The 288,358-nt window shown below is 43.5% G+C and overlaps 7 protein-coding genes across 13 annotated transcripts; 3 read left to right on the top strand and 4 right to left on the bottom strand.

Moving 5' to 3' along the window:
- Positions 1-126,497: 126,497 nt before the first annotated feature.
- Positions 126,498-141,358, bottom strand: lss (lanosterol synthase (2,3-oxidosqualene-lanosterol cyclase)). Of its 2 annotated transcripts, none has more exons than XM_041864092.1 (22): positions 141,270-141,358; positions 140,663-140,831; positions 138,118-138,256; positions 137,654-137,762; positions 137,339-137,460; positions 136,994-137,090; positions 136,652-136,787; positions 136,381-136,489; positions 136,168-136,286; positions 135,747-135,844; positions 135,610-135,637; positions 135,393-135,449; positions 135,134-135,205; positions 134,818-134,868; positions 134,417-134,566; positions 134,033-134,129; positions 133,684-133,789; positions 132,629-132,694; positions 130,297-130,377; positions 129,950-130,123; positions 129,670-129,748; positions 126,498-127,092 (listed from the first exon to the last, which is right to left on the bottom strand). In XM_041864092.1, exons 1-22 carry the CDS (start codon positions 141,281-141,283, stop codon positions 126,955-126,957), a joined length of 2,211 nt encoding a protein of 736 aa, XP_041720026.1. In that variant the 5' UTR covers positions 141,284-141,358; the 3' UTR covers positions 126,498-126,954. The 2 variants fall into 2 exon arrangements, with proteins under 2 accessions (XP_041720026.1, XP_041720035.1); XM_041864101.1 differs by having other exon boundaries at positions 129,950-130,120.
- Positions 141,359-141,634: 276 nt separating this feature from the next.
- LOC121551374 (minichromosome maintenance complex component 3 associated protein) lies at positions 141,635-166,727 on the bottom strand. Of its 2 annotated transcripts, none has more exons than XM_041864004.2 (28): positions 166,650-166,727; positions 164,465-166,238; positions 164,075-164,322; positions 163,859-163,940; positions 163,428-163,593; positions 162,986-163,179; positions 162,615-162,751; positions 162,102-162,299; positions 161,555-161,823; positions 161,097-161,259; positions 160,730-160,890; positions 159,306-159,553; positions 158,667-158,998; positions 158,352-158,452; positions 158,088-158,219; positions 156,939-157,052; positions 154,793-154,945; positions 152,320-152,517; positions 152,128-152,196; positions 151,829-151,963; positions 150,208-150,361; positions 148,041-148,284; positions 147,833-147,930; positions 147,083-147,473; positions 146,573-146,827; positions 146,213-146,342; positions 145,714-146,044; positions 141,635-142,379 (listed from the first exon to the last, which is right to left on the bottom strand). In XM_041864004.2, exons 2-28 carry the CDS (start codon positions 166,080-166,082, stop codon positions 142,206-142,208), a joined length of 6,495 nt encoding a protein of 2,164 aa, XP_041719938.2. In that variant the 5' UTR covers positions 166,083-166,238; positions 166,650-166,727; the 3' UTR covers positions 141,635-142,205. The 2 variants fall into 2 exon arrangements, with proteins under 2 accessions (XP_041719938.2, XP_041719930.2); XM_041863996.2 differs by having other exon boundaries at positions 166,613-166,691.
- Positions 166,728-166,736: 9 nt separating this feature from the next.
- Positions 166,737-168,762, top strand: ybey (ybeY metalloendoribonuclease). The gene is made up of 4 exons (XM_041864078.2): positions 166,737-167,307; positions 167,765-167,896; positions 168,318-168,386; positions 168,488-168,762. The coding sequence occupies exons 1-4, from the start codon at positions 167,098-167,100 to the stop codon at positions 168,581-168,583; spliced, it is 507 nt and encodes a 168-aa protein (XP_041720012.1). The 5' UTR covers positions 166,737-167,097; the 3' UTR covers positions 168,584-168,762.
- Positions 168,763-168,851: 89 nt separating this feature from the next.
- On the bottom strand, positions 168,852-200,914 carry LOC121551401 (ubiquitin carboxyl-terminal hydrolase 37-like). Of its 3 annotated transcripts, none has more exons than XM_041864036.1 (24): positions 200,749-200,914; positions 193,636-193,837; positions 189,740-189,905; positions 189,543-189,631; positions 189,328-189,443; positions 188,843-188,920; positions 188,460-188,548; positions 188,275-188,368; positions 187,993-188,148; positions 183,003-183,134; positions 182,452-182,575; positions 182,153-182,370; positions 181,800-181,917; positions 177,433-177,512; positions 177,151-177,315; positions 175,485-175,535; positions 174,887-175,022; positions 174,532-174,748; positions 174,100-174,260; positions 173,585-173,645; positions 172,088-172,203; positions 171,609-171,678; positions 171,131-171,269; positions 168,852-170,232 (listed from the first exon to the last, which is right to left on the bottom strand). In XM_041864036.1, exons 2-24 carry the CDS (start codon positions 193,807-193,809, stop codon positions 170,142-170,144), a joined length of 2,841 nt encoding a protein of 946 aa, XP_041719970.1. In that variant the 5' UTR covers positions 193,810-193,837; positions 200,749-200,914; the 3' UTR covers positions 168,852-170,141. The 3 variants fall into 3 exon arrangements, with proteins under 3 accessions (XP_041719970.1, XP_045065919.1, XP_045065917.1); XM_045209984.1 differs by lacking the exon at positions 200,749-200,914 and adding an exon at positions 194,026-195,942; XM_045209982.1 differs by lacking the exon at positions 200,749-200,914 and having other exon boundaries at positions 193,636-194,009.
- A 114-nt stretch (positions 200,915-201,028) lies between these two features.
- LOC121551420 (CCR4-NOT transcription complex subunit 9) lies at positions 201,029-227,109 on the top strand. The gene is made up of 8 exons (XM_041864066.2): positions 201,029-201,561; positions 201,965-202,144; positions 202,965-203,080; positions 203,176-203,285; positions 203,415-203,524; positions 203,651-203,749; positions 216,042-216,133; positions 226,242-227,109. The coding sequence occupies exons 1-8, from the start codon at positions 201,544-201,546 to the stop codon at positions 226,408-226,410; spliced, it is 894 nt and encodes a 297-aa protein (XP_041720000.2). The 5' UTR covers positions 201,029-201,543; the 3' UTR covers positions 226,411-227,109.
- On the top strand, positions 216,058-260,556 carry plcd4b (phospholipase C, delta 4b). 2 transcript variants are annotated; one of them, XM_041864048.2, is made up of 16 exons: positions 216,058-216,133; positions 235,831-235,884; positions 236,090-236,248; positions 239,617-239,845; positions 240,321-240,450; positions 240,802-241,033; positions 243,262-243,463; positions 253,747-253,891; positions 255,055-255,207; positions 257,724-257,885; positions 258,169-258,319; positions 258,475-258,591; positions 258,665-258,840; positions 258,983-259,115; positions 259,341-259,490; positions 259,782-260,556. In XM_041864048.2, exons 1-16 carry the CDS (start codon positions 216,094-216,096, stop codon positions 259,880-259,882), a joined length of 2,334 nt encoding a protein of 777 aa, XP_041719982.2. In that variant the 5' UTR covers positions 216,058-216,093; the 3' UTR covers positions 259,883-260,556. The 2 variants fall into 2 exon arrangements, with proteins under 2 accessions (XP_041719982.2, XP_041719989.2); XM_041864055.2 differs by lacking the exon at positions 216,058-216,133 and adding an exon at positions 231,681-232,048.
- Positions 260,557-260,763: 207 nt separating this feature from the next.
- znf142 (zinc finger protein 142) lies at positions 260,764-274,671 on the bottom strand. 2 transcript variants are annotated; one of them, XM_041864014.2, is made up of 9 exons: positions 274,361-274,671; positions 273,951-273,976; positions 267,144-267,630; positions 266,790-267,023; positions 265,730-266,554; positions 265,454-265,631; positions 261,861-265,134; positions 261,563-261,668; positions 260,764-261,433 (listed from the first exon to the last, which is right to left on the bottom strand). In XM_041864014.2, the coding sequence occupies exons 3-9, from the start codon at positions 267,616-267,618 to the stop codon at positions 260,895-260,897; spliced, it is 5,631 nt and encodes a 1,876-aa protein (XP_041719948.2). In that variant the 5' UTR covers positions 267,619-267,630; positions 273,951-273,976; positions 274,361-274,671; the 3' UTR covers positions 260,764-260,894. The 2 variants fall into 2 exon arrangements, with proteins under 2 accessions (XP_041719948.2, XP_041719957.2); XM_041864023.2 differs by lacking the exon at positions 273,951-273,976.
- Between the last annotated feature and the right edge of the window lie 13,687 nt (positions 274,672-288,358).

Here is a 288,358-nt window from a genome sequence, read left to right as displayed (position 1 = left end):
TCAAGAAGCAACGTTACGTTCCTAGCTGCTTTGTTTTATTTTGGGATTGGTTTTCCACGTTTATTACACTGTTTTATTGTAAAGCAGGAGCATATATTGTGACATTTTATATAACGATGTTCATTAGAGTTGTCACATGTTAAATGGGACACTTCACGCTCGCAGGCTATAACTACTCAAAGCAAATATGGCTAATGGTTATGTAAACATAATCTCTTGGAACATAAATGGTTGTGGTAACCAAGTGAAGAGGAAAAAGATTTTGACATATTTAAAATCAAAACAGGCGGATATTGTGTTCATACAGGAATCACATTTAACATATACAGAGGCACTGAAATTTAGAGGAGGCTGGGTTGCAGAAGTTTATCATAGCTCATTTAATTCCAAACAAAATGGGGTGATTATTCTGATAAGCAAAATACTTAATTTTGCAATGTTGAAGCAACACACTGATGGGTTTGGCAGACTGTCACGATCGTCGGGAACAGAGGACCAATGCGCAGCGTTATTTGCGAACATATTTATTAAATAAGATAACACGAACAAAAACAACAAAACGATAACGTGACGTCCTTAGATAAACACAACCTACTTGGAACAAGATCCCACAACCACTGTGGGAAAACAGCCTGTCTAAATGTGGTTCCCAATCAGAGACAACCAGCAACAGCTGACACTCGTTGCCTCTGATTGAGAACCACACTGGCCAACATAGAAATACTTAACCTAGAATGTACAACACATGAAAACTCACACCCTGGCTCAACATACTAGAGTCCCCAGAGCCAGGGCGTGACAGTACCCCCCCCCCAAAGGCGCGGACTCCGACCGCGCCAACCAAACACCACAGGGGAGGGACCAGGTGGGCACTCCGCCTTGGCGGCGGATCCGGCTCCGGGCATGATCCCCACTCCCTCTCTAACCCCCCAAAGTACCCCTGGTCCGGTCTGGCCCTGCTGGCCGGAGCTGGACTGAACACTGGTGGAGCGGATTGCTCTAGCTCCGGCGTGGAGCAGCTGACCGGTACCGGACCAGGCACCGGTGGAACAGGCACGGGCTGTGCCGGACTGACGACGCACACCATTGGCTTGGTGTGGGGAGCAGGAACAGGCCGAGCCGGGCTGGCGACGTGCACCATAGGCTTGGTGCGGGGAGCAGGAGCGGGCCGGACCGGGCTGACGAAGCGCACCACTGACTTGGTGCGGAGAGCAGGAATGGACCGGGCCGGGCTGGCGACGCGCACCACTGACTTGGTACGGGGAGCAGGAACAGGCTGGGCCGGGCTGGCGACGCGCACCATAGGCTTGGTGCGGGGAGCAGGAACAGGCCGGACCGGGCTGGCGACGCGCACCATAGGCTTGGTGCGGGGAGCAGGAACAGGCCGGACCGGGCTGACGAAGCGCACCATAGGCTTGGTGTGGGGAGCAGGAACAGGCCGGGCTGGGCTGGCGACGCGCACCATAGGCTTGGTGCGGGGAGCAGGAACAGGCCGGACCGGGCTGACGAAGCGCACCATAGGCTTGGTGCGGGGAGCAGGAACAGGCCGGGCTGGGCTGGCGACGCGCACCATAGGCTTGGTGCGGGGAGCAGGAACAGGCCGGGCAGGGCTGGCGACGCGCACCATAGGCTTGGTGCGGGGAGCAGGAACAGGCCGGGCCGGGCTGGCGACGCGCACCATAGGCTTGGTGCGGGGAGCAGGAACAGGCCGGGCCGGGCTGACGACATGCACCACAGGCTCGATGCGAGGAACAGGAACAGGCCAGGCCGGGCTGGCGACGCGCACCATAGGCTCGATGCGAGGAACAGGAACAGGCCGGACCGTACTGGGGACACACACCACTGGCCCTACGCAGGGATCAGGAACGGGCCGGACCGGACTGGTAACACACCCCAGTACCTCTCGCCGTGCCTCTACACTTTCCCTCTCCTCTGTGACCAGTGGCCCCCTTAACCTGGCGGCCTCCTCTGCAAACCCGCTGGACCGCTCCATCACGGCCTCCTGCTGCCCCCGTCGTCCCACGGCGTGAGCCCCCCCTAAAAAAATTCTGGGTGTCTCTCCCTCCCCGTGGACCAAGCCTCCCTATCTCTCGCCAGACTCTTCCTCCACTGCTCCAAAGTCCAACCACTCTGCTCTTCATTTGGCTTGACCCAGTCGAGACTCTTCCTCCACTGCTCCCAAGTCCACCCTCTCTGCTCTTCACTAGGCTTGACCCAGTCGAGGTTGCCACGGAGATCCGCTAGCGATTCCCCTGGCGATGGCTCCTGGACACGCTGCTTGGTCCAGTTTTGGTGGGATCTTCTGTCACGATCGTCGGGAACAGAGGACCAATGCGCAGCGTTATTTGCGAACATATTTATTAAATAAGATAACACGAACAATAACAACAAAACGATAACGTGACGTCCTTAGATAAACACAACCTACTTGGAACAAGATCCCACAACCACTGTGGGAAAACAGCCTGTCTAAATGTGGTTCCCAATCAGAGACAACCAGCAACAGCTGACACTCGTTGCCTCTGATTGAGAACCACACTGGCCAACATAGAAATTCTTAACCTAGAATGTACAACACATGAAAACTCACACCCTGGCTCAACATACTAGAGTCCCGAGAGCCAGGGCGTGACACAGACTTATCTGCATTCAGTTATTCAGTAGTGTTATGCAACATACAGTGCATTCGTAAAGTATTCAGACCCCTTGACTTTTTCCACATTTTGTTACGTTACAGCCTTATTCTAAAATTGATTAAATCGTTTTTTACCCCCTCATCAATCTACACACAATACCCCATAATGACAAAGCAAAAACAGGTTTTTAGAAATGTTTGCAAATGTATTAAAAATAAAAAACAGAAATACCTTATTTACAGAAGTATTCAGAACCTTTGCTATGAGACTTGAAATTGAGCTCAGGTGCATCCTGTTTCCATTGATCATCCTTGAGATGTTTCTACAACTTGATTGGAGTCCACCTGTGGTAAATTCAATTGATTGGACATGATTTGGAAAGGCACACACCTGTCTATATAAAGGTCCCACAGTTGACAGTTCATATCAGAGCAAAAACCAAGCCATGAGGTCGAAGGAATTTTCCGTAGAGCTCCGAGACAGGATTGTGTCGAGGTATAGATCTGGCTGCAGCCTTGAAGGTCCCCAAGAACACAGTGGCCTCCATCATTCTTAAATGGAAGAAGTTTGGAACCACCAAGACTCTTCCTAGAGTTGGCCGCCTGGCCAAACTGAGAAATCGGGAGAGAAGGGCCTTGGTCAGGGAGGTGACCAAGAACCTGATGGTCACTCTGACAGAGCTCCAGAGTTCCTCTGTGGAGATGGGAGAACCTTCCAGAAGGACAACCATCTCTGCAGCACTCCACCAATCAGGCCGGAAGCCACTCCTCAGTAAAAGGCACATAACAGCCCACTTGGATTTTGCCAAAAGACACCTAAAGACTCTCAGACCATGAGAAACAAGATTCTCTGGTCTGCTGAAACCAAGATGGAACTCTTTGGCCTGAATGTCAAGCGTCACATCTGGAGGATGTTATGCTGGTGGCAGCATCATGCTGTGGGGATGTTTTTCAACGGCAGGGACTGGGAGACTAGTCAGGAAAAAGGGAAAGATGAACGGAGCAAGATACAGAGAGATCCTTGATGAAAACCTGCTCCAGAGAGCGTGTCTTGGAAAGGGATTTGGCAAGACATTTCACAGATAGCACATTTCAAACTGACTGCAAATAGAAATTTCAGTTGCACGAAATGTATAACAAAAAGGCAGAATATGCATTGTTTAGGCTTAGAACCAGTTTTTATGAGGGAGGTGAGAAGACAGGCAGGCTACTAGCAAGACAACAAAAAATGCAGAACACTTCTAACGTAATTCCAGCTATTTTTTTTTACTTTTACCCCTTTTTCTCCACAGTTTCGTGATATCCAATTGGTGGTTACAGTCTTGTCCCATCGCTGCAACTCCCCTACAGACTCGGAAGAGGCGAAGGTCGAGAGCCATGCATCTTCCGAAAAACTACCCTGCCAAGCCGCAGTGCTTCTTTACACACTGCTCGCTTAACCCGGAAGCCAGCTGCACCAATGTGTCGGAGGAAACACCGTCCAGCTGGCGACCGAAGTCAGCTTGCAGGCGCCCAGCCTGTTTCAACGTTTTTACGAAGATTTATATACATCCTCCTGTTCAGCGAGCCCCATAGATATGGATACTTTTCTGTCTGGTATAGAATTACTTAGATTATCAGATAGTCAGGTAGAGGACCTGGACTGTACTATAACAGAAGAGGAGGTTCGAGCCGCCATTTTATCTGTGAAAGCAGGGAAGTCACCTGGTCTGGGTGGCCTTCCTGTAGAATATTATAAAAAGTATATTGACATTCTTGTACCTGTATTGACAGTGGTTTACCAGGACGCATTTAAAAATGGCTCCCTTCCGGACACCTTTAATGAGGCTTTGATATCGTTGATCCCTAAAAATGATAGAGATACTACAGAACCTGGGAATTTTAGAGCTATCAGCCTCCTTAATGTGGATTGTAAGATTCTTACTAAGACCCTTGTGATACGCTTAGAGAAGGCACTACCTAATATCATACATTGTGACCAAGTAGGATTAATTAAGAACAGGACCTCAACTGATAATATGAGGAGGCTCTTACAGTGGCTTGCGAAAGTATTCACCCCCCCCTTGGCATTTTTGTTGCCTTACAACCTGGAATTAAAATTGATTTTTTGGGGGTTTGTATCATTTGATTTACACAACATGCCTACCACTTTGAAGATGCAAAATATGTTTTATTATGAAACAAACAAGAAAAACAAATGATAGTCCCACTAAGCGCAAACCAGATGGGAAGGCATATCGCTGCAGAATGCTGTGGTAGCCATACTGGTTAAGTGTGCCTTGAATTCTAAATACAGACAGTGTCACCAGCAAAGCACCCCCACACCATCACACCTCCTCCTCCATGCTTCACGGTGGGAACCACACAGACGGAGATCATCCGTTCACCTACTCTGCGTCTCACAAAGACACAGCGGTTGGAACCAAAAATCTCAAATTTGGACTCATCAGACCAAAGGACAGATTTCCACCATGTTTCTTGGCCCAAGCAAGTCTCACTCTAGGTGTCCTTTAGTAGTGGTTTCTTTGCAGCAAGTCGACCATGAAAGCCTGATTCACACAGTCTCCTCTGAACAGTTGATGTTGAGATATGTCTGTTACTTGAACTCTGTGAAACATTTATTTGGGCTGCAGTTTCTGAGGCTGCCACCCCTACCTTGTCACAACACAACTGCTTGGCTCAAACACATTAAGAAGGAAATAAACTCCACAAATTAACTTTTAACAAGGCACACCTGTTAATTGAAATGCATTCCAGAAGGGCCTTGGTCAGGGATGTCACCAATAACCTGATGGTCAGTGACAGAGCTCCGGAGTTCCTCTGTGGAGATGGGAGAACCTTCCTGAAGGACAACCATCTCCGCAGCACTCCACCAATCAGGCTTTTATGGTAGAGTGGCCAGACAGAACCCACATGACAGCCTGCTTGGAGTTTGCCAAAAGGCACCTAAAGGACTCTCAGACCGTGAGAAACAAGTTTCTCTGGTCTGATGAAACCAAGATTGAACTCTTTGGCCTGAATGCCAAGCGTCACATCTGGAGGAAACAGGCACCACTCATCACCTGGCCATTACCATCCCTACAGTGAAGCATTGTGGTGGCAGCATCATGCTGTGGGGATATTTTTCAGCGGCAGGGATTGGGAGACTAGTCAGGATCGAGGGAAAGATGAACGGAGCAAAGTACAGAGAAATCCTTGATGAAAACCTGCTCCAGAGCGCGCAGGACCTCAGACTGGGGTGAAGGTTCACCTTCCAACAGGACAACAACCCTAAGCACACAGCCAAGATAACGCAGGAGTGGCTTCGGGACAAGTCTCTGACTGTCCTTGAGTGGCCCAGCCAGAGCCCGGACTTGAACCCATCTAACATCTCTGGAGAGACCTGAAAATAGCTGTGCAGCGACGCTCCCCATTCAACCTGACAGAGCTTGAGAGGATCTGCAGAGAATAATGGGAGAAACTCCCCAAATACAGGTGTGCCAAGCTTGTAGCGTCATACCCAAGAAGACTTGAGGCTGTAATCACTGCCAAAGGCGCTTCAACAAAGTACTGGAGTAAAGGGCTGAATGCTTATGTAAATGTGATATATCCGGCATGTCATGTAGGGATTGACGGCTCTACCCCGGGGTCTCATCTTCTGGTGGTGCGGTTTCTGAAAGGCGTGTGTCAGCTCAGACCAGTGTCTAAGCCTATGGCACCGACCTGAGACCTGGCTTTGGTCCTGGACGCTCTGTGTGAGCCTCCGTTTGAGTCTTTGGACCTGAATGTCCTTTCCTACAAGACTGCCCTGCTCATGGCCTTGGTCAAGTGCGTTGGGGATCTCCACGCACTATCAGTACACTCTTCCTGTTTGGAGTCCACGCCTGGCGACGCCAAAGGGATGTCATGTCTTAATGCAGCTTTTGTTCCTGAGGTTATGCCTATGTCTTACAGGTCTCTGGCTTTCGAACTGTTCCCTTTCTCACCTGCTCCGGGGGTTGCATGGCCTGTGTCCGGTGCACGCTTTACGCACGTATATGGATAGGACCAAGGATATGCGCGTTTGTGACCATTCTTTCTCAATGGATTGTGGAAGCATCTCCCTGGCATATGACAGCAAAGGACAAGGCTTGCCTAGCGGTGTGCTTGCTCACGCCACTAGGGGTGTGGCGGCTTCTTGGGCAGTGTACAGGGGCATGACAATTGCTGATATCTGTGCTGCAGCGAGTTGGGGTTCCACACATATATTTGTGAGGTTTTATCGCTTGGATGTAACTGCTCCCAGTATGGCTCATAGTGTTCTTATGGCTGAGTCCGGGAGTGTGTGTTGGGCAGTGTGCAGGTTGCGCATTTATCCAGGTTACCACAGTTTCCCTGTGGGTTTGAGCCTTGGGCTGCCTTGATGGGCGGCAGCGTGCAGATTGCGCATTTATCAGGGTTACCACAGTTCCCTGTGGGTTTGAACCTCTGGCTGCTGTGGTGTTCAGTTGTTTTGGACTTGCGGATTCTTGTACGAGTTCTGACATTTCAAGGAACAGTCCTGACAAATCAAGACAAATCAAGTCACAGTGTTGTAAATCAGATCAAAAGCAATAAAGGTGTGAAACATATATAGTTGAGAGACTGGCTGAGCACTACCCCTTTAATTATGGACAATCTAACCAGTACTGGACATTATATGGCCTCAAATAATTTTCTGCAACAAAGAAACAAGACAATTCCATTGGTACACAATACTGGAAGACCTCTAACAGTCACTGGCAAATATGAGGGTTGTAAGTGCAGTGGGGAACCTGCCAACCTAGTCACAGATCTTACAGAAACAAGTGACAACGGGCCATCGATTTCCTTCTCAGCGGTGTCCTGGGTTCTTGCTGTAAAGCACAGAAAAACAACAGCCCAGGAATCTTTGGGATTTAATGAAAACACTAGCAGACCAACCTCCCGCGTCTACAGTGTCTCTTAGATGATTCACTTCACTACATGGACAGGCCCCTGAAATCAAGTTGGTGCAAGTTGGCCACCAAAAGATTAGGAAGAGACTCAAACAGGCCTTCATCAGACAGCTATCCAGAAATCTACAATGGAGGCTCAATTGGGGTGAGGGGTTAAAGTGGCTGATGATGAAAATCCCTGTTCAGATCACTGCCAGAATCTGATCTCATTCAGGAAATGTTTAAATAATGTCTCAATTGTACAGGATTTGAGTATTCCTGTGTCAAATTATGTAATGCGACAATCCCATTGGACAGCGGAGCAGACGTAAATGTTCTCTATGGCATGACAACGAAAGTGGAACAGAGAAAGAGAGAGAGAGAGTAGGCTCAGGGATTAGAATCTCTGACCTGATTCTGGGCTGAAAATGTAATATCATAAATGCCAGATTATGAGCCCTGTTGGAGCCTGAGGCAGGGAAGGTTAAAGACGAACACAATCTCTTAATCCTATGATGAAGGGGGTTAAGGGACTGGGGCTGAACGATGGGGGAGGGACATCCAAGTGAAATCCCAGATGGATAGTACATACAGTGTGCAGAGAGCACCGTTCGACTGGGTGAGCAGAGACCCTGTGTTTCAAAACCATGTGTCAGTGTGTTTGTTTCTGTTTGGCTCTAATTTCTGATTAACATGAAGAAAGACTGTTCGTCATGTTTATCAGAGGTTGAAGCAAAATCACTGATTCATTTGCACCTCTTCATTTCTGGTCAACGTACAGAAAGACTGGTGAGATTTCACTTGCTCTTACACCCACTGAACATGAAACGTTCAGAGAAGCATGAGTGGACATTGGATCTGAACTTTTTAATTGAAAGTCTCGGACTGTGGAAGAAATTAAGGATGAAATGCTTCACAATCCGAATATATCCACTTGCAAGACTATTTGTCATTATGTAAAGTCCAGACCACAGTAAAACCATGTTTGAGAGGGAGACTTTGTGTGGGTGCAAACGTTTGTGTGAGGGGACGGTGGGTGTCTGAGATAAACCGTTCGTCTTTCCTTGTTTCACAGTTTTTGGGGTAATTGGACAAGAGATTACAAAGACACCAGCCAAGTGGACTGCAGAGATGGGATAAGGGCCAGGGGGTGGTGGTGAGAAAAGGGGATATACTACTGGGCCAATCATCTCATCTGAGTCATTGATGGCCAGGGGCCATTCGTAACACTCCTTTCACCATGACCTCAAAAAACCTTTCAAGAGGATGGAAGCAGTGTTGGCGTACCACTGGCATTAGCATTCAAATGCAAGAGAAAGTGTAAATAAAAAATAGTAATTAAAAAAAAGGTGAGAAACTGAATTGAGATCTGAGAATTGAAGCCTGAGCTGTAACTTTGAGCTTTTGCCTGTCCATTGTAGTGGCAAAGAGGCAGAAGTGAAGTGAAGTGCACTGCAGCTTGTGGCTCTGGGCACTTTGAGAAGTGTGGCCAAGCAGAAGGGTAGAAAGCCAGCCAGCACCAAAGAGGATTAGTCCCTCAGCTCTAGCTGAAGTTTCAGTCTAACGCCGCCCGAGACTGTCTCTGCTAATAACATTACTAGAGCCCGAATGATAAATCGGTTGACCGATATTATCGACCGATATTAGCCTTTCACAGAAATATTTGTATCCGTCTATATTCCACAGATAAAGCGCCGATATTATATACATAGAATAAACAAATATGCCTGCTCATTTGCGGTTATTTTTCTTGTATTTTCAATGGTTGCCTGAAGAGGGTCCTCTATGAACTCAGCCCAAGGTCACAACGTGAGAGATAGTAGGCATGGTGGTTTGACGGTGAGTAGATTGCCACAGCCAGCGTATTTGAATAAGTAAATAATCAAAAGTATACTTCACCAAGCAAGCAGCCCTGTCCTCATCACATTCTCACTTAGTTAACGTTAGCTGGCTAGCTAGCCAGCAAGGTACAGTGCCTTGCAAAAGTATTCATCCCCCTTGGCGTTTTTCCTATTTTGTTGCATTACAACCTGTAATTTAAATTGATTTTTATTTGGATTTCATGTAATGGACATACACAAAATAGTCCAAATTGGTGAAGTGAAATGAAAAAAATTACGTGTTTAAACAAATTCTAAAAAATAAATAACGGAAAAGTGGTGCGTGCATATGTATTCACCCCCTTTGCTATGAAGCCCCTAAATAAGATCTGGTGCAACCAATTACCTTCAGAAGTCACATAATTAGTTAAATAAAGTCCACCTGTGTGCAATCTAAGTGTCACATGATCTGTCACATGATCTCAGTATATATACACCTGTTCTGAAAGGCCCCAGAGTCTGCAACACCACTAAGCAAGGGGCACCACCAAGCAAGCGGCACCATGAAGACGAAGGAGCTCTCCAAACAAGTCAGGGACAAAGTTGTGGAGAAGTACAGATCAGGGTTGGGTTATAAAAAAATATCAGAAACTTTGAACATCCCACGGAGCACCATTAAATTCATTATTAAAAAATGGAAAGAATATGGCACCACAACAAACCTGCCAAGAGAGGGCTGCCCACCAAAACTCACGGACCAGGCATGGAGGGCATTAATCAGAGATGCAACAAAGAGACCAAAGATAACCCTGAAGGAGCTGCAAAGCTCCACAGCGGAGATTGGAGTATCTGTCCATAGGACCACTTTAAGCCGTACACTCCACAGAGCTGGGCTTTACGGAAGAGTGGCCAGAAAAAAGCCATTGCTTAAAGAAAAAAATAAGCAAACACGTTTGGTGTTCGCCAAAAGGCATGTGGGAGACTCCCCACACATATGTAAGAAGGAACTCTGGTCAGATGTGACTAAAATTGAGCTTTTTGGCCATCAAGGAAAACATGTCTGGCGCAAACCCAACACCTCTCTTCACCCCGAGAACACCATCCCCACAGTGAAGCATGGTGGTGGCAGCATCATGCTGTGGGGATGTTTTTCATTGGCAAGGACTGGGAAACTGGTCAGAATTGAAGGAATGATGGATGGCGCTATATACAGGGAAATTCTTGAGAGAAACCTGTTTCAGTCTCCAGAGATTTGAGACTGGGACGGAGGTTCACCTTCCAGCAGGACAATGACCCTAAGCATACTGCTAAAGCAACACTTGAGTGGTTTAAGGGGAAACATTTAAATGTCTTGGAATGGCCTAGTCAAAGCACAGACCTCAATCCAATTGAGAATCTTTGGTATGACTTAAAGATTGCTGTACACCAGCGGAACCTATCCAACTTGAAGGAGCTGGAGCAGTTTTGCCTTGAAGAATGGGCAAAAATCCAAGCTTATAGAGACATACCCCAAGAGACTTGCAGCTGTAATTGCTTCAAAAGGTGGCTCTATTAGTATTGAATAGTTATGCATGTTTTCTGTTTTTTTGTCTTATTTCTTGTTTGTTTCACGATAAAAAATATGTTGCATCTTCAAAGTGGTAGGCATGTTGTGTAAATCAAATGATACAAACCCCCCAAAATAGGAGAAATGCCAAGGGGGAATACTTTCGCAAGCCACTGTAGCTAGCTTAGCTATCTAGCCAGCAAGGTAGTTAGCTTAGCTAGCTAGCAATCTGTGCTACTTATGTGCCAATACTGGACTGGTGCCAAAGTGAACACTCGTCCTTGATACAAAAAGAACACTTACTGTCTGGGCCTATTATGTTAGCTAGTGCGGTAGTCATTCAAAAATCATGTTAAACACTATTATTGCATACAGTGAGTCCATGCAACTCCTGAAATGATTTAGGCTTGCCACAAGAAAGGGGTTGGATACTTATTGACTCAAGACATTTCAGCTTTTATTTAATTTTTAATTAATTTGTAAACATTTCTAAAAACACAATTCCACTTTGACATTATGGTGTATCGTGTAGGCCAGTGACAAAAAATCTAAATTTAATCCATTTTAAATTTAGGCTGTAACACAACAAAATGTGGAAAAGGTTAAGGGGTGTGACTACTTTCTGAAGTTAATAGGTGGACTTTTGCCTCCCTAAAATTGGTAACAGACTCAGAAATCCCATATCGGTTGGGCTGTAAACATTACTGCATGCTGCCCTGCCAGCTACGCTGGCCTGTACTGGTTAGCTGCACATGCACAAACACACATTCACGCACGCACACACACAGATATACGCTCTGAAACAGATGGGTCTAGGTTCGTGTAATTGAATGATTATCCTGATTATGTAATTTTTCTCTGCTGCCTTGCCAGTCCTGGGGCACATGTCTCAGTGGGAGACAGCCTCTGCAGCTCAGGTGGAGCACAGTCAGGAATTTAATTGAGACCCAGCATACGGAAGTGTCCTTTTGTGTGTGTGTGTGTGCGTGCGTGTGCGAGAGAGACTTAACTTAGTGTGCGTGTGAAAAACAGGGAGAGAGAGGAAGAAAGAGAGAGAGATTGTGACTGTGCCTGAGGATGTGTATTTGTATGCAAGTGTCAATGAGAAAGTGTGTGTGTGTGTGTGTGCATGCGTGCGTGCGTGCGGAGGGGATTGATAAAGACTTAGAACGCAGCATCCATCAGAAGAATTACTGACATTGTACAAACAAACTTTCACAGTCCAAGATGAAGAGATTTCAATCTGATTTGGGAACATACGCTACTAGAATAAATGCTGCTATAAAGGGCTCAATGACTTGCTTCATATGGCTCTAACAGACTGAGGGTTCCTGAAATAAGAAATAATTCTAACTTCAATATTCATACGTTCAGATGAAGTCGGAAGTTTACATACACTTAGGTTGGAGTCATTAAAACTCATTTTTCAACCACTCTACAAATTTCTTGTTATCAAACTATAGTTTTGGCAAGTCGGTTAGGACATCTACTTTGTGCATGACACAAGTAATTTTTACAACAATTGTTTACAGACAGATTATTTCACTTATAATTCACTGTATCACAATTCCAGTGGGTCAGAAGTTTACATACACTACGTTGACTGTGCCTTTAAACAGCATGGAAAATTCCAGAAAATGATGTCATGGCTTTAGAAGCTTCTGACATCATTTGAGTCAATTGGAGGTGTACCTGTGGATGTATTTCAAGGCCTAGCTTCAAATTCAGTACATCTTTACTTGACATCATGGGAAAATCAAAAGAAATCAGCCAAGACCTCAGAAAAAAAATTGTAGACCTCCACAAGTCTGGTTCATCCTTGGGAGCAATTTCCAAACGCCTGAAGGTACCACGTTCATCTGTACAAACAATAGTATGCAAGTATAAACACCATGGGACCACGCAGCCGTCATACCGCTCAGGAGGACACGCGTTCTGTCTCCTAGAGATGAACGTACTTTGGTGCGAAAAGTGCAAATCAATCCCAGAACAACAGCAAAGGACGTTGTGAAGATGCTGGAGGAAACAGGTACAAAAGTATCTATATCCACAGTAAAACGAGTCCTATATCAACATAACCTAAAAGTTTGCTCAGCAAGGAAGAAGCCACTGCTCCAAAACCGCCATAAAAAAACCAGACTACGGTTTGCAACTGCACATGGGGACAAAGATCGTACCTTTTGGAGAAATGTCCTCTGGTCTGATGAAACAAAAATAGAACTGTTTGGCCATAATGACCATCGTTATGTTAGGAGGAAAAAGGGTGAGGCTTACAAGCCAAAGAACACCCTCCCAAACGTGAGGCACGGGGGTGGCAGCATCATGCTGTGTGGGTGCTTTGCTGCAGGAGGGACTGGTGCACTTCACAAATAGATGGCATCATGAGGAAGGAAAATCATGTGGATATATTGAAGCAACATCTCAAGACATCAGTCAGGAAGTTAAAGATTGGTTGCAAATGGGTCTTCCAAATGGACAATGACCCCAAGCATACTTCCAAAGTTGTGGCAAAATGGCTTAAGGACAACAAAGTCAAGGTATTGGAATGGCCATCACAAAGCCCTGACCTTGACCCTATAGAACTGAAAAAGCGTGTGCGAGCAAGGACGCCTACAAACCTGACTCAGTTACACCAGCTCTGTCAGGAGGAATGGGCAAAAATTCACCCAACTTATTGTGGGAAGCTTGTGAAAGGCTACCCGAAACGTTTGACCCAAGTTAAACAATTTAAAGGCAATGCTACCAAATACTAATGAGTGTAACTTCTGACCCATTGCGAATGTGATGAAAGAAATAAAAACTGAAATAAATCATTCTCTCCACTATTATTCTGACATTTCACATTCTTAAAATAAAGTGGTGATCCTAACTGACCTAAGACAGGGATTTTTTACTAGGATTAAATGTCAGGAATTGTGAAAAACTGAGTATAAATGTATTTGGCTAAGGTGTATGTAAACTTCCGACTTCAACTGTACACTGAGTATACCAAACATTAGGAGCACCTTCCTAATATTGAGTTGCAACCTCCCTTTTGCACTCTGAACAGCCTCAATTCATCGAGGCATGGACTCTACAAGATGTCGAATGCATTCCACAGGGATGCTGGCCCATGTTGACTCCAATGCTTCCCACAGTTGTGTTAAATTGGCTGGATGTCCTTTGGATGTTGGCCCATTCTTGATACATACGGGAAACTGTTGAGCGTGAACTACCCAGCAAAGTTGCAGTTCTTGACACAAACCGGTGCGCCTGGCACCTAATACCATACCCCGTTCAAAGGCACTTACATTTTTTGTCTTGCCCATTCACCCTCCGAATGGCACACATACACAATCCATGCCTCATTTGTCTCACTGCTTAAAAATCCTTCTTTAACCTGTCTCCTACCAGTCATCTACACTGATTGAAGTGGATTTACAAGTGACATCAATAAGGGATCATGGCTTTCACCTGGATTCACCTGGTCAGTCTATGTCATGGAAAGAGCAGGTGTTCTTAATGTTTTGTATACTGTTTGTACACAAGCCACACTGCTTAAAACGATGTTTAACATACAGTACCAGTCAAAAGTTTGGACACACCTACTCATCCAAGGGTTTTTCTTTATTTTTACTATTTTCTACATTGTAGAATAATAGCGAAGACATCAAAACTATGAAATAACCCATATGGAACAATGTAGTAACCAAAAAATTGTTAAACAAATCAAAATATATTTTATATTTGAGATTCTTCAAATAGCCACCCTTTGCCTTGATGACAGCTTTGCACACTCTTGGCATTCTCTCAACCAGCTTCATGAGGTAGTCACCTGGAATGCATTTCAATTAACAGGTGTGCCTTCTTAAAAGTTAATTTGTGGAATTTCTTTCCTTCTTAATGCGCCAATCAGTTGTGTTGTGACAAGGGGGGTATACAGAAGATAGCCCTATTTGGTAAAAGACCAAGTCCATATTATGGCAAGAACAGCTCAAATAAGCAAAGAGAAACAAAAGTATATCATTACTTTAAGACATGAGTGCAGTGCAGTCGCAAAAAACATCAAGCGCTATGATGAAACTGGCTCTCATGAGAACCGCCACAGGAAAGGAAGACACAGAGTTACCTCTACTGCAGAGGATAAGTTGATTAGAGTTAACTGCACCTCAGATTGCAGCCCAAATAAATGCTTCACAGAGTTCAAGTAACAGACACATTTCAACATCAACTGTTCAGAGGAGACTGCGTGAATCAGGCCTTCATGGTCGAATTTCTGCAAAAGAAAACACTACTAAAGGACACCAATAATAAGAAGAGACTTGCTTGGGCCAAGAAACACGAGCAATGGACATTCGACCGGTGGAAATGGTTTGGGCTTAGTGGAACTATCATTTGTTTTTCAACAGGACAATGACCCCACACACATCCAGGCTGTGTAAGGACTATTTTACCAAGAAGGAGAGTGATGGAGTGCTGCATCAGATGACCGACCTCAACCAAATTGAGATGGTTTGGGATGAGTCGGACCGCAGAGTGAAGAAAAAGCAGCCAACAAGTGCTCAGCATATGTGGGAACTGGTTGAGAGAATGCCAAGAGTGTGCAAAGCTGTCATCAAGGCAAAGGGTGGCTATTTGAAGAATCTCAAATATAAAATATATGTTTATTTGTTTAACACTTTTTAGGTAACTACATGATTCCATATGTGTTATTTCATAGTTTTGATGTCTTCACTATTATTCTACAATGTAGAAAATAGTAAAAATAAAGAAAACCCCTTGAAGGAGTAGGTGTTCTAAAACTTTTGACCAGTAGTGTACATACATATTTTCTCACCCAGATGGAGGGTTTCCCACAACATTTGATAGTGGGCCATCAAGGCAAAAAGTATGTATAAATCAGCTCTTGCTTGCCTGGATAACCACCGGTATTAACGTCATCGCTGTGAGAAACCCTGAGGTGAGACTATCAAACGTATGAGCAGGGGAGCTTCATCAACAATATTAGAAGCGACCATGATAAACTCCATTATGTATCTTTATGGTAGGGCGATATAATATTAATAATATTAAGTAGAGTAAATCAAATGTATGTTTATGCGTGATATTCCAAATAATATTTTTTTGCGTTTATGTCCGCTTGTTCTCATGTTGTCTTTCTGGTCTTGTTTCCTTCGCTCCTTCTGTGCTGTGTGCAACGACTGTAGGCTGTGTGCACCTTCCTATCTACACACACACACACCAATAGGGTTGCCAGGGGTCCAATGACTACTCAAAACCCGCCCACAAAGCCTGGAAACTAGCCCAAATTTTTTTTCCTGCTGCAAGAGAGTTGCCACATTTAGCCAATAAACCCATTTTCCACAACCCTATCAAGGGAATTAAGAAGGAATATTGACGTAACTTGGAAAACCGAATTTTTCTTCTTACTTCGTTACATCAAAATAATAATTATTGCGAGCTAATGTGACTAATAAAGGAATTAGATTATGTCACAAGAGAAAATATAATTCGCACTCATTAAACTATCCAGATCATTTTCCATCAATGGATGTCGAATTAACTTGTTTGACTGCTAGGATTGTATATTAATCCCTTATGCCCATGTACATAACTATAGATAAATCCAACAGGAGAGTTTGAGGGATGGAAGTTGGACAGAGGATCTCAAAGTCTCTGTGCAAGAAATACTTGGACGAACTTCAAGAGAATGTTAGGCTATTTTCTGGCAATTGTGTCTTTATTATGTGCCAGATGTTAAGACTACAAAACATTATAAAATGGCCTATTTGTGAGATAGATTTGTCATTTCAATAGGCATCAGCTAGGCCTACTAAAATCTGGGTTTATGATTGTAATTAAACTTTTTTATGGTTTGGTTAGCTAGATGCAAGAAGCCTATAGCTACTGATAGCCTACAGTAGCAAGATGTAAGATAAACGATTTAGCAGCTTGCTTAGTTCAAATTGACAGACTAATTTATTTAACATGAATAGCGAGGCGATTTCGAGGTAAGAAGTGCTTCTGTTGCCCAATAGCCTGCTGGAATAGGCTACTGAGGATGGTGTCATAATTTCAATCACTGAATCATATATTCATAATATGGATATGAACTGAATAGGCCTATGCTTGTCAACAACAGCCAGTGTTTCTTCTTCTTTTTTAAAAACCTTTTTTAAATCTGATTGACTGTTACCTTCAATCTAATGCATTCCAACAACAGCTGATCGGCAAATTGCGATAGAACTGACAGCTGTCTGTAGGCATTTATAAGAGAAGTGTCTACGTGGTCTGCAGCCACTGATAATAGCACAAGGTGCTATTTTATATGTATAGTGAATATACAAATGGTGCATAGATGCACAAGGGGTAATAAGGGAGATTACTGAGTGTGTTTGGGAATAGTACTAAGTGAATGTGGAGAGTTGTGTGAGTGTGAAAGAGGTGCGTGTCTGAATGAATACCCCAACCAGTTCTGTGAGCTGAGTTTTTTAAAATCTATAACGTTATCTAGGGGTTCCGTCCACCACCGCCCATCGTACTCTGGGTCTACTTGCACAAGGTGTTATTATATATGTATAGGAAGTAGCGGCAAGAGAACCGTTACGTATGGTTCATAGGATGTAACGATAGAAAAGTCTATGTGGTCGGAGAACCACTGATAATAGCACAAGGTGTTATTGTAGGCATTTAGGAATCGTTGAAGATGCACATGGGGTGGTGTGATATATAATGTTATATAGGGAATCAGTGCATGTGAAGATATGAAAGGAGAGAGTACTATTACCGAATATGCTGTATGAATGTATAATAGGTTACTAGAGTTTTGATGAAGTAACAATAGAAAAAATAATAATAATATACAACTTGCACACCCACACGTAGACGTACGTAAGTGGGGTAATAAATATTAAGCGTAACATTGTTAGGGTATAGTAACATTAAAACAATCTCTTCCAATATGGAGAAAGTTATCATGTTTGTTTTGTTTGTTTTTAAACCTTGCAATAGGGGTAAAAGCAGAACATTGTTTGAGAGTGATCCGTGTGTATTAGTTTAAGGAAAAATGAAGGAAACAGATATGGAGACTAGTGAAAGTAACAAAGTGAATGGTAATTGGCTTTCCGATAGCACTCCAATAATGCAATGTCTTAGTAATTTGAAGAGTAAATGTTTCAATACAAGGTCACATGACGAACAGAGGGATTGAGTATTGGGACTGATATTAAATTAGAGGCCGCCATCTGGTGTTTGGGTTAGAGATAAGTTTCCTGTGGAACAATAGATAGCCGCCAGTACTCACTGAACTCAAACAGGCTGTAAGGGACAGTGGGGAAATTTGGGACAGAGGTATGAATAATTGAATAAGACACGTTTGACAATTTCCAATTATTATTACTCAATTCTATAGTTTGGGTAGCACCAGTGATTTAAGTAAGAAGGTAATGTCATCTAAAATAATAATTTGTTTCCATTACATGGAACTGTGTCCAGAACTGAAGTAGATTCAAGTAAATGTTTTTAGTACCGAATATTGAGCTGATAAGCCAGCACCAACTTTTGAAGGTCCTAGCAGATTTGTTAAACAACAGGTTTTATATTTTGACTAGTTTATGTCCCAGCAACAGTTAGTACAGAACTGTATGTCAATGCAACGGGTCAAAAAGATGAAGATTACAAGGGATTGTTTACTATAGAAGGTGCCTATTCAGCTTTACGGGACACCATATCATCTGATGTGTCTGAAGTATAATTCTGTATATGCATGGTTTTATCAAGACTTCCTGCCCAAGATGCAGTAAACTCGATTAATGATTAAGAATTTTTAGGACTGATTCAAATGTAGCATAGTGAAAACTCAGTACATGCTTATTTTCTGTCTTCCAGGACTGAGGGAATGTCCACTACCAAGTTAATTTTTTTAAACATGTTTATCAATGATTCTGTCTCTCCCTTTGAAATGTTTTCTGAGGCAAGTGCCTTGGGAGTTAGTATAAAGCTATCCAGATCCGGCTGTTAAAGGAGCCCCAAATTAAGTAAGGCCTGGCCATTTTGTTTGTTTTTACCTGTTATTGAATATTTGTTAGCGGTGTTAATACTGATTTATTGTATGGGGTCTTTTTATCTTTGGTTTTAGTGGGGTTTTCATGGGTTAGAAAGGATGCACCTTAAAGGGCACACAAATGACATTTTCTGAAGTATCTATTGTCAGAGTTTTGGTTGCATACATGTACATTGTCTTGATAAGAAATGTATTGGAAAACCCAATGTAAACCTCATACACAAAATGTTTGAAATGTTTGAAATATCTTTAAATAATGTCTGAGGTACGGGGAAACAAACACTCACTTAATAGGGCTGACTGACCTCTGTTCTGACTTTCTGGTGAGGCCTGATCACCCTCACTAGAAAGACTAGAGACATTGGGTGAGATTTCAATGGGCTATGTAAACACTAATAATTAGAAGAAGTTTATAATTTATCAATAGTCCTATGTGTGATTCGGAATCACGATGTGAGTCGTGTCCAAAGGGGGAATTACAGGTCTCCCCTGGGGCCCTGGCCCTTTGGTAAATATTGACAGTTACTCCAAATGGATTGAAGTTTTCCCCACCTCGAGTGATATACAGTTGAAGTCGGAAGTTTACATACACTTGGAGTCATTAAAAATCGTTTTTTTCAACCACTCTACAAATTTCTTGTTATCAAACTATAGTTTTGGCAAGTCGGTTAGGACATCTACAATTGTTTACAGACAGATTATTTCACTTATAATTTACTGTATCACAATTCCAGTGGGTCAGAAGTTTACATACACTACGTTGACTGTGCCTTTAAACAGTTTGGAACATTCGAGAAAATGATGTCATGGCTTTAGAAGCTTCTGATAGGCTAATTGACATCATTTGAGTCAATTGGAGGTTTACCTGGGAAAATCTAAATAAATCAGCCAAGACCTCAGAAAAAAATGGTAGACCTCCAGAAGTCTGGTTCATCCTTGGGAGCAATTTCCAAACGCCTGAAGGTACCACGTTCATCTGTACAAACAATAGTACGCAAGTATAAACACCATGTGACCACTCAGCCGTCATACCACTCAGAAAGGAGATGTGTTCTTTCTCCTAGAGATGAACGTACTTTGGTGCGAAAAGTGCAAATCAATCCCAGAACAACAGCAAAGGACCTTGTGAAGATGCTGGAGGAAACAGGTACAAAAGTATCTATATCCACAGTAAAACGAGTCCTATATCGACATAACCTGAAATTCCACTCAGCAAGGAAGAAGCCACTGCTCCAAAAGCGCCATAAAAAAGCCATACTACGGTTGGCAAATGCACAAGGGGACAAAGATCGTACTTTTTGGAGAAATGTCCTCTGGTCTGATGAAACAAAAATAGAACTGTTTGGCCATAATGACCATCGTTATGTTTGGAGGAAAAAGGGAGGACTTGCGAAAAACACCATCCCAACCGTGAAGCATGGGGGAACTGGTACACTTTACAAAATAGATGGCATCATGAGGAAGGAAAATTATGTGGATATATTGAAGCAACATCTCAAGACATCAGTCAGGAAGTTAAAGCTTGTTCGCAAATGGGTCTTCCAAATGGACAATGACCCCAAGCATACTTCCAAAGTTGTGGCAAAATGGCTTAAGGTCAAGGTATTGGAGTGGACATCACAAAGCCCTGACCTCAATCCTATAGAAAATGTGTGGGCAGAACTGAAAAAGCGTGTGCGAGCAAGGAGGCCCACGAACCTGACTCAGTTCCACCAGCTCTGTCAGGAGGAATGGGCAAAAATTCACCCAACTTATTGTGGGATTTCTCCCTAAGGATTAGCCCTCTAACTCCCTGACACTGTAACTCTGCGGTGACATCACCAAGAAGATAGGGGAGTATACAGTGGGGAAAAAAATATTTAGTCAGCCACCAATTGTGCAAGTTCTCCCACTTAAAAAGATGAGAAAGGCCTGTAATTTTCATCATAGGTACACGTCAACTATGACAGACAAATTGAGATTTTTTTCCCCCAGAAAATCACATTGTAGGATTTTTAATGAATTTATTTGCAAATTATGGTGGAAAATAAGTCTTTGGTCACCTACAAACAAGCAAGATTTCTGGCTCTCACAGACCTGTAACTTCTTCTTTAAAAGGCTCCTCTGTCCTCCACTCGTTACCTGTATTAATGGCACCTGTTTGAACTTGTTATCAGTATAAAAGACACCTGTCCACAACCTCAAACAGTCACACTCCAAACTCCACTATGGCCAAGACCAAAGAGCTGTCAAAGGACACCAGAAACAAAATTGTAGACCTGCACCAGGCTGGGAAGACTGAATCTGCAATAGGTAAGCAGCTTGGTTTGAAGAAATCAACTGTGGGAGCAATTATTAGGAAATGGAAGACATACAAGACCACTGATAATCTCCCTCGATCTGGGGCTCCATGCAAGATCTCACCCCGTGGGGTCAAAATGATCACAAGAACGGTGAGCAAAAATCCCAGAACCACACGGGGGGACCTAGTGAATGACCTGCAGAGAGCTGGGACCAAAGTAACAAAGCCTACCATCAGTAACACACTACGCTGCCAGGGACTCAAATCCTGCAGTGCCAGACGTGTCCCCCTGCTTAAGCCAGTACATGTCCAGGCCCGTCTGAAGTTTGCTAGAGTGCATTTGGATGATCCAGAAGAGGATTGGGAGAATGTCATATAGTCAGATGAAACCAAAATAGAACTTTTTGGTAAAAACTCAACTCGTCGTGTTTGGAGGACAAAGAATGCTGAGTTGCATCCAAAGAACACCATACCTACTGTGAAGCATGGGGGTGGAAACATCATGCTTTGGGGCTGTTTTTCTGCAAAGGGACCAGGACGACTGATCTGTGTATAAGGAAAGAATGAATGGGGCCATGTATCGTGGGATTTTGAGTGAAAACCTCCTTCCATCAGCAAGGGCATTGAAGATGAAACGTGGCTGGGTCTTTCAGCATGACAATGATCCCAAACACACCGCCCGGGCAACGAAGGAGTGGCTTCGTAAGAAGCATTTCAAGGTCCTGGAGTGGCCTAGCCAGTCTCCAGATCTCAACCCCATAGAAAATCTTTGGAGGGAGTTGAAAGTCTGTGTTGCCCAGCGACAGCCCCAAAACATCACTGCTCTAGAGGAGATCTGCATGGAGGAATGGGCCAAAATACCAGCAACAGTGTGTGAAAACTTTGTGAAGACTTACAGAAAATGTTTGACCTGTGTCATTGCCAACAAAGGGTATATAACAAAGTATTGAGAAACTTTTGTTATTGACCAAATACTTATTTTCCACCATAATTTGCAAATAAATTCATAAAAAATCCTACAATGTGATTTTCTGGATTTTTTTCCTCATTTTGTCTGTCATAGTTGACATGTACCTATGATGAAAATTACAGGTCTCTCTCGTCTTTTTAAGTGGGAGAACTTGCACAATTGGTGGCTGACTAAATACTTTTTTTCCCCACTTTAAGCCAATTTGTAGAAAAAAAAATGTTTTCAACTGTGTGTTATTCTCTTTCACATTTGTTTTAAAATCTGTATTAAGAATATTGGTAGTAGTAATAATTTGTCATACAGTGTATAATTTGTCAAAGCTATCAACTGCCTTTTCTCTCATGTCTTTTCTCTCAGGAGTGCGGCATGAGTCCACGTGGAGTGAGCATGGAGAGAGATCCCGTCCAAACTTCTCTCATGCTGCTGGTGTACTGGTAGAAAAATGGACAAGACATAATGGACCGCAAAGGACAGTGGCGGCTCAGGTGAGAGAAATCGGGACATTATCAAGGGCCATCCACTTTGAACATGTGCCATGGGGAGGACAAACTGAAACGCCAGAAGAATGAGTGCCAGGAGGGAGGAGGGTGGTCAACCGTGCCCGTAATTGACTTAGGCTTATCCAAAACTGTTTTTTTGGGGTATCAGGTTGATTGTGGAGGTCTGCACACTGCGAAATGTATAGTACTTTAGACTAGAAATGCATTGAGATACTGATCTGTCATTAACATGCCACTCGCGACAAAAGCTCCAGCTGAAATGTCATTGCCAGAATCCATAAATGAAATTGTGTAATGAAGCATACAGTATGTGTAACTGTATGAAGCGAAGGTCTTAAGCCATGGTTTTACAAGAAGGATTGTACCACCCAGAATGAAGGGTTTGAAATGATGAAGTTTCTGGTTTTATGTGTTGATTTCCCTTTAATAGGAGTATAGAACCTTTTGATAGAAGCTATAATCTAATGCTTACCTTAAAATTATATGATAATTATCACAGATTGAGTGATACGAGGAGGGAATGTGATGGAAAATATTATGTTTGTGCTTGTCTAATAACCAATATCTGTGTATCTGACTGGTTGAACGAATCCTCACTATCAGTATCTGCAATTTGGCAGTACGCCCAGACCCTTGTTTTGAGAACGAAAGATCTCAGTTTCAAGGTCTCAGCTTAGAGAGAAGAAGCCTCGTGAGGTATCGGTCTGTCACATGCATGACCCAGTATTGGTCGGTCACATGAATGAAGCAAACTTTAATGATTAATTAATTATGAATGATGAATAAGCTAAATCATGCAAATATAACTTGTCTGCAGTATATTAGAGAACTAACGGGACTGCCCCGGTAGAGCTCCTGATCGACATGTGTACTTGGTGCATTGAGTTGTTTGGAACCTCTCCAGCGCGCTGATAATAAAGAATGATTCATTTAAGATTGTCTTCGAGTGTCCCTGTGTAGAATTTCCACTACAAGATGTATCACTTTCCACATTCAATGTCAGTTTCATTGTGGTCTTTTCCCCATATCAGAAGCAAGTGAGGGAGTTCCATAACTTCCATTTGAAATTTCCACTCACGCAGCACTCGAGACCCAAGAACTGAGCATGCGTAAAACCTTTCGCTTGACATGGTTTTCCATAAGCAAAGTCAACATTAGAATGCAGTTTAAACCACCTTCAAGCTAATTTATCTAATGTGCTCTAGAGGACCTTATGTCGGGTTAATGTGCATTGTGTCTTAGAACTGATGGTGCGCATCAGTTCTTGCGCGTTCAAATGTTTTGAGGAAAAAGGGTTGGAAATAGGCGTCTCCATAATGAAAATCTAAATAGCCTACCTACAACTGGTAAAAAGTTGTCATGACGTGCACGCATGCTGCTCGGTCTCTCACTCACGTGACTCAGCTGCCTGCTGCAGTGCTCAGTCTCAACACACACACACACACCCCTCCGGCCCTCCCCACAACTCACTCCTTCACTCACTCAGCAACAGCCTGCTCACTGCCTGATAGTCAGCAGCAGCAGGTCACAGTAAAATATATATTTGTAAGAAAAATGCCATGGTGGCCATGGTGCAATTTAGAAATAGCCCAAAAACCTGCAACAAATATATTTTCACCAGCGACATCGTTTTCAAAGTAGCCCAATTTCTGTGAAAAGCATGGACATGGCAAACCTGCACACCAAGCCCCCCCCCCTCCCGCCACTCACAACAACAAAGATGAGAGATCACTTCATCCTGTTTGACAAGTGGTTTCAACTCGCATTTGTATTTGAGGTTTGGTCCAACAGAATCGGTCATATGGACACCGAAACACATTGAGACATTATTTTACAGTAATAGAGGAGAAGTTAACCTTTCTAACGATGCCCTTTTTATTTCTCAACTCCTCAAATTGCACTACTAAAACGGAAGTATCAATGAACATTGATTCTGGAAAATGTATTATCAGTTTGTCATGGGCGGTATTGCGGTATCACGTACCGCTAGCAGCATTTTAGCCAAAGATTGTTATACTAGCTGCCTAGTTTGTGTTTTATAAATGTGCAATAAGCATAAAACACAATTATATAAGGAATTATCAACTTCTTCTCATTCTGAGAAATAAGGTAGGCCACTTGATTTCAACATCATAAAGTGGACAGGCTAGAATGCTGTTCAAACAGTTGGAGACAGACAGAAGGGTGTGTTCATAACAATTCAACTGTTCTACCTTGTCAGCTAGCAAATAGATCCAAGTTAGCTAAACCTGAAATATAAGCACGTGGGCTCACTAGCATGTGGGCTTGTGCTTGATAGATTGTTTATGAGACCTGTGTTAATTGTCTATAATGCCTGCTTCAAGAAGTTAGTCATTATTAGTGAATGTGCATTATGCATGGTTCTGGTTAAATTTGTAACAAAAAGGGCATTTTCATAGACAGACTTGAAAGCCATCTCAGTGATTATTGCAAAAAAAAATAGAAAAAATAGATTTTTACGCCATGTCGCCCAGCCCTACATTATGGCCAATTACTACTGGGTCGATATGCAAGACCTTGCAAACCACACATAATTACAGGTTGGTCCAAAACCTGCCAAAACCACAGAGAAGCATCTGGATCCCTTGATGACTGTGCTGTTCATCTTTGTACAGTATAAGAGGGGAGCCACTACCGCAGCAGCCATTATTGTGCGATCAGTAAAGTCAATCATCACAACATAAAAGGGAAGCAAAGAAACTCCCAAAATTATCTGGGACACATTACAGCATGCGGTGCCATGTAAGCTTTCTATTGTTCATTACAATCGATCGTCTCAGGAAAAGTGACCCATCTACGATAAACGAGACGAGTAAGGTGTTCATCATGCCCAGTGGAACATGATGTGGGCAAACCCTACACCTGGCAATGTGGTAAAAAGTGCACATGGGAATGAAGGACGGTCCGAGACCAATGATTGACACTTTGAGACTCTGCGTGAGACTGACCTCAAGCATTTAAACGTCTGTTTGATTTGCGGTCGGCCGCGTGGCGAGCATTCCTTCCTTCCATAGCGGGTAGTGCCCACCAGGTGATGATCTGCATACCTTCTGTTCATGCAGCATAACTGGTTGTCAGTTTCCATATAAAACTGTATTTTCCCATGGTTCCCATGGTCCCCATAACCATCAACACTCAAAATAATAAGAATAACATATTGCCAAATAAATTCTCATATTCTCATTTTAGATACCTATACTTACTGTAGTTTGAACAAATCAGACATATATTGACCTTGGGGTTAAACAGGTAACACGCTATTAAGATTTTTTAAACAAATGACTTTGTCACCTGAAAGAAGTGTGACCATCTGTTCAGGCTAGGCAGTCGGTAAATAATTTTAAAATGTTTACATAAAACATTAAAGGTTTAATTGTCACATCATGTTATGCGAACCCTTTGTAAAGCATTAGGCAACTGCAGAGAAACAGCCACAGAAACAGCTGTGTGTGTTTCTGTGTATAACCCTGCTTGGCTTGTTCATATCCGGCTGAGGAGGACGCTCTTCTCGCATCGCTATGTCTGCATGGCCCATTTATTATTCATGCACTGGAGTGACTGTGCCAAGCAAGGTGAAAATACACACAATCACAATAACATGAGCCAAACATGGACCTCAGAGGAGGGCAGGGGTGGATGCCGGCACAGTGTCTTACCGATTGCCGTCTCCGGCATGGCGAACAGAGTCTTCTCAGTGGCCACCCGGAACCTCCCGTGGACTGAGAGGCCCACACCCTGAGAAGGGGAGAGAGGGGGAGAAAGGGTTAGTGTGAGAAAGATAGGGGAAGATAATGAGGGGGAAATTATTAATGAGGGAATAGGGACAGTGAGAGATAGGCAAAAAAGAGAGAGATAAAAGATGAGATAGAAAGAAGATGAGAAAGAGAGGGGCATGCAAAGATACATCGCTGGATATGAGTGATGTGATTGACAGAAAGGTATGCTACAAATTGGAAATGCAGACTGAGGCAGAGGCCATGTTAAGACCTTTGTGTGTGTGTGTGTGTGTGTGTGTGTGTGTTTGTTTAACGAGCCACACAGGGTATTAGGGAGAAGGGTGAAGGTTAACGAGGAGGAATGGCTGAGCATCCCTTCGCTGCCATAGCAGCACACCAAACGGTGTGTCCAGGACAAGGCGAGGACTGCATCGTTGCCATGGAAACAGCCTCTCTCTCTCTCTCTCTCTCTCTCTCTCTCTCTCTCTCTCTCTCTCTCTCTCTCTCTCTCTCTCTCTCTCTCTCTCTCTCTCTCTCTCTCTCACACACACACACACAACACACTGCAAAAAACATTAAAACTCAAGTACACCCAAAGTCAAGCACCAATGGCAGGGCGGCATAGTACAAGGGAGAATCTGATATGATCAGGCTAGACATTGTAGACAAGGCATTCCACACACTAACATTATCACACCCTGTCCTGATCTGCAGCGGCCATGTCCCTTCAAGGAGCCTCATGGCACAGTGGAAGCAGAATATTAGCGTTTGACTGCTGAAAAAAAACACTAGGCCTGACAAAAGGCCTGACATATTAAAATGCTCTATAGACTTATCAAGCAAACCCGGTTACTACTTTTGATTGAAGATGGCCCTAAAGATGTAAACCCGTCTGATTGAAAATGTTTGCAAAGTGCCTTTTCCATATGGTAAGACACTGCCGTCAACACAAGCTCACGTCAATCCAAGATGGCGTAGCAATGCGGTCGTCTATTCTGTAGTGTGCTCGTGTAAATATTATTATTATTTAAAAAAAATGTATATATTTCTCAATCTCACTTTTCATCCTTCAACTAAATATACTTTCCTGCAACCCGCCTCACCCAATGTGGAATGGATTCTATTATTTCTTATTCCTTTTTATCAAGAACCTCCGTCTGAAACTAGCCAGCTAGCCAGCTACTTGCTATTAGCCACCGTTAGCGGTTTTCACCATTGTCCGTGGCCTGCACTACCTACCAGCCAGCTCTAGCCTGGACAATTATCGGCCAGTCTGCACAGCGCGCTATCGACAAAGAATATATCGGATTTTCTGCCTGAATCACTGGACCTTTAACACCGGATCATTGCAACTAGCTAGCTGCAACCGAATGGATGTTGTTGTTGGCTAATCACCACTGCCCCGAAACAAGCACCAGTTAACCTTGAGCTAGCCTCGAGCCAGGCCCATCTCCCGGCTATCTACCTCTCTGTCAACCGGACGAGACCTCCTATTGTCAACACGGAGCCCCGCCGATCCATCACGACTGGTCTGCTGACGTAATCGTCTGATGTGGTTTCAACAGGCTTCCCATTGCGATGACCACGAAGATCCATCTGCTAGCCCCGGCCCGCTAGCACACGCAATCAACAGCCGTGCCTCCTGCTAGCCTCTGCAATAGCAGCCATCGAACTGCTCCCGGACTCTCCTTTTGCTGTTCAATTGACCTTATGATCACTCAGCTACACAGCTGATGCCTGCTGGACTGTTCCTTTACATGGTACCCCATCCTGTTTATCTGTCCTGTTTATCTGTTTAGCCTCAGCCCAAACTTTCGTCAACATTACCAGTTGTTGTTGTCTTAGCTCTCTCGAATAACACCTGGGATTGCTTTATGCCTCTCTCCCATGTCAATATGCCTTGCCTATTGCTGTTTTGGTTAGTTCTTATTATACAATTTCACTGTAGAGCCCCCAGTCCCGCTCAACCTGCCTCAGATAGCTCCTTTGTCCCACCCCCATACACGCGGAGACCGGTTCAATCAGTGACTCCAGTGATGCTATCTCTTTCATCGTTAGCCAACGCTTAGGTTTACCTCCACTGTACTCATATCCTTCCATATCCTTGTCTGTACATAATGCCCTGAATCTATTCTACAACGCCCGGAAATCTGCCCCTTTTATCTCTGTACCCAATGCAGTAGAAGACCAGTTCTTAAAGCCTTTAGCCGTATCCTTATTCTACTCCTTCTCTGTTCCTCTGGTGATGTAGAGGTTAACCCAGGCCCTGTAGCCCCCAGTATCACTCCTACTCCCCAGGCGCTATCATTTGTTGACTTCTGTAACCGTAAAAGCCTTGGTTTCTTGTATGTTAACATCAGAAGCCTCCTCCCTAAGTTTGAGTTATTCACTGCGTTAGCACACTCCGCCAACCCTGATGTTCTAGCAGTGTCTGAATCCTGCCTTAGGAAGGCCACCAAAAACTCTGAAATGTCCATCCCCAACTACAAAATGTTCCATCTAGATAGAACTGCCAAAGGGGGCAGAGTTGCAATCTACTGAAAAGATAGCCTGCAGAGCTCTATCATACTATCCAGGTCTGTGCCCAAACAGTTTGAGCTTCTACTTCTAAAAATCCACTTTTCCAGAAATAAGTCTCTCACTGTTGCCGCTTGCTACAGACACCCCTCAGCCCCCAGCTGTGCCCTGGACACCATATGTGAATTGATTGCCCCCCATCTATCCTCAGAGTTCGTACTGCTTGGTGACCTAAACTGTGATATGCTTAACACCCCGGCCATCCTACAATCTAAACTAGATGCCCTCAATCTCACACAAATTATCAAGGAACCTACCAGGTACAACCCTAAATCCGTAAACATGGGCAGCCTCATAGATATCATTCTGACTAATTTACCCTCTAAATACACCTCCACTGTCTTCAACCAGGATCTCAGCGATCACTGCCTCATTGCCTGCGTCCGTAATGGGTCCGCGGTCAAACGACCACCCCTCATCACTGTCAAACGCTCCCTAAAACACTTCAGCGAGCAGGCCTTTCTAATTGACCTGGCCCGGGTATCCTGGATGGATATTGACCTCATTCCGTCAGTAGAGGATGCCTGGTTGTTCTTTAAAAGTGCTTTCCTCTCCATCTTAAATAAGCATGCCCCATTCAAAAAATTCAGAACTAAGAACAGATATAGCCCCTGGTTCACCCCAGACTTGACTGCCCTTGACCAGCACAAAAACATCCTGTGGCGTACTGCATTAGCATTGAACAGCCCCCGCGATATGCAACTTTTCAGGGAAGTCAGGAACCAATATACACAATCAGTTAGGAAAGCAAAGGCTAGCTTTTTCAAACAGAAATGTGCATCCTGTAGCACTAACTCCAAAAAGTTTTGGGACACTGTAAAGTCCATGGAGAATAAGAGCACCTCATCCCAGCTGCCCACTGCACTGAGGCTAGGAAACACTGTCACCACCGATAAATCTATGATAATTGAGAATTTCAATAAGCATTTTGCTACGGCTGGCCATGCTTTCCACCTGGCAACCCCTACCCCGGCCACCAGCTCTGCACCCTCCGCTGCAACTTGACCATGCCCCCCCTGCTTCTCCTTCACCCAAATTCAGATAGCTGATGTTCTGAAAGAGCTGCAAAATCTGGACCCCTACAAATCAGCTGGGCTAGACAATCTGGAACCTTTCTTTCTAAAATTAGCAGCCGAATGTGCAGCAACCCCTTTTACTAGCCTGTTCAACCTCTCTTTCGTATCATCTGAGATCCCCAGAGATTGGAAAGCTGCCGCGGTCATCCCCCTCTTCAAAGGGGGTGACACTCTAGATCCAAACTGTTACAGACCTATATGCATCCTGCCCGTCCTTTCGAAAGTATTTGAAAGCCAAGTTAACAAACAGATCACCGACCATTTTGAATCCCACCGTACCTTCTCCGCTATGCAATCTGATTTCCGAGCTGGTCATGGGTGCACCTCAGCCATGCTCAAGGTCCTAAACGATATTATAACCGCAATCGATAAAAGACAGTACTGTGCAGCCGTCTTCATCGACCTGGCCAAGGCTTTCGACTCTGTCAATCACTGCATTCTTATTGGCAGACAAAATAGCCTTGGTTTCTCAAATCACATCCTCGACTGATTCACCAACTACTTCTCAGATAGAGTTCAATGTGTCAAATCGGAGGGCCTGTTGTCTGGACCTCTGGCAGTCTCTATGGGGGTGCCACAGGGTTCAAACCTCAGGCCGACTCTATTCTCTGTGTATATCAATGATGTCGCTCTTGCTGCTGGTGACTCTCAGATCCACCTCTACGCAGACGACACCATTTTGTATACATCTGGCCCTTCATTGGACACTTTGTTAATAAACCTCCAAACGAGCTTCAATGCCATACAACACTCCTTCCGTAGCCTCCAACTGCTCTTAAACGCTAGTAAATTTAAATGCATGCTCTTCAATCGAACGCTGCTTGCACCCGCCCGCCCGACTAGAATCACTACTCTCGGCGGGTCTGACTTAGAATATGTGGACAACTACAAATACCTAGGTGTCTTGTTAGACCGTAAACTCTCCTTCCAGACTCACATTAAGCATCTCCAATCCAAAGTTAAATCTAGAATCGGCTTCCTATTTCGCAACAAAGCCTCCTTCGCTCATGCTGCCAAACATGCCCTCGTAAAACTGACTTTCCTACCGATCCTTGACTTTGGCGATGTCATTTACAAAATAGCCTCCAACACTCTACTCAGCAAATTGGATGTAGTCTATCACAGTGCCATCCGTTTTGTCACCGAAGCCCCATTTACTACCCACCATTGTGACCTGTACGCTCTCGTTGGCTGGCCCTCACTACATATTTGTCGTCAAACCCACTGGCTCCAGGTCATCTATAAATCTCTGCTAGGCAAATCCCCGCCTTATCTTAGCTCATTGGTCAACATAGCAACACCCACCCGTAGTATGCAGGTATATCTCACTGGTCATCCTCAAAGCCAACACCTCCTTTGGCCGCCATTCCTTCCAGTTCTCTGCTGCTAATAACTGGAAGGAACTGCAAAAATCTCTGAAGCTGGAGACTCATATCTCCCTCACTAACTTTAAGCATCAGCTGTCAGAGCAGCTTACCGATCACTGCACCTGTACACAGCCCATCTGTAATTAGCCCAGCCAACTACCTCATCCCCGTATTGTTATTTATTTTGCTCATTTGCACCCCAGTATCTCTATTTGCACATCATTTTCTGCACATCTATCACTCCAGTGTTAATACTAAATTGTAATTATTGTGCACTATGGCCTATTTATTGCCTTACCTCCATAACATACTGAATTTGCACACACAGTATATAGATTTTCTATTGTGTTATTGACTGTATGTTTTGTTTATCCCATGTATAACTCTGTGTTGTTGTTGTTTTTTATCGCACTGCTTTGATTTATCTTGGCCAGGTCGTAGTTGTAGATGAGAACTTGTTCTCAACTGGTCTACCTTGTTAAACAAAGGTGAAATAAAAAAATTTTTTATTTTATTTTTTATAGAAGTTTCCCCTCAGTAAGAGATCAGTGTAAAATAGCAGCACCTTGTTAACAACACATGTGCAGCTAGCTCTCTTAATCTTTACATGATGTGGATAGCCTTATCAAATCATTAGTTGTGCTCTTTGGCGAGAAAGGTGATTTATACGTCGGTGTGCACACAGCACAGCAGCATCTGCTCTGATGTCTGTGAAGGAGCATGTAGTGTCTGGTCTGCAGTACCACCGTGACTACAAACAGACAGGCAGTTGGCAGTAACAACAATAAACATGATGCCAAAACAAACCAAAGACGACCCCAACCACCCCGGGTTCACCTGGGGGTTATGTGACAAACAGCCATGCAGACTAAACATCAACAGAATGCTGTGTTGACTGGAAGATATGTAGCACTGATGTGACTTAATGAGAGCCCCTCATTGACACGCATTACCTGCAACAGACAACTACCCTAGAGCTGAGGCGCGGGGTGTGAAAGCCAACATCAACTCTGCCTGGGGGTGCTTCAGGTAGAAGGGGGGCGGCTGCCCATTAATTTTTTAAAGGAAATTAGGACATGCTGTACAGGATACCTTTCCAGGGAAATAAAGGAATAGAATAACAATGTTTTTGAGGAAATGAAGAGAGGAGGGGATCTTGGTAAGGAAAACAGAGCTATAACTAGTTGATTAAACTGCCCTGGACAGGTCACCTCAGATAAGGGTCATTGGTGCCCGGCGGATGGAAATGGTGACTGTGTCCATTGCCGTAGGTGTGTAGGGCTGTCAGCGGTGTTGTGTCATGGTTGTGTGTCAATACCTCCGCTCCTCCCAATACATTCCAATCCGCATCCTTGCAGCAAGTCAAATCAATCAGACAAGGTCTGAGTCGTCAAGTGATTCCTGTCGAACTGATGGTTGATTTATATACAAAAATGTGCTTGTAGTTAGGGACTTCAACATATTTGACCCATCTAACTTGCATGAAACTGTATGAATCTATATTTCATTAAGTTCTGACAACATTTTGATTGAATCTGAAGGGTAAGAATTGTTTGTTAATTGTTCTGTGTGTAAATGGCCGTCAAAGGACATTCTGTTCTTGTTCGGTTCTGTGAGACATTCCTATCAGATCAGGACACCAGAGATATAGAGAAGCCATTAAACATCTCAAATGGATGGAATATGAGTTGTCTATCTAGCTGGCACTAAGCAGCCTTTCTCCAAAGTGGAAAATACCACCCATTCACATGACTGTGCAGGCTCTGGAGACTGGAGTGGAAAAGCAGATTCCCCGCACATAGGTTTACGGAGAATCATTATCAGAATGGAATCTGAGGCTGTTAATCTCTTGCCTTTTTATAGCGATGGGAACTGCTGGTCGGAATAAAGGAGCATGAAAGGGTAGCGCTTAATTTAGCATTTCATAAGATGAAATCATACCCATAAAAGTAGTGGAACAATACGATCTACGGGTACCACCGACCACCAAATAACAACTAGTCAAATATACAGTATAGCCCAGGTCTAGCACATTTCATGCTTAAAATTATCCAGCTTCATCGGGGGTCTCTGGGGTATTCTCAATTATATCAGTGGAGGCTCCTCAGAACAGGAAGGGGAGAACCATCCTCAGTGAATTAAAAAAAACAAATAATTGGGGGGAACATTTAAAAAGTTATATTTTTTTAGATAAAACTATACTAAATATATTCACGTCACCAAATAATTGATTAAAACACACAGTTTTTCAATGAAGGTCTGCAGTAGCCTCAACAGCACTCTGTAGGATAGCACCATGGTGTAGCCAGAGGACAGCTAGTTTCCGTCCTCCTCTGGGTACATTGACCTCAATACAAAACCTAGGAGCCTCACGGTTCTTACCCCTTTCCATAGACTTACACAGTAATTATGACAACTTCCGGAGGATGTCCTCCAACCTATCAGAGCTCTTGAAGCATGAACTAACATGTTGTCCACTGTGGTGTCGAGACAACGATGCTGATATGCTGTGTAGACAAGAAATCCGCTGACACTGTCCTTGATTATAATGGTTTATTACCTTATTTTCCGCACTATAAGGCACACTTAAAAGCCTTTAATTTTCTCAAAAAACGACAGTGCGCCTTATAATCCGGAGCACCTTATATATGGATCAATTGGTTGATCCATACTGGTTGTACACGGCGCTCAAGGCGCTCTGTCAAAATGTTTCAGTATGAAAAACCAATAAAAACTATTTAATAATAATGAAATGTTTCAGTACGACTGGTAAACTACAAAGCCGCACCACTTGCAGCATTACGGCTACCGTAGTCAGTACACACCGGTACTGTGCTTACTCACAGTCCCACACCACTTGTGTGTGTATAAAGACCCCAAAATGGCACCTTTCAAGAGACACGCTTACGACGCAGAGTTCAAGCTCAAGGCTGTCGGTCATGCAATAGAATATGGGAATAGAGCAGCAGCGAGAGAATTCAACATTAATGAATCAATGGTACGGAAGTGGAGGAAGCAAGAAGATGACCTGCGCCAAGTAAAGAAGACTAAACAGAGTTTCAGAGGGAACAAAGCGAGATGGCCACAGTTAGAGGACAAACTCGAACAGTGGGTTGTTGAACAGAGAGCAGCAAGTAGAAGCGTCTCTACAGTCACTATTCGAATGAAGGCAACAGCGCTAGCACGGGACATGACAATCAATGAATTTCGAGACGGTCCTTCTTGGTGCTTTCGTTTTATGAAAATACGTAATCTCTCCATCGGCACACGAACTACCGTCTCGCAGCAACTGCCAAAAGATTACCAAGAAAAGCTGGTCACTTTCCCGTGAACCGCACTGTGGAGAAAACGGGGACCAGTACGGTGTCTGTACGCACCACAGGGAATGAGAAGTCATCCTTCACTGTAGTTCTCGCCTGCCAGGCTAATGGCCATAAACTTCCACCCATGATTATCTTCAAGAGGAAGACCTTGCCAAAAGAAAACTTTCCAGCCGGCGTCGTCATCAAAGCTAGCCCGAAGGGATGGATGGATGAGGAAAAGATGAGTGAGTGGCTGAGAGAAATTTACGTCAAGAGACCGGGTGGCTTTTTCCACACAGCTCCGTCCCTATTGATCTACGACTCAATGCGCGCCCATATCACCGATGCTGTCAAAAAACAAGTGAAGCAAACTAATTCGGAGCTTGCCGTCATTCCGGGTGGATTAACTAAAGAACTCCAGCCGCTAGATATTGGTGTCAACAGGGCGTTCAAAGCTAGACTGCGAGCTGCGTGGGAGCAGTGGATGACAGAAGGCGAACACACATTCACCAAGACGGGGAGACAGCGCCGGGCAACTTACGCCACTATCTGGATCGTGGATGCCTGGGCTGATATATCGGTCTCAACTGTGGTCAAAGCTTTCACGAAGGCAGGAATAATCTCTGAACTGCCAGGCAACAGCAGCGACACTGACTCGGATAATGACGAGAGGGAGCCGGGCAGGTTGGATGCCGTAGTCGCCCAACTGTTCAATTCGGACACTGAAGAAGAAGAATTCGAGGGGTTCGTGGATGGGGAATGAACTGAAAAAGTGAGCTTTACGTGTTATATGTAACTGAACAATGTTGAGTTATGCACTAACGTTTGATTTAGTGGTATCAGACTGTTTCTTTTACTACGTGTTTACTGAATCAGGGAAAGGTTCCCCTCCACGTTTGGGAGAAGAGTGAGCAAGGCTGGGAGATATTGTTAATATGCACATTAACATTTGAACAACGTTACCATTGGAGTGAACGGAGTTGTCAGAACGCTTAATAAAGTTTGACTTTATCTGACTGTTTTGTTGACATTCCTTTTAGCACAGCTCCATCTAGTGGATGCATAACGCAACCCCAGTCAAACGTTTGACTACAGTATCTTCTATTCTATGCGCTTTATAATCCGGTGCGCCCTATATATGAAAACAGTTCTAAAATAGGCCATTCATTGAAGGTGCGCCTTATAATCCGGTGCGCCTTATAGTGCGGAAAATACGGTACATCAAAGATTACAGTATCAATTTACAGACTCCTGCAGAAGTCCGGAGAACAACTGACCCAATCTCTAATATGTTATTCTCTCCGTCCTTTGTTCAAAAACATGGTATTTATATCCTATGTAACATAATATGGGTGGTTTTAATAGACCAATCCCTGGCCTCTAAATAGCAGACTCTCCTCTATTTTAGGGGGCCCCTATAGTAATGTTTTCCAGATGTTTCCGCAAGCAGAGCCAAGTTCTGGAATGTTTAGATACTACACCACCCAATCAAAGGATCAGAGAATGAATCAGGTACTGAAAGCATAAGCTACAGCTAGCTTGCACAGCAGTGCATAAAACGTGTTAAGTAGTTGACTCATATAGAGAGAAAGAAAATAGTTAAACAGTTTTAAACAAATTCATTTATTTTAAAATGAATGAGAAGCAAGAGAGAGCGAGAGAGAGAGCTAGCTATATTTAGTTGTATTTTTTTCACTTTCACTTAGCTAGCGAATGCAGTTTAGCTAGTTTAGCCTACACAAACACCAGGTTCAAACAGAGAGTGATGCTATGTTAGCTAGCTGGCTATGGCTATCCAACACTGGAACTCTTCCAAGTCAAGGTAAGCTTTTGGTTTTATTAATTTATTGCCACCGGGGCCCACCGGTGTAATTGCTAAACTGCTGGCTGACTGTACACTGTACTGCATGATTGTAGCAGGTTTACTAGCACGTTAGCTCTAGTAGCTATGTTGAATATGACATTACCTAATATGGTGACAACGATGTAGGCTGGATGTAGCGGTTATGATATGAAGGCTTGGCAAGGTTTTTTCGCCTGGTCACAGATAGGGATGTGGCGGTCACAAAATTTAGTCAGACGGTGATTCTCAAGAAAATAACTGCCGGTCTCACGGTAATTGACCATTAATTAACATAAACACATTTAGCAGCTCCTGGCTTCCACATATAGCCTACAAGACACTGATGCAGACCTTTGGAACATCTACAAAGTCTAATAAATCCATGTAATATAGCCTACACCTTCACAATAAATCCATTATTTATTTTAGACAGGTCTAAAGAAACATGATATGAAGAAAATGTAATCTATTTCAGAAGAACAGAATAGCATACTCTGAGTTGTCCTTATGTTAGGTCCTGATCTGGCTATGCCATATGGACGTGGGCTACACTAGTTCATTTAGCAGACAAGATTTGCTTAGAATTCCATGGCGGTATTTTAGATTATTTTATAGTATGAAGAATACAATTGAACAAAATATATTTTCTCCAAACGATTTGAGGGAATGCGCACACACGGCTATTCTGTGTTGAGCAGTTAACAAAGAAATATATACTCCTATATGCTTAATTTAGTGTTCTTAATGTAACTTCAGTTGTTTTACAAACGTTGGGCTATATGATTTGATTTTTAATACATTGCAAGGCTGATGCATGATGCGACTCTAATGATGATCATCCTCCCGAGTGGTGCAGTGGTTTAAGGCACTGCATCGCAGTGCTAGCTGTGCCACTAGAGATCCTGGTTTGAATCCAGGCTCTGTCGTAGCCGGCCGCGACCGGGAGACCCATGGGGCGGCGCACAATTGGTCCAGGGTAGGGGAGGGAATGGCCGGCAGGGATGTAGCTCAAACGTATGTTCGATGACTAACAACCCATGGTGTAATTGTAACATCATACAGGAACTCAAGCCATTTTGTTCACCTGACCTAGAATTCCTCACAATCAAATGCCGACCGTGTTATCTCCGAAGAGAATTCTCTTCGGTTATTGTTACAGCCATGTATATCCCCCCTCAAGCCGATACCACGACGGCCCTCAAGGAACTTCACTGGACTTTATGCAAACTGGAAACCATATATCCTGAGGCTGCATTTATTGTAGCTGGGGATTTTAACAAAGCAAATTTGAGAAAAAGACTACCTCATTTCTATCAGCATATTGACTGTAACACTCGCGCTGGAAAAACGCTGGACCATTGTTACACTAATTTCTGCTATGCATACAAAGCCCTCCCCCGCCCTCCTTTCAGCAAATCTAACCATGACTCCATTTTGCTCCTCCCTTCCTATAGGCAGAAACTCAAACAGTAAGCAACTGTGCTTAGGACTATTCAACACTGGTCTGACCAATCGGAATCCACGCTTAAAGATTGTTTTGATCACGTGGACTGGGATATGTTCCAGGTAGCCTCTGAGAATAATATAGACGTATACGCTGGGTTTATAAGGAAGTGTATAGGAGATGTCGTACCCACTGTGACTATTAAAACCTACCCTAACCAGAAACCGTGGATAGATGGCAGCATTCGCGACAAACTGAAAGCACAAACCACCGCATTTAACCATGGCAAGGTGACGAGGAATATGGCAGAATACAAACAGAGTGGTCGTTCCCTCCGCAAGCCAATCAAACAGGCAAAACATTTGTCGTATCGAGTAAATGTTGCTAGTCATTATTGCTGATAAACAAAGGAGTCTGCTCATACTGAACTTGGATCATAAGGTTTATTCATATCACAAGGTTTCAGCATAAGTGACGGATGTCATGACACCCGGAGAGCGACGCCCCAGATTGCAATGGTCGCTCTAACCTCTCCTTCGTTTTTCCCCCAGTATATATAATCTCCCCAAGATGTGGGTGGCTCCCTCTACTGTCCAATCCCCTGTCTACAACACACAGACTTCTCTGTCCTCTCCGGGGTGTCACATTAAAACCATTCCCTCTGACACTAAAATAACCGTCCTCTCCGGTTCCACTTAAAAACATTAACAACGTCATAATCTTCATATACGACATTCCCCCCTTCGAGACTAAACAGTCTCGAAAACAAACAGAATAGGATTATGACAAGTAACAATTTATCTTATTGAGTATCTTTAACATTAAACCAAAAACATTTCCCTCTGGAGTGTAAATACCTTTCTATGAAATATGAATAAATGTTTATGAAGTGTGAATACATTACTATGAAATATGAACAAATCTTTATGGAGTGTGAATACATTACTATGAAATATGATCAAATCTTTATGGAGTGTGAGAGCGAAAAACTGTCTGGCAGCCATCTTTCCAGATATCCATCCATCAATCAAGACAGTAAAATTCTCTCACGGTCCCTCTGCCCCAGGCAACCACCTAGGTACTCCCGATGAACTCATGAATCCTTATCAATGCATTTGAAACTATGATGCAATTAAATACACATGTAAGCCCCTGCAAACAAAATACTATCCAAAATGTCCACTCTAAGGCTGGTCAACCCATCGGACCCTACAGTGGAACTCTCTATCCCTGCCTAGACCAAATATCCCTAAGCATCAATGAAATAAACAAAAACATCTAAGATCCCCACATGTATCCAATAACATCAAATATCATTCTACAAAATTAATACCTAAGAATATGACACAAATTATGTATTTACACATGCAAATATGTCTATATTTCATTGCAGACACTGGAATGTAGTCCACTACACAGCCTTGGTTTCTCAAATGACTGCCTCGCCTGGTTCACCAACTACTTCTCAGATAGAGTTCAATGTGTCAAATCGGAGGGCCTGTTGTCTGGACCTATGGCAGTCTCTATGGGGGTGCCACAGGGTTCAATTCTTGGGCCGACTCTTTTCTCTGTGTATATCAATGACGTCGCTCTTGCTGCTGGTGACTCTCAGATCCACCTCTACGCAGACGACACCATTTTGTATACATCTGGCCCTTCATTGGACACTGTGTTAACAAACCTCCAAACGAGCTTCAATTCCATACAACACTCCTTCAGTAGCCTCCAAGTGCTCTTAAACACTAGTAAAACTAAATGCATGCTCTTCAACCGAACGCTGCTTGCACCCGCCCACCCGACTAGAATCACTACTCTCGACGGGTCTGACCTAGAGTATGTGGACAACTACAAATACCTAGGTGTCTGGTTAGACTGTAAACTCTCCTTCCAGACTCACATTAAGAATCTCCAATCCAAAGTTAAATCTAGAATCGGTTTCCTATTTCGCAACAAAGCCTCCTTCACTCATGCTGCCAAACATGCCCTCGTAAAACTGACTATCCTACCGATCCTTGACTTCGGCGATGTCATTTACAAAATAGCCTCCAACACTCTACTCAGCAAATTGGATGTAGTCTATCACAGTGCCATCCGTTTTGTCTCCAAAGCCCCATATAATACCCACCACTGTGACCTGTACGCTCTTGTTGGCTGGTCCTCACTACATATTCGTCGCCAAACCCACTGGCTCCAGGCCATCTATAAATCACTGCTAGGCAAATCCCCGCCTTATCTTAGCTCATTGGTCACCATAGCAACACCCACCCGTAGTCTGCGCTCCAGCGGGTATATCTCACTGGTCATCCCCAAAGCCAACACCTCCTTTGGCCGCAATTCCTTCCAGTTCTCTGCTGCCAATGACTGGAACAAATTGCAAAAATCTCTGAAGCTGGAGACACTTATCTCCCTCACTAACTTTAAGCATCAGTTGTCAGAGCACCTTACCGATCACTGCACCTGTACACAGCCCATCTGAAATTAGCCCGCCCAACTACCTCATCCCTATATTGTTATCTATTTTGCTCATTTGTACCCCAGTATCTCTATTTGCACATAATCTCTTGCACATCTATCATTCCAGTGTTAATACTAATTGTAATTATTTTGCACTATAGCCTATTTTATTGCCTACCTCCATAACTTGCTAAATTTGCACACTGTATATTATATGTATTTCTGTTGTATTTTTGACTTTGTTTTGTTTTACCCCATATGTAACTCTGTGTTTGTTTTTATCGCACTGCTATGCTTTATCTTGGCCAGGTCGCAGTTGTAAATGAGAACTTGTTCTCAACTGGTTTACCTGGTTAAATAAAGGTGAAATAAAAATAAAAAATAAACACTTCATCTCCTCCGTAGTCTCCTCTTCCAATGCATTGTTGATGATGGAATGGGAACCTTTCCACACCTTCCTTGTTCCATCTCCTCCAGTCATTGTCCTTTCATATTGTCCCTTCATATTGTCCTTGTTTGAGTATTTCAATCTCTACCTTTTCCCCCAAATGCTTTTGGAAGAAAAGAAAAGACCAAACAGTATCTTTTGCAAAACAACACTTTCAAATTAAACATCAATATCAACTAAGAATATAAAAATTATATATAAATGATGTATGAATCAATATAAATGATAGAATAATGAAATAGGATAATGTGATTCATTCATACACTTCCCCCCTTTGATTCATAAAATCATACTAAAATCACCCTAATATTGAAAAAAAAATTGAAAAATGATCAAATATTCTAAAAGGATATTTATCATCAATACTCCATCCAGTCCCACTTGTCCCTCTTCATCCAGATCAGGAACAGTCAACAACGGCATCTGAGTGTTGTCTCCAGGCATCACTACTCCAACCTATCTCAATATCCTAGCTTTCTCAAAGGTCAGTAACAAATTACAAACATCACACACAGTGCTATCAAAGCTGCCATTAAAATCTAATCCATCACTGCTCCTACTGGGCCTAACTGATCTTGCAACCAAGACTTCGCTGACCATCCAGCTCCTTCAGATCTACCAAACGCATCCCTTATATTCTTCAACGCATAGTGATACTATCTGAACTATCTGGAATCAAAGTATAGCTAATATTATCAATATGATCTGCCAAAAATGTTACACCATACCATGGAAAAAGTCCCCCCTTCTCTCTTAGAATTATCCTCCAATAATAGGCTTCCCAGACTATGAAATGTCGCCATGTCCCTTTCCACCCTACTTCCAAACCTAGATTCAGATTTATCTGTGTCCGGTGCTACCCCTCTTTTAATGGTAGAAACCTCATATGGAAGCTTCAACGTTGACATGTAACAACATCCTGTCCATCCATAGGGTAAGAATATATATGCTTCATCACCACAAACCCTCCAAATATCTCTAAAATTCCCAATAGTCACATTGTCAGGCAAAAGCTAATATTTTAACCATCAAAGTCCTGCTCTTCTTACTAACTGGAACATAAAAAGTAACATTATATTTCTCATTACTACCCTTAAGGTCATGCATACCCAAAGTTATCATATATGATATATATTCATCACAATCTGATATTCCCATAAACATACCCCTTACATCATATGTTTTATTAGAACAAAAACAACTTTTAGCCCTCACTGGTTTCACCTCCAATGCTTCAGGGTTTGCTGTTACCTGATTTTCCTTCCCATCTAACAAATTCCCATAGGGTAATTCATTTAACCAAGAACACTTAAACCTAGGCTTAAACAAATGTTTTGACAACGACATTATTTTATCTGTTACTGATTGTTGTTGCTGATACAACAGCCATGACAAAGCATAAGATTGACACATACTTGATAGAGGTCGAGCGACCATCTAAAATGTTTGGTGCTGGAATTCTCAACAGACATGGACCCTCAAGATTCCTCACTGATCTTACAGAATGAGCTAGCTGCTGGAACCAAAGATTCCTACCTGCCCATCCATCTTTAATTTTCACAACAGAAGAATCAAACCACATGCATTTAGTTTCTCTCTTCCCTAACGAGCGGTACTGATCAGATACCTCTCCTTGTCTATCATTAAAATCAAAGACCTCATCCTGTACCTCCATGATAGTATCCTTCACTATTTCAGATGAATCTATATTGTTCTCTACTACTATCTGCTCTCCTATTTTAACCCTATCCTTACTATCATTGACAGCATTCTCCATCCGTAACATAAACCCCTGAGTCCTTCTTGCTACCCCCTTTAATTTCAGAAAAGTTGTTGTCGGTGTCGGTGTCATACTTCCTACATTTGTTATTGCCGTCGCATCATTAATCCCTTCCAAAGTTACCATTAAAATAGTTGTATTAATAATAAATGTATTAACACCCTTAACTACTTCTAGTGGGAAAGCTACCGATATCCTCTGTGTATTATTTACTGTTGGAGTGACTACTGTAATCTACTTCTCCTGAACTCCTTCGGTGACTGTGGAAGCTTCAACAGATTTCAAATCTTCCATTATAAGCGTCACTTTACGAATTACATAGCCTTTTAACCAATAATTCTTAACCGGAACAAATTTTAATGCTTGCACTAGATAAGTACACATATATTCTCCCTGATCTTTCTCTGTAACATTACGCAAAATAAATGAACAATCACTCATAACCCTCTTCCACTTCATATCGTTGTACAAACTATACCTCCTTTGACTAGGTGCAACAGCTTCTACATCTGGTCCTGATAACAATACTTCTTCTCCATAATTATCTCTCCATGTGGGAGGAACGTCCCCTCTCCACTCCATCTCTCACATCTACAATGAAGATGAGCTGGATCACTCATCCTAACCCTAATAACAGTCTTTTCCTCTAAAATTGGTGCTGGAGCTATTGGTTCCCTTATAATCAAATGCGATATATTTATGGCTTTAATAACTATCAATGTTGAAAGAGTTAAATTGCTTCTCACTGTTGTTTTAATAGACTGACGTGTTAATGTCCTTATTGTTACTTCATCTAGTTTCCCCAAAGCTTTGAACTCTTTGCTTGTACTTCCATCTATCACCACTAGTGTCAAATGACGTAAATGTAACTTACATTCACTCTCTCTTCCTACTCTAAACCCTCACTTTTAAACTTTTGATTATAAAAAATACACCTACAATTACCTTGATCTTCCTGCTGGGAATTGTAAATATAGATACTCAATCACCCTCAATCTTCTCTTATCATTCAGCAACGCATACTTTCTCAATGCATCTGCTCCTAACAGATCTAAACTCCTACCATATCTATCTTCCCACTAAACTCTAAAATGTCCTTCACCACTGTTCTCTCTCTTTTACTACTAACTAACATTGAAACTTAGCTTACTGTCTTAGAGTTCCTTCAACCCTAGTTCTCCTAACTTTTTTTAATCTAATCTTTTCTCCTAACTTTTAAAAACCTTTTCCACTGATTTATTCACAAAATCCTTTACCACCAAATTTTTAGAATATGTGATCGGGAAGTCCCCACCTGCTTCTGACTTCTTTACACACAGACTTGGCAAACGACTAAACACCTTTTAGCCTAGTTTGAAATCTCTTGGTGTAGGAATGTAACCCAGAATAACCGTCACCCCTTTTAACTTTATTTTTCAGACAGATTGTCTAATAGGCAGTCTAATAGATTATCATCCTTCCTATGATATTATCTTTTAATATGATTCCCAAAAACCCTACTTTTTAAAATCTTCTACCAGACAGCCGTCTAGTGTACATCTTATTGTACAGTTCAATTTACACAATGCATCTCTTTCCAACAATGCAATAGGTATATGTTCTAATATTAGTATGTCTATTTTAATTTCTCCTTGATTTTTATAGCAGAGCTCAATTGGTTCCTTAAGAGTAATTAGCTGTTTTACTACCTCAAATCCCTATCCTAATTAGTTAATTTTACATAGTGAGATGTTTAACCTCTTTAGGCTGAACACAGATAAAAGCTTTTCCACTATTCACCTCTCCTAGTCCTTTGTTTTTACTTCAATTGTTAGATATTTTCTTCCTAATTGGTGCTACCAGCTGACACCCCCCTTCGTATCTTCTAGGCACCTCTAGAATCCTTGAAGGGTTCACCTAGAGAACAGGTGATCTTCACTTGCTCCTTTATCTTCCTCAAAAATGTCCTCTGTTGTTTCCTCCTGGCGCATTGCATTAACAGGTAAAGTGACCAACCTGTCCATAATTATAACACTCTTCTGAAAGTTGCTGGAAGTGTGGCTGAAATCTTCCTCCTCTTCTAAGCCTTCTCGTCCTCTTCCTCTCCAATTCTGTGTCTGTCCAGAAACTGGCTGTGGATATGGATAACTGGTACCCCCCTTGGTGGCTGGTACAATTGCGATTGGAACTGGTCCTGTTGAAGCTGTAGCAGTGATTGTTGATTTGGTTCACTCTGATTCTTCATAACCAAAGCTTCTCTTCTCCACCAGTTGTATGATTGAGTTTTCTGAGAGTTTCTTGGTCCTGTTCCTTCTTGTTGTTGACCTATCAGTATTCTTCAAAAGCTTATATTCTAAGTTCTGTCCTCGAAATATCATCTTCTATCATCTTCTTACTAGTGGCCTTTCCTTGACCTCAATGTATTCTTCTCCTCCAATTCTTGGGATTCTTTTCTCAGCAGTTTTTCTTCTCTTCTGTATCTTCATCCTCATCTTTCCGAACCTCATTCTTCTCTTAGTTTCCAGACATCTCGGTTTTTTCTTACTTCTGGAGTTTTGGATTCATTTTTATTGTCGTTTCTGCTTGTCCTCTATCTATTATTCGTTCATCTTCATCTCTGATGCAATAATCACCCTCCTGGATGATCACCGGAAGCTGAGGATAAACATCCCTAAGCTCTACTTCCTTCTCATAAGGTGGGTGTCTTTTTGCTGAATCCGTGTGTGAGAAAGGTGTACTAACTTCTGCCATTAGTTTTTCTGTCGCCTTCTCTTCCTTTAGCCTTTTCTATATACCTTTGTTTATCTTATCGCTGGAATCTTTTATCAGTTTTTGTTTGAGAATGAAGGGCAACTTTTGTTTCATTTGCCGGATAACCTAGCAATACTTTAGTTAAAGGATTACTATTTTCAACTATATCAACCGGTGTAATGACTTTCATAGCCTTGCTGTCCTTTCTCCCCATTGTAACTACTCTTTTATATTCCTTTATTGTGAATTATTTTATTTTAGACTATATAGCCTATGGCTTCCCCCCTTTAATTATTAATATAAACCAAACAACAACAAACAAAACAAAAAAATCAACCAAAATATGAATATTAAAAAATTCAATTAAACATTTTATTCAAAAAATATTTTTAATTTAAAAAATAAAAAATCAATTAAAAAATCAATTAAAAATTATTACCAATTTATCAATTAGTGGCTATCTTACCACAACCCATCCGGAAAGTAAATACAAGTAGTCCAATTCACAGCAATCCTAAAAACAAAGCCCTCTAACCTTACAACACTACAATTCCCATAAACCCCCTTGCTCTATAAGCACCTAATTATCTTAATTTTACAGAATAATGTCAGTACTCGATTTCCAACACAACTGCTAATCAAGCCAAGTGATGCACAGAGACTCCAAAATGCACATTTTATTCAAATGATCAGTCTGTTGCCAAGCCTCTGTGAAATTGTCATAACATCAAATATCCTGTAGGGGAAGATTTTGTAAACAGAACCAGCCTCAAAACCTTTTGACTCGATCCTCCCCTTGTCACGTGATGTCACGTCAGCACCTCTCTCTCTTTCTCCCTCTCTCTCCTCTCGTTCCTCTCATATGACAAAAGAGCATAGAAACAGAAAAAGAATTTAGCAGTCATGCAATCACTGAGTTATCCACATTCAATATTCCCCCACTCATATTCGCTCTAAGACTTAACTCAGAACTAAATAGCTCAATAACATTTTTATTTATTTTAATCCGTCATTTAATTTAATTTATTATAATCCGTCAACATATATCTAATTTATAAATTCACTACATCTCAACAAATAGTTTCATTTTCAAACAACAGCCGCTTTAACAACTAGAAGATTCGTGTTAAAATCTCTCCTCTTTGTTCCCTCGTCTGTGTCTCTGTCTCCCCCTGCAGTGTAACAGAAGTATGACCCTTTAACCCAAAATTCCCCTTGTTGTAGTTTTAGTAAACAACGTGTTGTAGTTTAGTACCGTAAAACAAACGTGTCATAATCTAGTGCCGTAAACTCCCCCGTTTTGTAGTGTAGTGTCGTAAAATCAAACGTGTTGTAGTTTAGTAAAATCCCACGCATGCGCGATACATTCAAAAATACTTTTTCACCGTGGAAGGGAGATTCTTAGCTCTCTCCCCAACCCAAATAGACAGTTACCAGTCCTGCTGTACCTCCGTTTTCCCCTCATAGTCAAACAACATTTAACAGCGCTCACAAAACATAGAACTTGAATTCCACACACACACAAACATAATTTAAGAGGCTTTATTCCATCGCAATGGCCCCCTAAGGTCACGCGTTAGCATGTAGCACGCAACACAATTAGCATTTAGCATTAGCATTTAGCATTAGCCTTTATGTACAATGTGGCATGAAACATAACCAGCATTTAGCATCAGCATTAGCATTAGCCTTTAGCTAACCTGTGGCTTGCAACACGTAACAGGTACCTGCACTGCCCTTTCCTTTGTCTATTCTCTACCGTTTGTGATGCCGTGAGTTCAATGACCATCTACTGAGAGATTACCCCAAGCAGACACCCCGTCGGATGAAAGATGAGCAATAATCACAATCAGATAAATTCCATCAACCCGAGTTTTTTAGAACACACCAAATGCACATCTAACGCGCAAACGGATTTTCGGCCCATCCTGGATGGCCCCCCTGGGGTCTTACACGGTGCAGTGCCCTAATGTATATGTATATCTGCCTTGTACATCTGCCTTGTATTATATCTGCCAATATCTGCCTTAATCCCTACCATCGATTGCTCTAAAATTCCAAGCCTACTCTCCCCCCTTTTGCACTGTCTACCAGTGCAACAATTTATAATGATTAGCCAGACCCCCAGTTCTCAGCAATAACGCCACACGAGGCACATTTCGGTCCTAATGGTACATTTCTCCAGTGCAATATCACATAGCATCCAAACTAACAAACTTCCAAAGCGGTGAGGAAAAACTCACCCTTTTCTGGCCATGACTTCAGAACGAGTTAGCTTGGCGGCAACTAATGAAACAAAGAAGAGATGCAGACCAGCCCCACGTTGGGCGCCATTTGTCGTATCGAGTAAATGTTGCTAGTCATTATTGCTGATAAACAAAGGAGTCTGCTCATACTGAACTTGGATCATAAGGTTTATTCATATCACAAGGTTTCAGCATAAGTGACGGATGTCATGACACCCGGAGAGCGATGCCCCAGATTGCAATGGTCGCTCTAACCTCTCCTTCGTTTTTCCCCCAGTATATATAATCTCCCCAAGATGTGGGTGGCTCCCTCTACTGTCCAATCCCCTGTCTACAACACACAGACTTCTCTGTCCTCTCCGGGGTGTCACATTAAAACCATTCCCTCTGACACTAAAATAACCGTCCTCTCCGGTTCCACTTAAAAACATTAACAACGTCATAATCTTCATATACGACACATTAATATCGAGACAAAGTGGAGTCGCAATTCAAGATGGCCACCATTGTTCCTGTACCCAAAAATGCAAAGGTAACTGAACTAAATGACTATCGCCCCGTAGGACTCACTTCTGTCATCATGAAGTGCTTTGAGAGGCTAGTCAAGGATCATGTCACCTCCACCTTAAATGTCACCCTTGACCCACTTCAATTTGCATACCGCCCCAATAGGTCCACAGATGATGCAATCGCCATCACACTGCACACTGCCCTATCCCATCTGGACAAGAGGAATACCTATGTAAGAATGCTGTTCATTGACTATAGCTCAGCATTCAACACCATAGTACCCTCCAAGCTCATCATCAAGCTTGAGGCCCTGGGTCTCAACCCCGCCCTGTGCAATTGGGTCCTGGACTTCTTGACGGGCTGCCCCCAGGTGGTGAAGGTAGAAAACAACATCTCCACTTCGCTGATCCTCAACCCTCCCCACAAGGGTGTGTGCTCAGCCCCCTCCTGTATTCCCTGTTCCTGACTGCGTAGCCATGCACGCCTCCAACTCAATCATCAAGTTTGCAGACGACATAACAGTAGTAGGCTTGATTACCAACAACGATGACACAGCCTACAGGGAGGAGGTGAGGGCTCTCAGAGTGTGGTGTCAGGAAAATAACCTCTCACTCAACGTCAAAAAAATTAAGGAGATGATCGTAGACTTCAGGAAACAGCAGAGGGAGTACCCCCCTATCCACATCGATGGGACAGCATTGGAGAAGGTGAAAAGTTTTAAGTTCCTCTGCGTACATATCACAGACAAACTGAAATGGTCCACCCACACAGACAGTGTGGTGAAGAAGGCGCAACAGCGTCTCTTCAACCTCAGGAGGCTGAAGAAATTTGGCCTGTCACCTAAAACCCTCAAAAACCTTTACAGATGCACAATTGAGAGCATCCTGTCGGGCTGTATCACCGCCTGGTACGGCAACTGCACCGTCCACAACTGCAGGGCTCTCCAGAGGGTGGTGCGGCCTGCACAACGCATCACCGGGGGCAAACTACCTGCCCTCCAGGACACCTACAGCACCCGATGTCACAGGAAGGTCAAAAAGTTCATCAAGGACAACAACCACCCGAGCCAATGCCTGTTCATCCCGCTATCATCCAGAAGGCAAGGTCAGTACAGGTGCATCAAAGCTGGGACCAAGAGACTGAAAAACTGCTTCTATCTCAAGGCCATCAGACTGTTAAACAGCCATCACTAGCACAGAAAGGCTGCTGCCTACATATAGACTTGAAAATCACTGTCCACTTTAATAAATGGAACACTAGTCACTTTAATAATGCCACTTTAATAATGTTTACATATCTTGCATTACCCATCTCATATGTATATACTGTATTCTATACTATCTATTGCATCTTAGCCTATGCCACTGATAATGACATTGCTCATCCATATATTTATATATTCTTATTCCATTCCTTTACTTAGATTTGTGTGTATTAGATTTTTGTTGTGGAACTGTTAGATACATGTATTACTTGCTAGATATTGCTGCACTGTGGGAACTAGAAGCACAAGCATTTCGCAACACTCGCAATAACATCTGCTAACCATGTGTATGTGACCAATACATTTGATTTGGATTTGATTTGGACATTCCTGCAGTCAGCATGCCAATTGCACGCTCCCTCAAAACTTGAGCCATCTGTGGCTTTGTGTTTTGGTGACAAAACTGCACATTTTAGAGTGGCCTTTTATTGTCCCCAGCACAAGGTGCCCCTGTGTAATGATCATGCTTTTTAATCAGCTACTTGATATGCCACACCTGTCAGGTGGATGGATTATCTTGGCAAAGGAGAAATGCTCACTAACAGCGATGTAAACACATGTGTGCATAACATTTGAGAGAAATACATTTCTTGGATCTTTATTTCAGCTCATGAAACATGGGGGGAGATCTGCTTTAATATTGCAGATAGATTGTGGCTTCTATTAATGTAATTGTCTGAATGTCACGACTTCCGCCAAGGCTGCCTCCCCTCCTTGTTCGGGCAGGTTTTGGCGTTCGTCGTCACCGAACGACCCAGCCTTCAGCTACCTTCAACCCCTCCCATCTATCTCTGAAGGACATCCAGTTTTGATTTCTAGCTGCCATATATTTTTCCACTGTGCTGTGATGTTTCACAAAAGTTCTGAACCTTTGTATTCTCATAGTTTCTACAGATAGTAAATTAAAGATAAAAACCTTTGCTAAGAGTATTATTATATTATTGATCGATTGACTATGACTTTTTTGACTCACCCAGCAGTGCTATTTGCAGAGTTAGCTCCAAGTAAATGTTACATTTTTTGGTCCTTAAATTAAACTGGTATACTTTTTTATTTACAATTTTCTTTAGCAAATGTTGGTCTTTAATACAGGCCCGACAGACAAGTTCCTTACCTTCTCCCCTTTCCACTTGCCTGCTCCAAAGATTATACTGTTTAAAAATTATCTTTCCCAAAATATATTTTTAATCAATTAGAATATTGCAGTTTAACCACAATATTTGTTCTAATATTTGTTCTGTCTTTTCTGGTGGATTAAACTGAAACTGCAACCAGCTTTCTATTGCTTGTTTTAAAAAGAACGATATTTTGGAGATTATTTCATTTACAAATAACCGAAAGTGAGAGGTTGTAATCTGAATGAAGGGAAAAATACCATTCTTGAACACGGGGTGAGCCATTCTTACCAATCTGCTAGAGAACCAGTTCGGATTTAAGTATAGTTCTTTGTATGACTGAAGCCTTTAGTGAGAGGTCCAATGCTTTAATATCTCATCATTTTTAACACTCCAAATTCATATTCATTATATAAATAGGCCCATTTAATTTTGTCTGGCTTGCAGTTCCAAACAAAATGGAATATTTTTTACTCATATACACTACTGTTCAAAAGTTTGGGGTCACTTAGAAATGTACTTAATTTCGAAAGAAAAGCAATTTTTTTGCCCATTAAAATAACATCAAATTGATCAGAAATACAGTGTAGACATTGTTAATGTTGGAAATGGCTATTGTAGCTGGAAACTGCTGATTTTTAATGGAATATCTACATAGGCGTACAGAGGCCCATTATCAGCAACCATCAGTCCTGTGTTCCAATGGCACGTTGTGTTTGCTAATCCAAGTTTATCATTTCAAAAGGCTAATTGATCATAAGAAAACCCTTTTGCAATTATGTTAGCACAGCTGAAAACTGTTGTGCTGATTAAAGAAGCAATAAAACTGACCTTCTTGATACTAGTTGAGTATCTGGAGCATCAGCAATTGTGGGTTTGATTACAGGCTCAAAATGGCCAGAAACAAATAACTTTCTTCTGAAACTCGTCAGTCTAATCTTGTTCTGAGAAATGAAGGCTATTCCATGCGAGAAATTGCCAAGAAACTGAAGATCTCGTACAACGCGGTGTACTACTCCCTTCACAGAACAGCGCAAACTGGCTCTAACCAGAATAGAAAGAGGAGTGGGAGGCCCCGGTGCATATCTCAGACTGGCCAATAAAAATACAAGATTAAGATGGGCAGTCTGAGATATGGCTTTTTCTTTGCAACTCTGCCTAGAAGGTCAGCATCCCGGAGTCGCCTCTTCACTGTTGATGTTGAGACTGGTGTTTTGCGGGTACTATTTATTGAAGCTGCCAGTTTTTGTTTCCAACCGCTGTGTCTTTGTGAGATGCGGTGTGGGTGAATGGATGATCTCTGCATGTGTAGTTCCCACCCGTAAAGCATGGAGGAGGAGGTGTTATGGTGTGGGGGTGATTTGCTGGTGACACTGTCTGTGATTTATTTAGAATTCAAGGCACACTTAACCAGCATGGCTACCCCATCATTCTGCAGCGATATGCCATCCCATCTGGTTTGGGCTTAGTGGGACTATCATTTGTTTTTCAACAGGACTATGACCCAACACACCTCCAGGCTGTGTAAGGGCTATTTTACCAAGAAGGAGAGTGATGGAGTGCTGCATCAGATGACCTGGTCTCCATAATCCTCGACCTCAACCCAATTTGAGATGGTTTGGGATGAGTCGGACGGCAGAGTGAAGGAAAAGCAGCCAACAAATGCTCAGCATATGTGGGAACTCCTTCAAGACTGTTGGAAAAGCATTCCAGGTGAAGCTGGTTGAGAGAATGCCTAGAGTGTGCAAAGCTGTCATCAAGGCAAAGGCAGGCTATTTGAAGAATCTCAAATCTAAAATATAGTTTGATTTGTTTAACACTTTTTTAGTTACTATATGATTCCATATGTGTTATTTCATAGTTTTGGTGTTTTCACTATTATTCTACAATGTAGAAAATAGTAAAAATAAAGAAAAACCTTGAATGATTAGGTGTTCTAAAACTTTTGACTGGTAGTATATATATACACAGCGCATTCAGAAAGTATTCAGACCTCTTCCCTTTTCCCACATTTTGTATTGCCTGTAAGCTCAATCAATTATTATATATATTTTCAAAGAAGCGTGGATCATCATCATTATTTGGACCATATAGATTAATGAGCCAAATCTGTTTATGGTCCAATAGCATATTTAAAAGGATCCACCTTCCTTGCGGAACAGTTTGCACATTCTGATCGCCACCCCTTTAGAGTTTTTTTTGCCCATGGGAGAAATATATTTAGCCCCCCCCCCATCCCCCCCCCAGTCCTTTTTCCATACAACTTTGTCTAAAGGTGTAGAATGAGTATCCTGTAAACAATATATATTATATTCCTTCTGTTATAGCCAGGTAAAGACTGATCGCCTTTTCTTATTATCTGCTAAGCCATTACAATTACAACTAGCTATACTTATTTCACCACTTACCATAATGAGATCCAAGTTTTGATTATACTTACCATAACATACAGTGCATTCAGAAAGTATTCAAACCCCTTGACTTTTTCCACATTTTGTTACGTTACAGCCTTATTCTAAAATTGATTACATAATTTTTTCCCCCTCATCAATCTACACACAATACCCCATAATGACAAAGCGAAAACATATAATTTTAGATTTAATTTTGCAAATGTATTTAAAAAACAAAAATACCTTATTTACAGAAGTATTGAGACCCTTTGAGCTCAGGTGCATCCTGTTTCCATTGATCATCCTTGAGATGTTTCTACAACTTGATTGAAGTCCACCTGTGGTAAATTCAATAGATTGGACATGATTTGGAAAGGCACATGCCTATCTATATTAGGTCCCACAGTTGACAGTCAGAGCAAAAACCAAGCCATGAGGTCGAAGGAATTGTCCATAGAGCTCCGAAACAGGATTGTGTCGAGGCACAGATCTGGGGAAGGGTACCAAACATTTCTGCAGCATTGAAGGTCCCCCAAGAACACAGTGGCCTCCATCATTCTTAAATGGAAGAAGTTTGGAACCAACAAGACTCTACCTAGAGCTGGCCGCCTTGCCAAACTGAGCAATCGGGGGAGAAGGGCCTTGGTCAGGGAGGTGACCAAGAACCCGATGGTCACTCTGACAGAGCTCCAGAGTTCCTCTGTGGAGATGGGAGAACCTTCCAGAAGGACAACCATCTCTGCAGCACTCCACCAATCAGGCCTTTATGGTAGAGGGGCCAGACGGAAGCCACGCCTCAGTAAAAGGCACATGACAGCCCGCTTGGAGTTTGCCAAAAGGCACCTAAAGGACTCTCAGACCTTGAGAAACAAGATTATCTGATCTGATGAAACCAAGATTGAACTCTTTGGCTAGAATGCCAAGCGTCACGTCTGGAGGAAACCTGGCACCATCCCTACGGCAGCATCATGCTGTGGGGATGTTTTTCAGCGGCAGGGACTGGGAGACTAGTCAAGATTGAGGGAAAGATGAACGGAGCAAAGTGTAGAGAGATTCTTGATGAAAACCTGCTCCAGAGCGCACAGGACCTCAGACTGGGGTGCACACAACCAATACAATGCAACAATCAAACCTGACAGAGCTTGAGAGGATCTGCAGAGAAGAATGGGAGAAACTCCCCAAATACAGGTGTGCCAAGCTTGTAGCGTCACACCCAAGAAGACTAGAGGCCGTAATCGCTGAGTAAAGGGTCTGAATACTTATGTAAATGTGATATTTCCGTTTTTTATTTGTAATACATTTGCCACATTTTCTAAAAATGTGTTTTTGCTTTGTCATTATGGGGTATTTTGTGTAGATTGATGAGGGGAATACATTTTTTACATCCATTTTAGAATAACGCTGTAACCTAACAAAATGTCGAAAATGTCATGGGGTCTGAATACTTTCCGAATGCACTGTGTATTGGCTAATATGCATATGCAGCTGTCGCTAACTTATTCAAAATTTTCTTGTGCCTGAATTTCGAAATGGATTAAAGGTGCTACACATAGTATTGTTTAAAAAAATGGCATTGTAATTGCAGACAAAACATTAGGAACACTTTCCTAATATTGAATTGCACCCCCCTTTGCCCTCAGTACAGCCTCAATTCGTCAGGGCATGGACTCTACAAGGTGTCGAAAGCGTTCCACAGGGATGCTGGCCCATGTTGATTCCAATGCTTCCCACAGTTGTGTAAAGTTGGCTGGATGTCCACTGGGTGGCGGACTATTCTTTATACACACGGGAAACTGTTGAGCATAAAAAACCCAGCAGCGTTAGCAACCAGAAAATGAACGATTTCCACTAGATAACACAGCCACAAAGTCAGAACAGCTTTCCCAGTTTAACAACAGATGCCGCTGCAGCGGGAGAAATCAATAGGCGAATATCACAGCCAATCACAACACTGGTGAGTAAGTAATACTGTGTAACACTATTATTCCACTCTTAGCGGCACATATATAATGGACATTTTCTGAAATTACAATGCAAAAATTCAATGGGTAGCATCTTTAAATAAATAAACATCTCACCCATCAACACACAATACCTCATAATGACAAAGTGAAAACATGTTAAGACATTTATGCACATTTGTTCAAAAATGAAATACAGAAATATATACATTTACATAAATATTCATACCCCTGACTCAATACTTTGTAGAAGTACCTTGGGCAGCAATTACAGCTTTGAGTCTTTCTGGGTAAGTCTCTAAGGGCTTTCCACACCTGGATTGTAAAACATTTGCCCATTATTATTTTCAAAATTATTCAAGCTCTTTCAAATTGGTTGTTGATCATTGCTAGACAACCATTTCCAGGTCTTACCATTGATTTTCAATAAACTCTATAACTGTACTTAAAGTCAAATCAAATCAAATTGTATTTGTCACATGCGCCAAATACAACAGGTGTAGACCTTACAGTGAAATGCTTACTTAGAGTGCCTTGCAAAAGTATTCACCCCCTTAGCATTTTTCCTATTTTATTGCATTACAACCTGTAATTTAAATGGATTTTTATTTGGATTTCATGTAATGGACACACACAAAATAGTCCAAATTGGTGAAGTGAAATGAAAAAAATTACTTGTTTCAAAAAATTCAAAAAAAATAAATAACGGAAAAGTGGTGCGTGCATATGTATTCACCCCCTTTGCTATGAAGCCCCTAAATAAGATCTGGTGCAACCAAATATCTTCAGAAGTCACATAATTAGTTAAATAAAGTCCACTTGTGTGCAATCTAAGTGTCACATGTTCTCAGTATATATACACCTGTTCTGAAAGGCCCCAGAATCTGCAACACCACTAAGCAAGGGGCACCCCAAGCAAGAGGCACCATGAAGACCAAGGAGCTCTCCTAACAGGTCAGGGTTGGGTTATAAAAAATATCCTAAACTTTGAACATCCCACGGAGCACCATTAAATCCATTATTAAAAAATTGAATGAATATGGCACCACAACAAACCTGCCAAGAGAGGGCCGCCCACCAAAACTCACGGACCAGGCAAGGAGGGCATTACTCAAAGAGACAAGCTAAATTACGTCTATGCTCGCTTCGAGGCAAGTATAACTGAAACATGCATGAGAGCATCAGCTCTCATGCATGTTTCCCTCAGCGTGATCAAGACAAAGGAGATGATTGTGGACTACAGAACAAAGAAGTCATTTAGGCAGGTTATCTTAGTGTTCTTGGGCACAGGGACTATGGTGGTCTGCTTTAAACATGTTGGTATTACAGACTCAGACATGGAGAGGTTGAAAATGTCGGTGACGACACTTGCCAGTTGGTCAGCGCATGCTCGGAGTACACTTCCTGGTAATCCATCTGGCCCTGTGGCCTTGTGAATGTTGACCTGTTTAAAGGTCTTGCTCACATCGACTACGGAGAGAGTGATCACACAGTCATCCGGAACAGCTGATGCTCTCATGCATGTTTCAGTGATACTTGCCTCGAAGCGAGCATAGACGTAATTTAGCTTGTCTAGTAGGCTTGTGTCACTGGGCAGCTCGCGGCTGTGCTTCCCTTTGTAGTCTGTAATAGTTTGCAAGCCCTGCCACATCCGACGAGCGTCGGAGCCGGTGTAGTACGATTCAATCTTAGTCCTGTATTGAAGCTTTGCCTGTTTGATGGATCGTCGGGGAGCATAGTGGGATTTCTTATAAGCTTCCATGTTAGAGTCCCGCTCCTTGAAAGTGGCAGCTCTACCCTTTAGCTCAGTGCGGATGTTGCCTGTAATCCATGGCTTCTGGTTGGGGTACAGTGGGGAGAACAAGTATTTGATACACTGCCGATTTTGCAGGTTTTCCTACTTACAAAGCATGTAGAGGTCTGTCATTTTTATCATAGGTACACTTCAACTGTGAGAGACGGAATCTAAAACAAAAATCCAGAAAATCACATTGTATGATTTTTAAGTAATTAATTGGCATTTTATTGCATGACATAAGTATTTGATCACCTACCAACCAGTATGAATTCAGGCTCTCACAGACCTGTTAGTTTTTTCTTTAAGAAGCCCTCCTGTTCTCCACTCATTACCTGTATTAACTGCACCTGTTTGAACTCGTTACCTGTATAAAAGACACCTGTCCACACACTCAATCAAAAAGACTCCAACCTCTCCACAATGGCCAAGACCAGAGAGCTGTGTAAGGACATCAGGGATAAAATTGTAGACCTGCACAAGGCTGGGATGGGCTACAGGACAATAGGCAAGCAGCTTGGTGAGAAGGCAACAACTGTTGGCGCAATTATTAGAAAATGGAAGAAGTTCAAGATGACGGTCAATCACCCTCGGTCTGGGGCTCCATGCAAGATCTCACCTCGTGGAGTTGCAATGATCATGAGAACGGTGAGGAATCAGCCCAGAACTACACGGGAGGATCTTGTCAATTATCTCAAGGCAGCTGGGACCATAGTCACCAAGAAAACAATAGGTAACACACTACGCCGTGAAGGACTGAAATCATGCAGCGCCCGCAAGGTCCCCCTGCTCAAGAAAGCACATATACAGGCCCGTCTGAAGTTTGCCAATGAACATCTGAATGATTCAGAGGAGAACTGGGTGAAAGTGTTGTGGTCAGATGAGACCAAAATCGAGCTTTTTGGCATCAACTCAACTCGTCGTGTTTGGAGGAGGAGGAATGCTGCCTATGACCCCAAGAACACCATCCCCACCGTCAAACATGGAGGTGGAAACATTATGCTTTGGGGGTGTTTTTCTGCTAAGGGGACAGGACAACTTCACTGCATCAAAGGGACGATGGACGGGGCCATGTACCGTCAAATCTTGGGTGAGAACCTCCTTCCCTCAGCCAGGGCATTGAAAATGGGTCGTGGATGGGTATTCCAGCATGACAATGACAACAAAACACAAGGCCAAGGCAACAAAGGAGTGGCTTAAGAACAAGCACATTAAGGTCCTGGAGTGGCCTAGCCAGTCTCCAGACCTTAATCCCGTAGAAAATCTGTGGAGGGAGCTGAAGGTTCGAGTTGCCAAACGTCAATCTCGAAACGTTAATGACTTGGAGAAGATCTGCAAAGAGGAGTGGGACAAAATCCCTCCTGAGATGTGTGCAAACCTGGTGGTCAACTACAAGAAACGTCTGACCTCTGTGATTGCCAACAAGGGTTTTGCCACCAAGTACTAAGTCATGTTTTGCAGAGGGGTCAAATACTTATTTCTCTCATTAAAATGCAAATCAATTTATAACATTTCTGACATGAGTTTTTCTGTATTTTTTTGTTGTTATTCTGTCTCTCACTGTTCAAATAAACATACCATTAAAATTATAGACTGATCATTTCTTTGTCAGTGGGCAAACGTACAAAATCAGCAGGGGATCAAATACTTTTTTCCCTCACTGTACATTAAATGCACCACATCGTATAAATGTGTTGTAGGAGAGTGATAGAAATCCTCATCCTTTGGTTCAGGAGCTAACAAATCAAACCAGTGAAGCTCGTCCTACAGTGTTCCACTACTGCTACTACTAAACACCTCCATTGCTATACCTAAATGGTTCAGCTTGTATTTACATTGCCTCTGTGTGTGTTTGGGGGCAGACGTCAAGTCAGGCCGCGGCCGAGGTGCTGGTGGAGAAAGTGGGGAATGCTGAGGTGATCACCTTGAATCGTCCCAAAGCAGCAGGGGATCAAATACATTTTTCCCTCACTGTATATCCACAGTAAAACGAGTCGTATATCGACATAGCCTGAAAGACCGCTCAGCAAGGAAGAAGCCAGCGCTGCAAAACTGCCATAAAAATCCCAGACTACGGTTTGCAACTGCACATGGGGACAAAGATCGTACTGTACTTTTTGGAGAAATGTCCTCTGGTCTGATGAAACAAAAATAGAACGGTTTGGTCATAATGACTATCATTATGTTTGGAGGAAAATTGGGTTTCTTGCAAGCCGAAGAACACCATCCCAACCGTGAAGCACGGGGGTGGCTGCATCATGCTGTGCGGGTGCTTTGCTGCAGGAGGGACTGGTGCACTTTACAAAATAGATGGCATCAGGAAAATGATGTGGATATATTGAAGCAACATCTCAAAACATCAGTCAGGAAGTTAAAGCGTGGTTGCAAATGGTTCTTAGAAATGGACAATGACCCCAAGCATACTTCCAAAGTTGTGGCAAAATGGCTTAAGGACAACAAAGTCAATTTATTGGAGTGGCCATCACAAAGCCCTTACCTCAATCCTATAGAACATTTGTGGGCAGAACTGAAAAAGCGTGTGCGAGCAAGGAGGCCTACAAAGCTGACTCAATTACACCAGCTCTGTCAGGAGAAATGGGCCAAAATTCACCCAACTTATTGCGGGAAGCTTGTGGAAGGCTACCCGAAACGTTTGACCCAAGTTAAATAATATAAAGGCAATGCTACCAAATACTAATTGAGTGTATGTAAACTTCTGACCCACTGGGAATGTGAAATAAAAGCTGAAATAAATCATTCTCTCTATTATTTTTCTGACATTTCACATTCTTAAAATAAAGTGGTGATCCTAACTGACCTAAGACAGGGAATATTTACTAGGATTAAATGTCAGGAATTGTGAAAAACTGAATTTAAATGTATTTGGCTAAGGTGTATGTAAACTTCCGACTTCAACTGTACGTACAGTCACTGTGGGGACGACGTCATCGATGCACTTATTGATGAAACCAGTGACTGATGTAGTGTACTCCTCAATGCCATCGGAAGAATCCCAGAACATATTCCAGTCTGTGCTAGCAAAACAGTCCTGTAGCTTAGCATCTGCTTCATCAGACCACTTTTTGATTGACCGAGTCACTGGTGCTTCCTGCTTTAGTTTTTGCTTGTAAGCAGGAATCAGGAGGATATAATTATGGTCAGATTTGCCAAATGGAGGGCGAGGGAGAGCTTTGAACGCGTCTCTGTATGTGGAGTAAAGGTGGTCTAGAGTTTTTTCCCTCTGGTTGCACATTTAACATGCTGGTAGAAATGAGATAAAACAGATTTAAGTTTCCCTGCATTAAAGTCCCCAGCCACTAGGAGCGCTGGCTCTGGATGAGTGTTTTCCTGTTTGCTTATGGCCGTATACAGTTCATTGAGTGCGGTCTTAGTGCCAGCATCAGTTTGTGGTGGTAAATTGACAGCTACGAAGAATATAGATGAAAACTCTCTCAGTAGATAGTGTGGTCTACAGCTTATCATGAGATACTCTACTTCAGGTGAGCAAAACCTCGAGACTTCCTTAGATATCGTTCACCAGGTGTTGTTTACAAATATACATAGACCGCCACCCCTTGTCTTACCAGAGGCTGCTGTTCTATCCTGCCGATACAGTGTACAACCCGCCAGCTCTTTTCAGTCATATGAGATGGTAGCAGCAAAATAATGTACAAAATAAGTTACAAACAATGCGAAAAAAGACACAAAATAGCACGGTTGGTTAAGAGTCCATAAAACGGCAGCCATCCCTTCCGGCGCCATCTTCACATTGGCCTCTTGGTGAAATCCCTGAGTGGTTTCCTTCCTCTCCTGCAACTGAGTTAGGAAGGATGTCTGTATCTTTGTAGAGTCTGGGTGTATTGATACACCATCCAAATTGTAATTAATAACTTTACCATGCTCAAAGGGATATTCAATGTCTGTTTTTTATTTTTTTACCCACCTACCAATAGGTGCCTTTCTTTGCGATGCATGTGGTCGAATCTGTATTTGAAATTCAATGCTTGACTGAGGGCCTTACAGATAATTGCACATGTGGGGTACAGAGATGAGGTAGTCAATCAAAAATCATGTTAACCACAATTATTGCACACAGAGTGAATCCATGCAAATTATTATGCAAATTGTTACTCCTGAACTTATTTAGGCATGCCATAACAAAGGGGTTGAATAGTTATTGACTCGCGACATTTCAGCTTTTCTTTTTTAATTAATTTGTAAACATTTCTAAAAACATAATTCCACTTTGACATTATGGGGTATTGTGTATAGGCCAGTGACTAAAATCTCAATTTAATCTACTTTAAATTCAGGCTGTAACACAACAAAATGTGGAAAAGTCAAGGGGTGTAAATACTTTCTGAAGGCACTGTATGTAAGCCCTTCTATGACACATGCTACTGTGCTAACGCTGATAGGAAGGTCCTGATAAAGGACTATCTCAGGTAGCAGTTGTTTGCATGGGACTTTATCTGGTCCCATTGGAAAGGTGCAGGTGAAGTCCTCATTCTGAAACCTCACCATCATCAGACAGCCATATCACTATAAGTGGGTTGCTTTTATTATGAAACAGGGAGGGACTACTTCCAATAAGAAACTTTCATTTTCATTTTTTGTTGCAAAACCATTTCTGTTGTGTGCCCTAATGTACACAACCCAGAAGTGGGAACTGTTTTTGACCTCACTAATGGATTAATTGAACATCCAGATGCAAGCCGTCCCAGAGAGTGTCTGGTCGTCTGGGAAGAACGGCATCTATGGTGCCTAATTTGATAGACTACAATGTCTGGCAGCCACCAGCAGCCCCTACACATCCTAATTAAAATGTAAATGAACAAATGTCCAGAGAACTGCTGAAAACCTTGCAGATGTACTGAAGACATTCAAGGCCAGAAATACTATGCTTCTTCTATCCAACATCAAGCATAAACTCAGATCAACTGTAACATGCGGTAGTGCATCAACCTAAGACGACGTCAGTGTATCATCATCATCCTCATCAACAGGAGACTACGCATGTTGCTGCTCAATTTCATTTACATTTCTGGCTTCCTCTATCCTCTGACTCTTTAATGCTAGATGATGAAATGCCATATGACTAATGTAGACATAATTTGAGTGACAGTTGTTGCAATGGGGATATTACTGGCAATTGGGGGTGATCATTGCAGGCAAGTCCACGCCAAACAAGGGGTTAAAAGCAAGGGTTACAGGCATGACATTAAATCTGAAAATAACACACCTACACCATGTAACACCCATTATTGGTAATTATTGCCTTCCAAAAAAGGGATCAGAAGATGACAATGTGAATACACAATGTGAATACAGTGTTCTGTGAAAGGCAGGCAATGTGTTTAGTGAATGAGGTGTGAGGTCTCTGGATGGAAAGTGTCATCGGTTAACAGTTTTTCACTTTGGTACAATTTTCACATGGTATATTTTCACAAGCAAGCACAAAAATCTAAACAGATCATCAAAATGGCTCATGTTTCAAAACTCTACGAATATTTTCAATTGACAGAGTGCAACAAAAAAATTCACTAAGTCACTTGTTCACTGTACCAAATCACTTTCAATTTGGATGCATATTCAATCTACAATATCTGCTTTTCAAAATATATATATTCACTTTACTTTTGATATGATTTTCTTGTCATTTGTTAACAATACAATTAACTATAATTTCATCAAACTGATCAAAACTGATAACTACTGAACCAAAATTATGTAAAAAACAGCGCCGGAGAAGATGGCTGCCGTTTTACAGCCCTCTAACCAATTGTACTATTATGTGTGTTTTTCCGCGTTATTTGTAATTTATTTTGTACATAATGTTTCTGCCATCGTCTCTTATAACCAAAAAGAGCTTCTGGATATCAGGACAGCGATTACTCACCTCGTATTGGACGAAGATTTTTTCTTCAACGAGGCGGCCGCGAAGGATATCATACAGACACCCGACAAGGCCCAAATCCCCGTCATTCGCGTGAGGAAGAGACGGAGATATCGTGGGACGTAGATCGGGGTGCCTTGTAAGGATCCGACGGCGCGCGAGTAAACTGCCTCTTCCATCAATCCTATTAGCCAACGTTCAATCTTTTGAAAATAAAGTGGACGACTTAAGATTACGGTTATCCTACCAACGGGACATTAAAAACTGTAATATCTTATGTTTCACCGAGTCGTGGCTGAACGACGACAATGATAACATTCAGCTAGCAGGCTATACGCTACATCGGCAGGACAGAACGGCTGACTCCGGTAAGACAAGGGGTGGCGGCCTGTGTATATTTGTAAACAACAGCTGGTGCACAAAATCAAATACTAAGGAAGTCTCGAGGTTTTGCTCGTCTGAGGTAGAGTATCTTATGATAAGCTGTAGACCACACTATTTACCAAGAGAGTTTTCATCTATATTTTTCATAGCTGTCTATTTACCACCACAAACCAATGCTGGCATTAAGATTGCACTGAATGAGTTGTACAAGGCCATTAATCAACAGGAAAACGCTCATCCAGATGCAGCGCTCCTAGTGGCCGGGGACTTTAATGCAGGGAAACTTAAATCCGTTCTACCTAATTTCTACCAGCATGTTAAATGTGCAACCAGAGGGAAAAAAAACTCTAGACCACCTTTACTCCACACACAGAGACGCATACAAAGCTCTCCCTCGCCCTCCATTTGGCAAATCTGACCATAACTCTATCCTCCTGATTCCTGCTTATAAGCAAAAACTAAAGCAGGAAGCACCAGTGACTCGGTTAATAAAAAAGTGGTCAGATGACGCAGATGCTAAGCTACAGGACTGTTTTGCTAGCACAGACTGGAACATGTTCCGGGATTCTTCAGACAGCATTGAGGAGTACACCACATCAGTCACTGGCTTCATCAATAAGTGCATCGATGATGTTGTCCCCACAGTGACCGTACGTACATACCCCAACCAGAAGCCATGGATTACAGGAAACATCCGCACTGAGCTAAAGGGTAGAGCTGCCGCTTTCAAGGAACGGGACTCTAACCCGGACGCTTATAAGAAATCCCGCTATGACCTCCGACGAACCATCAAACAGGCAAAGAGTCAATACAGGTCTAAGATTGAATCGTACTACACTGGCTCTGACGCTCGTCGGATGTGGCAGGGCTTGAAAACTATTACAGACTACAAAGGGAAGCACAGCCGCGAGCTGCCCAGTGACACAAGCCTACCAGACGAGCTAAACCACTTCTATGCTCGCTCGAGGCAAGCAACACTGAAGCATGCATGAGAGCACCAGCTGTTCCGGATGACTATGTGATCACGCTCTCCGTAGCCGATGTGAGTAAGACTTTTAAGCAGGTCAACATTCACAAGGCCGCAGGGCCAGACGGATTACCAGGACGTGTACTCCGAGCATGTGCTGACCAACTGGCAAGTGTCTTCCCTGACATTTTCAACATGTCCCTGACTGAGTCTGTAATACCAACATGTTTCAAGCAGACCACCATAGTCCCCGTGCCCAAGGACTCTAAGATAACCTGCCTAAATGACTACCGACCCGTAGCACTGACGTCTGTAGCCATGAAGTGCTTTGAAAGGCTGGTCATGGCTCACATCAACAGCATTATCCCAGAAACCCTAGACCCACTCCAATTTGCATACCGCCCCAACAGATCCACAGATGATGCAATCTCTATTGCACTCCACACTGCCCTTTCCCACCTGGACAAGAGGAACACCTACGTGAGAATGCTATTCATTGACTACAGCTCAGCATTCAACACCATAGTGCCCTCTAAGCTCATCACTAAGCTAAGGATCCTGGGACTAAACACCTCCCTCTGCAACTGGATCCTGGACTTCCTGACGGGCCGCCCCCAGGTGGTAAGGGTAGGTAACAACACATCTGCCACACTGATCCTCAACACGGGGGCCCCTCAGGGGTGCGTGCTCAGTCCCCCTCCTGTACTCTCTGTTCACCCATGACTGCATGGCCAGGCACGACTCCAACACCATCATTAAGTTTGCCGACGACACAACAGTGGTAGGCCTGATCACCGACAACGATGAGACAGCCTATAGGGAGGAGGTCAGAGATCTGGCCGTGTGGTGCCAGGACAACAACCTCTCCCTCAACGTGACCAAGACAAAGGAGATGATTGTGGACTACAGGAAAAAAAAGAGGACTGAGCACGCCCCCATTCTCATCGACGGGGCTGTAGTGGAACAGGTTGAGAGCTTCAAGTTCCTTGGTGTCCACATCACCAACGAACTATCATGGTCCAAACACACCAAGACAGTCGTGAAGAGGGCACGACAAAGCCTATTCCCCCTCAGGAGACTAAAAAGATTTGGCATGGGTCCTCAGATCCTCAAAAAATTCTACAGCTGCACCATCGAGAGCATCCTGACTGGTTGCATCACCGCCTGGTATGGCAACTGCTTGGCCTCCGACCGCAAGGCACTACAGAGGGTAGTGCGTATGGCCCAGTACATCACTGGGGCAAAGCTTCCTGCCATCCAGGACCTCTATACCAGGCGGTGTCAGAGGAAGGCCCTCAAAATTGTCAAAGACTCCAGCCACCCTAGTCATAGACTGTTCTCTCTGCTACCGCACGGCAAGCGGTACCGGAGTGCCAAGTCTAGGTCCAAAAGACTTCTCAACAGCTTCTACCCCCAAGCCATAAGACTCCTGAACAGCTAATCATGGCTACCCGGACTATTTGCACTGCCCCCCCACCCCATCCTTTTTACGCTGCTGCTACTCTGTTAAGTATTTATGCATAGTCACTTTAACTCTACCCACATGTACATATTACCTCAACTACCTCAACTAGCCGGTGCCCCCGCACATTGACTCTGCAACGGTACCCCCCTGTATATATAGCCTCCCTACTGTCACTCCCTACTGTCACTGGTCCTCAGTAGCTCAGCTGGTAGAGCACGGCGCTTGTAACGCCAAGGTAGTGGGTTCGATCCCCGGGACCACCCATACACAAAAATGTATGCACGCATGACTGTAAGTCGCTTTGGATAAAAGCGTCTGCTAAATGGCATATTATTATTATTTATTATTAACTAGCCGGTGCCCCCGCACATTGACTCTGCAACGGTACCCCCCTGTATATATAGCCTCCCTACTGTCACTTTATTTTACTTCTGCTCTTTTTTTTCTCAACACTTTTTTTGTTGTTGTTTTATTTTTACTTTTTTTGTTTAAAATAAATGCACTGTTGGTTAAGGGCTGTAAGTAAGCATTTCACTGTAATGTCTGCACCTGTTGTATTCGGCGCATGTGACCAATAAAATTTGATTTGATTTGATTTGATTTGATTAGTGCCTAGTTAACGTATACAGGATTCATACAGACAGTGGCAAGTCAAATTCAAGGACTTTCAAGTACTTTTTCAAGCACTCATATTTATTTTCAAGGACCATCAATTTGTAAGTTCCCTATTATGCAATTGTTTCTAGTCGCCAACAGATGGCTGTATATCGCCACAACCTCACAAAAAAAAAAGATCTTACTATTCATTACTACCTTAGAAGTTCTACTCAATAATACGTGTTTCACTACTTATTTACTACATACATGAGTGGTGAGTCAGTACTGAAGATGTTGACTTATTTCCTTATATGAACTGTAACAGTAAAATCTTTGGAATTGTTGCATGTTGCGTTTATTTTTTTGTTCAGTGTACATGATAATATTCAATTGTCTTTATATTTAAATTGTCTTTATATTTCACTACATTTTAGGTCCCACAGGCTGTCCCAACACATAATGACATGAAAGTGAATTCTAACAGTGTAAAAGGCCCTTAGTTTACTCTACAATGTTATATTCTCAGGGGACCCTATTTACATTTTGGGAACCACTTTACTACTATCCTCTCTCCCTGCTTGCGTCAATGCTTCCTCTCTCTGTATCTCCTTCATTGCAGCCTGACTCACCGCTGTTGGTCTCACTACTCTCTCTAAAGAAAATGTATTTTGTTATGAGAACTTATAGTAGCCCATCTTTTGATTATAGCTAGCTTAATTTGTCAACTGCTCCTGCTGAGGTCAGGCTCCATTCAATGTTAGCTTCTAACTTCATCCTTCTAGCCAGCTAGTTATAGCTAGCTACCTGGCTAATAACCAGAGCCCTTGAGCTACCTAGCTAGCTAGACATCTGACTGAAATATCAGTGACTATTTACCAGTTGTACACTGATTCTCTGAGAGTCAGGGGTGTTTTGTTTGGGGGATGTCTGTTGACACGGCAGGAGTTGAGGAATAAAAAAAAAAATCCCACTGTCAGCGGCGTCTCTCTGCCACTTGCTACTGTAGGTCTGGGCTGAGGTAGTTTGTTTCACATCTTGGCCTATGTCGTGGGTGGAGTTTCCCGTTGGACAGAGTGGTGAATGAATGCACTGCTAACAAGGCAAATCCTAGGGAGCAGGTGAACATAACGAGCATACAGTGGCGACCCGTCATTCAGGGCAGGTGGGGCTGAGCCACCTTTTAAGCTTTTTGGGGGTGTGGGTGGGGGTGGGGGGGGGGGGGTTGCCTGTTTTGCATGTTATTTTTGGCATTAATACGTGTCACATATCCGTTTGCAAACAATGTAAAAAATAATTAAAAAAATAATCATCATTGAGTTAATAAAGCCTCATACAAATTTGGTCTCTTTTTTGCTTTCTTGAGTAAGGCAGCTCCAAAATGCAGGTGTTTCAGCCTAGCTCAGTGCTTTCTGTGGTGGTGGGGCAGCCAGCAGAAAATACGGAGCATAGAGGTTGGTAACCCCTTGGGTGCTGCCATAGTTACATTAGAAGTGCCCATCCAAGCAGGCTCAAGGTCATTGGCCACAGGTAAAATGACGTCAAATCACGTTATATCTACATTAGCTTTGATTGGACTGATCATGTCAACATCATACTTTCAAAATCTTAGCTAGCAGTCATCATCATGAATCAAGTTGACAATCTACTGGCAAATCCTTTTTAATCCTTGTCATATGAAGAGAAATTATAGATAAAAATATCGGTGCTCATCGGCCATTGGACATAAAAATTATAGATAAAAATATCGGTGCTCATCGGCCATTGGACATAAACATTACAAACATCGCAAATTCAACAATGAGTGGTTTGGAAGGAATCAGTGGCGAACTGCAAGCATTACAAAGCAATCACTAACCTGCTATTCAGTGGAGTGGGTGTGTGGTCCCAAGTCTGGGTTTAAGGGTCTCTTTTCCAAGCTTAAAAGGATATACATTCAACATTGGCCATGCTGTCAATCCAGCATGACTTCTGCCACGCTCAAAACAACTGGAAACTGGAAACTGGGAAATCTGACTTCAGTGAGTTCAAGACAACTGGGAACTTGGGGAAAAAACGAGCTCCGACTGGGAAAAAAACATTTTGAATGGTCATCCAACTCGGAATTATAAGTCGGAAACTCTGGCCTCTTTCTAGAGCTCCGACCTGAAGATCACTGACGTCATCATGATTCAACTTTGTTTTTTTCCGAGTTCCCAATTGTCTTGAAAGCACCATAAATCCAGAGAATACCAGGCTTTGATGACAAAGTTTAATGACAAAATCTGCCCCCGAAGGACCGCCGCGCCACCTTCCTGTTCAATTGAGCACAGCACAACAAGGTGAGTCCAAAAATGTATTGTATACTGCTGCATAAATTATGTAATATGCCAGGGAAATATGTATACTGTAGCTAAGAAAGTAATACTAAGTGTATGTTGCGTAGTAAGCTGTTAGTAGCCAATGTGCCTCACCCTAATAATTTGGTCCCTTTTCCCCTCTTAATGTCGCCTATTGTTTTGACTTGGTGGTGCACATGTAGCCTATAGCCGGTTTTAGAGAAATGCAATCATTGAATATTGTAAGAGCTTTCATGGTCTGCTTATATGCCCCCTTTATTCATCCTATGGTTCTGACTTGGTGTACAGGGAGAATACTGTAAGAACGGCCCATGTTCTTAATTTTGTCGCTGTACATTTCAAAAGTGCTGAACAAATAGTTATATTGACTACGTCCGTCTTAGCTCGCTCATTAATGTCTTAATCGAAATTACGGATTGCCTCTTATCTGCTCCTCATCCCCTTATGCCAGGGCTGCCCAACCCTCTTCCTGGAGATCTACCGTCCTGTGGGTTTTCAGTCCAAACCTAATTTAACACACCTGATTCTACTTATTAGCTGCTCAACCTTAACTAGCTGAATCAGATATGCTAAATTAGGGTTGGACTGAAAACCTACAGGTCGGTAGATCTCCAGGAAGAGGGTTGGGCAGCCCTGCCTTATGCCATAGTTTGTGCATCTCAATTGTCAGTAGAAACCACATTTGTTTAAGCAAGTCAGCCATATCAGCTATGTTTTTTTTAAAGGCAGTAAATGAGGCTGAATGAACTGTTTCGCTGCCAGACAAGGCTCCACTGATAGCCAGGTGTAGCAGTAGTAAGGTGTTGGGACTGCTGTTGGGACAGTTTGTGGGCACTGTTTGTCACCGTTATAGTGCAATTAATGTATTGTTTAGTGTTGTGTAGTGGCTTTGCTGGCATGCATAATTATTTATATATTTTTAATGTTTGCCCACCAAGAGTTACATGCTAAAATCGCAACTGCGAGCATACATGAATCATTCATGATTCCATTCGCAAAGGTAGGCGCAATTAGAACTCAGATCAAGAAGCTTTCTGAGCATTGATCAATGCTGGGAATGCAAAAATAAGTGAGTAAACGATAATTAACAAAAGGTGAGTATACAGCGTCAATCCACTACATCCATGGTTGGGTCTGGCAAAACCCATTCATAAACATCAATATCCTGCCAGGCAGGATTTAATCTACATTTGCCTGGCATTTTAGCTATCGATGTGACGTTTGGCGGCACCTAATCAGTCAGTTCTGTACCTGCCTGGCTGAGTGCCAGTGTTGGTGGAATTAGCGATCTCACCTGGCAACCAGAGCGCGAAACACGTGAGAAAATAAAACTTGGTAGTCTTGTCACGAATACAGCCGAGGCTGCCCCTCCTCCTTGCTCGGGCAGGCATCGGCGTTCGTCGTCACCGGAGTACTAGCTGCCACCGATCGATGTTTCTGTGTTACACTAGTCTTGTCTTTATTATTCACACCTGTTACCCATTATGCTTATTTGTTTCCCTATAATTACCTCTGTTTTCCCTCCTGGGTTTGTGCGTGATTGTCCGTTGTTTTATGTCGTTTGGTGAGCTGTTGTACTGCTCTTCCCTGCGTGGAGGGTTTGTTATGGTTTACTTTTGTTTTAGTAAATCCATTCATTTCTCAGTTCTGTGTCCTGTGCCTGATTCCGTTTCACCACTTCACCCAGATGTTGTCAGAATCAAGCACCACCTATGGAGTCAGCAGGCACGTCCGATCCCAGCGCCTCGGTGGAGGAACGCATCCAGCAGCACTCGACCATGCTGCAGACTCTAGGTTTGGCTATGGATCGAGTGGTGTACACCATGGATCGATGGGAGAGAGGTGGTTTTCCTACACTTCCTCCTCCTCCGATTTCTTCCCCATCAAGACCATTAAACCCTGGATCCAGTGGAATTCGGCTCTCGCTCCCGAGCGAATATGATGGGACAGCTGCCGGGTGTAAGGGTTTCCTGCTCCAGGTGGAGCTCTACCTGGCAACCATCCACCCGGCTCCCTCGGGATACGACAGCGTGTCCGCCCTCATCTCCTGTCTGTCGGGCAGAGCGCTGGAATGGGCCAACGCGGAGAGGGGTGGAATAGACGCTGAGTCCGTACGTTACGAGGATTTTACCCGCCGTTTCCGGGCAGTATTCGATCATCCGCTGGAGGGGAGAGCAGCGGGGGAGCGTCTGTTTCACCTCAGACAGGGAAGGAGGAGCGCACAGGACTTCGCCCTGGATTTCAGGACACTGGCAGCCAGCGCGGGATGGAATGAGAGGGCCCTGATTGACCACTACCGATGCAGTCTATGGGAGGACGTTCGTAGGGAGCTGGCCTGCAGGGACACGAATCTAAACCTGGACCAGCTGGTAGATTTATCGATCAGGCTGGATAACCTATTGGCTACCCGCGGACGTCCGGATCAGGGTCCGTCCAGTCCATCCCCCAGCACTTCCGACTCCACTCCTATGGAGCTTGGAGGTGCTGATGTGGAGAGACTCGGCAAGGGGGTGGTCTCCTGCACCAACTGTGGCCGCAGAGGACACACTGCGGGCCGGTGCAGGAGAGGACCCTCGTGGAATCGAGGCAGCAGGCAGGGCCCTGGTGGGCCATCCCAGGTGAGTAGGCACCCAACTCACCCAGAGCTCCCTGTTGCTCACATGATGGTCAATGTAAATTTCCCTGGGTTTCCCCACATTCCCAGCATAAGGCGCTCATAGATTCCGGCGCAGATGGGAATTTTATGGATAGGCTGGTTGCGCATAAATTAGGGATTCCTATATTGCCTGTAGATGTGCCCTTCCCCATACGTGCCCTAGACAGTCGCCCTTTAGGGTCGGTTATGGTTAGGGAGGTCACAGTTCTACTCCGGATGGAGACGTAGGGGGGGTCATGAGGAGAAAATTAGTCTCTTCCTTATCGATTCTCCTGCGTTTCCCGTGGTGCTGGGGCTTCCCTGGCTAGCCACCCATGACCCCAGGATTTCGTGGCAACAAGGGCTCTTAAGGGATGGTCACATCAGTGCTCGGGAAGGTGTGTAGGTGTTTCCGTAGGGGCAACTACGGTAGAGAGTCCAAACCATGTCTCCACAATGCACATTCCCTCAGAATATGCCGATTTGGCTCTCACCTTCTGTAAGAAGAAGGAGACTCAATTACCATCCCATCGACGAGGGGATTGTGCAATAGATCTCCGGGAGGGCTCTGCACTTCCCAGGAGTCACGTGTATCCTCTGTCACAGGAGGAGACGGTGGCTATGGAGACATATGTCACCGAATCTCTGGGACAGGGATACATTCGGCCCTCCACTTCCCCTGCCTCCTCGAGTTTCTTTTTTGTGAAGAAGAAGGATGGAGGTTTACGCCCGTGCATTGACTATCGAGGTCTAAATCAGATAACCGTAAAATACAGCTATCCTCTACCTCTCATAGCTAGTATGACGGAGTCATTGCACGGGGCGCGCTTCTTCACAAAATTGGACCTCAGGTTGCGCGTACAATCTGGTCCGTATCCGGGAAGGGGAAGAGTGGAAGACGGCATTTAGTACCACCTCTGGTCACTATGAGTACCTCGTCATGCCGTACGGGTTGATGAATGCTCCCTCAGTCTTTCAATCCTTTGTCGATGAGATTTTCAGGGATCTGCACGGACAGGGTGTAGTGGTGTATATAGATGATATTCTCATCTACTCCGCTACACGCGACGAGCATGTGTCATTGCTGCGCAAGGTGCTTGGTAGACTGTTGGAGCATGACCTGTACGTTAAGGCTGGGAAATGTCTGTTCTTCAAATAGTCCGTCTCTTTCTTAGGATACCGCCTGTCAGAGTCAGGGGTCGAGATGGAGTGTGACCGCATTTCAGCCGTGCGTAATTGGCCGACTCCTGCCACGGTAAAGGAGGTGCAGCGATTTTTGGGGTTTGCCAACTACTACCAGAGATTTATCCGGTCTTTGGCCAGGTAGCAGCTCCCATAACCTTTTTGCTGAAGGGCGGACCGGTGCGCCTGCAGTGGTCAGCTGAGGCGGACAGGGCTTTTGGTCAGCTGAAGGCGCTATTCACCTCGGCTCCCGTGCTGGCTCATCCGGATCCTTCCTTGCAATTCACAGTTGAGGTGGACACGTCCGAGGCTGGGATAGGAGCTGTACTGTCTCAGCGCTCGGGTACGCCTCCCAAACTCCGCCCCTGTGCTTTCTTTTAGAAGAAGCTCAGCCCGGCGGAGCAAAACTATGATGTGGGGGACCGGGAGCTGTTAGCTGTTGTGAAAGCTCTTAAGGTGTGGAGACATTGGCTTGAGGGGACAAAACACCCTTTTCTCATTTTGACTGACCACTGCAATCTGGAGTACATACGGGCAGCGAGGAGACTGAACCCTCGTCAGGCAAGGTGGGCGATGTTTTTCACGCGTTTTGTGTTCACCCTATCGTACAGACCAGGTTCCCAGAATGCTAAGGCAGACGCTCTGTGCCGGCTGTATGACTCAGAGGAGCGGACCAGGGAGCCCACTCCCATAATTCCGGCTTCTTGTCTGGTGGCACCGGTGGTATGGGAGGTTGACGCGGACATCGAGCGGGCGTTACGCACAGAGCCCACTCCCCCCCAGTGTCCAGTGGGTCGTGTGTATGTTCCGTCTGAGGTTTGCGATCGTTTGATCTATTGGGCTCACACGTCACCCTCTTCTGGCCATTCTGGCATCGGTCGGACAGTGCGCTGTCTTAGTGGGAAGTACTGGTGGGCTACCTTAGCTCAGGACGTGAGGGTTTATGTTTCTTCCTGTTCGGTGTGTGCCCAGTGCAAGGCACCTAGACACCTGCCCAGAGGGAAATTACAACCTCTCCCCGTTCCACAACGGCCGTGGTCACACCTATCGGTGGACTTTGTTACGGATCTTCCTCCATCACAAGGTTACATCACGATCCTGGTTGTTTTGGATCGGTTTTCTAAGTCCTGTCGTCTCATTCTGTTGCCCGGTCTCCCTACTGCCCTACAGACCGCGGAGGCCCTGTTTACACACGTCTTCCGGCACTACGGGGTACCTGAGGATATAGTGTCTGATCGGGGTCCCCAGTTTACATCAAGGGTCTGGAAGGCGTTCATGGACCATCTGGGGGTCTCGGTCAGCCTGACCTCAGGGTTTCACCCCGAGAGTAATGGGCAGGTGGAGAGAGTAAACCAGGATGTGGGTAGGTTTCTGAGGTCATATTGCCAGGACCGGCAGGGAGATTGGTCAGTTTACATCCCCTGGGCAGAGATGGCACAAAGTTCCCTCTGCCACTCCTCCACTGACCTGTCTTCCTTTCAGTGTGTACTAGGTTACCAGCCGGTCCTGGCACCATGGCATCAGAGCCAGATCGAGGCACCTGCGTGGATGAATGGTTTCGGCGCTCGGAAGAGACATGGAACGCTGCCCATGTACGCCTGCAAAGGGCTATCAGGAGACAGAAGGCGAGTGCCGACTGCCACCGCAGTGAGGCTCCGGTGTATGCACCGGGGGACCAGGTCTGGCTCTCGACCCGAAACCTGCCCCTTCGCCTGCCCTGCCGGAAGTGACAGCCTCAGCTGTCACGAATACAGCTGAGGCTGCCCCTCCTCCTTGCTCGGGCAGGCTTCGGCGTTCATCGTCGCCGGAGTACTAGCTGCCACCGATCGATGTTTCTGTGTTACACTAGTCTTTATTATTCACACCTGTTACCCATTATGCTTATTTGTTTCCCTATAATTACCTCTGTACTATTTAATGAAGCTGTACCCGGAGTCGCCTCTTCACTGTTGACGTTGAGACTGGTGTTTTGCGGATACTATTTATTGAAGCTGCCAGTTGAGGACCTGTGAGGCATCTGTTTCTCAAACTAGTCCTCTTGCTCAGTTGTGCACCGGGGCCTCCCACTCCTCTTTCTATTCTGGTTAGAGCCAGTTTGCGCTGTTCTGTGAAGGGAGTAGTACACAGCGTTGTACGAGATCTTCAGTTTCTTGGCAATTTATCGCATGGAATAGCCTTCATTTCTCAGAACAAGAATAGACTGACGAGTTTCAGAAGAAAGTTATTTGTTTCTGGCCATTTTGAGCCTGTAATCGAACCCACAATTGCTGATGTTCCAGATACTCAACTAGTCTCAAGAAGGACAGTTTTATTGCTTCTTTAATCAGCACAACAGTTTTCAGCTGTGCTAACATAATTGCAAAAGGGTTTTCTAATTATCAATTAGCCTTTTAAAATGATAAACTTGGATTAGTAAACACAACGTGCCATTGGAACACAGGACTGATGGTTGCTGATAATGGGCCTCTGTACGCCGTTTCCAACTACAATAGCCCTTTACAACATTAACAATGTCTACACTGTATTTCTGATCAATTAGATTTTAATGGACCAAAAAATTGCTTTTCTTTCAAAAACAAGGACATTTCTAAGTGACCCCAAACTTTTGAACGGTAGTGTATATGTAAATGAATTTGTGCAACGCATTATGTTATGCAGTTAGATTGTTTTTACCAAAGTCAAATTGATTGTATGATTGATTCACTAATGCATACATGGCTGTCTCTAAAAAATGTTGCAGTAAAAAATGTCTAATGTAATGATATAGAACTCAAAAGATGCCCAACAATGGAACAGAGCAGTTGCTGAGTTTCTGTCTGGATCAAGTGCCATTCTGTGACTTGACTGTGGCTAATATGCCTTCTTTTTTTGTCGTGGTATCGTTTTGGTATCTAGATTGTTTTGAGTATCATGATACTAAACCTGGTATCGAAGTCCAAATGTTGGTATTGTGACAACACTATGGGCTACCATTTGGAATTATAGTGTAGTGTACAATGCACTGCTAAAATACCTGGCTTGTATACAACAATATTCCACTCATTATCTGAATTTCATTGATAAACTAAGCTGATGAATTTCAAGCAGAGAGACAGGCGATACTGTATCAGTTGACAAGTCACGTCGAAAAGGTCATCTTGTACAATGTTGCATGGGGGAGAAATGGCATAGAACACAGTGCTACGTTTTTACAGTAGCGAACTGCTTTACAATACCCTATTCCTGATGATTTGTGTCACGCCCTGACATTGAGATCTCTAGTTGGGTTGGTCAGGGTGTGAAATCTAATGTATATATTTCTATGTTGGCCGGGTGTGGTTCCCAATCAGAGGCAGCTGTCGGTCGTTGTCTCTGATTGGGGATCATACTTAGGCAGCCATGTTGCCTACCTTAGTTGTGGGATCTTGTTTCTGTTTGGCTTGTTTGATGTTTAGCCTCTTGAACTTCACGTTATGTTGGATTTTATTATTTTTTCTGTGTTTATTAAAATAAATGTACGCATACCACGCTGCACCTTGGTCCGATCCTTTATACAACGAACGTGACAATTTGTCCTACATATGTACTGTATAAGGTTAATGAAACTGTAAGACTGACATACAGTGCCTTCGGAAAATATTCAGACCTCTCAACATTTTCAACATTTAGTTACGTTACAGCCTTATTCTAAAATGGATTCAATAAATACAAATCTGCAGCAATCTACACACAATACCCCATAATGACAAAGAGAAAACAAGTTTTTAGAAATGTTTGCAAATGTATTACAAATAAAAAAACAGAAATACCTTATTTACAAAAGTATTCAGACCCTTTGCTATGAGACTCGAAATTGAGCTAAGGTGCATCCTGTTTCCATTGATCGTCCTTGAGATGTTTCTACAACTTGATTGGAGTCCACCTGTGGTCAATTCAATTGATTGGACATGATTTGGAAAGGCATAAACACCTGTATAAAAGGTCCCACAGTTGACAGTGCATGTCAGAGCAAAAACCAAGCCATGAGGTTGAAGGAATTGAGGTCCCCAGGAACGAGGCACATATTTGGGGAAGGGTACCAAAACATTTCTGTAGCATTGAAGGTCCCCAGGAACACAGTGGCCTCCATCATTATTAAATGGAAGTAGTTTGGAACCACCAAGACTTTTCTGGCCAAACTGAGCAATCGGGGGAGAAGGGCCTTGGTCAGGGAGGTGACCAAGAACCCGATGGTCACTCTGACAGAGCTCTAGAGTTGATGGACAACCATCTCTGCAGCACTCCACCAATCAGGCCTTTATGGTAGAGTGACCAGACGGAAGACAGTCCTCAGTAAAAGGACCATGACAGCCCGCTTGGAGTTTGCCAAAAGGCACCTAAAGACTCTCAGACCATGAGAAACAAGATTCTCTGGTCTGATGAAACCAAGATTGAACTCTTTGGCCTGAATGCCAAGCGTCACGTCTGGAAGAAACCTGGCACCATCCCTACGGTGAAGCATGTTGGTGGCAGCATCATGCTGTGGGGATGTTTTTCAGCAGCAGGGACTGGGAGACTAGTCAGGATCGAGGCAAAGATGAACAGAGCAAAGTACAGAGAGATCCTTGATGAAAACCTACGCCAGAGCGCTCAGGTTCAACTTCCAACAGGACAACGACCCTAAGCACACAGCCAAGACAACGCAGGAGTGGCTTCGGGACAAGTCTCTGAATGTCCTTGAGTGGCCAAGCCAGAGCCTGGACTTGAACCCAATCTAACATCTCTGGAGAGACCTGAAAATAGCTGTGCAGCAATGCTCCCCATCCAACCAGACAGAGCTTGAGAGGATCTGCAGTGCAGAGAAGAATGGGACCAACTCCCCAAATACAGGTGTGCCAAGCTTGTAGCGTCATACCCAAGAAGACTCGAGGCTGTAATCGCTGCCAAAGGTGCTTCAACAAAGTACTGAGTAAAGAGTCTGAATACTTATGTAAATGTGATATTTCATTTTTTTTTTTTTTTATACATTTGCAAACATTTCTACAAACCAGTTTTTGCTTTGTCATTATGGGGTATTATGTGTAGATTGAGGATGAGGAAAAAACAAACAATTTATTCAATTCTACAATAAGGCTGTAACCTAAGAAAATTTGGAAAAAGTCAAGGGGTCTGAATACTTTCTGAAGGCACTGTATTTCTCAACATGCTCACAACCTGCCATTGGACACAAATTATGTATGTCAAGTTTTTGTCAAATACTGTATTGAAAAGGATATTTACCATCTACTATTCTATTTCTATTCTTTCTAACCAGCACAAAGAAAAAGGGGGGAAAAATGTGTATGTCTTGCTATTGGATTAAATAGTAGTTAAAATTACTAAATGGTGAGCCTATCATCTGATGTGTTGGTGACCCAAAAAAATGTGTCATGGTATTTCACAGAACATTTTGATTTTGCATGAGTGACTCATTGGTGAAAGATGTGTGAAACCCCAATGAATGCAAAATCAAAGGTTCTGAACATAAGATAGGGGGCATTACAAGTGTTATCAGTTTAGAGTTTTGTACTTAAAAGTTTTTAAAATATACAACTTACATCTGAAAAACAGGTAGGCTCGTCATTGTTTTATGATTTTTCCCAGTTGTCTATCGCTAAGACATCCACACTTTCCCCCCATGGAAATATGCAGAGAACAAACTTGAAGCCCAAAAGTATAAACAATAGGGATAAAGATGTTTGGTGTAAAACATACTTTAGAAGACTCCTGAGATTCCCAGGAGGCCCCTAGGTAGTAGGCTACAGTGGCTTGCGAAAGTATTCACCCTCCTTGGCATTTTTCCTATTTTGTTGCATTACAACCTGGAATTAAAATTGATTTTTGGGGGGTTTGTATCATTTGATTTACACAACATGCCTACCACTTTGAAGATGCAAAATATGTTTTATTATGAAACAAACAAGAAATAAGACAAAAAAACTGAAAACTTCAGCGTGCATAACTATTCACCCCCCCAAAGTCAATACTTTGTAGAGCCACCTTTTGCAGCAATTACAGATGCAAGTCTCTTCGGGTATGTCTCTAAAAGCACATCTAGCCACTGGGATTTTTGCCCATTCATCAAGGCAAAACTGCTCCAGCTCCTTCAAGTTGGATGGGTTCCGCTGGTGTACAGCAATCTTTAAGTCATACCACAGATTCTCAATTGGATTGAGGTCTGGGCTTTGACTAGGCCATTCCAAGACATTTAAATGTTTCCCCTTAAACCACTCAAGTGTTGCTTTAGCAGTATGCTTAGGGTCATTGTCCTGCTGGAAGATGAACCTCTGTCCCAGTCTCAAATCTCTGGAAGACTGAAACAGGTTTCTCTCAAGAATTTCCCTGTATTTAGCGCCATCCATGATTCCTTCAATTCTGACCAGTTTCCCAGTCCCTGCCGATGAACAACATTCCCACAGCATGATGTGGCCACCACCATGATTCACTGTGGGGATGGTGTTCTCGGGGTGGATGAGAGGTGTTGGGTTAGCGCCAGACATAGCATTTTCCTTGATGTCCAAAAAGCTCAATTTTAGTCTCATCTGACCAGAGTACCTTCTTCCATATGTTTGGGGAGTCTCCCACATGCCTTTTGGCGAACACCACTCTTCCATAAAGCCCAGCTCTGTGGAGTGTATGGCTTAAAGTGGTCCTATGGACAGATACTCCAATCTTTGCAGCTCCTTCAGGGTTATCTTTGGTCTCTTTGTTGCCTCTCTGATTAATGCCCTCCTTGCCTGGTCCGTGAGTTTTGGTGGGTGGTCCTCTCTTGGCAGGTTTGTTGTGGTGCCATATTCTTTCAATTTTTTAATAATGGATTTAATGGTGCTCCGTGGGATGTTCAAAGTTTAGGATATTTTTTTATAACCCAACCCTGATCTGTACTTCTCCACAATTTTGTCCCTGACCTCTTTGGAGAGCTCCTTGGTCTTCATGGTGCCGCTTGCTTGGAGGTGCCCCTTGCTTAGTGGTGTTGCAGACTCTGGGGCCTTTCAGAACAGGTGTATATACAGTATATACTGAGATCATGTGACAGATCATGTGCAACTTAGATTGCACACAGGTGGACTTTATTTAATTAATTATGTGACTTCTGAAGGTAATTGGTTGCACCAGATCTTATTTAGGGGCTTCATAGCAAAGGGGGTGAATACATATGCACACACCACTTTTCCGTTATTTATTTTTTAGAATATATTGAAACAAGTTATTTTTTTCATTTCACTTCACCAATTTGGACTATTTTGTGTATGTCCATTACATGAAATCCAAATAAAAATCAATTTAAATTACAGGTTGTAATGCAACAAAATAGGAAAAATGCCAAGGGGGATGAATACTTTTGCAAGGCACTGTATATTGCCCCTCAACACGGGGGCCCCTCAGGGGACCGAGCATGCCCCCATTTTCTTCGAAGGGCTGTAGTGGAACAGGTTGAGAGCTTTAAGTTACTTGGTGTCCACATCACCAACAAACTATCATGGTCCAAACACACCAAGACAGTCGTGAAGAGGGCACGACAAAGCCTATTCCCCCTCAGGAGACTGAAAAGATTTGGCATGGGTCCTCAGATCCTCAAAAGGTTATACAGCTGCACCATCGAGAGCATCCTGACTGGTTGCATCACTGCCTGGTATGGCAACTGCTCGGCCTCCGACCGCAAGGCACTACAGAGGGTAGTGCGTACGGCCCAGTACATCACTGAGGCCAAGCTTCCTGCCATCCAGGACCTCTATACCAGGTGGTGTCCAGCCACCCTAGTCATAGACTGTTCTCTCTGCTACCACACGGCAAGCGGTATCGGAGCACCAAGTCTAGGTCCAAAAGGCTTCTTAACAGCTTCTACCCCCAAGCCATAAGACTCCTGAACAGCTAATCATGGCTACCCGGACTATTTGCATTGTCCCCCCCCCACCCCCACCCCCAACCCACCCCCTCTTTTACGCTGCTGTTACTCTGTTTATTATCTATGCATAGTCACTTTAACTCTACCCACATGTACATCTTACCTCAATTACAGAGGTGGGTAGTAACGAGTTACATTTACTCCGTTACATTTACTTGAGTACGTTTTTGAAAAAATTATACTTCTAGGAGTAGTTTTAAATCACTATACTTTTTACTTTTACTTGAGTAGATTTGTGAAGAAGAAACTGTACTTTTACTCCGCTACATTAGGCTACAATGAGGTCGTTACTTTTCTTTTTACCACTGGTATTCTACGCGTCATTGTCTTTATCCCCCCGCATATGCCTTATTTTAATGTTTTATTTTGACAGAGAGAGAGAGACTTCCGCTAAGGCTCTACCACGTGACTGTGTTTCACCAATCAAACGTAGTTGTGCAGTCTCGTCCCTTTACCATACTCAATCTCAGTGGCGGGACGGGTTGGCTTTACAGTCATAGCAACACAAAAATGTCAGAATTAGCCGTCGGCAATGCAGACACAGACGAGGAGGAACACCCGCACCACTGGCCTCATATTGAAAGCATGTTTACCTTAGTAAAAGTGCGAAAGAACAGCTACATTATGCGGTGTCTTCTGTCTACCAAAACAAACGGACATTTCAGCATTCAAGAACTCAACATCTAACTTGAGGAAACATGTAGCGGTAAGTGTCCTAAATTCGTTTTTTTTTGCTGTGGATAGGCGAATGTTTGTCTTTTAGGTTACATATGTTTTAAACATTTTCTATATATATATATATATATATATCCACATTTGATGTGATAATAAGTCTCTTTTAATGTCTTGATCTCCCTGTAGCCTCACAGATTTTTTTTTTGTCCACAGAGGATTCACCCCAACAAACTGGCAAAGTACACAGACTTACTAGAGAACCACAGAAAGCGTAAGTCCTCCTCTTCCAGTGATACTCTTGTGAAAAATTCAAAAATCACAGCCTTTGCTGCCCCAGGGCGGGTAACACAAGCAACGCTTGACAAGCTGATGCTAAATTTTGTATGTGAGGCCAACCAACCATTTTCTGTGGTTGAGACGCCATCCTTCAATACTTTGATAGAAACCTTGCAACCTCATACAGTAATGACAAGGAAAACGTTATGCACAAGAATACAAGAAGCTGCAAAACACAAGAAGAGCATAATCATCAAAAAGCTGAGTGCTGTGAACTATGTTGCTAACGTAGCTACTTAGGTGTCACCTGTCACTGGATAGACAACACCTCACTGGAGAGGCACTCCACATTGGCTTGTAGACATGTCAAAGGCTCGCACACGTTTGATGTCCTTGCTGCTTGTTACGGATACAGGTATCCTGTGTTTTTGTGTGTTTCTCTCCTTCTGCCCTAATCACAGGTGTCCTGTATGTTCCTGATTGGTGGTCGTTGAGGTGTCTGCTGATTGGACCAATCAGTGAACATTCCTGTGCATTGCACCACCTGTTACTCGTTTGTTCAATCACACAGCCCATTGTATAAAGACCAGTCTTGTGTTTGTTGAGAGAGAGAGAGATTTTTGCCATATGTGAGTATGGACACGGTGGTGTCCTGTGTGTTGTGTACGCACTAAGTTGTTGGTTACCCTATTGGTAACTTTGTTAGAAGCCATTTCTTTATGTGAGTTTGGATACTGTTGTGTCCTGTGTATTGTGTACGTACTTTATTGCTGATTACCCTGTTTTGTAGCTTGGTGTGTTTCTGGGAAAAGGGGAGTTTAAGCTAGTTGCCCTTGGGCGTACATTACCCGTGAGGAAGAAATCTGTCTAAAAACACTAGTTAGACCTGGAGCGGACCACCCACTGTACTTTTGTATGACTAGCAGTAGCCTAGCGGTTCTTTAGGCAGGCTAGATCAGTTTAGGGGGTTTTACACTATTGTTTCATTTCTTGGGTCCTGCTCAGCCCTTTTTCCCAAACCCTTACCGTGTGTTCTGAAATAAACCATGTGTGTTTGACGGTAGTTCATGGTAGTTGTGTCCTATTTGTTCTCACTGTTCCATACTACACTTATAATTTGCATGAATTTATGTTACGGGTCTCATGTCCGTCACCCTAGACGTTTAAAAGCCACGGGGTTCGTAACATAAAGTGGGGGTTCGTCCGGGATATGATTCTCGCTTGGGGTGCGAGAGGTCCCGGGATCCTATCTATCCCATGCTACTCATGTAAATTAGTCAGTGTCTGGTTCAGTGTTGAGCTTGGCAGCTGTAACTACCTGTTTTTTTTGTGTGTTCAGTAGTCGACGGCTCGTGTTGCTAGTAGGATGGCTACTTTTGAGTTGGAGGCATTTTTGGAAAACCCTACGTGGGAGGTTTTTGATAATTGCCGTAGAGTGGATCTACAGGCTTTGGCTGACCACTTTTCTTTACCCATACCGAGGGGTTTAGTGAAAGCAGAAGTTAGGGAAGTAGTGCTAGCGATATTGTTAAACGAGCGAGTGCTTGAGTTACCGCCGCCTGAGTCTGCTGCTCCTGTAGGGGATGTGGTTGCTACGCCTGTAAGCCCATCAGTGTCTGAGGACGAGGCTAAGGCTCCAGCCACATTGCCCCGTTATGACCCACTCTCCCCACTGACTGACAGTGATGCCAGGATCGATGTCCGCTCGACACGGCTCCAAATGGAGGCGGAAGAGCGGGCACAAATCAGGCAAGACAAGCTGGAGATGCGTAAGCTAGAGGCAGAACAGGAGATGCGTAAGCTAGAGGTAGAACTGGAGACGCGTAGGCTTGATCAAGAACTGGAGACGCGTAGGCTTGATCAAGAACTGGAGACGCGTAAGATGGAACTGGAGGTGCGTAAAATGGAACTGGAGGCAGAAACAGCGAGGTTAGTCGCTGCTCATACTATGCCTGCTAGTGAGCCATCCTCACCAGCTGTGTCGGCTGCTACGTTTGATATTAGTAGGCAGATCACCTTGGTACCTGTGTTCAGGGAGTCAGAGGTTGATTCCTATTTCAGTGTGTTTGAACGTATAGCGGTAGCATTGAAATGGCCCGAAGAGGTATGGTGCCTATTACTTCAGTGTAAACTAACAGGTAAAGCCCAAGAGGTTCTGGCAGCGCTACCTCTTGAAGACAGTTTGAATTATGAAGTGGTCAAAGCTACTGTTCTTCGTGCCTATGAGCTTGTTCCTGAGGCATATCGACAGAGATTTAGGTCTCATAAAAAGTCTCCTACTCAGACTTATGTGGAGTTTGCTAGAGACAAAGGAAATCTGTTTGACAAATGGCACAGTGCTAGTAAAGTAACTGATTTTAACTCTCTACGGGAGTTAATCTTGTTAGAAGAGTTTAAAAATTGCTTACCGGAACGCATTGTAGTTTATCTGAACGAACAGAAAGTATCCTCACTGTCGGAAGCGTCTGTTTTGGCAGACGAGTTTGTGTTGACGCATAAGAGCGTATTTTCGGCTCGTACGGAGAGCAGGGCTGCGGAGTTGCTAACTTTTAGTCCTAGTCGACCAGCAGTACATCCAGCACGCCCAAAAGATGTGCGTCACTGTTTCTATTGTCATAAGGTGGGACATTTGGTTAGTGATTGCTTTTTGCTTAAACGCAAGCCGGGGATGACTCAGCACGCCAGGCCGCCAACGGGTGTTGGGCTGATTCGTACGGTTGTAAGGCCGGAATCAAGACAGAGGCCTCATAGTGAATGTGGTTTGAAAGTCCCTGTCCCAGATCACAGTTATGAACCGTTCATTTTTGAAGGGTTTGTTTCTATATCAGATGACGAAGCGTCTCAGCGTCCAGTTAGAATCCTCAGAGATACTGGTGCGGCGCAGTCGTTCATACTAGCTGATGTGTTGCCCTTGTCTAATAATACATATTGTGGTTCCAGTGTGTTAGTACAAGGAATTGAAATGGGATTTGTCCCAGTGCCATTGCACTTTGTGAACGTACACTCTGGAGTTAGTCAGTGGATTGTTCAGAGTGGGCGACGTCCTATGTTGCCAGTAAAAGGTGTGACATTTATAATGGGCAACGATATTGCCGGAGGAAAGGTGATACCCGTATTGGAGGTATTGGATAAAAGTGACCAGTCTCTCTCCGAGGAGCTGGCACAGGGTTATCCAGATGTGTTCCCCGCTTGTGCTGTCACACGTGCTCAAGCACGACAAGTGGGTGAAGTGATAGATTTGTCGAACACGATTCTATTCAGAGAGTGTGACCCAGAGGATAGTTCGGGTGCTACCTCTGGTAAGCTGGTGCAGTCTGACCAACAGCCCAGAGAAAGGAAGAAGGATGTGGAACTTGTTGCTGAGGCCATACAGTTACCAGTTACTCGTGAGCAGCTGATCGCTAACCAACAGGTTGACATTAGCCTGGCTAAATGTTTTTCTAGTGTTGTCTCAGAGGAGGAGCTAAAGAAGAAAAACATGGCATACTTCCTTGATGGTAATCTCCTCATGCGTAAATGGACATCCCATGTTGACGCTGGCGGAGATTGGAATGCTGTTTACCAAATAGTGATTCCTACAGCCTTTCGACAAAATGTTTTATCCCTCGCTCATGATCACCAGTGGTCCGGACATCTGGGAGTCACCAAGACTTATGATCGTGTTTTGCGACATTTCTTTTGGCCTGGCTTAAAACAAGATGTGGCTCAGTTCTGTCGGACTTGCCACACCTGTCAAGTAGTTGGGAAACCGAACCAGGTTATTTCCCCCGCGCCTCTTTGTCCCATACCGGCCATAGGTGAACCATTCGAACATGTGATGGTTGATTGTGTTGGACCATTACCAAAAACAAAATCTGGTAACCAGTTTATGTTGACAATTATGTGTGTGGCCACCAGGTACCCAGAGGCCATTCCTCTGCGAAGGATTACTGCTCCAGTGGTGAGTAAAGCGTTGATCAAATTCTTCTCAACTTTTGGATTACCTAAGGTGATACAAACTGATCAGGGTACGAATTTCCTTTCTACACTTTTCAAACAAGTGTTAAAATCCTTGTCAGTTACACACCGTGTGTCAAGCGCATATCACCCAGAGTCTCAGGGTGCGCTTGAACGTTGGCATCAGACACTGAAGTCTATGCTCCGTAAATATTGCATGGAATCTGAGAAAGATTGGGATGAGGGAGTTCCTCTAGTGTTGTTTGCTGTCCGTGAGACAGTACAGGAATCCCTAGGGTTCAGCCCAGCTGAACTGGTGTTTGGACACACCATGAGAGGACCTATGAAAGTCCTTAAGGATCAGTTTTTGTCACAAGAGTTGTGTGTGAAAGAAAATGTGTTGGACTACGTTAGTCGCTTCGTGAGCGCCTACATGCTGCCTGTGCTCTAGCAAAGGAAGCACTGTCTTCCTCACAGAAACGGATGAAACGACACTATGACACACAGGCTGTTTCTCGTTCACTGCAGCCAGGTGACCGAGTTCTTGTGTTGTTGCCTGTGCCAGGAGCGTCATTGTCAGCACGTTTCTCTGGTCCTTATGTCATTGAAAAGAAACTAACTGAAACTGACTATGTGATACAGACTCCTGATAGAAAACGCCAATCTCGTGTGTGCCACGTTAACATGTTGAAGACATACCACACCAGACCCGTCACTCAGGTAGACAGTCCAGAGAAACTGGCCGAGTCGGCTGTCTCTGTTGCTGCTACGGCTGTAGTGGGAGGTCATGTTAATGATGTGGACGGAGATGGTTTGGAGTTGCGCAATACTCAGCAGCAGTGTGCTAGATTGCCCAATTCAGAGATGCTGCTGTCTCTCCCGTCAAGCCTGATTCATTTAACGGACAGACAGTCAGATGATATTGTGAGACTATTACACAGCTTTCCGTGTCTTTTTAATGATGTTCCTACATGTACAAATGTGTTAGAACATGACATTAATGTTGGAAACGCTGCACCTATCAAGCAACATCCTTATCGTGTCAACGTCGCTAAGAGAAAGATAATGAGGGGTGAGGTCGGTTATTTGCTGGAGAATAACCTGGCTATGCCAAGTTCAAGTCCTTGGAGTTCTCCGTGCATTCTGGTTCCTAAACCTGATGGGACATCCAGATTATGTACGGACTATCGGAAGGTCAATGCTGTCACAGTGCCCGACTCATTCCCGTTACCCAGACTGGATGACTGTATTGATACTGTTGGTGCTGCTACTTATGTAACCAAACTAGATCTTCTAAAAGGTTACTGGCAGGTGCCGTTAACCCCACGTGCCTCTGACATCTCTGCCTTTGTGACCCCAGATCACTTCCTACAATATGCTGTCATGGCATTTGGGATGCGGAACGCCCCAGCCACTTTCCAACGCCTGGTTAACACAGTATTGGCTGGAGTTCCTAATTGTAGTGCTTACCTTGATGATCTGGTAATTTATTCAACTGAGTGGTCTGATCATGTTAACACTCTAAGGGTAGTGTGTGAACGGCTAGCAACCGCTTCTCTAACCCTGAACTTAGCAAAGTGCGAGTTTGGGAAGGCCACTGTTACGTATCTTGGTAAACAGGTCGGCCATGGTCAGGTGCGCCCTGTAGATGCCAAGGTCTCGGCTATAAACGCATTTCCCGCACCTACCACCAGAAGAGAGCTACGCCGTTTTTTAGGGATGGTTGGCTACTACCGTAGTTTCTGTAAAAATTTCTCTGCTGTAGTTGCTCCATTAACGGATTTGCTCAGTCCGGCGAGAAAATTTGTATGGTCTGAAGATTGTTGTACTGCTTTTAACACTGCTAAAGCACTCTTATGTAGTACTCCTGTTCTTGCTGCGCCAGATTTTGAACGACCGTTTAAACTGGAGGTAGATGCAAGTGCCAGAGGTGCTGGGGCTGTTCTACTGCAGCAAGACCAGAGTGGAGTGGACCATCCTGTCTGTTATTTTTCACGGAAATTTAACAAATGTCAGACAAACTATTCCACCATTGAACAAGAAGCTCTAGCTTTGTTGTTAGCTCTGCAGTACTTTGAAGTTTATGTTGGTTCCAGTGCATTACCAGTAATAGTGTATACTGACCATAACCCCTTAGTTTTTCTCCACCGGATGTACAACCAGAACCAACGCCTTATGCGTTGGGCACTTGTCGTGCAAAATTATAATTTGGAGATCCGCCACAAAAAAGGGGTTGGATAATGTGTTGGCAGATGCTTTGTCTCGTGTGTAATGATCTAGGTTTTTTTTGTTATCCCGATAGGATGATTTGTGAATTTGGGTGTTGTGATAGTACGTGTGTCGCAAACCATTGTGGTTTGCTCTTTTAAGGGTGGGAGTGTTACGGATACAGGTATCCTGTGTTTTTGTGTGTTTCTCTCCTTCTGCCCTAATCACAGGTGTCCTGTATGTTCCTGATTGGTGGTCGTTGAGGTGTCTGCTGATTGGACCAATCAGTGAACATTCCTGTGCATTGCACCACCTGTTACTCGTTTGTTCAATCACACAGCCCATTGTATAAAGACCAGTCTTGTGTTTGTTGAGAGAGAGAGAGATTTTTGCCATATGTGAGTATGGACACGGTGGTGTCCTGTGTGTTGTGTACGCACTAAGTTGTTGGTTACCCTATTGGTAACTTTGTTAGAAGCCATTTCTTTATGTGAGTTTGGATACTGTTGTGTCCTGTGTATTGTGTACGTACTTTATTGCTGATTACCCTGTTTTGTAGCTTGGTGTGTTTCTGGGAAAAGGGGAGTTTAAGCTAGTTGCCCTTGGGCGTACATTACCCGTAGGAAGAAATCTGTCTAAAAACACTAGTTAGACCTGAGCGGACCACCCACTGTACTTTTGTATGACTAGCAGTAGCCTAGCGGTTCTTTAGGCAGGCTAGATCAGTTTAGGGGGTTTTACACTATTGTTTCATTTCTTGGGTCCTGCTCAGCCCTTTTTCCCAAACCCTTACCGTGTGTTCTGAAATAAACCATGTGTGTTTGACGGTAGTTCATGGTAGTTGTGTCCTATTTGTTCTCACTGTTCCATACTACACTTATAATTTGCATGAATTTATGTTACGGGTCTCATGTCCGTCACCCTAGACGTTTAAAAGCCACGGGGTTCGTAACACTGCTGCATTAGAGGAAATACATTCTGAGTACCACATCAGGGAAAAAGTGACCAGGACGACAACAGACAGTGGCTCAAACTTCCTTTCGATTATATGGTGAGGAGAAAGAGGAGGAAGCCATCAATGTACAAGAGGAGAGTGACTCCACCCTTGATGATGCAACAGAAGATCAGAGTGAGTCAGAGGTGGAGTATCAAGATGTCTGCAATTCTGGATGACAACACAGGCCTTGAGTACCAACTTCCAAGGCACCAAAAGTGTGCATGCCATCTCCTCAATTTTATATCCACAGTTGATGCCACTGCTGCAGGAGGAGCTGCAAACGAAACCTACAAGAGGCTGTCTCGGTCTGCTTTTGCAAAATGTCATGCTCTTTGGAATAAAACCAGCAGGTCAACCATGGCTCATGAAACAGTGGAACGTGAATGCAAGCTGCAGTTTCTCCGACCCAATCAGACACGCTGGAGCTCCCTGTTCCTCGCTGTAGAAAGGATTGTGCGCATTCACCGAGAGCAAGGAGAACAAGCAATTCGCAATGTCTGCACAGCATTAAAGATAAAGATGTAAGTTGACAAAATGTATATTTTGTTTTTAAAGAATAATAAAAGTAAATAAGCCTTGCTGATTAATGGGTGAATCCACTTGTCTCAAGTAACTAAGTTTTCTTTGCATGGTGGTGTGACAATTGTGGATGACTTGAATGAAATATATATATATATATTTTTTGTATTTAACATGTAAAATGCATAATAAAGACATTGTACCAGAAATAGCTATAAGTAATTGTTTTATCGTTACATCTTTTATAGGTTCAATCCAGCTGAAAATGGGTTTTTGGTCGAGTATGCTGCTGTGATGAAGCCTGTTGCCAAGGGCCTTAATATCCTCCAAGGGGAATCATCTGTGCATATGGGCCTCCTGCTGCCAACACTTTACCAGTTGCGGGACAAGCTGAAGAAGTTGGAGTCAACTTGCAAAATGTGTACACCTCTTGTTCACGCCCTGCAGGAAGGGATCCAGAAACGTTTTGGAGACGTCATGAAAGAGCCTGAGCTGATTGCAGCAGCAATACTCCTACCAAGATTCAGAACATCCTGGACCACAGAGGAGAACATCTTAAATGCTGGTAAATATACTTGTTTATCAATTCAAATGTGAACCAGTAGACATTGACCTATATAACTCTGTATAATGTTACTGTCATTTAGGATTATAGTGTGTCAGTGACAAACCACAGGGTGGCAATATAGTTAGTGTGACTTTTTTTTGCTGACTTTTCTTGTTAGATATTGGAACTGGAAGTAAACATAATGCCCGATCTACAACTACATCACTCTCCTCTAATGCCTTTTAGAGAACATGCATTCAGCTTAATTTGTGTTCTGGGATACTAGGCCTGCATTATTGTTTTATTTGGCCATCTATCGTGGACTGGTGCTTTTTCAGTTGATGTGTACTGCTGCTCTTTTCCTCTGCTCAGTGAGATGTGTAGTGTGGCCTAATCACAGATCAGAGTATTCATTTCTAGGCACACAGAAAAAGGGCTGTTGCTTGCCATGCAATACAAAGGTACTGAGTAGGCCTAATCAACACCTATTGATTATTTTACGTTGACCGCTTCCTTCTGGTGTGCAGTTTTCTGTTCAGCATGCCTGGTATGAAATGTTTGTGTGTTTCCTTCTGTTGTTCTGTCACTGTGGAGACACACACACAGTTTATGGGCTGCCTCGTTCTAGTTCTGCCTGGTAAAAAAAGTATAAAGGTTTGGAAATGTGTGTTACTTGTGCTTATTTATTTATTTTTTATTTTTTATTTTTTTAATACTTGAATTTACCTGAATTATTTTAATTTAAGCTATTTTGTAATTCATTAAAGATGATTATTTTGTATTTTTGTCTGTCTGATTGTTGTCTTGTGTTAAAAAATAAATCAGACGTTACTCAACAGTTACTCAGTACTTGAGTAGTTTTTTCACCAAGTACTTTTTTACTCTTACTCAAGTAATTATTTGGATGACTACTTTTTACTTTTACTTGAGTCATATTATTCTGAAGTAACAGTACTTTTACTTGAGTACAATTTTTGGCTACTCTACCCACCTCTGCTCAATTACCTCGACTAACCAGTGCCCCCGCACATATACTCTATACCGGTACCCCCTGTATATAGCCTCCCTACTGTTATTTAATTTTACTGCTGCTCATTAATTATTTTATATTTTTTACTTATCTATTTTTTACTTAACACTGCATTGTTGGTTAAGGGCTTGTAAGTAAGCATTTCACTGTAAGGTCTACACCTGTTGTATCCGGTGCATGTGGCAAATAAAATTTGATTTGATTTACTGGTGAGTAATTAAGTCAGGTAAGTTTGACCCTACACAAGAAGATTCATCTGAATGGAGCCTGCCTGAGTCGAACCCTTTCATATGCCACAAGAAATTGACATATCTTTGTGTGTGTGACCCCTTCCTCTTCCGGGTGCCCACCAAGGTCACTTAGCACAGACAAGCTGCGTATGTGTATGTGTGTCCATCAGGTTCAATGTGTTTGTGTGTTTTTGTCGGTATCCCCTTGGCAGGGTGGAGTCACGGAGAGCTGTGTGTGATTTTAGATCAAGCGCACACACAGCACACACACAGCTCTCCGTGACTCCACCCTGCCAAGGGGATACCGACAAAAACACACAAACACATTGAACCTGATGGACACACATACACATACGCAGCTTGTCTGTGCTAAGTGACCTTGGTGGGCACCCGGAAGAGGAAGGGAGGGGACACACAGCTGACAGTCTGACAGCTGGGCGCAACTATTGCCACAGTATCTCATCCAGCATACACATGCCACATATCACTTCTCATTACAGGCAGGGCAGAATAATACATCGCTAACATAGAATGACTGCACAAGTATCTGAGTGGATCGAAATGTGTACGTATAAGTGAGATATTCTATAATCCTTTATTCTAAAACTATCTAGGCTACTCATAAAAAAATGTATTGGCTTCTACTCTAATGTCAGACAGCTCATTTCCACACATTCCTATCACAATGTATGATGGTGCGCTCTTCATGGTTGTATTGACTGTCTTCGGCAGCAGCTCTGGATAGTTCTACTGTCTGAGTAACTGTAGCTAGTGTCTCTCCGCTTCTACCCATCTAAAGGACAACAAGGTATCAATTCACATTCCGGGCGAGTCTGACAGGAGGATGGGAAAACCCACAACCCTGGCGTTGCAAACGCCATGCTCTATCAATTGAGCTACATCCCTGCCGGCCATTCCCTCCCCTACCCTGGGCCAATTGTGCGCCGCCCATGAGTCTCCCGGTCGCGGCCGGCTGCGACAGAGCCTGGATTCCAACCAGGATCTCTAGTGGCACAGTTAGCACTGCGATGCAGTGCCTTAGACCACTGCGCCACTCAGGAGACATTTAATTTTTGTTATTTCACTTGCTGGTTGTGACAAAAGTTTGCTGTTTCTATACTGGGCTCTGGGCTATATACTTATCATAGGCCTGTTTATTTTTGTGCATCTCTTAAACATTTAACCAATGATCTACATTCTTTTTGTTATTCATGGTCTTCCTACACATGAAAACATTGACAATCATGAATACTGGAGCAGCTTCAAAAGATACACATCTTACAACACAAATAGGCCCAACCCAGTGTAGCTTGATCTGTGCTAATTTCAAGACACATTAGTTCCTTTGACGATCCTCTCAGCCTCAAGCAATAACAAGGTCACGGTCAGGTGGAAAACGGTTCCAGAAACTGGTATGTCACACCCCCCTGAAGAGTGTTGGTAGCCATGTTTCTGTGGTCCCACTATGAAACCATATGACTCTGAGTGGCGTTGATTGAAGATGATCTCATACAGGCGTGTTCCAGTAGTCAGAGGTTTGGGTTGTCACAGTGCTAAGCCAATACAGCAGCCTGCCATGTTTACACCTATCCTCTGAGCCTCAGCCTAGACAGTCATGCAAACACTGTATGTGTTCTCAGGTACATGATGCGTTTTATTTGTTTTCTTATGGAGTCACATAAAACTGTGGATGGTAAGGATTATAATTAAACCACTGCTGCCTAAATCAAATGTATTTATAAAGCCCTTTTTACATCCGTAGATGTCACAAAGTGCTTATACATAAACCCAGCCTAAAACCCCAAACAGCAAGCAATGCAGATGTAGAAGCACAGTGGCTAGGAAAAACTCCCTAGAAAGGCAGGAATCTAGGAAAAAACCTAGTGAGTAACCAGGCTCTGAGGGGTTGCCAGTCCTCTTCTGGCTGTGCCGGGTGGAGATTATAGGAGTACATGGCCATTAAGGCCAGATCGTTCTTCAAGCTGTTCATAGATGACCAGCAGGGTCAAATAATAATCAGTGGTTGTAGAGGGCGCAACAGGTCAGCACCTCAGGAGTAAATGTCAGTTGGCTTTTCAAAGCCGAGCATTCAGAGGGAGAGAGGAAAACAGCAGGTCCGGGACAAGGTAGCGCATCTGGTGAACAGGGTTCAATAGCCACAGGCAAAACAGCAGAAACTGGATCAGCAGCACGACCTGGAGGACTGGTGGCCTACACTTCTCCAAAATGAGTCACAATAGTGAATGAAGGGAACTGTCACGCCCTGACTCTAGGACTCGTATTTGTTGAGTCAGGGTGTGTATTTTCTGTGTCGTGTTGTGCTATGTTGATTGTCTATGGTTAGATCTAGTATGTGTAGATCTATGTTGGCCTGTGTGGTTCCCAATCAGAGGCAGCTGTTGCTCGTTGTCTCTGATTGGGGACCATACTTAGGCAGCCTTTTGGCACCTGTTAGTTGTGGGATCTTGTTCCGTGTGAGGTAAGTTATTTGTCTACCTTGGACTTCACGTTTCGTTTGTTGTGTGTTCAGTACGTAAATAAATATGAATGCATATCACGCTGCGCCTTGGTCCTTCTCGTTCGTAAACGATCGTGACAGGAACAGCATGGAACTGGTTCTTTTTCTTTACAGCCATGTGGCACACAGGTCTAACCTTTAATCTAGATCGGGGTTGGATAACCGTGGGCAGCTCTTTTGAAGGCCCTCTGATTTAAAAAATGTGGATCCCATTAACCGACGCCAATGATGACCGCTAGTTTTACTGGGGTCTGACACATAACGAAAAAGACATTACAGACAAAATACTTTACAATTGACATACATTTAAAAACATTAACATGTAGTGTGTGTGCATCTATCAGTTACATATACATGTCAGTACATGCACACAACAACTAGGTCACCTGGGGACACAACAAGTAGGTCACATGGGGGAGAGGCATTGTGCCATGAGGTGTTGCTTTATTTGTTTTTTTAAACCAGGTTTGATGTTCAAGATATGACAGATAGGAGTAGCTATAGAGTCAGCTACCATCCTCCGTAGCTTTCCATTTACATTAAGTTGTCAATGCCAGGAGGTTTGCCATTATTGATCGCTAACAATAATTTTTACACCTCTCCCACACTAACTTTACAAAATTCTAACTCGCAATGCTTTTCTTTCATTATTTGTTTTTTTATGCATGAATATGATGGCTCACTGTTCGTTGTTGGCATTTCCTGCCTAAGTTTGCCCACTTTGTCAATTAAGTAATCATTAAAGTAATTGGCAACATCAAATGGTTTGTGATGAATAAGCCATCTGATTTGATAAAAGTTGAATTTGTCTTTCTGGTGTTAACAAGCTATTGATTTCATTAACCTTATTTCTAAGACTACACACAGTGGGGAGAACAAGTATTTGATACACGGCCGATTTTGCAGGTTTTCCTACTTACAAAGCATGTAGAGGTCTGTAATTTTTATCATAGGTACACTTCAACTGTGAGAGACGGAATCTAAAATAAAAATTCAGAAAATCACATTGTATGATTTTTAAGTAATTAATTAGCATTTTATTGCATGACATAAGTATTTGATCACCTACCAACCAGTAAGAATTCCGGCTCTCCATAGACCTGTTAGTTTTTCTTTAAGAACCCTCCTGTTCTCCACTCATTACCTGTATTAACTGCACCTGTTTGAACTTGTTACCTGCATAAAAGACACCTGTCCACACACTCAATCAAACAGACTCCAACCTCTCCACAATGGCCAAGACCAGAGAGCTGTGTAAGGACATCAGGGATAAGATTGTAGACCTGCACAAGGCTGGGATGGGCTACAGGACAATACGCAAGCAGCTTGGTGAGAAGGCAACAACTGTTGGCGCAATTATTAGAAAATGGAAGAAGTTCAAGATGACGGTCAATCATCCTCGGTCTGGGGCTCCATGCAAGATCTCACCTCGTGGGGCATCAATGATCATGAGGAAGGTGAGGGATCAGCCCAGAACTACACGGCAGGACCTGGTCAATGGCCTGAAGAGAGCTGGGACCACAGTCTCAAAGAAAACCATTAGTAACACACTACGCCATCATGGATTAAAATCCTACAGCGCACGCAAGGTCCCCCTGCTCAAGCCAGCGCATGTCCAGGCCCGTCTGAAGTTTGCCAATGACCATCTGGATGATCCAGAGGAGGAATGGGAGAAGGTGATGTGGTCTGATGAGACAAAAATAGAGCTTTTTGGTCTAAACTCCACTCGCCGTGTTTGGAGGAAGAAGAAGGATGAGTACAACCTCAAGAACACCATCCCAACCGTGAAGCATGGAGGTGGAAACATCATTCTTTGGGGATGCTTTTCTGCAAAGGGGACAGGACGACTGCACCGTATTGAGGGGAGGATGGATGGGGCCATGTATCGCGAGATCTTGGCCAACAACCTCCTTCCCTCAGTAAGAGCATTGAAGATGGGTCGTGGCTGTGTCTTCCAGCATGACAATGACCCGAAACACACAGTCAGGGCAACTAAGGAGTGGCTCCGTAAGAAGCATCTCAAGGTCCTGGAGTGGCCTAGCCAGTCTCCAGACCTGAACCCAATAGAACATCTTTGGAGGGAGCTGAAAGTCCGTATTGCCCAGCGACAGCCCCGAAACCTGAAGGATCTGGAGAAGGTCTGTATGGAGGAGTGGGCCAAAATCCCTGCTGCAATGTGTGCAAACCTGGTCAAGACCTACAGGAAACGTATGATCTCTGTAATTGCAAACAAAGGTTTCTGTACCAAATATTAAGTTCTGCTTTTCTGATGTATCAAATACTTATGTCATGCAATAAAATGCAAATTAATTACTTAAAAATCATACAATGTGATTTTCTGGATTTTTGTTCTAGATTCCGTCTCTCACAGTTGAAGTGTACCTATGATAAAAATGACAGACCTCTACATGCTTTGTAAGTAGGAAAACCTGCAAAATCGGCAGTGTATCAAATACTTGTTCTCCCCACTGTATATTAATATGGGCTATTTTCAGCCCTTTCCTGAGTAGCTTATCAGAGATAGACATAATATGGAAAAGAGCAAGCAAAGCAAGATAAAAAATAAATACATTCAGCAGTCCATTAATCAGTTTGTGTGTGTGTGTGCTGCGGTGTTGAAGCTACGAAAAGTGAACAATGAGCCTGTCATAGCGGATGTAAGCAATGTCCCCATGCGCTAAGGGAGCTTTCATGGCTGGGATAAGTTATTTCCTCTCCTGGCGCACAGCTTCAGCATAGTCCTCATTGAGGAAGATATACATTCCTCTCAAGTTCTTTGCTCTTTCCAGAACAGCTACCTTGTCCTTGAACCTCGGGAACTTGAGCACTATCGGCCTGGGCCTGTCACCTGGGCCGGGGGTGGGTTTTCCAGTCCTGTGGTCGCGCTCCACCTCAATCTTCCTGTGGTCCATCTTCAGTTTCTCCGAGATAATTTCCCTCACTTTGTCCTCAGACTCCGTCCAGGTCTCATGTGGAGATTCTTCAATTTTGTCCACAACCATGTTGTTCCGCCTTGATTGTCCCTCGTGATAATCTGATTTATCTGTCATTGTTACCATGGATTCACAGACAGAACTGATGTCCTCTCTCAATTACTTACAGATTGCTGTCATCTTGCCGTTCTTCTGTTTAAACTCATCGAGCTGACCCTGGGAGATCTGCAAACTGTTCTTCAGGTCCTGGACCTCTCTGGTCAGGTCGTCCATATTAGTATATTTTTTATTAGTTGACTCCACCAGTATTTGGACAAAACACTTGAAGCTGTTTTCTTGTCGTTGTAACAACTGCTTGAACTCTTTTTGTTCATTTTAAAAGATCCTTCACCTGTGATAGAGAGACACCATTGTCCTCAACTGTACTCCCGCCGGCTTTGGTCTTTGTCATGGTAGCAACATAGGTTACGCTGTTACTCCTCACAATTCCAGACAGGGCAGGTCGCAGTGAAGATTGAAAAAAACAACAACAACAACAACAAACAGCAGGGATCTAGACAGCCACAAGTCCCGGGACAATCCGAGGTCCCAGCCAAACTGGCTAACTGCTTCGCGGGCTGCGTTCAAGCCCTCATGAAAACCCTGCTAGCTTGATTGGCAGCTACCTAGCTGCTATACCAAACAGCTACTCAGACCTGGCCTTGGTCGGCAGGATCACTGGACAGATGGTAGCGGTCCCAGCAACTGATGCCAACCACATCGCAAGATCCAAACTCAAAAGGTAGCTAGCTAGTATCCAAACGTTTTCAATAGACCTTTCCAAAACAACAAACCAAGCTCTCCCTCGTTCCGCGTTCAACAGGAAGTGACGAGAAGACAAGGTGGAATTTCCAAATTTGGTTGTGTATCAGTGTCACGCCCTGACATTGAGATCTCTAGTTGGGTTGGTCAGGGTGTGAAATCTAATTTATATATTTCTATGTTGGCCGGGTGTGGTTCCCAATCAGAGGCAGCTGTCAGTCGTTGTCTCTGATTGGGGATCATACTTAGGCAGCCATGTTGCCTACCTTAGTTGTGGTTGTGGGATCTTGTTTCTGTTTGGCTTGTTTGATGTTTAGCCTCTTGAACTTCACGTTCGGTTGGATTTTGTTATTTTGTCGGTGTTTATTAAAATAAACAACTATGTACGCATACCACGCTGCACCTTGGTCCGATCCTTTACACAACGAACGTGACAGAAGATCCCACCACAAACGGACCAAGCAGCGTGGCCAGGAAGAGCAGACATCCTGGACATGGGAGGATATTTTGGACGGTAAAGGATCATGGACGTGGGAAGAGATCCAGGCAGGTATGGATCGCCTTCCTTGGGAGCAGACGGAGGAAGCGAGGGAGAAAAAACGGCTACTCAAAAGGTCCCGATCACGAAGGAAGCCCGAGAGGCAGCCCCAATAACATATTTTTTGGGGGCACATGGGGTGGTTGGCGACGCAGCAGGAGGCCCTGAAAGGGCTGACTGTGAAGGAGGAGAGAGCTGTTGTATTTTTTGACTTTATGTTTTTTACCCCATATGTAACTCTGTGTTGTTGTTTTTATCGCACTACTATGCTTTATCTTGGCCAGGTCGCAGTTGTAAATGAGAACTTGTTCTCAACTGGCTTACCTGGTTAAATAAAGGTGAAATAAAATAAAAAAATAAAAAAATAGAGGAGGCCACTCTGAAGATGGTGGCCCTCCAAGCAGCTAAAGACCCACAGGGAGAAGGAGTCAGTGGATGCACGGAGAGCAGAGCTGGCCAGGCAACAGGAGGAGCTGAGAGAGGAGTTAACCCTCCAGCAGCAGAGAGCTCGGTCCTTAGAGCAGAGGCTGGCGGAGCCAGGTTTAGCAGAGCCAACTCCCCGCACTCGCTTTGAGGAGCGTGTGACCGTGCAGGCACCAGGCTATGCGCCGGCTTTACGCACTGTGCCGCCATTGCGCCTTCACAGACCGGTACGGCCCGTGCCTGCTCCTCGCACCAAACCAGTGGTGCGTGTCTCCAGCCCGGTGGCCCCGTACCTGCTCCTCGCACCAAACCAGTGGTGCGTGTCTCCAGTCCGTACCTGCTCCTTGCACCAAACCAGTGGTGCGTGTCCCCAGCCTGGTACGACCTGTACCTGCTCCTCGCACCAAACCAGTGGTGCGTGTCCCCAGCCTGGTACGGCCCGTTCCAGCGCCACGCACCCGACCTCCAGCGAGGGTCCTCTGCTCCACCCCGGTGCCAGAGCAGTCCGCACCACCGTTGCCTAGTCCAGCTCCGGTCAGCTGGTCCAGTCCGGTGCCAGAGCAGTCTTCTCCACCAGTGCCTAGTCCAGCTCCGGTCAGCTGCTCCACTCCAGTGCCAGAGAAGTCCGCTCCACCGGTGCCTAGTCCAGCTCCGGTCAGCTGCTCCACTCCAGTGCCAGAGCAGTCCGCTCCACTGGAGTCCGTCATAGCCGGCCGCGACCGGGAGACCCATGGGGCGGCGCACAATTGGCCCAGCGTCGTCCAGGGTAGGGTAGGGAATGGCCGGCAGGGATGTAGCTCAGTTGGTAGAGCATGGCGTTTGCAATGCCAGGGTTGTGGGTTCGATTCCCACGGGAGGGCCAGTATGAAAAATAAAAAAATAATGTATGCACTCACTAACTGTAAGTCGCTCTGGATAAGAGCGTCTGCTAAATGACTAAAATGTAATGTAAATGAATGTATGAAAGAAAAAAAATTAAGAAAAAAAAATGTATGCACTCACTACCTAACTGTAAGTCGCTCTGGATACGAGCGTCTGCTAAATGACTAAAATGTAAATGAATGAGTAGGTGTGTCCAAACCTTTGACTGGTAGTGTAGGTTGTAATATGGCTTTTTTGGGTAGGGGGCTTGGCTTCCCCAGTGATTTTACCCACGCACCGCTACTGGCTACCTATCTGCCATCTTGTTGGGTTTTGCCAAACCGTGTTTGTGTTTAGAGGCCCTCCCCTCCTACCCATTTTTATTTCCCTTTTTTCCTTCAAGGGAGATTACTGAGACAAGCTGCCGTGACAGCATGACCTCCAGGACCACAATCCATCTCTACTCCTCTGGGCTCCCGAGTGGCGCAGCGGTCTAAGGCACTGCATCTCTGTGCTTGAGGCGTCACTACAGACCCCCTGGTTCGATTCCAGGCTGTATCACAACCGGCCGTGATTGGGAGTCCCATAGGGCGGCGCACAATTGGTCCGGGTTTGGCTGGTATAGGCCGTCATTGTAAATAAGAATTTGTTCTTAACTGACTTGCCTAGTTAAATAAAGTTTTTTTTAAAATGATGCTTATCATGGCCTCTCATGTCGCCATCAGGTGGTCAAAACACGCACCGCAGCAATAACTTGCAACGTCATCTATCTGTATGCTTGGAGGTCTGGGCAAAAAATGTTCTAACCAAAAATGATATATTTTTTGGATACTCACCCCTCCCATTGTTATCCCATCAATAAGGGCCACATATGGTTTCTGATATGTTCCTTAAATTATTAAATAAAATGTAAGTCAAAACAAGTGCTGTACAAAAAGTAACTGATAGCCAAAGGAGGGAAACCGGTGCTCCTAAGATACAAAAAATAACTGGTCTCATCAGAGAAAATTGATGTACAGTACGGTCTGTCCTTGTAAATTCATAATGAAAACCAAACATTATGCAATACACAGGCATACTGTTTGTTGTAAAACTCTCCCCTCTCTCACATAATCATGTAAGAGGCGTGATTGGGATACGTACCAATAATATTGTTCAGGATGTATTCTTCACGGAAGAAGTCCTTACCAAATGGACCTCCAACCTTCCCCGCTTCAGTCACAGCTAGGAGGAAATGACATCACAAAATGCACTCAGTAAAACACAGAGATAAGACACCCGTTTGAAAATGTAGATGACGACATATTTAGTACAAATCAAGATCCTGTGTGTGTTTGTGTACTCTCGACAGTCTGTTGTTTACCTCTAATGTCTCCACCAGCACAGAAGGCTTTCCCACCGGCTCCTTTGATAATCACAATATCAGTCTCCTTGTCCGTCTCCCATTTCAACGATGAAACATGCAATAGATTCCAAACAGTTTAGTACATTATGTGCATCAGTGTAAGTCAATGCTGACTGCCATCTAGGTTTACACATGATACACGACAAGCTATTACATTGTCCATTGGAATGCCAATGTAAAATGCCCATTTAACTCTCATTGCATTCAAGCTATAGAATAGTTGTTGCATATTGTACAATATATTTGTGTTTAAACATCCAAGCTTTTCCACGTTCCACGGCCATTAAAACAAGTTTTTCAACATGAGATTTTGAATGCAACCATAACTCACCCATTTCCCTACTGTGGCTAGAGGCCTTAACAGTAAGCGGTTTATCTAAAATGTTGCCACATTTAATTAAATACTCCTACAGATCGCTGCTGTTGTTTGCAGTAGGATAACTGATATGGTTGCCTGTCCTTGACCCCTAGTGACAGGTAGCCTAGATGGTGAGAGTTAATTAACACTGACTTTGAGCTAGGGGTTCATGAGTCGGAGCATGTTCATGTTGAGGGCGTTCAGGGCTTTGGGACGATTCAAGGTGATCACCTCAGCATTCCCCACTTTCTCCACCAGCACCTCGGCCGCGGCCTGACTTGACGTCTGCCCCCAAACACACACAGAGGCAATGTAAACACAAGCTGAACCATTTAGGTATAGCAATGGAGGTGTTTAGTAGCAGTAGTGGAACACTGTAGGACGAGCTTCACTGGTTTGATTTGTTAGCTCCTGAACCAAAGGATGAGGATTTCTATCACTCTCCTACAACACATTTATACGATGTGGTGCTGTTAATGTACAGTGAGGGAAAAAAGTATTTGATCCCCTGCTGATTTTGTACGTTTGCCCACTGACAAAGAAATTATCAGTCTATAATTTTAATGGTAGGTTTATTTGAACAGTGAGAGACAGAATAACAACAAAAGAATCCAGAAAAACGCATGTCAAAAATGTTATAAATTGATTTGCATTTTAATGAGGGAAATAAGTATTTGACCCCTCTGCAAAACATGACTTAGTACTTGGTGGCAAAACCTTTGTTGGCAATTTACATTGACATTTTAGTCATTTAGCAGACGCTCTTATCCAGAGCGACTTACAGTTAGTGTAATGCATACATGTTTTATTTTATTTTTTGTTTTTTTTCATACTGGGAAACGAACCCACATCCCTGCCGGCCAAACCCTCCCCTACCTTGGACGACGCTGGACCAATTGTGCGCCGCCCATGGGTCTCCCGGTCGCGGCCGGCTGCGACAGAGTTGGCCACCAGGTTTGCACACATCTCAGGAGGGATTTTGTCCCACTCCTCTTTGCAGATCTTCTCCAAGTCATTAAGGTTTCAAGGCTGACGTTTGGCAACTCGAACCTTCAGCTCCCTCCACAGGTTTTCTATGGGATTAAGGTCTGGAGACTGGCTAGGCCACTCCAGGACCTTAATGTGCTTCTTCTTGAGCCACTCCTTTGTTGCCTTGGCCGTGTGTTTTTGGTCATTGTCATACTGGAATATCCATCCACGACCCATTTCCAATGCCCTGGCCCCGTCCATCATCCCTTTGATGCGGTGAAGTTGTCCTGTCCCCTTAGCAGAAAAACACCCCCAAAGCATAATGTTTCCACCTCCATGTTTGACGGTGGGGATGGTGTTCTTGGGGTCATAGGCAGCATTCCTTCTCCTCCAAACACGGCGAGTTGAATTGATGCCAAAGAGCTCCATTTTGCAATGATCATGAGAACGGTGAGGAATCAGCCCAGAACTACACTGGAGGATCTTGTCAACGATATCAAGGCAGCTGGGACCATAGTCACCAAGAAAACAATTGGTAACACACTACGCCGTGAAGGACTGAAATCCTGCAGCGCCTGCAAGGTCCCCCTGCTCAAGAAAGCACATCTACATGCCCGTCTGAAGTTTGCCAATGAACATCTGAATGATTCAGAGGAGAACTGGGTGAAAGTGTTGTGGTCAGATGAGACCAAAATGGAGCTCTTTGGCATCAACTCAACTCGCCGTGTTTGGAGGAGGAGGAATGCTGCCTATGACCCCAAGAACACCATCCCCACCGTCAAACATGGAGGTGGAAACATTATGCTTTGGGGGTATTTTTCTGCTAAGGGGACAGGACAACTTCACCGCATCAAAGGGACGATGGACGGGGCCATGTACCGTCAAATCTTGGGTGAGAACCTCCTTCCCTCAGCCAGGGCATTGAAAATGGGTCGTGGAAGGGTATTCCAGCATGACAATGACCCAAAACACATGGCCAAGGCAACAAAGAAGTGGCTCAAGAAGAAGCACATTAAGGTCCTGGAGTGGCCTAGCCAGTCTCCAGACCTTAATCCCATAGAAAATCTGTGGAGGGAGCTGAAGGTTTGAGTTGCCAAACATCAGCCTCAAAACCTTAATGACTTGGAGAAGATCTACAAAGAGGAGTGGAACAAAATCCCTCCTGAGATGTGTGCAAACCTGGTGGCCAACTACAAGAAACGTCTGACTTCTGTGATTGCCAACAAGGGTTTTGCCACCAAGTACTAAGTAATGTTTTGCAGAGGGGTCAAATACTTATTTTCCTCATGAAAATGCAAATCAATTTATAACATTTTTGACATGCGTTTTTCTGGATGTTTTTGTTGTAATTCTGTCTCTCACTGTTCAAATAAACCTACCATTAAAATTATAGACTGATCATGTCTTTGTCAGTGGGCAAATGTACAAAATCAGCAGGGGATCAAATACTTTTTTCCCTCACTGTATACACAAAGCAAATGTTTTACTTCATAACTATCAACTAGCTATATGTGAATTATAATAATGTAGCTAACCAGATAGTAACAGGCAGAAATGCCCTAAAACCAATCTTATCCAAGGTAGATGTAGTAGTAGCTAGCCAGTTAGCTCTATTGACTTACTATGGGCTTGTGACCTACAAAACACCATGCCAAAATTAACACATATTTATGTATTAACATATCATTATAAAATATTGTAGTCAGGCAACATATGAGATATGAATAGGCAACATTTCATTCCGAAGTCGGAGTGTATTTTCTCTCGCTTCAGCTCAAATAATGCCCACCATTGCTTTCAAGAATATTGCGTCGTTTTCTATGTGGTTGCGTCATATTTCTTTGCATACTTTCCGTTGAAGCTTGCATCTTCTTCAATGAGGTTTAACGGCGGTTGGCATCCAATAAATGTTGCATTATGCCACCTACTAGACTGGAGTATAACTCCCTTATACTTTGCTTGAAAAAATTTATAAAACAAATACCCTACCATCTAACACTACACTCACAAATAAACCAATAAAAAAAATACCATATTCCACTATTTAATTTAGTCCTACTTCAGGCCAACATCCTGAAAGGATGGGACACCACCACTTAACACACCCTGTAACACTTCTGACGTTAAGTCTCGCACACCCAAATCCCTCTCTGCAGCTGCCACCACAACCTCTATTTACTGCGATTTAAATTCCATCCCTGCACTACAGTTGATAACCATTGCTATAAATTCCAAAAATCCAATCTTACTGAAACATAGATCACTTGTTGGTTTATCCCTCTGTACTGGTACAGACCTACTACTCTCACCACTGCTCTCAGGACCCCTCCCCCTTGACCCATCTTCCTCTACTTTCTTCACTGCCTCAGGAAATGACAATTTCTGCACTACTCTAACCCTGGAAACCTTAACCTGCCTCTCTCGCATTTTTGATCCCCAGCCCCATGGGCACCCCTACAATTAACACATACCACTACTATCCCCATTGCTACACACTCCTTTGTCTCATGCCCTTCTGCACACTTCTCACACCTCCCTCCTACACACTGCTGCTACATGCCCATAAGCTTGACACCTGTAACAACGTAATGTATTCGGCACAAAAGCTCGTACAGGATAACTTATATATCCTAATATAATTTTGTCGGACAAAGACTCAACATCAAATCTCAATAGAACAGACAATGACTCTTCTATTTCACCACTCACGCCACCCTATCTGCATCGTACCAAACAACGAGCATCACAAACACTGGGAATCTTCCCCTTCAGTTGGTCAGTTTTCACATTTACCACTACCCCAGTAATCACTCCTTTCAATGGCACCCTTTTCTTGAGAGCAAAACAATTCACATCTATTGACCCCATTCTTTAATTCACCTTTATTTAACCAGGTAAGCCAGTTGAGAACAAGTTCTCATTTACAACTGCGACCTGGCCAAGATAAAGCAAAGCAGTGCGATAAAAACAACAACAACACAGAGTTACATATGGAATAAACAAAATGTACAGTCAATAACACAATAGAAAATCTATATACAGTGTGTGCAAATGTAGTAAGTTATGGAGGTAAGGCAATAAATAGGCCATAGTGCAAAATAATTACAATTTAGTATTAACACTGGAGTGATAGATGTGCAGAAGATGATGTGCAAATAGAGATACTGGGGTGTAAATGAGCAAAATAAATAGCAATGTAAATAACAATATGGGGATGAGGTAGTTGGGTGGGCTAATTACAGATGGGCTGTGTACAGGTGCAGTGATCGGTAAGCTGCTCTGACAACTGATGCTTAAAGTTAGTGAGGGAGATAAGTGTCTCCAGCATCAGAGATTTTTGCAGTTCGTTCCAGTCATTTGCAGCAGAGAACTGTTAGGAATGGCGGCCAAAGGAGGTGTTGGCTTTGGGGATGACCAGTGAGATATACCTGCTGGAACGCATACTACGGGTGGGTGTTGCTATGTTGATCAATGATCTAAGATAAGGCGGGGATTTGCCTAGAAGTGATTTATAGATGACCTGGAGCCAGTGGGTTTGGCGACGAATAATGTAGTGAGGGCCAGCCAACGAGAGCGTACAGGTCACAATGGTGTGTAGTATATGGGGCTTTGGTGACAAAACGGATGGCACTGTGATAGACTACATCCAATTTGCTGAGTAGAGTGTTGGAGGCTATTTTGTAAATGACATTGCCAAAGACAAGGATCGGTAGGATAGCCAGTTTTACGAGGGCATGTTTGGCAGCATGTGCTTTTATTTCAAGAGGAGGAGGTCGTCGGGTAAGCTTGGCGTCGGGTAAGCTTGGCTTTATACATAGCTTGGGCTTTGTCGAGTAAGGCTTAAACTATGTATTTAGATTGTAGTTAGGTATTGTAGGTAGTTATCGTGGGTTGTTGTATGTAATTATTGTAGGTTAGTATTGTATTCGACTGTGCCCGATGTAGCACGAAGCTAGCTAGCTAACCCACCACCGGGACTAGCTGGCGAGTAGCTATTAGCAACGGTATAGTTATTTCACGCCTGAGAGTGCCTGTAATTACGCCAGCTGGCTGCCTACAATAATTACATACAATAATTGCCTACCATTCAGCTGTTTCCTAACCTCATTGTCTGAACCGTTAACGTTAGGTAGCAAGTGGCTACTGTGCTTGAAATATTAGCTAGCTTGTTGCTACCTGGATAGCTACTAGTAAACAATAGCTGGAACGACCGTGTGAACAGACGCGAACTGGCTGAGTCAATTCAGTTGCTAGCTTTGCACTTGGCTAGCTAACAGTAGCTGCTAGGGGTAAGTCATAACCTACATTTGTTTTGTTTTTTACATATTGATAGCCCGAGTCGTTCAAGGAATTTGGGACATGGGTGACTAGTTAACGTTAGTTTGGCTCTCTCTGTGTGTTCGTGCCGTGAAAGGAGGGGTTCTTCTTTGTCTGAAAGCAATGGCTAGCTAGTTTGCTAACTATTCTAGCTAACTAACTGGCTGAATAAGTTGACGACGGACTTGCTCAAGCTGTCGGGACTAACCCACAACGTTAGACACGGACACGAACGATCTGCTTGCGTGTTGATACACTGGTGGTTTGTTGTGGCAGAGTATTGGCGCTAAACCGTGTTGCTGGAGTCCGGCATGCTAGCTGGCTGTGGCGTCATATGACTTGATGCCCGGACGATTTTCACGGAATAATACTGCACCTAGTTAGCTAGCTGAATAAACTGAGTTAGTCTATTGCTGGAAACATTGAACCGCTGTAGTTTACAACAATTATAGTTTCTGAGGTGGAAGTTGGGAGAGTTATATTTGGGAGTTGTGCTGAGGGAGGCTCCGCTCTCTCCTTTCCCAGATGTTTAGTTCATTTCATTCCGATCTCCTCTGCATTATTGTAGCCATTTGCTGCAGCCTGTCAACTATGCCTCTGCCTATCCCTGTTCTCTCCTCTCCGCACAGGCTACACAAACGCCTCACACCGCGTGGCTGCTGCCTCTCTAACCTGGTGGTCCCTGCACGCACCACCCACCTGGAGTTCCAGGTCTCAGGCAGCCTCTGGAACTGCCGTTCTGCTGCCAACAAGGCAGACTTCATCCCAGCCTATGCTACCCTCCAGTCCCTCGACTTCTTGGCGCTGACGGAAACATGGATTACCACTGAAAACACTGCTACTCCTACTGCTCTCTCCTCGTCTGACCATGTGTTCTCGCATACCCCGAGAGCATCTGGTCAGCGGGGTGGTGGCACAGGAATCCTCATCTCTCCCAAGTGGACATTCTCAATTTTTCCCCTAACCCATCTGTCTATCTCCTCATTTGAATTCCATGCTGTCACAGTCACTAGCCCATTTAAGCTTAATATCCTTGTCATCTATCGCCCTCCAGGTTCCCATGGAGAGTTCATCAATGAGCTTGGATGGCTCACCCCTCACAGTTCTGGGGGATTTCAACCTCCCTACGTCTACATTTGACTCATTTCTCTCTGCCTCCTTCTTTCCACTCCTCTCCTCTTTTGACCTCATCCTCTCACCGTCCCCCCCTACTCACAAGGCAGGCAATACGCTTGACCTCATCTTTACTAGATGCTGTTCTTCTACTAATCTCACTGCAACTCCCCTCCATGTCTCCGACCACTACTTTGTATCCTTTTCTCTCTCGCGCTCCTCCAACACTACTCACTCTGCCCCTACACAGATGGTAATGCGCCGTCGCAACCTTTGCTCTCTCTCTCCCGCTACTCTCTCCTCTTCCATCCTATCATCTCTTCCCTCTGCTCAATCCTTCTCCCTCCAATCTCCTGATTCTGCCTCCTCAACCCTCCTCTCCTCCCTTTCTGCATCCTTTGACTCTCTGTGTCCCCTATCCTCCCGGCCGGCTCGGTCCTCCCCTCCAGCTCCGTGGCTTGATGACTCATTGCGAGCTCACAGAACAGAGCTCCGGGCAGCTGAGCGGAAATGGAAGAAAACTAGACTCCCTGCGGACCTGGCATCTTTTCACTCCCTCCTCTCTACATTTTCTTCATCTGTTTCTGCTGCTAACGCCACTTTCTACCACGCTAAATTCCAAGCATCTGCCTCTAACCCTAGGATGCTCTTTGCCACATTCTCCTCCCTGCTGAATCCCCCCCCCCCCCTCTCTGTGGATGACTACGTCAACCACTTTGAAAAGAAGGTTGACAACATCCGATCCTGGTTTGTTAAGTCAAATGACACTGCTGGTCCTGCTCACACTGCCCTACCCTATGCTTTGACTTCTTTCTCCCCTCTCTCTCCAGATAAAATCTTGCGACTTGTGACTGCAGGCCGCCCAACAACCTGCCCGCTTGACCCTATCCCCTCCTCTCTTCTCCAGACCATCTCCGGTGACCTTCTCCCCTACCTCACCTCGCTGATCAACTCATCCTTGACCGCTGGCTATGTCCCTTCCGTCTTCAAGAGAGCGAGAGTTGCACCCCTTCTCAAAAAACCAACACTCGATCCCTCTGATGTCAACAACTACAGACCAGTATCCCTTCTTTCTTTTCTCTCCAAAACTATTGAGCGTGCCGTCTTTAGCCAACTCTCTTGCTATCTCTCTCAGAATGACCTTCTTGATCCAAACCAGTCAGGTTTCAAGACTGGTCATTCAAGAGGACTCTGAGAGGGCGGGGCACGCGTAAACAAGATGGCGTATTGAATAGAAATCGGTACAAAACACCTCAAGATAAAAACATAATATTTAAAATCAGTAAGTTAGACTAAATATTAGCATTTCATATATTCGCAGTTAATATAATTCAATCTGGATAATAACAGAAATAAGATCATAAGGCTAGAGAAATATATCGACAAATATTACTACAACAAGCAACACCCAAACATGACTGAAGACAAGCGTGGAGAGCCGATCCCCAAAAGGAAACGCGATTCATCGACAGATACAGATGATATATGCTTTTCACCACTGGGTATGGTAAGTGTGGAAAGCGACCTGTTGAAGTCGATAAATGACAAATTGGGCATATTAGAATTGGTCAGTAAAGACGTAAAATAGTTGAAAGCGAGTCTTCAAATGAGTGACGAAAAAGCTTTGGTAATGGAGAAAGAAACCAAAGAAATAAAAGTGACAGTCTCTAAAATGGAAACGGACGTTAGGGAATTAAAAAAGGAGAACAATCTTCTGAGAGAAGCCTTACTAGACATCCAAACTAGATCGATGAGGGAAAATCTAGTACTTACGGGTATTCAGGAAAAGGAGGGAGAAATAACAGAGAATATTATGAAGGACTTCCTGCATATATCGCTACAAATCCCACTCGAGGCTGTCGATAAAATCCAACTCGAACGTGTACATCGTTTCGGAAAAAGAGGACAGAAATATGAGCGCCCAATCGTTGCCAAATTTGCTTTTTTTAAGGACAAAGCTATGGTGAAAAGCCTGGGAAAAAGACTTGCTGGCACGAAAATAGGCATGAATGATCAGTTCCCGAAGGAGATTGTAGAAAAGCGCAAAGTTCTGTATCCAATCTTCAAGGAAAACAGATTAAAAGGGAAACGTGTTGCACTAGTGGTGGATAAATTATATATTGACAACCAAATGTTCAGAGACACAAAGACTACTCCATGGCTATTCTAAAAGTTGTAATAGAGGAGTCAAATATTGGAGCACCTGATACTAGCAATGATAGGGATTGTAATATTAAATAACATTTATAGTAAGTATAGTATTTTATAAATGGATAAAACGATATAACAAGCAGAATAATACATCTTTATATACAAATAATTAGAACATGGATTTTTTGGCGGGAGGTTGTTGTTTTGGCGGATGGTTGTTGTGGTTGGTCCTGTGTTCTCTCTGGCGTCCTTTCCCCCTTGCAGCAGATGTGGATGCGGGTGCGTTTGCACGCTCGGCCCATTTCTTCCGCAGTCAACCATGTGGTGTGCATTTTTGTGTTTGAAAAGGTGCGGCGTTAAGTGAGTGAGAGGGGAAATGGTTGCATATCCCAGAGCCGACCAGGGGTCTATGAACAGGGGTAGTGAGAGAGAGAGCTTTCAATTTTGTGTAGATGAGGGATATACATTTTTAAAAATAGTATACATCTAATCTAATTATTCATTGTCCTATCATGATGGAAAGATCCATAACCCTATAACCTGGACACCCACCTGAGCGACCCATACACCAAAGAGAAGTTCCCATCTATTTTATGGACCTGCTGTGAATATGCAGCCTAAACAGAGAAATAAATGCGGTCAGAGACCTACTTGAGCAGCACCGCCCCCTCAAGATTCTGAGCCTGCCTGGCAGGGTTGGTCCTACAAAGCCAGAGCCCCCTGATGGGAGAGCATAATATACAAGGAAATTCTCAAAGCTGCTAATGAGAACCTTGACGACCTTTTACCTAGCCGGTGGGGATTCCGGTGGGGTACGCCCACCCAGGTAGTGGCAGTGCTGGCAACACTGGCTGCAGTAACCCATGGGGAGGGGGTCACACTCGGACAATCAGAGAGGGGGTTTATCATTGTGGCCCAGGTGGCACAAAATAATCAAAGGTCTGACCGCATGGAGATGCTTGGGAAAATGGTTACAACAGGGGATCAGAGTGTTTGTGTCTCAGGTGAAGAGGGTGGATCTGATCTCCATCACCTAGGACTTGACATAGATTAAGTAGATTAATCAAATCTCACATTGTTATCAATTTCTGCTCAATCTGCATGCTTTCTCAATCAGCTTTAACTGTATGTGCACTCGTAGATCAAGTTATTTCTCGAGTTGGGCTCTGGGATATAACAGCCGTTGAGTATCGGATTTTATGGTGGATTGTGGAGGAGGGGGGTTGAGTGTGTTGGAGTATGTGAGTATGTGCGTGTGTGCTTGTCTGGCATCTGTTGTGGGGGGGGTATGGGATGGACCGCGGGAATTATTTGCTAGGATAATAATTGCTTGTCAATGAATTAAATGTAATACAATGGCAATCCTGGTTATATGTTAGAATCCTATGCGTGAACTGCCGACATTATTACGCATATTAATTGATAATGATGGAAAATAGGATATGCATAATTTAAAAAATATTATATAGATATATATATATAGAGGTGAAAGCATTGGAAATGCTTTTGGCGGTTAACCTGCTTCTGTTTTGTGGGTGGCACTGTGTGCTGTTTTCGATGGATGGGTCCTGGCCTCTCGGGGCCTTAGGGATACGGAGGGACGTGGGTGGGATGCTGATCACTGGGATGACGGCTCAACTTGGGATGGGGAGGGGCTTTAGCGGGGGAATTAGTGGAGAACAATTGAAGGGTTACTCCGTAGCAATGCAAATATCACGGTACAGCTATATGGACACTCAATCATTACGCTATTTTTTATTGGTAAATTTACAAACATATATAATGATAAATAGACTTGAAACTTGTATCTCATTATGGTGTATGGTGAAATAAGTATAGCCAGTTATAATTGTAATGGCTTAGCTGATAATAACAAAAGAAGAACAATATTTACATGGCTCAAAGAGAAGGAATATAATATCTATTGTATACAGGAAACTCATTCAACAATTCGAGATGAAGTAGCGTGGAAAAAAGAATGGGGGGAAATATACTTCTCCCATGGGCAAAGAAATTCAAAAGGGGTGATGATATTAATTAATAGTAATTTCGATCCGAATGTGCAAATTGTCCAAATAGATACGCAAGGTAGATGGATTATTTTAAATATGGTATTGGACCATAAACAGATATGGCTCATTAACCTTTACGGACCAAATAATGATGATCCACAATTCTTTGACAATATATATAATACATTATCAAGCCTGCAAGCAACTCAAGACAATATTATTATGGTGGGGGATTATAATACTGTTTTAAATAGCTCAATGGACCGAAAAGGAAATCACACCACAAACAATCACCCACATGCTCTTAAGGAAATTGTGAATGTCATGGATACATTAGAACTAGTAGATATATGGAGGCTTAAATATGCTGATCTAGTGAGATATACATGGCGGAGACTGAATCAAGCTAGTCGTCTTGACTTCTTTCTTATCTCATTCTCGTTGGCACCAAAAGTAAAAAAAGTGTTGATAGGGGACAGAATGCGGTCGGACCATCATATAATAGGCATATACATTACTCTAACTGAATTTCCACGTGGGCGAGGTTATTGGAAATTTAATCAAAGCCTATTAGATGATAATTTATTTATAATTAGAACAAAGGAATTTATAACTGACTTTTTCCAACATAACATAGGTACAGCGAATCCCCTTATTGTATGGGACACCTTTAAATGTGCCTTTAGAGGCCATGCAATTCAGTACTCATCTCGAAAACAAAAGCAATTTAGGTCAAAAGAGTTTATACTAAGAAAGGAAATAGAAAGTCTAACAGAACAGATAGATGGCAATAAAAACTGTAACATAGAGGCTCAGAATAAATTAGAGGAAAAACAAAAAGAAATGGAAAAAACTTATTCAAGAAAGATCAAGTGTAATATATTATAAAAAATAAAGCAAACTGGATGGAATATGGGGGAAAAATGCACAAAATTCTTTTTTAATCTTCAACATAGGAATGCTACCAAAAAGAACTTAATGAAACTGGTTACAATTGACGGAGTCACCCATAATTCACCTAATGATATTTTGAAGGAAGAAACAAAGTATTTTAAGCATATGTTTTCTTTTCAGTCGCCTCCATCTCCTCTAACTGAAGCTAATTGTAGAGATTTTTTTCTATTGATAATGTCAAATTAACAGCCACACAGAAAGACTCATGTGAAGGTGAAATTACAGAGGAGGAACTTCTGGATGCAATTAAAGACTTTAAGTCCGGGGAAAACTCCAGGGTTGGATGGCATACCAATCGAGGTATACCAAACCTTTTTTGATATACTAAGAGGACCGTTATTAGCATGTTTTAACCACTCCTATGTAAATGGTAGATTATCTGACACTCAAGAAGAAGGTCTGATCTCATTATTACTGAAACAGGATACAAGTGGAAAATATAAAGATCCAGTCCATTTACAAAATTGGAGGCCACTTACACTTCAGTGTTGTGATGCAAAAATCCTAGCAAAATGTATAGCGCATAGAATTAAAAAGGTATTGTCGGATATTATTCATTCTAATCAGACAGGTTTTTTACATGGAAGATACATTGGAGATAATATAAGGCAAGTATTGGAAACAATAGAACACTATGAAAAATATGGGGAAACCAGGCCTGCTATTCATAGCAGACTTCGAAAAGGCATTTGATAAAGTTCGACTGGAATTTATATATAAATGCCTGGAGCATTTCAATTTTGGAGAATCTCTTATAAAATGGGTCAAAATCATGTATAGTAACCCTAGGTGTAAAATAGTAAATAATGGCTATTTCTCAGAAAGTTTTAAACTGTCAAGAGGAGTGAAACAAGGTTGTCCACTATCGGCATATCTATTTATTGTGGCCATCGAGATGTTAGCTATTAAAATCAGATCCAATAATAATATCAGAGGATTAGAAATACAGGGCTTAAAAACAAAGGTGTCATTGTACGCAGATGATTCATGTTTTCTTTTAGATCCACAACTAGAATCCCTCCACAGCCTCATAGAGGATCTAGATACATTTTCTAACCTCTCTGGATTAAAACCAAATTATGACAAATGTACTATATTACGTATTGGATCACTAAAAAATACAATTTTTACATTACCATGTAGTTTACCAATAAAATGGTCTGATGGTGATGTAGATATACTCGGAATACATATCCCAAAGGAAATAAATGATCTCACTTCAATAAATTTTAATAGAAAGTTAGCAAAAATAGATAAGATCTTACTACCATGGAAAGGAAAATACCTGTCAATTTGTGGAAAAATCACCCTGATTAACTCTTTAGTATTATCCCAGTTTACCTATTTGCTTATGGTCTTGCCTACGCCTAGCAAACAGTTTTTTAAATGATATGAGAAAAAAATATTCAATTTTATTTGGAACGGCAAGCCAGACAAAATTAAAAGAGCATATTTATATAATGAATATGAATTCGGAGGACAGAAATGATTAAATATTAAAGCATTAGACCTATCACTAAAATCTTCAGTCATCCAAAAGTTATACTTAAATCCGAACTGGTTCTCAAGCAAATTAGTAAGATTGTCTCACCCACTGTTCAAGAAAGGCCTTTTTCCCTTTATTCAGATTACAACCTCTCACTTTCAGTTATTTGAAAAGGAAATAATCTCCCAAATGTCACTATTTCTAAAACAAGCCATAGAAAGTTGGTTGCAATTTCAATTTAATCCTCCAGAAACGACAGAACAAATAATGCAACAAATATTGTGGTTAAATTCAAATATACTAATTGACAAAAAACCTTTATTTTTTGACAGAATGTTTAAAAAAGGTATAATCTTCGTAAATGATATCATCGGTAGGACTGGTGGAGTTATGTCGCACATGCAGCTAACAAAAACATATGGAAATGTCTGCTCTACCCAGAATTACAACCAAATAATTGCAGCCTTACCGCAAAAGTGGAAGAGGAAAGTTGAAGGGGGAGAAAGTAAGGAACTTGTCTGTCGGCCTTGCATTAAAGAACATAATTGGTTAAGGAAAACTGTGATAAATAAAAAAGTATATCAGTTTCACTTAAGGACCAAAGGATTGACAGCCGTCCCATATAGATTGCAAAATAGTTGGGAAGAGATCTTTGACGTACCGATCCCATGGCATAGTGTTTATGAACTGACACGCAAAACGACACCGGATTCAAAAATTTGAATCTTTCAATTTAAATTATTATATAAAATTCTTGCTACCAATAGAATGTTATTTATATGGGGGATACAATCTTCCCAGCTCTGCAGATTTTGCTGTGAAGAGATAGAATCATTAGATCATTTGTTTTGGTTCTGTCCATTTGTAGCTTGTTTTTGGACACAGGTCCAGGAATGGCTAAAGGATTGCAATATTTACCTGGAACTAACCTTGCAGATAGCATTACTGGGTGATCTGAAAAGTCATAGTCAATCAATCAATAATATAATAATACTTTTAGCAAAAATGTTTATTTTTAATTCACAATCTGTAGAAGCAATGAGAATAGAAAGGTTCAGAACTTTTGTAAAACATCACAGTACGGTTGAAATATATATGGCAAATAGAAATCCTATATGGATGGTGTTAAGAGATAGATGGGAGGTATTGAATAGAGTTGAAGGATGGGACTAATAACAAATAACAACAAATAATAACAAAGATAGCTAATAATGTAAGCATACTGTGTCCATAATAAGTATATAGGTTGTATGTTGGGAGCTTTTGGGAAAGAGTACAGTTAGAAAGATATGGCATTTAGAAGCAAACCGGATGGACATCATGAAAATGATCGGAGAGGTTGAGAGTAGAAGAAGTTCAGGAGCAAAAAAATAAATAAAATATATATATATATATATATATATATATAGATATAGAATTACTGTAAAATTAACTCTGTCCATAAGGTGTAGATAGTAAGTATAGACCGGAAGTAGAGGCCTGGGCGTTGTTGTTCACTAATTTACTCCAAGTAGGGAAAGGATGGTGGGGTTGAAAAGTAATAAAGGGGAATATATATATAAAAAATAAAAATAAACATGGGGGATTGGAAGTGATGCAGACAATTACATTGATAGAAGATACAATCTATCTGCAATATTAAGCTGATCCATCCCCCCCCAAAAAAATAAAAATAATAATAATAATAATAAAAAAAAGACTGGTCATTCAACTGAGACTGCTCTTCTCTGTGTCTCGGAGGCTCTCCTCACTTTGATACTGTGAACCATCAGATCCTCCTCTCCACCCTCTCCGAGCTGGGCATCTCCGGCGCGGCTCACTCTTGGATTGCATCCTACCTGACCGGTCGCTCCTACCAAGTTGCGTGGCCAGAAGCTGTCTCCGCACCACGTGCTCTCACCACTGGTGTCCCCCAGGGCTCACTTCTAGGCCCTCTCCTATTCTCGCTATACACCAAGTCACTTGGCTCTGTCATATCCTCACATGGCCTCTCCTATCATTGCTACGCTGACGACACACAACTAATCTTCTCCTTTCCCCCTTCTGATAACCAGGTGGCGAATCGCATCTCTGCATGTCTGGCAGACATATCAGTATGGATGACGGATCACCACCTCAAGCTGAACCTTGGCAAGACGGAGCTGCTCTTCCTCCCCGGGAAGGACTGCCTGTTCCATGATCTCGCCATCATGGTTGACAACTCCGTTGTGTCCTCCTCCCAGAGTGCGAAGAGCCTTGGCGTGACCCTGGACAACACCCTGTCGTTCTCCCGCTAACATCAAGGCGGTGACCCGATCCTGTAGGTTCATGCTCTACAACATTCGGAGAGTACGACCCTGCCTTACACAGGAAGCGGCACAGGTCCTAATCCAGGAACTTGTCATCTCCCCGTCTGGATTACTGCAACTCACTGTTGGCTGGGCTCCCTGCCTGTGCCATTAAAACCCCTACAACTCATCCAGAATGCCGCAGCCCGTCTGGTGTTCAACCTTCCCAAGTTCTCTCACGTCACCCCGCTCCTCCGCACACTCCACTGGCTTCCAGTTGAAGCTCGCATCTGTTACAAGACCATGGTGCTTGCCTATGGAGCTGTGAGGGGAACGGCACCTCCGTACCTTCAGGTTCTGATCAGTCCCTACACCCAAACGAGGGCATCCACCTCTGGCCTGCTGGCTCCTCTTCCACTGCGGAAGCATAGTTCCCGCTCAGCCCAGTCAAAACTGTTCGCTGCTCTGGCACCCCAATGGTGGAACAAGCTCCCTCACGACGCCAGGACAGCGGAGTCACTCACCACCTTCCGGAGACATTTGAAACCCCACCTCTTTAAGGAATACCTGGGATAGGATAAAGTAATCCTTCTACCCCTCCCCTTACCCCAACCCCCCAAAGACATTGTAAAGTGGTTATCCCACTGGCTATAAGGTGAACGCACCAATTTGTAAGTCGCTCTGGATAAGAGCGTCTGCTAAATGACGTAAATGTAAATGTAAAATGTAATGAGTGAAGGAGGCTTAGTTGCGAAATAGGAAGCCGATTCTAGATTTAACTTTGGATTGGAGATGCTTAATGTGAGTCTGGAAGGAGAGTTTACGGTCTAACCAGACACCTAGGTATTTGTAGTTGTCCACATATTCTAAGTCAGACCCGCCGAGAGTAGTGATTATAGTCGGGCGGGCGGGTGCAAGCAGCGTTCGATTGAAGAGCATGCATTTAGTTTTACTAGCGTTTAAGAGCAGTTGGAGGCTACGGAAGGAGTGTTGTATGGCATTGAAGCTCGTTTGGAGGTTTATTAACACAGTGTCTAATGAAGGGCCAGATGTATACAAAATGGTGTCGTCTGCGTAGAGGTGGATCTGAGAGTCAACAGCAGCAAGAGCGACATCATTGATATACACAGAGAATAGAGTCGGCCCGAGAATTGAACCTTGTGGCACCCCCATAGAGACTGCCAGAGGTCCAGACAACAGGCCCTCCGATTTGACACATTGAACTCTATCCGAGAAGTAGTCGGTGAAACAGGCGAGGCAGTCATTTGAGAAACCAAGGCTATTTAGTCTGCCAATAAGAATGCGGTGATTGACAGAGTCAAAAGCCTTGGCCAGGTCGATGAAGACGGCTGCACAGTACTGTCTTTTATCAATCACAGTTATTATATCATTTAGGACCTTGAGCGTGGCTGAGGTGCACCCATGACCAGCTCGGAAACCCGATTGCATAGCAGAGAAGGTATGGTGGGATTCGAAATGGTCGGTGATCAGTTTGTTAACTTGGCTTTCAAATACTTTCGAAAGGCAGGGTAGGATGGATATAGGTCTGTAACAGTTTGGATCTAGAGTGTCACCCCCTTTGAAGAGGGGGATGACCGCGGCAGCTTTCCAATCTCTGGGGATCTCAGGCGATACGAAAGAGAGGTTGAACAGGCTAGTAATATGGGTTGCGACAATTTCGGCGGCTAATTTTAGAAAGAAAGGGTCCAGATTGTCTAGCCCAGCTGATTTGTAGGGGTCCAGATTTAGCAGCTCTTTCAGGACATCAGCTATCTGAATTTGGGTGAAGGAGAAGCAGTGGGGGCATGGGCAAGTTGCAGCGGAGGGTGCAGAGCTGGTGGCCGGGGTAGGGGTAGCCAGTTGGAAAGCATGGCCAGCCGTAGCAAAGTGCTTATTGAAATTCTCGATTATCGTCGATTTATCGGTGGTGACAGTGTTTCCTAGCCTCAGTGCAGTGGGTAGCTAGGAGGAGGTACTCTTTTTCTGCTCCCTCTGACCAGCAGAAACACAAACAATGATCACAAGACCCATTCTGGTTACCCTCACCGATTCCACAGCACCCAACTCTGTTTTCACCCACCCTGAAACCACAAATGGATCAGCCAAAAGGCAAGGGTCCACTTTTTCCAAAAACTTCACTGCTACTGTCACAGACTCATCTTTATCCTGACCCTCGGTGCAAGCATCAGGCTCAGAGAACATCACCACACCTAACACCTCCGATACTTCGCCCTCATTCACTTCCAGTTCTCCTCCTGTCTTCAACTCACTCTGCTTACACTTTCTACCATTCTTCTTTAACAAACCATCTCCCTTTTTCCCGCCATTTTTAACCGACTCAAGCTCACCCTCTTCCTCCCCCTCTCTCTTAGACCTCCTATGCCTCTCTTTTTCCCTCCATTCCTCCTCCATATTCCAAATATAAGTCTCCTTATGATAATACTGCACTTCTCCTGACATACATCTTGTTCTTGCCTTGTCAAGGGACGCCATTTAACTGGCTGTCACAATCTCCGTACAATCAGCACGAACCCCTCAGGATGTAGCGCTCAACAGTCCATCCCACTAATAAAGCCAGAGATCGAAGCTTGCATCGATGCATGCTTCAAAATATGTCCAAACGCAGTACGCATTAGAGAAGTGCCCTCCGTGCTCCGTTTCGCATACTTTGATTTGGACTCGTACTCTGACCCTCCTGTGCTCCAATGTGCGTGCTCGGAGCACAGTAGTATGCATTTTGAGAAACACGCCATGTGTGTACATTATACGATCAAATAGTGAGAGAGAGCCTCAATCACATTTATTTATTCACTGTACACATGAATTGAGGCAAATTAGTTCCTGTTTCAGTCACGTCTTTGATCACATTCGCATGGGTCAAACAAAAACACACTAATGATTGGTTGACAATAGAGCCTCCCACAATGCAGGTGATGGCTGCTGGATGAAGTTGGTGAAGAGCAACTGCAGAAACTGACCTTTGATCACATGATTTCGTCAAGTTCATGTAGTCGACATGAATGCAACACACTTTGAAAGGCGGTGACCGACTTGATAAAAGTAATCCACTCGAACGCGTCCATTAACTACTGTAATCATGCATGGAATCTGGAGCGTTGAAGCACCAACACAACAATCTGCTGCAAACTCTTCTGACAGTGGACATCAGTGGCAGTCAGTGCCTTTAAGATGAGGGAGGACGATTTTTTTTCATGAGCATGGCCTTTATTTCTATTACAGCATATTGGATGACTGTCATTCATATTCCATTCACCCAGTTCAATGTAACAGCGATAGGTTTAGGCTACTACATGATACTCAAATTTTCCCTATACCCATCATGAGGTTGCTACAACCTAGCCTATGAATGACAGTTTACAACGTAGGTGCACACAGGTTGAGAGACACATTTGAGGTGACAGACAGTGACACATGGACATACAGTGACATTCAATACCGGCTTGCACACTCTTGCCTGCATCTAGCTGATATAGGGTGAAATCATTAGTCCAATAGTTGCAAACAATAGTTTTTATTGGACAAATTCAGGTATGTTTATCCCTGTTTTGTTCCGTTTGCTTACATTGTTGTCACCATATTAGCTAAAGTAACGTCATAGTCAGCATAGCTAATAGAACTAATGCATTAGTAAACCTGCTACAATCATGCTGTAACGTTACATGTCTTTGTGGTTATGATATTTATTTTTATTTTGACGTTATAAAAGAAGCTTATACCGGGTTCCGACACCAATGCTTTCTGTTTCATAGTTGTAACAAAGGCCTTGTTTTTTTTATACATACATATATCCACATAGGCGGTCCCATGACAAAAAAACGTGCCCCCCTATGGAAATCAAATGCCCGTCCAACAGATTTGTTCTGGCGCCGGCCCTGTTCTGGAGGCAAACCTCCTAACAGTAATACTACTTCTATCTGAACATCAAATGATGTTTATTGCTGACCAGCAGATGTCACTAATGTGCATCGTGTTAAAAGCTCCAAAGTTTCTTTGGCACAATTTGGTGAAAGCCCCAAAGGCTTCAGAAAGCCTTGTTCTCCCATCACTACTTCAAACCTCTCTGCCAGAGGAAGAGGCTAAGCGAGAGGATTTACTCTGCCCAAAATCTGTCCACATTAAGCAGATCATTCATGATTAAGCAAGTGAGGAGTTTTTGTACGGAGGGCAATTAGTGTCGAATTTAGTCAAGATAAAAATGAATTGCTATTTTAATACGTGAGGCTTATTTGATCTAATATAAGTTTCGTAATGCTTAGGTTGTTAGGAGTGTACTGATATAAGTGTGATGCATGTGACATCCCGGCAACAGTTTATATTGGAGTTGTCTGCTGAAATTTGAGACGGCCTATGCATATTCATGAGGCTAGCATAGCATCTCTCTCTCCATTGAATACAGGTGGTTGACATCAACATCCCCATCAAATATTTTAAAAAGTATTCACATAATGAGATGTATCCACCAATCCAAAGACAGCCCACCGTTCTGCTCTGTGGACAACGAATCCCATTGTTAGGGCGGAGACACAAGCAAGCACCACTTTTGATTTTAGGTTCCTACAAATCAAAGTTTAGGAATTCCTGACTTTATGAGGAAACTAGGCAGGGTTACAATTATAGCGTGGCTCGGATAAACAAATACCCATGAACAAATCCGAATTTCCCCAGGCCCACAATAATTGAAATATCAAAAACATATACTGTGGGTTGTAGTTATGATCTACACCAGGGTTCTTCAATTCCGGTCCTGGAGGGCCGAAACACCTCTGTTTTTCATCCTCTCCTTCTAATCAGGGGCTAATTCAGACCTGGGACACCAGGTGAGTGCAATTAACTACCAGGTAGAAATAAAAAACAGAAGTGTTTCGGCCCTCCAGGACCGGAATTGAAGAACCCTGATCTACACAGTAATTGGACATTTATTTTTATAATTTTGGCATACACCAAGAAAAGAGACGTTTTCCTCTGTGTCCTTTAATTCTTCTACATAAAAGAAACCATCATGCATTTTTTAAATCAGACAATATTCACTATTTATTGACATCACTGTTATAGAAAATCAATCATATGAGCGGGAGAGAGATATGGTTTTGTAGCGTACATACATTAGGGATGGGGATTTGGGATTGGTTCTGGGGCTATACTAAAGCACTGGGGGAGAGAGAGGTCCAGGTCTCTTATGGCTGATAAGACGATAAGTCATGTCCCTCTGACTGCAGGCTCTAGTCGGAGTCACTGCTGCAGGAGCTGCTTGAACACTGGATGGAGGAGAAACAGAAAAGGCACACACTTAATTCAACAAAAGTTTGGGGTCACTTAGAAATGTCCTTGTTTTCGAAAGAAAAGCAATTTTTTTTGTCCATTAAAATAACATCAAATTGATCAGAAATACAGTGTAGACATTGTTAATGTTGTAAATGGCTATTGTAGCTGGAAACGGCTGATTTTTTATGGAATATCTACATAGGTGTACAGAGGCCCATTATCAGCAACCATCAGTCCTGTGTTGCAATGGCACGTTGGGTTTGCTAATCCAAGTTTATCATTTAAAAAGGCTAATTGATCATTAGAAAACCCTTTTGCAATTATTTCAGCACAGCTGAAAACTGTTGTGCTGATTAAAGAAGCAATAAAACTGGCCTTCTTGAGACTTTTGAACGGTAGTGTAAATTTTTTCAATTTAACAGAGATTTTACTACGTAGCACCTTCAATTAGTTTTAGACTAAAAATATGTATCTTACCCCATGACTCTGCTTCCCTTGCTTGTGACAACCACCATGCCAATGCCCATGCTTGTGCCTGTGCCTGCCTCCATGACCGTGCCCATGACCGTGCCCATGCTCATGCTCATGGCCGTGCCCATGACCATGCCCATGGCCGTGCCCTCCGCGACCGTGCCCTCCGTGTCCTCCATGACCGTGCCCTCCGTGTCCTCCACGAGGCCCATGACCGTGTCCATGATCATGGCCGTGAGGTCCGTGCCCATGCCCATGATCGTGCCCATGCCCATGACCTCCATGGGGACCCTGCACTGGATAGGATGGTGGCACAGGGTAGCAAGCAGAGGGGGGCTGGTAGGGAGGGCATACTGGGGGCTGGATGGTTCCAGCAGGGTACCCGCCAGGGTATCCCCCACCTGGCATTGGCGGTTCACACCCGCTTGGGTTCACATTGTAGCCAGAGGGATGCTGGTTTCCTAAACAAGGAGAGATTCATATAGAATATGAGCCAAATTACCTACACTATAAATTGTAAGAGTGGTACAGACAAAGGAAATGGGTTTGCAAACATTTACCTTGGTTGTGACCCCACATCTCGATGTTTCAGATCAAAACCCTGAAATTGAAAAAATACTTATGCATTATTATGATTATGTTTTGCTAAAATGGAACCTAGAGCTAGAGATTGATGAAGTCCTTATCAACATATCGCCACCTGTTTTGTGTCACAGGGCAGGGCTACATTCAGTCACAGGTCACATCTAACCAGTCTGACTGGTTGTGGAAAATTTGCAAACATGTTGAACAATAGTGTACTAGACAGATGGGGCTGCTGGCTGCACACTAAAACCAATGTTCCATTCCAGGGAAAGCAACAGTGGGGTGTTGGCCAACATATATATTTTTGAATCCTTTTGCAATGCTTTTTATTCATGTAGTTAACAGGTAAATACTGTCTGCACAGATACCTTTATAAACAGTTTTTCTCAGATACTTATAAAACATAATTGCTTTGACATTAATGTCAAGATACTGTATATAATATGGTATTTCAATGTAAGTTCTGATGGCATTCTTATAGATTTCCACTGGATGGAGCATTGAAAGCACTGAGGTAATCAGTAAGCACCAAAGTTACTGAATTCATTGATATTTTATGCAGGTACTAAGTATTTATCCCAGTATTTGCTGGAAAATTAAGCACTAACAAGGGTCAAATAAACAACTTTCTTGATGACTTAAGAATTAGCATTATTGCAGAAATCGCACTTTTCCAGATGGAATACAACATTTTAGCTTTGTTTTGTTTTTGGTCTTTTATTCCATCTGGAATATTACAGGAATAAACACTTAGTAAACATGTCCCTAAGTTGGTAAAAAATTACATTAAGAACAAAGAAAACAGGAAGCTAATTGTTCGCTATTTGTCTTTCTCCCCTATGATCTTACATATTTCCCTGCATTGGCAATGTTAAAGTCTCCCATAGTTCAAAGTACTGTAACACATCAATTAAAGAGCTAGCTTTATCAATCATGTTTTACATGTCTCTTTAAAAAAACATGGTTATTTTAAATTAAAGTGTCAAAATAAGGCATATTTAGAAATATTGTACTTACTGTGATGTAGTTCCAGTCAGGGTTCTGTCTGCATGGCTTCCAGAGAAATAACTCTTAATTATACTGTAGAGAGAGACACACCTTTACACCTCACTTCCTTCACCACTCCCCAAATCTCTCATCATAAACTAAACAGATATCTGTCCGTGTGTGTGTGTTTGTCGAGGGGGCGTGAGGGTGATGGCAATAGAGGGCCAGTCATTTTTATGTTTTTATGTAATTTGATGAATGTATAAAATAATTGGCCAATATTTATTTCATTTGACAAAGAATTCAGTTTCAGTTAAATAGTGCATATGGTCCATTGGGTTTTATAAAATGTATTATAATGTATTATTTATATGTACTGTATATGCGATATGTATACTGCAATTCAGCTTTTAGCTGCAATATTCTCTTCTCAGGTCTTAATAATTTTGAAAATGTATTTGATGGCAACCAAATATTTGATGAAGAACCAGAAACTACAACAGTTAGTTGAATTAGTCTAAATATATGATCATACGCGCATGGTTTGGAGGGCTCTTAGATATGAATCTTAATATAGCCTAGAATTAAATACATGAGGGAGATGGAATCACCTCAACATTAGAGTAGACCACTTTTGCGGCTTCAAAATGACTAACAAATACATTTTCATAATGAGTGAGACATAAGGTAATACAGTAACACTTGGCATCAAGTTCTTATGCATGTGTAGTAACTTTGTGATTATGACGATAGCAACATTATTGTTACTTACATAGGACTGTGGAAATTGCTTTATAATGGCATAATAATGGAGTTATTACATAAGTGGAACAAGGAACAGTCACTATTCCTCTTGTGTACAGTAGTTACAAAAACTCTTAGCTCATTGCTATGCAAATAAAATGCAAATAGCAAAGTATTATGTAATAACATGCTAATAAAATGTTGCTCAAAGTAATTACAGTTTTATTACACAGGCACAAGAATAGTTGATATCATTGATTAATTGGTTTGACTTGATAATGTACACCTGGGGAAATGGACATTCAAAGGAGAAAAAAACAAATGTTTTGTTGTCACATACACCGGATAGGTGCAGTGTGGCCCCCCTGGAGCAAATTAGGCTTACGGGCCTTGCTCAAGGGCACAGACAGATTTTTCACCTTGTCGGCTCGGGTATTTGAACCAGTGACCTTTCAGTTACTGGCCCAATGCAATAACCGCTAGGCCAGGATTTCCCAAACTAGGTCAAATAACCAACTCCTCATCAAGCTTTATTTGAATCGGCTGTGTAATGCTAGGGCAGGTCCGAGTTTTGGAAACCCTGAGCTAGGTTACCTGCTGCCCTAATGGACATTTACAGAATGGTCAGATATAAATGTATTGTGTTAATCAAATATGACTGTCAGATAGATTGGAATAGTATAGGAGATTGTGTGTGCTCTATTCATTATATTTATATCTTCAACATGCAGTTCCAAATACAGCACTGCCATTCCAATAGTTTCTGAAAAGTAGTCACTTCCTGAATTCTGTATTCAAATATATTTTTGTAAGTAGTCACTTTCTGAGATCTGTATTAAAATAGTTTTAAAAAGTTGTACTTTTTTGGGATCTGTATTCAAAGAGTTTAGTCACCTCCAAAGTAACAATTTGTTACCCCGAAAAAAGAGTTCCTTTGCACAAATCATATTTAAAACGAGTTATCCCAGGTCTGGTGGAGAAGGGGTTGAAGGAGGTGAGTACCAGCATTCTTATGAGTAGTCATGCTTCAGGAGCAAGACGAATATGATGTTGCATGGGGAGGTGAAAACAGAAATGTACCTATCAAGTACACCTTTCTTTGGAATGCCTATTGTGCAACACTTCTACTGTGTGTTATCATATGATCTCCCTTTACCATTGCTGTGATTGACAGTGCCAGAGAGGCCTTTTTGACCAGACAGCTACACCCTACCCTATCACACACATGGATGGACACGTGCGCACGCACACACAAAGTTGGAACTTACAAACACTCCCCAAAACCGCACCTTGAATTTCATGAGATACTTTGATTTGGCAATTTCGGTGAGCGAGAGCGTGTATGTGTGTGTGTATTGATGCAGGACGGGTCAAGGGCAACTGGTTGGTAGGTTTGACTCACACTGTTCTCCCACTCAAACATAATCAGCTGTTGCAAGAGAGAAATAGTCGAAGTGAAACCATACACAATTACTTTATTCTGCATTTCAAAATAAGATCTAATTACAAATCAATTACTCCAATACATTTTCAGAAACTAAGGTTGATATTAATAGGCAACATGGAAACCTTTTTATTTCAGCACAATTTACAGATTGATTTAAAGGCTCGATTTAATGTCATAATACGGGTGCCAAAATGACACCCCTATTTCTCACATAGCAGCTAAAAGGTTTGTTTCAAAGAGTTCAGTCCCACCTAAATGTAAGGCAAGAGGAATGTTAAAATAGCAGGCAAGGTAAGGTGATCCCAAGGTTGAGGTCTTTTCAGGACTCACTCAGTAGAAAAACTTGGAAAACTTTCATTCAATTCACTTTATGACCAGGGTTTGGTAGGTGACTTTAGAAATGCAATCCGTTACAGTTGCTAGTTACCTGTCCAAAATTGTAATCAGTAACGTAACTTTTGGATGACCCAAATGCAGTAACATAATCTGATTACTTAAAGTTACTTTTAGATTACTTTCCCCTTAAGAGGCATTAGAAGACAAAAATGAATATTACCAATTGAATTACATCTATTGAAGGATAAATCAATGTTAGAGTTTACAAAGTTCTAGCCATAAATGGATGCTGCATTTTACTTTATAGTTATGTAGGCTTCTTCTAACTCATTGCTTTCTACTTTAATATAGATAATAATACAAGTAGGCTACATCTTTACATTGAAAAGCAAAGTCTGTCAGATCATTCAAATTGATTTCATACCCCTTGGACAAAAACAGGACTTGGAAAAGTGCTATTTGCATGTGAAAAATGAATGTCAAATGCTGCATTTGCTATAGGCCTATTGTTTAAGTGTTTGTTGGTGACACTTTGATATCTCAATAATTTGCAGCTGTTTAGGTCCATCAAAAGTGTGTGAGTTTGAGCATGTGTCCGTTAGGCTTATGGACTTTTTTTTTTTATCAGCACAAATTAGATTGAGCAATAAAAGCCCCCCTCATGGTGTTCTTAAATTAAACTCTTTTTTGACAGTATGTGGAGGACAATACCACGGAGGAAGGGAGGAAATCCATCAAACTTTTATTCCATAGGCTGGGATCTGCACTATGCAGCTGTTGCAAGAGCACATTTTTCACTGGCTGTCCACTGGTCGCAAAAACAATAAATGATAGGCAACTTTAAACCTCTTCAATTCAACCATTATTGGGTTAAAATACACATTAATTTGTGAACAGCCATCCACAACAACCACAATCCGTAAGGCGCAAACATCTATTAAGAAAGCAGCAGTGTGATTCACATCAATGCGCTATGTAGATATCAATAATAGGCTACAACACTGCTGTCGTCCTTACCTCCAAGCGTTTATTCAAGTTGGATGTATAATCTTTGATGCCGACAGTCACACCATTGGAAGACATAACTTGGACTGTAGCCTACAAAAGCTTATTCCTGCTCTTTTCCCGCGATCCATCAAACGCATTTGGTGGGTCATCATAGTGGTCTCTGACTTGTGGTCAGACTCTCTCAGGTGGAACAAACTTAAGCTCATTTGAATGCCATTAAGAAAAAGTAATCCTAGAAGTAATCATCTAGTTTTTCAAAAGTATCTGTAATCTGAATACAATATTTTAGCTGTTAACGGATTACAGGTAAAAACATTTTTATAATCAGTTACATTTAATGGATTACATGTAATCCGTTACTCCCCAACCCTGTTTACGACCGTTCTTTATGTAGAGATTAGAAAGGGCACTGTTCTCATCTCTGCTGACCCCTTGACCTTTAGGTGACCCCTGACCTCACAGCTTGACCTTCCCGGCCAGAGGGCTGGAGGGGTAGAGTTTTGAGAAACGTCCCAGCGTCCACACGGTGAAGACGTTCCTGTAGGAGGTGTAGCTGATGGCACAGCTCTTATTGAACACGCCCGAGATGTTTTCCTGAGGAGAGATAGGACAAAATACAGTTGTGGTCATCTATAAAGCTTCAGGGTATTCTTAACAATATGTATCTCTAATAAGAATACTCTACACTTCTTCTTGGGCTCCAAAAATACACAGTGACACAATCTGCAATACAGTACATGACAGGATGACAGACAGCCAGAGGGCCAGATTTTCAACAACAGATCATGCTAAACAATGTGACAACTTCATGCTTGAGCCTTGTATTTGTATTTTTTTATTTCACCAGGTAACCCAGTTGAGAACAAGTTCTCATTTACAACTGCGACCTGGCCAAGATAAAGCAAAGCAGTGCGATAAAAACAACAACAACACAGAGTTACATATAGAATAAACAAAAACGTACAGTCAATAACACAATAGAAAATATAAAATGTATATACAGTGTGTGCAAATGTAGTAAGTTATGGAGGTAAGGCAATAAATAGGCCATAGTGCAAAATAATTACAATTTAGTATTAACATTGGAGTGATAGATGTGCAGAAGATGATACTGGGGTGCAAATGAGCAAAATAAATAACAATGTAAATAACAATATGGGGATGAGGTAGTTGGGTGGGCTAATTACAGATGGGCTGTGTACAGGTACAGTGATCGGTAAGCTGCTCTGACAACTGATGCTTAAAGTTAATGAGGGAGATAAGTGTCTCCAGTTTCAGAGATTTTTGTAGTTCGTTCCAGTCATTTGTAGCAGAGAACTGGAAGGAATGGCGGCCAAAGGAGGTGTTGGCTTTGGGGATGACCAGTGAGATATACAGTGCCCTCCACTACCCAGGGAAACAGGAAGTCATGAATTACTAATTAAAAGTTCCTAGATACCCTGACCAACTTTAGCAACTACAGAAAAATATATTTAAAAAAAAAAAAATTAAAATTTTCAGCGGAATTGTTAGGGGTGCCAATAATTGTGGGACACATGATTTCAAGTTATTTTTTTTCTAAATGTGTGATTTTTTTTTTTTCACCAAAGTAATGTACTTAAATAAAAGGTAGGATTTTTCTATTTTTTTGCATTTGGGTTCTATGTTGTTTTAAAAAAAATTAGAATTTTTGGAAGTCCTCGACCACATCTTAAACAGGGGTGCCAATAATTGTGGAGGGCACTGTACCTGCTGGAGCGCATATTATGGGTGGGTGTTGCTATGGTGACCAATGATCTAAGATAAGGCGGGGATTTGACTAGAAGTGATTTATAGATAACCTGGAGCCAGTGGGTTTGGCAACAAATATGTAGTGAGGGCCAGCCAACGAGAGCGTACAGATCACAATTTTGGGTAGTATATGGGGCTTTGGTGACAAAACGGATGGCACTGTGATAGACTACATCCAATTTGCTGAGTTGAGTGTTGGAAGCTATTTTGTAAATGACATCGCCGAAGTCAAGGATCGGTAGGATAGTCAGTTTTACGAGGGCATGTTTAGCAGCATGAGTGAAGGAGGCTTTGTTGCGAAACAGGAAGCCAATTCTAGATTTAACATTGGATTGGAGATGCTTAATGTGAGTCTGGAAGGAGAGTTTACGGTCTAACCAGACACCTAGGTATTTGTAGTTGTCCACATATTCTAAGTCAGACCCGCCGAGAGTAGTGATTCTAGTCGGGCGGGCGGGTGCAAGCAGTGTTCGATTGAAGAGCATGCATTTAGTTTTACTAGCGTTTAAGAGCAGTTGGAGGCCACAGAAGGAATGTTGTATGGCATTGAAGATTGTTTGGAGGTTTGTTAACACAGTGTCCAATGAAGGGCCAGATGTAGACCGATGAAGACGGCTGCACAGTACTGTCTTTTATCAATCGCGGTTATTATATCGTTTAGGACCTTGGGCGTGGCTGAGGTGCACCCATGACCAGCTTGGAAACCAGATTGCATAGCGGAGAAGGTACGGTGGGATTCGAAGTGGTCGGTGATCTGTTTGTTAACTTGGCCTTCAAATACTTTCGAAAGGCAGGGTAGGATGATTATAGGTCTGTAACAGTTTGGATCTAGAGTGTCACCCCCTTTGAAGAGGGGGATGACCGCGGCAGCTTTCTAATCTCTGGGGATCTCAGATGATACGAAAGAGAGGTTGAAGAGGCTAGTAATAGGGGTTGCGACAATTTCGGCGGCTAATTTTAGAAAGAAAGGGTCCAGATTGTCTAGCCCAGCTGATTTGTAGGGGTCCAGATTTTGCAGCTCTTTCAGGACATCAGCTATCTGAATTTGGGTGAAGGAGAAGCGGGGGGGGGGGGCATGGGCAAGTTGCAGCGGATGGTGCAGAGCTGGTGGCCGGGGTAGGGGTAGCCAGGTGGAAAGCATGGCCAGCCGTAGAAAAATACTTATTTAAATTCTCGATTATCGTAGATTTATCGGTGGTGACAGTGTTTCCTAGCCTCAGTGCAGTGGGTAGCTGGGAGGAGGTGCTTTTATTCTCCATGGACTTTACAGTGCCCCAAAACGTTTTGGAGTTAGTACTACAGGATGCACATTTCTGTTTGAAAAAGCTAGCCTTTGCTTTCCTAACTGATTGTGTATGGAGCTAAGCACTGAGCACAGTGTGACAGGAGGCGGGGACTCACCTGTGGCCAGTCTCCATTGGGCAGCTGCTTGTCAATCAACAGCTGTATTCCTCTCTCAATCACATGTACATCTGGGTACCTGCCGCAGAGAACAGAAGAGATTGTGGGTCTACAACTTAAACATACTGAGGTTCATTGGTCCCACTTTATATCATATTGTGTTAAACCATGTAGTTACAAGGTAGTTACAAAGGTAGTTACAAGGTAGTCATATAGGTAGTTACAAGGTAGTTAAATAAGTAGTTACAAGGCAGTTACATATGTAAGTAGTTACTGATACCTGGCAGCCATGAGGCCCAGCAGGGCCCAGCAGGTGTTGTGGATCTGGGAGTTAGCACTCTGCACGTAGCGACGCTGCTCACAGGACTCAAAGTCCTCGCCCCAGCCCCCATCCTCCATCTGGTGGGCCACCAGGAAGTCACAGGCACTCTGCACCTCCTCACACACACCACTGCTGGAGAGAGACAGGGAGGGAGACAGAAAGAGACAAAGAGAGAGTGAGAGAGAGGGAAAGGGAGAGGGAGAGATGTATTTTTAAAGGTTTGAAAACGATTCCACAGACATTCGTGTTTCCTTTGAATGTGGGTGTGTGCATACACGTCTTCCTCCAGCACTAAGGATCCTTACCCATCATGGTAGGTGTGACCCATGCAGGCGAAGGCCTCCAAGCCGAACCAGACCCCATAGGTGAAGCACACTCCCCAGGATCTAGGCAACACACACCACAATAAGAAAGGACTAGGGTTGCAAAAGTGCGGTAACTTTCCCAAAATCCCCTGGTCTTACAGAAATCCTGGTTGAAGGATTCCCGGATGTCCTACTTATTCCCTCCTGATTCCGTGAAACTTCCAACTGGGATTTCTGGAAAACCAGGGAATTTTGGGAAAGTTACCAGAATTTTGCAACCCTAGAAAGGACACATAACTGAAGGGTCCATATGACACAAAAGCATTAACAACAACATGACATTCAAATCACAGGCAGAGTCCCTATATGACATTCAAATCACAGGCACTGGCATTCAAATCACATGGCATTCAAATCACAGGCACTGGCATTCAAATCACATTGCATTCAAATCACATGGCATTCAAATCACAGGCACTGGCATTCAAATCACATGGCATTCAAATGACAGGCAGAGTCCCGACAGTCTTCAATAGCCTCCTTTTCTTGTATCCTTTCCTTTATGACCACTGATCCGGACTTGTTAGAAGGAATCAACATGGACGACACCTATCCATACAATCTCACCCATAAGTTGTCATATGTTATACATAATACGTTATAACCTTATTCTAAAATGTATTAAATAGTTTTTTCCCCTTATCAATCTACACACAATACCCCATAATGCCAAAGCAAAAACAGGTTATTAGAATTTTCTGCAAATTTATAAAAAATAAAAAACGTAAATATTACATTTACATAAGTATTCAGACCCTTTACTCAGTACTTTGTTGACGCACCTTTGGCAGTGATTACAGCCTCGAGTCTTCTTGGGTATGACGCTACAAGCTTGGTACACCTGTATTTGGGGAGTTTCTCTTATTCCTCTCTGCAGATCCTCTCAAGCTCTGTCAGGTTGAATGGGGAGCGTTGTTGCACAGCTATTTTCAGGTCTCTCCAGAGATGTTCGATCGGGTTCAAGTCCGGGCTCTGGCTGGGCCACTCAAGGACATTCAGAGACTTGTCCCGAAGCCACTCCTGCGTCGTCTTGGCTGTGTGATTAGTGTCGATGTCCTGTTGGAAAGTGAACCTTTGCCCTAGTGTGAGTTCCTGAGCACTCTGGAGCAGGTTTGTACTTTGCTCCGTTCATCTTTGCCTCAATCCTGACTAGTCTCCCAGTCCCTGTCGCTGAAAAACATCCCCACAGCGTGATGCTGCCACCACCATGCTTCACCGTAGGGATGGTGCCAGGTTTCCTCCAGACGTGATGCTTGGCATTCAGGCCAAAGAGTTCAATCTTGGTTTCATCAGACCAGAGAATCTTGTTTCTCATGGTCTGAGAGTCCTTTAGGTGCCTTTTGGCAAACTCCAAGCGGGCTGTCATGTGCCTTTTACTGATGTGTGGCTTCCGTCTGGCCACTCTACATAAAGGCCTGATTCGTGGAGTGCTGCAGAGATGGTTGTCCTTCATGAAGGTTCTCCCATCTCCACAGAGGAACTCTAGAGCTTTGTTAGAGTGACCATCGGGTTCTTGGTCACCTCCCTGACCAAGGCCCTTCTCCCCCGATTGCTCAGTTTGGCTGGGCGGCCAGCTCTAGGAAGAGTCTTGGTGGTTCCAAACTTCTTCCATTTGAGAATGATGGAGGCCACGGTGTTCTTGGGGACCTTCAATGCTGCAGAAATGTTTTGGTACCATTCCCCAGATCTGTGCCTCGACACAATCCTGTCTCGGAGCTCTACGGACAATTCCTTCGACCTCATGGCTTGGTTTTTGCTCTGACATGCACTTTCAACTGTGGGACCTTATATAGACAGGTGTGTGCCTTTCCAAATCATGTCCAATCAATTTAATTTAACACAGGCAGACTCCAATCACGTTGTAGAAACATCTCAAGGATGATCAATGGAAACAGGATTCACCGGAGCTCAATTTCGTGTCTCATAGCAAAGGGTCTGAATACTTATGTAAATAAGGTATTTCTGTTTTTTTATTTGCAATAAATGTGCTACAATTTCTAAAAACCTGTTTCCACTTTGTCATTATGGGGTATTGTGCGTAGATTGCTGAGGATTTTAAAAAATGTAATCCATTTTAGAATAAGGCTGTAACGTAACAAAATGTGGAAAAAGTCAAGTGGCCTGAATACTTTCCGAAGGCACTGTATAACTAGATGCCTACTGTTTTCCTTGGTCAGGAAAACTCCTGGAACTAATAATGAAGTAAAGGAGACGAGGAGAGGGTACTGACTGACACTCAGCCATGATATAAGTGAGACCGAACGCTACTTACCCTTCCCACGACCCATCAGGCCTCTGCACCCTCCGGCAGTACTCCAATCCTTCTCTCAGAGTGGACCTGAGTGAAAACAGTTGGAACAAGTTACAGTGAGGGAAAAAAGTATTTGATCCCCTGCTGATTTTGTACGTTTGCCCACTGACAAAGAAATGATCAGTCTATAATTTTAATGGTAGGTTTATTTGAACAGTGAGAGACAGAATAACAACAAAACAATCCAGAAAAACGAATTTTTATAAATTGATTTGCATTTTAATGAGGGAAATAAGTATTTGACCCCTCTGCAAAACATGACTTAGTACTTGGTGGCAAAACCCTTGTTGGCAATCACAGAGGTCAGACGTTTCTTGTAGTTGGCCACCAGGTTTGCACACATCTCAGGAGGGATTTTGTCCCACTCCTCTTTGCAGATCTTCTCCAAGTCATAAAGGTTTCAAAGCTGACGTTTGGCAACTCGAACCTTCAGCTCCCTCCACAGGTTTTCTATGGGATTAAGGTCTGGAGACTGGCTAGGCCACTCCAGGACCTTAATGTGCTTCTTCTTGAGCCACTCCTTGTGTAGGTCTACAATCTTGTACCTGACATCCTTGGAGAGCTCTTTGGTCTTGGCCATGGTGGAGAGTTTGGAATCTGATTGATTGATTGCTTCTGTGGACAGGTGTCTTTTATACAGGTAACAAACTGAGATTAGGAGCACTCCCTTTAAGAGTGTGCTCCTAATCTCAGCTCGTTACCTGTATAAAAGACACCTGGGAGCCAGAAGTCTTTCTGATTGAGAGGGGGTCAAATACTTATTTCCCTCATTAAAATGCAAATCAATTTATAACATTTTTGACATTAGTTTTTCTGGATTTCTTTGTTGTTATTCTGTCTCTCACTGTTCAAATAAACCTACCATTAAAATTATAGACTGATCATTTCTTTGTCAGTGGGCAAACTTACAAAATCAGCAGGGGATCAAATACTTTTTTCCCTCACTGTATGCTTTTAGGCAATAGTTTGGAGAGGTTTAGGGTTCCAGGCTAGAGGTATAGCCTGTGTGTATGTACCTGATCTCCTCTGTCCGGTATTCAGGGTACATGTGCTGGAAGTGTCTCAGAGCCTGCATGACTGCTGAGGTGCACTCCACGTAGGTGTAGTCTATCATGATGTCACCTGAAAGAAAGAGAGAGAGAGAGAGAGGGGGGAGAGAGAGGGGGAGGGGGGAGGAGAGAGAGAGGGGGAGGGGGAGGAGCGAGGGGGAGAGTGGGGAGAGAGGGGGAGAAGGGGGGGAATCAAACCCCCTGTATCTCAGTACAAAGCTTGTATTTATATCCTAAAAAAGTATTATATCCATAAATACAACCCAGGGGAGGGAGGGGGGATGAGGGGAGAGAATCGGTGAGATAAAAGACTCACCAAACACCTCTGAGGGGTTGAGTAGCTCCAACAGTCTCCCTCCTCGCTTGGTCTCATAAGTGGCAAAACCGCCGTCACTGTTTCTCATGCTCAGCAACTGCAACACACAGTCAACCAGGGCAAGTGTCAGTATTGTATATTGCTTTTTTGTTGGATGATGGAATCAAACATGAACTGTGAGTCAGCATTATTATCAGCACCGTGAGATATCATCTTGAAAGAAGTTGAAAGTTGGGGAGATAGTAGAGAGGAAAATACATGAAAGATAGAGAATACACACTTGAAGGGCTGGGACTCTAGAACCCGACACATGATATATCAACTTGTGGTAAAAACTGTGATTGGTTGTACAGTAGATAGAAGTTAGTTGGTGTTGCCACTGACCACATTGACGGCGTCACACAGGCGCTCTGAGGGGACGTACTGACTGATGAAGGGACAGTGTTCCTGCAGAAGCATCACTGACTTTAGGCCCTCTGCCGTGCAGTCGGCCACGATCCAGCCACAGTCCCGCGTGCTGAAGGGGAACCCTCCCTGATACACACACAGACACAAACACAAACACACATTCATGTATGTAAGCGCAAGCGCGCATAGACACACGCATACAAATGCACGCACATGCACACAACCATGCATGACACACGGATGTGCAGGACAATCACACGCACGCACTCACTCACTCACACACACGACCATGCAGGACACACGCACATGGTCTTGCAGGACAAACACACACATACAGGACACACAGACACTTCCTCTGACTGGCAGTACTGGTTCACCTTGTTCATCTGTCTGTAGTATTTCTGATATTCGGGGGGGTTGTCAGGTATCTGATGAAAGGAGAAAACTGGTCAAACATCAGAAAGAATCCATAGAAATGCAACAGGTGTTGTATTAGTCCGTTCTCAAACCAAATGTTTTGAGAACGGAACCGAGGAATGTGTGGCCTCAAGGTGTTTGTCTGGCAGCGAGCTAATACACTAGACTCTCTCTGACCGGTGTGAGGAACTCTGACCGGTGTGAGGAACTCTGACCGGTGTGAGGAACTCTGACCGGTGTGAGGAACTCTAAACCCATTTTCTGTGATGCTCTCACCTGTGTGATGGTGAGAAACTGGTGGGCGTGTTTAAGACACTCTTCTAACCTGGGGTTGTCCTGAGCCCCTGCCTGAATGACCCCAATTGAGAAAAAACACAAAAACATTAGAAATGTGAACAACAACACATCATCCTCTCAACTTTGACATCTTTACAGTTGAATGGACAGTAATGCAAGCAGAATGTAAAGCATGATGAACAAGTCAGATGGATTCTTTATAGTCTTTGTAGCGTAAAATGTTATATGAATATCTCACCTCTAGGAAGGCCTGAGCTGCGAAAGCCGTGTCCCATAGCTGTGATCCATTGGTCCCCTTTAGGAACACAACCAGACTGCATGTCAGAAAAACAGGTCAGACATTAAAAGTGCTTTTTAGTGCTTTTTTGTCTTCTTAATTTGGGTCAGGAAACCGGCCCATAATGGAAAAGATTAATGACATTATGCATATCATGACTAGCCAATACCCAACATACCTGCATTTTCATACCATCCAATCCCAACCTATGGCGAACCAGGAAATGGAAAACAAACATGTAAATAAACACGCTCACAACCTACTGCATTGTCACATACAACATTGACTCACTAACTGACTCACTAACTGACTGACCAGAGGTAGTCTGGGATCCTGGACACGTGCTCCTGGAAGGCAGCGGAGGAGGGTCCATCCACGAGCCAGCGCACCAGCATGTTGATCGTTTTGGAGATCTGAGGAGTGAAACAAGGTGTTAAATCACCAGCACTTAACACTCACACACAATTCTGGATCAACTTAAACCATAGTGTAAACTGCCACAACAGCATTAAAGATGGAATCTGCACTAGGGGAAACAGCGTCACTTATGTTATCCGCCACACGGCCATTGTTTTTGAAACTGCGTTCATTGTTTGCAGTAACTTCTTTATTGTTGTAATATTTCAAAACGATGTGGCAGTTTCACCATTAAGGATTCCAGCTTTAAGTGCAAGGATATATTATACAATACTAAAACACAAGTGCCATAAAAAAAGTACTTAGATCAGTTTCTTACTGGGCCGATGCTGATGCACTTGGTGAAACGGTCGTCAGCCTGTATGTGGTCGTACAGCTCTTTGACCGCTCTTCCTCGTAGAGCGCTGCTGTGGTGGCCCTCATACACGTTCATGACCACTGAAGAACAACAGAGAATTCAAGGTTACAGTTATAATGTGGTCACAAATGACCACTCACAATAAACTATTAATACAGTATGTGCAGTGCTTACTGTAAGCCACGGTGAGCAATGTGCTGTGTGGTGTGTACATGTCACATGCCGCCACATTGTTCCTCTGAGCAGGCCAGTTGATGGTGGCATAGTCCTGGACATACAGCTCCTATAGAACAGAGAAGGATGTTACTAAGTCCATGCACTCTATTGCAGCTCCATCTTATTCTAGCTGATCTTGGGGCTGTGCCTACGCGGGCAACTTCTGCCCGGAGTGGAGCACTATGACAGAAACATGTCTCCCCCAGGTGGGGTGAAGTAACTACTGCACCTGTCTGAGGCTGAGCACCAGGGGGTCCTCCTTCGCAGCAAACCTGACAGCGTAGCAGTAGCTCATAGGGAGGTAGACCTGGCGACAGTGGCACCAGAGAGTGGATGGGTGAGCAGGGAACCAGGTAGGGAACAGCCTGAATGGAGCACAAACATGGACCAAAGAACGGGACAAGTTGAAAAATAGCTGAGGGAATCAATGTTCCAAATCAAGGTTAAAGTTCACAAGTAGTTAAGAGTGAGCTATCTATCCAATTTGAACTGTTATGCATAGGTGCTGTATAAAGGCGAATAAAATCTATGTACAATTCTGATCAAATTCTTATCAGGACATCAAGCATACCACATCTCCGGGAGGAGTGTGTTCATTCCTTCCCAGCTGTACACATTGAGGATGGCCAACCAGAATTTACCCCAGGAGGAGATGCCCACAGCGCCACCTGTACAACAGACAGACACATAGACATGATCTGACTCTACAATGGTAACACTTTCACCTCTTATTTTAGGTTAAAAGCATATAGTCACTTTTTATTTCAAGTTTAAAGCATATACAGGTGATGCTCTCCAACATTTCCTTTTATTTTTTTCTAACAGCATATTTATTTGGTTCTACCAACATACGAAACAAAGAGCTCAATTAATTGACCACATAAGTGTTTGAAAAAACAAAACAGTTAAATCAGACCTTTGCTGTGCAGGTTGTTCCTGGCCCGAACCATATCCGGGTCATCCGGTCCCACTCCCAGAATCCTCAGGGTGGTGTAGCTGAGGGCCGTGCCAAACACTGTGGACTTGTCTTCAATGTGTCTGACAAGAAATTACCAAAACACAACAATAAGAAACCTTTGACTGCGCTGATACTCACAAGCCTCATAAGCTGTGGTCGAAACATTGTTAATTAAACTACTGGAACATCTAAACAGTGTGAACGGGCATCCCTCTTATTTTCACACTGTATTTTGGGGTAGAAGTGAAGGGGAGCAGTGGTGAGAACACTCACAGGCCCCAGCCTCCGTCAGCCAGTTGGACAGAGCGCAGGTATCTCACCATCTCCTTCTTCCAGGCCTCAGGGAGAGGGATCTGGGTTATGTGACAGGTGATCAGGAGACCTGAGTATAGCACAGACAGACAGACAGACCACGGACGTCACCTCAGATGTTGTAAGTACAGATGTGAGTCTCATCGTTAACTTGAGTGTTTTTACTGTTTTCATAACCCATGTATTACATTATAACTACCATAAACAGTTGGCATAATGTACACGATAATGCACGCCATGTGCGACCCCGTCCACTGTTATTTCCCCACGGACATGACCACAATAAACCTCAATGACCGTGCTTGTTATGTGTACATACATTATGTGTAAATATGTAAAGTTAATATTGGATGTCATTGTGCAGACATTTAATTTTATGAAATGCATACTGTACGTCCATTGAAAGTGCATCTAATTGTGTGTACCTGGTAGCAGGAAGAGGGGTCCTCCGTAGTCTCCTGCCCAGTGGCCATCCTCTGCCTGGAGCTGGCTGTAGAATGCCATGCCCTTCAGGGCTGACTCCACCGCAGTGTGGGCCAAGGGAGAGCCAGGGATGAACTTACTCTGTAGAGGGGCATAGGTACTGTCAAAACAAAGCATGGGTCAAAGGTCACAACACTAATGACAAGAGCTTTATAGGAGAGATTTAGTTCCACCTTTTTTTTCTTGTGGGGCCCAACCATTCTATCATTGAATTGATACTTCAATGAGACATATGTTTATAAGAGGTTAGGATGAGAGAATATGCACTTATTCTTGCAAGGGTTTCAACCATTTGGTCTATGGCTTCAACTAATAATATATTATAATAATTTGGGGGGTGCTTATATTTTACTTGTGCTTGTATTTGACGTGCTGTTACATTTATTTTGATTTAACTAGGCAAGTCAATTAAGAACACATTCTTATTTACAATGACAGCCTACAAAGGGGAGATGTAGGCCGTCAACAAAATGTAATACAAGTGTGTAATGTAAATGTTTTTTTTGCATATCAACTACTCCTGAGACACCCACAGATAGTAGGGTCACAGCCAGGGTCACCATTTTACAGCACCCCTGGAGCAATTAGGGTTAAGTGCCTTGTTCAAGCACACAGCTACAGATTTTTCACCTTGTCGGCTCCAGTATTCGAACCAGCAACCTTGCGGTTACTGGCCTAACGCTCTAACCGTCATCCCTAATACTTATGCTTCAGATAGCCTAGGTCAGCCTGGTCTCATAGGATAGATGTAACATAGTAAATGTAAATCCGGGACACTGCAATTAGTATGATATGTTACGTTTCATATGGTTACATAAGAGATGTACACATCACTTTTCAACTATTTACTACTTTTTAGCTACTTTGCAACTACTTAGCATGTTAGCTAACCCTTCCCCTAACCTTAACCCTTTTTGCTAACCCTTCCCCTATCCTTAACCTTTTAACCTAACTCCTAAACTTAACCCTAACCTAGCTAACGTTAGCCACTTAGCCAGAATTTGTAACATACACTATATATACAAAAGTATGTGGACACCCCTTCAAATTAGTGGATTCGGCTCTTTCAGTCACACCCGTTGCTGACAGGTGTATAAAATCGAGCACACAGCCATGAAACCCCCAGTGACAAACATTGGCAGTAGAATGGCCTTACTGAAGAGCTCAGTGACTTTCAATGTAGCACCGTCATAGGATGCCACCTTTCCAACAAGTCAGTTCGTCAAATTTCTGCCCTGCTAGAGCTGCCCCGGTCAACTGTAAGTGCTGTTATAGTGAAGTGGAAACGTCTAGGAGCAACAACGGCTCAGCCGCGAAGTGGTAGGCCACACAAGCTCACAGAACGGGACCGCCGAGTGCTGAAGCACGTAGCTTGTCCTTGGTTGCAACACTCACTACCGAGTACCAAACTTCCTCTGGAAGCAACGTCAGCACAATAACTGTTTGTCGGGAGCTTCATGAAATGGGTTTCCATGGCCAAGCAGCCGCACACAAGCCTACGATCATCCTGCGCAAATGCCAAGCGTTGGCTGGAGTGGCGTAAAGCTCGCCGCCATTGGACTCTGGAGCAGTGGAAACGCGCTCTCTGGAGTGATGAATCATGTTTCACCATCTGGAAGTCCGACAGACAAATCTGGGTTTGGCGGATACCAGGAGATCTCGATCTGCCGAATGCATAGTGCCAACTGTAAAGTTTGGTGGAGGAGGAATATTGGTCTGGGGCTGTTTTTCATGGTTCGGGCTAGGCCCCTTAGTTCCAGTGAATGGAAATCTTAACGCTACAGCATACAATGACATTGTAGATGATTCTGTGCTTCCAACTTTGTGGCAACAGTTTGGGGAAGGCCCTTTCCTGTTTCAGCATGACAATGGCCCCGTGCACAAAGCGAGGTCCATTCAGAAATGGTTTGTCCAGATCGGTGTGGAAGATCTTGACTGGCCTGCACAGAGCCCTGATCTCAAGCCCATCAAACACCTTTGGGATGAATTGTAACACCGACTGCGAGCCAGGCCTAATCGCCCAACATCAATGCCTGACCTCACTAATGCTCTTGTGGCTGAATGGAAGCAAGACCCCGCAGCAATGTTCCAACATGTAGTGGAAAGCCTTAACAGAAAAGTGGAAGCTTTTATTGCAGCAAAGGGGGGACCAACTCCATATTAATTAAGCAGATGTCCACATACCTTTGGTCATGTAGTGTATCATACCTTTTACAAATTTTTAACATTCTGTACGTTTGGCAAATTCGTAACATATAGTATGAATTGTAATTCGTAACATATCATACGAAATGGGTGATGGACATCCACAAATGAATACATACCATATGAAACATAACATCATACTAAATAGTCTGTCTCGGATTTACATACGGAATAATACGAAATGCTCTGAGACCAGGTTGCCTAGGTATGTCCTCTCCTTTAGTAGATACAGGTGATATGCCCAATGCCTAGTGAAAAATGAACATGGATGAGTATGTGTACCGTATCCAAACCAAGTGAATGGGCTTCCAGCATGGTCTGCTCCCTGTCTGATGTGTACTGGTCCTCTACATAGCGCCATGTCTGCCTGCCCTCTATGTTACTCAGCCTCCAGCGGGTCAGGTCTGTCGCTGGCTCCGTCTTGTACGGTCCCCCCCTCCTACGAAGGCATCTGAAGGGCAAGAATTGACAGCGCGCGTATGCGTATGGAATTCATGTGCGCGCGTATCCACTGGGCACACACTGGTTGAATCAACGTTTTTTCCACGTCATTTCAATAACATTACGTTGAACCAACGTGGAATAGACGTTCAATTGAAGTCTGTGCCCAGTGGGTATGGTGCTTGCGTAATTCAGCACCATAAACAGCACCACAATTAGTATTGTACATAATGGCCATTGTTGAAATTGATACAATTGTTCACATTTATCCTGTTCCTTTCCTAATGAGCATGCGTGTCCTTTCTGATCAAGTTAATAGTTTGCTTTGTGCTTTTCACAAGATTAATCAGCTACCAATCAATTAGCAACAGTTATAACTTGCTACAAACGTCTACTTTTATAGCATACACCATTTAAGAAAACATAATTGAACATGTTCTGTACTTACGTTCCCTCTGTCATCGTTAAAACCTTATGAATTAAATCCAACGCGGCGCAATATTAATTTACTACAACTTCAGCTGATCCACAGGGTCGGCACCCCATTTGTGATACTGTGGGAATTGAAGTTCTCTTTTCAAAATATTTCCGTTGGATAAACACTAATTTGTGCCACAGAGGACTGCACTTCCCATGATACCAAGCAGCGCCTTCCGATGAGGTTTCTGCATGGAGAGATATGAGCAGACAGACGACTGTCCAATCACAATTTAGAGGCGGAGAAATGGGTGGGGTTTCAATGTAGCGCTCCAATGAGTGCTCGAACATCTTGCTTTAGTGAAGTTACCATAAACTTTTGAAATATGACATTTATCAGAGTGTAATACTTTTATTTAGATTTATATGAAAAATATAACCTCAGCATTGAGACAAATATAGCTCAACATGAAACATAGGCATAAACATAACCAAAGTAATTCCTTTGGGTCAATCCACAAAATATCCCTAAACCAGTTAATGTGGAGAAATAAGAAACCATCCTTGAGATAAAAAAAAAAAACATTCAAGAGGACTAAGCAACTAAGCAGCTAATTACAACGACTACATAATTCTGGACATAAACTTAAGTCATGTTATGTCTGTCAAGCAACATAATGTACTGCATGTGTAGGTCACTGAGATCCACCCGTTATAGGAAGACAGGGACACGTGCAACAAATCAGTTCACTATCATAATGCAAAACTACTTAACAAAACTAAAAAAGAAAAAGCAATGCATCTTTCTTCTCAATTACAAAACCAACATTTAAAAAAGTAAAAACACTGACAGTGACAATATTATGGTCTTACATTGTTCGACCACAATAACTGATTTTCAGATGGCAACAAGTCCAAAAAGCAAAAGGTAAGGCCTTTAACTAAGTGGTGTGATATGACATGAGATTCAGTCCTCGACAATGTTCAATAAGCTGTTCAGCTTCAGACCGCACGCAAGCTCCTCCTCTCGACTGGCCAATAACAGCCTATCCAGCTCCTTCAGGCGCTGCGCCATGGATACAGGCGCACCCTTGAGCCAATCTCGCTCTGCTTTCTCCAAAGGGTCTTCTGAGTCCGCCTCCTACAAAAAAAAGAAGACATTGAAGAATACTAATTAAGTCACTTAACTATTGTACTATTCATCGCAAATGCCCACAACACTTGGGTGAGAGAGACAGTGGCAGTGGTGGAAAAAGTACCCAACTGTCATACTTAAGTAAAAGTAAAAGATACCTTAATAGAAAATGACTCAAAAAGTGAAAGTCACCCAGAAAAATACTACTACAGTAAAAGTAAAAGTATTTGGTTTTAAATATACTTATATATCAAAAGTACATGTAATTGCTCAAATATACTTAAGTATCAAAAGTAAAAGTATAAATCACTTCACATTCCTTATATTAAGCAGGCGGCACGATGTTCTGGTTTTCAACACAGTCAATTCTCAAAACTATAACTCGGCCACTCAGGAGTTATGGCAAGCAACACAGTGTAGATTTGGCCTTGTGTATTAGGTTAGGTGAAAGGTGAATTTGTCTCCCAGTGTCTGTTGCAAAGCAGACTGAACCAGGTTTTCCTTTAGGATTTTCCCTGTGCTTAGCTCTATTCCATTTATTTTTATCCAAAAAAACTCCCTAGTCCTTGCCGATGACAAGCATACCCATAACATGATGCAGCCACCACCAAGCTTGAAAATAAACATAACTATTTGTATTGAGGACAAAGTTAATTTCTTTGCCACATTTTTTTCAGTTTTACTTTAGTCCCTTATTGCAAACAGGATGCATGTTTTGCAATAGTTTTATTCTGTACAGAATCTGTCAATTAGGTTAGTATTGTGGAGTAACTACAATGATGTTGATCCATCCTCAGTTTTCTATCACGGCCAATAAACTCTAACTGTTTTAAAGTCCCCATTGGCCTCGTGGTGAAATCCCTGAGCGGTTTCCTTCCTCTCTGGCAACTGAGTTAGGAAGGACGCATGTATCTTTAGGTGGTGTATCAATACACCCAGTCACTACAAAGTGTAATTAATAACTACACCATGCTCAAAGGGATATTCAATGTCTGCTTTTATTTTTACCCATCTACCAATAGGTGCCCTTCTTTGCGAAGCATTGGAAAACCTCCCTGGTCTTTGTGGTTGAATCGGTGTTGGAAATTCAATGCTCGACTGAGGGACCTTACAGATGTGTGGAATACAGAGATCAGGAAGTTATTCAAAAATCATGTTAAACACTATTATTGCACACATAGTCCATGTAACCTGTTACTCCTGAGCTTATTTAGGCTTGCCACAACAAAAGGGGTTGAATACTTATTGACTCATGACATTTCAGTTTTCCCTTTTAAATTAAATTGAAAAAAAAAAAAAACGGTATCTCAGACTGCCCATCTTAATCTTTTATTTTTATTGGCCAGTCTGAGATATGGCTTTTTCTTTGCAACTCTGCCTAGAAGGTCTGCATCCCGGAGTCGCCTCTTCACTGTTGACGTTGAGACTGGTGTTTTGCGGGTACTATTTAATGAAGCTGCCAGTTGAGGACCTGTGAGGCGTCTGTTTCTCAAACTAGACACTAATGTATTTGTCCTCTTGCTCAGTTGTGCACCGGGGCCTCCCACTCCTCTTTCTATTCTGGTTAGAGCCAGTTTGCGCTGTTCTGTGAAGGGAGTAGTACACAGCGTTGTACGAGATCTTCAGTTCTTTTAAAATGATAAACTTGGATTAGCAAACACAACGTGCCATTGGAACACAGGACTGATAGTTGCTGATAATGGGCCTCTGTACGCCTATGTAGATATTCCATTAAAAATCAGCCATTTCCAGCTACAATAGCCATTTACAACATTAACAATGTCTACACTGATCAATTTGATGTTATTTTAATGGACAAAAACATTGCTTTTCTTTCGAAAACAAGGACATTTCTAAGTGACCCCAAACTTTTGAACGGTAGTTTATATATATCTATATACTCATTCAAGGGTTTTTCTTTATTTCTTATAATTTTTTACATTGTAGAATAATAGTGAAGACAACAAAACTATGAAATAACATATGGAATCATGTAGTAACCAAAAAAGTGTTAAATCAAAATATATTTTATATTTGAGATTCTTTAAATAGCCACCCTTTGCCTTGATGACAGCTTTGCACACTCTTGGCATTCTCTCAACCAGCTTCACCTGGAATGCATTTCCAACAGCCTTGAAGGAGTGCCCACATATGCTGAGCACTTGTTGGCTGCATTTCCTTCACTCTGCGGTCCAACACATCACAAACCATCTCAATTGGGTTGAGGTCAGGTGATTGTGGAGGCCAGGTCATCTGATGCAGCACTCCATCACTCTCCTTCTTGGTCAAATAGCCCTTACACAGCCTGGAGGTGTGTTGGGTCATTGTTCTGTTGAAAAACAAATGATAGTCCCACTAAGCGCAAACCAGATGGGATGGCGTATCGCTGCAGAATGCTGTGGTAGCCATGCTGGTTAAGTGTGCCTTGAATTCTAAATAAATCACAGACAGCGTCACCAGCAAAGCACCCCCACACCATCACACGTCCTCCTCCATGCTTCACGGTGGGAACCACACATGTGGAGATCATCTGTTCACCTACTCTGCGTCTCACAAAGACGGTTGGAACCATACATCTCAAATTTGGACTCATCAGACCAAAGGACAGATTTCCACCTGTCTAATGTCCAATTCGACCATGAAGGCCTGATTCACGCAGTCTCCTCTGAACAGTTGATGATGAGATGTGTCTATTACTTGAACTCTGAAGAATTTATTTGGGCTGCAATTTCTGAGGCTGGTAAACTCTAATGAACTTATCCTCTGCAGCAGAGGTGACTCTGCGTCTTCCTTTCCTGTGGCGGTCCTCATGAGAGCCAGTTTCCTTATAGAGCTTGATGGTTTTTGCGACTGCACTTGAAGAAACTTTCAAAGTTCTTGAAATGTTCTGTATTGACTGACCTTCATGTCTTAAAGTAATGATGGAATTTCATTTTTCTTTGCTTATTTGAGCTGTTCTTGCCATAATGTGGACTTGGTCTTTTACCAAGTAGGGCTATATTCTGTATACCACCCCTACCTTGTTACAACACAATTGATTGGCTCAAATGCGTTAAGGAAAGAAATTCCACAAATTAAATGCATTCCAGGTAACTAACACATGAAGCTGGTTGAGAGAATGCCAAGATTGTGCAAAGCTGTCATCAATATATTTTGATTTGGTTAACACTTATTTGGTTACTACATGATTCCATATGTGTTATTTCATAGTTTTGATGTCTTCACCATTATTCTACAATGTAGAAGACAGTAAAAATAAAGAAAAACCTTGAATGAGTAGGTGTGTCCAAACTTTTGACTGGTACTGTGTCTGTGTGTGTGCACGTGAAGACAGTCGTACCTGTGTAGCAGTGGCCGCACCACCAGAAGTACAGATGGGGGCCATGATGTTAGTCATGGAGAGCAGGCTGGAGGGCATGAAGAGGGGCATAGAGATAGAGTCCAAGGACTCCACCTCTAGCCAGCGCTTCAGCTGCTCCTCACACCTCTGGCTATGTGCCCTCTCCTCCTGGAGACCGTGGAGGACCTTGTGGGGCAGCAGATCCCGGGGTGAGGGGGTGTGTGTGATGTCCAGAGTGTGGCAGGGGGCAGGGCGGTCCGGCCGATCCACCAGGCTCCGGAACAACTTCTGTCTGAGGGGAGGGAGAGCTGCGAGGCCTCCTGGACTGGCTCTGAAGAGGGGAGGGGAAGGAAGAGGAAGAAATGATCTATTTTTGTTTATCAATTCGCAGAAGGGAGTATAAGCCAACAGACTCAGGAGTACATTTGAGATCGAGAGAAATACAGAGGGAGAGAGAGAGAGACACAGAGACAGAGTAGTGAACCAGTCTCCTCCTTACCCCTGTGTCTCCTGCTGCTTCTCCCTGTGTGTGAGTCTGACCGCCTCCGTCCACTCTGCGGGGGGCTGGAAGCCATTCAGTCCCTCCTTGGGGAAGTAGACCAGGACCTCCCCATCCTCCGTCACTGCATCTGGAACAGCACCACCGGAGTCTTGGGATTAAGTTTAGCTCTTTACAAATTCCAATGCAATAAAAGGCTTTTTAACTTGTTTTCCTCATACAATACTTTGTCTCAAATGCTGCTGATAGCTCAGTTTATTCTGTCTAGCATTAGGAGCTGAATTTGTCTTTGGTGCGGAAAATGTCACCCAAAGAGCTAGAGTAGAGCAGATAGAGTAGATAAACCAATGGTCATCTCACCATCACAAACTGGGCTGTCAGGGTGTTGCCAGTCCTTCAGCTTGTGGTCTATGCAGAGAGCCACCACGTCGTCCCAGGGGACCTGCTGGAAGGATGGGCTTTCCTCCTCCCAGTGGTCCTGGGCTGCAGCCGTGGAACAGCGCACCCTCTCCAGTAGGTTTTCCAGGCGGGACATGAGGAGGGGCTGGCTGTGGCGCGAAGTTGGGATCTGGCTGGCGTACTGGAAGATGGCGGAACACAGCTGGGGCCAGGAGGCTGGGGGGAATTAGAGCTTTATTCATGAGATGTATTAACGAGTAGATAGGAGGGCAATGTAAACAGTTGTAATTTGAGCAGTAATAAGGCATAAATGTTAGCTGTCCGTCTCTGCTCCATGACAATGGAGTAGGCAAAAGCAAAAACAGATCTGGGATAAGGCTACATAAAAGTCGCAAGTCAACCGAATCACACACGCACAACCACATGCAAGCACAACTACACAGTCACACACACAAACCAAAAGCTACCCACCTGTGTTAGCGGGCATGTCCCAGCTGGGTATCTGCAAGCTGACAACAGCCGTCCGGAGCCAGGCCAGGTGTTGAGGGGAGTTCCAACCCAGGTGAGGCACCAAGTCCCGGGTCTCAGGCAGGGCGAACTCCCCCGGGGGCCAGGAGAGGCTGGAGAGGTGCTGGGAGGACACTAGGTCAGCCAGGAATGCCAGCACAGCGTTGTAGAGTGTGATGACAGGTGCCGGGTGTTGGCGCGCCAGCCCTGCCCCCGCCCGGTCCTGCCGGTGGCCATAGAGGCGGGCACTGAACTCGCGGCCCAGCCCGGCCTCCACAAAGTGCACCAGGGTCTGGGAGGAGAGGAGGGAGGGAGCTGGGGCACGTGCCAAGAGCCAGCGCACCGCTTCACTCACCTGGGGGCAAACAAACCCCATAAAACAGCACATTAGAATACTTCCAATTCAATACAACTTCGGCTGCGACGATACCAGCATCGCAATATTTTTCCCATGGCAAAAATGAAAACAAGAAACAGACCAAACTCTTTGGTCCCTTAAAAACCAGCTGTAAGTTATTGTGTGCTATAGCTTGAAGAAAAAAAAGCGAATCTTCCTAAAGAAGTTAAATCCGCTTCATGTTTTGTTTCCTTGGCACGATACTAACGAGTATCACAATACTGGTATCGTCCCGACCCTAAATACAACGCTACTCATTTAATTACCTTAGGCGCAATTTAAATATTTGTATTTTGTTTCAAGAGGGCTGTCCATACCTGCTCTGAGCCCTGTAGGTCGCTGGTGGTTTCTGGGATGTGGACGAACACGTGTTCTGATATCAGACCGTCTTCAACCAACGTCTGGAGCATCAGTTCTAACCAGAAGACAAGAAGAGGCAGGCAGAGAGTTACAGATTTGGTACTTAATAAGGACTTGCTGGTGATGTCCAGCCATGTGTGCATGTGTGGTTGGGGTACCCCTTACCTTCCTCCAGTTTCTGTGTGTCATGCGGGCCTGGCACCAATATGGCGAGGGGCAGTGGGCAGTCCCAGATATTGGCCTGCTGGAGCTGTTTAAGCTGGAGCAGAGCGGAGAGCAGGGGCACGTCCTGGTCCTCGCTGCCTGGGCTGGGGGCAGGCAGCAGCATCAGCAGGGCCCCCGTGCCCTGGAGCTCATGGGCCTCCTCCATCTTGGACAGGCCCTCTTCACTCAGCGGGCCCCGAGATGCCTGGTTGGGACAACACACACAGACACAGTCAGTACAACTACATTGCTGTCTGAAGTGTCTTGATATTGGCTTGGATGGGATTGGTGTAGGCATCAGGATGTTAATCAGTCAGTGTAGAACAAGGGTGTCAAACATGCGGGCCGGATCCGGGGTCCAATCCTGCCCGCGGGAGTTGAGTAAAAAAAAATATATACACAGTGCCTTCCAAAAGTATTCAGACCCGTTGACCTTTTCCACATTTTGTTAAGTTACAGCCTTATTCTAAAATTGATTTAATAGTTTTTCCCCTCATCAATCTACACACAATACCCCCATAATGACAAAGCAAAAACAGGTTTTTAGACATTTCTGCTAATTTATTAAATATAAAAAAACTGAAAAATCACATTTACATAAGTATTCAGACCCTTTACTCAGTACTTTGTTGAAGCACTTTTGGCAGCGATTACAGCATCAAGTCTTCTTGGGTATGACGCTACATGCTTGGCACACCTGTATTTGGGGAGTTTCTCCCATTCTTCTCTGCAGATCTTCTCAAGCTCTGTCAGGTTGGATGTGGAGTGTCGCTGCACAGCTATTTTCAGGTCTCTCCAGAGATGTTCGATCGGGTTCAAGTCCGGGCTCTGGCTGGGCCAATCAAGGACATTCAGAGACTTGTCCCAAAGCCACTCCTGCGTTGTCTTGGCTATGTGCTTAGGGATGTTGTCCTCTGGGAATGTGAACTTTCGCCCCGGTGCAGAGCGCTCTGGAGCAGGTTTTTATCAAGGATTTCTCTGTACTTTGCTCCGTTCATTTTTCCCCTTGATCCCTACAGAATTATACTGCCACCACCATGCTTCACAGTAGGGATGGTGCCAGGTTTCCTCCAGACGTGACGCTTGCCATTCAGGCCAAAGAGTTCAATCTTGGTTTCATCACACCAGAGAATCTTGTTTCTCATGGTCTGAGAGTCTTCAGGTGCCTTTTGGCAAACTCCAAGCGGGCTGTCATGTGCCTTTTACTGAAGAGTGGCTTCCGTCTGGCCACTCTACCATAAAGGCCTTATTGGTGGAGTGCTGCAGAGATGGTTGTCCTTCTGGAAGGTTCTCCCATCTCCACAGAGGAACTCTGGAGCTCTGTCAGAGTGACCATCGGGTTCTTGGTCACCTCCCTGACCAAGGCCCTTCTCCCGCGATTGCTCAATTTGGCCGGGCGGCCAGCTCTAGGGAAGAGTCTTGGTGGTTACAAACTTCTTCCATTTAAAAATGATGGAGGCCACTGTGTTCTTGGGGACCTTCAATGCTGCAGTCATTTTTGGGTACCCTTTCCCAGATCTGTGTCTCGACACAATCCTGTCTCTGAGCTCTACGGACAATTCCTTTGACCTCATGGCTTGGTTTTTGCTCTGACATGCACTGTCAACTGTGGGACCTTATATAGACAGGTGTATGCCTTTCCAAAATCATGTCTAATCAATTGAATTTACCAAAGGTGGACTCCAATAAAGTTGTTGAAACATCAAGGACGATCAATCGAAACAGGATGCACCTGAACTCAATTGAGACTCATAGCAAAGGGTCTGAATACTTATGTAAATAAGGTATTTCTGTTTTTTATTTTGTATAAATGTGCTAACATTTCTAAAAACCTGTTTTCGCTTTGTCATTACGGGGTATTGTGTATAGATTGATGAGGAACAAAATGTATTTAATCAATTTTAGAATAAGGCTGTAACGTAAGAAAATGTGGAAAAAGGGAAGGGGTCTGAATACTTTCCAAATGCACTGTATAACACATTTTCAGTGCAGCCCTCCAGATCTCGTTGAAGACCGAATACGGCATCTGGGCCAAAATTAGTTTGACACCCCTGGTGTAGAAAGTAGTTAATCAAATAATCACTAGTCTAAGGGGAAAATGTTTTGGTAATGTTGTTTTCGCTCCCACCTTGATGCTGATGTGTACTTTGTGAGTCATGTCTCCTGCTTCCCTGAATCCGTTGGTGATGCAGAGAGTCCTCAGTGTCCCCTCCTGCTCCTTTTCTGTGACCTTTGCACTTTCACCTCCCCCAAACTTAGTCTCCAGCCAGTCTGTCAGGATCCTGCAATAAGAGCACAGAGAACACACTCAATAAACACAAGTGTCATCAAAGAGGTAAGAAGCACTTGGAAAGCATGAGACTAGCTATTGAAAACAGGTGTGTGGAGAGAAAAATCAATCAAATGTATTTACAAAGCCCTTTTTACACCAGCAGAATGTCACAAAAGTGCTTATACAGAAACCCTGCCTAAAACCCAAAAGAGCAAGCAATGCAGATGTAGAAACACGGTGGCTAGGAAAAACTATCGAAAGGCAGGAACCTAGAGAGAAACTAGGCTCTGAGGGGTGGCCATTCCTCTTCTGGCTGTGCTGGGTGGTCCATTGCATTCGGATAAAAATATACAAAAGGCTGCCCCGTTTGAACATACATGGTCCTTGGTGAACATTCTGCAAGATGGACTTTGATGCGGCCTGTGGTTATTAGCATTATTGTATCTAAAAAAGTGTTATTATAAATCTATAATTAATGATAAGCAATTATAAACAAGAAAATTCTGTATATATATATATTGGTTGTGGTTTTTATTGTTGATATTTCATTCGCATTATTGTTATTATATAAATCATTGACGCTAGCTAAGGCTTTTACATGTTTTCCCTTGGAAAACCTACACTTTAGAATGTTTGCTACAATTTTTATGATATAATCACTGTTGCTAAGGTTTCACATTTTCGTTCCTTAGAGACCTTAGAATTTGGAATGTTCGGTTGAATTGTTGTAAAAATAAAGATTCAGTTGACTTTTCGGTCTATCTGGCAAATTATTACAGAACTTCAATGGAACACATTTCATCAACTCTTGCAAGTGTGAATCAAATTCTGACTCAAAGGTCTGACGATGTTCGCTATTGACACCATTGGAAAGTTTGAGCCTGTGATCTTTACCACAGGCAGAGATGAGAGCAAGACAGTCTGATTTTGATGTTGTTGCCTCTCCCATGACTCATGAGTTTCACTGATCTGTTGTGGATTCCACCAAGAGCTGGGATGAGTCCCATGACATCATGATAGAGCATTACAGCAAACTGGTTGATAAGAGAGATGCACTGAATGTGGATATTTGTGGAAAGGTGAAAAGCTGAATGAGTTTCAGGACAGAAAGAAACACTCGGAAAGCATGAGACCAGCTGGTGAAAACGGTCAGGTGTGTGGAGAGAAAGGTGGTCCATGCATCCAGTGCCACTTTCAGAAGGAAGAAAGTCCTCAAGAAGAAATGGTCTCACAAGCTGCTCCTATCCTGGAGCAGATGCAGATCAAGAACCACAGGATGGAAGCTGAGGTGCGGAGGCTTCAGAGGCAGCTGTCCATCAAACTGAAGTAACTTTACAGTATTTAGCTGAGCCGGAAAATACATGACACTCTTAGACACAGCCACCAAAGTACTGTTGAGAGTACTTGTATGCTGCACTGTGAGAGGGTGTGAGGAGTTCAACGGCAATTACATCTGCCACACTGTATTTGATCTCACCTGTCGGCTATGCTGGCAACACTCTCGTGGTCGCTGGGCAACAGCAGGGTGGCCTTCCAGAAGATTCTGCCAGGTGGGTTAGGAACGCTCTCAACCACCAGCGTAGGCATGTCTAGAGGAGTCCACACCGACTCACTGAAGGGGGGACACATATTGTTTAAATGTTGTGTTTGATGTAATTTTTGTTACTATGATTCAGAAATATGTACTTATCCTCCATTGTGAGAGAGTTTGAGAAGTACAAGAATCACGAGTGAGAGAAGAACTACAATGAAGTAAGAGCAGGGATGATGGCTTACTTCAACAGCTGCTGGTAGTAGAAGTGGACTCGCATTTGATGGATTGCTTCTTGTCTCATCTTTAGCAACCTGGGGACATTACAGAAGAGTCAGAGGTGTGTAAGAGAGAGCGAAGGAAAGAGAAAAAAAGAAAGAGAAAGAAAGAGAGAAGAGGGAGGCAAGGGCCAGAGTAGGGCAGGGTAGCTCCAGTACCTGGTGCTGGACAGGGCCATGTAGCCGGCATTACCCAGGTTGACCATGCCCCTGGCCAGGCAGTCCATAGAGGGCTGGGAGGGGGCACTGGGAGCCAGGGCTTTGAGCTTGTGGCGGGGGTCCACACAGCAGGGGGCGGCAGGGAAGCCCCGCATCTGTCTCTTCAGCTGCCTGCGTACCGCCACCACGTCACGCCACCTGACGGAGAAATACATGGGGAGAGAGGGGGTGAGAGGGAAGCTTGTGTCTTTTTGAAGAGCAAAACTTTTTGTGGAAGGTACTATGCAGCGCACAGATCCCCTCGCGCACTCAACGTCGTAGAGATATGTAGAGTTTCCTTGTAGGCCTATTTGGCGGGGAAACTGTGAAGCCAGCTGTATAGCCTATTGGCTGTTTCTGTTTATGAGTCTTTTATTAAATAATGCAAAACAAATGTGCCTGTTTGCTGCTTTTCATTAAAATCATTAGCTGTTCTTTATATGGCCTAAAATAAATGTGTTCATATGGGCAGAATATTATCTATAGGCTATGGCATACCGACTTTTGATCAGTTATGAAAATAGAACATTTCATGCCCAAGAAAATGATCTGGGAAAAAGGCCAACATTTGGAAATTTCAATAAAAATAAAAAAAGATGTCACATGACTAGAAAATGGAAACATTGTGATTTTAGAGACACAAAGTAACAATAGCCTATTATTAAAGGGTTAGGCTATACTGGGCTCTCACCATCATCATTATCATTATTCACATCATTCCAATTTAATCAAGTCACAATTATCAGCTTTGGTATGTGCATGACTCTAAGTCGCTTTGGATAAAAGCGTCTGCTAAATGGCATATTATTATTATTATTATTATTATTATCAGCCAGCAGGCTTTCCGAGTGAAGAGAGAGACATGGGTAGGCCTACCAACAGAAAAAAGTCTGAAAACAAAAATGATTATGAAATTCTAAATAGCCTTTTCTAAAATAATTTCCTGCAATTCTACATGACTGGATACATTACAATAATATTTTTCAATACCACACACAATTACCCAAATGACAAGATACTCTGATATTGACATAAAAAAAACTAACCACCCATTTCTTAAATGCAACCAATAGCATAGGCCAATGAAAAGCAGCCAGGTCACCTGTGATACAAGTCCGTTTTCAGCCAGCAATGAGTGGACACAGATTGTATGCCTACAATATGAAGAGGAAATTATAGTCCACCAAATTTCCAGTGGCACTCACTTATCCAAGGTCCTGGCGATGTCACTGACAAGCAATGGAATCCAAATTTATCCTCTACGTGCTTGAAAAAATATCCAGCCGCATGAATGCTACACCTACAGATGGGAACGACAGACCGCAAATAAGTCCTTCTGGAAGTGTACCGAATAAGATCTCTTTTTGTATTTTCAGAATTACGGAACTGCTACGATGCTGTCCTGCAAGACTTGGCGAAGACCAACAACTGAGTGGAAGGCTGGCATCGAACATTTTCGGGCGAATCTTGGTGCTACCCACCCCACCATTGGAAGTTCATCGAGGCATTGCAACAACAGCAGCAAAGAGGTGATATGAGAACGGAGCAGCAACTTGCTGTCGTTCCCCCACCTACCAAAAGCAACAGAAGGATCTAAAGCTACAGGGTTCAGAAGTACACTACGACTGAACGGCTGGAGTCCTACCGGAAGAGCGTTGTCTACACTTTCAAGTTGCAGTTATGAATATTCCACAATCCATCTGAGAGAAATTAGCACCTAGCCTTTGTGACATCCCTTTCAACCCTTTCAATGACTCCAAAATCCTTACGAGACCAGAACATTAAGCACATTCTTGGATGATTTGTTCTGCATTGTCATGAAGCCTACTCTTAATTTATTAATTTTTTGGATTATTTGAAATATATGTTTTAGGCCTACTTATTTTTGCCCAATAATTTTGGGTATTTTGCTAAGCTTTTTTGTTGATAAATGTTTTATAGTGAATGATTGGTGTTAATGGATGGTGTTAAACCTAGATAAAAATGAAAAAATATTTTTTTAAATGAAAAGACGTTGTAGAAACTAGATATTGGCTGTTCTTAGCCTTCAGCATTTATATTACCATATGAACTAATTTATATACAATATTCAGGTCATTACTGAATCAAGTTTTGTAGGCTATATGTGCTTCACAGCTTCTCCGGGAAACTCGACGTATTGTAGCCTCACACGGACGAAAGAGTAGCGGAGGAAGTAGTAAGCTTCTGCTGCAGTGTTCGCGGTAAAATATTCCACGTTGTGGTGGCGTTTCGACAGAGAAGGAGTGAACACCCAACGGAGAGAGAGGGCAGACTTTGAAAAGCAAACTTGAGCCTTGAAACTAAAACTGTTAGGAGCAGAGTTGGAGAACCTTGATATAGGGTCTACGCAAGACTGGTGGACCAACTGTCAACCCAAGCATTCATAGTTGTCATTCACATGACTTGGTTGTACCTCTTAATGTACTTCTGTATGCGCTGTAGCTCCGCCTCCAGGATGTCCTCCACCATTAGGAATATCTCTTTGTCCAGGGTCTCCTCCACCAGGCAGCTGCACACCTCGTCAGAGCAGCGCGCCATACATGCTGCCTCCTCCTCCGTGGCTAACCTGACACACAGATACTTTTACTCAAAAACACTTACACTACCAGTCAAAGGTTTGGACACACATACTCATTCAAGGGTTTATCTTTATTTATACTATTTTTTTACATTGTAGAATAATAGTGAAGACATCAGAACTACGAAATAACACATATGGAATCATGTAGTAGCCAGAAAAGTCTTAAACAAATCAAAATATATTTTATATTTGAGATTCTTCAAATAGTCACCCTTTGCCTTGATGACATCTTTGCACACTCTTGGCATTCTCTCAACCAGCTTCATGAGGTAGTCACCTGGAATGCATTTCAATTAACAGGAGTGCCTTCTTAAAAGTTAATTTGTGGAATTTCTTTCCTTCTTAATGCATTTGAGCCAATCAGTTGTGTTGTGACAAGGTGGGGGGGTATACAGAAGATAGCCCTATTTGGTGGCGCAGTGGTCTAAGGCACTGCATCTGTGCTAGCTGTGCCACTAGAGATCCTGGTTCGTATCCAGGCTCTGTCGTAGCCGGCCGCGACCGGAAGACCCATGGGGCGGCGCACAATTGGCCCAGCGTCGTCCAGGGTAGGGGAGGGAATGGCTGGCAGGGATATAGCTCAGTTGGTAGAGCATGGCGTTTGCAACGGCAGGGTTGTGGGTTCGATTCCCACGGCTGGCCAGTATGAAAAATAAAAAAATAATGTATGTACTCACTAACTGTAAGTCGCTCTGGATAAGAGCGTCTGCTAAATGACAAAAATGTACATGTAAAAGACCAAGACCAGATTATGGCAAGAACAGCAAAAAATGAGCAAAGAGAAACAACAGTCCATCATTACTTTAAGACATGAAGGTCAGTCAATACGGAACATTTCATAAACTTTGAAAGTTTCTTCAAGTGCAGTCGCAAAAAACATCAAGCCCTATGATGAAACTGGCTCTCATGAGGACCACCACAGGAATGGAAGACCCAGAGTTACCTCTGCTGCAGAGGATAAGTTCATTAGAGTTACCAGCCTCAGAAATTGCAGCCAAAATAAATGCTTCACAGAGTTCAAGTAACAGACAGATCTCAACATCAACTGTTCAGAGGAGACTGTGTGAATCAGGCCTTCATGGTCAAATTGCTGCAAAGAAACCACTACTAAAGGACCCCAATAAGAAGAGACTTGCTTGGGCCAAGAAACACGAGCAATGGACATTGGACCGGTGGAAAATTGTCCTTTGGTCTGGAGTCCAAATTGGAGATTTTTGGTTCCAACCGCCGTGGCTTTGTGAGACGCGGTGTGGGTGAACGGATGATCTCCGCATGTTTATTTCCCACCGTAAAGCATGGAGGAGGTGGTGTTATGGTGTGGGGGTGCTTTGCTGGTGACACCGTCTGTAATTTATTTAGAATTCAAGGCACACTTAACCAGCACCATCTGGTTTGGGCTTAGTGGGACTATCATTTGTTTTTCAACAGGACAATGACCCAACACACCTCCAGGCTGTGTAAGGGCTATTTTACCAAGAAGGAGAGTGATGGAGTGCTGCATCAGATGACCTGGCCTCCACAATCCCCCGACCTCAACCAAATTGTGATGGTTTGGGATGAGTCGGACTGCAGAGTGAAGGAAAAGCAGCCAACAAGTGCTCAGCATATGTGGGAACTCCTTCAAGACTGTTGGAAAAGCATTCCAGGTGAAGCTGGTTGAGAGAATGCCAAGAGTGCGCAAAGCTGTCATCAAGGCAAAGTGTGGCTATTTGAAGAATCTCAAATATATTTTGATTTTTTAAACACTTTTTTGGTTACTACATGATTCCATTTGTGTTACTTAATAGTTTTGATGTCTTCACTATTATTCTGCAATGTAGAAAATAGTAAAAAATAAAGAAAAACCCTGGAATGAGTAGGTGTGTCCCAACAGTACTGCACAGGTGCATATAAACAAGGGAGAGACAGCGCCATTAATATTGGGCTAGTGGTAGATATGGAATCAGGAATGTGAGTTGAGTGTAGAGGGGCAGCTTACTGGATCTCGGAGGCGGCAGTCTCCTTGATGCACTCAGTCAAGACCTCTTGGCTGATCTCAGAACAGAGAGAGTCACTAAACTGGGCCAGGAAGACCTCGTGCTCCTGCTTTCTCCTGCCACAGAAAAGAGAGGGAGAGACATGGATAATGAGTTGGAGACATCAAATCAAATTGTATGTCACATGCGCCGAATACAACAGGTGTAGACCTTACCGTGAAATGCTTACTTACAAGCCCTTAACCTACAATGCAGTTCAAGAAAATAGAGTTAAGAAAATAGTTACTAAATAAACTAAAGTAAAAAATTAAATAAAATAAAAAGTAACACAATAAAATAATGAGGCTATATACAGGGGGTACCGGTACCGAGTCAATGTGCGGGGGTACAGGTTAGTCGAGGTAATTTGTACATGTAGGTAAAGTGACTATGCATAGATAATAAACAGCGATTAGCAGCAGTGTAAAAACAAAGGGGGGTGTACATTTGATTAATTGTTCATCAGTCTTATGGCTTGGGGGTAGAAGCTGTTAAGGAGCCTTTTGGACCTAGACTTTGCGCTCCGGTACTGCTTGCCGTTCGGTAGCAGAGAGAACATTATATGACTTGGGTGACTGGACTCTGACAATTTTTTGGGCCTTCCTCTGACACCGCCTTGTATATAGGTCCCGGATGTCAGGAAGCTTGGCCCCAGTGATGTACTGGGCCGTACGCACTACACTCTGTAGCGCCTTACGGTCGGATGCTGAGCAGTTGCCATACCAGACGGTGATGCAACCGGTCAAGATGTTCTCGATGGTGCAGCTGTATAACTTTATGAGGATCTGGGGACCCATGCCAAATCTTTTCAGTCTCCTGAGGGGGAAAAGGTGTTGTCGTGCCCTCTTCACGACTGTCTTGGTGTGTTTGGACCATGATAGTTTGTTGGTGATGTGGACACCAAGGAACTTGAAGTTGGATGTGGAGTTACATGTTAACAGGTCAGAACTTGGACTAAGTGATTTGTTAAACTTCTGCTTCCAATGTATGGTTAAGAAAGTGAGAGATTTATAATATAAGCCATGACTTAGTCATGCGTGCATACATTTTGCGTATTGGTTTGCAGCTAGGGTTAGGATTGAGATCAAGGTGTTTCAGAGTCTCTGACCAACCTGGCTTCCTCTATCTTGCGTTTCTCCTCGGCGAGTCTCTCTCGCTCTGCTTGGACCGCAGCTGTGGACACCTCCCGGAGCATCTGCTCCACCACCTCGCTCACCACCGCCTCCATGTGGCCACTGCTCGCACTGCAGCGAGACAGAACAACAAGGCATTGGGTATCAATGTGAAAGGGGATGTTCAATGCTACTCCCGATGTACCACAGTGTATGCAATCATCAGTCAGTCTTAAACAAACAAAGCAATAATACAGCACTCACACGAGAGCAGCTGCAGCATAGTCGGCCCCGGCGCTGGCAACCTCCCACACCACCGCCTCCAGCACCTCCTCCACCACGCACTCCAGTTCTGCCAGAATGTCCTACAGCAGTAGGAGGTATAGAAAACATGAGTCATACAGACAGGGGGGGAACATCTCCTACCCTTCTGCTGAATTTGATACACATCTAGAGACTAGAGCTAAGACCAGAAAGGAAGCAGCAATGACCTACCAAAGGGTCTCGACCCACCATTTGGGAAATACTACCACTAAGGCAAGCTAGCGTCAAACCACTAGGGATTTCTCGCTCTCTCACCTCGTCAGAGTAGACTGGCTCAGGTTTGGGCGGGGGCGAGGGGGGTCTGACAGGCTGGGGCTGGGCGACGTCAATGAGCTGGAACAGCTGCTGTTGGAGATCTGCTGCAGGGTGAACCTGGATACTGGGTTGGGTGGGCTCCGGTTCCCCTGTCTCGTCTGTGCCCTGCAATGGCTGGGCAGGCTCGGTGACAGTGGCAAGGCCGGGGTACGGTGGGGGAAGATCCCCAAAGAGTCGTGGCTCTGCCAGCAGCCTGGCGGGTTTGTTCTGCGGCCGGGGGTCAACGTCCGGCTGGGCCTTGACTTCTGGCTTCTGCAGGGTGAAAGCTGGCACTGGGGAGATAGTAAAAAAAACCTCAAATTCTCATAGCCAGAATGATAAAGATTACAACACAGCAATATTTTTGTAAAGAACATGGACACCCCTCATACCTGTGACATTGAATCATTAGCTCAAGACTACCAATACAAACTATTGAACATTTCAACATGGGGTAGCAACAACAGTAGACAACTCGAGACACCATGACAGGCTAAATAAACAATGTCAGTAAGGGCTGTCTTGAACATCAATCTACGGGCACAGCGGCTCTACAGGCCTCCACAGTTTAGCCATCTTGAACTGCCATGGCTCCCATACCCGTTACAGCCACCGGGCCGCTCCCGAAGATGGCAGCGGGCGAAGGTTCTGCCAGCGGACCCTCCCCCCAGTACTTGTTGTAGGCATCGAAGCTGCAAACGGGGACATGCTGGGGAGGGCTGGGCAGTGGCCCTCCGTTTACCACCTCCCCGATCAGCACAGCCCTCTTGGCCATGATGACGTCTGACTTCACTTGGGGTAGGTTCAGGTCGGGCTCCTGCCAGGCCGTGCGGCTCAGTTCCACCAAGCTGTGGGGTCAGGAGGTCAGAGGACATCAGAGAAGGAAGTCTGTTGCTTGATGACAACAATTACCCAATGAAACATTAAAAAGTGACTATACTGATTAATTTTCAGATTTTGTTTTTATATGAATACTTTTTTTTTAAAGGGGCAATCAGCAGTTGCTACATCCATTTTCGGACTCATAAATTGACAATATGTACCCATTGATTCATGAAGAATATAACTTATGAATGCCTCATGAGCTTAGTTCAACTGTCGTACCCCATCAGAACACAAAATATAAGCTGGTTTTACCAGAGGTTGCGTTAGCTTTCAGAAATCTGCATTTTCAAAACGCACAACATCAGAAACATTTTATATTGACAGTCAACAGTGTTTTTTTTGCTTCAATAGGAGTGATCAGGGGCATGCAACTATAGTTTTCCTTAACACTAAATACATTAGTGCAACACATTGAGCAGAAAATAGCTTCATTTTCTTGAGAAAAGTGCAACACTATTTGTCTAGCAGCCACACATACGTAAATTAGCTTAGAAAACCGATGCATGGCCATCCTATTTCTCATGTTCATCATAGACAAAATGTAGCCAGCTACATTTCCTAATGTTTTGCTTGAAGTTAATCTTGCATTTTACCAGAGAAAAGTACACAGAGAAAGGTCGCTACAAAGTCAGAGCGCCTTCTGCTGATACAATGCCTGTTGGTGAATGTGGGAATGACGACGAGTGGAGAAGAGCAACTGAAGCACAACATTTGTCTGAAGCAGAAATTACAATAAGAAGCATTTTAGATCTATATTTACAAAACGCAGAAAGATATGTTAGGCGTTTAATATTTTTATTTTCTGTGTGAAAAACGCAGAATTCTGCATTAACGCAACCCCCATTTAATAACATAAATGTAAAAAACTATATAGCCTCAAAACATGGTTAAAACTATAATTTTGAAATCATGGATGATATCAGTTTCAGCTTTTCGCAAAACAGGGGCGGGTGTACTCTTTGTTATTGTTTTTAGCCGCTTTAAACACTGTCCCTCTGGGCCCTTTACTGTTGTGAAGATGTTACATTCAAGCGATACAGGGAGGTGCAACCTGAACATTGGTTTTCTGTTCGCTACAGGTTTTTTCCCAGTAAATATGTTGGGTACATATATTGTATTAGACAGGTACTGGTACTGACCCGCCACTGATGTTGAGGCCGAATTGCTGGATGAAGTCTGTGGCCTCAGAGGCATCTTGGAACATGAGCATGCGCACCAGATCCTCCAGGGGAAAGATGGTGGACCTCTGAGAGCCCACTGTGTGGGCGATATTCAGGGTCCTCAGGGCCTTGCCCCTCACCTACACACACAGGAATGCATACAAACACATAGGCATGCACACACAAACGTCCATCAATTCCCAAGGGACAACCAGTTGATGGGACGTGACGCTCATTACTACAGGTTAAACTTCCTACTACTTTTCAAAGCTAATTACAGACCCACTAAACATTCCATGGCATGTAAGGAGGTACATTACTAGGGTAGGTGACGTTTATTGCTGACCTGGTTGAAGTATCTGTGCAGTAGGCAGCCCGCCAGGTAGGAGGCAGACTTCACCAGCTTGAAGAAGCGTACAAAGTTGTTGCTGTTGAGAGCCGCGAATGCCTGCACGGCAAACTTCACCTCTGGAGAGTTGCGCACCTCGTCCCTGAACTGCTGCACCTCACTGTGTGGACCACAACAAAAGAGAGCATACTCTCAGTCAGAGGGGAGGTGAAGGGTGGTGTTTGAAACATTAAAACAAAGACATGCTTACAGTTCATTGGTAGTATGTTTACAAATGGAGAATAACTGGGGTATTGTCACAGTCGTAAGCACGAAACAGAAGAAAACGGTCCGTAACGAAGTGAGACTGGGAGGTAAAACTGACCAATAAGAGAATTATTTTCATTTATCGTTGCAAAACCTTTTGCTACAGTGTACCCTAATGAACACGACCCAATCATTGGCGAGTGACTGACCGGAGGACGTCCCCGACGTCTAGTTTGAGAAGCACGTTGTACTGGCGGAACTCGGCCTCTTGGGGGCAGTAGACGCCCCTGGTGGCCAGGTCCTGGTACATCTCCTTCAGGCTCTGCAGGCACTTGGTCATGTTCTCGTTGTTGATCTTGGCGTCAAACGTCATCATGTGCTCCTGGCACAGGTGGTGGGCACAGTGCACATGGAAGCGGGTGCACTTCTCGATCAGCGACACCGTCAGCGGGTCACACAGGTGCTGCTGGGTGATGTCCTGGGAGGAAAAATGAGTAGGAGAGGAATAGAGTTACCATAACTCCAACAGACAAAGCCCCTCAGACCGCAGCAATATGTATCAATGAATGTGTTATGATAACTTTTTCATAAGCTTTCTTTTTGCATTTCTTTTTCTGCTCTCATCTACTCTCTCAGCACTTTCCCATTCCCAATTACTTGCCTCGTACAAGGACTTTTCTGTCATTGTGACACCGATAATAAACAATAAAAAAAACAGGAGCAGCTAGCTAGCTAACCAACACTAGCTGTGTTTACCTTACGGATGCCGCGGGTCCTGTTCCACACAAAGTCGTACCAGTCGCGGTAGTTGTCGTGGCCCTGGTCCATGATCTGGGTGACCAGGTACTCCATTGTCATGCTGAGCACGGGGAGGGGCCGCAGCTCGTAGGGGAGGGGCTCCTCCTGGTCCGCCGATGACCTGCTGTACTCCTTGATGGCCGCCACGTGGTCCACCTGGACAGGAAGGGGTTACGTCTCATTATAAAATGTATAAACCAGGTTGTTTTTATTCAACTGAGACATTTGTGGGTGGGATATACTCATGCCCAATGTCAAGCACTTGGAGTTTGAGGACATAGCTAGATAAAAAGCCTACATATCATCATCATCATCATTAATATGATTATCATAAGCCATCAAGTGGAACTTCTCTATTGATGAGAGGTTCATGTACTTTACACAACAGTAGCACAGGTGCAGTGTACATGCAAAAGGTGTGCCTGAGAGAATTTGTGTGTATTGAAACAGGGATAGAAGAAATGGCTTTACCCTCTCTGTATCTGGGACGACCTCAAAGCAACTGAGCTGGTTGCGGGTCTCCCTCATGTAGCGCTCCTTCTCGGGGCACATGTCCGGGCATGTCCCCACAAAGAAAGACAGCTCCAGGTCTGTCCGTTTGGGCCGCCCTGCACATTGAACAACATAACCAGTCAGTCTCTCCAGCCCAGATTATTTAATCTTTATTATTATTACTTTAATTTCATCGTTGTTATTATGCCAACAGTCAAAGAAATTGACATTCAGCACATTCCTCCATGTCAACACTTGGCTTCATACTAAAGAAATGCAGGTAAGTCAATTCAGTAGCTCGTGGCCAGTTCCAGGACTGCATGTCAGACTGACAGCTCTACTGTACCTACCAGCTCGCATGATCTTGTCCCTCTGCTCCAGGAGGCGGTACTTCTCCTCGGCTGTCTCAGCCAGCTGGCCAATCAGGTGGAGGAGGGAGGAGGGCACGGGGCGGTCAGAGCTCTGGCCCTCGGAGCTGCTGTCCTGCTGGGGCTCGCTTTCAAACTGTAGGGACTTGGCTATGGACGGCTTCTTCACTGGTGAGCTGAGAAACGAAGTGTCTTTTTTATATCTGATGTCACATCCTGATGTGCTTAGAGATTAACTCTAGTCACCCACGGCTAGCTAACACCCACAGTTATCCCCCAATTAATAAGCCTCGAGGGATTTCCTAATGTATCTATTATCTTTACAGTATAAGTCGTATGTTTCCACATGTATTTCAGGTTATAAAAGCACTTCACAGAAACTAGAAGTCTGGCCCAGCTAGCTGTGAGGGGCAGCCAAGATTACCTCCTGCTGAGGTTGACGGTGCTGCTGAGGGCAGGGACTCTGGGGAGGGGCTTCCTCAGCGGAGAGGAGGACTGGAAGCCCCCCAGGCTGGTGTCTGAAACCTGGTTGTCCCTGTTGCTTTCTTCCTCCTCTCCCTCTTGGGCTCGATCGCCTTTCTTCCCTGGGCCTGACACAAAGAACACAGAAGGAGTAATACACAGTACACACGAGCGTGCACACACACAATCAATTTCTCAAGAGAGACCGGGTTCAATCAAGGTACATGGAAATACAGGGGCAGCTGATCAAGAGCTTGACAGTGGGCTACTTGTCTGTCAGATGATTTCCCTTAGATAAGCCTATTAATTGAGTACTTAACTAGTAACAGTAATTTGGTCTGTATTATTTGACTTAACTCTGCAAAATAGGAGGATGCGGCCACAAGGACTTACTGTGTTTCTTTCTCTGCCAGAAGAGAAAGATTTCCTGTCTGTGCAGCATTTTGCCCTTCTTCTTTGCCTTTGCTGCTGATGCCTGAAAGGTATCACAGACGTTTGAAAAAAAAAAAAAAATATCTCAGTTAAATTCAGCACAAACATATAATCGAATTGAGAATCCCCAAAAGCGTGTCAAGTCGCCTCTGTTGTCAGTAGAGTGTGTGTACTCACGTGGTCTTGGAAGTGGACGATAGCCAGGTTCTTATGGGGTCGGCAGTAGACCCGGCAGACTTTCCCGAAGCGGCCAAAGTGCTTTTCTATGATGTTCTTTTTGTTGAGACTGGGTGGGACGCTCTTGCACTGGAGGATGGTGGCGTCGGTGGGGGACATGCCCCCCAGGCTGTCCGTGCTCTCCCCGCGCTGCCTTCTCCTAGCTGGGGTCTTGGTCTCAGCGTCTGGGTCGGGCACTTCCAACGAACCTGGAGGAAAAGGAGAGAATAAAATCAGCATGAGAAAATCTGTGATACACATTAAACATAATACTTTAAATTCAGCAAGGCATATGATTTTGGTTAACAGCAAGTAATAGTGTTTTACTTAATTTTCATGATGAGGACTTACCAGTCTCCTCTGCTTTCTCCAGAACCTCTCTGGTGGGGGCCTGAGCCCTGGGAGGAGTAGCAGGTCTGAGACTGATCGGAGCTTGTGTGTCTGCTCTCTCCCCCTCCCCCCATCCTGGAGGCTGCTGCTCCTCCTTCATGGGGTCCCTCCTCACTGAGTTGGCTGCGGATTTCAAAACGCCACTCATGGCCCTGCAGAAGAGTCCACCCATGGGGCCGCGGGAGGACCTCAGGAGAGGCCGCTTCGAAGGGTGTCTGGGTAGGTCAGCTCTGGCTTCAGCTTGGGCGTCCTCTGACTGGGCAGGCTTCCCTGGAGCGGCTTTGGGATTCGCTGGCTCCTCCTTCCGCTTAGTTCCTTTTCCAAGTCTCCCAAACACTGTCACTTCCCTAGTGCTCTCCTCATCGCCAACTTTCTCCTCAGCTGGGGCCTCGTTTTTGAGGTCTCCAAATGTAGAGGTCTGGCCAAAGCTGACTCCTCCGAACAGGGACATCGGGGGCGCGGGCTGGGACTGGAGGACTTTGGTAGAGAAGCTGAAGGAGGAGGGGCTGCTGGGGACCGGGGCTGGTTGGGGGGCGGCGGTGCTGGAGTTGGTGCTGGAGAGAGCAGATGGCTGGGAGAATGTGAACTGCAGGCTCCTTCCGGAGCCTACGCTGCTGGTGAGAGGGTCTTTCTGGGTCAGGCTGGTAGTGGCAATGGAAGCGGAGATGGAGGGGGCCACTGCCGGCTGGGAGAAGCTGAAACCAAGCGGGCCACTCTTGGCTCCGGTCAGGAGAGAGAAGCCTGAGTTGGCCGGTCCACTGCTGTCCTTGGTGCTGAAAGAGGGCTGGGTGGTGGTGGCGCCACCGAAGGGCTGCTCGGATGCAGCGGCGGGCTGAGGATTAGCCAGCTCTGGGCTGGCGCTGAAGATGGGCTTAAACAGCACCTCGTTGGACGGTTTGAAGCTGAATTCTGATGTGCTGAAGCCTCTACTCTGGACGACACTCTGAGCAGTACCAAAGGAGGTGGTCGTGGCGCTGGGCTGCGGCTGGCCAATGGGCGACTGGCCAAAGCCCAAAGGCTGTGCCGACCCTGTGGTGGTGGTAGTGGTGGGGCCAGAGGAAGCCTGGGAGATCCCAGAGGAGAGGCTGAACGCCGGGGTCTGCTGCTGCCCGTATGCAGGCGGCTGCCCAAAGGCAGAGCTCTGTCCAAAAGCAGGCGTTTGTCCAAACCCAGAGCTCTGACTCTGTCCAGTGGCCTGTCCATACGATGGCGGGGGAGCACCACCAAACCCAGAGCTACCCTGCCCCAATGAGGACTGACCAAAGGCTGGAGGCTGACTTATTGAAGAGAATGTCGAGGTCTGCCCTGATGCCTGACCTAGTCCGCCACTTTGCCCAAAAACAGAGCTTTGTCCGAGCGAAGGCGTCTGCCCAAATGCCAGAGACTGACCAAAGACTGACGGCTGACTGAAGGCAGACGGTTGCCCGAATGTTGCGGTTTGCCCAAATGCTACATTCTGTGGAGGGTTGGTGGAGCCCTCCTGTCCGAAGGCCTGGAACATGCCACCAGTCTTGTTAGTGTTGCTGGAGGCCTGGAAAGCTCCTCCCTGCTGCCTCCCAAACAAACTGTTGGGATTCATTGTGGAAATGTCAGTATTGTCTCAATTGTACTCAAGGGCATTCACTTATTCAGTTGCGCTCACAAAAGCCGACCTAGAGGCCAGGCTGCTGCAAGGCATGTTGAGGAAAGTGTGTGTTCCTCCATTTGAAGTGTCTTCAGTGAAGCATCATCGAGTCTGAAAACATGCAAAGTAAACATCAGCATGTTGATGTTATCTAGCTAACATGTTATCTAACGTGGTTTATGGAAACATGTCTTAATGTTATCTGAAAAAGTAACTAATTATGTACACGCAATTCAGCTTCAAAGACTATGCAAACACTTTTATGGCGTACTTTACATGTAACTAGCTAGTTAGCTAACATGTTGTGCCTTGTAAAATGTTAGCTAGCTAACGTTAGTTACATCATGTAAACCTAGCTAGCTAGCTAACGTTTCGCTTGTTAGCACGCTAGCGAATTTACAAGACGTGCTACTTGAAAATGAAGGACATGTATTTGATAACGCTAAAACGTTCGGTTGCTTTAATATAATACAGACGGACTTTACCTTTATATTGTTTCAAACAAGATAGCTAGTGACCTACTTTTTCAGTATTCCATTATGCTCATGGATTAGAAACTTGCTGACATCCGGTTCCGGTCCAACCTGTTTCGGCTCCCGGTTTCTACATTCTACCCCGGGAAGGATCCGTATGAGAAGAATGCTAGCTAGCTAGAATGTTGCAATTCTTTTTTCAAGCAATATTATATTTTTTCTATATAATAATATATTCGATTTTTATCACTACATCAGCTCTAGAGGACCTTGTAGAATAGTACATATTTGCATTCATAATCTGAAATAAGAAGGCCTTCTACAACTGGAACGACTGAGTCACCTTGATTGAACCAACGAGCATTCGCCGGCTAACAACACGCTAGCTACCTAGGCTATCTGTTTATTGTATGTAGCCATTCGCAATATTTACGACTACTTGATAAAAAAATTATTTCCCTCAGACTTTTTGTAACGTTAGTGACTGGCGTTTTGAAATGGGTGTAGTTCTACGGAATCTCCAGAACGTGGTGCCGCTGCGACGCGCGAGGCTACGGAAGGACGTGGAGACGTTGAGGCACATATTGGGCATCCAAAAATTTGATTTGGGAGTCATTTGCGTGGACAACCGCAAGATTCAACGGATCAATAACATTTATAGGAAAAAGAATATGCCCACGGATGTCCTCTCATTTCCATTCTATGAGGTTGGTATCTAAATTTCCTTCCCAGCATTCACCTGCCACTGCCAAGAGGTCTAGGCTTTTATGGCATGGGTGTTAGTGCACAGCAGGGTCATGGTTCAAGTTGCAGTGGTGGTATGGTCCCCGTCGTCTCTGGCCTCTGTTGGAAGTGTTACCCTGTTCGCAGCATTGGGGTTTGGAGTGGGACGCTTCCAGAGAGAGTGGCCGAATAGACTGTGACGCCTCCTTGTATGTAAGTGTACTACCTCTGCCAAGAGGCCCAGGCTTTTATGGCACAGGTAGTAGTGCACTTGCCCACAGCACACCCTGTAACCACATGGTCACTGCAGTGCAAGCTTCTATCCTGCTATTCCCCCTAATCGCTGGACCTACGTGTCTTTGCAGTGTGCATACTATGTGAACATTTGGAAATTGAATTTAGGTAAAGAAACAGTGATCAAAGTTTGTTTTGTTTCTAAAGGAACTGAGGCCTGGGAAGCTGCCTTGCCCCCTTTACAGAGATGAACTGAACCTTGGAGACATTTTCTTGGGGGTTGAATACCTGATGAAACAGTGCCAGCAGGAGTCTCAGGATCTTCATGGAACTCTCACAGTGAGCAAACTACTAGTAAAACAGCCACAATGCATGCACAACACACACCCTACAACACAGTAATATCATGCAGCAACAGACATGAAATCACAATTTTTTTTATTATAACCAATTGAAGCCAGGGTCTTTTTGACGGGAGCATAAGAGTGAGGCGGGGAGGCCCACCTTGCCTTTACCATGGTGAAATACTGCAGGATAAATGGTTTGTCCAGTCACTATCATCATGTGATCACCAATCACACGCAAAAGTATAACGAAGTTTCTAGTGAAATACTATTTGCCAGCACACGCTAAATATGGTTCTGGGTCCCAAGATTGATAGACAATTGATTTTTTAAAATTTGTATTACACTACTCACCACTAGCAGTTGCATTAGTGCTTGTTCATTTGACTTTTTTGTCCCCCTTCTCCTTGGCTCAGTCAGTCACTGCTCATGGAATCTGTCACTTGTTGGGTTACAGACATGAAACTGAGGAGGAGTGGAAAGAGGTATGGATGATGATTCAAAGCGCAATGGCTTGGTCCCACTAAGTGCCATATGTCAATGATTGAAAGATCTCCTTTTAACAGTTGTATATCTGTGCTCCTAGATGCTGCAGAAGGAAAGCTACATTCTTAATGAGTTCAACAGATTCACTGGCAGACAGCTGGTGCCTCTGACCAAGAAATGTAGCCAAGACGAGTGACCACCAAGAAGAACCACCTGCAATGGAAGGACTTTGAAATGAATGGACTTAGCATTGAATGGATTTGGAAACTTGCATAGAGGACTCCTTGACCATGAATGAACTGCCTCTTTCCAAGTGATAGCCACAGACCATGTCAGCCTTCTTGTGATTGTTGATGAGCTTTTACCTATGGAACTAGACAGACTACTCTATTTTCACAATCAAACTGCACTACTGACACTGCTCATGACTTGACATTGATGACAATTAATGACATCCAAAACCATTGTTTTAATTCATTTTTATTTTAAAATGCGCTGTAGGAAGTCAAATACTGGAGCCTGAACAAGTAACTAAAAAGCTCAGTCCACTCTGCATTCCATATCAGACACTCATGTCAACATGAAACCCGTTCATTCTCACTTAATGCAAGTAGGAGACCAGAAAATAGCTAGCCAAACCCTAATCTTAGCAAAAAGTAGTCTAAAAGATGTGTATACTGGCCTTGTCAGATGGCGAGAAAAAATAATAAAAAGGTGAGATGAGACATCCGAGCTGGCCATTATAAACAGACCTTTGCTAAAATAAATAGTTAAATCTGTTATGGCCTTATTAAAAGCAAAGCCTATTCGGGATAGCTTACACATGTAATACAGGATTCTGCATTTTGTCAGAGGTTTGAGGAATACATTCTAAACAAAGTGGTTGTGCATCTTTCAAAGTAAAGCGCTTTAGAAAAAGAAATATAAACTACTGGTTCTGTACTGAGAGGCACTAGGGATCCCCTAGGAGCTTAAGCTTATAAAAAAACAAGCTACTTTATTAATGTTTAGCTTGTCAAGGTAATATTGATAAAACATTAATAAAACAGCAACAAACAGTCCATAAGTAAAGCATTGCAAGAAATGAGAAAAAAAACCATCCTCAACCAACTCTAGAACAGAATACAAATATAAGCAGAATTGGCAAATCCATGCCACAAAATAAATATTTCACATGTATCTGCTGCATATAGAAGAAAAAAGTACTCCAACCTTAAATTAGCTTTTATTCCAACACAGAATAATACATCTTGATTTGATAGATTATATTGGAAATTAAGTCTGAAACCATACAATCCAAGGATCACCAGCATCTAGCATCTGACACATTCTATCCAAGTTCTTAAATGCATGATATTTAATATCATACGAGTGTGCCAAGAAAAACTATTTCACAACAAGTTATCCAACAAATCACAGAAAATAAAAGTTTAGGTCTAATATCTCTCAGGGTTGAATAAACAAAGAACATAGTAAACTCTTTTCTTTCTTTATTTTGAGTGCGCTGCATGTCTCATTTCTGAATGGACCTGGAGAGAAGAATGTTGGCTGTCTGTGTGCTGACGTCTGAGCCTGACAGAAGCTACCTTGGGCTGTTGTGTTTTGTTTTAAAAAAGAGACAAAGTGCCTGAAGAGGGCAAAATGTGGACGGCGATCAGTAGTACTGGAGAAGGGTTCTCTTTCACCCCAAACCCGACATCTGATGGGGGACAGCTCTGTGCTGTTGGAGTGTGTGTGATTGACAGACTGGTGGCTCAGAGGGGCTGCAGGACAGTCCTCCCTGCATCAGAGGCTCCTCCACTGGCCCCTATTCTCTCCAGCTCAGACAGCTCCTCAAACACATCCCTGAGGATGGGTGAACATACACAGCAGTCAAGACATCCACATCCATTATAGTGGGTTCCAGTGTACACTACTGGTCAAAAGTTTTAGAACACCTACTCATTCAAGGCTTTTTCTTTATTTTTACTATTTTCTACATTGTAGAATAATAGTGAAGACATCAAAACTATGCAATAACACATATGGAATCATGTAGTAACCAAAAAAGTGTTAAACAAATCAAAATATTTTATATTTGAGATTCTTCAAATAGCCACCCTTTGCCTTGATGACAGCTTTGCACACTCTTGGCAAAGCTGTTTTGATGTCTTCACTAATAGTAAAAATAAAGAAAAACCCTTGAATGAGTAGGTGTTCTAAAACTGTTGACCAGTAGTGTATATGATAAACACAACACCAAGTCAAGCAAACATCTCCTACAATAAGGGAATGTACAACTTTATTTGTATTAATGTTCTACTCTTAAAATCCTCCAGCATTCTTAGAGTTACTAGACTGATTTCCCCCCTTATTTTCTTTCTGACATAATAGAACGAAGAGATTGATTTTTTTTTTTGATTTTTTCAATGGATGAGAGAGGAGGGATTTTGTTCCAGCTTCTGCTCAGTTGCCCATTGGTCTGGGCAGCCCTGCTTACTAGAGCTGGGTCTCGCTCAGCCACCACTGGATTATACTCAGAGACTGGTGTAGTGCATAGTGGCAGGAGGCTGGTGGTTTATTCCTTAGTATAAGAAAACAGGGTTGTATTCAGTAGGGGATACCGTTGCAAAGTGTTTTGCAACTGAAAACAAATATGTTCTTCAGGACAAGTTTCACTGCATTTTCTCCACTGAACACAACCCCGCACTCCATCTGAAGCTGGGAGAGGGACCTTGATGGAAGGGATGAGAAGCATACTCACTTGTGCATGTAGAAGAAGATGTATCCGCTGCGGTCGCGGTCCCTCTGCACCGTGGCCTCCTGCGTGCGCGACACGTCCAGGTCGTTGTAGGTCAGCCACGACTGCTTCTTCATGTCGTACACGTCGCTGATGTAATGGCCTGAGGGTTGGGAGATGGAATTCTAGGTTAATATTAGACTACAAGAATCCAGTGTCTGGGGTTCTCATGGTATTGTAATCATATGCCGCCTCAGCTCACACAACCTTATATTTTCATGCTTTACGTTGGTTCACGGATGACTGATAATCTGTGGCTCCTGCTACACAGTAGTGCGTTTTGAGATGCACAGAAATCAGTCACTACCAAAAAATATGAATAAAATTCATGTTTCAACATTCATTCAACTTGAACACATTTTTGGGTCCCACAAATAACGGTGCATCTCGTAACACAGCCATATATCTTAGCAGACTGGTCTATAGGCAGGGCAGTGCTTACCAGAGGAGGAGCTGCTCCCGATGTGACTGACTACACTGATCAGCCGGAAGGAATTAGCCAGATCTCCACTCTGGGAACAAGAAAGGAAGAGGTGTTCAGCCGGGCTGTTTCACTCCATTTCAAAACGTTTGTGGGGGGGCACGCGTTAGAAAATATACTAACAAGAATAGTGAAGTCTCCACCCCCCTAAATGGAGAGACTCTGCCAGTTTCAGGCAAGTCTATTGTCCAAATGTCCCCTTTAGAAATTCGAAAGATGCGAGCACCTGCCAAATCGTGATTTGTCCAAATCATCAGTGACGAGAAATCTGCGTACCAGAACAAAGTTGCTCGTTAGTCGTCGCATCCCAGTCTCTTGAAAGACGCAACTACCATTTATGTTACGTGCATCTGTCCACGAGAGTACTCCCTACTGAACAGGACCCTGGTGAAGGCTGGTTAGCGTGGGAGAGAGGAGGAGGAAAAGGAGAGGCTCTGTACCTCAGCATTCCTCTTCAGGTCCCCAGCCTCTGCTTCGCTGTACTCCATGTCCAGCACCTCCTCGTTCCCAGAGTCCTCGTCTGAACACAGCAGCTCCGGCAACGAGTTGTTGAACTCTGGGAGGGCGGGAGAAACCAGCAGAGGGGATCAAGACATGTGAAAACCACTGATGCGCGCAAACCAGGGGTTGGAACCGGTTCATGGAACAGAACCAAAAACTGAAAAAGAAATGTTCAGAGGAACTGAAACAGAACCAGGAATGAAAGTGATGTCTAGTGTTCCGGAACAGAACCGTTATTTTAAAACCTTGACTATGGGTTACTAACGTTCTTTTTAGCTCCCAAAATATTCCTAATGTCTAGTATATAATTTGGTAATTTTGTTAAGTTAAAATGCTAGTAACAGCCTAAACACATTCCAATTCACATCATGATGTTCAGCGCTTCAAGCCAAGCTCACTCCATGTCCACCATGTTGCCCTCTCCCCACCCGTGAAATTTCAGTCGCATCTCGTGCCTGCACTTATCTGTCCAATCAAACAAGTAAACAACTATTTTACCCGTTCCACGGCAAGCTGCTCTATCGGCTCTAATTCAAATAATGAGCTAAATGTAAAAACAATGTTGATTTCACAGGTTTAAAAAAAAATGAATGAAAAGGACCTATTTCAGGGATGGGCAACTGGCCCTCAGATCAACCCCCCCGAACTCCACCCCAACAACGTACTGTTTGGTGCAAGTTAGAATAGTAGAATACACAAGGTGCAATTTCGAAATTTGGTTGTGAGTTAGCAGTTTTTCGCTTATGTCTGTCACTGATAGTCAGTCAATTAGCCAGTGTCAGCTAAATGTTTTTAGATCACCAAGTTAGTTTAGCGGCCAGCTATCTAAACTTGTTATTACGGTTGAATTATCGGCCAGGGACCCCCCATTGATTTTGTTAGTCAGTCTCACTCAGATATCATTAAAAACATTTCTCTCCACCCTATGGCAAAATGTGTAGAATTTCAGGAAATTAGTAAAATAAAATTGCTAAATCTTCTCTCCACTCCATGAAAACGTGTAGAATTGCAGCAAACTTGCTTTAAAACTGCAACATTTTCTCTACACCTCATGGCAAAATGTGTAGAATTACACAAAATTAACTCTAAAACTTAAAATGTCTCTCTGCTGTCAAGAGGGGGGCCACTAAAATGTTTTGCTCGCTGTGTGTGTGTGTGTGTGTGTGTGCGCGTGTGCGTGTCTGTGTGTGTGTATGGCTGGCAACTACAGCCGCTCATGATGAGTTCTGAGTTTTGGTGGCCCCCACCCCTATCAAAGTTGCCCATCCCTGACCTATATGAACTGCTACTTTCTTGTTGTTGGTTCGAACCGGTTCAGAACTTTTATTTTCTGGTCGGAACACCGGAATGGATTCCAACCCCTGGCGTAAACACACACTACTTTTATTTTGTGAAGCTGAGTATTAGCTTAAGGGGTACCAGTGTCTATGCTGTACCTTGCAGGCTGAGTTCTGTGGCTCTCTTGAGGTCGTCGTCCTCTCTCATCTCTTGGGCTTCCTGTAGGGCATACCACACATTGCAAATGTCACTGAATTGTATCGTGATGGTGCAACAAGGCAGCATTGCTGGATACAGGGTCAAGTAGATTTCGATTTTAGTCATTTAGCAGATGCTCTTATCCAGAGCGACTTACAGTTAAGTGAGTGCATACATTTTCATACTGGCCCCCCGTGGGAAACAAACCCACAACCCTGGCGTTGCAAGCGCCATGCTCTACCAACTGAGCTACAGGGGACTACCCTAGTCCCCTGTAGACACCTAGGTGACATTATATAGTGTTGGTGGGTCAGAGCTTAAGACCAGTATTCACCAAAACAAGCTGAAGGAAGATTAGTCTACATTACAAAAACATAGGTGAACCACCAACATCAGGTTTCTCCTACAGCAAAAATGTCAGGGTAGAGCTGTATAGTAGGTCTCTATATGTCCTAGTGTGTGTTGGGAGTCTTACGTGCTCCTGCAGGCTCTGGGCCAGAGCTTGCTGCAGCTCCTGCTCCTCCCGCTCCTGCTCCAGGCTATACTGCTGCACCCAGTCCAGCTCCCCCTGCACCCCCTCGGGTGTCTGGTTTTCCTTGTTCTCGTCCATGGTCAGGTCCAGGGAGTCTAGCACATCTACACACACAGATACACTCTGTTGAGCAAGGGTTGCTGAAACGCACATTTCAAAACAGAGGCTTCTGCATTTGTTTCAAGTCCATGGTCTTCATGACTTAGTATAGGATAGTTCAAGGAAATTACAATTTCACAATGGACATCTAGTAAGTAACTACAGAGAGCTGTTTTGGTGTGTAGTGTCAAAAGATAAATTTGAGTGAACTATCTGTTTAAGGCTACACTTCCCTGTCCCTCCTGGCTGGGGTGTATGTATGTGTGTAGTGGTTACCTGCAGACGGTTTGGTGTCTGTCTCCAGCAGGTCTGGGTGGTAGTTAGTCTCCTGGGCGTCGGGGTCGGCGTCGCCGAAGCCCGTGTCGGGGCTGCTGGTTGGCTCGTCCTCAGGGGCGGGGCAGGAGAGACCAGCGTCCTGACGACTCATCTCTAGCACCACCGCCAGCATCTCCTCATCGTTGATGTCTGACGCGTCTGTATGTTGGACGCCTCGCTGGACCGAAACACACAACCAGAGCCCACCATGTCACACCGGACCTAAACGCACAGTATTCTTTCAACCTGGCCCTGCATGTGTCAGTGGTTAAGTTGTAGTGACTCATTTCTCCCTTGGTCCCGCTGGTGCCCTTACCTCCTCTGCTCTGTCGTCAGGCAGACAGTCGCTGAGGCGTCGCTTGCGGCTCACTGCCTTCCGGCTCAGCTCCTCCTCGCTGTCAGAGTCCACCAGGATACTGCTGGAGCTTCCCCCCGCCTTCAGAGACACTTTCCTGGGGGAAGGAAATAAAGACAGTGGTTAGAAGAACCAAACATCTACACCAGTGGTTTTCAACCTGTGGACCGGAGGTACTGCAGGTGGTCCGACATTTTTTGATTTATTTTTAGAATGTATTTTTATAATTCTACGTTACTTTATACAATGCAAACAACAATAATAATACTAATAATATTCATAATAATCATTTAAAATCGGTTATATTTACTGATAAAATGTACTCTAAATTTGACCGCCAAGATACTTTATGTTAAATTCCACGATTCCTCAAATGGTGGTCCTCAAGAGTTTGGCGGTGATTTGGTGGTCCCCGGAATGGAAAAGTTTGGGAACCGCTTATCTACACAATGTTCCCATCAAGGAAACATGGAACCTACTGTAAACATGATCGTCCATGGGTTGGAAGTGTGTGGAAGTGATACCATGGTGTTTGAGAGGGGTTGAATGAGTGGCTTACCAAAGTAGTGAGGAGGAGTTCACCAACTGGGAGGCCTTCAGTGTTCGTGACCTGTACAAAACAACAGGGCGTGGTAGGTTAGAAAACAAAATGTCCACGTGTTGTGCTAAATGTCCAAATAATGTTGTTGAAGACCAGCCTGTGTGGTGACTTTCAAAGAAAATGTCAACAGGGCTCGATATTAACGCTTGTCCGGGACAAAAAAATAATCTGACAAGAAGAATATAGATTTCAGTTGTCTGAATGGACAAGTAAAACCCCCCACAAAAAATAACAATATCAAACAATTACTCTGATCAGAATTAGATCAGTGTCCTCTGGATGCGATGTACAGTATTTGCTGTTCTCCCAATTGCTGCAGAGCACATTGGAGTAGGATTGTATTGCATTGACAGGCAGAGTGGTATTTCAATAATCCCGGTGGCGAGATGCGCTATTGAGATCAAAGAACAGATCTGTGTGTAGCCACGTGTGCACATTTGTTGATATTCCTTGCCAATTACTGAGTTACATGCACAGTTATAGCAAATTTTTGGTCAGCAAACAGGTTTCGTACAGAAAAACCCTGGAAAAGTCATGGGTGTGCATCAGCTGCATGTGTGCCAGTGCGAGTGGGCCAGAGCAGAGAGAGGGAGACATTACAGCAGGTAAGCCTACAAAATAATGACAGACTAACTAGATAGCCAATTCAACACATCTCGGTAGTTAACTATTTAGCTATTATCATGTATTAATGCAATTGTCATGTCCAATGTCCTAAAAACTACGCACCGTCATAACTACAAATGGCAACACGCAGTTGATGAACAGATACGTTAATAAACCAATGCTTACTCCGGTTATAAGTCTCTCCAGTGCCCAATATTGGGAGCTGAGAAATATATCTGACACCATTGGAAAGCTGGGATTCCCCCCTGTTCAACATTGGTCATGTCAATCTGACAATTTAAAAATATATTTATATAAAATATATATGCTGTCAATAGATCTCCCCTGAAGGGATGTTATCGATAAACAGTGACCTTGCTTTGAAGTAGGCTACTTTAGCCATTTGATTAAAAAATATATATGGCAAGACCTGAAAATGGTTGTCTAGCAATGATCAACAACCAATTTGACAGAGCTTGAAGAATTTTGAAAAGAATAATGGGCAAATGTTTACAATGCAGGTGTGGAAAGTTTTTAGAGACTTACCCAGAAAGACTCACAGCTGTAATTGCTGCCAAATGTGCTTCTACAAAGTATTGACTCGGGGATGTGAATATTTATATAAATGAGGTATTTCTGTATTTCATTTTAAATAAATGTGCAAACATTTCTAAAAACATGTTTTCACCATGTCATTATGGGGAATTGTGTATAAATTGGTGAGGAAAATAATGTATTTAATCCATTTAGAATTCCGGTTGTAACAAAATGTAGAATAAGTCAAGGGGTATGAATACTTTCTGAAGGCACTGTAATAGGCCTAATAATGATTATAATGAATTTTATTTTGTAAAGTGGTTCCTTGCATCATACAACAATTTTCAGGTACCTTTTTGGCCCAAAGTGTTACAAACCCCCCCCAAACATTTGGAGTACAAAAGTTAATGTCAAGCCCTGGTAAAATGGTATATTATGCAGCAAACGTTGGATAATTTTCACTGTGGGGTGTGTTTCTTACATGGTTCCATGTGCGCTCCAGCCCAGGCTAAGGGGGGGCTGCGTAGTGTCTGTGCAGTGGGACAGCAGCGTGAGGTAGCGGGGGATCATCACCTGCTGGCCCAGCTTACTGTTTAAGGACAGCTGGGCGTTGAAGCTGTAGCGCTTCAGGTGCAGGATAAGAACTCTGGGGAAACGACAGAAAGGAAAGGAATGGATTTAGGGTTCTGGTGAACCTCATACCACTTCCTCATTCACTTTAACATCAGGGCTAAAGATCACAGTTGTAGACACATGGGCATACCTGGGGAGTCGGCTGAATTTATGAGTCACTGTCGCCGCTTTCCTGCTGCACTTTTCACAAGAATACTCGATTTCCTCCATCTGGAATACACATAAACATACATTCAACTCATCTACTTATTATTAGGATTTGGATACTAGGTTGACTGTTTCATTGCCTTTAATGCAGGGGTGTCAAACTCAGTTTGCCCCGGGGGCCGCATTAGGTCTTCAACGAGGTCCGGAGGGCCACACTGAAAACATGTTACATTTCCTTGCCGTCAAAATATGCAAAAAAATTGTCCTCTATCCATCGTTTTTGGAATTTGATGCTCCGACTGTCTAGCTTTCATTTCTGTGATTATTAGCGAGCTACACACAGTCAAGAAACTGTGACTGTAGCTCCATTATCATTTCTTCACAGTTTCAATTTGGTTTTAGTCATTTTAAAGTGTGTATATGTATACAGTGAGGAAAAAAGTATTTAGTCAGCCACCAATTGTGCAAGTTCTCCCACTTAAAAAGATGAGAGAGGCCTGTAATTTTCATCATAGGTACACGTCAACTATGACAGACAAAATGAGATTTTTTTTCCCAGAAAATCACATTGTAGGATTTTTAATGAATTTATTTGCAAATTATGGTGGAAAATAAGTATTTGGTCAATAACAAAAGTTTCTCAATACTTTGTTATATACCCTTTGTTGGCAATGACACAGGTCAAACGTTTTCTGTAAGTCTTCACAAGGTTTTCACACACTGTTGCTGGTATTTTGGCCCATTCCTCCATGCAGATCTCCTCTAGAACAGTGATGTTTTGGGGCTGTCGCTGGGCAACACAGACTTTCAACTCCCTCCAAATATTTTCTATGGGGTTGAGATCTGGAGACTGGCTAGGCCACTCCAGGACCTTGAAATGCTTCTTACGAAGCCACTCCTTCGTTGCCCGGGCGGTGTGTTTGGGATCATTGTCATGCTGAAAGACCCAGCCACGTTTCATCTTCAATGCCCTTGCTGATGGAAGGAGGTTTTCACTCAAAATCTCACGATACATGGCCTCATTCATTCTTTCCTTTACACGGATCAGTCGTCCTGGTCGCTTTGCAGAAAAACAGCCCCAAAGCATGATGTTTCCACCCCCATGCTTTACAGTAGGTATGGTGTTCTTTGGATGCAACTCAGCATTCTTTGTCCTCCAAACACGACGAGTTGAGTTTTTACCAAAAAGTTCTATTTTGGTTTCATCTGACCATATGACATTCTCCCAATCCTCTTCTGGATCATCCAAATGCACTCTAGCAAACTTCCGACGGGCCTGGACATGTACTGGCTTAAGCAGGGGGACACGTCTGGCACTGCAGGATTTGAGTCCCTGGCGGCGTAGTGTGTTACTGATGGTAGGCTTTGTTACTTTGGTCCCAGCTCTCTGCAGGTCATTCACTAGACCCCCCGTGTGGTTCTGGGATTTTTGCTCACCGTTCTTGTGATCATTTTGACCCCACGGGGTGAGATCTTGCGTGGAGCCCCAGATCGAGGGAGATTATCAGTGGTCTTGTATGTCTTCCATTTCCTAATAATTGCTCCCACAGTTGATTTCTTCAAACCAAGCTGCTTACCTATTGCAGATTCAGTCTTCCCAGCCTGGTGCAGGTCTACAATTTTGTTTCTGGTGTCCTTTGACAGCTCTTTGGTCTTGGCCATATTGGAGTTTGGAGTGTGACTGTTTGAGGTTGTGGACAGGTGTCTTTTATACTGATAACAAGTTCAAACAGGTGCCATTAATACAGGTAACGAGTGGAGGACAGAGGATCCTCTTAAAGAAGAAGTTACAGGTCTGTGAGAGCCAGAAATCTTGCTTGTTTGTAGGTGACCAAATACTTATTTTCCACCATAATTTGCAAATAAATTCATAAAAAATCCTACAATGTGATTTTCTGGATTTTTTTTCTCATTTTGTCTGACATAGTTGATGTGTACCTATGATGAAAATTACAGGCCTCTCTCATCTTTTTAAGTGGGAGAACTTGCACAATTGGTGGCTGACTAAATACTTTTTTCCCCCACTGTATATATAAAAAAGTTGGGGTCACCGTATTACTGCCACACAGGAGGTCATGAGTCATGAAGGCAGTCAAATTCCACGTTTAGTCACGGTAATTAGGCATCTCCAAGCTCTGATGCTGCTGATGGTCATTAGTAGCCTACCAAACTTGCTAACTGCCTGGTACTCAGCACTCTATTGTCCCTCTAATCACTAACATCAATGCAAATGTGATCGAAAATCTAACCAAACACTTCATGAGAGCCCATGAGCTCATGTTGCACAACATTTCTATAGGCTATGCAATTGCGCTAGAAAACAGAGTGATGGCTTCTTTAAAAAGAGCAGGATCCCATCAGCTTTCTATAGGCTAGGCCTACTATATTTATATCTCAACTTCCCTAATATTAAGCACATTGCTTGTCTTTACAACAGGAGTATAGCCTACCTGGCTGGCATGAAAATGAACCACGGTCAAAAGCGTCCTCCATTTGCTATTTAAATGCATAGATGACATGTATTTTTTCCCCCGCCCCTGTTTCGAGACAGGTGCTTGATAATGGTCCATTCTAAATCAAAACAAATTTCACATTTTATTTAGTATATGTGAAGACAAGATTAAATCAAGAATAGTCTGATGGGTGACAATATTAGCCTATCAATTGTGAATTATATATTAATCACTTGTGAATGACGCCCAGCGTAAGGAAAGAAACAATGCATCCCGTTTTTCTGCGACTTTTTCAAATCAGTCCCACACCTCATGTATCCTAGCCCATAGGTCTATATGTTTGGTAAAGTTTGTATCACAACTAAAGTGGCCAAATAACTAAAATTAAGCACATTAATCCGCTTTACAATGGGTGTAGAGCAGGACTGCCCAACCCTGTTCCTGGACAGCTACTGTCCTGTAGGTTTTTGCTCCAACCCTAATCTAGCACACCTGATTCTAATAATTAGCAGGTTGATAAGATTAATCAAGTTAGCCACACCTGGGGTTGGAGCGAAAACCTACAGGAGGGTAGCTCTCCAGGAACAGGGTTGGGAAACCCTGGTGTAGAGCCTAACTGGCATACATACGCAGTGAGAGTTTCAAGTTTGGGGAAGACAATTTTCACCATAAAAATGCACCTTTATAATAAAAGCATTACATGCATAATAGCATTTGCGGTCACTTTTGATAATGGTGTTTTCTGCTAATGGAACATTCCTGCTTATAGCCTACTGCCATGTGCGTATTGCTGTGCTTATGATGTGAAGAAATAGACTAATAGTTTATCAACATTTTAAGCTAAACGTTCTGATCTGTTGCGTCAGCCTCATTGCGTAAAAAATGTTTTTTGATGGTAGTGGTTGTATTAATTTGAGATCTATCGCATCTCACAACTGTCCCAGACTATGTTTGTAATATTTTATTTCTCGCACAGAATAGGTCAACTTTTGTACTATGGGGGATAGTAGATTGACATAGGCTAGTGCTTTTGCTGTTCATTAGGCATACTCATCTTGTTGGCTGACGAAAAGTAAATGTGGACAGTTCTTCCAATATCTTCACGCGCGCCCCCAATGTGTCTGTCTTCACTTGTAGCCTGTGAGAAAGACCTGATCATGTGACAGATAGCCATGCGAGTGAGAAGTGCTTCGGAGCACGCAGGGAGAAGGAAATTAAAAACATATAGCCCAACATTTGTATCACAACTAAAGTTAAATAAATAACTCTAAATGAAGCATACAGGAGTACCTGTTTCTTTGTTAACCGCTCAACACAGAATAGCCGCATGTGCGCACTCCCTCAAATCGTTTGGAGAAAATATCCTTTCTAATTTTATTCAGCTTTGTTCAATTATATTCTTCATACTATAAAATAATGCCACGGAATTCTAAACAAATCTGGTCTGCTAAATGAGCATAGCCCACAGCCATATCGCATAGCCAGATCAGGACCTAATATAAGGACAACTCAAGAGTATGCTATTCTGTTCTTCTGAAATAGACTACATTTTCTTCATATAATTTCTTTAGACATGTCTAAAATAAATCATGGATTTATTGTGAAGGTGAAGGCTATATTACATGGATTTATTATACTTTTTTAAATGTAGATGTTTTCCAAAAGGTCTGCATAAGTGGCTTGTAGGCTATTGGTGGAAGCCAGGAGATGCTAAATGCGTTTGTTAATGAACGGTCAATTACCGTGAGACTGGCAGTTATTTGCTTGACAATCCCCGGCTGACGAAATTTCATGACCGCCACAGCCCTAGTTGATATACAGTATATTTGGACAGGAGCTAGCCTTGTGGTTTGTGGGGACATAGGATTGGTGGTTTGTGGGGACAGTGGACACACACCCTGAAGAAGAGGTCCAGAGAGTCCTGGATGGACCGGAGAGGGATGGTCTTCTTCCTGCGAGGCAGGTCAATGGACAGGTCGTTGAACTGCTCCCGCTTGGTCACCACTTCTCCACAGCTGAAACCACACACACAATAGCACAACCTTTGTTATGATTTGTTATTAATGACATTCAGTCTGTCTTTATGACAACTTCATATGCTTAGGAAAGGTAATACCACAAAGGCTAAAGGAATGGACTCTTAAAAGCTAAATCTTTGACGTCTAACACACATCCATTATTTTATTCACCATCAGGGAAGAGATGTACCACCCAGAAATCCACAGTCTGAGAAGGGGATGACTCACTCACCCTTTGCAGGTGATGGTGTGCTGCACCTCAAACTCCATGTTGACCACCACGGGACAGGTGTAGGTGCGTGAGGTGTCCGCCTCCTCCCCAGGCCTGACTGCGGCCGCCTGCTGGGGGGGCTCGTCCCACGCCGCTGAGTCGCTCTTCCAGCTCTTGTTCACCTTCTCCATGTCCTCCTTCAGCTGGTCCAGGCACTGGCTCAGGAACTCATGGGCGTCCTGGAGGGAGGGAGGGGGGGGTTAGTATACAGAGCCACAAAAGAGCCAAATTGGTTGTGGTGCAAATATTGTAGGTCTTACGTTCTGCATGTATCCAGAGAAGCGCTCGGCCGTGGAGGAGATGGCACTTTTCACTCTCCTCAGCAGGTCTTTCTTTACCTCGGGGCACGAGATGTCCTTCTTGGCCAGCAAGTGGGCAAAACGTCTGCACGCACAACAGAGAGGCGGGTCAGTGAGGGTGCAGGGCAGGTACACAAGTCAGCTGAGCAGTTTGAGAAATATCGAGTCATAGCCATGAAATCACTAAGCCATCTAAACAAAAAAAGCTTTTAAAAGGGTGCATCCCTTGTAAAAGTGGAAATATTTTCAACAGTGTTTAAGAGGAAGAGAAACAAGATGACAGTTGAGGAATTGATCGAACGAGTGACAGTTTCCTATACTCAGTTCTGGGGTTAGTTGTGTAGTTCAGTTGGTAGAGCATGATGCTTGCAACGCCAGGGTTGTAGGTTCGATTCCCACGGGGGACCAGTACAAAAATGTGTGCACTCACTAATGTAAGTCACTCTGGATAAGAGCATCTGCTAAATGACTAAAATGTAAAAGAGGGTGACTGCAGTGTAACAGTAGGCTACCTGAGCAAGGCGTTGGAGGGGACCTTCTTCCATGGGATTCCCTGCTTCAGCAGGTCATTGGAGAACGACGGCAGGCTGAAGAGAGACTGCAGGATGGCGTTCATGTAACATGTGTTGCCCAGGTTGGAGAATCTGCAGCAAAGAGGTTAGAGAAAATTAAAGTCATACTCCATTTCTGTACCACCACTACAACCACTGGAGAAAATACATGTTTTCAATTGAAAGTGTCTGTTTCGGCACATTAGGGCTGTAAGCGACAAAAAAAAGAATCTTGGTCAACCGAAATGTCTCTGTCCATATTGGACACACCCTGTGTGTTTTAATAAAATCAACTAAACTCAGCAAAAAAGAAACGTCCTCTCACTGTCAACTGCGTTTATTTTCAGCAAACTTAACATGTGTAAATATTTGAATGAACATAAGATTCAACAACAGCCATAAACTGAACAAGTTCCACAGAAATTGAATAATGTGTCCCTAAACAAGGGGGGGGTCAAAATCAAAAGTAACAGTCAGTATCTGGTGTGGCCACCAGCTGCATTAAGTACTGCAGTGCATCTCCTCCTCATGGACTGCACCAGATTTGCCAGTTCTTGCTGTGAGATGTTACCCCACTCTTCTACCAAGGCACCTGCAAGTTCCCTGACATTTCTGGGGGAATGGCCCTAGCCTTTACCCGCCGATCCAACAGGTCCCAGACGTGCTAATGGGCTTGAGATCCGGGCTCTTCGCTGGCCATGGCAGAACACTGACATTCCTGTCTTGCAGGAAATCACGCACAGAACGAGCAGTATGGCTGGTGGCATTGTCATGCTGGAGGTTCATGTCAGGATGAGCCTGCAGGAAGGGTACCACATGAGGGAAGAGGATGTCTTTCCTGTAACGCACAGCGTTGAGATTGCCTGCAATGACAACAAGCTCAGTCCGATGATGCTGTGACACACCGCCCCAGACCATGACGTACCTTCCACCTCCAAATCGATCCCGCTCCAGAGTACAGGCCTCGGTGTAACGCTCATTCGACGATAAACGTGAATCCGACCATCACCCCAGGTGAGACAAAACCGCGACTCGTCAGTGAAGAGCACTTTTTGCCAGTCCTGTCTGGTCCAGTAACGGTGGGTTTGTGCCCATAGGCAACGTTGTTGCCGGTGATGTCTGGTGAGGACCTGCCTTACAACAGGCCTACAAGCCCTCAGTCCAGCCTCTCTCAGCCTATTGCAGACAGTCTGAGCACTGATGGAGGGATTGTGCGTTCCTGGTGTAACTCGGGCAGTTGTTGTTGCCATCCTGTACCTGTCCCGCAGGTGTGATGTTCGGATGTACCGATCCTGTGCAGGTGCTGTTACCCGTGGCCTGCCACTGCGAGGACGATCAGCTGTCCATCCTGTCTCCCTGTAGCGCTTAGGCGTCTCACAGTATGGAAATTGCAATGTATTGCCCTGGCCACATCTGCAGTCCTCATGCCTCCTTGCAGCATGCCTAAGGCACGTTCACGGAGATGAGCAGGGACCCTGGGCATCTTTCTTTTGGTGTTTTTCAGAGTCAGCAGAAAGGCCTCTTTAGTGTCCTAAGTTTTCATAACTGTGACCTTAATTGCCTACCGTCTGTAAGCTGTTAGTGGGGCGGGGGGAATTGACATATGGAATTGGTTTAAGATGGTCACACTATGGATGATTTAGCTATTTGATTTTGAATTTTAAAGGGCCCCTTTAGGTATCCTAACATTTTTCATATTTTTATATTTGATGAAATCTTGAATTTAGCCCAGAGAACTGCATTGAGTAACACATCCATAAATGGCAAAGAGAGTCAAAAAATAAATCATAAGAAACAAGGTTTTGAAGTGTTTGTCCTATATCTGGGATATATAAGAAAGCTCATGATATACAGTGCCTTCGGAAAGACCCCTTGATCTTTTCCAAATTTTGTTAGGTTACAGCCTTATTCTAAAATTAATTAAATTGTTGTTTCCCTCAAATCGACACACAATACCAACATGTTTCAAGCAGACCACCATAGTTCCCATGCCCAAGGACACTAAGATAACCTGCCTAAATGACTACCGACCCGTACCACTGACGTCTGTAGCCATGAAGTGCTTTGAAAGGCTGGTCATGGCTCACATCAACACCATTATCCCAGACACCCTAGACCCACTCCAATTTGCATACCACCCCAACAGATCCACAGATGATGCAATCTCTATTGCACTCCACACTGCCCTTTCCCACCTGGACAAGAGGAACACCTACTTGAGAATGCTATTCATTGACTACAGCTCAGCGTTCAACACCATAGTGCCCTCAAAGCTCATCACTAAGCTAAGGATCCTGGGACTAAACACCTCTCTCTGCAACTGGATCCTGGACTTCCTGACGTGCCGCCCCGAGGTGGTAAGGGTAGGTAACAACACATCTGCCACGCTGATCCTCAACACGGGGGCCCCTCAGGGGTGCGTGCTCAGTCCCCTCCTGTACTCCCTGTTCACCCATGACTGCATGGCCAGGCACGACTCCAACACCATCATTAAGTTTGCCGACGACACAACAGTGGTAGGCTTGATCACCGACAACGATGAGACAGCCTATAGGGAGGAGGTCAGAGACCTGGCCATGTGGTGCCAGGATAACAACCTCTCCCTCAACGTGACCAAGACAAAGGAGATGATTGTGGACTACAGGAAAAAAAAGAGGACTGAGCACGCCCCCATTCTCATCGACGGGGCTGTAGTGGAACAGGTTGAGCGCTTCAAGTTCCTTGGTGTCCACATCACCAACGAACTATCATGGTCCTAACACACCAAGACAGTCGTGAAGAGGGCACGACAAAGCCTATTCACCCTCAGGAGACTGAAAAGATTTGGCATGGGTCCTCAGATCCTCAAAAAGTTATACAGCTGCACCAGAGAGCATCCTGACTGGTTGCATCACCGCCTGGTATGGCAACTGCTCGGCCTCCGACCGCAAGGCACTACAGAGGGTAGTGCGTACGGCCCAGTACATCACTGGGGCAAAGCTTCCTGCCATCCAGGACCTCTATACCAGGCGGTGTCAGAGGAAGGCCCTCAAAATTGTCAAAGACTCCAGCCACCCTAGTCATAGACTGTTCTCTCTGCTACCGCACGGCAAGCGGTACCGGAGCGCCAAGTCTAGGTCCAAAAGGCTTCTCAACAGCTTCTACCCCCAAGCCATAAGACTCCTGAACAGCTAATCATGGCTACCCGGACTATTTGCACCCCCACCCCATCTTTTTACGCTGCTGCTACTCTGTTAATTATTTATGCAGTCACTTTAACGCTACCCACATGTACATATTACCTCAACTAGCCGGTGCCCCCGCACATTGACTCTGCACCGGTACCCCCCTGTATATAGCCTACCTACTGTTATTTTACTTCTGCTCTTTTTTCTCTCAACACTTTTTTGTTGTTGTTGTTTTATTTTACTTTTTTATTAAGAAATAAATGCATTGTTGGTTAAGGGCTTTAAGTAAGCATTTCACTGTAATGTCTACACCTGTTGTATTCGGCGCATGTGGAAAATAATGATTTGATTTGAGAGTTTTTAGGTGCCTTTTGGAAAACTCCAAGTGGGCTGTCATGTGCCTTTTACTGAGGAGTGGCTTCCATCTGGCCACTCTACCATAAAGGCCTGATTGGTGAAGTGCAGCAGAGATGGGAGAACCTTCCAGAAGGACAACCATCTCCACAGAGGAACTCTAGAGCTCTGTCAGAGTGATCATCGGGTTCTTGGTCACCTTCCTGATCAAGGTCCTTCTCCTCCGATTGCTCAGTTTGGCCGGGCAGCCAGCTCTAGGAAGAGTCTTGGTGGTTCCAAACTTCTTCCATTTAAAAATGGAGGCCACTGGGTTCTTAGGGACCTTCAATGCTGCAGAATTGTTTGGTTCCCTTCCCCAGATCTCTGCCGAGACACAATCCTGTCTAGGAGCTCTACAGACAATTCCTTCGACCTCATGGCTTGGTTTTTGCTCTGACATGCACTGTCAACTGTGGGATCTTATATAGACAGGTGTGTGCGCCTTTCCAAATCATGTCCAATCAATTGAATTTACCACAGGTGGACTCTAATCAAGTTGTAGAAACATCAAGGATGATCAATGGAAACAGGATGCATCTGAGCTCAGTTTTGAGTCTCATAGCAAAGGGTCTGAATACTTACAGTACCAGTCAAAAGTTGACACACCTACTCATTCCAGGGTTTTTCTTTATTTTTTACTATTTTCTACATTGTAGAATACTAGTGAAGACATCAAAACTATGAAATAACACATATGGAATCATGTAGTAACCAAAAAAGTGTTAAACAAATCAAAATATATTTTATATTTGAGATTCTTCAAATAGCCACCCTTTGCCTTGATGACAGCTTTGCACACTCTTGGCATTCTCTCAAAATATAATAATATATTGAATGCATTAACAGAAATTACCATAACCAAACTAATTATAGGAATTAACGGTAAATGTACTACTGGTGACATATGTAATGGGGAATTGATAAGACACTAACAATCAACCGCAAACAATTCACATAATGAAGTTATGAAACAATGAATGTGTACAAATTGGCAGGAGAGAGCACATTCTGGAGAGAGACGTGCATTGTGCATCTTAGCCACACTCCCCTTCTTCTTGGACTGTGCCATCCCCTTGGCCTCGCAATTAATTAGTCTCGGCGTCCATAATGGATTACTTCACTGAGATGGGCGCGAATAAGCCATGTGTCTCGTGTGCCATAAAAAAATATATATTTGGAACTGCTCGACAGAAAAAAAATCTTGGTCGACCAACAGCCTATCGACCAAACAATCGACTAATTGGGGTCAGCCATATGGCACATTCATAATGACCATTAACTGATCTAGTAAATCACACATTTCTGGTAGTTGGGGAGCACTAGAAAAGCCCCTCATTGACCACGGAGGTTAACTTTAGAATCATCAGTATAACCCTGGGATGTCTCCTTACCCTTGCAGTGGAGGCTGGGGCTGGGCCAGAGTGGATGGTCTCGGCTTGTTCCAGCCACCGTAGTCCAGCGTGGGGCGCACTTTCTTGAAGGGGGTCGAGTGATTGGGTAACATGAGACTTCTCTTAGCCGAGGTGGTCGGGGATGTACTGGATGGCCTGCGGAGGGGATGACAAATGTTGAAGAACTCAAGGTGTGGCAGCATCTTAATGATGCATACAAATGTTCTCTTAACATCCATGGGACAACCAGGTTAAATTAAGGTGAAAAAAAAAAAAACGTACCTGTCTAGAAAGGAGTGACTCATGGAGTAGTCTTTGGTCACTGATCGGCTGCTGTAGAATGACGTGGGCTGAAGTGGCGCTGGGACCATTAAAACTGGTGGGGAAGGTAGACAGTTATCACAGGGCGACTAGAGACGGCACTGTTCTAGTCTGGAGAAGGTCATCTCAGTCTGACGAGGGCTTACCTGAGCAGCGGTTCTCCTCTGCCTGTTTCAGCTTGTCTTTGCAGCTCAGCAGAAACTTCCTGGAGGGGTCCGACATGGTCTTGTTGTTGCTGAGATACAAGAAACAGTTTAAATTCACTGGTGCACAACTCTGCCCTACAAAGGCAAAATGCAGCAACAGCAAATTTGGTCAAAAAGCTTTGATCTGTAGTAATGGCAGTTTCCCCTTTACGCCAAACCGCGCTGCTAAATCATGGCCGCCACTGTAAAAAATAAATAAAATGTATAATTTCAAGGAAGACCCCCCCCGCTAGAATCCCCCAAGCCGCCATTTGACACAAGCCTAAATTGACAGGAAGAGAGGTGAAATCAACCCTTTGCTTGGTAAAGTAACATTGTCATACCTGGATGAGTCATTCTCCTTGGGGTAGTCCTCAGTCAGGTCACTGTCAGAGGTGAGGTGTCTCTTCCTCTTCTCAATCCTTAAGGGGCAAAAGATGGTTCTGATGATGATGAATATGAAGTAGACACACTTTGAAATGTCCCTTTAAGAGTGGTTATGAAACCAATGAACACACGAAGACTAAAGCCACTGTCAAATGAAGAAATGCAATCTCAGGGGAGAGGCTAGCGAGGCAGGAGAGTGCTGGAAGAGGTTGCGTTGGGATTCTCTACCGCTCACCCAGAAGTATGCACTCGTTCACAGCCCCTCGTGAATTTAAAAGCATTGGATTGGCGCAAGCATGACTTAACTGAGTTTTACCATATTCATAAAACCAGTCCAATCCTTATCAATCAATAAGGGGGGGAAAGTATGAGTGTAGAATCAGGACGCAGCCAGTGTGTGATACTTTATCTACCTGGATGGTTGGTGTGTTGGCTTGCCTACCTGTTCTCAGACAGCCCACTGCGGGAAGGTGTGGAGGTCACTCTGCTGGGGCTGCCCAGGGGCTTGCGGGGCGTCGTCTCCTCCCTGTTGTCCACACTGGGTCGTCTGGGTGTTGTCTGAAACAGAGCCAGAGTTTAAGTAAGCTTTTCAGAAAAGCAAAAACCAGGAGCAGAGTGGTTGTAAATGACAAGTACTTTCTTACAGCAACTCTTTACCTGTCGTTCTCCAGGTGGGCTAATCTCATTCTTTACGGATCGATTCCCGAGCACACTGAAGCTTGCACTTCCCTGGGAAGTCTTTAGAACTACAAGAAAACAACACTTATTGTCTAACAGAAGGACACCAGTTCCACAGTAAATCATGCAACTTCTTTGAAACAGTTAATGATCTACAAGTTCCAATAGATTGTTACCTGTTGGTTTTCCCTGCTTCAGCTTCTCAAGGTATTCTTTCATTTTCTCAGCCACAGCAGTGGGAATTCTCTCAAGGGTGACTACGCTGCCATCCTTAAGAGACACCACAATTCGTTTCATAGTGTGCATGGTCTGCATCACGACTTTCTTCACATTATGGTTGAGCTGAAAGCATAGACACATATAAATCAACATATACTAGAGATGTGCATCTTTCCCTTTCAAGACGATTTGATACATGGGCTCCGATTAGGGATGTTACGTTTCACCGAGGGGCATCAATGATACAAGTGCATCGGTCCAAGAGACCCCAAACGATCCAAAAGTAGCATGCATCGGTCAGAAAATCGATTCAAAAGTTAAGAATCGTCGGTTCATAAAAATGTTTTGCTCATATAACATTCTTTCCACCTTCCGAAAATACCTCATATTTTGTGACAACCGATGTGTCCTCTCCTTCAGTGATGAACTGCATGTATACTACCGGTCAAATGTTTTAGAACACCTAGTCATTCAAGGGTTTTTCTTTCATTTTTACTATTTTCTACGTTGTAGAATAATAGTGAAGACATCAAACCTACGAAATAACACATATGGAATCATGTAGTACCCAAAAAAGGTGTTAAACAAATCAAAATATATTTTATAATTGAGATTCTTCAAATAGCCACCCTTTGCCTTGTTGACAGCTTTGCGCACTCTTGGCATTCTCTCAACCAGCTTCAACTGGAATGCTTTTCCAAAAGTATTCTCACATATGCTGAGCACTTGTTGGCTGCTTTTCCTTCACTCTGCATTCCGACTCATCCCAAACCATCTCAATTTGGTTGAGGTCGGGGGATTGTGGAGGCCAGGTCATCTGATGCAGCACTCCATCACTCTCCTTCTTGGTAAAATAGCCCTTACACAGCCTGGAGGTGTGTTGAGTCATTATCCTGTTGAAAAACAAATGATAGTCCCACTAAGCCCAAACCAGATGGGATGGCGTATCACTGCAGAATGCTGTGGTAGCCATGCTGGTTAAGTGTGCCTTGAATTCTAAATAAATCACAGACAGTGTCACCAGCAAAGCACCCCCACACCATAACACCACCTCCTCCACGCTTTACGGTGGGTAATACACATGCAGAGATCATCCGTTCAAGGTTGGAACCAAAAATCTCAGATTTCAGACCAAAGGACAAATTTCCACCGGTCTAATGTCCATTGCTCGTGTTTCTTGGCTCAAACAAGTACCTTCTTATTGGTGTCCTTTAATAGTGGTTCTTTGCAGCAATTCGACCATGAATGCCTAATTCACACAGTCTCCTCTGAACAGTTGATGTGGAGATGTGTCCGTTACTTCAACTCTGTGAAGCATTTATTTGGCCTGCAATTTCTGAGGCTGGTAAATCTAGTGAACTTATCCTCTGCAGCAGAGGTAACTCTGGGTCTTCCATTCCTGTGGTGGTCCTCATGAGAGCCAGTTTAATCATAGCGCTTTATGGTTTTTGTGTCTGCACTTGAAGAAACTTTCAAAGTTCTTGAAATGTTCTGTATTGACAGAACTTCATTGTATTAAAGTAATGATGGACTGTTGTTTCGCTTTGCTTATTTGAGCTGTTCTTGCCATAATATGGACTTGATCTTTTACCAAATAGGGATATCTTCTGTATACCCCCCCTACCTTGTCACAACACAACTGATTGGCTCAAACGCATTAAGGAAAGAAATTCCACAAATTAACTTTTAAGAAGGCACACCTGTTAATTGAAACACATTCCAGGTGACTACCTCATGAAGCTCGTTGAGAGAATGCCAAGAGTGTGCAAAGCTGTCATCAAGGCAAAGGGTGGCTATTTGAAGAATCTCAAAATATAAAATATATTTTGATTTGTTTAACACTGTTTTGGTTACTACATGATTCCATGTGTTATTTCATAGTTTTGATGTCTTCACTATTATTATACAATGTAGAAAATAGTAAAAATAAAGAAAAACCCTTGAATGAGTAGGTGTTCTAAAACTTTTGACCGGTAGTGTAGCTGTGTTCAGTCATTGATCTACAAGTCATTTTGCATGCTGAACAACCCCAGGCAATATCAGTAACCTAGTAAAATAGCAAACTGTGCCCACCTTCAAGCGCTGACCAAAGACCCACCCAACTACCTCATCCCCATATTGTTATTTATTTTGCTCATTTGCACCCCAGTATCTCTATTTGCACATCATCTCTTGCACATCTATCATTCCAGTGTTAATACTAAATTGTAATTATTTTGCACTATGGCCTATTTATTGCCTTACCTCCATAACTTGCTACATTTGCACACTGTATACATTTTCTGTTATATTTTTGACTTTGTTTTGTTTACCCCATATGTAACTCTGTGTTGTTTTTTATCGCACTGCTTTATCTTGGCCAGGTCGCAGTTGTAAATGAGAACTTGTTCTCAACTGGGTTATCTGGTTAAATAAAGGTTAAATAAAATGAGGTAGGCAGCCTGTTCCTGGCTCTGTCAAGTTGGATGGGGAGCGTCGCTGCACAGCTATTTTTAGGTCTCTCCAGAGATGGTTGATCGGGTTCATGTACGGGCTCTGGCTGGGCCACTCAGAGACTTGTCCCGAAGCATCTCCTGCGTTGTCTTGTCTGTGTGCTTCGGGTTGTTGTCCTGTTGGAAGGTGAACCTGCGCCCCAGTCGGAGGTCCTGAGCACTCTGGAGCAGGTTTTCATTAAGGATCTCTCTGTACTTTGATCCATTAATCTCTCTCCTCAATCCTGACTAGTCTCCCAGTCCCTGCCGCTGAAAAACATCCCCACAGCATGATGCTACCACAACCATGCTTCATCGTAGCGATGGTGCCAGGTTTCCTCCAGACGTGACGCTTGGCATTCAGGCCAAAGAGTTCCATTTTAGTTTCATCAGACCAGAGAATCTTGTTTCTCATGGGTCCTTTAGGTGCCTTTTGGCAAACTCCATGCGGGCTGTCATTTACTGAGGAGTGGCTTCCGTCTGGCCACTCTACCATAAAGGCCTGATTGGTGGAGTGCTGCAGAGATGGTTGTCCTTCTGGAAGGTTCTCCCATCTCCACAGAGGAACTCTGGAGCTCTGTCAGAGTGACCATCGGGTTCTTGGTCACCTCCCTGACCAAGGCCCTTCTACCCCGATTTCTCAATTTGGCTGGGCGGCCAGCTCTAGGAAGACTCTTGGTAGTTCCAGACTTCTTCCATTTAAGAATGATGGAGGCCACTGTGTTCTTCGGGACCTTCGATGCTGCAGAAATGTTTTGGTACCCTTCCCCAGATCCCTGCCTCAACACAATCCTGTCTCGGAGCTCTATGGACAATTCCTTCGACCTCATGGCTTGGTTTTTGCTCTGACATGCACTGTCAACTGTGGGATCTTAAATAGACAGGCGTGTGCCTTTCCAAATCATGTCCAATCAATTGAATTTACCACAGGTGGACTCCAATCAAATTGTAGAAACATCAAGGATGATCAATGGAAACAGGATGCACCTGCGCTCAATTTCAAGTCTCATAGCAAAGGGTCTGATTACTTATGTAAATAAGGTATGTGTTGTTTATTTGTAATACATTTGCTAACATTTCAAAAAAAACTGTTTTCGCTTTGTCATTATGGGGTAGTGTGTAGATTGATGAGGAAACATTTTTATTTAATCAATTTTAGAATAAGGCTGTAACATGACAAAATGTGGAAAAAGTCAAGGGGTGAGAATACATTCCGAATGCACTGTACATTTGAATCAGGGACCGATGTGTATCGGTGAATCGTTACATCCCTAACATATACCTTAAAAGACAGTATTAACATACAATATCTCAGCTTTTTAAGTCCAATGTAATCATGCCATTTTGTTAGGTGAATGAGCACACATAGGGAAAACTATTACCTGGAAACTTTTGAGAGCACCACCGGCATTGAACTTCAGGCACAGGTTGACTTTGTTATCTTTCTCAAGAACCTCAAAGGTCCCCTCCTTCCATCGAGTGGTGCCCACGTCTATGCTGTTGTAGCGTATTTTGACAACGCTACCGCTGGAGAGCTTGGGCACTGCGGCTGCCATTGGTGACTGTCAGGCTCTCCAAATAAACCTAATGGAAGGGAAAAGTAGATTTTGTGCAAACAAGGACATATTATTTAAATTAGGCTTGGGCGGTATACTGTATACCGGGGTATTTGGAAATTGCCACGGGATGGCTTTTCAATACCGTCAAAACGATTTATTTATTGATTTTTGTAATTATACATTTTGAATATTTGTAGCTACTTAAGTAAATACCTGCAGTCAACTTCAGCAATACGATAGGAGATAAAGATTACCAGTAGTCCTCAGTCACGTTGGATTTGTTTACAAGCACACAACGACGAGAGACCGGAGCCTTGTGAGTCACTTACTGTCTGATGTGCAGCACATGCCAGGTGATCTAGTTACAGTATGGAATTTTGCCAGCTAGATATCTTATAAGTTAACTGTCTAAAAGGTGCTAAATGTTCTGCAGGTGTGCATTTGGTTTGCTAATTTAGTAGCTAGTTAGCCATCTAGCTTCTTGCAAAATCAAGCTTTGCTTGGTAACAGCAGAGAATCCCAACCTGGATCAAGAGCCTTGCTGTCAAATATTTGTTTTGTGCATGCAGCAAACTGAGTAGCATTTTTAAGATACTTGTATAACTTTGAGCTGGGATGTCTGTCCTGCAAATAGATTAGGTCAGAGACAGTATAAAATGTTCGCAATGCGTTCGTTAGCATTTAGTTTGCATTCACTATGGGAATTTACATTTACATGTTAGCATGGCTAACCTTCGGATCTCAGAGGCTCAGTGGGGTTTGAAAATAGTGCCCCTTGTGTTCAGTGCCAGTATTACAGAATATCCCAGGATGTTATAAGGTTGGTATGAAGGTATGACAATCTGGATACCGCCCAAGACCACTTTAAATATATATATTTAAAACATTTTTTTGAGCACTAGTAAGAGAGCAGCAACTGAGTCGTCCAGTAACACATTGTTGCCGCAACCAACAGTTTCCTGTCCAATGGGTAAGTCTGGTTTGAAAGGGAACACTATGCCAAAATACATCAATTAAATAATATACAGTGCAGACAGGTGAACGTGACCTGGGCCAATTTTCCAAGCTGTAAAATGAAATGTTCTGCTTATGTCTGGTCACATGGTGTTCATTGACAAATAGGTTTGCTTGATGCAATTTCATTTTCAACCTAATCAGGGAGGGGCTCACTTGTTCCCAGAATTGCAAGTAAATTATTGGGAAGCTCTAATAGGCAGGGAAGTGTAAGTGTTGCATTATCCACAACAATCAAAGGTATTGTTCACGCATGACCCGTTGGTCTGCAGTGTATTATGGCAAGCATCCTTAGCCACTTGGTTAAACTTAGCTAGCAAGCAAGCAACATAGCTTGATAGAGGGGGAACTAACGTTAGTTAGCTATAATTTATGAACTGGCATAACGATGCTTAGCTAAGTATGCCCCCATTGCATATGACAAATAGCCATGTTCAGAGATTCAACCTTATCTAAAGGGATCTCCCCAAAGAATGTAAGAGGGGCACTGCGCCACCTTGTGGACTTACATAGTATATTCTATTAGACGAGGGACGAAAAAAACATACCAGTGGGCATAGTGGGACAAGAAAGCAAGTAAGACGGTAACAGCAAAAGCAAGCCAGCACGATGGTATGTGTTGCTATGGTGATTTCAGTAAATAAACATCACAAATCAACATCTGGTAGAAAACAACGCTACGGCATATGGCAAAAGTAAAAATATTTTAACAGAAAAAAGAATGTTGCCTGCGCTACAGACGTCTATATCGGTCCACTAGTACAGGACTAGTAATGGCCCAGTGCACCATTTTTTTTTTCTTCAGGTGGTGCTACAGCACCAATCAGCACCCCTACTTCCCCCGGCTATGCGGTTTGCAGTCTGCCTCTTACCATGTAAACGCAGCATTAGAGATGTCTACTATGAGTATGAGGGGTCTCCGCTCTAACCCACAAGAAGCTCAGATTCAAACTCCCATTACACCATATGTCCATTTCATGCACATGTGCTTCGCAAGGCTGCAGAAAGGTTTGCAGCATGGAGGTGGTCATTTTCGTTGTCTCTGGGTTCATTTTCATGTCATTTAGCAGACGCTCTTATCCAGAGCGACTTACAAATTGGTGCATTCACCTTATGATAGCAAGTGGGACAACCACTTTACAAATTTTTATTTTTTTTGGGGGGGGGGGGGGTTAGAAGGATTACTTTATCCTATCCCAGGTATTCCTTAAAGAGGTGGGGTTTCAAGTGTCTCCGGAAGGTGGTGAGTGACTCCGCTGTCCTGGCGTCGTGAGGGAGCTTGTTCCACCATTGGGGTGCCAGAGCAGCGAACAGTTTTGACTGGGCTGAGCGGGAACTGTGCTTCCGCAGAGGTAGGGGGGCCAGCAGGCCAGAGGTGGATGAACGCAATGCCCTCGTTTGGGTGTAGGGACTGATCAGAGCCTGAAGGTACGGCGGTGCCGTTCCCCTCACAGCTCCGTAGGCAAGCACCATGGTCTTGTAGCAGATGCGAGCTTCAACTGGAAGCCAGTGGAGTGTGCGGAGGAGCGGGGTGACGTGCGAGAACTTGGGAAGGTTGAACACCTGACGGGCTGCGGCGTTCTGGATGAGTTGTAGAGGTTTAATGGCACAGGCAGGGAGCCCAGCCAACAGCGAGTTGCAGTAATCCAGACGGGAGATGACAAGTGCCTGGATTAGGACCTGTGCCGCTTCCTGTGTAAGGCAGGGTCGTACTCTGCGAATGTTGTAGAGCATGAACCTACAGGATCGGGTCACCGCCTTGATGTTAGCGGAGAACGACAGGGTGTTGTCCAGGGTCACGCCAAGACTCTTTGCACTCTGGGAGGAGGACACAACGGAGTTGTCAACCGTGATGGCGAGATCATGGAACGGGCAGTCCTTCCCCGGGAGTTAGAGCAGCTCCGTCTTGCCGAGGTTCAGCTTGAGGTGGTGATCCGTCATCCATACTGACATGTCTGCCAGACATGCAGAGATGCGATTCGCCACCTGGTTATCAGAATGGGGAAAGGAGACGATTCATTGTGTGTCGTCTGCGTAGCAATGATAGGAGAGGCCATGTGAGGATATGACAGAGCCAAGTGACTTGGTGTATAGCGAGAATAGGAGAGGGCCTAGAACTGAGGCCTGGGGGACACCAGTGGTGAGAGCATGTGGTGCGGAGACAGATTCTCGCCACGCCACCTGGTAGGAGCGACCTGTCAGGTAGGACGCAATCCAAGAGTGAGCCGCGCCGGAGATGCCCAACTCGGAGAGGGTGGAGAGGAGGATCTGATGGTTCACAGTATCAAAGGCAGCAGATAGGTCTAGAAGGACGAGAGCAGAGGAGAGAGTTAGCTTTAGCAGTGCGGAGAGCCTCCGTGACAAAGAGAAGAGCAGACTCAGTTGAATGACCAGTTTTGAAACCTGACTGGTTTGGATCAAGAAGGTCATTCTGAGAGAGATAGCAAGAGAGTTGGCTAAAGACAGCACGCTCAAGAGTTTGAGAGAAAAGAAAGAAGGGATACTGGTCTGTAGTTGTTGACGTCGGAGGGATCGAGTGTAGGTTTTTTGAGAAGGGGTGCAACTCTCGCTCTCTTGAAGACGGAAGGGACATAGCCAGCGGTCAAGGATGAGTTGATGAGCGAGGTGAGGTAAGGGAGAAGGTCTCCGGAAATGGTCTGGAGAAGAGAGGAGGGGATAGATTCAAGTGGGCAGGTTGTTGGGCGGCCGGCCGTCACAAGTCGCAAGATTTCATCTGGAGAGAGAGGGGAGAAAGAAGTCAAAGCATAGGGTAGGGCAGTGTGAGCAGGACCAGCGGTGTCATCAGATGTCGTCAACCTTCTTTTCAAAATGGTTGACGAAGTCATCCACAGAGAGGGAGGAGGGGTGGGGGGAGGATTCAGCAGGGAGGAGAAGGTGGCAAAGAGCTTCCTAGGGTTAGAGGCAGATGCTTGGAATTTAGAGTGGTAGAAAGTGGCTTTAGCAGCAGAAACAGAGGAAGAAAATGTAGAGAGGAGGGAGTGAAAAGATGGCAGGTCCGCAGGGAGTCTAGTTTTCCTCCATTTCCGCTCGGCTGCCCGGAGCCCTGTTCTGTGAGCTCGCAATGAGTCGTCAAGCCACGGAGCAGGAGGGGAGGACCGAGCCGGATGGGAGGATAGGGGACATAGAGTCAAAGGATGCAGAAAGGGAGGAGAGGAGGGTTGAGGAGGCAGAATCAGGAGATTGAAGGGAGAAGGATTGAGCAGAGGGAAGAGATGATAGGATGGAAGAGGAGAGAGTAGCGGGAGAGAGAGAGCGAAGGTTGCGACGGTGCATTACCATCTGAGTAGGGGCAGAGTGAGTAGTGTTGGAGGAGAGCGAGAGAGAAAAGGATACAAAGTAGTGGTCAGAGACTTGGAGGGGAGTTGCAGTGAGATTAGTAGAAGAACAGCATCTAGTAAAGATGAGGTCAAGCGTATTGCCTGCCTTGTGAGTAGGGGGGACGGTGAGAGGGTGAGGTCAAAAGAGGAGAGGAGTGGAAAGAAGGAGGCAGAGAGAAATGAGTCAAAGGTAGACATAGGGAGGTTAAAGTCACCCAGAATTGTGAGGGGTGAGCCATCCTCAGGAAACGACCTTATCAAGGCGTCAAGCTCATTGATTAACTCTCCAAGGGAACCTGGAGGGCGATAAATGATAAGGATGTTAAGCTTGAATGGGCTAGTGACTGTGACAGCATGGAATTCAAATGAGGAGATAGACAGATGGGTCAGGGGAGAAAGAGAGAATGTCCACTTGGGAGAGAGATGAGGATTCCTGTGCCACCACCCCGCTGACCAGATGCTCTCGGCGTATGCGAGAACACATGGTCAGACAAGGAGAGAGCAGTAGGAGTAGCAGTGTTTTCTGTGGTAATCCATGTTTCCGTCAGCGCCAAGGGTTCCCTGCAGTGTTCAACCAAAGCTCTGATTGCTACCGGGACCTCCATGATAAAAATGCTGCATGGAGACAAATTGCCAATACGAATGGATTGCCTGGTCAGTTGAATGTGAAATAATTAGCTGGAAATTGGAAGCTAAGTGCTGGCAATTTCTTAGCTAAGCTACAGTATCTAGCAAAGTGGTTATGCCTTGATCACACCGACAGTATCATTGCGTTTTGGTACATCAGAAGTACATTAATTTCCAATGGAACGCTGCGTTTGCCTTGCAGCATTGCGTTGCACAGGCAGTTGCAGTGCGTTGTGTGGTGCATACATTCGATTTATCGAACGTATGCATCAAACTGTTTGCGTAGATGGCCTGACAGAAATGGTAGCAAAAGGTGAATGTTGAACTTTTTTTGCACACATATCCAGATGATGCTGCGTACCATTTTGCGCAATGACGCTGTCAGTGTGATCGAGGCGTTAGCTTTGTAGTCAGATAGCTAGCTAACAGGCTTGACTATTTATGAACTTCCGTTTGTACCACCACACCACAACGTAAAACAACACCAGTTGAAAATATTGAACGAATACTGTACACAGAACGCACCACAGCCTAGTGCAGCATTCCCAACACAGCGCTGCGGACTGCGCCATTGACAATGAATGACTTCCATCGGAACGCAAAGAATTTGATGCATTTGGTGGACATGAGGCTTATGCCTCGATCACACCTATAGCGATTTTGCACAAAATGGTACGCAGTATTATTTGGAAATGTGTGCAACAAAAGTTCAACATTCACCTTCTGCTACTTCTTCTATCAAGCCGTCTACGGATACAGTTTGACGCATACATTCGATAAATCCAAGGTATGTACCACACAGAACGCACTGCAACCCAATGCTGCAAGGCAAACACAGCTTCCATTGGAAATTAATGTACTTCTAGGGTGCTTTCGTAAATTCACTCTGGCTATCTACTCTGATTTCAGAGCACTCTCGTCTGAGTGTGCCAGAGCGCAGAATAACTGACGAATTTACTAATGCTCAACACCCATTGAATATGGTCGGTGTCAGTAGACGTCGGCAAAAAGTTGCCAGCAGCACAGTTACAGTCACCAACGCGCTGGATAACATGAAAACTGCCTAACCAGCTCTGCTAGGGCGAGTAAAATAGTCAGAGTGAGGTGTGCTCTCATGTGTCTGGAAGTAGCTAGCTTTGGTGCTTGACTACCGTTGTAAGGTCAGAACGCTCGGATCAACTCTACTCCTCCGCCAGAGCGTCCAGTGTCCGCGCCAAGAGCAAAATGCTCTGAATTTACAAACGGACAATCTGACAACGCTATTAATTTACTTACGTCTAGATAACACTCTGAACACGCTCTGGCACTCCAGATTGAATTTACATACACACCCCTAGTGTACCAAAATGCATACTGTCAGTGTGATCGAGGCGTTACACAACTCTGCAAGCGTATTCATGTTCAAATACCGGCCGTAAAGGGAGTAAATATAGATAGTTACTAAGCGAAACTCCATACTGTATTTGGTGAGTAACGAACGTATTTTGACATTAATACGCTTTTAGAGCTGTCTAATTAGTTTGAATCGGAGCTCCTGTGCGAGACATCTCTAACCCACAGATACTGTCTGGGGCAGGGAGGACCGAGCCACATTACACGCGAGTCAGCTACTGTTAGCTAGATTACTGATGTGATGCACCGCTAGCCACTAGTTAGTTAGTAGCTAGCTAACGTTAACTATCCTAGTAGCTAATTAGTTAGCTAACAAACGGGGCTAACTGAATATTACGACATGAGATAGACGCCCCCAATCAACTCAGCAAAACAACATTGGATAGTTGCACATTTAGCTAGCTGTAAAAGTCTAGCCATTTCCCATGCACGAGCAAGTTACTGTTCGTAGCTAACGATAACTGGCTACTAAAAAGGATAATGATATAGCTAGCTAATTTGCTTGTTTGTCATTTGAAGATAAACATAATCGCCTATACTTAATTACAAGACAAAAAACACTTGCCTTTGAATGAAATATCCCTTAAACTAAACTTTTAAATTATATATATTTTTTAAGTCCTCAGGGAGTAGTAAGTTGGTTTCGCCGGCATTCGGTGGCCCCAGTATTATGTTGTTGACAGTGTAGTCCTCACGACGTTTTCCTCCGCTACTCGATGATGGCGGGAATGTGAAAATCTAGAGGAAATGATATACGAGAACACATATCCTCTCGCGATACCTAACCACGATGCGCTGATACCAAAGATGGTGGATACATGAAGATAGTTCTCTCAGGCCGTTTAGCATTGCAAAAAACGATCAGTTCTGGTCTACTTAACTGGGTGTGTCTACCATAGACACCAATGCAATAGCACCTGGGTCTGACTTTCATTGAACCAGAAAAATATCAGAAAGAAACAGCGAGTGGGGTGTCTCGCTTCCTCTTCCGTCTCTGATACAACAAACACATGAAATGCATAACTGTCTAGCTAGCTACTTATCTGTATCTACCTACCATGTAAACTAAGGATTATATTTTGTTTAAGGATTATAGCTATGTGGTTTGTGTTATAGCGTTAAACAGCTATAAAGCAGATATCCTTCTCAAACAGAACGCTACATGTTGGATTAAGCGCGCGGGTAAAAGTTCAAACGTTACAGTTCCGATATGACCATTGTAGCAAACTAAGACCAAATATAGTCTGTGCTAAAACTAAGCTAGCTTGTAGTTTTTTTTTTTTTTTGTAGCTAGGTAGCTAGCTCAACGTTTACATTAGGTTCTCAATATCCTCCGGGAGATATCCAGACGCTTCAGACAATGCTGGCTACAGGCGCAGTAAGTTTTCAGTCTTGAATTAACTAGCTACAGTAACTAGCTAGCTACATTGTATGCCGTGTTAGCTATCAATATGCAAATTCATTGTATTGTGTTATGGTTATTTTCCGTCGCCACCAACCAGATCGATGCACAACTCGGGAGTCCAACCTGGCAGTACACATACTCCCGATGTTGTGTCGCAAAGCAATATAATCGGAGGTCTATCTAGTTTACACAACCCAAACACGTGATTGCAGTTAGCTAGTGCTTTGTAAAAATGAACTAGTTAGTCAGAGGGCAGCACACCGACCTTGATTTATCTGACGAATGATCCTAGAAAAGGTGAGAATTCGTTGGAATTGTATTACATGGTCAGATGTCATGTCTCAGGTTGGTTCACCCACTGTCCTTTTCCTCACAGGCTGCAACCACAGCCCTGGTGCAGGTGGATCGGGAGAAGATCTACCAGTGGATCAACGAGCTGTCTAGCCCAGAGACCAGGGAGAATGCCCTCCTGGAGCTCAGCAAGAAGAGGGAGTCTGTCCCTGACCTGGCGCCCATGCTCTGGCACTCCTGTGGCACCATTGCTGCCCTCCTGCAGGTACTAAATATATAATCTTCACTTACTGTAATACCTATTTCACATTACTGAGCCGAGCCAATCTGTAATGCACTTTCATAAGAGGAAAAATAGGTGGCCTTCCCTTATGTCTGTCTGTGTGTCTTAGTCATTGTGGTATGAGTTGTTGGCTCAGTTGGTAGAGCATGGCGCCAGGGTTGTGGGTTCGATTCCCACAGTGGAGCAGTACGAAAAAAGTATGAAAATGTATGCACTCACTACTGTAAGTCTCTCTGGATAAGAGCATCTGCTAAATGACAAAAATGTAAATGTAAAATGTTGTTGCATGAAGGTACCTACAGTGCCTCCTTAAAGACATGCTCCGGACCTTTGGCGACTACTAAGTATTTTTTAAACCTCCAGCATTGGGCTGGATGTGGCGACGTGTAGTTCATACATGCATAATCTATGAGCAGAATTACTGTCTTACCTCAATTAGCCAAGAAATCACTAGTTTGAAACCAACAGTTTTTTTGGAAGCTGTACTGCGCCATTTTCCCTAAATGTTCCCCTATGTGGGCCACCCCCCTAGCAATTCAGGTTCTAGCCAATGAGCTTCGGTCTCTCGCTATTTGAGTGACAGCTAGCAAGATGCACACACAGCAGAGCGAGATAGAGCATTGACGTGGTGCACATACTGTATCTGGACATGTGACGTAGTAGCAATTTTCAGGGACTACTTTTGGCTCGTGAGCACAACTTTCACATCTACTGACTAAAAAGTATACAAAAGTACTGGAGAATCACTTTAAAAGAGGAAAATACTTCACATTCAAATTTATTTGCATTCTGTTTCTTTCAGGAAATTGTGAACATCTACCCCTCCATAAACCCACCAACTCTGACAGCCCACCAATCCAACAGAGTATGCAACGCCCTCGCGCTCTTACAGTGTGTTGCCTCCCACCCAGAGACTCGGTAATGCACCATCTTTCTTTTCAACATGTAAATTATTGCGTTATATGTGTCACGATCTTACACATTCAAAATGTAACCACGTCCTCCTTCTCCAGGTCTGCATTTTTGGCGGCACACATTCCTCTTTTCCTCTACCCCTTCCTGCATACTGTGAGCAAGACACGCCCGTTTGAGTACCTGCGCCTCACCAGCTTAGGAGTCATAGGTAACATCCTTTTCTACCTGCATTTGTCTGCCTGATTCCAATGCACCCGATTGTTCATGGCGCAATCCTCTGGCTCATTAAAAACACCTGAATGCCTCCAACTGTAGTTTGCTCTTTGTGTGCCTGCAGGTGCTCTGGTCAAAACAGACGAACAGGAGGTGATCAACTTCCTGCTCACCACAGAGATCATCCCTCTATGCCTGCGCATCATGGAGTCAGGCAGCGAACTCTCCAAAACGGTAGCTACTCTATCAAGCTTCCGCCATATTGCTTACACCCATTATGTTACGTGCATAGAAACAGAAGGAAATGGATAACCTTTATTAATGACTTTATCTGCTTTCTCCCTTTCTCCTCACTGTCAGGTTGCTACTTTCATACTCCAAAAAATTCTGCTGGACGACACCGGGCTGGCGTACATATGCCAGACCTATGAACGCTTCTCTCACGTGGCAATGATTCTTGTAAGTATAATTTGTTTTCAGAAGAAGGTTTAGCTCAGCTGTATATACGGGTGGGTTGTTCAGCAATAAAATTAGGCACGTGCACAGATGGGGCTCTTCCTGTGCAGAGCACATGCCCATTTGCCCTTCCAGTCAACAAAGTGCCCTTTTCTGTGGTGGTATAATTTCCCACAAAATGTTAGTTTTTTAAATATTTTTTTTGTTGTTCTTCTGAACCCACTGCCTGCAAATCGTCATTAAATTCTCATCTATGCTTCAGAACCAAAAAGTTCAGCGTCTTGATTGTTGACCAATGACCAATCATCACCATTGGCACACATTTACATTTACGTCATTTAGCAGACGCTCTTATCCAGAGCGACTTACAAATTGGTGCATTCACCTTATAGCCAGTGGGACAACCACTTTACAATATGTTTTTTTTTGGGGGGGTAGAAGGATTACTTTATCCTATCCCAGGTATTCCTTAAAGAGGTGGGGTTTCAAGTGTCTCCGGAAGGTGGTGAGTGACTCCGCTGTCCTGGCGTCGTGAGGGAGCTTGTTCCACCATTGGGGTGCCAGAGCAGCGAACAGTTTTGACTGGGCTGAGCGGGAACTGTGCTTCCGCAGAGGTAGGGGGGCCAGCAGGCCAGAGGTGGATGAACGCAATGCCCTCGTTTGGGTGTAGGGACTGATCAGAGCCTGAAGGTACGGAGGTGCCGTTCCCCTCACAGCTCCGTAGGCAAGCACCATGGTCTTGTAGCAGATGCGAGCTTCAACTGGAAGCCAGTGGAGTGTGCGGAGGAGCGGGGTGACGTGAGAGAACTTGGGAAGGTTGAACACCAGACGGGCTGCGGCATTCTGGATGAGTTGTAGGGGTTTAATGGCACAGGCAGGGAGCCCAGCCAACAGTGAGTTGCAGTAATCCAGACGGGAGATGACAAGTGCCTGGATTAGGACCTGTGCCGCTTCCTGTGTAAGGCAAGGTCACAAAGGCACGCGCGCATTTCCAGATTAGTGACCAGAAAGAACTTGTTTCATTTCCTCAAGTTTTGCCTGGCAAAAACAGAGTAGGCCTACATTTATCATCCATATAAAATACAGTTTAGCAATCTACTACTGACTCATCTTTGCCAGAACAATAGGCTACCTGGCGATTTGATTGATACTTTTCTTATTTCAGATAGGCTTAGTTTGGGTGGCTACTGGCTATATGTCTAAAGATATGCAGCTGTAACATCGCACTGCCTTCAATATTATGGGATGAAGATCTGTAACATATTCTGGCGAATTAATTACGATATTTGTGAGGAAGAACAGCTACCTGGTTGGCAAAGAGCACTCTGCAGGCAGAACATGCTTTTCATCAGGTCTCGCAAGTGACTTTTTCCACATTTTGTTGTTACAACCTGAATTTAAAATTTATTTAAATTAGTTTATTTTGGTCACTGGCCTAGACACAATACCCCATCATGTCAAAATGGAATTATGTTTTCTGAAATCTTTTCAAATTATTTAAAAATGAAAAGCTGAAATGTCTTGAGTCAATAAGTATTCAACTCCTTTGTTATGGCATGCCTAAATAGGTTCAGTAGTAAATATTTGCTTAACAAGTCACATAAATTGCAGACTGAACCAGGAAAACCTGGTTCAGTCTGCTGTCCACCAGACACTGGGAGATGAATTCACCTTTCAGCAGGACAATAACCTAAAACACAAGGCCAAATCTACACTGGAGTTACTTGCCGAGTTATAGTTTCTTATAGTTTGAGTGGCCGAGTTATAGTTTCTTATAGTTTGAGTGGCCGAGTTATAGTTTTGACGTAAATCTGCTTGAAAATCTATGGCAAGACTTGAAAATGGCTGTCTAGCAATGACCAACAACCAATTTGACAGAGCTTGAAGAATTTTGAAAAGAATAATGGGCAGATATTGTACAGTCCTCTTAGAGACTGACCCAGAAAGACTCACAGCTGTAATCGCTGCCAAAGGTGATTCTAACATGTATTGACTCAGGGGTGTGAATACTTATGTAAATGAGATATTTCTGTATTTCATTTGAAATACATTTGCAACAATTGCTAAAAACATGTTTTCACTTTGTCATTATGGGGTATTGTGTGTAAAAAAAACATTGATTTAATGCATTTTGAATTCAGGCTATAACACAACAAAATGTGGAATAAGTCAAGGGGTATGAATACATTCTGAAGGCAATGTATATCCCTAGTTGATACTGGCTGCTAACATGAATGACTTTCAGCACAAATGCAGGTGTAAAATGCAGTTTATTTCTGTAGCCTATCTTAAGTTTTTAAAATGCATCACTGTTTTATGGCTGTAATGATAGGCTACATTTGCGCAGTGATTGTGTGCGCATGTTCGCGCCTGCACACGTGCATGTGCGTACACTGGGGGTTGCAAGTTTTGTGTCACTCCTTTTTGGGGGTCACGGGTCAAAAAGTTTGAAAACCACTGGGATACATAATTGTGGCAACAAATTGAGTTGGGTTGGATATTCTAATGGTAGGCTACAGTATTTCTTACAAGGTTCTAATTTGACTGGAATTGTGTTGGTCATTGTTAATAAGTGCAACATTTATTCCAGTTCAAAACAGTTTAGCAAAATACTTTACTCATCAGATTTTGCTGCTTTCCCTTGTTCTTGTAATAATTGCTCAAGGAGTCTGTGACTGCGGTTGCAGGATTTGTTTTGTTTTGTTGGGGTGCCCGTTTTTAGTTTGAGCACATGCCCCCCAAAAGGTCTGCATGGCCATGAACAAAACTGATGCGTTTGCAACCATGGAGCAAAACAGGCAGGGTTGGCTTAGAACAGGGGTTCCCAATCTTTTTTCCCCAGGGCCCCCTTTTTCACGTCATTTTTTATTTTTTATTATTGTTTATTGATAAAGGCTATATTAAATACACCACCAGATAGATTTTGCTTAAAGGGGACCTTGGAAAATGATGTTTTGAAGCTAATTTCCTGCAATTATATGTGGTTTAACAAGACTCATGACATCTTTTAGGTAGGATATTTAATGGTAATCCCATCAATAATGGATAGGGAAAATAGTCTAGACCTGATTTCCCCTAATATTATTCCGCTACCAAATATGTTTTATTAGGATAATTAATACAGTGGTTCCCAACCTTTTTTGGGTACTGTACCCCTAAAACACTTTGACCGGCCTGAAGTACCCCCTCATGCATGTGTGACCGGCGTGATTCCTAAATGAGATGTACATTTGACAAAAATGTGGTTAACGCACGCAGTCAAGTTTGGCAGACTTGTTTTCGATGTCAGGGAAGTAGGAGTTGAACTCACTGTTGAGTTTGGATAAATGTGAGCTTACTATCTGCACCATAGGAGCTCTGTCAACATCACCTGTACAAAGGTAGGTGTCAAGCTGCTGGAAACAACTTACATCCTCATCTTCACATTTCCTCTCCCAGAGTTTGATCTTCTTCATGAATCCACACACTTTGTCATACATGTTTAGAATGTGTGTGTCTTTACCTTGCAGAGTTTGATTCAGGTTGTTAAGTTTGCTGAACACATCAGCAAGATCAGCAAGGCGGGCTCCCCAGTCTGTGTCCTCGAACACAGCCACAAGGGGGTGTGAGTGCTCAGACAGAAAATTACTCAAAAAGCCTCTTGTAGCGTTTTCTCTCTGGGTAGCCAACGGACGTCAGTGTGAAGCAGTAGCTGCTGGTGCTCAGTCCCACTGTCATCACAGAGCCTTTCAAACAGTCGGTGATTCAGAGGCCTGGACATGATAAAGTTAATCACTTTCACTGCGTCATTCAAAACATAATGTAACTCAGGACTCGTTCTCTTTCTGGCCAATGACTCTCTGTGAATGATACAGTGGGATTCTTTATGTGGGCAATTAATAATTTCACTATTCCAGGCATTGTTGCAGCACGATCCGTGCTCACATGAACACAGGATTTGCAATCCAGATTGTGCTCTGAGAAAAAACTGTCAATAACGTCAAACACATCCTCACCCGTAGTTCTCCCCCGTTAGCTTCTTAAAGAATAGAATGTGCTCATTAATTTCCGAAATGACTCTATCGGAAAAACGCAATCAACTGGGCTTCCCCACTGACATCAGTCGATTCGTCCAACTGCAGAGAAAATGGACCGGAATTATTATATTTTTTTCACCAATTGTTCAACGCCCATGTCATCGATCCTACGGCACACCGTGATATTTGACAATGGAACAGTCTGAAGTGCTGCTGTCTTATCAATCATAGTTTCTGCGAGAACAACAGCAGCAGGCACTCTAGCGCGCGGAGCAATGGATCACGTGCACTTGGCGCGAGCAGAGGCTCAAACATTGAGCCAACCCGCGGGCAGAGGCCAGATAGACAGAGCGATGCGCACACGCCGAAACTAAAGTTTTAAAAAAGTAGGCCTATCAAAATAAAATAACTAGAGATTTCACACCAGTGACCTCAGTAAATGTTTTCCTGCCTATAATAATTGAAATAACTTAAATATATAATATTTTGAGGTAATATCTTTCCCAATATTGTTTTCCTTCACATTTTTGAAAATCTTCCCAAGTACCCCCTGGGGACTGCCCACATCGCTAGGGGTAGGCGTACCCCCGGTTGGGAAACACTGGGATAATTTATGATCCCTCAATTTAATTATACATATTCTCTTTTACAGAAAGTGATTAGATCAATTGATAGCGACAGTCACACATTGTATAAGATTACTTCATAAGCAAAGACCAAGGTATTTGTCTCCTACTTTAGGTCATAGCTCTGCTTCTGAATGTTGTTGAGACACACCAAAGATAATGCCATGTGCATCAGTCGCGTCTGTTTCTTTTCCCCCCTAAAAAAAACCTCCCTAGTCCTTGCTTATGACAAGCATACACATAACATGATGCAGCCACCACTATGCTTGAAAATATGAAGAGTTACAGTTCCTATAAGGAAATCAGTCGATTGAAATAAATAAATGAGGCCCTAATCTATGGATTTCACATGACTGGGAATACAGATATGCATCTGTTGGTCACAGATAACAAAATAAAATAAAAAAAGATAGGGGCATGGATCAGAAAACCAGTCAGTATCTGGTGTGACCACCATTTGCCTCATGCAGCGCAACATATTCTATGTATGTGGACACCTGCTCGTCGAAAATATCATTACAAACTCATGGGCATTAATATGGAGTTGGTCCCCCCTTTGCTGCTATAACAGCCTCCACTCTTCTGGGAAGGCTTTCCACTAGATGTTGGATCATTACTGCGGGGACTTCCTTTCAGCCACGAGCACTGGTTGGGCAATGATGTTGGGCGATTAGGCCTGGCTCGCAGTCAGTGTTCCAATTCATCCCAAACATGTTCGATGGAGTTGAGGTCAGGGCTCTGTGCAAGCCAGTCAAGTTCTTCCACACCGATCTCGACAAACCATTTCTGTATGGACCTCGCTTTGTGCACGGAGGTACCGGCACAGAGTCAATGTGCGGGGGCACAGGTTAGTCGAGGTAATTGAGGTAATATGTACATGTAGGTAGAGGTAAATGGTGCCGACAGAGAAGGCTGCCTTGCTTCTAGCTCTTAGGAAACTTTGCAGGATTATTATTTATATTATTTCTTACGTTATTAGGCCCAACAATTATTTTTGTTATTACATACAGCCGGGAAGAACTATTGGATATCAGAGCGGCGGTAACTCACCAGCACTACCAGCATTACAACCAGGAATACGACTTTCCCGATGTGGATCCTTTGTTTGCACCCCCCAGGGCAATTGAACTGATTCCAGGGGCCGACCCAAAACAACGCCGGAGGAGAGGTACTAGGAGTGGTCTTCTAGTCCGACTTAGGAGGCGTGCACACCACCCACTACTTCTGAGTATATTACTCGCTAATGTCTCTGGATAATAAAGTTGACGAGCTCAGGGCGTGGGTTTCTTTCCAGAGAGACATCAGGGATTGAAACATACTCTGTTTCACGGAAACATGGCTCTCTCAGGATATACTGTCCGAGTCAGTCCAGCCAGTTGGGTTCTCAGTTCATCGCGCAGACAGGAATAAATATCTCTCCGGGAAGCAGAAGAGTGGAGGTGTATGTTTTATGATTAACGACTCATGGTGTAATTGTGATAACATACAGGAACTCAAGTCCTTTTGTTCACCCAACCTAGAATATCTCACAATCAAATGCCGACCGTATTATCTCCCAAGATAATTTTATTTGATTATAGTCAAGGTCGTGTACAGTCATGGTCAAAAGTTTTGAGAATGACCCAAGTATTGGTCTTCACAAAGTTTGCTGCTTCAGTGTTTTTAGATATTTTTGTCAGATGTTACTATGGTATACTGAAGTATAATTACAAGCATTCCATAAGTGTCAAAGGCTTTTATTGACAATTACATGAAGTTTATGCAAAGAGTCAATATTTGCAGTGTTGACCCTTCTTTTTCAAGACCTCTGCAATCCGCCCTGGCATGCTGTCAATTAACTTCTGGGCCACATCCTGACTGATGGCAGCCCATTCTTGCATAATCAATGCTTGGAGTTTGTCAGAATTTGTGGGTTTTTGTTTGTCCACCTGCCTCTTGAGGATTGACCACAAGTTCTCAATGGGATTAAGGTCTGGGGAGTTTCCTGGCCATGGACCCAAAATGTCGATGTTTTGTTCCCCGAGCCACGTAGTTATCACTTTTGCCTTATGGCAAGGTGCTCCATCATGCTGGAAAAGGCATTGTTCGTCACCAAACTGTTCTTGGATGGTTGGGAGAAGTTGCTCTTGGAGGATGTGTTGGTACCATTCTTTATTCATGACTGTGTCCTTAGAAAAATTGTGAGTGAGCCCACTCCCTTGGCTGAGAAGCAACCCCACACATGAATGGTCTCAGGATGCTTTACTGTTGGCATGACACAGGATTGATGGTAGCGCTCAACTTGTCTTCTCCAGACAAGCTTTTATCCGAATGCCCCAAACAATCGGAAAGGGAATTCATCAGAGACAATGACTTTACCCCAGTCCTCAGCAGTCCAATCCCTGTACCTTTTGCAGAATATCAGTCTGTCCCTGATGTTTTTCCTGGAGAGAAGTGGCTTCCTCACTGCCCTTCTTGACACCAGGCCATCCTCCAAATGTCTTCGCCTCACTGTGCGTGCAGATGCACTCACACCTGCCTGCTGCCATTCCTGAGCAAGCTCTGCACTGGTGGTGCCCCGATCCCACAGCTGAATCAACTTTAGGAGACGGTCCTGGTGCTTGTTGGACTTTCTTGGGCGCCCTGAAGCCTTCTTCACAACAATTGAACCTCTCTCCTTGAAGTTCTTGATGATCCGATAAATGGTTGATTTAGGTGCAATCTTACTAGCAGCAATATCCTTGCCTGTGAAGCCCTTTTTGTGCAAAGTAATGATGACGGCACGTGTTTCCTTGCAGGTAACCATGGTTAACAGAGGAAGAACAATGATTTCAAGCACCACCCTCTTTTTTAAGCTTCCAATCTGTTATTCTAACTCAATCAGCATGACAGAGTGATCTCCAGCCTTGTCCTCGTCAACACTCTCACCTGTGTTAACGAGAGAATCACTGACATGATATCAGCTGGTCCTTTTGTGGCATGGCTGAAATGTAGTGGAAATGTTTTTTGGGGATTAAGTTCATTTTCATGGAAAAGAGGGACTTTGCAATTCATCTGATCACTCTTCATAACATTCTGGAGTAGATGCAAATTGCCATCATCAAAACTGAGGCAGCAGACTTTGTGAAAATTAATATTTGTGTCATTCTCATGTTTTGACCACGACTGTATATCCCCCCCTTAAGCCGATAACACGACGTCCCGCAAAGAACTTCACTGGACTTTATGCAAACTGGAAAACACATATCCTGAGGCTTCATTTATTGTAGCTGGGGATTTTAACAAAGCAAATTTAAGGAAAAGGCTACCGAAGTTCTATCAAAACATCAACTGTAGTACTTGCGCTGCTATAACACTGGACCACTGCTACTCCAACTTCCGGGATGCATACAAGGCCCTCCCCCAACCCTCCTTTCGGCAAATCTGACCACGACTCCATTTTGTTCCTCCCTTCCTAGAGGCAGAAACTCAAACGACAAGTACCCGTGCTTAGGACTATTCAACGCTGGTCTGACCAATCGGAATCCACGCTTCAAGATTGTTTTGATCACGTGGACTGGGATATGTTCTGGGTAGCTTCGGAGAATAATATCGACGTATATACTGATACGGTGACTGAGTTTATCAGGAAGTGTATAGGAGATGTTGTACCCACTGTGACTGTTAAAACCTACCCTAACCAGAAACCGTGGATAGATGGCAGCATTCGCGCAAAACTGAAAGAGCAAACCACCACATTTAACCATGGCAAGGTGACTGGGAATATGGCAGAATATAAACAGTGTAGTTTTTCCCTCCGCAAGGCAATCAAACAGGAAAAACTTCAGTATAGGGACAAAGTGGAGTCGCAATTCAACGGCTCAGACACGAGACATATGTGGCAGGGTCTACAGACAATCACGGACTACAAAAGGAAAGCCAGCCATGTCGCGGGCACCGACGTCTTGCTTCCGGACAAGCTAAACACCTTCTTTGCCCGCTTTGAGGATAATACAGTGCCACCGACGCGGCCCGCTACCAAGGACTGTGGGCTCTCCTTCGCCGTGGCCGACGTGAGTAAGGCATTTAAGCGTGTTAACCCTCGCAAGGCTGCCGGCCCAGATGGCATCCCTAGCCGCGTCCTCAGAGCATGCGCAAACCATCTGGCTGGTGTGTTTACGAACATATTCAATCTCTCCCTATCCCAGTCTGCTGTCCCCACATGCTTCAAGATGGCCACCATTGTCCCTGTACCCAAGAAAGCATAGGTAACTGAACTAAATGACTATGAAGTGCTTTGAGAGACTAGTCAAGGATCATATCACCTCTACCTTACCTGCCACCCTAGACCCACTTCAATTTGCTTACCGCTCCAATAGATCCACAGACGATGCAATCACCATCACACTGCACACTGCCCTATCCCATCTGGACAAGAGGAATACCTATGTAAGAATACTGTTTATTGACTATAGCTCAGCATTCAACACCATATTACCCTCCAAACTCATCATTAAGCTTGAGGCCCTGGGTCTCAACCCCGCCCTGTGCAACTGGGTCCTGGACTTCCTGACGGGCCGCCCCCAGGTGGTGAAGGTAGGAAACAACACCTCCACTTCGCTGATCCTCAACACTGGGGCCCCACAAGGGTGCGTGCTCAGCCCCCTCCTGTACTCCCTGTTCACCCATGACTGCGTGGCCAAGCATGCCTCCAACTCAATCATCAAGTTTGCAGACGACACAACAGTAGTAGGCTTGATTAACAACAATGACGAGACAGCCTACAGGGAGGAGGTGAGGGCTCCGGGAGTGTGGCGCCAGGAAAATAACCTCCCTTTCAATGTCAACAAAACAAAGGAGATGATCGTGGACTTCAGGAACCAGCAGAGGGAACACCTCCCTATCCACATCGACGGGACCGTAGTGGAGAAGGTGGAAAGTTCCTCGGCGTACATATCACTGACGAACTGAAATGGTCCAACCACACAGACAGTGTGGTGAAGAAGGCTGAAGGAATGTGGCTTGGCACCTAAAACCCTCACAAACTTTTCCAGATGCACAATTGAGAGCATCTTGTCGGGCTGTATCACCGCCTGGTACGGCAACTGCACCACCCGCAACCGCAGGGCTCTCCAGAGGGTGGTGCGGCCTGCACAACGCATCACCGGGGGCAAACTACCAGCCCTCCATGACACCTACAGCACCTGATGTCACAGGAAGGCCAAAAAGATCATCAAGGACAACAACCAACCGAGCCACTGCCTGTTCATCCAGCTATCATCCAGAAGGCGAGTTCAGTACAGGTGCATCAAAGCTGGGACCGAGAGACTGAAAAACAGCTTCTATCTCAAGGCCATCAGACTGTTAAATAGCCTTCAGTAGCATATTAGAGGCTGCTGCCTATATACATAGATTAGAAATCACTGGCCACTTTAATAATGTTTACATATCTTGCATTACTCATCTCATATGTATATACTGTATTATATACTATTCTACTGTATCTTAGTCTATGCCGCTCTGACATTGCTTGTCCATATATTTATTTATATATTCTTAATTCCATTGCTTTACTTAGATTTGTGTGTATTGGGTATATGTTGTGAAATTGTTAGTTACTTGTTAGATATACTGCACTGTCGGAGCTCGAAACACAAGCATTTCGCTACACCCGCAATAACATCTGTGTGTCTGACCAATAAAATTTGATTTGATGCTGAGACAGGAAAGGGCCTTCCCCAAACTGTTTACACAAAGTTGGACACACAGAATTATCTAGAATGTCATTGTATGTTGTGTCGTTAAGATTTCCCTTCACTGGAACTAAGGGGCCTAGTCCGAACCATGAAAAACAGCCCCAAACCATTATTCTTCCTCCACCAAACTTTACAGTTGGCGCTATGCATTCGGGCAGGTAGCGTTCTTCTGGCATCCACCAAACCCAGATTCGACAGTCGGACTGCCAGATGGTGAAGCATGATTCATCATTCCAGAGAACGCGTTTCCACTGCTCCAGAGTCCAATGGCGCAGAGCTTTACACCACTCCAGCCGACACTTGTGATTTCGCTTGTGTGCGGCTGCTCGGCCATGGAAACCCATTTCATGAAGCTCCCGATGGACAGTTCTTGTGCTGACGTTTCTTCCAGAGGCAGTTTGGTATTCGCTAGTAAGTGTTGCAACCGAGGACAGGCGATTTTTACGCACTTGGACACTCGGCGGTCTCGTTCTGTGAGCTTGTGTGACCTACCACTTCGCAGCTGAGCCGTTGTTGCTCCTAGACGTTTCCACTTCACAATAACAGCACTTACAGTTGACCGGGGCAGCTCTAGCAGGTTAGAAATTTGCCGAACTGACTTGTTGGAAAGGTAGCATCCTATGACGGTGCCACGTTGAAAGTCACTGAGCTCTTCGGTACGGGCCATTCTACTGCCAATGTTTGTCAATGGAGATTGCAGGCTGTGTGCTCGATTTTATACACCTGTCAGCAACGGGTGTGGCTGAAATAGCCGAAGACACTAATTTGAATGGGTGTCCATATACTTTTGGCCATGTAGTGTATCTCCTTCGCATAGATTTGATCAGGCTGGTGATTGTGGAATGTTGTCCCGGTTATTGGATATTGGCGGGAACTGGAAAACACTGTCATACACGTCGATCCAGAGAATCTCAAACATGCTGAATGAGTGACATGTCTGATGTGTATGCAGGCCAACTAGGACATTTTCAGCTTCCAGGAATTGTGTACAGATCCTTGCGACATGGGACCGTGCATTATCATGCTGAAACATGAGGTGATGGCGGCGGATGAATGGCACGACAATGGGCCTCAGGATCTCGTCACGGTATCTCTGTGCATTGAAATCGCCATCGATAAAATACAATTGTGTTCGTTGTCCGTAGCTTATGGGGCACTCTGTTCACAATGTTGACATCAGCAAACCGCTCGCCCACATGACGCCATACACGTGGTCTGTTGTTGTGAGGCCGTTTGGACGTACTGCCAAATTCTCTAAAATGACATTGGATGCGGCTTATGGTAGAGAAAGGAACATTAAATTCTCTGGCAACAGCTCTTGTGGACATTCCTGCAGTCAGCATGCCATTGCACGCTCCCTCAAATTGATACATCTGTGGCATTGTGTTTTTTGACAAAACTGCACATTTTAGAGTGGCCTTTAATTGTCCTCAGCACAAGGTGCACCTGTATAATGATCATGCTGTTTAATCGTTTTTTTTATATGCCACAACTGTCAGGTGGATGGATTATCTTGGCAAATGAGACATGCTCACTAACAGGGATGTAAATAAATTTGTGCAGAAAATTTGTGATATACGCTTTTTGTGCTTATGGAACATTTCTGAGATATTTTATTGAAACATGGGACAAACACTTGCATTCATATTTTTGTTCAGTGTATTTTGCCATAACAAAAGGGTTGAATACTTATTGACTCGAGACATTTCAGCTTTTCAAAAAATATAATTCCACTTTGACATTATGGGGTATTGTGTGAAGCCCAGTGACACAAAATGGCAATTTAATCAATTTTAAATTCAGGCTGTAACACAACAAAATGTGGAACAAGTCAACTGGTGTGAATACTTTCTGAAGGCACTATACTATTGTGTTTGTGTGTGTTTTAAGAGGGGGTATGTGTCACCCCAAACATGTTGATTCTCCTCTTTATTTTCAGGGGAAAATGGTGCTGCAGCTGTCGAAGGAACCATCTGCACGTCTGCTGAAACATGTTGTACGCTGCTACCTTCGCCTCTCTGATAATCCAAGGTAAATAAAGAGTGGTAACAGCACTTTAAAGAGATTCTCAGGTGCTTTTGTATACAAGCAAAAAATTGGTCCCTGAAAAATGCATACTACGTAACATATGTGCAGATGTGTGCACTATGTCATTGCTCTCTCTCGCTCTGCTCTTTGTGCATCTTGCTAGCTGTCACTCAAATGGTGAGGGGCTGAAGCTCATTGGCTGGAACTCGAATTGCTAGTGGCTGGCCCACGTGGGGGAAAATGGTGGGAAGATGGCTTCCCACTACTTTCAGAAAACAGTTGCTTTCAAACTAGGGATTTTGAGGCTAATTGAGGTAATTATTCTCATAGATTATGCATGTATGTACTAGGCTTACAAATTGACACATCCAGCCCAAAGTGGGAGGTTTAAAAATACATACTAGTCGCCAATGTTCCGGAGCATGTCTAATTAACACCAGCAGGTATAGGCTTATGCATTATGATGCAGTTATAATGGACTGTAAGACTTGTTATAAGCATGTATGACGCCATTATAATGTCTTCGTACCTTCTCATAATGATCTTGTCTAAAATGTGCAGAATCTTAATATATGAGATATTAGAAAGAGGAAGCTTCCCTTGTTCTCTTCGTCTCTTCATGTCCACTGAGAGGAGCTGTGCCATGAATGTCATTTAAATCAGGAGGTCACTGTGTCAGTCAGAGATACAGTGCATTCGGAAAGTATTCAGACCCCTTCCATTTTTCCACATTTTGTTACGTTACAGCCTTATTCTAAAATGGATTACATTTTTCAAAAAATCCTCATCAATCTATACACAATACCCCATAATGAAAAAGTGAAAGCAGGTTTTTAGACATTTTTGCAAATGTATTAAAAACAAGTAACAGAAATACCTTATTTACATAAGTATTCAGACCCTTTGCTATGAGACTCCAAATTGAGCTCAGGTGCATCCTGTTTCCATTGATCATCCTTGAGATGTTTCTTCAACTTGATTGGAGTCCACCTGTGCTAAATTCAATTGATTGGACATGATTTGGAAAGGCACACACCTGTCTATATAAGGTCCAACAGTTGACAGTGCATGTCAGAGAAAAAACCAAGCCATGAGGTCAAAGCAATTGTCCGTAGAGCTCCGAGACAGGATTGTGTCGAGGCACAGATCTGGGGAATTGTACCAAGAAATGTCTGCAGCATTGAAGGTCCCGAAGAACACAGTGGCCGTCATTCTTAAATTAAAGAAGTTTGGAACCACTTGGTCAGGGAGGTGACCAAGAACCCGATGGTCACTCTGACGGAGATGGGAGAACATTCCAGAAGGTCAACCATCTCTGCAGCACTCCACTAATTTGGCCTTTATGGTAGAGTGGCCAGACGGAAGCCACTCTTCAGTAAAAGGCACATGACAGCCCGCTTGGAGTTTGCCAAAAGGCACCTAAAGGACTCTCAGACCATGAGAAACAAGATTCTCTGGTCTGATGAAACCAAGATTGAACTCTATGGCCTGAATGCCAAGCATCACGTCTGGAGTAAACCTGGCATGGACTGGGAGACTAGTCAGGATCGAGGGAAAGATTAATGGAGCAAGGTACAGAGAGATCCTTGATGAAAGCGTGCTCCAGGGTGCTCAGGACCTAAGCACACAGCCAAGACAATGCAGGAGTGGCTTCGGGACAAGTCTCTGAATGTCCTTGAGTGGCCAAGCCAAAGCCTGGACTTGAACCCGATCTAACATCTCTGGAGAGACCTGAAAATAGCTGTGCAGTGACGCTCCCCATCCAACCTGACAGAGCTTGAGAGGATCTGCAGAGAAGAATGGGAGAAACTCTCCAAATACAGGTGTGCCAAGCTTGTAGCATCATACCCAAGAAGACTTGAGGCTGTAATCGCTGCCAAAGGTGCTTCAACAAAGTACTGAGTAAAGGGTCTGAATACTTATGTAAATGTCTTATTTAAGTTTTGTATTTTTAATAAATGTGCAAAATGTATACAAACCTGTTTTTGCTTTGTCATTATGGGGTATTTTGTGTAGATTGATGATTAAAACAATTTAATCAATTTTAGAATAAGTCTGTAACGTAACAAAATGTGGAAAAAGTCAAGGGGTGTGAATACTTTCCGAATGCTAGGACTGAAAAAAGTTAAACCAATGTGATGGAACTACACCAACAGGGGCAAATGTCAGATAGGCTGGTGCATTTTTTGCCCAGTGGGCCTGTCTAACTTTTTAGTTTTTTTTTTAGCAAAATGATCATTATCTGGCTAATACTGGGGGCCTCAAGGAAAACATGTATTTACCAGCAAACAAAAACTGCTAGTTGTAAATGACAGATTCTGACTTAAGACATTTTCCTCAAAGAGTCTATTCCTGAAATCAAGCCATTACTGAGCTCTTTCCACATAGCATGTAGTGCCTTTTCCACATGAAAATGATAGACGCTGCTTGTTAGAACATCAGTTTTTTTAATACAACACATTGAAGTAAACAAAAAAGATGGTGGTGACTCATTGCCTGGCTACCTACACTCCTTGCTCCAGCCAAACGTTACGCCACACCCATGGACATTAGTTTCTTCTGGCGCAGTGAGTCTGGATCTGAGTACCTCCCCGACCCTTCACCGAATGTGGAAAAACCTGATGACTTTGTTTTGTACAACGCCCCTCGTGCCCCTCGTCACCACAAACGACTTAAATAATGGCAGTCTCAGACTAAAGTGTGTAGTGACGACAGAGCAGTGGAATGTATGCACGCATGACTGTAAGTCGCTTTGGATAAAAGCGTCTGCTAAATGGCATTATTATTATTAGTTCAAAACGTTGAGTTGATGTCTGAAATCATGCATGCAAGATTAACATAATAATAAGTATAGAGCTTTTAATTACAGCGTTAAATTAAAGCTCTATTGAGGGAAAAAAAAAAAATTATACAATATGACCTGCTGTTTTGAAGATCGATGGTACCTCTCCGGTCAGTAGCAGTGCTGCCAACTCACACATTGGGCGTGAGACACACACATTTGACTCTCTTCACACGCTCACACGTCACACCTTTTATTTCTCACGCATGTAATAAAAAAATAAAAAAATAAAAGTAATGCCTTTATTTTCTAATTAATTCAGTGCGTTAACTTTTCAACTGTGCATTGAAATCGATTTTAAATCGGAGGATATGAGTCTGCAATTCTACATCACAAGCAATGTAACCGCGGCAGCTTCACCCTGGAGATCCTTAATTTTCCTTCCACCACACTATGAACCGCGGCAGATTGAAACTTGTGATTGGTTTAGTAAGGGTCCAAGACCAAGGCGATTGGATGCGTGTTTGTAAAGAAAGGCCCTCACCATTAGAGCCTATTGCATCCATGGCTAGTGCTGAGCAATTAACGTTTTTTCAAAAACAGGCGCCTCAACAGTGAAGAGGTGACTCCGGGATGCTGACCTTCTAGGCAGAGTTGCAAAGAAAAAGCCAAATATCAGACTGCCCATCTTAATCTTTTCATTTTATTGGCCAGTCTGAGATATAGGCTTTTTCTTTGCAACTCTGCCTAGAAGGTCAGCATCCCGGAGTCGCCTCTTCACTGTTGACGTTGAGACTGGTGTTTTGGGGTTACTATTTAATGAAGCTGCCAGTTGATGACCTGTTTCTCAAACTAGACACTCTAATGTATTTGTCCTCTTGCTCAGTTGTGCACCGGGGCCTCCCACTCCTCTTTCTATTCTGGTTAGAGACAGTTTGCGCTGTTCTGTGAAGGGAGTAGTACACAGCGTTGTATGAGATCTTCAGTTTCTTGGCAATTTCTTGCATGGAATATCCTTCATTTCTCAGAAAAGGAATAGACTGACAAGTGTCAGAAGAAAGTTCTTTGTTTCTGGCCATTTTGAGCCTGTAATCGAACCCATAATTGCTGATGCTCCAGGTACTCAACTAGTCTCAAGAAGGCCAGTTTTATTGCTTCTTTAATCAGCACAACAGTTTTCAGCTGTGCTAACATAATTGCAAAAGGGTTTTCTAATGATCAATTAGCCTTTTAAAATGATAAACTTGGATTAGCAAACACAACGTGCCATTGGAACACAGGACTGATGGTTGCTGATAATGGGTCTCTGTACGCCTATGTAGATATTCCATAAACAATCTGCCGTTTCCAGCTACAGTAGCTATTTACAACATTAACAATGTCTACACTGTATTTCTGATGAATTTGATGTTATTTTAATGGACAAAAAAATGCTTTTCTTTAGAAAACAAGGAAATGTCTAAGTGACCACAATCTTTTGAACGGTAGTATATACAGTCCTGGTCAAAAGTTTTGAGAATGACACAAGTATTGGTCTTCACAAAGTTTGCCGCTTCAGTGTTTTTAGATATTTTTGTCAGATTTTACTATGGTATACTGAAGTATAATTACAAGCATTCCACAAGTGTCAAAGGCTTTTATTGTCAATTACATTAAGTTTATGCAAAGAGTCAATATTTGCAGTGTTGACCCTTCTTTTTCAAGACAGCTGCAATCCGCCCTGGCATGCTGTCAATTAACTACTGGGCCACATCCTGACTGATGGCAGCCCATTCTTGCATAATCAATGCTTGGAGTTTGTTCGAATTTGTGTGGTTTTGTTTGTCCACCCGCCTCTTGAGGATTGACCACAAGTTCTCAATGGGATTAAGGTCTGGGGAGTTTCCTGGCCATGGACCGAAAATGTCGATGTTTTGTTCCCCGAGCCACATAGTTATCACTTTTGCCCTATGACAAGGTGCTCCATCATGCTGGAAAAGGCATTGTTCGTCACCAAACTGTTCTTGGATGGTTGGGAGAAGTTGCTCTTGGAGGATGTGTTGGTACCATTCTTTATTCATGGCTGTGTTCTTAGGCAAAATTGTGAGTGAGCCCACTCCCTTGGCTGAGAAGCAACCACACACATGAATGGTCTCAGGATGCTTTACTGTTGGCATGACACAGGACTGATGGTAGCGCTCACCTTGTTTTTTCCGTATGCCCCAAACAATCGGAAAGGGGATTCATCAGAGACAATGACTTTACCCCAGTCCTCAGCAGTCCAATCCCTGTACCTTTTGCAGAATATCAGTCTGTCCCTGATGTTTTTCCTGGAGAGAAGTGGCTTCTTCGCTAACCTTCTTGACACCAGGCCATCCTCCAAAAGTCTTTGCCTCACTTTGCGTGAAGATGCACTCACACCTGCCTGCTGCCATTCCTGAGCAAGCTCTGCACTGGTGGTGCCCCGATCCCACAGCTGAATCAGCTTTAGGAGACGGTCCTGGCGCTTGCTGGACTTTCTTGGGCGCCCTGAAGCCTTCTTCACAACAATTGAACCTCTCTCCTTGAAGTTCTTGATGATCCGATAAATGGTTGATTTAGGTGCAATCTTACTAGCAGCAATATCCTTGCCTGTGAAGCCCTTTTTGTGCAAAGTAATGATGACGGCACGTGTTTCCTTGCAGGTAACCATGGTTAACAGAGAAAGAACAATGATTTCAAGCACCACCCTCCTTTTAAAGCTTCCAGTCTGTTATTCTAACTCAATCAGCATGACAGAGTGATCTCCAGCCTTGTCCTCGTCAACACTCTCACCTGTGTTAACGAGAGAATCACTGACATGATATCAGCTGGTCCTTTTGTGGCAGGGCTGAAATGCAGTGGAAATGTTTTTTGGGGATTAAGTTCATTTTCATGGCAAAGAGGGACTTTGCAATTCATTGCAATTAATCTGATCACTCGTCATAACATTCTGGAATATATGCAAATTGCATCATCAAAAACCGATGCAGCAGACTTTGTGAAAATTAATATTTGTGTCATTCTCAAAACTTTTGACCACGACTGTGTGTGTGTGTGTATATATATATATATATATATATATATATATATAGTGAGGGAAAAAAGTATTTGATCCCCTGCTGATTTCGTACGTTTGCCCACTGACAAAGACATGATCAGTCTATAATTTTAATGGTAGGTTTATTTGAACAGTGAGAGACAGAATAACAACAAAAAAATCCAGAAAAACGATGTGTAAAAAATGTTATGAATTGATTTGCATTTTAATGAGGGAAATAAGTATTTGACCCCTCTGCAAAACATGACTTAGTACTTGGTGGCAAAACTCTTGTTGGCAATCACAGAGGTCAGACGTTTCTTGTAGTTTGCCACCAGGTTTGCACACATCTCAGGAGGGATTTTGTCCCACTCCTCTTTGCAGATCTTCTCCAAGTCATTAAGATTTTGAGGCTGACGTTTGGCAACTCGAACCTTCAGCTCCCTCCACAGATTTTCTATGGGATTAAGGTCTGGAGACTTGCTAGGCCACTCCAGGAGCTTAATGTGCTTCTTCTTGAGCCACTCCTTTGTTGCCTTGGCCGTGTGTTTTGGGTCAATGTCATGCTGGAATACCCATCCACAACCCATTTTCAACGCCCTGGCTGAGGGAAGGAGGTTCTCACCCAAGATTTGACGGTCCATCGTCCCTTTGATGCAGTGAAGTTGTCCTGTCCCCTTAGCAGAAAAACACCCCCAAAGCATAATGTTTCCACCTCCATGTTTGACGGTGGGGATGGTGTTCTTGGGGTCATAGGCAGCATTCCTCCTCCTCCAAACACGGAGAGTTGAGTTGGTGCCAAAGAGCTTGATTTTGGTCTCATCTGACCACAACATTTTCACCCAGTTCTCCTCTGAATCATTCAGATGTTCATTAGTGTTACGAACCCCGTGGCTCTAAACGTCTAGGGTGGATGGACATGAGACCCGTAACATAATTCATGCAAATTAGGAGTGTGACATGGAACAGTGAGAACAAAAACTACACGACAACCATAAACTACCGTCAAACATAAATGGTTTATTGCTGAACACACGGTAAAGGTTTGGGAAAAAGGGCTGAGCAGGACCCAAGAAATGAAACAATAGTGTAAAAAACCCCTAAACTGATCTTGCCTGCCTCAAGAACCGCTAATCTACTGCTAATCATACAAAAGTACAGGGGGTGGTCCGCTCAGGTCTAACTAGTGTCTTTAGACAGATTTCTTCCTACGGGTAATGTACGCCCAAGGGCAACTTGCTTAAACTCCCCTTTTCCCAGAAACACACAAAGTTACCAAACAAAGTAATCAGCAAATTAGTGAGTACACAATACACAGGACACCACCGTATCCATACTCACATACAAAAAGTAGTCGAACAAAGTTACTAAACAGCGGAACCAGCAACTTAGTGAGTAAACAATACACAGGACAACACAGTGTCCATACTCACATACGGAAATAGTCTCTCTCTAACAACAAACATAACTGACTGGTTTTTAAACAATGGGATGTGTGATTGAAAAACCAGCAACAGGTGGTGCCATGCAGAGGAATGTTCACTGATTGGTCCACCTTAGCAATCAGCAGACATCTCAACGACCACCAATCAGGAACATACAGGACACCTGTGATTAGGGCAGAAGGAGAGGAAAACACAGGACACAGGATACCTGTATCCGTAACAATTAGCAAACTTCAGACGGCCCTGTATATGAGCTTTCTTGAGCAGGGGGACCTTGCGGGCGCTGCAGGATAATAGTCCTTCACGGCGTAGTGTGTTACCAATTGTTTTCTTGGTGACTATGGTCCCAGCTGCCTTGAGATCATTGACAAGATCCTCCCGTGTAGTTCTGGGCTGATTCCTCACCGTTCTCATGATCATTGCAACTCCACGAGGTGAGATCTTGCATGGAGCCCCAGGCCGAGGGAGATTGACAGTTCTTTTGTGTTTCTTCCATTTGCGAATAATCGCACCAACTGTTGTCACCTTCTCATCAAGCTGCTTGGCGATGGTCTTGTAGCCCATTCCAGCCTTGTTTAGGTCTACAATCTTGTCCCTGACATCCTTGGAGAGCTCTTTGGTCTTGGCCATGGTGGAGAGTTTGGAATCTGATTGATTGATTGCTTCTGTGGACAGGTGTCTTTTATACAGGTAACAAACTGAGATTAGGAGCACTCCCTTTTAGAGTGTGCTCCTAATCTCAGCTCTTTACCTGTATAAAAGACACCTGGGAGCCAGAAATCTTCCTGATTGAGAGGGGGTCAAATACTTATTTCCCTCATTAAAATGTAAATCAATTGATAACATTTTTGAAATGTGTTTTTCTGGATGTTTTTGTTGTTATTCTGTGTCTCACTGTTCAAATAAACATACCATTAAAATTATAGACTGATCATTTCTTTGTTAGTGGGCAAACGTACAAAATCAGCAGGGGATCAAATACTTTTTTCCCTCACTGTGTGTATATATATATATATATAACTCAGCAAAAAAAGAAACGTCCCTTTTTCAGGACCCTGTCTTTCAAAGATAATTCGTAAAAATCCAAATAACTTCACAGATCTTCATTGTAAAGGGTTTAAACACTGTTTCCCATGCTTGTTCAATGAACCATAAACAATTAATGAACATGCACCTGTGGAACAGCTTACAGACGGTAGGCAATTAAAGTCACAGTTATGAAAACTTAGGACACTAAAGAGGCCTTTCTACTGACTCTGAAAAACACCAAAAGAAAGATGCCTAGGGTCCCTGTTCATCTGCGTGAACGTGCCTTAGGCATGCTGCAAGGAGGAATGAGGACTGCAGATGTGGCCGGGGCAATAAATTGCAATGTCTGTACTGTGAGAAGCCTCAGACAGCGCTACAGGGAGACAGGACGGACAGCTGATCGTCCTCGCAGTGGCAGACCACATGTAACAACACCTGCACAGGATCGGTACATCCGAACATCACACCTGCAGGACAGGTACAGGATGGCAACAACAACTGCCCGAGTTACACCAGGAACGCACAATCCATCCATCAGTGCTCAGACTGTCCGCAATAGGTTGAGAGAGGCTGGACTGAGGGCTTGTAGGTCTGTTGTAAGGCAGGCCCTCACCAGACATCACTGGCAACAACGTCGCCTATCGGCACAAACCCACCGTCGGTGGACCAGACAGGACTGGCAAAAAGTGCTCTTCACTGACGAGTCGCGGTTTTGTCTCACCAGGGTTGATGGTCGGATTCGCGTTTATCGTCGAAGGAATGAGCGTTATACCAAGGCCTGTACTCGGGAGCGGGATCGATTTGGAGGTGGAAGGTCCGTCGTGGTCTGGGGCGGTGTGTCACAGCATCATCGGACTGAGCTTGTTGTCATTGCAGACAATCTCAACGCTGTGCATTACAGGGAAGACATTCTCCTCCCTCATGTGGTACCCTTCCTGCAGGCTCATCCTGACATGAACCTCCAGCATGACAATGCCATCAGCCATACTGCTCGTACTGTGCGTGATTTCCTGCAAAACAGGAATGTCAGTGTTCTGCCATGGCCAGCGAAGAGCCCGGATCTCAATCCCATTGAGCACGTCTGGGACCTGTTGGATCGCAGAGTGAGGGCTAGGGCCATTCCCCCCAGAAATGTCAGGGAACTTGCAGGTGCCTTGGTGGAAGAGTGGGGTAACATCTCACAGCAAGAACTGGCAAATCTGGTGCAGTCCATGAGGAGGAGATGCACTGCAGTACTTAATGCAGCTGGTGGCCACACCAGATACTGACTGTTACTTTTGATTTTGACCCTCCCTTTGTTCAGGGACACATTATTAAATTTCTGTTAGTCACATGTCTGTGGAACTTGTTCTCAGTTGTTGAATCTTGTTATGTTCATACAAATATTTACACATGTTAAGTTTGCTGAAAATAAACGCAGTTGACAGTGAGAGGACGTTTCTTTTTTTGCTGAGTTTATATATATATTTAGGTCTGACTCCATTTGAGGGGAAGAAATGGGCCGGTGTGTTAGAAATGCCAGGGCCGATACAGTATCGCTTACACTTACCCAGTTGTCTCAGATCCGCAACGAGGAGTGAACAAGAGCAGGAGGGATGGGGGGGAAAAATGCACTGAAGCCCAGGGTCACCTTTAGTAGCCTAACGTTTTCGAGCGTTGCAGACAGGAATGCCATGAAGATTCCTTCTTCAGAGGCATGTTTGTCCTTTGTTCTAGCATATTCCTATCTAAATATTGGCCAACGTTGTTTCCTGCTGAACGCACCCCTGATGTGTTTGGTGTTCTGTTCACTCATTATATCTAACCTCTTACCCCCAGAGCGCGAGAAGCGCTGCGCCAGTGCCTGCCCGACCAGTTGAAGGATGCCACTTTCGCCCAGGTGCTAAAGGACGACACCACCACAAAGCGCTGGCTGGCCCAGCTGGTCAAGAACCTGCAGGAGGGCCCGGTGACGGACGGCCGAGGCATCCCCCTGACCACACAGTGACATCATCAACCCCTTGGACACTACCTGAGGGATGGTACCATGCTGGCAGAGCCGCAGAAGAAAAACATGACTAGTGCTTGAAGTTAAACGAAAAAGGTGCCGCTAGTCATTTTAGGTGCCGGTACTAATTTTAATTGTAAAGTACCAGTGTTAATATTTAAGAGTAAATATTCTGTAAGAGGTGCCGGTACTCAAAAGAGTAGAATATTAGAGGCTCCGGTACTCTAGTGGTGTGCACCGGTCCAATTTAAGCACTGTCCAAGACCAGGAGAGGATGATGCTGTGAAGAACCTTAAACTCTGTGGCTCACTTGTTGTTGCCGCTCACATGGCATTCTCCCTGAGACGTTCTCACAATGCTTCCTAAATGCTTATGGAGGTGTTTGTGTTACATTTCAACAGGGACGCATAATATGGGGTTTACCGTTGATGTCATCAAAAATGAAATCAACATTGATGTCACAAATTGGGCTGGTTTTAACCTGGTGTTCCCACTGTTTTTGTACTGTTCTGAACTGAAACCACTACAGGCTTTTTCGAAGTGTTTTTAAACATATTTTTTTATGTTTTCTTTTAGCCCTTGGTTCCACGAATTTGGCCCGCGGGTGACGTTATTTGGCACCCCAAGTTTTGAGCAAAAAAAAAAAAAATGTGTATTTTAATTAAACATTTTTATTGTTGGACATAAGACTGTAAAAACACCAGGAAATCAGCTCTAAGTGAATTGGGAAATCTGTTCCAAAGTATTCCCACGCATAATAGAGAGATACTGTACACTACCGGTCAAAAATGTTAGAACACCTACTCATTCAAGGGTTTTTCTTAATTTTTACTATTTTCTACATTGTAGAATAATAGTGAAGACATCAAAACTATGAAATAACACATATGGAATCATGTAGTAACAAAAAAGTGTTAAACAGAGATTCTTCAAATAGCCACCCTTTGCCTTGATGACAGCTTTGCACACTCTTGGCATTCTCTCAACCAGCTTCATGAGGTAGTCACCTGGAATGCATTTCAATTAACAGGTGTGCCTTGTTAAAAGTTAATTTGTGGAATTTCTTTCCTTCTTAATGCGTTTGAGCTTATCAGTTGTGTTGTGACAAGGTAGGGGTGGTATACAGAAGATAGCCCTATTTGGTAAAAGGCAAAGTCCATATTATGGCAAGAACAGCTTAAATAAGCAAAGAGAAACGACAGTCCATCAATACTTTAATACAATGAAGGTCAGTCAATGCAGACAATTTCAAGAACTTTGAAAGTTTCAAGTGCAGTCGCAAAAAATATAAAGCGCTATGAGGAAACTGGCTCTCATGAGGACCACCACTGGAATGGAAGACCCAGAGTTACCTCTGCTGCAGAGGATAAGTTCATTAGAGTTACCAGCCTCAGAAATTGCAGCCCAAATAAATGCTTCACAGAGGTCAAGTAACAGACACATCTCAACATCACCTGTTCAGAGGGGACTGTGTGAATCAGGCCTTCATGGTCGAGTTGCTGCAAAGAAACCACTACTAAAGGACAACAATAAGAAGAAGAGACTTGCTTGGGCCAAGAAACACGAGCAATAGACATTAGACCGGTGGAAATGTGTCCTTTGGTCTGGAGTCCAAATTGGAGATTTTTGGTTCCAACCACCGTGTCTTTGTGAGATGCGGTGTGGGTGAACGGATGATCTCCGTATTTGTATTTCCCACTGTAAAGCATGGAGGAGGAGGTGTTGTGGTGTGGGGGTGCTTTGCTGGTGACACTGTCTGTGATTTATTTAGAATTCAAGGCACACTTAACCAGCATGGCTACCACAGTGTTCTGCAGCGATTTGCCATCCCATCTGGTTTGGGCTTAGTGGGACTATCATTTGTTTTTCAACAGGACAATGACCCAACACACCTCCAGGCTGTGTAAGGGCTATTTTACCAAAAAGGAGAGTGATGGAGTGCTGCATCAGATGATCTGGCCTCCACAATCCCCCGACCTCAACCAAATTGAGATGGTTTAGGATAAGTCGGACCGCAGAGTGAAGGAAAAGCAGCCAACAAGTGCTCAGCACATGTGGGAACTCGTTCAAGACTGTTGGAAAAGCATTCCAGGTGAAGCTGGTTGAGAGAATGCCAAGAGTGTGCAAAGCTGTCATCAAGGCAAAGGGTGGCTGTTTGAAGAATCTCAAATATATAATATTTTGATTTGTTTAACACTTTTTTGTTACTACATGATTCCATATGTGTTATTTCATAGTTTTGATGTCTTCACTATTATTCTACAATGTAGGAAATAGTGAAAATAAAGAAAACCCCTTAAATGAGTAGGTGTTCTAAAACTTTTGACCGGTAGTGTATGTGAGGGTATACAAATGTAAACAAGGTTTGAACTGATTGTTTTAGTCAAATATTATATATGTTTGGGCTTCTTGCAGTCAATTTGCAGTCTACACATTATTTGTAATTATGTTCCGGCCCCCTGACCATCCACTCAAGACAAATATGTTCTACCTGATACTTCATTGCACCCACCTGGTGTCCAAGGTATATATAATTATGTGATTAGAGGGGAACAATGAAAACAAGCAACCAAATCTCGCTTACGGCCCCAAAAGGCTAGAGGCGGCTCTGCATCAACAGAGGGCTACCTTTTTTCTTAGGAGCTATACGTTGAACATCTCTACTGTAACGTATTCCAAAACAAACCCCAATCTCAGTAAAAACTGTTTACATCCTTGAATTTTTGAAGGAATAACTGTTTATATCCTCGGTTATTGGAAATTGAGATTTAGAATGTGATTTCCGAGTTATCGTAAATGATCTGAGAACAGTTTCTTGAAGTGCACGTCATTATTGAAGAGAAGAATGGTTTACCCTCACTTGTACATTAGCCTTCAACAGCTTTTAGCTTGCCATTTCCTCCATAGGTTCTATTAACGATACAAGGGAGGGATTTTCATTTTGTTTATTGGAGTAGATTCCATTTGTAAATAAATTGGATCCCTAGAGGATCTCTGCTAAAATCTGTGTAATGTGCTTTCCTGTCGGGAAAGTGCCCATTAAAATAATTGTCTATACACCTATCTGGAACGCTCCATGTTATGTTATTCTGTTACAACATTAGGAAAATGAGAACCACATTTGTAGATATTGAAATGTATTATGATCAAAAGTAGGCAAACTATGTGAAACAAATTTTACTGATTGCAAAGTATTTAAATACTGCTACTACTAGTGAAATGGGGTTGCATCTTCTAGTTGCAAAGGGGCAATTGCAAATTATACCCAAACTCCTGGATTTTCCACTATAATGTTTTAGATTGATACCAGAGCAAGGTTTGGTCCATAGGAGGGTAGAATTCTCATGGGAGTGATATGTGATGCTGTGAAAGCTGTTCCCATGGCTCATTCTACCACTCTGGTCTCTTAACTGCAGTGCATGGGCACACAGCCAAATGGGATGGCACTTTCTCGATTAGGTCCTCTCTCTTTCTCTTTAGTATAACTTGCTCTACCAGTCTAATTTCCTACCATGTTTTCAGATATGATATCAGTCATAGTGCCAGTGCTAAGTGGGTAACCACAGAGACATCAGAGAGGGTTTTAGATGTTGGAGAGGATGGGACATAATGTACAGTACCAGTCAAAAGTTTGGACACACCTAGTCATTCCAGGGTTTTTCTTTATTTTTACTATTTTCTACATTGTAGAATAATAGTGAAGACATCAACTATGAAATAACACATATGGAATCATGTAGTAACCAATAAAGTGTTAAAAAAATCAAAATATATTTTATATTTGAGATTCTTCAAAGTAGCCACCCTTTGCCTTGATGACCGCTTTGCACACTCTTAACACTTTTTTTGGTTACTACATGATTCCAAATGTGTTATTTCAGTTTTGATGTCGTCACTATTATTCTACAATGTAGAAAACAGTAAGAATAAAGAAAAACCCTTGAATGAGTAGGTGTGTCCAAACTTTTGACTGGTACTGTAGCTACCAATATATTGGACAATAAACTCAGCAAAACATGGCTGCATGTGAAATAGACATAAATGAACTCTGATGGGATTAGTGCAGTATGTATGGAAAGGATTGTCTGGGTTTGTGAGAACTGGAGTACTGAATGCTGCTCTCTACATGTATTTTGATCTTGCACAGGCAACCTAACCCCTCCTTGACTCAGTTATCTGTAATCTGTCTGTACCGAGGTAAGCACGAAGGCCTGTCTGGGTTGCTGCCCTTTAAAGGGCGGCTGAACTTCCTGATTTGGCCTCGTTTTCGATTTGGTTCATTAAGAAATGCTTGCAGCCATGATGAATTCAAAACGTGAGTTGGTTTTGGGGTGTGGTTTGATGTGGGTGTCTTGTGCGTGTTCGCAGGTGGGAAGAGTTAGCCAAACGTCTTTCGCTAATTCGCTTCAGCCGTCTAGTGTGCGACCGTGGCAAAATTGGTTTGACTTTGGATAGCCTATCTCCGGTGCTAGTTAGGGACCATCAATAAATTACACAATGTAAATTACACTATTTTCACATTGCACACCTTTTAGTTTTCTAATTAAATGCTTTCAATATTACAATTTCTACAATGTATATATTTGGTTTAAGGTTTTTAAGTCATTGAAATTTGGAGTTATTAGAATTGTAACATATTGTACCATGTGTAATTTACTGATAGTCCCTAACTAGCCACATAGGGATATCCAAAGTCAACCCAAATTTACGACCGGTATTGCGATCGAGTCGCATGCAGCTGCAATCCGAATTGATGATTACTTTCTGTGGGCATGTAGGCAGGATTGAAACAAACACAACCTTAATTTACGCTGTGATGCCGTCACGACCACAAGTCTCACAAAACTCTGTTTTGGACGTGACTAACTTTATGACCATAATTATCCTATTTACACCTTGTAGTCAATTTTGACAATAGAATAAATGTTTCTGACTCATATCGATGCCACGTAGGCTGTTTTCTAAATGTGAAGTTGGTTTTTAGGGGCATTTGCTCTTTAATCCAGGGAGAGGAGTGAATCGAATCTGCAGTCAGCTGATATATAAGGGAGAGTGTGTGGAGACAGAGAGCAAGACATTTAAAGTGAGAGGCAGCATAGTGAGGCAGCATACAGGAAAATGATAAAGGATAGCGAAGAGAGCAGCCTTGGAAAAAATTAACAGCCCTCATCAGATGTGAGGGGGGAGGAAAAGAGAGGGAGTGGCAGGAAAGGAAGGAAGGAGAGGGGGGAGGTGGAGGGGGTAGGAGTGTACCAGCATGCGGCAGTGTTGTCTGGGGATCAGTTTTCACAGACAAAGCAGGCAGAGTGGAGCCTGGTGGACAGAGAGGCTGACACTGAGCCAGCTTTCCTCTGGACACTCCCCATCTCCCTATGCTGGGCTAGTGGTCTCAGGACACACCCTGAGCGTCCTATGTTCTGGAGCTTTCTACTGGGCCTGCTACCTCCAACAGACTCCCATCTCTGGAGGCCTTTCTGGGGGCCAGCTATCTTTGGGCACTCCCTAATTCTAGTCTGGTCTAGAGCCCTTTCCTGGACTGGCTCTCACCAAACATCACCAATCTATTCTGGAGCTCTTCACAGCAGTGGCAGCCCCAACTGAGCCAGGGCAAAGACCTAAAGGAGCGGTCTACAATTTGGTAAGTCTCCTTTTTCTCCTTTGACCCTTCAAATTACTTTACAGAAACTCACTCTGATTTTGTCCCCATCTATACACTACAGTATATGTTCAGCAGAGGTTGTGGTTTAGTATTGTTTTTGTTGGTTTGATGATAATATACCCCCTTGGTCCCTGTTTTAATTCTGTCTCATATTACAGCATCTGGTTCTACTTTGTTGTCCTTCAGCCAGCCATCCTCCCTCCCTGGCACAAGCACATTTTACATGCATGAAAAATGTGTTTATAGGATTCTTCACAAAGCTCCTCCTGAAGTGTAGAACCTCCCTGTGAGGGTCGAGCACAGAGCTTTCATGAAAGGGGAAGTTGAACATTCCTGTGGATATCACAGATGGTTATAATAAGGGGAGCTTGTAGTGGAGACATATGGGCATAATAATGAGGCTGCCACTTCACTGGGCGTACAGTATTTCTATATTACTTTGAGTAGTTTTTAGTGTGAGGATGAGACCGATTTACCAGTGAGTCATGATTCTGTGCATGTGCGTGTGTGTGTGTGTGCGTTGACCACCCTCTTGCACGTGGACGGGTATTAGTCAAATCCCCTGAAAGAGTTCTCTGTCCGAAACATTCTTGCCACCGCCACCCAAATAACATAACATAGAAGTTTATTCATTGGCTAGAACCATATGACTTTGTGTGTCTGCATGAGCGTGTACTGTATGTGTAGAATATACTGTAGTTATAGAAGGGGTCCAGGAAAATGACCACTGCTTTGTGCGAGTTCTGTGTCTGCCTCTTCTTTAACATCTTTTCACAAACATCACACAACAATCAACAACATCACTGGGGTGGTTAAAAAGTATCAAACAGATAGTTTCTTTGCCTTTGCTACACTTTTATTGCTGGGTAAAGAGTTGATATTTGCTAACAGTGGGCCTGGAAGGGAAAGTATCTGTGGTATTTTCAACAGTGGAACATTGACCTTGCTGTGAACAGTTGAAAACAACCCCGGAAGATACTTAGGGGGTCTTATATTGCCATTGTTCTACAAAGGTTGTAAAATGACAATGTGAGGATAGAGAGCCATTGAAAAGCCAAAAAATAAGGGAGAGTAGCCATTTGAACTATCCCTTTATGGAACATTTGTCTGTTGTTCAGAGTGTGAAATGCAATAATCCTTGTGAGTTTCCTCTCGGCGAAGGTTTAAGAACCTATTTCCAAAGGGACTAGACAGCTGAGCCAAAAGTTGTCATCATTAATAGGCTTGGGTGGTATCCAGATTGTCATACCTTCATACCGACCTTGTGCCATACCGGGATATTCAGTAATACCAGCACTGAACACAAGGGGAGCTATTTTCAAACCCCACTGAGCCTTTGTAATCTGAAGGTAAGACATGCTAAGAAGTACATGTAAAATCCCATAGAGAATGCTAACTAAATGCTAATCTCTTGGCTGTTTCCAAATGCCATGGTATACACGGTATACCGCCTAAGCCTAGTCATTAACACAGAGAGTCAGGGACATAGAGAAAATACAGGCGACTTACAGTTAGTGAGTGCATACATTATTTTTAAATTTTATTTTCATACTGGCCCCCCGTGGGAATCGAACCCACAACCCTGGCGTTGCAAACGCCATGCTCTACCAACTGAGCTACATCCCTGCCGGCCATTCCCTCCCCTACCCTGGACGATGCTGGGCCAATTGTGCGCCGCCCCATGGGTCTCCCGGTCATGGCCGGCTACGACAGAGCCTGGATTTCGAACCACTGCGCCACACGGGAAGCATATGACTTGATAACTGCCCGTTACTTTAATTGAGATGTTTTAGATTCATGAATGTGATACCTGGTTGTTATGTGAATTATTTAACAAACTATTTCAGTTTCTCTGTGCGTCTCCCAAAAGGTATACAACCTTACATGATTATTGGTGTTGTATCGGTAACCTGGAGTTTATAAGGCTCCAGAACGGATAGAGTTACAGCAAAATCTACAGTTGTTTGTGACTTTTGACTTTACTAATATTCTATTTCTCACACATGCTACTTTAATTCCTTCTGGTGTACTTTTTGTATTTGTTTAACCCGGATTATTTGTTAACTGTTCAATAATCTCTTACAGGTTCCATCCCATAGGTGTACTTTAAATAGTTCCTTCTATTTCAACACCGGGTAGTTTCTTTTGGTAATGGCCCATTACCGTGAATCGTTACGGACCCACCAACAGGTTGACTAGTCCCCCAGAATTATCTCCTACTCTACGGAGCAGTCTATCCTCACAATGTAATCTTGATAATTCCTGACAGTCAACCCCAAATTTCACTTAAAATGGCTACGCATTGATCAATTTGCTACTTTTCAATATTTTAGCAAGTCCTCAAATCAATTTCACCAAGTTAATGAATAAAGACTACTGACCTTATCCTTGCAGCCGAGATTCAATGTAGGTTTGGATTCCGTCACCGTCTCTGTCATTAATCAGGTGTCCTCTGGCCTGTTTTAACCCTTAATGTCAAAGGGCAGGACTTTCTATTTACGAATGTATCATTCGCCCGTCGACGGTTTTCAGAGTTACCTGGAATGACAGAAACAGGGTATTGGAGTCCGGCTCAGAAGGACCAAGCTGTTATGTGAATTATTTAACAAACTATTTCAGTTTCTCTGTGCGTCTCCCAAAAGGTTGTAAGTCTTTTGGGATATAAGTAACGGCCAGAGTCCCGGTCTGCATAGTCAGAGATATTTATTCATTGAGAATTCTGCCATCACAATTTCAGAGTCCATCTTTTATACTCATACGTCATACAAAAAGAAATCCCTCCCCTCTGTAGGCGGGCTGTAGTTTTCCACTCTAAAACTGCTCTACTGACCTTCAGTTCACACACACACACATATACACACATGCATACACACATACATACACACACACACACATATCCTACTCCCTGCATTACTCAGTTATTGCCGTTCTCACAATATTCTGCACCATGTTTTCATAACAGTTTCTCCCCTCCCTAAATTGGGAGGCCTCTTTATCTTAGTTTCTCAGTTGTCTTTGTTGTCTGGCCTAACTCTTACTCACATTGCTAAAAAGTGGCTCAATGCCATCGCCTTTACTGGTCCTACACTCACACATTTCTAACACATTATACACAGTTTCAGGGTGTAATAATTAGTCATTAATAATTAATATATCACTGGTTCATTCCCTGTATTGACCAATGAGAGTTCTGCAGTGCAGGGTGACTCAATTGAATCAATACAGCACACAGACTGTATGAGACTAAGAGACCGTAATCTCCCGAGTGGCGCAGCGGTCTAAGGCACTGCATCTCAGTGCTTGAGGCGTCACTACAGACCCCCTGGTTCGATTCCAGGCTGTATCACAACCGGCCGTGATTGGGAGTCCCATAGGGCGGCGCACAATTGGCCCAGCGCCGGTGTAGGCCGTCTTTGTAAATAAGAATTTGTTCTTAACTGACTTGCCTAGTTAAATAAATAAATAAAAATCAGTGCAGCACAGAGACTGTCAATCATTTACCCCCCCTCCCTCTTAGCCAATCAGTAGATGGATAGAGAAAGCAAAAGCCTGATTTGGATTTCTAAGCTCTGCAGGTAACCCAGTCATAATGTTGATGACACAGTTAGAACAATTATTCAGCCATGGTGGGCCACACTGATCAGCAAGTAGGGTGGAAATTAGTTTACCACCGCTAATAATTTGTAGAGCCTATGCACTTGTTTCACTATCACAGCGTAATAGGTATCGCAGCAATTCTTTTTGTCCTCTTTTTTTGGCAGGATATCCCCAAGTGCATGTGTCAAGGCTGTTCATGGATTCTCCCCAAAGCTTGTGTAAGTTGATGGGTACTAAAATGTTGCATGAGGAAACAAGCAATAATACAATTGTATTTTCTTTGATAAAATCTTAAAAATGAACAGCCTCCATTAAACAGAATAGAGAAACAACATTGGGGTCTCAATTGACCAAATATGGACTGTATTTGTAAACACGACGGGTCAAGATAACCCATGACCCCTAACACCTGATCCTGCACAGTTGTCAAGGGTGACAAGGACCTCCAGGTGATGAAGGCGGGGGCCATGTTGAAGAAGGTCAAGTCCAACTCGTGGAAGAAGCAGCGGCATTTCCGGCTACAGGAGGACGGCCAGACCATCTGGTACAAGTCCAGGTGGGCAGGAACAGGCCACTCCACATGTGAGTAACGGGGTGTGGGTGGCGGGAGGGAGCACGGATGAGACGGCATAAGAATTAACCACAGACTGTACATACTGTAGATAACTGAATTGACGGCCATATTATTTCTCTTTTGAAAAAAGGATGATGCATACAATCATTCCTTGAGAAATCACTTTAGCATTGAAAAAGCCTAAGTATGTCTTCACATACAGCGCCTTGCAAAAGTATTTTTCCCCCTTGGCGTTTTTCCTATTTTGTTGCATTACAACCTGTAATTTAAATGGATTTTTATTTGGATTTCATGTAATGGACATACACAAAATAGTCCAAATTGGTTAAGTGAAATTAAAAAAATAACTTGTTTCAAAAAATTCTAAGAAATAAATAACGGAAAAGTGGTGCGTGCGTATGTATTCAACCCCTTTGCTATGAAGCCCCTAAATAAGATCTGGTGCAACCACTTACCTTCAGAAGTCACATAATTAGTTAGATTGCACACAGGTGGACTTTATTTAAGTGTCACATGATCTGTCACATGATCTCAGTATATATACACCAGTTCTGAAAGGCCCCAGAGTCTGCAACACCACTAAGCAAGGGGCACCACCAAGCAAGCGGCACCATGAAGACCAAGGAGCTCTCCAAACCGGTCAGGGACAAAGTTGTGGAGAAGTACAGATCAGGGTTGGGTTATGAAAACATATCCAAAACTTTGAACATCCCACGGAGCACCATTTAAATCCATTATTTAAAAATGGAAAGAATATGGCACCACAACAAACCTGCCAATAGAGGGCCGCCCACCAAAACTCACAGACCAGGCAAGGAGGGCATTAATCAGAGAGGCAACAAAGAGACCAAAGATAACCCAGAAGGAGCTGCAAAGCTCCACAGCGGAGATTGGAGTATCTGTCCATAGGACCACTTTAAGCTGTACACTCCACAGTGCTGGGCTTTACGGGAGAGTGGCCAGAAAAAAGCCATTGCTTAAAGAAAAAAATAAGCAAACACGTTTGGTGTTCGCCAAAAGGCATGTGGGAGACTCCCCAAACATATGGAAGAAGGTACTCTGGTCAGATGAGACTAAAATTTAGCTTTATGGCCATCAAGGAAAACGCTATGTCTGGCGCAAACCCAACACCTCTCATCACCCCGAGAACACCATCCCCACAGCGAAGCATGGTGGTGGCAGCATCATGCTGTGGGGATGTTTTCCATCGGCAGGGACTGGGAAACTGGTCAGAATTGAAGGAATGATGGATGGCGCTAAATACAGGGAAATTCTTGAGGGAAACCTGTTTCAGTCTTCCAGAGATTTGAGACTGGGACAGAGGTTCACCTTCCAGCAGGACAATGACCCTAAGCATACTACTAAAGCAACACTCCAGTGGTTTAAGGGGAAACATTTAAATGTCTTGGAATGGCCTAGTCAAAGCCTAGACCTCAATCCAATTGAGAATCTGTGGTATGAATTAAAGATTGCTGTACACCAGCGGAACCCATCCAACTTGAAGGAGCTGTAGCAGTTTTGCCTTGAAGAATGGGCAAAAATCCCAGTGGTTAGATGTGCCAAGCTTATAGAGACATACCCCAAGCGACTTGCAGCTGGAATTGCTGCAAAAGGTGGCTCTACAAAGTATTGACTTTGGGGGGGTGAATAGTTATGCATGCTCAAGTTTTCAGTTTTTTTGTCTTCTTGTTTGTTTCACAATAAAAACATATTTTGTATCTTCAAAGTGGTAAGCATGTTGTGTAAATCAAATGATACAAACCCCCCAAAAATATATTTTAATTCCAGGTTGTAAGGCAACAAAATAGGAAAAATGCGAAGGGGGTGAATACTTTCGCAAGCCACTGTAGGCCCCGATTCCGACCAGAGTTAAGTGCGTGTAACTTTTTATGCACTTCTCTCTCAATGCATATTCTGACCTTGAACTTATGCATGAGAATAGCATGCTATTCACCCACTTAGTCCGGGTAGAGATCTAAGAAATGAAAGGTGCAGAAGTGTCTACAGATAAGCCATATTCTGACCTTGACTTAACTCCCTCATAATTACGCCACCTTTAGGCGTGAGGTGAATAAGGTCGAGCAAACCTGCCGGTTACAAATGGAAAAAGCATCTACTTTTTTTTATTCAGATATAAATAGCAGCATTCTCCATGCGCTGTAATTTATAAATGGATAAAAGCTATTGATAAGAGCTAGGTAAATGATTGTAAATACACAGTCATAGCTTTAGATAATTTTCCCAAATGGAAGCAAACTGAAAATCATGTATTGTGGCTCCTTTTCCACAGTGAAATAGGCTATAAATAGCTGTGCCATTAGTCAGAATTTTCATTGTGTGCCCTCATAATTTGTGTGGATGAAATCTGGACACCCAAGCTATAGGCTTCTGTTGTACAATTTGTATCATGTTAAACATTAGCCACTATCGGGAGCCACCGTCAGTAATACCCACATACATTTATAACTGTCACTTTATTGTTCGTTTTCAATTTGTAGCTTACATTTAGCATCATTCCGTTTCCATTCTCTTTTTTTTGTCACATTCGTGTAAGTTGTTCCGCCAGCATTAGTGGATCATATTAGGCTGTTGTGAAATAATTTGGGACATGTAGCCTATTTGAATCATTATGGAACTCAGACCACACGTAGCAGGTTAAACCTGGAGCCTGGTGCACGGTTCACGATGACTGGACCGTTGTCGTACGGTTCCATGATTAGTGAGAATTAGGGTAGATTTATAGGACTATTGTTCAACCCCTATTGTACACTTTTTTTCCTACCTTCCAATATTTAATGGATTGAACTCGAATATGACAACTTTCAGGGTGAATCAAACCACCATTTTTTATTCATCAATATACAGTATTTAATGCATAAAGGCTCTCCAAACCAGTTTTTTTTTTTTATGATTCATACTTTCCTAACCCCAAAATGTTCCTAAATAATCTACAAGATCAGAGTATTTTTAAATCTACCAGTTGGTGCTGAAACTGAGACGAAGATGCATATTTAGATGGCTTCTTTCATTCTTCTCTATTTTTATGAACCCGTTCTCTCGATGCATTCTAGTCTGTCGACAAAATTCTAATTAAAGGTACACCGTATTTAAAGGGATGGCTTAAGATAAATGTATTGAAAACCCTTTTGAATAAAAACTCCATGAGAAAATCTGTTGGCCAGCCAGTGGGAGGGTTTTCAGCGGTTGAATTAAAGAATGTCAGTTCGCGCATGGGAACCATGTCTGCAAAGCCCATTACGCACCTACATAAGGTCTGAATACCAACTACTGAGAAGCGTGTAGGAAAGGCGTGCGTAAGAAAGCCGTCATTTCCAAAGTCTGAATCGGGCCAATAATGCCTAATGTTCCTTTCTAGTCTCTGTGGCTGATGTTGAGGTGGTGCGTGAAGGTCACCAGTCGGAGGTCCTGCTGAGCGTCGCTGAAGAGTTCCCCGCTGACCTCTGTTTCACCCTGGTGTTCCGTGGTCGCCGTGGCAACCTGGACCTGGTGGCAGAGTCACCTTCTGAGGCGCAGGCCTGGATCCGGGGTGTACGCAAGCTGATCCAGAATGCTGAGAGTATGGATGACAAGGAGAGGGTTGACCAGTATCCTTATTATCCCATTCAGATAACAGGCAGATTTTTTTTTTATGCTTAGATGTTTTGTGACACTTGACTTGGTGGGGCCTTATCATAATATGTTCATAACATTTGACCTAAACAATCAAAACCATAGAGATCCTATTAAGTTACTAGAGGGGCTATGTCATAAACCGTCAAAGTTCCAGAATGGGGTGAAAATGGCAGCCATTTTGTCCGCGAGAAATCCAAACCAGTCTAATTGGAATGAATGGCAGTAGAGGCGAAAAACTGATTTTATTGATGCTGGAAAATTGCTCCCGGATTCTTTTAGCTGACCGAAATGACTGACCTTTATCCCATCATTCATGTCCATTCTAGTATTCTAATTCTTAATTCTATGGTCAAAAAACACTGGAGTTGTGAGAGTAAAGTCTTTGTTTTTGCTCCTTTCTAAATCATGTCTTACCAAGTGTTGTCCTTAGCCAGCATCTTCCCTCAGATGGATCTGGGACTGGTTTCAGAAGGCGGACAAAAACAAGGACGGACGGATGAACTTCAAGGAGGTGCGCACACTGCTGAAGATGATGAACGTGGACATGAACGAGGAGTACGCTCTTCACCTCTTCACGGTGAGGTACCCATCATGTTCGTGTGGTCTTCCGTTTAGTGTATCAAAACCAAAATAAAATATACTTATTTTCTATATTTATTCTATGCTTTCCACTGCTCATATGACATCCTCAGTCAATTAATCAACCTAGTATTGTGAGCAGCAGTTCAATTGGGATGTTGTAGGTGGTGGAATAGTTCTCAACATTGGTCATATTTAACAGAAACCTATCACAGTCAAATATCAGTAACTCATCTGCCTTCCATCATCAGGTGATGGAATTATGTTTAAGCGTGATTGATTGAGGGTACAATACCACGGGAAGACCGCTGAGGTAACAATCTATGCTGCTTCTTTTCTTTACCCCCAGTTGGCAGATAAGTCAGAGTCAGGTTGTCTGGAGAACAAGGAGTTTGTCCAGTTCTATAAGATGCTGACGGAAAGGCAGGACATGTGGCGGGTATTCCAGGACTACTCCCAAGACGGACAGATGTTAACCCTTGCTGAGCTGAAGGACTTCCTGAGGCAGGAGCAACAGGAGGGGGCGAGGAGTCGGGAGCATGCCCAGGAGCTGATTGACCGCTATGAGCCGTCAGAGACCGGTAAGGACCACTGTGCAACTGTGACCAAGCACAGTCAACCATAATGAATTATGTCATTAATAGCCTCCATGAGACAATGTCAATCACAATGAACAGCAACCACAATGTTAATTACCTAGTTTACTTCAGTAAACCAGAAGAGCCCACAATGAACCATTCAACAAGTAACCATGATTAACCACCATAGTCAATTAGGACTTGTTTCAGGAAACTAGGCATATGTCGCGCGTCACTACTTCACAGGAGAGCCATTTGAACGTAAACGTAAACGTTTTTTTGGGCAGAAATGCCTTCTGGAACGTGAACTTTCATGTGCCTTAATAACAAACGTGTATGCCATCTGTAAATACGAATACAATTGTTAAATTACGAGCCTAGTTGGTTTAGCCACAGAAAAAGACAGGAACCTTCCCGCTTGCCATGATTGGCTGAGATAATGGATGGGCTGGACATGCCGAGAGATGAGTTCAGATTGGTCTGCCATGTAGCACGCTTCTGTCTATAACATGAGCTGGTCAGTACAGTATGTGTAGGTAATCCTTTCTAACGTGGCTTTTTTGAAAGATATCACGTAGTAGAACTGCAAAAGTGTTTCTCTCCACTTTCTGGAGGACCGAGTTTTGAAATCAGTGGAATGCCAGGTGGAATTAGAGTATGATAGCTAAGGAGATGGAGAACATTCTGGCGTTTGATTGCAAATATGCGGACGGAGTCGAAAAGAGAACACACAAAAGGCTGTTGTATAAAACACCTCGCATTACATCTTCAAACTAAGGGCAACCATGGCATCCGTGACAGAGAGGGAGAAGCGTCCATCCATGTATATGGGTAAGACAGTCTAGCTAGCTACATCTTCAGATATTATACGTTTCTAATTTTGTCAGAAAGTCATTTTCATTTCAAGTTAAAGCGTACTGTTAGCTAGCTAGCTCGCTAGCTAATGTAACTTGTATGATCTGTTGAGTAATATTATTTGTATCTCAGAGCCATTTGCATTGCTAATTATAGCCGAATGTTAGCTAGCTAGCTAACATTGAACCTGGTTGGTTAGCTACCTGCAGATTCATGCAGGGTAGTAATATTATGAGTTGGGATTATTGTTCATTGTTTAGCTAGCTAGCTACATGTCTAAACAAAAGACTCCACTATGCAATTAGCCATTTAACTACACCTTCTGTATCCTGTGCATGTGACAAATAAACTTAGATTTTATTTCATATAGTATGTGTTTACCAGAGACGGTAATGTGAAGAACATGACCTGCACCAAAGTCAAATTAGGATATAACGTTAGGCCAACGAGACAGTGTCCAAGTAAAATAATTATCCGGTAGAATGCCCTGCTTTTATTTCGTCACACTCACAACCGTAAGCTATTTTCTGTAATTGGCTCGCCATTAACTTGTAATAATGAAGACAAATGGGCTAAAGTGAAGACGTTGTCAGCTATATGATATGGTCATTATTTGAACTGGCTAGCCAGTTAACTTAACATTAGTTAGCTAACAAGCTAGAAACGAACCAAAACATTGTTTAGAAAGTTGCTTTTAGTTGCCTGGTTTGTTAGATTGACATATACTAAATTCATTTTTAAACGGGTGGGTTTATTGGTGTTAAAATACACCAGTTATGCTATTTTGGACCACCAGGCTGCTGATGTCATGCAGCCTGTAGTTTTTGTGTTTATACCTTTTCATAACGACAACAACAAGTTTGATGTCGGACGACTATAGAATGTTCATGATTTCACTGCGACAACTGTCGATAGGCATAGTATAAACCAGCCTTTAGTCTTTAAATCTTTGGTTGTTTAGTACATGGCCTCACATGTGAATCCTTAAAGAGATGGGTGGGGCTAAAGCTTAAGAGGGTGTGAACGTTGCTGAATGGGTGTAGACAAATAAGAGTTCTCCAGTAGGTTTACCAAAACATTCAAGGGCCATTTTCTCAAAAGTGAAGTTACAAGTTTAGCAACTTTCAAAGCAGAATTACTTTCCCATTGTTCCTCAACTGTAGTGTATGATAAAACATTTTTCAAACTCTGAGTCTCTACTTTTATCCAATGTAAAAAACACAATTTCAAATGTTGCTACATAAGATCGAGCCGGTCGGTCACAATTGTAATCAACTGCCATTGTCAACCACAATCAACAGAGAGGCGTAGTTACTGAGTATTTCCTGATTGGGGTTGACTTATGATAAGACGGAACTTCCCATGTCTCCTCACAGCCAAGAAACAGGGGGCCATGTCTATAGATGGCTTTCAGATGTACCTGGTCTCTCCAGAGGGCGCCATCTTGGATCCTCAGCGGCTGACCCTGCACCAGGACATGAGCCAGCCCCTCAGCCACTACTTCATCTGCTCCTCCCACAACACCTACTTGATGGAGGACCAGCTCCGAGGACAGAGCAGCCAGGAGGCCTACATCCAGTAAGGAACAAAACTATCCTCATCATTACAACCCATAGCTTCATACCTAACATCCAATTATAACCCTTTATAGCTCAGGGATGGGCAAATCCAGTTCTCTGGGCCAGATTGGTGACATACAGGCATGGGTACCTGACTTTGAAAGTGGGAGTGCAATTCATTTGACAGGTCTGAAACCCTACCAACCTTGTGACTCACAAACATCCTGCCCCCTTCCCAGAAAATCCCACCCATAGTGATTGATTGACAGGCCAAACTGTTAAGAACATGGCCAGGATAATGCATGACCATGAGGAAATGAAATGTTTAAAATGGCAGCAATAATATTGTTTTAGCCAATAAGAATGATAATTTTGACCTTGGTAGGTTAAGAAAAAGCATTGTTAAATTGCACATTAAGTTCATCTTATTTTTGTCTACTGTAGCCTACCTTGAGAATCTTGCCATTTTAAGATGAGAGAAAATAAAAGGGTTTTATATTTAAACAAAACTGTAGCCTGCAGTTACGGGACTGGGCTACTATCAATTATTTTCCAATCTTTTTTAAATTATCATTCTGTTTTTAATGGTGGCCTTTAAAACAACAACCACAGTGAGTAGGCTACATATTTGACAACAAATCGTGAAGAAACCGAATAATCATGAAAAGTATGAGGAATAACAAAAGTGTAGTCTCAGCAAGCACGTTAATTGACCTTTCAGCTTTTCCTCCAACATGGACTTTTTTTTAAGCCTTTGCTTGAAGCACTGTCACCATTATTTATTTATTTATTAACTTGTCTCAGCAGCCCACATATTTGATGCAAAGAGGGTAGAAATTGCTTATTTGGTCCATATTACACTTACCAAGCAGAGCTGTTTTATCGAGATACAAATATCCTGTGCTTTTTAATTTGACACATACTGTAGGCACGTACAGACCAGAGTACAGTGCTATGAAAAAGTATTTGCCCCCTTTCTAATTTTCTCTACTTTTACATATTTGTGATACTGAATGTTATCAGATCTTCAACCAAATCCTAATATTAGATAAAGGGAACATAAGTGAACAAACAACACAACAATTACGTATTTATTTCATTTATTTCATAAACAATGTTATTCCACCCAATTCCCTTGTGTGAAAAAGTAATTGCCCCCTTACACTCAATAACTGGTTGTGCCACCTTTAGCTGCAATGACTCCAACCAAATGCTTCCTGTAGTTGTTGATCAGTCTCTCACGTCGCTGTGGAGGAATTTTGGCCCACTCTTCTGACGCTGAAGCGCAGCTGGGTCATGCAGCAAGACAATGATCCAAAACACACAATCAAGTCTACATGAAAATAGCTAAAAAGCAACAAATTGGAAGTTTTGGAATGGCCTAGTCAAAGTCCAGACCTAATCCCAATTGAGATGTTGTGGCAGGATTTGAAACGAGCAGTTCATGCTTGAAAACCCACACTTCACTGAGTTAAAGCAGTTCTGCGTGGAAGAGTGGGCCAAAATTCCTCCACAGCGACGTGAGAGACTGATCAACAACTACAGGAAGCATTTGGTTGGAGTCATTGCAGCTAAAGGTGGCACAACCAGTTATTGAGTGTAAGGGGGCAATTACTTTTTCACACAGGGGAATTGGGTGTTGCATAACTTTGTTTATGAAATAAATATGTAATTGTTGTGTTATTAGTTCACTTATGTTCCCTTTATCTAATATTAGGTTTTGGTTGAAGATCTGATAACATTCAGTATCACAAATATGCAAAAGTAGAGAAAATTAGAAAGAGGGCAAATACTTTTTCATAGCACTGTATGTGAGCAGAGTGGCGCAAGGAGTGGAGCATGCCCAATTTGACTGGAGAGCAGAGCAAGTTTCCCAAAGGCTGGAGCGTTGACCTTCTCGCTCGCTCCAATTTCGCTCCATTACCGCTCCAGTAGCGCTCACTTCACTTCACCAGCTCATGGCATGCCCAGCCCAGTATCTATTTGTAGGCTACTGCTATAGCCCCTTGCTTTGTCTACTGTCAGGTGTTCGCTAAATATTTTCATAAAGAAACTGATAAAACACACAGGTGCAAAATCAAGGTGACTTACAAAGATGAGGAGTAGCAAGAGTAGTGTCCACAACTAAAGAATCATTGTGGAATCTGAAAATATGTGTATCCTGAAAGCATGATGGTGTACTATGTGCACATGCTACCAGAAAGAAAGCTAGCTACGTGTGTCACTGTAGCAAAGTATTTATAAACAAAAAATCTGATCTCTTAAAAGTTGGTAATTTTCGTTCTATTATCTACAGTGAGGGAAAAAAGTATTTGATCCCCTGCTGATTTTGTACGTTTGCCCACTGACAAAGAAATGATCAGTCTATAATTTTAATGGTAGGTTTATTTGAACAGTGAGAGACAGAATAACATCAAAAAAATCCAGACAAACGCATGTCAAAAATGTTATCAATTGATTTGAATTTTAATGAGGGAAATAAGTATTTGACCCCCTCTCAATCAGAAAGATTTCTGGCTCCCAGGTGTCTTTTATACAGGTAACGAACTGAGATTAGGAGCACACTCTTAAAGGGAGTGCTCCTAATCTCAGCTTGTTACCTGTATAAAAGACACCTGTCCACAGAAGCAATCAATCAATCAGATTCCAAACTCTCCACCATGGCCAAGACCAAAGAGCTCTCCAAGGAGGAGGAGAGCGAGAGAGAAAAGGATACAAAGTAGTGGTCGGAGACATGGAGGGGAGTTGCAGTGAGATTAGTAGAAGAACAGCATCTAGGAAAGATGAGGTCAAGCGTATTGCCTGCCTTGTGAGTAGGGGGGAACGGTGAGAGGGTGAGGTCAAAAGAGGAGAGGAGTGGAAAGAAGGAGGCAGAGAGAAATGAGTCAAAGGTAGACGTAGGGAGGTTGAAGTCCCCCAGAACTGTGAGGGGTGAGCCATCCTCAGGAAAGGAATTTATCAAGGCGTCAAGCTCATTGATGAACTCTCCAAGGGAACCTGCAGGGCGATAAATGACAAGGATGTTAAGCTTAAATGGGCTAGTGACTGTGACAGCATGGAATTCAAATGAGGAGATAGACAGATGGGTCAGGGGAAAAATAGAGAATGTCCTCTTGGGAGAGATGAGGATTCCTGTGCCACCACCCCGCTGACCAGATGCTCTCGGGGTATGCGAGAACACATGGTCAGACGAGGAGAGAGCAGTAGGAGTAGCAGTATTTTCAGTGGTAATCCATGTTTCCGTCAGCGCCAAGAAGTCGAGGGACTGGAGGGTAGCATAGGCTGAGATGAACTCTGCCTTGTTGGCAGCAGAACGGCAGTTCCAGAGACTGCCTGAGACCTGGAACTCCACGTGGGTGGTGCGTGCAGGGACCACCAGGTTAGAGAGGCAGCAGCCACGCGGTGTGAGGCGTTTGTATAGCCTGTGCGGAGAGGAGAGAACAGGGATAGACAGAGGCATAGTTGACAGACTACAGAAAATGGCTACAATAATGCAAAGGAGATCGGAATGAAATGAACTAAACATCTGGGAAAGGAGAGAGCGGGGCCTCCCTCACCACAACACCCAAATATAACTCTCCCAACTTCCACCTCAGAAACTATAATTGTTGTAAACTACAGCGGTTCAATGTTTTCTAGGAATAGACTAACTTAGTTTATTCAGCTAGCTAACTTGGTACAGTATTCTTCCGTGAAAATCGTCCAGGGCACCTAGTCACAAGACGCCACAGCCAGCTAGCATGCCGGACTCCAACAACACGGTTTAGCACCAATACTCGGCCACAACAAACCACCAGTGTGTCAACACGCCAAGCAGATCGTTCGTGTCCATGTCTAACGTTGTGAGTTAGTCCCGACAGCTTGAGCGAGTCCGTCGTCAACTTATTCAGCCAGTTAGTTAGCTAGAATAGTTAGCATACTAGCTAGCCATTGCTTTCAGACAAAGAAGAAACCCCTCCTTTCACGGCATGAACACACAGAGAGAGCCAAGCTAACATTAACTAGTCACCCATGTCCCGAATTCCTTGAACGACTCTGGCTACCAATATGTAAAAACAAAACACAAATGTAGGTTATGACGTACCCCTAGCAGCTACTGTTAGCTAGCCAAGTGCAAAGCTAGCCACTGAATTGACTCAGCCAGTTCGCGTCTGTTCGCTAGGTCGTTCCAGCTATTGTTTACTAGTAGCTATCCAGGTAGCAACAAGTTAGCTAAATTTCAAGCACAGTAGCCACTTACTACCTAACGTTAACGGTTCAGACAATGAGGTTAGAAAACAGCTGAATGGTAGGCATTATTGTATGTAATTATTGTAGGCAGCCAGCTGGCGTAATTACAGGCACTCTCAGGCGTGAAACAACTATACTGTTGCTAATAGTTGCCAGTAGCTACCCGCCAGCTAGTCCAGGTAGTGGGTTAGCTAGCTAGCTTCGTGCTTCACCGGGCTCAGCCGAATACAATACTAACCTACAATAATTACATACAACACCCCCGGGGGTGCCAGTTACCCCGGTAGAAGATTATGGCATAGGGTTTCACACAAGTGTGTTAAAATCCATTTAATCAGTTTTATTTAGAAATTCTTTAGTAAGTAATACTTAAAAGCTAAGTCTAGTTGTCTTATTTTAATTAATAAGATTATTACACTGTTGGAGCTAGGAACACAAGAATTTTGCTACACCCGCAATAACATCAGCTAAATATGTGTATGTGACCAATAAAATTTGATCTTATTTTTGATTTTTATTTTTATAATTTACATAAAATATGGGGGTCGGGGAAATGGTGAAGTAAAGTCCCTCTTTTTAACTCACCTGCACATTAATTTTCTTTATTATTTATTTGTTGTTCCTTTTCCATACAATCCATTATGTACAATTGCACTAAATATTATTTGAATAATGCAAGATTTTAAATCCCAGCAGTCTTTAAAATGACATTCAGGAGCAAAAGGTTTTCAATAGTTGTTTTTAATTCATTTTTAAAAAAATCATTGGAATGGAATATAACTAATAACATTAAATAACATTGGAATATAACATTTAATAACAATAACTTAACAAATTAACTCAGTATAACATTGATGTGGCAACTCCCTTATGCTCTGCTATTGCACAATTCTAAATTGTACATAGGTCACAAATAAAGCTATCCCCAGTAAAATTGGAGCACAACTGATGAGCCCACCTCCTGCACTGCTCACACATAATCCAGTCCCCACCTGTGGCTGAAAACAGGGGGAGAGATGCCAAATGAAAAGCTCTCTCTTAAAAACGTAGCTAGCTATCTAGCTATATCACATACAATGCTGTGTAAAATAGCTTAAAGGCTATAAAGTAACATTGACTGTAAAGCTATCAGTCCCTAGTGGAAACATTTACAACTGCAATTCAATTATGTTATCCTTTTAATGTATTTTACCTCAGACGATCTGGTAGTAAGGTTGCTAGCTAGCACTCCTAGCAGCTTATGCTAACTAGGTAGCTGGCTAGCATTTACTGCTAGTGAAGTTGCTAGCTAGCAAGTTAGCATAAACTAGTGCTAACTAGGCTAGTCATTGTCAAAATGACAGGTAGAAACATATTCATAACCATAAAGGGGTAACTAGCCCCCAGGGGCCCCCAACACACTCATCCAACATATTAGTACTTTACTCAAAATGTATCTACATTTTCCTCTCTAAACAAGTGGATTATTGATCTTAAGGCTTTCCTACTTGTATATTTTAAATACAATTATAGATCTAACTTCATTGGAATATATCTACAACTTTTTCTAAATGTAAAAAAAATTGATCAACTTACCACAAAATCGTTTTGTTGAAATATCTCCCAAAGTTGTGATGACACAGAGGAAATTGTTTGTTGAGCAAGAGCAGTGGCAGCCAGGAAAATGTTGGGAAATAATAAATAAATAAAATAATTTGGTGACATCTTGTGGTCATAATGTGAATTTCAGGGGAGCGGAGCAGTTACCCCAGGGGGCTAGTTTACCCCCTAGTACCCTACAAAAGTATATCATTGATTTTGGCCCAATAGGCATGACATATTACCTCTTTCAAGGAGCTTTCCGTTTTGATAGGGTTATTTCGCCTAAAAACCTTTAGGCCTACCTGTAATAATAGATTTTTTAAAAACTGCTGGCCTGCTCTCCAGGCGCTATCGCATGAGCCTGAAGCCACAGACTCTGGCCAAACTCGTGTTTCTAAAAGTGAATTCAAGGCTGAGCCTAATAAGGCATTTGTGGTTTCATTTTTATTTAATTCTAATTAAGTCACAGCCTATATGCGCAATTTATAGACTATAACGGCTTAATAAAACAAAATGTTGTTTAAATGCTGAGTCTTAGGCTTAATGCCAGCCTAGTGTGTCGCACTCGCAAATGGTTCACAATGTATTTCTTTGTAGGCTATAGCCTTGAAATAATTGAAAAATAGGCTAATAATTTAGCCTGAATAATTCATTTTCAGTACTTCTTAGGCTACATGTCGTATTAAACAGCATATAAACACTCTAAATATGTCAGGAGACAGACATGTAGCCTATTTGAAATGATGAGCGCTTCTTACAGTCACCTTTTTCCTGTTTATTAAAATAATTTTCATTAAAATCATATGGTTTGGTTTCAATACTTCAAAACCCAATGGTAGGTCCAGGTAGTCACGAAAATAGATGGATATTGGTTAAATTGTGATTTGAATGAATGGAGCGAATTTGGAGCTGTAGTTCTTTTTCCTGTTAGCTAGGAGTGTTTTTTTAGCAGAGCAAGAGCGGTGAGAGATAAGCGGGATCTCAACTCTGCTCACATGATCTGATACAGACACAGCTTGGCTACATTGTAACCACGAAGCGCCATGGTGTGCTCGCATATGGGTCTTCGCCAGGAATGTTACATTTGTAACTTCATGAAAAGATTTTAACAATGTCATTTAACCGATTGATTTGAGGAAATACATTGCCTTCAGAAAGTATTCACACCCCTTGACTTTATCCAAGTTTTGTTGTGTTAAAAAGTGGGATTAACATGGATTTAATTGTATTTTTTTTGCAAGGACTACACAAAATACTTGAATGTCAAAGTGGAAGACAAATTCGAACATGTAACTTTTTTTTATGGAAAATAAAACACTAATATACTGTATCTTGATTAGATAAGTATTCAACCCCCTGAGTTATGTTAGAATGTTAGAATCGCCTTTGGCAGCAAATACAGCTGTAAATATTTCTGGTCAAGTCTCTTTGCACACCTGGATTGTACAATATTTGCCCATTATTCTTGGAAAACTTCTTCAAGCTCTGTCAAGTTGATTGTTGATCATTGCTAGACAGCCATTTTCCAGTTTTGCCATAGATTTTCACACCGATTTAAGTCCAAACTATAACTAGGCCACTCAGGAACGTTCAATGTCGTCTTGGTAAGCAACTCCAATGTATATTTCGACTTGTGTTTTAGGTAATTGTCCTGTTGCAAGGTGAATTTGTCTCCCAGTGTCTGTTGGAAAGCAGACTGAGCCAAGTTTTCCTCTAGGATTTTGCCTGTGCTTAGCTCTATTCCGTTTATTTTTATACAAAAAAAACTCCCCAGTCCTTGCCGATGACAAGCATACCCATATCATGATGCAGCCACCACCATGCTTGAAAATATGAGGAGTGGTACTCAGTGATGTGTTGTTGGATTTGCCCAAAACATAACACAGAGCCAACTAGGTTAAAAAAATCTGCCGATGTGCCCTTGAGCTCCTTTAAGTCACTCTGGATAAGAGCGTCTGCTAAATGACTAAAATGTCAAATGTATTCAGGACAAAAAGTTAGTTTCTTTGCCACATTTTTGGCAGTATTACTTAAGTGCCTTATTGTAAACATGCATTGGAATATTTGTATTCTGTACAGGCTTCCTTCTTTTCACACTGTCAACTACAATGTTGTTGATCTATGCTCAGTTATCTCCTATCACAGCCATTAAAACTCTGTTTTAAAGTCGCCATAGGCTCATGGTGAAATCCCTGAGCAGTTTCCTTCCTCTCCAGCAACTGAGGTAGGAAGGACGCCTGTATCTTTGTAGTTACTGGGTGTATTAATACACCATCCAAAGTGTAATTAATAACTTCACCATGCTCAAAGGGATATTCAATTTCTGCTTTTTCTACCCATCTACCAATAGGTGCCCTTTGTGAGGCATTTGAAATACATAAATAAATCATGTTAAACACTATTGCACACAGAGTGAGTCCATGCAACTTATTATGTGACTTGTTAAGCACATTTTTACTCCTTAACCTATTTAGGCTTTCCACAACAAAAGGGTTGAATACTTATTGACTCAAGACATTTAAGCTTTTCATTTTTTATTAATTGATAAACATTTCTAAAAACGCAATTTCACTCTGACATTATGAGGTATTGTGTGTAGATCAGTGAAACCAAATCTCAATTTTATCCATTTTAAATTCAGGCTCGCTGTAACACAATAAAATGTGGAAAAAGTAAAGGGGTGGGAATACTTTCTGAAGGCACTGTAGATTCAGAATGGTGTTAAATGCCTGTGAACAGCTTGGGGAGGAAAACTATTTCACAGATTTAATCATTTAATATTAGGTCTGATTATTTCTCACTATATACTTGCGAGTCTGTGAGATACTCATTGACCAGACATGCAGTTTTCTGCCAAGGTGAAACCTTTGGTAGTAGGCTGATGGAAGGCTACTCAGTCAGTCGGCGGTACAGCGAAGCCTAATTAGACATGCCCGTGCTCATCATGGTTCATACAGGCAAAGTGAAATGATACAATGAATTTGCTTGTGGTGCACGCAGCTCAAATGATATGTAAAAACACCTTTGAACCAACACCATCGGCCATGAAACAACGACACAAATGTAACAACAGCACAATTGGATGTAGTCTATCACAGTGCCATCCGTTTTGTCTCCAAAGCCCCATACACTACCCACCACTGTGACCTGTACGCTCTTGTTGGCTGGTCCTCACTACATGTTCGTCGTCAAACCCACTGGCTCCAGGCCATCTATAAATCACTGCTAGGCAAATCCCCGCCTTATCTTAGCTCATTGGTCACCATAGCAGCACCCACCCGTAGTCTGCGCTCCAGCAGGTATATCTCACTGGTCATTCCCAAAGCCAACACCACCTTTGGCCGCCATTCCTTCCAGTTCTCTGCTGCCAATGACTGGAACGAATTGCAAAAATCTCTGAAGCTGGAGACTCTTATCTCCCTCACTAACTTTAAGCATCAGTTGTCAGAGCACCTTACCGATCACTGCACCTGTACACAGCCCATCCGAAATTAGCCCACCCAACTACCTCATCCCTATATTGTTATTTATTTTGCTCTTTTGCACCCCAGTATCTCTATTTGCACATAATCTCTTGCACATCTAGCATTCCAGTGTTAATACTATTGTAATTATTCTGCACTATAGCCTATTTATTGCCTTACCTCCATAACTTGCTACATTTGCACACACTGTATATATATTTTCTGTTGTATTTCTGACTTTATGTTTTTTACCCCATATGTAACTCTGTGTTGTTTTTATTGCACTACTTTGCTTTATCTTGGCCAGGTCGCAGTTGTAAATGAGAACCTGTTCTCAACTGGCTTACCTGGTTAAATAAAGGTGAAATAAAAAATAAATAAAAAAACAACAAAATAGATAAGCCATTTTCTTTTACAGGTGCCTTTTTTTAAACACCAGTGGTGCAACTAGTGCTTTCTAACTGCACCTTTAACAGTGGTGCGTGGGAGCGAAGCAAAACTTTCCAGTGGACAAAACCATTCATCTTGAAGCGACGGGGGGAGGGGGTGCAAAATGTTATCTATTAATTAATATATAAAATTGACATATGTGTTTTAATAGACTAACTCAAAACATTGCTAATCATTGAAAATGACAAATTACCAAATGGATCATGATAATTTTCTGGTAAAAAAGTGAGGGTGCAAAAACATACGTTTGCACTCCTATTTTGAAAGTGTGGGTGCAGCTGCTTCGTTTGTGCCATTGCTCAGGTGCCTATGCACATTTGCCCCAGCCCTAGCTGACACACATCTGACTCAACTAATAATCAACTAATCATGGTCTCCAGTTTATAATACAATTAGTTTAATCAGTGTTAGCTAGGACTGGGGGAAATGTGTGATGCCAATCAGGCCCTCTAGGACTGGAGTTGCCCATCTCTGGCTTGTATGGAAGTGAGGCACAGAACCTCTCATTGTTAAAAACCAAACCGTCTTTCAAACTGTTTTCAGTCCATGTCTGAGTTTATGTGTGATTGCTGTGCAGGGCTCTAAAGCGGGGCTGTCGTTGTGTTGAGGTGGACTGTTGGGACGGGCCGAATGGAGAGCCGGTTGTTTATCACGGCCACACCTTCACCTCCAAGATCCTCTTCAGAGACGTCATCACCACGCTGGGAGAGTACGCCTTCAAGGTGGGCACCTCGATACCTGAGTTAATTGTACCATTTGCTGTGAAAATTCACCGCTAAGGACTCAAACTCATTGTAAATGAATCAATCTTCATTATCACGGCCGGAGAGGTACACAAACTCAATCCAAGCTTGATGAAAACTCTGACAAGGGCGTTCCCTTTCAGTCCTTATATACTGCTACACAAACAAGTCATATAAGCATGATTTACATTATTCATGATTCATTATTAACGTTGGTTCCTGCATGTGACTGACCGATACTTCACAAGGCTTCTTCTCTCCAAGCTGAGACCTTGAAACTGAGATACTCCTCTTGGATCCCAGAGCAATGTTCTGCCAAATTGCTTATACAGTGATAGTGAGGATTCCTCCCATGTACAATTAATCAGTGTGTACAATCAATCAGTCACTCGCATGAACCCAACATAGTTGGTTATTAGAAAAGCAGCATTGATCTGATACACACAAACAGAACATTTCCATCACACATTCATGACCACTCAGCTCTTTCTTTTTAAAATTAATTCTTTACACCCTTTTTCTCCCAAATTTTGTGATTACGATCTTGTCTCATCGCTGCAACTCCCCAACGGACTAGGGAGAGGCGAAGGTCGAGTCATGCATCCTCCAAAACATGACCCGCCAAGCCGCGGTTCTTAACACTCGCTCGCTTAACCCAGAAACCAGCTGCACCAATGTGTTGAAGGAAACACTGTTCAACTGACGACCGAAGTCAGCCTGCAGGCGCCCGGCCCGTCACAAGGAGTCGCTAGAGCGCGATGAGCCAAGTAAAGCCCCCCGGGCCAAACCCTCCCCTAACCCGGACGACGCTGGGCCAATTGTGCGCTGCCTTATGGGACTCCCGGTCACGGCCGGTTGTTAGGGGAGTGACGCTGCAACACTGCGATGCAGTCCCTTAGACCGCTGCGCCACTCGGGAGGCCATGCCCACTCAGCTCGATCCCCAACTCTGTCTAATCCAGTCTCTAAGTGGTTCTGGTCCTGACCATTTGTCTTCTGTGTTGGTTTTTGCTTCAACCAAGTATTCAGCATCATAAAACAATCTGTCTTCAGCCTTAACATATCATAAAAAACATTACTGTAATAGATCTACACATTCCTCTAGGAATTCCTGTTTAGTCCCTCGTCTGTCCCATCTCCCAGGCATCTGAGTTCCCTGTCATCCTGTCCCTGGAGAACCACTGCAGCGTGGAGCAGCAGAGGGTCATGGCCCAGCTCCTGGACACCATCCTGGGGGACATGCTGCTCAGGGCACCCCTGGACGGACTGGTTCCCCAAGAGCTGCCCTCTCCCCAGGTAAGACCCCCTTCAATGTGTTTTATATTCTATTTATCTACTCTACCGTAACCATTCTTCAACAAGGCAAGTCAATTATTTAACAAGTCAATTGAGAACCCATTCTCTAAGGATTTGATTTCCTGTCTGACTATGTTCAGGTTTTTATTTAGCAGTGATGCTAAGAGCAGTACAGTCAGTGGCGTAACTACACAATTGCAGGCCCCTGTACAAAAATGATCACTGGGCCCCCAATGTAAAGCAGAACAGTAACTTAAAGTCAACAGACTAGATGAACTGGAAAGACATTCACACTTACGGGTGGCCAAAAATATCTAACTGAAAGCCACACCCCCAATTAGCCACGTATCTGAATCTCTGCTACAATATCATTGGACAGTATTTGCATATTTTCTAGCAATCTTTGCACACCAATAAAAAATGACATTGTAACTGTTCAGTGAGGTTTGTTATATGAATCAAATAGATGTATTGTCATCAATACATTCAAATACACTGCTCAAAAAAATAAAGGGAACACTTAAACAACACAATGTAACTCAAAGTCAATCACACTTCTGTGAAATCAAACTGTCCACTTAGGAAGCAACACTGATTGACAATAAATTTCACATGCTGTTGTGCAAATGGAATAGACAACAGGTGGAAATTATATGCAATTAGCAAGACACCCCCAATAAAGAAATGGTTCTGCAGGTGGTGACCACAGACCACTTCTCAGTTCCTATGCTTCCTGGCTGATGTTTTGGTCACTTTTGAATGCTGGCGGTGCTTTCACTCTAGTGGTAGCATGAGACGGAGTCTACAACCCACACAAGTGGCTCAGGTAGTGCAGCTCATCCAGGATGGCACATCAATGCGAGCTGTGGCAAGAAGGTTTGCTGTGTCTGTCAGCATAGTGTCCAGAGCATGGAGGCGCTACCAGGAGACAGGCCAGTACATCAGGAGACGTGGAGGAGGCCGTAGGAGGGCAACAACCCAGCAGCAGGACCGCTACCTCCGCCTTTGTGCAAGGAGGAGCAGGAGGAGCACTGCCAGAGCCCTGCAAAATGACCTCCAGCAGGCCACAAATGTGCATGTGTCTGCTCAAACGGTCAGAAACAGACTCCATGAGGGTGGTATGAGGGCCCGACGTCCACAGGTGGGGGGTTGTGCTTACAGCCCAACACCGTGCAGGACGTTTGGCATTTGCCAGAGAACACCAAGATTGGCAAATTCGCCACTGATGCCCTGTGCTCTTCACAGATGAAAGCAGGTTCACACTGAGCACATGTGACAGACGTGACAGAGTCTGGAGACGCCGTGGAGAACGTTCTGCTGCCTGCAACATCCTCCAGCATGACCGGTTTGGCGGTGGGTCAGTCATGGTGTGGGGTGGCATTTCTTTGGGGGGCCGCACAGCCCTCCATGTGCTCGCCAGAGGTAGCCTGACTGCCATTAGGTAACGAGATGAGATCCTCAGACCCCTTGTGAGACCATATGCTGGTGCGGTTGGCCCTGGGTTCCTCCTAATGCAAGACAATGCTAGACCTCATGTGGCTGGAGTGTGTCAGCAGTTCCTGCAAGAGGAAGGCATTGATGCTATGGACTGGCCCGCCCGTTCCCCAGACCTGAATCCAATTGAGCACATCTGGGACATCATGTCTCGCTCCATCCACCAACGCCACGTTGCACCACAGACTGTCCAGGAGTTGGCGGATGCTTTAGTCCAGGTCTGGGAGGAGATCCCTCAGGAGACCATCTGCCACCTCATCAGGAGCATGCCCAGGCGTTGTAGGGAGGTCATACAGGCACGTGGAGGCCACACACACTACTGAGCCTCATTTTGACTTGTTTTAAGGACATTACATAAAAGTTGGATCAGCCTGTAGTGTGGTTTTCCACTTTAATTTTGAGTGTGACTCCAAATCCAGACCTCCATGGGTTGATAAATTAGATTTCCATTGATAATTTTTGTGTGATTTTGTTGTCAGCACATTCAACTATGTAAAGAAAAAAGTATTTAATAAGATTATTTCATTCATTCAGATCTAGGATGTGTTATTTTAGTGTTCCCTTAATTTTTTTGAGCAGTGTATTTAGGTGACTTATGTAGTGCCCAAACATGTTTTAAATTACAAATAACCATGATTGGGATGTGTTGTTGTTGGCCTGTTTTATAGATAAACAGCATAATGCATTTTGCAATGGTTCATAGTGGACATTGTGATTGACCATTGACAAGTCTGGTGTAAAAAATTATACAGCCCGGTATGCAGGTAACTAGGGTTCCCATGCATAACTTAATAGTGAGGACTTGCGGGCCCCCCATGGCCATGGGCTCCAGTGCACGTGCACCGCCAGCATCCCCTCGCATTCCGCCACTGAGTACAGTCTGTTTTCTCCAGTGATTTGTTTTATTATTTTTCTATTCAGAGCACTTTAGATAATCAATACTCAAGTTTATGATTGGCAGACACTTCCTATGAGGTGTGTGTGTGTATGTATGCATGTGCATGCGTGCATACCCATATTAGGATCTGAAGGGAAAGATCCTGCTGAAAGCAAAGAAGATTGGCAGCCTAGAAGAAAGTGAAACGCTGACCGATGAGGCCACTGATGAGGTCAGCGATGAGGCTGAACCTGAGAGCCCGTCTGCAGAAAACCTGTCTGCAGAGGCCCTTTGTCTCCATGATAAGGTATGGGGATGGTTGGATAAATGGATGGATGGAGGTGAACGTCTGGCAACTTCTTGCCGTCATCTGCGCCAACTATTACACTTATACATTCACACATTATTACTGTTAATACATCCTGCCATTATGTAAAAAATCTAGATCATGTTTTTGTCTATCACACACTAGCAAGCAATGAACACTGCACCTTGACCTGCCAGCTAATCATGTTTTGCCTTGGTTCAGTAGCCACAAAGCAGGTGAGATTTGGTCACTTACGTAGTCATGTCATTTCCTGTCTCCTCAGAAATTCAAGTTCTCTAGGGAACTCTCGGATCTGGTGGTGTACTGCAAGAGTGTCCATTTTCACAGCTTTGAGTACTCTCGCCTGCACTCCAAGTGCTACGAAATGTCATCTTTCTCTGAATCCAAGGCCAGGAAACTTGCAAAGGACACAGGTGCGCCCTGAACTATTTTAGCAATACCTACATAGCAAACAATGTATTCATATATTGCCAAGGATCATCGGTGAGGAATTCACTCCCATTCACTGTTGTAGGACCCCTGGATTAGGGGATAGGAAAAAACGTCGCTGTATGGCTGTCTTTCTCAGGGACGGAGTTTGTGCAACACAACAGCAGACAGCTTAGCAGGGTCTATCCCAGTGGCATGAGGACCGATTCCTCCAACTACAACCCACAGGAGCTGTGGAACGTGGGTTGTCAGATAGGTGAGACATATTCTACAATAACAACCATACATATAGAAATAAATACGTGATTGGTTGATTGTTGTACTCCTAGTGGCTCTGAACGTCCAGACGGCTGGGCTGGAGATGGATCTGAATGATGGGCTCTTCAGTCAGAATGGCGGCTGTGGCTACGTCCTCAAACCTGACTTCATGAGGAATGATGACTCTTTTGACCCAGAAAGACCCCAGGACCGGGATGGCTACGCATCACTCCAACTGTCTATCCAGGTCCAGAAACAACTGCTCTGTATCATACAACTATGTTGTGTGCCTTTGTGCATGTACAGTTTGTGTTCTGGAGGTTTCGTTTTTGCATGTTTGTACTTGTCCGAGTCTTGATTGTTTGTGTGTGTGTGTGTGTGTCCATCAGGTAATCAGTGGGCAGCAGCTACCAAAGGTGAACCAGAAGGAGGGCTCCATCGTTGACCCTCTGGTTAGAGTGGAGATCTACGGAGTATCACAAGACCAAGCCAAGCAAGAGACTAGTTACATTGACAACAACGGTGAGGGACCATCTTACATGGCCTGACAAAACAGATTCATTGGGGTCTTTGTACAGACCCAGCCTACTTGGAGACGAAAATGCATGCATTATCATTATTATAATTTTTTACATGTAAATAGTATAGACCTTGCCATGTTTTAGTGAATTAGATAGAACATGACATAGAACCCCAGTCCTTCTCTTGGCTGCCTAAATCCTGGTCTCTGCTGCCCCCTGCCTACAGGTTTTAACCCTTTGTGGAACGAGACCCTCAATTTTATCGTCCACGTCCCAGAGTTGGCCCTAGTGCGTTTTGTGGTGGAGGACTATGACAAGGCCTCCAGGAATGACTTCATGGGCCAGTTCACCGTGCCCTTCACCTGTATTCAGCCAGGTAAGATAGACATGATCATATTACAACTGAGATAAAGTCTGGACAGCTTGGTAAATCTCAAGTGCAGTGTTCTTCAAATTATTGCACAAAAGAATGTTATCCTATTGACTTACCTGGTTAAATGTTAAATCAATTGATGAATCTTGTCTGAATTTTACATCGCAGGAGTGTTTTTTATTTAAGCCTGTTATGTACAAATGTACATATTTTACTGTATGAGTGATGGTTTCTAAGTGGATCTCCATGACAGAAATCTGAATTTCTTCTGGCTCCTCTCCCCACTTTTCCCAGGATATCGGCACATCCACCTTCTGTCCAAAGACGGAACGGCTATCCCTCTGTCTACTCTGTTTGTCAATGTCAAGATCTCTGAGGTAACAACAGAAGTCTGATGGCCCAATGATTGGCTGAATAACATGCTGCAAACTCCAACCACATGGGAGGGCTACAATACCTCATGATTGCTGTCACTTTCAACAAATTAACTGTTATCAGTATTAAAAGATAAATCTATATGAACTGCTTTAGAGTATTTCTGCCTAAATACCAATTTCTGTTCAAGCAAACATCAGTGGGGCCTCACACTGATGAAAGATGAAAATACACTTGCCTAGACAGCATTACCTGGGAATTCACAGCATTTAAGTGATTTTTTGCCCATTTCCCCAATATAAAGTATTTTAAAATAATCTTTTTTTACTTGTATGTCATGGGAATGCATTAAAGCAATGTTCAATAGCCTTGGCTGATCAAACTGATATAACAACTGACATACTGCAGGGCTCACAAGTCATTTTAGAGTAAGAGACTATGCAATGACCTTTGTGTTTTTATATCAGTGTTTCATAACCATTCAAGTATTCAACATTTGCATTGTGTGCTGGTAGAGTAACTTAACTGCATAAACAATTAGTCCTCCATCGAAACATTTCTATAGACATTTTATACAGTTCCTCAAAGTGTGGCATGAAACTATATCGGTATCTCATGCATCATGTTGTAAAAGTATTATATTGTAATGTATGAATGTGCATAGAGCTCTGTAAATAAAGAGAAATTAAAGACCTGCTGTTTTGAAAACATCTTATTATGAAAAGTTATTCCTATTGGTTAAACATTTTTAAACTGCGCATTTCTTGTAATTCATTATCAGTTAGCAATTGTTTTATACGCCATTAATTGGCAATGTTTTAATACTAAACATACAATTGTATATTTATTTCATGGTGCACTTTGCAATAGTATATGTACATGCATACTCAATAAGACAAGGTCAGTTGTTGATGTTTAATTCAGTTTACCGCTGTAGCCCAGTCCTCATCATGCTTGGATGAGGAAAACTGCATCAAAACATTCACTAAAATGTCTGTTTTCTCAGGTCCCAGTTGAGTGGCCTGAACCTTTCTACTCCTCTCCTTGCTGGCCTTCTGTGACCTCCTCCACCCTCTCTTGCACCAACACCTCCACCCCATCCGGTACATTCACCTCCATCCCCTCCTCCTCCACCCCAGCCCCCTCTTCCAGCCCCCCCCGACGGGCCTCCTGCAGGGTTAGGCTGAGGGCGTGGGGATCCTTGGCCACCCCCTGCTCCACGGGCTGGTCCGGGTGGTGCCCCCGGAGGTGCTTGACCACCTGGAACTTCTGCTTGGCACGGTAGGGGCAGTAGCAGCACATGAAAGGCTGCTGGTCGGTGTGGGTGAGGTAATGGTGGCGGAGGCCAGCTGGCCAACGGAAGGCCCTGCGGCACAGGCCGCACACGTAAGGCCGCTCCTCGCTGTGCTTACGCTGGTGGGTCTTAAGCAGGAAGCGCGTCTTGAAGCCCTTGCCACACTTCTCGCAGATAAAGGTGCGAGCGTCGCAGTGCTGCGTCTCCCTGTGGACGCGGAGGGCGTCACCACGGTTGGTGCGGTACTCGCACTCGTCGCACGCATATGGCTTATCCCCTGAGGGTGGAGGGAGAGGTGAAGAGAGAAAGAAAGGGCAGGGGAAAGGTAAATGTATGATCTAATTCCAACTAAATGTATGTTATAAATGATGACAGCAATAGTGTGTATGTGACTCATACTTTGTACCTGTATGTTTGGTCATGTGGTACTTCAATTGGCTCATCCACTTGCATTTGTAGCCACACTCAGGACAGAGGTACTTCTTCTCCTCCTGGTGGATCCTCATGTGATACTAGAATGTAATGATAATGATGATAAATGGGACTCTACTATGCCATTTGTAACACATGGTCCTCTACCAGTCCTTGTAGACTTTTTAAGCCCTATGGTTTGGTAATAGACAGAGAGGACCTGACTTCTATCAAATAAAATGGTGTAGTACCATGTTACATTACAGAAAAATGTGAAGGACCTCAATGCTCACCTTTAGCCTAGAGGGATCTGCGCAGGAGTAGCTGCACTGCTCACAGTGGTAGGGCTTCTCCCCTGTGTGTATGCGAATGTGCCATGTGATCTTCTGCTTGTTGCGAGTCGAGTACTGGCAGTCTGTGCACTTGTAGAGGCGAGTACCCCCGTGGGAGCGAACGTGCTGCTCAAAGACCAGCTGGTGGCGACAGGCGAAGCCGCAGATGGGACACTTCAGGGGCTTGTCCTCTGGGGGGCCATCCTCGTGCTCGTCAAGAAGGTGCTGGGTAAGTGGCTGCCTCTTACGGGTGGCAAAGGGGCAAAGCGGGCACTGCTGGGTGAGGTGGGTCCTCCGGTGCTCCTCCAGGCTCTCCCGGGTGGTGAAGGTCTCCTGGCAGGTGGCACAGTCCAGCTGAGGGTGCTTTTTCTGCTGGTGGACCTTGAGGGTGGCCTGGCTGCCACAGATGAAGTCACATTGCTGGCAGGCTACGCTGGCGGGGCTCAGGTGTTTGCGGCTGCAGTGCTGCTTGAGCGCCGTGTCGGAGCTAAAGCGTGCCTCGCATTGGCTGCAGGGGTGCAGGAGCTTCCCCGTGTGGCAGCGGAGGGTATGTCGTCCAACATCGTTGAGGGAGTAGCTGCTGTAGTCGCACAGGGTGCAGAAATGGGAAGGCTGTTTGTCGTGGACACGCTTGCGGTGCTGCCGGAGCTTGGAGGCGGCGCCAAATGTCTGGTCGCAGACGTCGCAGCTGTGGCGGCCCATGCCGGTGTGAAGCGATTCATGGGCATATAGGCGGTAGCGCCGTGTGGTGCTGAACGGGCAGAAGCGGCAGCGGTGGGGCTTGGCACCTTCGTGCTTCAGAGCCACGTGCTGGGTCATGCAGCGCTCTTGCTTACAAGTAAAGGGGCAATGGTCGCAACGCAAAACTGCCCTTTTGACCTTTTTGAGGAGCGATAACTTGTCTTTCCGATGGACCAGCACATGGTTAGCCAAAGCTTTCTGCGACTTGGCCACAAACGAGCAGAATTCGCACTGCACCTCATTCGGCTTCAGGCAGCCTCGCTTCTCGTGGTTGTTCAGTGCTCTCTTCTGTTTGCACCTGAAAGGACAGTTGGGACAGGAGAACTTATGGCTGGGATTTGATACCTTCACCTCGACCACATCTTCTCCAGAACCTCCATTAATATTCCCCTCCTCCTCCACCTCCTCATAGTTCCAATGTACCAGCACATGGTTGGCCAATGCTTTCTGAGATTTGGCCACAAACGAGCAGAGTTGGCACTGCACCTCGTCCAGCTTCAGGCAGCCTCGCTTCTTGTGATTGTTCAGTGCCCTCTTTTGTTTGCACCTGAAAGGACAGTTGAGACAGGAAAACTTAGGAGAATAGCTTGGATTTGATACCTTAATCTCAACCACATCTTCTTCAGAACCCCCATTAATATTCTCCTCCTCCTCATCGCTGTCATCATCCTGTTCCAGAGAGCTTACAATTCGGACAGCCTTCTTTGTGGGAGTTTTCCTTGTGCACGTCGAGCAGTGGCGCTCTATAGTTGCAAGCCTGGAGGACCTGAAACTGCACGTCTTGCAAGTGAATTTTCTGTCCTCTTCTGTATAGCTATGCGCATTGTCATTCTCTGTGTTCACGGGATGGGCTTTGTCCGTCTTTCCTAAGATTTTCCCTTCATTTATCTTTTTAATCTTCACAGGCCTCTTTACCTTGCCAACTTTCACTTGCTTCTTTGTCTTTCCAACTTTCTTTCTTTGGCTTTTCTGTAGTGCTGTAGATCCCCTCTCACTGGAGCCTTCAGGACTGGTCAAATCGCACAAGTTTGCTTCCTCTCCTCTAATTTCTGGTTGTGTGTCTATGGAATCTCTGGTTGGCGCAACATCGCAAGATACTATCTCCGATTGATCTGCAGTTGTGGTTTTATCAGGGTTCTGGGATTTATCCTGACCATGTACCGAGTCCCTTTCTCCAGACTGTCCAGCAGAGGGCGTGCCAATGAACCTCCTGGTGTTCTTCTGCAGAGCGGGACACTTCCTGAGGTGGTGGGTGTCCAGGCCTCTCTTCTGTTTGAACTGCGCGCCGCAAGCTTGGCACTTGAGTCTCTTCCACCTGGCGAGGCAGAGGGAATGGCAGTGGTGTCGGAGACAGGTCTGCTTGCGAGTCACGTAGGAGCAGTGTTCGCAACGGTACATGCTAGCCTCTCCGGCCTCATTCTGCACCACCAGCATCTGCACCCGGCCTTCCAAGACCAGAGCCTCCGCTTGGTCCTTGTCTTGCTTCCTCAAGGCCTTCAGACGGATCTCGGAGTCGGTGCTTTGCGCCAATGGTTCAGCGGATGAGTTGCTAGCTGCGCTAGACACCTCCGCTATCTGTGTGTTATTCTCTGCAGCCTCTGCTTGTTGCCTTGTAGAGGTCAAAGGAGCTTCCCTGTCTTCTGAATCATTTAGGTCATCGCAATCCTCCATAGCCATGTCCTCTTCCTCCGCCTCACTTGCAGATGCTGACTTTTGCCTCTGGGTGTCAGATCCTTTAGGGTCCACTGTGGGTCTTCTGTAAGTTGGGTCTCTGCTGTTTGGCATCTCACCCTGCATGTTTGTCATCTCAGTGCACTCTGTGTTAGCTATTGTTGTTAAAACTAACGTACAGCATTGCTCCGGATTATCTGTTGAATTGTGACTCGCCAGAATCCCTTTGTCAACTACCACATGGACAATATCAGAATTTGTATTAGCCATTTCTGTGGTTTTGGGGCCGGTTACAGTTTCTAGGTTGTGTTCATTTTGAACAGCAGAGCCAGCGACTTTCTCCTGTAGGTTCTTGACAGGACCTTCAGCAGAGTTCTTGGCTGGCATCTTGTAGAAGCCCTGCAGTAGGTCCACAGAGTTGTTTTCCCTCTCCTTCTCTGCATAGTTCTCTTGCCACTCCTTATCTCCAGGCACGTATCCATGAGCCTTTCTCTTGTGGATGAAGAGGCCGGTGCTGCTGTAAGTGGAGTAGGGGCAGAGGGCACAGCGGAACTCTCGAGTCCGGGTATGTTTGCAGTTTTCGTGGTTGTGCAGAGCCTGGCGGTAGCATGTCTGATAGGGGCAGTACTTGCACTGGAAGACGGGAGGCTGATGGCCCTCTCCCTGAGAGTGCTTGAGGAGCATGTGCTTGCGAAGCTCGTACTTGCGCTTGCAGGAGTATGCACAGACTTCACATATCAGTGATTTGGCCTGGTGTCGGAGTTTGTGGCTGTTCAGTTGGTCTGTGCGGTGACAACGGTAGGAGCACTGGTCACACTGGTACCTAGGAGAGGAAACAGACTGGATATGTCAATCTCTCAATGCCTAAGTGTGGCCTTAATGAACCCAACTCCTGATATGATATCCCACTTCTCACACCAAGAGGTGATAGAGCAGACATACACATCAACTTGGGTGAACATCAGACAAAAAGTATCTTGTAATGCACAGGTGGCAGCGGTGGACCTTCTGGCCGGACTCGCCTTTATCTGTTAGAAAACCCTACACTACTGCATGCACTCCATAAAACAGACCACTATTTTCTCTGTCAGTTCTCTAAGATGTATGTGCAAAAGAACTGTAACTAATCATAAATCACTTACCTAAGGTCACCAGCATGTTTGCGCATGTGCACATTCAGGTAGTGCTTCCATTTGGTGACATATCCACACTCAGAGCACATATGATTCTTGTCATCTGAGTGGATGAGCATGTGTTTTGAGAGGTAGGTCTCATCACGGCACCTGAAGTCACACAGGTTACACTTGTGGGGCTTCTCACCTTGAAAGAAAAATACATGAATAATGGAACTGTTAAAAATTGGTAATCTGGAAGCTATGGATGAGTAGAACAGTCTGATATTACAGTTTTCTGCTCACCACTATGCATCAGCATGTGCCGTCGAAGGACCCGCTTGTGTGCGGTGACAAAGCTGCACTCAGGGCACCGGTGGATCTTCTCATTGGCATGGAAATGGCCAACATGCTGCTGGAACTCCACAGGGTTGAACGTGGCAAAGGGGCAGAAGTTGCAGGTCAACTCCTCATCCCCGGCATGGCCTTGCTGTTTGTGCTGCCGGAAGAGGCTCTTGTTGGAGCAGGAGAAGTCGCACTGTGAGCAGTGGAAGGCCAGGTGCATCCGGTAATGGGCCTCCATGTCCTGGAGGCTACCAAAGATGGCGTTGCAGGCATGATGGCGGCACTCTACGGCCTTCACTCCATGGACATCGGCCATGTGTCTCTGGAGCTCCTTCCGGTCAGAGGTCTGGAAGGAGCAGCCCTCCTGGAAACAGGCCAGTGGCTGGCTGTCCCGCGACGTGTGGTGAGACTTCATGTGGGCCTTGAGCGCCTGGCTCTGGCGGAAGCTCTTGCCGCAGGTGGGGCAGGGGTAGACGTCCGGGTGGATGTCGCCCCCCACCTCATTGGAGTGCACACTGGCCAAGTGGCGGTGGAGCGAGTTGCGCTCCACAGCGGCGTAGTCGCACAGGTGGCAGCGGTGGACCTTCTGGCCGGACTCGCGAAGCATGTGGATGCGCAGCTTGCTCTTGCTGGTGAAGTAGTGATTGCAGGTGGGACACTGGAGGCTGGGGTCGGGGAAGTGGAGGTGGAGGTGCTCCAGCAGGTGGGAGCGCATCTTGAAACAGCGGCGGCACTCGGGGCAGATGTGAGTGCGATACATATGCTCCGTGCCCTCCATAATATGATCTTCAGGACAGGGAGGAGATGCGGGTGTTATCTTTTGTAATGAAACAAATGAAACAGAACAACTTATTTCCTAGTATGTAAATGTAGACCTACATTTACTGACCTAAACCTGATTAAAGTGCTATGGTCAGCACAACATTTACCTGAGATAATACCTCACCAGAAAACATGAATGGTCCTTAACACAGAAGAGAAGAACAACAATGCCAAAGCAGGACTAGAGATCCCACACTACCTTTAGATGGGTTCTCATTGATGTTTGTAGCTGCAGATGATTTGTCTTTTTGCACCTCCTCACTGGCTCTATTGTTGATGTTGTGCTGCTGTGTCTCTTCTTCATCCTCATCTTCTTCTTGTGATGACACATAAGCTGGATTGCGTTTCCAGGCCCTTCTTGGCCTTCCAGAGCTGGTCTCCAGAGCCGATTGGCTGCTTCCACCCTGGCCTGTCGTTGTTGGCACCTTGTCACCTGAGCACAAACATTTTCACAAATTGAGGCATCCAGTGTAGGCTCTACCCTAAATATAACAATGTGTGTGAATGAGTGTTTGTGTGTGTGGAGAACGATGCATTTATTCTAAAAGCTTACCCTCAGGTGCAGCAAGTGAACGGTCATGTTCCAGCCCATGGGTACTCAGCTGCTTAGCATGAGCGGTCACAAAGTCACAGCGGGGGCAGTGGAAGGGCATATGGCTACGCCAGTGCCCATCCATCTCGGCATGTGTGCGGAATGCCAAGGTGCAGGACCGGAAGGTACAAGAGACAAGGGTGAGAGCATGCTGTGAGTGCAGGTGTTCCTGGTACACCAACCGGTGTGAAGTGCTGAACTGGCAACCCTCCTCGGAGCAGTGGAATGGACCTGTAGGTTCCTCCCTCCGATGGCATTGGAAGTGGTGCTTCAGCACACCTGGCATGGCAAAGACCTCATCGCACAAAGGACACTTATAACGGGTCAACTGTCCCTTTTTGGTGAAATCAGCAGTGCAAAGGTGAGAGGAAACGCGGCTGCTATCTGAGAATTCCTTCCCGCACTTCTCACAGAGACACAACTCCTCAGTCTCCATTGGCTCATTTGTCTGTTGAGAAAATATTAAAAACATTATGCCATATAACATGACAGGTTTTAGGCAATTAATATTAAATAACAATGAGTTAGTGTGCCTATCACCAAGGACTATGTCACAGTGAAATGTCAACTACTGGAGCTGCCTGATCACACAGGGAGGAATATACAAGAAAATGTTTACCTTAGGTGTCCATACCTATGTATTTACAGTTATAGGCACTGTGTTGTTTCATAGCTTATAACAGTTGTAAACAGTACTATCTGTTTGCATGCATGCAAATAAACTCACAACTGAGTGATCTAAAATCAATGGGGTAGGATTAGCCTAGTCCAAGCTCTTCTCGGTCCTAACACCCCAATGGTGGAACCAGCTTCCCCCTGAAGCTAGGACAGCAGAGTCCCTGCCCATCTTCCGAAAATGTCTGAAACCCTACCTCTTCAAAGAGTATCTAAAATAATCCCACAGCACGCCCCCTTGATAAAAAAAAAGTATATATAATAAAAGTGTGTTGCGCTAAATTGAGCGAGTTCAACTGTGAATGGTCCTGGTGCACCAGGATTTGGACTTGTGGTTTTACTTAATTCTCCGTACTGGTCAATGATTATAAAGGCGATTCTGATCCAACCATAAATTCATACACTGTGCCCCTTGCCTTAGAGGATTGAAAATCAATATGTAACTAGATGTAGTAGGCTAAGTAGGTTAACTAGCTGGCTCATTGTTGCCCATGAAAGGAAGTTAGGCTAGCGGGCAAGCATTTCAGCCAGGTAGCCTAGGACAACAAAAACTAAAAGCATGTTCTGTATGACAAGTCATAGACCGTTTCGGCAACATGAAAGAGGAGGATGTCATTGGCGTTTCTCTACAAATAGGGTGAGTAAACATGTTTCTTCTACTTGCAAGGGTTTTGTCCCAGCCCAGCTCTCACACCTGACTTAATCAAGATCAACATGTTAATCAACATAACGAATCACGACGATAGGCTATGATTTGTAATCAGGTATGAGCTGGGCTGGAACAAAAGCTTATGCACACTCCTGCCATTCAGATCTGTATTGATATATAACGGAGCTGCTGCGGACCAGAAGACTGCAGCCAAGGCAGCACTGGTCCACACCTGTTCTGTCGGGTGAGTAGTATTAGTTGGTACTGTATGTGCCTTTAGGTTCCTCTCCATGTGTAGGCTATTGTACTGGCCTTTGTGGTACAGTCTTTCATATGTGTAGTAGTTTGTTGCATCGTATTGCTTAGTTTATCATGTGTCAACTTTGAATTCAATCTAAGACACAGATTGTTAACTTTCTCCATTTTGTACTTGACCTTTATAGATGCAGACCCAAAGACATTCAAGCAGCACTTTGAGAGGAAGCTTCAAGTCTCCAATGGTCCCAGTACTGGTTGATGTGCAGGCCTAAGTGACCACACATACTGAAATGGACCTACAGCTTGGGTAAGATTCTTCCATCATTCACACACAGTAGACATAGTGTAAACCACCATGTTGTCAACAAAATGCTGTCCTCAATGCTTAAGTTGTATTGTGTATGGCTCAATTTGTGGAAATGATGTGCTCACTCATCAACTTTAATGTCGTGATTCACATACACACGATGACCACGATTTGAATGCTGCAACTGAGACAGAATGACGTCGAGGGATACAAGCTGAGACCCCGAGTATAACTGGACATGGGCCGGATATTTGTGACAACGACCTAAAAGGGGTGGATAAGCACACCATTTTATGTTTATTCCATTGCCAACCATCCCTGTAGCTACTCCTTATTCCACACAATGCCTTTTATGCCCCATGGTCCCTCAACTTCGGACACCATGTAACTCTCCATCTTATCTCTATAAGCCCACCCTACTTTCACCTATTTTCCCTATGCTGCTTCCTTCACTTGTTCTTCTCCTGATTTGATAACATCTAGACTCAGTAACACGTTTAAAAGTGTTGTGCTGTATTGTTTCTGCTACCTTTTTTTTCACCTGTGTAATTCTGTCCTCCTGCTTATTCTGGGGTTTGGACTGAATGCTGTGGCAAATGTGCTGCTCACAAATGACATAAGCAACATGGACCTGTTAAATTGACAAGAAGGGTGTTGATATAGCTGCGTTTAGGAATGGCTTCCTTGCTTTGAGTCAGTTAAGTGCGTTTCTCATTCTGCTGGAGTTGACCTAGTATTTTATAATAAACCTACCTTACGCATCCAGTTGTTTCTCAATTTGTAACTCACCCACCAAAAATCACAATATGCTGTTTTACATGTTGTGTTATTTGTGCTGGTCTAATTCTTAAAATGGAAAAGCAGAAGAATCTGTGCGCACTCTGATATTTATAATAGTTCATATGGTTCTCTCCGATGTCCCAGGTTTGTGGCATTGATTAATAAATCATGTAATATTTACTTCAAGTCATATGTTTATATGCTGTTTATAAAAGGCATATGTATGAATTGTTTAACATTTTGTTTTCTTTAAAACAATGTAATTGTTGGAGTTCAGGTGTTTGATGTGATTGATGGGTGACTAGGTGCATTCTGGTCAATTAAATATGCTTATTTATTCATGATTATGGATACATTCTGCAATGAGTTAATTTGGCATTGAATCTGCAACAGAACATGTCAAAAAGTTAGTGCATTCGGAAAGTATTCAGACCTTCACTTTTCCAATTTGTTACGTTACAGCCTTATCCTTTTTTTTTTTATCCTCAATCTATACACAATACACATAATGACAAAGCGAAAACAGGTTTTTAGAAATGTTTAAAAAACAGAAATACCTGATTTACATAAGTATTCAGACCCTTTGCTATGAGACTCGAAATTGAGATCAGGTGCATCCTGTTTCCATTGATCATCCTTGAGATGTTCTACAACTTGATCGGAGTCCACCTGTGGTAAATTCAATTGATTGGGGATGATTTGGAAAGGCACACACCTGTCTATATAAGGTCCCATGGTTGACAGTGCATGTCAAAGCAAAGAACCAAGCCATGAGGTTGAAGGATTTGTCCGTAGAGCTCAGAGACAGGATTGTGTCGAGGCACAGATCTGGGGAAGGGTACCAAAAAATGTCTGCAGCATTGAAGGTCCCCAAGAACACAGTGGCCTCCATCATTCTTAAATGGAAGAAGTTTGGAACCACCAAGACTCTTCTGAGCTGGCCGCCCGGCCAAACGGAGCAATCGGGGGATAAGGGCCTTGGTCAGGGAGGTGACCAAGAACCCCGATGGTCACTGACAAAGCTTCAGAGTTCCTCTGTGGAGATAGGAGAACCTTCCAGAAGGACAAACATCTCTGCAGCACTCCACCAATCAGGCCTTTATGGTAGAGTGGCCAGACAGAAGCTACTCCTCAGTAAAATGCACGACAGCCCGCTTGGGGTTTGCCAAAAGGCACCTAAAGGTCTCTGACATAAGAAACAAAATTCTCTGGTCTGATGAAACCAAGATTGAACTCTTTGGCCTGAATGCCAAACGTCACGTTTGGAGGAAACCAAGCACCGCTCATCACCTGGCCAATACCATCTCTACGGTGAAGCATGGTGGTGGCAGCATCATGCTGTGGGGATGTTTTTCAGCAGCAGGGACTGGGAGTCTAGTCAGGATCGAGGGAAAGATGAATAGAGCAAAGTACAGAGGAATCGTTGATGAAAACCTGCTCCAACAGGACAACGCAAGAGTGGCTTCAGGACAAGCCTCTGAATGTCCTTGAGCGGCCCAGCCAGAGCCCGGACTTGAACCTGATCGAACATCTCTGGAGAGACCTGAAAATAGCTGTGGAGCGACGCTCCCCATCCAACCTGACAGAGCTGGAGAGGATCTGGAGAGAAGAATGGGAGAAACTCCCCAAATACAGGTGTGCCAAGCTTGTAGCGTCACAGCCAAGAAGACTTAACGCTGTAATCCCTGCCAAAGGTGCTTCAACAAAGTACTGAGTAAAGGGTCTGAATACAGTTTTTATTTTTTGTAAATTTGCAAACAATTCTAAACCTGTTTTTACTTTGTCATTATGGGGTATTGTGTGTAGATTGATGAGGAAAAAATACAATTTAATAAATGTTAGAATAAGGCTGTAACGTAACAAAATGTGGAAAAGGTGAAAGGGTCTGAATCCTTTCCGACACCATGAATTGAAATAGATTTCACCTAGTTCATATAGTTGGCAGATATAAGGGATTAAATATCGGACATCCACCGGCTAAAGACGAGGAGCTGGTAAAATAAGGGTCTGTTGCTAATATCAACTAGGTAGCTAGCTAGCTAGCTAGCTTCTTTGCAAAAAAACTAGCCTAGTATTCATGGCACATAGTAAATATCTGACTGCTACTACATACATTTTACATTTAGCAGACGCTCTTCTCCAGAGCGACTTACAGTTAGTGAGTGCATACATTTTTCATACTGGCCCCCCGTGGGAATCGAACCCACAACCCTGGCATTGCAAACGCCATGATCTACCAACTGAGCTATATTCTGTACAAGACAAGACCAAATGCATAAATAAGACAAATATTAGTTAAAACATGGAACAGTAAATGGAAATGTTCAATATATCTTTCGTTTTGGATCAAGGTAGATAGTTTCTAGCTTGCTGACAGCAAAGGTGTCAGCTATAGATGACGTGCAGGAGCTTACATTGATATGTAGTCTTGCATGTCGTCTACTTTTATGCAAATTATCATTTTTGAATCAGAGTAAATAGAGCCATATATAACACACACACACACACACACACATACATACATACACTACCGGTCAAAAGTTTTAGAACACCTACTCAGTTTCTTAATTTTTACTATTTTCTACATTGTAGAATAATAGTGAAGACATCAAAACTATGAAATAACACATATGGAATCATGTAGTAAGCATAAAAGTGTTAAACGAATCAAAATATGTTTTATATATGAGATTCTTCATATAGCCACCCTTTGCCTTGATGACAGCATTGCACACTCTTGGCATTCTCTCAACCAGCTTCATGAGGTAGTCACCTGGAAATCATTTCAATTAACTGGTGTGCCTTCTTAAATGTTAATTTGTGGAGTTTCTTTCCTTCTTAATGCATTTGAGCCAATCAGTTGTGTTGTGACAAGGTAGGGGTGGTATACAGAAGATAGCCCTATTTGGTAAAAGGCAAAGTCCATATTAAGGCAAGAACAGCTCAAATAAGCAAAGAGAAATGACAGTCCATCATTACTTTAAGACAACATTTGGGAACTTTGAACGTTTCTTCAAGTGCAGTCGCAAAAACCATTAAGCGCTATGACGAAACTGGCTCTCATGAGGACCGCCACAGGAAAGGATGACCCAGAGTTACCTCTGCTGCAGAGGATAAATTCATTAGAGTTACCAGCCTCAGAAATTGCAGCCCAAATAAATGCTTCACAGAGTTCAAGTAACAGACACATCTCAACATCAACTGTTCAGAGGAGACTGTGTGAATCAGGCCTTCATGGTCGAATTGCTGAAAAGAAACCACTACTAAAGGACACCAATAAGAAGAAGAGACTTGCATGGGCCAAGAAACACGAGCAATGGATATTAGACCGGTGGAAATGTGTCCTTTGGTCTGGAGTCCAAATTTGAGATTTTTGGTTCCAACTGCCGTGTCTTTGTGAGATGCGGTGTAGGTGAACGGATGATCTCCGCATGTGTATTTCCCACCGTAAAGCATGGAGGAGGTGTTATGGTGTGGGGGTGCTTTGCTGGTGACACTGTCTGTGATTTATTTAGAATTCAAGGCACACTTAACCAGCATGGCTACCACAGCATTCTGCAGCGATACACCATCCCATCTGGTTTGGGCTTAGTGGGACTATCATTTGTTTTTCAACAGGACAATGACCCAACACACCTCCAGGCTGTGTAAGGGCTATTTTACCAAGAAGGAGAGTGATGGAGTGCTGCATCAGATGACCTGGCCTCCACAATCCCCCGACCTCAAACAAATTGAGATGGTTTGGGATGAGTCGGACCGCAGAGTGAAGGAAAGGCAGCCAACAAGTGCTCAGCATATGTGGGAACTTCTTCAAGACTGTTGGAAAAGCATTCCAGGTGAAGCTTGTTGAGAGAATGCCAAGAGTGTGCAAAGCTGTCATCAAGGCAAAATCTCAAATATAACATATTTTGATTTATTTAACACTTTTTTGGTTCTACATAATTCCATGTGTTATTTCATAGTTTTGTTGTCTTCACTATTATTCTACAATATAGAAAATAGTAAAAATAAAGAAAAACCCTTGAATGAGTAGGTGTTCTAAAACTTTCGACCAGTTATCAAAACGTCACGCCAGGAAAAGCCTACATGAAACACATACCTTGTTTGAAGTGGTTCTAAAATCCCCTGTGGGAAAAAGGAATGGTGAAAAACCGATTGGAACCATTTCTGTGTTTGACCGCTAGGTTTTATGGGTATTATGACCATGTACACTCTGGCCCTCTTTAAAAACTAAGTACTAGCTAATAAACACAATTAGCATTTCGAATTTATGTTTCGAGTTCTTCAGTAACAAATCCATTATCAGCAGTGCTGAATAATGATAGCACTTCTGAAACAGAATTCTGACCTACTACGTCAACTTCCGAGATTCTTTGTCTCTGGAATACAATGCATTTTACCCCGTCAGACCTTTCTAAATTGACCTTTATTCTGATGGATATCGTTACATATGTTTACCTGTAATTAACATAAACAAACTAGCCAAGTCATTTAATGAGCCTGCCTTACCTTAATAAGGTATTGAAGCTGGGTAAATCGCCACTTCAATAACCAAAGGACGCGATCACCATGTTTGTTTTGGTGGAGCAATGATTAAGCATTTCCAGTTGAAAGAATATCATCATCATTACTTTCACACTCAGGGCGTATATGGACAGCATATAGATATAGCTAGCTAGGTATATTGTTGAAAATTAAAATCATTTTCGGTAATTTTGCTTGGTCTTGCATTAATAATGACAGTGCATTTGAAGACTAGGAATTAACAACAACTGCGCCCTGAAAATACGGAGCTATTTTCATAGAACACCGGAAGTATTGTAGAGGTCGACACATGATTCACGGCAGCAACATTAGCAAAGACTTTTGATAACTAATACCTCATTGTTCTATCCGTGACATTAGCGTCCGACAGCAGCATTAAGACTTCCGGTTTTCTGATTTTGCCTTCAAAATAAAAGTATGTGGTAAAACGCTGTGTATGATACGAAATCTCACAGGAGGTTGGTGGCTGCACCTTATTTGGGGAGGTAATGGTTGGAATGGCATAAATGGAATGGCAGCCAACAATCTTACCCACCTTCCAACACTACTAGTCTGTTCCCTATCAGATGACCAGCGGGAGAGGTATACATCGCTGCTGCGTGCTTTGAACAGTGAGTTTGGAAAATAATTGTCCAGGTCTGCCTAGTGGCTTAAAGCCTCATGTGTCTTATCCTAGTAGCATCCTGTAGCAGGGATGGGCAACTCCAGTCCTCAGGGGCCTGATTGGTGATTGGCCTGATTGGCCCCTGAGGACTGGAGTTTCCCACCCCTGCTAGGCCCCTTAGTTCCAGTGAAGGGAAATCTTAACGCTACAGCATACAATGACATTCTAGATAAGCATTTCGCTACACCCGCAATAACATCTGCTAAATATGTGTATGTGAACAATAACATTTGGTTTGACGATTCTGTGCTTCCAACTTTGTGACAACAGTTTGGGGAAGGCCCTTTCCTGTTTCAGCATGACAATGCCCCCGTGCACAAAGCGAGGTCCATACAGAAATGGTTTGTCGAGATCGGTGTGGAAGAACTTGACTGGCCTGCACAGAGCCCTGACCTCAAACCCATCGAACACCTTTGGGATGAATTGGAACGCTGACTGCCAGGCCTAATCGCCCAATATCAGTGCCGACCTCACTAATGCTCTTGTGGCTGAATGGAAGCAAGTCCCCGCAGCAATGTTCCAATATCTAGTGGAAAGCCTTCCCAGAAGAATGGAGGCTGTTATAGCAGCAAAGGGATGTAGCTCAGTTGGTAGAGCATGGCGTTTGCAACGCCAGGGTTGTGGGTTCGATTCCCACGGGGGGTCTAAAAAATAATGTATGCACTCACTAACTGTAAGTCGCTCTGGATAAGAGCCAAGACAAAAAAATAAAATAAAATAAAAACATTTAAAAAAAGGGGGGACCAACTCCATTTTAATGGCCATGATTTTGGAATTAGATGTTTGATGAGCAGGTGTCCACATACCTTTGGCCATGTAGTGTATGTCTTGGATGTCCTTATGCAAGATCAGGGTTCAGGATATCAGATCCTGAAATACACCAAACAATCTGAGAACCATAGTACATGTGTAGGTTACACCACGTAATCACATCATTGCAGATTGATCTTCTTTTGACAATTTACATGGAAACATTCTTTCATGGCGTTCACCATTATAGCATTGTTTTAATGGCACTCACCATTATACTCAATGAGTCTGATATACACGTTCTTGCATAACATTAATGCAATAATATTTGTTTCTGATAATTCATACAAAATACAACATCTCATGTTGTCGTGAATTAATTAATTGATGTTATCTCCAAATTGGACTGCTTTAGTAAGCAAACACACATAGGGACCACGACTACTTCCATCTACCTGAGCATTGAAATTCCAACAGCCTTGCAAAAGTATTCAGCCCCCTTGGCTTTTTACCTATGTTGTTGCATTACAACCTGTAATTTAAATTGATTTTTATTTGGATTTCATGTAATGGACATACACAAAATAGTCCAAATTGGTGAAGTGAAATGAAAGAAATTCTAAAAAATAAATAACGGAAAAGTGGTGTGTGCATATGTATTCACCCCCTTTCCTATGACGCTCCTAAATAACATCTGGTGCAACCAATTACCTTCAGAAGTCACATAATTAGTTAAATAAAGTCCACCTGTGTGCAATCTAAGTGTCACATGATCTGTCACATGATCTCAGTATATATACACCAGTTCTGAAAGGCCCCAGAGTCTGCAACACCACTAAGCAAGAGGCACCACCAAGCAAGCGGCACCATGACGACCAAGGAGCTCTCCAAACAGGTCAGGGACAAAGTTGTGGAGAAGTACTGATCAGGGTTGGGTTATAAAAAAAATATCAGAAACTTTGAACATCCCACGGAGCACCATTAAATCCATTATTAAAAAATGTAAAGAATATGGCACCACAACAAACCTGCCAAGAAAGGGCCGCCCACCAAAACTCATGGACCAGGCAAGGAGGGCATTAATCAGAGAGGCAACAAAGAGATCAAAGATAACCCTGAAGGAGCTGCAAAGCTCCACAGCGGAGATTGGAGTATCTGTCCATAGACCACTTTAAGCCGTACACTCCACAGTGCTGGGCTTTACGGAAGAGTGGCCAGAAAAAAACGTCATGTGGGAGACTCTCCAAACATATGGAAGAAGGTACTCTGGTCAGATGAGACTAAAATTGAGCTTTTTGGCCATCAAGGAAAATGCTATGTCTGGTGCACACCCAACACCTCTCATCACCCCGAGATCACCATCCCCACAGTGAAGCATGGTGGTGGCAGCGTCATGCTGTGAGGATGTTTTTCATCGGCAGGGACTGGGAAACTGGTCAGAATTGAAGGAATGATGGATGGCGCTAAATACAGGGAAATTCTTGAGGGAAACCTGTTTCAGTATTCCAGAGAATTGAGACTGGGACTGAGATTCACCTTCCAGCAGGACAATGACCCTAAGCATACTGCTAAAGCAACACTCCAGTGGTTTAAGGGGAAACATTTAAATGTCAGTGGCTTCTTGCTTGCTGAGTGGCCTTTCAGGTTATGTCGATATAGGACTCATTTTACTGTGGATATAGATACTTTTGTACCTGTTTCCTCCAGCATCTTCACAAGGTCCTTTGCTGTTGTTCTGGGATTGATTTGCACTTTTCGCACCAAAGTACATTCATCTCTAGGAGACAGAACGCGTCTCCTTCCTGAGTGGTATGACAGCTGCGTGGTCCAATGGTGTTTATACTTGTGTACTATTGTTTGTACAGATGAACGTGGTACCTTCAGGCATTTGGAAATTGCTCCCAAGGATGAACCAGACTTGTGGAGGTCTACCATTTTTTTTTCTGAGGTCTTGGCCGATTTCTTTTGATTTTCCCATGATGTCAAGCAAAGAGACACTGAGTTTGAAGGTAGGCCTTGAAATACATCCACAGGTACACATCCAATTGACTCAAATGATGTCAATTAGCCTATCAGACGCTTCTAAAGCCATGACATAATTTTCTGGAATTTTCCAAGCTGTTTAAAGGCACCGTCAACTTAGTGTATGTAAACTTCTGACCCACTGGAATTGTGATACTGTAGTGTATTAAGATTATGTCTTTGTTAAATGTTTTTCATGAAGAAATGGAATGTTGGTTATGTTAGTATCAAAAGGCAATGTTTAGGATAATGTCACATACAATAGACAGGAAGTGTGTTGTAAACTGGTGATTGGCCAGAAGAGGGAGTCCATCTTGTTGCATTGTTTATAAATAGGGGTACACGAAGAAGAAAGGGCAGAGCAGCCATTAGAATTGGAGGACACTGCTCTCCAGACCTCGCGAGTCTGTTACTCATGCTGAAGCTTGTGGTCTGAATAAACCTTATGATCAACGTTCCGTATGAGCAGACTCCTTTTGTTCATCAGCAATAATTGCCACCACTCACTCGATACGACAAATGGCGAGCTTGCCAGGAGTGGTTCTGCAATCCTTCTTTGCTGCATTTGGAGTCGCCAAGCTAACTCAAGCTAACTTCGGTCTGGAGTCATGACCCGACTAAACACAGCTAAGTTGTTAGTTTTGTTACTGCTTGTGTACACTGGAGGAATGTACCATTATGACCGTGCCTCAGGTGGTGTTTTTGCTGATGACTGGGGTCTGGCTAATCATTATACAAATTTTAAAAATAGCGCAAAAGTGGTTAGAGTTTAGGGATTGTTTATAGAGATGTGTTGCTTGAATAGTAAGTCAAGAACAGTCGGGGCCAAGATATGTATACAATTTTAGAGCATTGCAGGTTTAGATAAGCCCTCGTGACGAACGGGGCGACCACAGGGTGGGCCAAAATCCTGGAAATGCAGTAGGAGTTTTCAGGTCGGTCTGGGACTGGGGTTGGTGGGACATTTCTTGGGGATGGCTTGCTCAGCTTCTGTCCGACGGGATATTTGCATTGGGGGGGATCGCTCGTAGAAATAGCCATACCCACGGCAGAATAAATTTAGGACAAACGAAACAGTACTCAATTAAAGACGCAATGCGGGGTTTTGTTACATGTTGTAGGCCGCAGTTGGCTAAAGGCTAATGCTAAATGCTAAATGTGTGTTGTGTCACAGTGTACCTAATGCTAAATGCTAATTGCTAAATGCTAAATGTGTGTTGTGTCACAGTGTACCTAAAGCTACGGCTAAATGCTAATTGCTAAATGCTAATTGTGTTGCGTGCTACATGATAACTTTAACCTTAGAGGTCCACTGCGATGGATTCAAGCCTCTTAAACTTGTTTGTATGTGGTGGAACTGAAAGTTCTACGCAAATGTGAGCTCTGTTATGTGTAATTGTGTGAGTATAAGGTATAAAATAGTGACGCTGTAGCGTAATGTTATCGTTCTATTGTGTGGTAAGCATGGGCTTAAGGGGATGTGCGCATGCGTTTGATTTTACGGGGCTAAAACTACGACATGCGGTCGCGCTGAGCCTACAAAACAAAATGGTGGCGTAAGGTCATAGGTTTTTGGGGTTTCCCTTCAGGGGTGAAATAGCTACAGAGAAAGTAAGGTGGACACGAATCTTTTAAAATCGTTAAAGTAACTGTTATTCGAACGTGAAACTATTTGTTGAGATGTAGTAAATTTATAAATTAAATATATGTTGACGAAGTATAATGCATTGAATTAAATGACGGATTAAAATAAAATTAAAATGTTTTGAGCGATCTATTTATTCCTGGGTTCAGGTTTTAAAATGTTTTGAGCGATTTATTTATTCCTGGGTTCAGTTTTGTAGCAAATGTGAGTGGGGAATATTGAATGTGGATAACTTGGTTAAGTGTATAAACTTTAAATGCTTGTCTGTACCGTTTTCTTCCCTTGTTATATGAGGCTATAGAACGGAGCAAAGGAGAGAGAGGGGGGCTAACGTGTGACTGACGTGCGTCACGTGACAAGGTGTGACGAGGCAGAGTCAGACGAGAGGATCAGATATCAGGCTAGTTCACAAAAATCATCCCTTACAAAATATTTGATGACAATTTTACATAGGCTTGGCAAATACTATTTCAGTAAAAATTGCATTTTGGAGGCTGTGCATCACTTGGGGTAATTACAGATGTTTTGGGAATCAGGTACTGACATTATTCGGCAATTAAGATACTTGGGTGCATATTAAACAATGGAATTTATAAAAATCAAAGGGTTGTAAGGTTAGAAGGCTTTGTTTTTGGGGGATTGCTTTGAAGTTGACTAACTACATTTACTTGCATTTGATGGGTTGTGGTAAGATAGCCAACACTAATTGATAAATTGGTGACATAGGAATAAAAATTGGTTTTAAATTATTCATAATTTTTAATTGGTTTTTTAATTGGTTTTTTATTTTTAATTAAATGGTTTTTGAATAAAACATTTAATTGAATTTTTTAATATTCATATTTTGGGTGATTTATTTAAAAAAAAAATAATAATAATTTTTTTTTTTTGGGAGTTGTTAGGTTTATATTAATAATTAGAGGGGGGGAAGCCATAGGCTATACAGTCTAAAATAAAATAATTCACGATAAAGGAATATAAAAGGGTTTTTACAATGGGGAGAAAGGACAGCAAGGCTAGATGAAGGTGATTACACCGATTGATATAGGGGAAAAAATAGTAATCCTTTAACTAAAGTAGTGTTAGAAAGTAGTGTTAGAAAGACTAATGGCAGAAGTTAGTACACCTTTCTCACATACGGATTCAGCAAAAAGTACAGCTTAGGGATGTTTATCCTCAGCTTTCAGTGATCATCCAGCAGGGTGATTATGGCATCAGAGATGAAGATGAAGACGAATAATAGATAGAGGACAAGCAGAAACGACGATGAAGATGAATTCAGAACTCCAGAAGGAAGGAAATGAGATGTCTGGAAGAAAAGAGGGAGGTAAGGAGGATGGAACTTAAAGAAGATGAGGATGATGAAGATGAGAGTGATGATGAAGAGGTCATGCATGGGTGGATATGACTCTGTGATCAGAAGGAAGTTGGCAAGAGGAAAAAGAAGAAGGATACACGAGATTTGATCTCTGATGGAAGTTGAAGATGAAGAAAGCGATGAAGATTTGGAGATTAAAGGTGCTTTATGTTCAAGAGGATTTTATCCTACAATGACTGGCAAAGAAGAAATAGGAGATATAGACCGAGGCGTATCAGGCCTGGAGGAAGCGACGACTTTGGGAGAGGTAAGAGAGCTAGAGGAACAGCTCGAGACGCTGAAGATACAGAAGAGGAGAAACTGCTGAGAGGATCCCAAGAATTGGAGAAGAACAAAGAAGAAATAGAAGAAGGAGGAAGATTTCAGCTACACTTCCAGCAACTTTCAGAAGACTGTTATAATTGTGGACAGATTGGTTACTTTACCTGGGATGGAAATGCGCCAGGAGAAAACAACAGAGGAAGATAAAGGAGCAAGTGAAGATCACCTGTTAGTGCCTAGAAGAGACGAAGGGGGGTGTCAGCTGAGAGAATCGATTAGAGAAGAAGAGAAAATAGCTAACAATTGAAGTTAGGGAATCAATGGAGCTCTGCTATAAAAATCAAAGAGAAATCAAAATAGACATACTAATATTAGAAGATACTGTTATGGCAGTGTTGGGAAGAGATGCATTGTTTAAATTGAATTGTACAATAAGATGTACACTAGACGACTGGGTTTTTGGGAATCTGGGAATCATGTGCTTAAAAAAGATAATAGCATAGGAAGGATGATAATCTATTGTTCTGTCTATTAGACAATCTGTCTGGAAAAATAAAGTTAAAAGAGATGCATTGTTTATTCTGGGTTAAATTCTTACACTAAGGGATTTCAGGCTAGGCTAAAAGGTGTTTAGTCGTTTTGCCAAGTCTGTGTGTAATGAGTCAAAGGCAGGTGGGGAACTTTCCCAATCACATATTCTAACATTTGGTGGTAAAGGGATTTTGTGAATAAATCAGGGGAAAGGTTTTTAAAGATTAGGAGGAAAAGATTAGATTAAAATAAATTAGGAGGACTAGGTTGAAGGAACTCTAAGACAGTAAGCTAAGTTTCAAAGTTAGTAGTAAGAGAGAGAGAGAACAGTAGTGAATGACACTTTAGAGTAGGAAGATCAAGGTAATTATAGGTGTTTTTTGTGTAATCAAAAGTTTGAAAGTCAGGGATTATAGAGAGGACTGAGATTTGGGGAAAAAGTGACACTAGTGGTGATAGATGGAAGTACAAGCAAAGACAACTTTTTTCTTTGGGGAAAAAAGTGGTCCTCTGTAGCTCAGCTGGTAGAGCACGGCGCTTGTAACGCCAAGGTAGTGGGTTCGATCCCCGGGACCACCCATACACAAAAATGTATGCACGCACGACTGTAAGTCGCTTTGGATAAAAGCGTCTGCTAAATGGCATATTATTATTTATTATTATTAAAAACTAGGAGTAACTAAGGACATTAACACTTCAGTCTATTATAACAACAGTGAGAAGCAAGTTAACTCTTTCAACATTGATAGTTATTAAAGCCATAAATATATCGCATTTGATTATAAGGGAACCAATAGCTCCAGCGCCAATTTTAGGGAAAATACTTATTAGGGTTAGGATGGGGACGTTTCTCCCATATGGAGAGATAATTATGGAGAATAAGTATTGTTATCAGGACCAGATGTAGAAGCGGTGTCCCCTAGTCAAAGGAGGGATAGTTTGTACAACGGTATAGTTTGGAAGAGGGTTAGGAGTGACTGTTCACTTATTTGGCGTAATGTTACAGAGAAAGGTCAGGGAGAATATATGTATACTTATCTAGGGCAAGCATTAGAAGTTGTTCCGGTTAAGAATTATTGGTTAAAAGGATATGTAATTCGTAAAGTGACGCTTATGATGGAAGATTTCAAATCTGCTGAAGTTTCACAGTCACCAAGGGAGTTCAGGAGGAGTAGATTACAGTAGTCACTCCAACAATAGATAATACACATAGGATATTGGTAATTTCGCACTAGAAATAATTAAGGTTAATACATCAACTACTTTAATGGTAACTTTGGAAGGGATTAATGATACGATGGCAATAAGCAAATGTAAAAAGTATGACACCGACAACAACTTTTCTGAAATTAAAGGGGGTAGCAAGACGAATAGGGTTAAAATAAGAGAACAGATAGTAGTAGAGAGAATATAGATTCATCATGGAGGACAGGATGAGGTCTTTGATTTTAATGACAGACAAGGAGAGGTATCTGCAGTACCGCTCGTTAGGGAAGAGAGAAACTAAAGGGAGTGGTTTGATTCTTCTGTTGTGAAAATTAGAGATAGATGGGCAGGTTCCAGCAGCTCATTCTGTAAGATCAGTGAGGAATCTTGAGGGTCTAGGTCTGGTGAGAATTCCAGAACCAAACATGTTAGAGACGGTCGGTCGACCTCTATCAAGTATGTGTCAATCTTATGCGTTGTCATGACTGTGGTATCAGCAATAATCAGTAACCGATAAAATAATGTCGTGGTTAAAACATTTGTTTAAGCCTAGGGTTTAAGTGTTATTAGGTTAAGTGAATTAACTTGTGTGCATTTATTGGATGGTAAAGAAAAATCAGGTAACAGCGTAACTGGAGCATTTGAGGTGTAACCATTGAGGGTTAAAAATTGTTTTTGTTCTAATAAAACATATGAGGTAAGGGGTATGTTTATGGGAATATCAGATTGTGATGTTATATGCATGACCTTAAGGGTAGTAATGAGAAATATGTTACTTTTTATGTACCAGTTAGTAGGAACAGCAGGACTTTGAGGGTTAAAAGATTAGCTTTTGCCTGACAATGTGACTATGGAGAATTTTAGAGATATTTGGAGGGGTTGTGGTGATAAAGCATATATATTCTTACATTATGGATGGATAGGATTTTGTTACATGTCAACGTTGAAGCTTCCATATGAGGTTTTTACCATTATAAGAGGGATAGCACCGGACACAGCTAAATCTAGGGTTAAAAGGGTGACATGGCTACATGTCATAGTCTTCAAGTCTATCATTGAAGGATGAATCTAAGGGAGAAAGGGGGGATTTATTTTTTCCATGGTATGGTGTAACATTTGGGAAGATCATATTGATAATATTAGTAGATACTTTGAGTCCAGATAGTTCAGATATTATCACTAGGGTTATATATGCATTATAAGGGATGCACTTGGGAGATCTGAGAGGATTTGGTTGCAAGATCAATTAGGCCAGTAAGGGCAGTGATGGGTTACATTTTAATGGCAGCTTTGATAACACTGTGTGATGTTTGTAATTTGTTACTGACCTTTGAGAAAGCTATGATATTAAGATAGGTTGGAGAGTGATGCCTGGAGACAACACTCAGATGCCGGTGTTGACTGTTCCTGATCTGGATAAAGATGGACAAGTGGAACTGATGGATAAATATCATTTTGATTATTTGATGATTTTTCAAAAAAAAAATCCAATATTGGGGTGATGTTGGTATGATTTATGAATCAAAGGGGGGAATAGGTTTATGTGATTCATGCATCATTTATATATCAGTTTATATTCTTAGTTGATATTCATGTTTAATTTGAAAGTGTTTGTTTTGCAAAAGATACTGTTTGGTCGTTTCTTTTCTTTTCTTCCAGAAGCATTTGGGAGAACATATGGAGATTGAAATACTCAAACAGGAACATGGGAAGGGACAATATGACTGGAGGAGATGAAACAAGGAGGGTGTGGCCGATTCCATCATCAACAAGTCCATTGGAAGAGGAGACTACGGGGAGATGAAGTGTAGTGGACTACATTCCAGTGTCTGCAATGAAATATAGACATGTGTAATACATAATTGTGTCATATTCTTAGGGATTAATTTTTGTAGAATGATGTTTGATGTTGTTGAATACATGTGAGGATCTTAGATGTTTTTGTTTATTTCGTGAATGTTTAGGGACAGAGAGGCTAGGAATGGAGAGTTTCATTGTACGGTCCAATGGGTTGACCAGCCTTACAGTGGATGTTTTTGGATAGGATTTTGTTTGCAGGGGCTTACATGTGTATTTAATTGCATCATACTTTCAAATGCATTTACATGGGTTATGAGTTTATCTGGAGTACCGAGGTGGTTGCCTGGGGCAGAGGGACCGTGAGAGAATTTTACTGTCTTGATTGATATGGATGGAAGGTTGCCGGACAGTTTTTCGCTCTTACACTCCATAAAGATTTGTTCATATTTCATAGTAATGTATTCATACTTCATAAACAGTTGTTCATATTTCATAGAAAGGTATTTACACTCTAGAGGAGAATGTTTTTGGTTTAAGGTTAAAGATACTTAATAAGATAAATTGTTACTGGTCATAATCCTATTGTTGTCGAGACTTTTTAGTTTTGTCTCGAAGGGGGGAATATGTAGTGTATTAAGATTATGTCTTTGTTAAATGTTTTTCATGAAGAAATGGAATGTTGGTTATGTTAGTATCAAAAGGCAATGTTTAGTATAATGTCACATACAATAGACAGGAAGTGTGTTGTAAACTGGTGATTGGCCAGAAGAGGGAGTCCATCTTGTTGCATTGTTTATAAATAGGGGTACACGAAGAAGAAAGGGCAGAGCAGCCATTAGAATTGGAGGACACTGCTCTCCAGACCTCGCGAGTCTGTTACTCATGCTGAAGCTTGTGGTCTGAATAAACCTTATGATCAACGTTCCGTATGAGCAGACTCCTTTTGTTCATCAGCAATAATTGCCACCACTCACTCGATACGACAATACACTGAATTATAAGTGAAATAATCTGTTCGTAAACAATTGTTGGAAAAATTACTTGTGTCATGCACAAAGTAGATGTCCTAACCGGCTTGCCAAAAGTATAGTTTGAAAAACGAGTTTTAATGACTCCAACCTAAGTGTATGTAAACTTCCGACTTCAACTGTATACTCTACCAGTCAAAAGTCTGGACACACCTACTCATTCAAGGGTTTTTTAATTTTTTTACATTGTAGAATAATAGTAAAGACATCAAAACGATGAAATAACACATGGAATCACGTAGTAACCAAATAAATGTTAAACAAATCTAAATATATTTTATATTTGAGATTCTTCAAATAGCCACCTTTTGCCTTGATGACAGCTTTGCACACTCTTGACATTCTCTCCACCAGCTTCATGAGGTAGTCACCTGGAATGCATTTCAATTAACAGGTGTGCCTTCTTAAAAGTGAATTTGTGGAATTTATTTCCTTCTTAATGCGTTTGAGCCAGTCAGTTGTGTTGTGACAAGGTAGGAGGGTTATACAGAAGATATCCCTATTTGGTAAAATACCAAGTCCATATTATGTCAAGAACAGCTCAAATAAGCAAAGAGAAACAACAGTCCATCATTACTTTAAGACATGAATGTCAGTCAATACGGAAAATGTCAAGAACTTTTAAAGTTTACTCAAGTGCAGACGCAAAAACCATCAAGCGCTATGATGAAACTGCCTCTCATGAGGACCGCCACAGGATTGGAAGACCCATTATTACCTCTGCTGCAGAGGATAAGTTCATTAGAGTTACCAGCCTCAGAAATTGCAGCCCAAATAAATGCTTCACAGATTTCAAGTCACAGACACATCTCAACATCAACTGTTTAGAGGGGACTGTGTGAATCAGGCCTTCATGGTCGAATTGCTGCAAAGAAACCACTACTAAAGGACGCCAATTAGAAGAAGAGACCTGCTTGGGCCAAGAAACACAAGCAATGGACATTAGACCGGTGGACATTTGTCCTTTGGTCTGGAGTCCAAATTGGAGATTTTTGGTTACAACCGCCATGTCTTTGTGAGACACGTGTGGGTGAACGGAAGATCTCCGTATGTGTAGTTTCCACCGTAAAGCATGGAGGAGGTGGTGTTATGGTGTGGGGGTGCTTTGCTGGTGACACTGTCTGTGATGTATTTAGAATTCAAGGCACACTTAACCAGCATGGCTACCAAAGCATTCTGCAGCGATACACCATCCCATCTGGTTTGAGCTTAGTGGGACTATTGCTTGTTTTTCAACAGGACAATGACCCAACACACCTCCAGGCTGTGTAAGGGCTATTTGACCAAGGAGAGTGATGGAGTGCTGCATCAGATGACCTGGTCTCCACAATCCCCCGACCTCAACCCAATTGAGATGGTTTGGGATGAGTCGGACCGCAGAGTGAAGGAAAAGCAGCCAACAAGTGCTCAGCATATGTGGGAACTCCTTCAAGACTGTTGGAAAAGCATTCCAGGTGAAGTTGGTTGAGAGAATGCCAAGAGTGTGCAAAGCTGTCATCAAGGCAAAGGGTGGCTATTTGAAGAATCTCAAATATAAAATAAATGTTGATTTGTGTAACACTTTTTTGGTTACTACATGATTCTATATGTGTTTCATAGTGTTGATGTCTTCACTATTATCCTACAATGTAGATCATATTAAAAATAAAGAACAACCCTTGAATGAGTAGGTGTGTCCCAACTTTTGACTGGTACTGTATATATATACACACACACGCTGAACAAAAATATAAATGCAATATGCAACAATTTCAAAGATTTTACTGAGTTACAGTTCTTTTAAGGAAATCAGTCAATTGAAATACATTTTCTGTATGTGTACATCTCTGGTTTACAACAGCATCTCTGGTGAGTACAAGGGAGAAATGTAATATCTTTTAGAAAATAGATGCGTGTCAGCTAAGCTAACAGCAGCTAAATTCTTTATGATGGCAGCCATTTTTGTTTGTTTGACACGCGAAAACTCCCTAATCCCAGAATGTCATTCACTATAAGACGCAAATAAACAGTCAAAGATGGCTGTGCCCATTGCCTGAAAAATATCAACTTAGTTTGGCCACTTCTCAGCATATTACAAATCTTCAATGAACTTGTTACAGTGTATACAAGAACTGGAGCATGACTTAACAAGTCTTTTACAGTTTTTGACAAATCACAAAGAAAATAAAATGTTATCACCTCACAGATCATCACCCCAAATACAAGCCTACTGCATAGCCTAAATGTAGCGCGAAAGCTAAACAAGGTTGCCAGATTTGGTTGAAACCATTTTAGTTTTAGTTTAGTGGGGGATTTCAAGTCCATGGGGGGTAGAAATGGGGGAAGGTATCATGGGGGGCTATGATGCAGGAAATATTACTATGAGGGGGATTTAACAATAAATGGGGGGAAAACACAGGAGAAGTTTATAAGCTAAATATAAATAAAACCTCTGGAAAGTGGGGTCTGAGCTGGCAAACGATAGTTACAATTAGTCGTGTTTAAGACAACTGGGAACTCAGGGGGAAAAAAACAAGGTCAAATCATGAAGTCGGTCATCTTCAGGTCGGAAGGTCAGAGCTCTAGAAAGAGGTCAGAGTTCCCGAGTTGGAATTCCGAGTTGGATCACCGTTCAAAACAAATTTTCCCAGTCGGACCTTGTTTTTCCAGTTGTCTTGAACGCGCTGAAGTTGGAAGT

The sequence above is a fragment of the Coregonus clupeaformis genome, chromosome 4, assembly GCF_020615455.1.
Source record: "Coregonus clupeaformis isolate EN_2021a chromosome 4, ASM2061545v1, whole genome shotgun sequence".
Lineage (NCBI taxonomy): Eukaryota > Metazoa > Chordata > Actinopteri > Salmoniformes > Salmonidae > Coregonus > Coregonus clupeaformis.
This window is presented reverse-complemented; position numbering and strand designations above follow the sequence as displayed.

Bases quoted from the DNA above. Each gene is read 5' to 3' on its own strand.
- lss (XM_041864092.1), bottom strand. The intron at 138,257-140,662 runs GTACACATACTC...GCCCCTCTACAG, and splicing joins ATTCACTTGGTTTGGATACG to AGTAAGTTCATCCCTGGCTC. The intron at 135,206-135,392 runs GTGAGATATTCA...GGGGTCATTCAG, and splicing joins CAGCTCAGGCCTTCCTAGAG to GCAGGGGCTCAGGACAACCC.
- LOC121551420 (XM_041864066.2), top strand. The intron at 203,286-203,414 runs GTAACATCCTTT...GTGTGCCTGCAG, and splicing joins CACCAGCTTAGGAGTCATAG to GTGCTCTGGTCAAAACAGAC. The intron at 203,750-216,041 runs GTAAGTATAATT...CTTTATTTTCAG, and splicing joins CTCACGTGGCAATGATTCTT to GGGAAAATGGTGCTGCAGCT.
- plcd4b (XM_041864048.2), top strand. From the start codon at position 216,094: ATGTTGTACGCTGCTACCTTCGCCTCTCTGATAATCCAAG. The intron at 239,846-240,320 runs GTATCCTTATTA...ATCTTCCCTCAG, and splicing joins GACAAGGAGAGGGTTGACCA to ATGGATCTGGGACTGGTTTC. The intron at 255,208-257,723 runs GTAAGACCCCCT...TACCCATATTAG, and splicing joins AAGAGCTGCCCTCTCCCCAG to GATCTGAAGGGAAAGATCCT.
- LOC121551374 (XM_041864004.2), bottom strand. From the start codon at position 166,082: ATGAATCCCAACAGTTTGTTTGGGAGGCAGCAGGGAGGAGCTTTCCAG. The intron at 160,891-161,096 runs GTCAGCAATAAA...CTGTGTGTGTAG, and splicing joins TGCACAGATACTTCAACCAG to GTGAGGGGCAAGGCCCTGAG. The intron at 146,045-146,212 runs GTAAGGAGGAGA...TCCCCTCTTCAG, and splicing joins AAGCAGCAGGAGACACAGGG to AGCCAGTCCAGGAGGCCTCG.
- ybey (XM_041864078.2), top strand. From the start codon at position 167,098: ATGGGTGTAGTTCTACGGAATCTCCAGAACGTGGTGCCGCTGCGACGC. The intron at 167,308-167,764 runs GTTGGTATCTAA...TTGTTTCTAAAG, and splicing joins TCTCATTTCCATTCTATGAG to GAACTGAGGCCTGGGAAGCT. The intron at 167,897-168,317 runs GTGAGCAAACTA...TCCTTGGCTCAG, and splicing joins ATCTTCATGGAACTCTCACA to TCAGTCACTGCTCATGGAAT.
- LOC121551401 (XM_041864036.1), bottom strand. From the start codon at position 193,809: ATGGCAGCCGCAGTGCCCAAGCTCTCCAGCGGTAGCGTTGTCAAAATA. The intron at 189,632-189,739 runs GTAACAATCTAT...GTTTTCTTGTAG, and splicing joins GAAGCAGGGAAAACCAACAG to TTCTAAAGACTTCCCAGGGA. The intron at 174,749-174,886 runs GTAAGGGCACCA...GTTTCGGTCCAG, and splicing joins CTGACGACAGAGCAGAGGAG to CGAGGCGTCCAACATACAGA.
- znf142 (XM_041864014.2), bottom strand. From the start codon at position 267,618: ATGGAGACTGAGGAGTTGTGTCTCTGTGAGAAGTGCGGGAAGGAATTC. The intron at 265,632-265,729 runs GTGAGCAGAAAA...TTTTCTTTCAAG, and splicing joins GCACATGCTGATGCATAGTG to GTGAGAAGCCCCACAAGTGT. The intron at 261,669-261,860 runs GTGAGCATTGAG...ATTACATTCTAG, and splicing joins CAGATCCCTCTAGGCTAAAG to TATCACATGAGGATCCACCA.